This window comes from Dromaius novaehollandiae, chromosome 13, assembly GCF_036370855.1.
Source record: "Dromaius novaehollandiae isolate bDroNov1 chromosome 13, bDroNov1.hap1, whole genome shotgun sequence".
Taxonomy (NCBI): domain Eukaryota; kingdom Metazoa; phylum Chordata; class Aves; order Casuariiformes; family Dromaiidae; genus Dromaius; species Dromaius novaehollandiae.
This window is the reverse complement of record NC_088110.1, coordinates 14,015,325-14,234,769: the sequence shown is the minus strand read 5'-3', so window position 1 is coordinate 14,234,769 and position 219,445 is coordinate 14,015,325. Positions and strand designations below refer to the sequence as shown.

At 39.0% G+C, this 219,445-nt stretch overlaps 2 protein-coding genes and 1 long non-coding RNA gene across 7 annotated transcripts; 1 reads left to right on the top strand and 2 right to left on the bottom strand.

Annotated features, from left to right (window-relative positions):
* The first annotated feature begins 2,395 nt into the window (after positions 1 to 2,395).
* Positions 2,396 to 154,838, top strand: LOC112987640 (transcription initiation factor TFIID subunit 4-like). The gene is made up of 15 exons (XM_064519675.1): positions 2,396 to 3,618; positions 7,394 to 7,566; positions 21,396 to 21,533; positions 22,763 to 22,990; positions 23,729 to 23,851; positions 25,687 to 25,776; positions 27,674 to 27,931; positions 38,227 to 38,332; positions 42,634 to 42,748; positions 51,135 to 51,304; positions 70,693 to 70,823; positions 72,995 to 73,120; positions 83,496 to 83,552; positions 110,342 to 110,464; positions 153,033 to 154,838. Exons 1-15 carry the CDS (start codon positions 2,481 to 2,483, stop codon positions 153,198 to 153,200), a joined length of 3,144 nt encoding a protein of 1,047 aa, XP_064375745.1. The 5' UTR covers positions 2,396 to 2,480; the 3' UTR covers positions 153,201 to 154,838.
* LOC135329785 (uncharacterized) lies at positions 150,263 to 153,037 on the bottom strand. The gene is made up of 2 exons (XR_010391463.1): positions 152,610 to 153,037; positions 150,263 to 151,321 (listed from the first exon to the last, which is right to left on the bottom strand). It is a non-coding gene; the product is annotated as an uncharacterized LOC135329785 (long non-coding RNA).
* Positions 154,839 to 156,318: 1,480 nt separating the features above from the next.
* KCTD15 (potassium channel tetramerization domain containing 15) lies at positions 156,319 to 202,244 on the bottom strand. Of its 5 annotated transcripts, none has more exons than XM_026107666.2 (6): positions 201,645 to 202,244; positions 200,344 to 200,427; positions 195,790 to 195,965; positions 172,950 to 173,094; positions 164,655 to 164,960; positions 156,319 to 158,451 (listed from the first exon to the last, which is right to left on the bottom strand). In XM_026107666.2, exons 2-6 carry the CDS (start codon positions 200,353 to 200,355, stop codon positions 158,296 to 158,298), a joined length of 795 nt encoding a protein of 264 aa, XP_025963451.1. In that variant the 5' UTR covers positions 200,356 to 200,427; positions 201,645 to 202,244; the 3' UTR covers positions 156,319 to 158,295. The 5 variants fall into 5 exon arrangements, with proteins under 5 accessions (XP_025963451.1, XP_064375746.1, XP_064375747.1 ...); XM_064519676.1 differs by lacking the exon at positions 201,645 to 202,244 and adding an exon at positions 201,202 to 201,541; XM_064519677.1 differs by lacking the exon at positions 201,645 to 202,244 and adding an exon at positions 200,885 to 200,903.
* Positions 202,245 to 219,445: the final 17,201 nt, after the last annotated feature.

Sequence of the window (219,445 nt, the reverse complement as noted above, 5' to 3'; positions counted from 1 at the left end):
AACATTTTTCAGAGTCAGGACTAGTTGCAGAATCACAACTGTTTTAAGTTTCCAATCTTTTATAAAAAGAATATATACACACACGTATATATATATACACACACACACACACACACACACACACACACACACATATATATACACATATATATACACACACACACACATATATATATATATAGGAGCATACAAAGTCCAGGATCAGGGCCTAATAGGTGAAGGAAACATGGAATCTTCTTTGACAAAAAAATAATAAAAATTTGTGACTCAACAAAGTTAATAGATAAATTTTATCTTGATATTTTGCAAACCCCAAACCCAAACAAATACTATTTAGTTGTGTAATAACAAATTACGTAATAGTCTATTATGGTTTGATTAAATGTCCAGGTAGAAATATTTGTTAAAAGTCTAAATTTAATTCACCTGTATCATGCCATGAAAGCAATACTGATTTGCTAAGCAAATTTTTGATGTATGCAGTCATAACAAGAAGTCTGCTCCTGGTTAAATGCTTTTCAAATTAATTTTAAATCCTAACAGAGTTGTACAGATGGTTGCGCACATAAAATGCATCCTGAAAAACAGGCAATTGGATTTAGCTACTCAGAAAAAAAGAAAAAGAAAAACCATTACATCACCCCTTCTATAAATACTAGATTGTATATTCTTTCCTCTCCCTCTCTTAATTAAGCATAAAGTGAATCTGCATAAGCATGTAGTATTTCCTTCATAACCAGACAGTATGTCTGTTGTATAGAGGCACAGTATTTACATACTAACCATTATAGATACACATGAAAAAACTATCACATGTACACTTCTGAACTCTTAGGAATGTACACTTTTTTTTCTTTTCTCTCCTGCATCCATGAATCCTGTTTTTCACAAGCACCGCTGTGCTTTCACATTCATGTACTGCACAGTCTCCCATTTATACATCCTGATGAGCCCTTTCCTCTTTTAGCACTTTTACTAGACACTTTATTCAAGAAATATGCACTGGTTTAATTTCAACAGACATTTAGATGTATTTAATTAAGTAGTGTGACCTTGTTTGGATATCTTTAATTCAATTTAGAAGTGACCTTGATTTAGCATAAACTTGTTTCTAAAGGTATAAACAGCAAGTATGACCCCAAATAAAAATGTTTAACCTACATTTAGAGGAAATGGATGCTAACAAACAAATTATTAGCAATTAGTCTTGTGACTCAAATAAGTCATACGATGTATGACTTAATAGATTGAGTCTGGAATCGGAGAAATGATGTATGCACAGGTGCATTGTGAGCCCCCTTTTTTTTTCTCATTAATGCATTGTGCAATTGAAGGTGGGTCACTCTCTGAAGCACCTTTTTCAATTTTGTGACTGGATGTCTGCAAACTTTCAGGCCACAGAGCAGCAGCTCAAGGCATCCAAGTTTGCAGACATCCAGGCTATTGTAGGCCAGCAGAGAAGGGTTTTGGAACCCAAATTGTTTTCTGTTGGCAGCTTCACAAATACATGGTTATTATCACTTGTATCCAAGAACAGATGCAATGAACTGTGGGCAGTGGTTATCCAGAAAGGCAAAATCATTTATTTTTATGGCGCATGACATGGCAACACCCATGAGGGTCCTATCAAGAAGCTACTTTGACATTAGTCAGGGGAACGATGAGGTAGGACCCCTGGCTTCCTGTTTAGTTGTATTTCTGAAACAAACAGGTGAAAAGGGTGTACTGAACTGTGTGCCAAAGTATTTTTTTAACAGAATAAATTACCGTGAATTTCCTGTGGGGATGCTGAAGGGATAAAGCAAGTCTGGGCAGCTGCTGTGGTGATGCAAAGAATTTTTTTTTGAAGCCTTTTACCTGTGTCCACATTAGGAGATGGTGTTACTGTAAGCACTCCTGTCTAGCTAAAGTAGTAGCTGTGGACCTGAACATCTACAACTCCAGAGCAGAGGTGCACACAGGCTCTCTGCCTGCACCTTAGCATTTCAACCAGCCGCAACCAGCCGCCCCCGTTGAGGGAGTTAGTGCCGGGCAGCTGAGCCTAAGCGTGAGGTAAAGCGCTGGCTGCAGCTCTCATCGCAGGGGCTGAGGCGAGGGCAGAGTATCGAAGGTGACGGGATGGCGTGGAGCTCCGCTCCGCTCCCCTCCCCGGGGTGCAGGCCCGCCGCCCGCGCTGTGCGCCGCAGCCTGCCCGCGCCGCGGGCTCTGCCGGCCGGCAGCGCCGGCACCAGCGCACCGCGGCTCACGGAGGGCTCCGCAGGCCGCAGCACCCGCCGCGACGCGCCTACACTCCCCGCCCCAGCCGGTCGCGGCTGCCGCGCGGGGCTCCCCTCGCGCGGGGCCGGAGGGGCGGTGCGGCCCCGCCCCCGGCCGGCGCTTGGGGCGGGGCAGGAGAGCGCCGGCCCCTCCCGGCATGCCCCGCGCGCGGCGGAGGCCGGCGCGCCTGCGCGCTGCGCGGCCGGCTCCCAGCTCAGCGCAAGATGGCGGCGGGCGCCTCGGACCCCCTGGAAGAGATGCTGCTCTTCTCCGAGGAGGTGGACGAGAAGGCGGTCAGCGACCTGGTGGGCTCCTTGGAATCGCAGCTGGCCGGCGGCCGGGGCTCGGCCGAGGGGCCCCAGCCCAGGACCTCCGCGCCGTCGCAGCAGCAGCAGCCGCAGCAGGGGAGCCTAGCGGGGGGCAGCAGCCCCGACCGGCAGCAGCAAGGGCATCCCGCGCCGCCTCCTCCTCCCGGGGCCGCGGAGGCGTCCGGAGCCGCCGAGAGCCGAGCCCCTGCCCAGGGGCCGCTCCCGTCCCCGTCCCCCCCGGCGGCGGCAGCGGCGGCGGCGGCGGCGGCAGGGAGGGGAGCGAGTGTAAACAGTAGTAGTGTGCAGCAATCACATGGAGCGGCTCCGCGCTGCGGCAGCCCCGGCGCGCCCGCCGCCCCCGCCCCGCCGCCCGCCGCCGCGCCCCCGCCCGCCGCCGCCCCTGCCCAGCCTGTCAACAACCATGTGGCCGCCCCCGCGGCCGCCGGCGGAGCCCGGGCGGCGGGCAGCCCCAGCCCCGGCGGCAGCCCGCCCGCCGCGGCCACCAGCGCGCCGCCGCCGCCGCCGTGCGCTGAGGCCGCCGCCGGGGGGGCCGGGGCGGCGGGCGGCGGGCGCGCGGGGGCGGCGGAGGGAGCCGGAGCCGCCGCCGCCTCAGCGCCCGCGCCGCTCCCCGGCGAGGCGGCGCACAACGGCGAGGGCGCCGGGGGCCGCGCCGCCGCGGCGGCGGGCGGGCCGGCGGCAGTCGCACAAGTCAGCACCCCCCAGAGCCCCGCCGCCGCGCAGCCCCCGCCCGCGCACGGCCCGCTGCCCGCCGTGACGGCGCTCAGCCTCTCCGCCGGCCCGGCCCCCAGCGCCGCCGCCCCGCCGGGCCCGGGCGCGGGCGCCAGCGCGGCCCCCAGCGCCGCCGCCCCCAGCGCGGCGCCCAAGCCCGCCGCCGCCGCCGCCAAGGCGGGCGCTGCCCCCGCCGGCGCCCCCCAGGCCCTGTCGCCGCGGCCGGCGCTGGGCGCGGCCCAGCGCATCGTCGCCCCGCAGCTCATCGTGAGGCCGCCGCAGCAGACCACCATCCAGCTGCCGCCGGGCTTCACCATCCCGCCGGGTAAGTGGCAGTCCGGGGCCCGCCGGTCCCTGCCGCGCTTCCCGCCGGGCACTTTTCGAAGTTGTCGGTTTTCCCGCCGCTCGGTCCGCTGGGAACGAGCACACGGCGAAAACGAGCCGCGGCTGCCCGGGGGCGAGAGCCGCTGAGGTCTGCGGGTGCGGGGCGCGCGGAGCCGAGTGCCGGGTGCTGCCCTGCCGGGCGAGTCCCCGGCCCCTGCGAGGCGGGGGCTGGCGGTCACGGTGAGCTGCCCCACAGCCGCGTGGCGAGCGCCCGGGCTCGGGAGGGAAAACGGGAAAGAGTTCGCTGGGAATCGTGTCATGCACGTCCTGCTCTGCTTTCTGCTCCACTCTGGATGCAGAAAAAGTTTTCTCAAAGAACGTCTTCTGATACGAGCCAGGTGACAGCGCCCAGGCTAATTTTCCCAAGTTAATCTGATTTTTTTCATTTCAGCATAGGTGGTTGTACCATTCCCTCCTGTTTCTGGGCTGTCTTTGCATCACTAAATTTTATTTCTAATTCTGAAGTAACCGTAACACCCTGTTTGTTCTCCTCTTAGTTTCTTAGTTTTCTTTACTAAGAACCTACGTTCAAAAGGCTTGACAACAAACCGGAATAGTGCCTTTTCATCCCAGTGATCCCTACTTTAATTGTATGTTTTCTCCTCTGAAATTTTGAAGGGTTGCATTCGGTGCTCCCTAAATCAGATGCTCATATTGCAAAGAGCTGATAACTTTGTTTCCTCATGGTTTAGCAGATTAATTAACATTTAAACTATTTTTTTCTGTGAATACTGCTAGCATAATGATACTGAAGATAGATGTAGTCAGAAATAACATTTCTTTCAACATGTGTTGGTGAAACTATTTTGTTCTCTAAAATATATTTATTAGGTAAGTGGAGCGAAAAATGTGATAGTGTAAAAGCTTTTTTCTAATTTAACTTCATTTTAACTAACTGTATATTTGGCCATAGTTTACAGAACTTCTGCTCCAAATTCTAATACTCCAATCAGATAAAGCTCAGTGGTTTCATGAAGACCTAATTAACCTAAAACATTTAAGAAGTTGGATATAAAACTCAAATTATTGCTATCTAGACTATATTTAATAGTTTCAGCCTTTGATTTCCCATTGTTAATCTACATGTATATCGTAATTTCCCATTCAGTTTCTGAAGCTGATTGTGTCAATACTTTGTTATGTTATTTGTTTTTTGAATGGAAGAGGAAAACAGAGCCCTTGAAAGCAATCTTGTCATAGATTTAGAAAATATTACAGAAATAGTACTATGGAAACTTTTGAGTTTTATCTTTAGATTAGTGAACAGGTTATTAGTGATTTTGAAACATCACACTTAGCTCCCATAGTGTAAACTTCTGTCTAAAGCAGAAATTTAGAATCAGTTTTTGAGAGTTGTCTATCTTAGTATATAATACAAGCTCCTAAATCGGGTATTTCATCTTTTTGGGACTGACAGTAAGGCAAATTACCAGTTTAGTAGTTCAGTCAGATTCCGAGGATATAAATATTTTGTATGCATTGTTTGGTAAAAGAAATTAAAACCTTAAGTCCCCCAAACTAAATTGAAACATATGAAAATTAATACATGAACCTTTATGTGCGGTAATTATGGCTGCAACTTTTCTTGATACTGTATAGCGTATGTTGCATTAATTTGCCCATTCCATTCAATTTTTTTTATTCAGAATGAGTTTTACAAATTTAGAAGAGAAATTAGGAAAATACATGTGAATTGGTGTGGTATAAATAGAATGTGTGCAATTTTTGGTTTTTTTAGATGCATGGTAGTCTGTGGCCTATAAGTTTTATTTAAAGTTCACAACGTAATTAGAGAAGTGGTGTCTGTTTTGACCAGTTGGGCCAATGTACAACTATTTGTGTGTCCAGACGGTTTAGGAATAGTAATGGCATACATGAAATAATCATCTGCTTACAGAGTTTTCTACAAATGCAAGCTCTAAGGCTTGGTGTTTGAAGGGCTCACGGACCCCAAAAGTTAGGCTTTTAAACATTTATATATAAAAATTTTTGAACTCTTTTTAAAAAAAATTATTCTCTGGGCTTTGAAAGAGAGTTATGATCATGTCTCTTGGATGTTGTCCTTGCCATAGCTCTCTATACCTTTTAGCTTAAACCTTGATTTCCAGAGCTCTTTAATTTGTAGCGGCACAGATTTTCTGTCTGTGTGCTTTTAGCAGTGGAGGTTGGCTGGAGGCACCTGAGTCTTGCCTGAGTGAGACCTTTTATTGGCACAGTAGTTCACACACATGTTCACCACAGGATCAGGACTTGTATTTCTATGTCAGAGACTGAAAGAAAGATTTTCTTGGAGGAAGCTACTTTTGGAATTTGTTACTTGCTTGATACAATAGTGCTCAAATTTCTTTATCCTCACAATATGTTGCAAAACCTGTCTATTTACTGAGGCTTTTTCTTTTTTGTCCAAAAGCTGATAGAGATGGGTGTATGCTTTTACTTCCTTTGCTTTCCCTTGAGAAGTTAAAAAATCTATATATGAAGCAATTTGCACAAAGAGATCAGTTACAGAATCATTGTCTACTCACTGCATGTTATCAACAGCTTAACAGAGATTTCCTAAATCCTTATTTTTTGGTTCTCCAGTAGCAATAGGCAAGATATTTTCTTGTTTATAGTCCTATTCCTCTTTGATATTACACTATATCATACTTGCGTCTAAATTATTAGAACGTACTCTGGAACTAGGAAATTTTCTTGAAATAATCTGGTTGGAGAACTCTTTCTTAATTCTGAGTGAAGTAAAAGAAGCATATTACATGCTCTGCTGTGCTTTTCAGTAGCCGTAAAGCTCCAGATGGCCTGAGGGCCAATTTAGCCGCTGTCTCCCCTTTTCTGACCTGCTGATTGTAGAAAACGTAGGCCACTTGCACTAAAGGCAGAGCTTTGTGGCACTGACTGTGTTTTGTGGAAGGCCTCTACCTGTGAAATGTGTCCCTAGAACATAATCGAAAGGTATGCTCATTTACAACCAGAAAGTGTTGGAAAATACGTTTTTGTCAAAGTACTTTGACAGTCGATTTTAAAATAATTCCTCTGGTGTTTTGCTAGAATGTTTGCTTTTCAGTCGTCTCGTGTTGAAGAGTAGTTGTGTTGGTTCTCTGCATATGGCAATATTTTTCATGATATCTAAGCCATGTGTAGTGCTTCGTAATACACTGATGGTGGGTACCAAATAAACTTACGTGGTAAGGTTCAAACACTAACTAAATCTTGAAAATTATATAGTTAGAAATGCGTCTGGCCTAATATTTGCATGTATACATCCCCTAAAGCTGTTTTAGTAAAGCTCTCATGTCATTGTCCTTGGTATGTTTGTACTGAATTCTATTCTCAGCTACTGGACTGTCATTATAGTTTGTTCTTAATTAATATGTCTTTCTAGTTTTGTCCTGCTGACTCTAACTACACCTCTAAATATTGCTGCACTCCTATACATGCCAGTTATCAGTTTTTTCACTGCTGTTGTCCATAAACTACAACTGTGGGAATTCCAACCTGAACTGTATAATAATTTTTGTTTGCTGGTAGGGATTCCTTTTCTTCTTTGAAATAAAATCTTTTATTATATCAGAGTAAAAAAGAAAGATACAAGATAAAAAAAAAAGTAAGGTGCTCTACATTAATTTTATTTTGTGTTCTTTAGTTAGATGGTTCTTTATATATTATTATTTATATTAATCTTTATTCTGTAGTTACTCTTACTTTATCCTCATTAGGTATGGTCTTGGTGCGCACGGATGCTGGACAGCTTGTCATGGTCCCTCAGCAGGCTCTAGCACAGGCTCAAATGCAGGCTCAAGTACAAACACAGGGACAGGGTCCTACCAGCATTTCACCCAGACTTTCAGTGCCCACAAGTGGTCCAGTGTTTCGGCTATCAACAACTCAGGTATGTCTGGTTTGATTTCACTTTGCTGTTATGGATTACCTCTTCCTCTGTCTCGCACACTATTAGTCCGTATGATTTTGCAGATGTGTTCTACCCCATTTTTTGTATTGAAAACAGGAAATATTTTGTCAAATGCAGTTTAGTTTCTGGGACCTGGGATTTTTTTTATGTATTTGAGAAAATCTACGTTATAGATTCTTTCAAGACACTGTTTAGACTGTGAGTTCATTGGAGGTAAGAAGACTCAGTCGTAGCCAGAAGTTAGTTTGGAATATATACCACTGATGCAGCAAGTGACCCTTGTTCTTCTGAATCAGAATCATTCTGGTTTCTGAGCACAGTACGTGGATGCACTATATAGTCAAATTTCACTAGAAAAAAAGAAAAGAAAAAGCAAAGCTCATTCAATACAAACTTTTACAATGATTAATTTTTCTGTTACCCTTTATTCAAAACAAGGGTTTGATTCCTTTGATCCACTACTGGCTGCAATCTGTCTATACTTCAAGTTATGCCTGTATTTTTGACATTTCGTTTTTTATACGAATTGACAGGATAGTATGCTTTCCTACACCAAACTATTCAGTAGTGTGCGCTTTTTTCAGCTCAGAGTGATTTATTTTCTGGGGTGAAGGTATGTTGTTACATTTTTAAATTACTTTGTAATCTGTTTTGGTTTAAAATTTTGGGCCGTTTGGGGCTAGAGGTGAACTATCTTACTAAAATGCAGATGCAAACATTTTTGAATGTTAGTAGGCAGTAGTTAGGGCAGCTGTGACTTAATAATAGACGGAGCTAAGGTCGTGTTGCCTGAGGTCTTTGTGAATGTGATAAATAATCCTGAATAAGATGAGCTGAAGAAGATGCCTTTAAAGTTTTTTTGATTGATTATTGGGTAGCTCATTGAAATAACTTAAATGTGTATTTCAGTGTTAAAGATTTGATTGATAGGGCATTATATGCTTTGCGTGTTACAATGTATTTATAGCCTAAAAGATTGTTTAGTTTAATTCAAAACTAAGAACAATGATAAACATTTCAGGACAGAACAGGAATGTAGGAAGCTGGAATAAAATTGGCGAATTGAAAATGAATGAATAAAACGAGATAATCTAAAACACAGAGTAGCCAACTAGAAAGTAAATTTCAGACATGAGTGTATCTAGGAAGGTACTAGCTCAACCGAATGTATCTTAGGAAAAAGACCTGGAAATATTTGAATAATATTATGCTGACAGAGAAAAGCAAAGCATTATATTGGATGGAATACATAACAGAATTCTCTGCAGAAAAGGCAGCTGGTGAATATTTACATTTGTGATACCTGGAAGGAAAGGAAGACTTGTAGAATCTTCCAAAGATAAGTGTATTTTAGGAAAAATAAACACAGACAGAAGAAAGTACAGTCTATGTTAATTTCCAGAGTTTATGATTAGTTTGACAACAACAAAAATTCAAACAAGTTCTCCTTTTCAGTTTGTGTGTCTGCATTTGGTTGTTTAGGGTTTTTTGGTGAATAAATACAATCAAATTTTTACTGGTGACAGCAAGAGCCTGTATAGCACACGTTCCAGCAACAGATTCAGAGACGAGTGTATAGCATAAATGCAAACCAGAGTTTGAGGGGTGGGGCTGTACCAAAAATATGACATCAGGCTGTTAAAATGAGTTAGTTAGCTTCAGCTGTTTCCGCTTCGTATTGTTAGTTTTCACATAACTTTAACACCTATGGCTAGTATGCAGAATTCAAATTCAGAGTGGAATCATTTATAGCATATTAACAAATTGTCTGTAATTTGAAAAATATTGAAGAGTTGAGCTTTGTGCATAGAATCTTAGGAAGCACACAAAAATGTAGGTAGACTGTTTGCTGCCTGTGTTCAGTGTTTCTTGGAAGACTGGAGTTTGGATCCCAAAGTCAACCTTAAGATGTGCGCACAGCCAGTGTTTGGGAGCTGATCATGTTGACCTCAAACAGCTGTTCTCTATTTATATGAGGCAATCAAGGTTGTGGAAAGAGTATAATCTAACTTGCTAGATTTTTATAAAAAACAACTATGAGGACACCACATGTTGATGTGGTTGTGGAGCTGTCTGAACGCTGACGGAACAATTTCTGTCTTTAGAAGGACATAATTGTTTTTGTGCACGGTTCTGCTCAGGCTAGATACCTTGCTGCATAGCATTATTGGTATTCCTTTATACTCCTTAGGGCTAAAAAGCTCGTTGAGAGTAGAAAAATCTAGCAAGGGGTTAGGAATAGCAAGTGCTTTACAGGATGCAATAGCTTGAATGTTTTAGGGTTGTAGAATTAGAATCGTGGTATTGTAGCTAGTCAGGATTCATCAGCTTTGAGAGATGTGTGGCAACTGCCCAACCGGTATTGCATCATTTCTTTATTCGCTGTAATTAATAAAGATAAGAAATGATTAAATATAGTCCTTGGAAAATGTACATTTTACTTCATGAATCTGCATGTCGCCTGCAGGCTCTTTCATTTTTGCAGTGCTTATATTTTGTATATATTTGACCTTAAAATATTACAGAAAAAAATAGTTGGCAATGTTTTAAAGACAGATTGTAAACGTTTAAGTTCTAAAGGTTTTTATTATATCAGAACTAGACTTTCATCTGACTAGGTGGAAAGCTTATAACCAGAGGCTTTACATTGCTTTTCTGGAGAAATAACTGCCTAATAACAAATATTACGCCAAGCTTTTAGAAGCATCATTTTTTTTTGTTGGAGTAGCCATTATGATTGATCAAGAAAAGGAATAAAGTTCTAAAGTACAGATTGTGTACTGAAAAAAAACTTCTTCTAGTAAGTTAGTAACTGAATTTTTTTCTCTTTCAGAATAAAGTTCTGATTTCAGAAAGCTAAAGTCTGTCAATTCAAATTTGCAATAAAAATTTGTGAAAATGTGGAAAATAATTTTTCCCATATGTTTTATGTCTATAAAGTGTAATATTCAGGAGTCCTGGTCTCTACTGTGACTGAAGCACAGACAAACTACATGTGCCATCAGCTCAAGACAGACAGAATATAAACATTCAGTGCTTGAGTCCTGAGAAATATTTTGCAAGATTGACAAACATTGCAGGCTGTGTCCTTTTAACCTCTAGAACATCAAATACATATCTATCCATTGCATTAGTGGAATGATTGGTATTTTGCTACTTAGAATTCATTAAATTTGATATTATATCTCTATTCTGTTATTTTAAGATAGCTTTTTTTGGATTAAAATGCAAGGGGGGGGTTAAGTATGTGAAATTTAGTGAGGTACTTCGGTCACTGAGTTTGTGTCTTACTCTGAGAAAACTGTCAAGCTTCGACTTTGGTAGTGTGGACTTTCTACATTGGTGGGAAATTTGTGGTATAGTTTGCACGTTCTAGGAAATAGTGTCTTACTACTAAGAATGTACAATCTGTCTCAGAAAAGCCAAAGCCTTTGTGCTTCATAGGTATTATTATTGCATTTCTTTGGATTGTCCTGATTGCTATCCAGTGTCAAAAATAACAAGTTATTCAGCTTACTAAGTGTTTCCAGCTTTATAGTTATAATTTGTATGTACACTTTAATTATTTTGTTAAGAAACAGTATTATGAGCTATGCATTTAAATATAAAGCACAGGTCATTAAATAACATGCCACAGAAATTGCAGAAACTGGTAGTTATTTTTGGCAACTCATTTAAGAACTGTTTTGAGTAAAAGCTGGAGACTATAAAAAGACAAGAAGGATGGCTTGATAAATTACCAGAAGTGTTCATCCGAATGTCTCTCCCCTCAACAAATAATTCATCCTCCCCCCTAAAATAGGAAGAGGGGAAGAAAAGAAAGGACGAGTAAGGAAAATATTTTAAATGTTCTTAAATGGGACTGACTTGACCAATATGTAGAGAGCTGTCCAAACTGTCTTCTAACCTTACTTCCTCAGCCTGATGATATAATGATTTTCTTCCCATATCCGATGACCATCATGATAGCTCTCCCAGTTATTTGCAAAGAAAATGAGTGCAACTGAAGCAGGCTCCTTGTGGAAATACCTCTAGCTCCAGCAGCCATGCTGACTTCCAGGACAAGCGTGTGAGGGAGCCATCACCTTTCTCTAGGAGCAATGAAAGTCGCTGAAATAGAGAAAGTGTAGTCTGCTTTCTGTTTGGATTCAATATATGGCCTCAGCATAACACTTTCTTTAAAGACAGTGATTTTATCTGTTACCTGTTGATAAAAACCATATTCCATTGCTGAAGGTTCAGAAGTCAAATATCTGTATCTAACAGTATTTACCTTTGTAGGGAGCTCATCCAGCCGTTCCTCCTCTTCTCCTGTTTTTTTTTTAAATATTTAGATTGCAGTGTCAAACACACAGAAGTTCAGAAAGATTAGATACATAACTGCCCATTCATCCTGCATTAATCTCTTCCATACATGTGCAGTGAATTACGGACTTTGCATGATAAACGTACGAAGGAAGAAGCATCAGCTAGACGTTCGAGACACAGAATTGATGTTGCACAGCAAACGCATCTGGTGTTTCTTAAATTTTGAGTGCTTGTCTTTGCAATTTAAATTATTGTTTGACCTTGTAATACCTTGCTCATGTTTTTTTGCAGCTTTTAGGAATTATAGGTAGAGGATGTAAAACAAGTGTAATATAGCTTTTGAGACAATTTTATATGAGGTTCTTGGAAGGAGATAGACAAATCCTTTTTGAAGGAAAGACGAGTTCTGTTCTTGACTCTTTGGTGGGGTAATCTTTGATTAGGCATTTACTTCTATTACTCTTAATTGCTGCTCTGTAAAATATGAATAAAACCTGCGTGTTTCAGTTCCTAGTGGAACTCTGGAAAGCTTCCTAGTCAGGACAGATACCTTGCAGGAAAGTTCTTGGTTCTGATCAGTTTAATGCCCAGCTAGAAGGCTCTGGAGCATGGGAATGTGTCACAGAAGGATGTGCAGTGTCTGAAGGACAGAGTGAGGAGCAGTGAAACGGAGTTAATCAGAAAAATCAGAATCTGAAAATAACAGAGAGAAATAAAATCTGAATATTACAGAGAAAGCAGTAGTTAGGAGAAGTACCTATAATGTGGAGATATACTGGACATTTTAAGGATCTTTTAGTGTCTTTATGTTTTATGTAATTAAAGTGTTAAAAAGAAGCATGAATATGTACACTTGTGCCATAAATTAATTTTAATTTAGCTCCAATTATAAGAGAGCAGAGGACTGTAAGGGGGGGAGAATACTAACTACAGTGTTTTAGGAAAAAGAACACAACATTTTTCAGATTATGAATATAGATTCATCTTGTTGCTGCAGCTAACAGAAGCTTGTCTGTCTTTTTCATATTTATTCTCCCGTATTTTACATGGAAATACCCAGTCTTGATTATGATCTTGTTATACATTGAGTGCAGTATCTGTTGCACTATGAATACTTTTTTAATGATAATGCACATAGTTTGTATGAAAAAAATATACCTAATGAAATGAGAAAAATATTTGAATGTTGAAAGCAAACAGTAGTTTGAATTAACTCTGCATAATTTTAATTGCTCAATTATCTTTCTACATGTTTTAGTTTCCTTTTGGTTTTTATTGAAATTAATGTTAGCTGATATTAAAAAATGATTAATGTTGCTAAAGTTTTATCTGTTATAAGGTCTTGGTTAAGATACAGATTTTTTAGAAAGTAGGAGCTATAATTTCATGGAACTTTAGTTAAGCTTATTAGAAAAATTTCCTTCTGGAGCCATGTATTACAAGTTAGTTAAATAAATGTGGATTTTCTTGCATTTACTATATTTTTCAGAGATTATAAATAATTTTAGAAGTTTTTAAAGCTGATTATTTAGACAGTTAAACTTCAGCCTTCATATCCTGTTTTGAAGCTTATACTTGTGAAATTATGAAAAATAGGTAGGTGCTGCCATCTAGTTTTTCTTTGGTGAGTTTCTTTATCTACATTTTTCATTTATATAGTTTATGACTTTTCATGCTTTTGATGCATATTTTGTTTATTGGTTTTGGTACTTCATTACCCAGAGTGCTTTATATGCATAACCAAAAAGCAAAACCAAGTTATTTAATTATTTTAAACAATTTTCAGATTTTTTAAAGTTAGTTACAAAATTGAAGTTGTGCTGGCACCAAGAATATAGAAGCTTGAGAAACAACCTTCCACAGCTTTGTATACAGAAAAGACCAATGTTAGTTTTAAGCCTGGCCCATAATATTTTATGATGTAGTACCTATTCTGTCAACTTAGAACTAGGGTGAAATGGTGTATATTGGAATTTTAGTATGTCTGTTTCTGAAAATGAATTCAATTTTAGAGTTTGCTAATGTGTCCGTTTCAAGTTTGATTAAACGTGTTTTCCAATGTTAAGTTGCTTTGCATATTTTTAGCAATTAAAAAAAGTTATTTTAAAGTTATGTGTAAAGTTTGGGTTAGTCCAAGTGTTTAGGCACATAAATGAGCTACCTAACAATTCTACTACGGTTTTCTTTACATTGCATAAATAGAACAATCAATTTTATTTATTCATTTTTTTAAGAAAATAACTTTTTTTCCTAGTCTTGTTATTTTGTGCTTTAGACATTATTCCAGCTGTTACTCTGAATTTTAAGTTCATGATATAAGCTTCACTGATTTATTTTCTGTATTTTGATGTTTGCTTTCAGTTAGTAAGTTAAGTTCATCGTTAGGAAAGTTTCACCTTACCATGCTTTTTTTTTTTTAAATTAAAAAAAATGGCTTTTGAATTTGTGAAGAGTGCTGAATCAACTGTCCTGGAAGTGCACATATTTTTGCTATGGGAATATGCCTGATGCAGACAACAGCAGCATAGTCTTTGCCATCGAATATGATGTTGATAGCAGCTCTAAACTTGCCTGAAACTTCAGAATGTGTTCTCTCTAAAGCTGAGCCTTTTGAATCTGGCATAGTTCTGACAGCATGCTGTTCCTGTGGTTTCAGCAGTGTTTATATTTCTACATCTACCTTTAATATTGACCATCTTTTTTCCTTAGCTTTATTGATCTTGTTTTTCACTCTTTCACCTCCTTCCTATTTTTCTGGCAAATAATTGTTTTACTTTTTGCAGAAATTTTAAGCCAATTGATGAATCTGTATTGCTGTCTATAATGCATTACCATTATTCTAAAATAAGCTGTTCTGTACTATTTCTTTTGTATAGACAACTTTTAGGTTTGTTTCTTTTGTATGATATTCTGCAGAATACATTTGGGTTAGGAGGATAGACAGGTTTCTGGAGGTTAATGGGTGCACCTTCGTGTTAATTATGTATTTAATGGAGCACTTAGTGTCACTGAAACTTAACTTAAAACCTGGACTGTAGGCAAAATGTTATGTATCTTTCCTCCTCTTCATGGAATTCCAACTTCCCGTGACATAGTTGATCAAGATTTCTATGAGACTAAGTTAGTGATCAACTTGATAATTGTCATTAGTGGTTTAAATAATAATTTACTTGTTTTAATTTTTAGAATGCAGTTTCAGGTCATGTTAGTGCATCTTCAGTTATTGCTACTGGTCCTGTGTAATCAGACATTAATGTATTTGTATTTGCTTTTTGGATTTGGAATTTGGAACAGTTATTACTTATCCGAAGATGCAAGAGCTAAGGTTATTCTTCTAATTCCTTTAACTTGATGAAGGGGGAATGTGTTTCATATTCTGTTTTGCAGGTTTTATAGGTATCTCATGCTTCTGTTATTCTAATTTCTACAATGTGTACACTGGACAGTTTTCCTTAATGAAGAATTATTTAACATTTTTCGCTGCACTGTTCAATGGGTTTTTCCAAGCTTATTTGCAGCATACTATCAAAGTCCTCTTTTGAAGTGGGAATTAATAACCAAATATGTTTTTTTTTGTGAAGCTTATCCCTATAATATTCTTTTAACAACTCAATCAAGAGGACTATTAGCCTCTTTTTATAAATAGAAAATGGAGGCATTAGGTGAACAATTATAAAAATATTGCGTAATTTTTTTTTGTGCTCAGTTTGACTTCATTGTCTTCAGTTGCAGCTGTGAGCGTTCTTGGTCATAAACCCCACATTTCAAGTTATGCACTCATAAATATACAGCACAAGAGTGTTGATTACAACAGAATATCTGCATTTGTGTGCAGTGGAGCATTTGTGCAGCACCACAAGCACTGTGCAATTCAGGCAGGAGTACAGTCTAATTTTAGGGCCAACATGCAGCTGCTTTTTAGTCAGCAGATTATCTGGTTTGCCGGCCCCTTCCTCCTCTCCCAGTTGCTGGCCTTTTTTGTCTTTATACATTCCAGCGTTCGTATCGAACGAGGCCGGTGTCTGAAGACAAAGCTCCTTCATAACCCCTCACAGTTCTGGAATACGGTTCTAGAATACCTGTCCTGGACTGAATGAATCGGTATTTCTGTAGGAAAAAATGGCCAAAGAATACATTGTATACCATTTTTCTGAATTCCTGACTTTACAGCTTTAGTGTATTGTGCATATGTTTCATAGCATTAACCAGTATGTGCTGTCATTTTGAAAGCCACATTTTTAGAGTTTCCTAGACCCGCTGCGTACTTCCAGTAACTGAGCTAACAGAATAAATCCGTAGTGGTTATAGATGGAGCAGCTCTAGAGGAGAGAAAGCACTTTGATGATGGGTTATGTAGGTGTTTGCTGCACCAGCAGGATGCCGAGACTTCGAAGGTCTGGGTTTTGAACTCAGAACTCCTGATTTCTGGAGGCTTTCTTTGGGCCAAGCCCTTCTGCCTGTCTTGTCTGATCGGTCCCGGTCCTGTGTCTTCCTCCCTGTTGGTTTTCTTCTGTGTGAACCCGGAGGGGACATGAGAAGCATTGAGAGCACAGCAGCATCTTCCTGCTGTGGGCTCTGCTGCTTGACCCCGGGCTAGGCTGCAGTGTCTCCGAGTGGCAATCACGGTGGAAATTCTGCCTAGTGTTGACTCACTTATGAGAAATTCGACCACCAACAATCTTCTGTAATCACGTGCAAATCCCAAGTTTTTAAGCAGTTAGTACTTTGGCTCAGTTCGGTTGTCTTTTTACCTGACTGAAAAAAAAAAATCCTCGACATACAGATTACTCTGCAACCAAATTTTAAGTCCCTGTTCCAGGTGAACCATAATCAAAAAAAACGCCCAGTCTGAGGCAGTCAACAAGCATATTAAATTTCTCCATGAACATTTTAGAAGTCTAACAGAATTTTAAGAATCAGAAGACATTTTGGTAATAGAGAGTGTTAATACCTTAATAGTATGTAGGGCTACCAGCTTTGCCTATGAGAAAGATTGTATGAATTTTTTATTCTAAAAAGAACTACCAGATTTGACCTTTACCATATGCTTCTGCCAGTGTCTGTGATCCCACCTTGTTTTTTTTCCCTTTGTTTAACATTGTCATATTAGGATGGCCAGTTTTGTTTGTAAGAAATCTGCACTGAGTTTTATTTCAGATTTTGCAAATCTAAACCTAAAAGTCAAATTCTGCTAAAATTGAGCAGAATCTCTGCTCTTAGCAGTTGTCATATATTGAAAGACAGACAAACTAAATCATGATGTGGATCTTGATAAACTTTCCCCTGCTTTCCTGTTAATATTTGCTTAAATACTATGGGAGTATTTTCTGTCTTCCTTTGGTGATTTGTAGTGGCAAAGTTGATTGGCAGGATTGTTTGTGAAAAGTACATGTAACATTTGTCAAAAGTAAGGTTTCTTGCTTTATAGCACAGAGATTGAGTTTCTTGGAATCGAGCAGAGTGGTACCCTTAGTCTTCATCGGTAGGTGGTACTGTAATACAAAATATGAATATGCCACAAACCTGTTTCCAAGGATTTACTTACATCAGTGTATTAACCTGTGGAAGTTCAAACTGCCTTGATTTTATAAAGCTGTGAATACATGATGCAATACTTAAAACTGGTGCAGTCTTGCCTTGGCAATGGCAAATTATCCCCAGATATTTTGAGGTTATTTTTCCCTATTCAGATGGCCTGGTTTTTCAAACGCAGCCTGTATGTTCCTTATACTTCCCAATCTAAAGTCAGCTTGTGTGTGCACAGCAGGTACAATGTTATTTGCTCCTGTTTATGCCTCAAGCTTTGCCTCTCTGTTCATGTGTCCATAGCTCTGGGGGGAAGCTCTACACTGGAAAGTTAAGATGTAGCTATTTAGAGAGTGAATTTACTGTATACAGAGTAATTCCAAACTGACTCCTTCTGTGATCAGTTATAATGTGCACTGACTGCCTTTGTGCAAAGTGACTTATTTCGCCCTGAAACCGGAGTAACTTGCATTATCTGCGTGACTTGTGCAGCCAGAATGAATCTTGGTATATCCACCTTCCAAGCTGGCCAGATATGAGCCAGATCCAGCTTAAAGCCTTATTTCCACATTTGCACTGTGCTGCACTCCACTTACAGTATCTAGCCTCTCTGTATGGACAGAGCAAACTGAGGTCTGTATGCAAAAGGCTGTCTTAGCATGCTCCTGTGTGTCTACGGGGATTTGTTGTGGACTATATACTGTGTTCATTCATGTCCTTGTGTCTGGCGTACTGATTTTCAAGTATACAAAAAAAGCTTCTTGAACGTTAATTTACATACTTAGGAAACTGAAAAATATGTGATGCATCTAGTCAAAAACAATAAAACTACATTTGAAAATATGTTCCTTTCCAAGCTTCTGCTGATAATTTTGGAATTTAATCAGCATCATGCCAAATCTTAGCAAATTTACTTTAAAGAACATCGTGAATTCCTTTAAACTATTCCACTAGAAGCTTGACACATTGGATTAGGCCTTTTTTCATGTAACGTTGAACATTTTTGTTTTCTTTCTGATGGATTTTTCATGAGATCTGTTTACAGCTTTCCCTTTCCCTAGAAAATTCAGCTATTGGTTTCTATATCATAGTTTTTCCTAGTTTTATTGATGTGTTTGTGTTGGGAGTCTGTTATATCGCCTTCTGGCAACTTATCGCTGTCATTTGTAGATCATTTCCATGATGCTTACAAATTTCTCTAGGATAGTTCCTTGTTAGGTTTCCAATCCACTCATTTCATACTTTAACATTTAAGAGTTTTGGAGCTAGATATGTAAACTGTTGCATTATTTTGTTCACAGATTTTTGGTAGTAAGGCATTTTCTTACTACACAACACATTAATCGATTTTACTGCAATTTTGCATCAAAAGGTTTTGTCACTGGTGGTTTTTAAAACAGTGAATTTAGTCTTCATTTTGCACAGTTGGCTCTTGTGGTCTGGCACTGTGAAATACTATCTATGGGATGTGCTGCATACTTTGGGTAATATGCTGTTATGATACTGAATTATATATTTTAATTATAAGCAATTTTGTTTTCAAGTATATTCCTATGACAAATTGTAGACATTTATTAGCTGAGAAAAATTCTCTAGCTGCCGGTCTGAGCTTTGTATTTGCGGATTTCTGGCTGCAGGTCTTTCTTGGAACCAAGAGGCTGCCAGAAGTTTGCCTGGTTATCTGCTTTCTTTGTAAATCCTCACCTCTGGAAGCAGTTACTGACAAGAAGGGGACAGATTCAGAACACAGGCATGCTGTATTTTTAGTTTGGAAATACTGCTCATAAGCAAATGAACAATATATACAGTATTTATGTTAAATGCAAACATTCATCAGATACATATTGTTTCATTCAACCAGTATTTTATGGAATTTGAAACTAGTGATCTCCTTTAAGATGGAGAAAAGAAGTATGTATTTAAAAAAAGAAAAAGCTCATGTGATCCTTCTTCCAAAAAGACAGACAATTCTACCTATTCATGATGATGCTTTCTGTTGCCTCTAGGCTGCCTCAGTATGGAAGACATCCCAACTCAAGATTTAAAAAATCTTGAAAGCTATCCAAACAGGAAAAAAAAAAAAAAAGGTTTTGTTCAGATGTCAGGTAGATTTCCCCCCCCCCCCCCCCCCCCCCCCGAGTGCAGAAGATTGATACCCAGTAGATGATGTTGCTGGACTGATTGGTAAGGAATGCTTGGGGCTTTGACTGCCTGTCTGGGCCTCTGTTCTTTCTGGAGATCTCTTAAGTGTACTGGATGTTCTTTGATTTTTATGTAGATTTAATGGACAATGTAAGAATCTAAAATAAGCCATTGTTGATGAATTATGGAGATGTATAACTAAAAATATGAATCAAGGAAAATGACTTTAATCTTGTGAGAAACAATATTGTCCATGATCTTTTACTCCAACTACTTAGAAAATGTATCAATTTTTCTGAATATATGTTTGGATGCAAATCTTAGTAAATGCAAGTTATAAGAGAGTATAAGATGTGAGACCAGTGGTGAAGAGGAAGCAGCTAGATGACCTTTGTATTATTAATACCCATGCAACTTTGTCTATAGGTATTTTGTGCTGCCATTGTGCTGCCATTACTTCACAAGAGAATCTATAAGCATAATTTATATGATTTAATTTCTTTGTCGATAACTGTGCATACCATAAAAACACACAATCCCAATGGGCAAAAGTTGACCCTCCTTGGAAATGTCAGTAAGCATTAATGGTCATAGACATTGCCTCTCTCTCCAGAAGAAAAGATTTCTGTGGGGTTAAAATTGAGGCACGTGATGGGGACATGACGAAGTTTTTAAATTGTTTTTGAAATTCCTTTGAAAGAGAATTTAACTTTTGCTTTCGAAGAAAAAAGAGAAATATATGCAGTGTATCTCTATTTTTCTGTCTTGTTATCTACTTTGAGTGTACTCAGTACTTGGCCACACTTTCAGCAGGAATCTCAACACATGCTCAGCTTTGGGTTTGGATGTGAATTTACTAATGTGACGCAGTAGGTAGATGCTGATTTACTTTATTGCATGTACAGTTCCACTTTGCAAGCAGACACCACATTTTATAACTTTATGCTTACAGTCCTTTACAAAACTGGGGTCTCCATTTTTAATAACAAGTGGTTTTCTTTTGTTGGAATTGCCACATTGTGTGCAATTATGCATTTCATCCATACGTTTTACGTTTCTGTAGAATTAAATGACACTTTCCTGTTCACATTTTTTGTTCCTAAATCTAGTCTGATTTATCCTTTTATTTGATTATAAGGGATTTCAATATCTCTCCTAATTAAAGTAAATCACAAAAATAGTGGACTTTTGCTGTGTAAGAAGAATTTAATGTTCTTCAGTTGATATTAGTGAGAGGTGGTAAGTCAGTGATTTTCCTTCATCTGCATTTAATATTCCAGTTGTTTCTGTTTACAGAGTGTGAGTTCTATGCCAGTGATGCTCAATATGTTTAGACTTAATTTCTGTACAGTGTTTGCATATAATTTCATCCAAATTTATTTTGAATATTTTTGTTCTTTATAGTTTCTCTCCATATTATTTTTTTAAGAAAAATCACTGTAATACATCAAATGGATCAATATGTGTTATTGACAACTATAAACTCAGATTTTGATGAGTAAAAACATCATGTAAATATTACAGCTTAACTAACACATTGGTCTAACATCAGTTTTTCACAAGTCACATCCTGTTTTTTCTGATCTTTTTGACATAGCTGTATGAGAAATAGCTTTTAGGAGAAATGTTGCAAATATCTTACCATTGAACAGTAAGAAAGCTAATTTTTGCATTATTTGTTACTATATATTTAGGAACAAGTTATGGGTAAGCATATTATAATTTTTCTTTTTGCAGAGTTAGTGATTATTCATATAATCACTGTTAGTAAAAGGCTTGGAGATCAAGTTATAAAGATGAAAAAAGTAAATTCCTCGTTTTTCCTTTACTAGCAACCAACTTCTGTAGCCACATCTACTGTCCGCCTAGGACTTCCAGTGCAAGCCAAAGTTGTTCAATCAACGGCTACGCCAGTTAGTGCTACTTCTGCTGCGACTCTACCAGGTGGCTCTATTCTTTCACATACCACAGTAAGTAGCAAGAATGTAAAGCACAAAAGATGTGGGGGGCGGGGGGGGAGGAGTTCATAGTTTTATGATTTGTCTAAAATGATTTTGAGAAATGTTAATAAACTGCTTGTGTTGGAAACATAAGAACAAAAATTAACGTACAGTCAGCTCCCCATTACGCAGGTGTTGAGTGATAGCCTAGATATTATTTTGTATTTATTTTCTATTGTTTCTTAGATAATAAAAAAGGGTAATATAGGTTCAGTTTTAAGCTTCTTTTTAAAGGAAAAACTTAAATCAGCTGATCATGTAAGTATTACTTCAGTGCTGGGCATGCTGGACTAGGGCTGGCCCCCACAGAGAGCTGTTGTACCTCTGCTCTGTGGTCACCAGTGCCTCACTGATGCATCGCAGTGCAGGTGCCTGGAGTTTTGCATCTGTGCCCAAACAGAGCAAACTCCTGCAGTGAGCTTGGACTGGGAGGTCCTGGACACTTCAGCACAGCGCTTTGATGCTGGCTGGCTGGCTGAACTCTCCACTTTCTGCAGTGCTGTTTGGTATGTCTGCTTTAGACTTTTTGGTACTTTGAAACATGGCATATTAGGTCAGGCAGAGTGTGAGCTCTGAACGGGATTGCATGTGTGTAAGTGGTGCTCTCTGCAGCCTAATAAGCTTCCAAGCTTTATAAGGTTGAGGAGTAGGTGACACAGCCTTTGCATGTGACCAAGCTAGGACCAGGACAGCTTTTTGAGGTAGGGCTTTGCGCTGTGCCAAAGCATATTTACTGCTGCTGGGCCCAGATTAGACCTGGAAGCTGTATTAGTGCATTTGTGTCATATGCATCTGAGCTGTCACTGTAACTGTGATATCGATAATTGGAAACCTGGTGATGTGATCACAGATCATTGGGAATTGGCATGTTTATAGTAAGGGCCAATTTTACAGAAAGTTGGGTTACACAAGTAACATCAGCATGGTGATATTAAAGGGCTGGATTATAGCAATTCATTTTTAGTGGTCTATTTATTTTTGTAATAAAAAGCTTATAATAAGAACTTTTACTGTTCAGTGTGGTTAAAGGGTGACAAAATTAGGGTTAAAGCAAGTAAGTAAAGTCAATGGTTTTATTTTGTCAACAAAGGTATGTTTGAAAGGGAGTGAGTTTTTCTTATTGGGCTTTTAAGAACTTTATGGTTGATTTAAAAGAAGAGAATTATCTGGATTTTTTTTTCAATATAAAATGTTAACAGGTATCAGTAGCTGCAACAAGTGCTCAAAGTTTATTCAAGACAACAGTAGCAACTGGAACATCAGCTTCTCAACAGCCTGCAGTAATTACTGGTGGACAAACTCAAGCTTCAGTGCAAACCCAGGGTCAGCCTCGGCTGCCACTTCCACCTCATACAACAGCACAAGTACCAGCACAGCCCCAGGTCATACCAAGCTCTCCTGTACCCGGAACTACAGTGGTATCGCAGGTAAGGGTGTAAACTCTAGATATGTAATTTTCTTAGTGTTGTATAAAATTTTCAGATCTGTTCAGAAACAGAGAGAACATCTTTTCATGTAAGTCCACTTCTTGTGATGAAACAAATTCTTTACAAACTAGAAACTCTTCCTCTCATTTCAACTAAATGGAATACAAATTCCGAGAGGGATGATAATGGTCAGCTTTCCCCATCCTGCCACATATGTTTCAATAGTGAGAGAACTCTTTCTGTAATCAGAACAATCTGACCTTCAGTCTGTGGACTTCATTATTATTATGTTGCTGGGCCTCAAAACTGTTGTTACACTGAAGTATAACATTTCTGGTTCTCAGAGTAAGACAAAATTACACCATATAAAAATGATGGCTGAAGAAATTAGAACATCAGTTTTTACACTGATGAAGAAAAGATTAGATATGAAGATTGGAAACTATTTCTGATCTGATTTTACTGTTGTAGCTGCTTTGTACAAGCATTGAACCAATCATTTAAAAAATTATTGATTTTTTTATTAGCCATAAGGTATGATATTTAGTAACATAAAGAAGTGACGAAACTGTCAGGTAACTAGCAACAATAGTAGAATAACTGCAGATGTATTGCAAATCTGTCTGAATTAGAACCAATTCTGCATTTTCCTTATTTATAGTGATTAGTGCATGTGATGATCATGATTTGAGTAGCCTGCATCTGACTGTTCTTGTTTTTTTCTTTTGACTTTTGCAGGAAATGCAAGAGAATGTGAAAAAATGCAAAAACTTTTTAGCTACCCTTATAAAACTTGCTTCTCATAATTCACCTTCTCCAGAAACGTCCCGTAATGTGAAAGCTCTGGTTCAGGATTTGTTGGTAAATATTTAGTTATCTTTCATTATGTTAGTTTTATATTAAACATTACTTATGCATGCTGAAAACTATTGATTTGATCGTGACCATTTTTTTCCCTATAGTAATAATGAAGGGAGATGTGCTACCTCAAAATGCAAATATTCTGTGCACTACACATTCACAAATCTGTTAAGTTAGGCTTTCCCCTAGTTTATGGAAAAGGAAACCCAACCAATTATTTAATAGGTATTTATGGAAAATATTCTTGTTTTAATGGATAATATTTTGATCATGTTTATTTAGACAAACACAATAAAATACAAGATTTTTTTCTGAAGGATTCATTAAGTTTCTTTTAAACCATGGTGTTTTATGGAACAGTAAAAAGCTATTAAATGTTGTAACTGTAAGTGTTGCAACCACTGTATGAACGTAGAGATCTCCCTGTGAAATGCAGTTTAGTGTTTCTAGTACTAAAGGAAATGTATTCTGCTAAGCTGCTGAGTCCACTTAGTTCTGCAGAAAAATGTGGCTGCGTGTAGCCTTAACTGCAAAGGGATTTCAAGAGGCAAAGAGTTTCAGCTAGACAGAGTCCTTGGGCCTGGAAAAAGCCTGACTTAAAGTAGTCTCCAGTACAATAGATGTTTAGTGAATTATATGAATGTATTGCAAATATATATTACTATGGACTTGGACAAATAGATCAGCTTCTTAAAAGAAGGTAAATATAGTCTATAAAGAATTTGGAGTTGAAAGTGGTTGATGTATATTTTTTTGAACTGCTTGTCAGAGAAACCTGTGTATTTTAAACAAGCCTAAGACTTTTTTTATAAAGTAAGAGCCATCCAACAATAATATTCAGTGGTTCCAGTAAAAAAAATGGTTTGACTTTTGAAAACTAGGAAGGATTAGCTAAGTGAAGGTAAGTACTAGTTATATTTTAAACAAAATATTGAAGCCCATATGTAATAAATGTATTTACTGGGGGGTGTATTGGTTTGTTTTTGTTTTGCTCTGTATCAGCCCAAGGAAGCTCATGGATGTTTTTATTACAATCTGAGATTTTAACTAATGATATTTTGAAAGTATTATAAAATACATTTGGATTAAATGGATCTCCTATATTTACTAAATATATTATAGTTTTATATATTTATTAGTGTATATTTTATAACATATAATTTGTGTATACATGTGCACATATGTTTGAATATTTTATATATAGGTATATGTACAATTTTTATGCAGGTGTCAATTAATATATACACATCCATGTGCATACTTACTAGATTAAACTGGACTTTCAGAATTGGTTTTGAAATTAAGTAAAAGTATTTTCCTATTACAAGAGCTAGCAGCTGTTGAAATAGTTTGCAACTAGCAAATAGTTTCAATAGTTTGTTTCAATGTTGCAATAGTTTCAACTACCCGGTTTTGGATTAATGTTTTTAACAAGAGATTGCTGTGTAAAAGTTATCGAGAGAATGGAATTCCTGAAAAGACTTGAGTGTTTGTGGGATCTAGTTGTTTCTTAAAGCATGCATCCCTGAGGACACTATGTGTATAAATGTCAGAGATGCCTTAATTCTGAGCAGCATGGTAAATACATAAACTAGTTCTTAATGGAAGGATTTTATCGCTACAGAGGAGTTGAGTTACTTGAATTTTAAGTGTACTTCTTGATATGGTAGCCAAGCTAGCAGTGTGTGTGTGTGTATATATGTGTGTATGTTTATATATGGGAAGTGTGTGTGTTTCTACACTGTGAGCTTGCCAGTTGTGTATGTTCTCATTATTATCGAGAAACAACCGAAAAACTGAACTGCGTTGTTGTGGGTTTCCCTTCCCTCACCAAGGATGCAAAGATTGATCCAGAAGAATTTACAGGCCGCCTTCAATCAGAGCTCAAATCATCTCCTCAGCCATATCTTGTACCTTTCCTTAAGGTAACGTAAATGTTGTTTAGATAAACATGTCAATGCAGATGTCAGTACTTGAAGTTTTAGAATATACTTTTAAATGGCATTAGCTTTGCCTGTCTAGAGCAGGACGACTCAATTAATTTTTACTTTGCAGTGCTAATTTCTGCTCCGATGGGTAGTTTTACCGGTTCGTACGTGCTCAGCAGGCCACCCGGCGCAGGCTCCAGCTCTGCCCAGGCGGCCAGGCGCCGCCGCCTGCTCCATGGCTGGGAGCTGTGGCGCTGGGCTGCAGCCAGCTGCTCTGGGCCAGGGTGCTGGAGTGCGGAGAAGTAGTGGTCTCCTCCAGGAGGGAGGCCTCGTGTTTGGGACCTTGGCTTAGCTTTAAGCAAAACTTACTTGTGGTCCAGAGTTGAACTGGAGTAACTTCTTGAGTAGCTCTGCTATAGAACATTTTAGTCACTAATTTTAAGTAAAAAAGCTGTTATTCTTTAGTTTGGAAATTATACATTGTCTGTTTTGTGGGGAAACTTTACTCTTATAATGCATTTACTTTTCTGTGATAGTAGATTTGTTTTCTGTGATGAAATACAACATTCACATTTGGAAGAATTGCAGGTTGCTTCTATAAAATGCTTCAAGTAATTTAATAACTTCCATATTATTGATTGCAATCTATATATGAGTCATTTCAATACATACGTAATGGTGACTATTTAAAAACTAAACTGAATAATGCTGTTTAAATAATTAATTATTAGGTCCTGTCTGTAAGCTGGGACTAATCTTGTCTATAACTAAATTTCTGATATGATAGCAAGTATTAATCATTGGGTCCTAAATTAGTGTATGAAGTGGTAAACTTCTAATTCATTCCTTCTACATTAGCTACAATAGCTTCTGGATGCATGATTATATACCTCCATACAAACCACGTTTGCCCCAACAAACCACAACTATCATTTCAAAAGCATTTTTCTTCCAGTCTTAAACTTCTCAGTTTAGGACAAATTTCCACCATTTCTTCTGTCTCTTCAATTTTCCTACAAAATTCTCTCCCCTCCCATCTTTTCAAGATACCGACTCTCTTTTTGTGCCTTTTCCTGCTCTTACTCTGCAGTCACTTCTTGCATAATGATGTTTTAACTTGTTTCCTTTCTTTGAAGTCCTTTCTTGGCAACAGCCATTATGTTTTTAAATAAATAGTAGAAGTTTAGGAGGGACTGTAGCTTGGGTCGAACACTGTTGAATTCTACAACTGCCTGGGGGGAGCACTTCAGAGAACACTGCTGCCACTTAAAAACTAAAAAGTTTGTTTGTAAAGATACAGGATATCCTTCTAGAAGTGTATTTTTTGGTTGAACTGATCTGAACATGAAGCATACAATAGTATGCTTTTCTAATCCAGTCAGAATACATTAGATCAGTAATATTACTGTAAATAATTATTGCTATAGGGCATTAACAGTTAAATCACCTTGTTCTAGGTACTGGAGGCATGTCAGGAGAAGTAAATTGGTGCAGCTTAACACTTCTAGCATGCAGTGGGAATAGAGTTGTTCCCACTGTTCTGCCTTTCCTATTTCCCTTTTTTGCCCTTCCTACAAGTTCTGGATAGTCGAGTGTTTTGAGGAGGGAGTGTTCATGAGAGGATATCATATTTTCCTGTTATAGTGGAATTAGGACACATCAGAATCTATAGAATTGCTAAATTCAAAATGAAAGCTTACTAAAAATGTAAACTGAACTTTTCCTCTTATGAAGTATATTCAGTCTGATTTCTTTCTGAGTAATAGGCAGATTGCATAGTTGGGAAGAAAGCTATATTCTTCTAATTGTATTTATAGCAAATTTAAAAAGGTTTTTTTTTTTTTTTTTGACAACCTGGAAATTTGATATTTCATAAACTTTCTTCTGTTTTTAGAAAAGTCTACCTGCATTGAGACAATCTTTACTGAATAGTCAACATTCAGTTTTGCAAGGACAGCCGTCTCAGCAGTCACTTCAGCAAACCAAGCTATCACAAGTTATACCTCAATCTGCCTCTGGAAGTATTTCCGCTGTTGTCACAACGCAGACAATAGGAATAAGGCAACCAAACAACATTTGCACGGTCTCTGTATCAAATACAGTGCAGCCTCCTCAGGTTAAGGTGGTACAGTCAAATCAGAGTTCTCAACTGGTAGGTACTGTAGTATGAAAACGAATTTTTAAACACACTGAATAGCAGCTTTTAATGTTATTTTTATTTCAGGTGGTTTGGGAAAAATACTTTCTTTTCTTTGTATCATTTTCTGTGATATAGCATCTCATTTTATGGAGACTTACATACATGTGCAACCTTTATATATTTTCAGTAGTCCCATTAAGTTAAATAATATTAACGTCTCTTAAATTGAAGAAGGGCTCTGGAGGCTCTTGGCCTTTTTTTTCTGAAATATAGTGATTCATTGCAGAAGATTCTTATTTAATTACAGAAGTAGAACAGAAACTTTTTCAAGACTTAGAGGCGAAAGTGTAACTTTTTGTATGTTATTATGTATACTGTTTTTTTTAGATTAGTTTGCATTAAAATTTACTGCACCTCATTTTAAATTTTTCTATACATAGTTATAAAATATTGTAGAAGAACAGCTGTGCTGTACTGGTACGTTTTGTCTAGAAATAGTTTCATACCCTGGTATTTACAAAAACTTGTCATCTCCGTGCACATTGGAAACTACTGTATGTACTTAAACTCATTGATTTCATAGCATTAGTAATATGGCAATTGTATAGCCATTTACTTGCTGAGAGGGTGATGAATTTATCCCACTGTTGTATAGGAGTATGTGTGTGTGTAAGTGTGTGTGTGTGTATACAGTTGTAATTAAACTATATTTAGAATTTCTACAAAGGCTGTAAGTTTATACAGGTATGGTCTGTGGCTTTCGTGTATGTGTGAGTAAAGTACTTGACTTTGGTTTCAAAATCAACTTGGAAAGTTCGAGAAGGGTGTATTGAGTTGATGAAAATTTATATTATCAAGATTCTGAAATGCAAATATAATGGAACACATTACACTGATCTTTCCTTGCATTTATAGGCTCTACAAAGGAAATAAATAGCAAGTAGAATGTATGGGGAGAGAATGTTTTGCTTTGAATGTAACAGTATACAGTTTCAAAACATCTGAGCATTGGGTCATTTGAACCATACAAATGCTTTCTAGCAATTAAATTACTAAATTTAAAATAAAATGAATATAATTTTAGCAGTCTTCAATGAGCATAGTTTTAAGGTATAAGAACATCTTTGATTCTAAAAAACACCTGACTTTGGCTTTTATAGCACACACAAGATGTGGATGTGGTCTTGCATCTGAACTTGGCTGCTTTTTTTATCTGTCTAGCTATCTGAATTCTTCTGAATAAGAGTTCTCCCCACCCATTCTGGGCTGTTGTATTATTTTAAAAAGTGGCCCTTAAGCTTTTTGTGACTCCTTTTCAATTCATCTAATTTTACGCAACACTGAATTGACAATAGCTTGGTTTTTCAAGGTAGGGGAGCAGGAACTGGTTGTAATTACTGGCAGTAGGTGTAAAAATTACTCCCTGTCTTGGGAAACTGAATTTCTGTCCACAGCTAGCTGATTTCTCACAAGTATGAACATTTATGGCCAGTAATTCCAGCCTGATCTTACTCCACAGTCTTAGAACTGAGCTACTGCCAGGTAATGCTGTTTTTTTTCCAACACTTTGCAACACCCTTTAAACACTTTCATGACTACCAAGTGAGTTGCACCCCCAGCTTTTGAGAAACAGTGAGGTAGAACAAAAGTGTGTTGATAAATCCATGGGAATTCTCACTCTTGTGATTATAGTTCTTGTGGAATGTTTTCTGAAAAAGACAAATTTATGTGGAGACAGCTCTTTACCTTCACATACCTTTTAAGTTGTGTGTCTCTCTCTCACATGCCAATGCATACACAAAGCAAGCACTCATGACATTAACATGAGTAAAGATTAACAATGTGAAGAGTTACTCTGTCATCTTATTCAACATGCCAATGCAATATATGGGAGCTGACAACTTCTAGAGTTACATATTGGGGGAAATTGGTGTGAGGGGAAAAGAAGACATTTTACCCCTCTGTGAGAAGATGGTAGATCGAGGACTGACTTTTCATCTTACTGGGTACGTAAGATGACCATTACATTTTCACAAAGGTAGCAAGCTGTGCAGAGGAAAACTATGCTTAATATTATTTCTGAGAAAATATTTACAAAAAAGTGAATACATAAAAGATAAAACCTTACTGGCTTTACTGTAAAACAGGCTATCTGTATTTGTTTTTAATTTGTTGAAAATGCAACTAGTCAGTAGAATCAAACATGTTAACTGAGCACTCTTTAATGGCCCTTGAGTTAGTTCTATACAGACAAAGGTAGCGTTATAAAATAAGAGATGTTGCACAAACAATCTGATAAATCACAAGAGCCATCAACTCGCATGGCATGCAAACTCTCCAGCAGCATCCATATCACAGTAGTAATTGTTTGTAAGTATTGACTTTCTTGTGGTGACAGCAGTCACGCTCTTCACACTTATTAGTGCTCCCCAAATTCAGAGCCCAGCAAGGAGCTCCTGACTATCTTGCCTGGGACTTGTCCGGGAGAGGAAGATTACAGCTGGCTTGCCTAAGGGTGGCCAGTGCTGATGGAGGAACCTGGCTGAGCTCCAGATTCCCCAAGCCTGAAGCTCACTGGAGAGAGTTCCAGCTGGCTTTGCAAACTGTCCAGCTGCAAAAGGGCAAGCCTGTTTTGGAATATAGATGCTTTTGAACCAGCCAGTTTACAGTAGTCCAGTTTCTTTTAAAATCTGGAGGATTTGTCAGCTCTTCATTTCTTTTGACTTTTCTGTTTTACAGAAGGGTCAGTGTTAGAGATAGTCCACAACACTTTTGGAAAGGCATCATATTAATCTATATCATTGTATATATTTAATCTATAATACAGACTTTCAGAGCATCTCAATTTATGCCATTCTGAATCACATTAGTCAGAATAGTGGCTTTTAAAAACTGTTACATTTAGGCAAATACTGTTCTTATTAGAGTCAGTGAAAAATACTCTTCTAGATCAAGTAGTGGCTAAGATAGGCCATCTTTTAGTGCTTTTGGAGAGCTCATTCAGAAACTATTTTGATATGGTGTTGTAAAATACTGCTGTTAATTTAGAGAGAAAAAAAATCAAAATTATAGGAAAGCAATTTTCTTATTTCCAGAAAAACAATACAGTGTGAGTGTATAAGAAGGTTTTTAGCAGAACTAGACTTGTGAAGTGATGTTGGCTTCACCAGTTGTTATTAATTAGTGACATAGTATGTTTGCTGATCATTTAGATAGAAATTAATGAAAGACAAAGAGCATGTCCATACAACTCAGCAGAGGGCCTGAGATCTGAGAGCTATTGCTGGCTTCTTTGTTATATACAGGGAACCCAAAACCGTATAAAATATTGAGATGCTAGCTCATATTGCTATTGCACCCAGATTTTGTTCATAGGCCTTGCTCACTTGGCTTTTAGCAGTTCTGATGTGGTGATATTTCTTCCAGTTATATTGTGGGCAACTTAGGAGTTCTCTGTACCCTGTCCCAGTGTGTGGTGTGGACTTACACAAAGGAGACTTCAGCATTGAAATGTGTAGTGATAATGGAGATCATACGTGACTATTTATATATCTATCTTGTAAAGTATGTTGAAATCCATGTTCTAAAACTATGGAAAACCTATTCTGTGTAAGAGTTAGATAGTGTTATTAGTACTGCTAACTACTACTAGCTAGGGAAAAGTAGGTGAATCTTGGGCTAATATTTTATTGATGAGATTTTAATGAGATTAGCCAGAAATCAATTTGTGTAATTGTTCCAAGTGCAATGTCCACAGTTTGTCCAAACTTTCATTGAGGGACCACATCATGAGTGTTACAGCAAACAAAATTTCTATAGACAACAGAAAAGTTTTTGCTAAATATGCTGAAATTGTAAGGAGGAGGTTAAGTAGTGGTGATCGACTTGCACTGTATGTATGGTGTTGACACTGCATCATAATGAGAAAGGGCTCCTGGATGTTGAAGCCAATTATTAGATTTAAATGATAAACAGTTAGAAAGATAGATTTGAAGTGGTTCATCTTAAATAAAACAAATTTAGGTATACACAAAGAAATACCAAGATTTGTGCAGGTCTAGGATTGAGAGATGTATTTTTGGACCATTGTTTGTTGCAGAAAATTGTGTATGTTGTCCAGAGGGGAAATTTAGACATTTTCTAAGTTCTGTTAGAATGTTTTTTGCCAAAACATTTTCTGACACTTCTTCTGAGACTGTCATGGTGGTTGGGGACCCCCAAAAGGTGAGACAGATTAGTGAAATCTGGAAATAAGATGCAACTGCAGAATAAGCATCATGTTATATGGGGATGTTCTACTTCATTTTTTAATGCTCTGCTGAAGCCTTTGCTGCTGTTGAACTAGTGTAGTTTGTACACATTTTGGTGAGATATAGGAAATCATCATTTTCTTTTTATGTTCTGTGTGCAAGGCAGCTTAGAAATGGAGGAGCAGAAGATGCCTTTTTGGATAAATGGAGTAGTTTATATTAATGAACTAATAAAGATGTAGTCACTGATTTGGAATTCAATGTATAATAACATTTAAAAAAATGGTGGTTGAGCAGTAGATGTCTGGGATCTAATTAATAGAGCAAAGTCTGAACTTGACAAAATTTGTATGCCTGTTTGAAGTACAGCCTAGTGGCAAAAACAGTTTGTGTTTTGAGTTGTTATCATGGACCAGACCTTACTTTATCAAAGGGGGACCTTTACTTTCAGAATTTTGTGGTCAGTACCATAATATGAGGAGAATATCAGCAATAAATGTCATTTTAAAAGCAGTAACAGGAGGTGATTATTAAAGGACAGATTTAAAAGCAAAGACTAAAAGAAAAGATTAAGAGAATTAAACACGCATAAGTTGGTCAAACAGTGACTAAAGGGGAACATAAAGAACATCTACAAATATTTAAAGGTTTAAACATCAAAGTATAATGATGAATTATTTATGGTGATCTAAGGGAGTGTAAATATGAATAACAGGATAAAATTAAGCAAAGTAGGATTTAGGCTGAACATAAGGCAAAATATCCTCACAGTAAAGCAGGTTATTAAATGGTAGATCAGACTCCCAAAGGAAGTGATGAAAGAGCCATCACTGGAAACATTTAAAATTGGATTAGATAAAATACTATGTGAAAAACTGAGTAATAATTTGGGGAGCAGTTGGGACAAATGATCCAATGGCTTTTGTTTTTATTTTCTTCATAGTTTCTTTGAAAACATAAACTCAGTGGAATAGTATTGTGGTCATATTAGCATTAAAAGTTATATGGTTGTTTAAAAAATGTTCATTTTTTTTGGTTTGGGAGAAGAAAAGTAATTGCTTATGCTCATTTTGAGGCATTGTTTAAACATTGTGACTGTTACCATTGCAGCATGGTAAATAACAGCAAATATGAAATCTCAGCCTATAAAAGGATGAACATTGTAAGTTAATGCTGCCAGATTACATGATAGCTGAGGTTTGATATGACATTTATCTTCAGGAGTGAGTAGACTGATAAATCACAAGTGGCATAGCCACAAGTAAGTTAGCAAGTGTTTACTCATGAGTGAAGATAAATGTCATATCAGACCATAGCCGTTCTGAATTTTGTACATTTACAAGTTAAGCGGCTTATTTGTTTTTTTCTTCCACAATACTTTTTAAACTTAGAGGAAAAAAATACTCAGTACAGAATATATTTTCCAAATTTATTTTTAGTTTCGATTGTTTACAGCAGCTTCTATTTTCTATGCTTTTGTTTTTATTGCTGTATTTGGTGTGTACATGTAAAATGTGGTTTATTAGTTCAAATGCTCAAGCTTTTGGATGAAGTGCTTCTGTTGCAAAGTATGTTTCGTGTAAATCAAGTCAGGCTAATTTTTCAGCCCTTGTCAAGTAAGTGGAAGCATATCATTGTGGTGCTGTGCATCTGCATGGGCAAAGTAGCGCCTAGTTTGTTGAGAGTTGAAAATTCTTGGCGTCAAAACCTTAGCAGTGAGTTCTAATCTAATCGTCTTAAAGGATTTTTGCTTTTCATAATTTGTAGGTACTGCCTTTCGTTTTTATTTAACATCTCACATTTAAGTGAGAGAAAAAAAACAGAAGTTAACAAACTGTGCTTGGATCCATTTAATGTGCTTTGGCTGAATTTTTTCTGAACCTGTATCTGTTAGTCATCTGTGTTGTTAATTTTTGGTCTGTGTTTACACCTGGAATCTGTTTTTTTTTTTTTCCTGTAATAATATATATGATAGAAGATTCACACCAGTCTTGGTATGATCATCACCTTTTTGCTTAAGATCGAAATTGGAGAGCACTATTATTTTAGTCTCATATACTTATTGAATCTAAGCTTTGCAAAGAAGGGTCTTAGGGAAGACGGGTATTTCAGCTGTCACTGCTTTGTTATTCTGTTTATCAGTAATGTGACTGTTGAATACCCTCTTTTCATCTTCACAAGTCTACTTCTTATATGGAAACACCTTTGTATAGACATCCCTCCCCTCTGTGAAAATAAAGTGAACCTTAAGAAACAGGCTGAGACTGAGTAGTCTGTTGAAGCGTTCAGGAAGTGAGCAGGAGGAGCACATCTGGAGGAGCAGACTGGTGGTGTATCTAAGTGAGCTTCATTAGTGCAGTGGAGAGAGGATGGATAAGGGGAGAAGTGGGAAGATAAAGAAGGAGAGTACTTTCCTTATTGTGAGAAATGTTATTTTATAGAAAAAAATGAAGTTAACTTGAAACATAGGATTACTTCTCCGAGTGCACTATGACTTTCCTGCTTCAATGTATTTCTCAAAGAACAGCCCAGGAGATGATTCTTCAACTTTTGACTGATAGACTGGTGAGGAATAAGTTGGTCTGTGACAGTATTTGCTGACCTAGCACTGTCTTGATCACAGTGTTGTTTGTAATTTTGCTATTTTGCAGACTCGTTTTCAAACTCCAGGCAATGGCTATATCATATTAAATCTCTTAGGTTTTCTGTGTCTTTGTTGTTATTGTTTGGCTGTTGTGCTTGCTGTCTTCAGTGGTGGAAATACTGAAAATGACTTCCCTTCTTTTTAGGGGAGAGGGAATGATGAACTGTTTCCACAGGCTTCGAAGACTGGTTTATGTTCTGTATTGTCACTTTTCTTAGCACTTTTATAAAATCATTACTATTATGATTATGGAGGTAGTAGCAGAATCATGTAGGTTGGAAAGGACCTCTGGAGGTCTCTGGTCCAACTTCCTGCTCAAAACAGGTTCAGTTACAGTGTGTTTGACCACCCTCCTGGGAATTTTTTTTCCTTACATTGAGTTGAAATTTCTGATATTCTAACTTGTGTTCCATTGTATCACATCCTTCCACTGTGCACGTCTGAGAAGCGTCTGGGTCCATCTTCTCTGCATCTTCCCACTAGGTAATTGCAGCCAGCAGTAAGATCTCCCCTTAAATTTTTCTTAAGGCTTAAGTAATGTCTGTGTTAAGCTCAGTATACTAAAAACATCTACTTCTGTAACTTTTTTGTCAGTCTGAGTTAGTAAATTGGTGCTTAGGAACTGGTGTTAGGATTCAGACTGTGAATAGGTTACAGTGCATTAGCTGGACAACAGTCATTGTTCATATTTTTAGGCTGTGAGAGATGTAAAATAATTTTGGTTAATTTAACCATCTCCTATTGGGACTAGCTTGTTACCAGTACCTTGTTCATTATCTACATTTTCCAGACCAAGTTAAGGACTTAGTGATAATTTTTATACTGTGAGGAAATAAGGCAAGAGAATTAGAATAGTTTAAATTAGTTTAATTGACGAAGAGTGGTTTAGGTTGTTAATCAATTTTGTTGCAGCATCGGTTGCTTCTGATTCATCAGCTTTTGCTATGTCCTTTATTTATTTTCATCTGGAACGAAGTTTGCACCTTCTGTTTCGAAGACAAATTGCTACCTTAAAACTATTTAAAAAACCAAAATGTTGCTCTGAGTTGAATTGTAGTTGCTACTTTTAGAAACTACATGCTGGTTACTGATCAGTTTCTGCGTAGAATTTAAGATGTTGATTTTGATCTTTTTCTTCACTTTCAGCCCTTATGTATATGTTGAGATTTTAGTTTGGTACTTGTTAAAGAACATTTTTCAAGTGTATTTAATAGTAAAGAAAACATTGCCATTATTTATATCTTCTGAAATGATTAAATGTTGCCCTATTTACTGACCCACTTTTTTAGGGCATTCACAGGAGAATGCTAGTCATGTGAAACAGAATTTGATTCTGAACTCAAGAAGTTGTTAGCTTGGTTGTTAGCTTTGCAGAGGAATAACTTAATCACAGAAGATTAGTATAGTGCCAAATAGTAATTCCATGCACAGGTGACACACATCTCCCTTTTTGGCCCGACTTTCATCCAGTTAAGGTATAGCTGCTTTTCATCACTCTTTGAAAGCTCATCCAGTGACAACTTTCCCCCTCTCCTTAATGTCAATGTAGCCTCTTGACTGTGGATTAGTCTGTTTCCTTACTTATTAAAATACGCTTGCTTTACATGTAAATTGTTTTCTGTGCATCAAAATGCAGTCAAATTCCTCTTTCTTCCTCTTTCTTCCTCTTTTTCACTTACCACCTTTATTTCTTTCCTGTTTTTTAAGCATGATAGCTACTTTATTCTTACATTGTGTGAGTGTCTCTATTTACTTCAAACAAATACTTTGCATCAAGACTTTCTGCCTTGATGAACTAAATCTGTATCCATTTGCTCATTTTCTCTGTTTAGTACAAGCATTACGTTTTCCTTTGGTGTCCATAGCTGAAGCTGAATCCTGAACCATTTTTTCCCCTTTTCTCTTTCTGCAAGGTGGCTATGGCCAATGGTTCTGGATGGCAACCTTCCACAGTTTTATTACGACTTCACAACTTTTAATATTTCAGCATGCACAGGATGGAATTTCCAAATTTCAAAATGGCCCTACTTGTTTTTTGTCCAGCCTACATTAGCAGTCTTTTTCCCTCAATACTTTTTTTTTTTTCTTTCCCCCCCTTTCTTATTTATAGTTTCACCTCTGTTCCTTCTGCATGATTTGGGAATCCTTGGTTTCTGCTGATGGAGTGTTTTCTGATTCTTTTCCCTAATTTCTTCATTCTCTACTTTTACGTGTCATTTGAAAATATTGTTTCTCCTTTCCTTTTCTCCATAGCATACTTTGAAGTCAGAGATTTGGCCTTACATTATTCAGCTAAATAATATATTTTTATATACAGTATGTAAGAATAATACAGACTAGGGCCAAATAAAAGTGCAGTATTCCCTGTTTGCTTCATGTAGCGTATTCAATTAGATTGCAGTGTGTGACATTGTCATTCTGGGAGATGATAATGAATTTTGGGGTGCGAGAAAGAGGTCTGTCATTCAAAGACAGTAGACACATTACAGAATGGGAGTAACATAGTTACAACTGTGAAGAGTACATGACTCTTGAGGTTTTCTGGACTATAAATTGTGGTTGTAATCTTATTTTTTAATCTTATTTTCAGCTATTTGCTTGTGTTTGGTTTTTAAAGTTTATTCATGGATTTTTTTTTTTTCCAGCTCTGCAACATTCACGTGTCTTTTTGAATCTTATGTTCATTATATCTGTGCCTACCTTGTTCCTTATTTCATGAATATATGTTTTGCTATCACTTAGGCATGATCCTTGCAGGTTTTCTCTTTGTGGTTTAACTTATTTATGGATCAAATTCTAAGTTTCTTGCCCAGTTTTGGTTTTGGATAAGGACCTCAGAATTTGGTTCAGTATTATGTGAAACCATGAAAACCACCATTAACATTTAAAAGATAAACAGTACATGGTCACCACAAAACATTCTCTGTTTTCCGTTTTGTGCATATCTGACTTTATAACCCGTAATATTTTGGAATTTACTTTTAGTATGTATTTTCTTTAAAAAGCATAGACACAATATGTAATGAAAGGCCTAACAGTTGTTGGTGGACACCACTAAAATTAGCGCAGCATTTCCTTCTACAAAAATGCTTTGCTTCCTAGTAAAATTTCTGAAGACAAAAGTCTAAACTTTAATATTTACCTCACTTCTTTGAAATATATTATTTGATGAAGCTTGTGACATATGACATTTGTGTCAAATAATTGATTTTTTTTAAAAGTATAGCAACAAAATATGTATATATACACACACACACAACCACATGCATTACATAAATATGACTTTTGTCACTAGCTGGTTGTGCTTTAGAGATCCATATGCTTATATCAGTAATTACAGGTATTAGTATATTTACGTTGTGTGTGTTTGTGTATAAAGAATATAATATGAGTATACTTTTTTTTAATAATAGCAGATTATCCAGTCAACATCTGCTCAAACTGTGAAACGAAACCCTGCTTGCCAGACTACCCAGATTAGGATGCCAGTGGTAATAACTCAGACCATTAGACCACCAGGTATGGGTTTAAATATTTTAGTGAGATTGTTACCTTTGTATGAATTTTATTGTAATTGCAAACTAGTAGCATGGGAAAAGACTTACGGTGTTGACATTGGCAGGCTTGACATTTATTTTTACTTCTTACTGGCTGACAATGTATGTTTTCACTATGCAGTTTTGCCGTATTTCGGACCAACGCAGTTAACTTTTGAAACTACTCATGACAAAATTCTCACAAGCTTAGTTCCTTACTCAGCAGTTTTTCATGGAAAGTTCTGAAAGAAGTCAGGAACTTGACTCTTACTGTTCTGAACTTGTAACTCTGGACCAAGAAAGAAATACTTCATTTTTTGTTGAAGCCTAGAGAATTTCTCAATTTCATCATCCTGATTTAGCTCTTACCCCTGAAGCTGGGCATGATAATCGTTATCTCTCCATTGACAGAGGTCAAGGTAGGACTCCTAGAGAAACTTGTCAACCCACATGCCCTTTTTTTGTTACTGTGTTTATTTATTTTTTGGTGATGTCAGAGACTGAGTGCAGCAACATGACATGCCATGGACTAGCCAGGGAATCAAGAGTATAGTATTATACATGATTCACCCATCTGTTCGTGCACAGATGGATTAATATCTGACTGCTACATTCCACTCTTTAAGAGGGTTCTTGAAGCCTTCTTACTTTCTAATAAACACTTACTTGTTTCTTTCCATCACTAAACCTGTTAGCCTTAGGGGGTTTTTTTTAATTATGTATGAGAATATCTTTCTGGATGTGGGCATTTAAATAATCGAGGGTTCGTAATGGGATACAGAGCTTATCATCTTCAGATATTGAATCTGAAATCAAATTAATTTAAATGCACATATAAGCCATTGCTGCCTGTTTGACTTTATTGCTTAGTCTTTTTTGTCCTCCTTGGGTACAGAAGGAATCAAAAATCCAGTGATCGCAGTTAGTGTTCTACTTGGTCCATTCTCTTCAGAGATGCCAAAGGCTGAATGGACATGGAGACCAAGCTATCCCTGTAATCCTATAGGTTGTTTTTTTCCAGGTTTGGAAGAAAGGCATTTACTTGTCATGAAAGGTGTACATTTGATAGGACTGACACTCACGTCCTGGGTTTATTAACAGGAAAAATATTCTGTGTCTTACAGTGTGAACTTTCACTTTTGAACAATGTGTCTGAGTATGAAGGCTGATTTCATTTCTGTGCTTGTGGAATAGTGTGTCTCTAAGCCATGAATGTCAGCAACGTGCCAAGGATTTGCATGGCATTGGCATCTGTAACTTAAACAGCCGTTTAAGAGCACAAATTTATTTGTGAAGGCCATTGATCAGCCAATGAGATAGTAACAAGTTAACTGACTGTTTAAGGAATACAACTTAGCTTTTATATAGAGCTGTACATAGATGGCATTCATAAAACCCAATTCATGCAAAGCCCTGCTTTCAGGTGAGCTTATTGCTATTTACAAGCTTGCTTAAGCCCACCACAGTATTGTTTTAAGTGCAAAGTCAGCAATCAGAATGGAAATCTAGAAAATGCCCCACTGTAAAACTATTTATCCTGCAGCCCACGTGTGGAAAAAAGTCTGCCTTTGTGTTTGCAGCTCTAAGAAATGCCACTATGGCATACTATCAGATACCAGTGCATTTTGACCTTGATGTAGTGTTAAAACTCTCTACTATAAACATCAGTAAACTGGTGTTATATACCAGCCCATCCATGTAGAAGGAAGTAGGATACTGGAATAGGACATGGTCTGTGTAGAAAATGATGGTAGTATAATTGTGTGGCATATGACTTCTTAAGGATAGTTATGGCAGAACTGAGCTGGCTTCCAGAGAATGGTGCATTTCCCTTCTCAAACAGGAGTAGCTCTCCTAGTGTAATGCTTCTTTACATTAATATTAATGCATCTGTATGAACAAATTGTAATGCTTTTTAGAACACTAGTATTGATAATGTAGGCAGGCTCTAAGAACTTCTATACTGATATAACTGTATCCACACCAGGGGAGGTAACATTATAATTATTTCAGGAAAAATTCACACTTCTTTATCAAAGCAGTTATCAGTATAATAATTCTGTTAATCGCATCTCATGGATGGGGGAATTGAGCCAAAGGGTGAAGTTATTAACCAGAGCATTCATTGCAGCTATTTAACCCATGTAAAGATAGAACTTACCAGTTTCTAAATTTCAGCTTATTTCTCTAGGTCATGCTGATTGAATTTGAAGCAAGGACCCAATGGTGAAAGACTCTGTATGCCATTATCAATCCCATGAAATATCTAAGCCCACAGATGATTTTAATTTTCAAAATATGCCCTGCCTCATAGTATAAATCTGTGTTTTAGCCATATTTGTATCTAACTGTTTAATTGTGCACAACTGTGATTTAACCCAAAACTTGTATTGATATCCTTTGCAAGATCCATCTAAGTAGAATTATATATATGGAGGGTGAAAGAAAGTGAGACTAATTTTTTCCATGTCCAGTGTAGATGTAGTTTTCCTGACACTGAAAAACTAACTACTGTGTTGCTGTACCTTCTGATATTTTTTGGATCAAAAGTTAGCATCTATAGGAAACAAACCATTGACGTTAATTCTAAAGGAATATATTATTAATTCTGGAGGAATGCTGCTATCTACCTTACTTTAGCCATTGCAGTAATTTTAACAGCTAATATATTTTCAGTCTCCTAAATGTAAATTGTTGCATGCTGAAATCTGTTAATTTTTGTTATTGTATTAATCATCTACCCTTCCAACTCACTTAGTAGAAAAGCTTTTGATTACTTCATCTAGAATAGATAAATGGTTGTACTGGACTATTGCTATTTGGCACATCTCATGGGCCTTGAATATTCTGATGACAAAGTATTTGTTCCCCATGCTTAAAGCCTGAAGTCCTAAATCTTATTTTTTGATTTGCTAAAGTTGGGGATCTACACAACAGTTTCTTTATACAGATTGAGGAATTGAACAAAGTCTGTCAAATTATTTTTGCTTTGAGAGAATGGGACGAGGTTGAGGAAGACTTCAGAATGAAAAAAATAATGCCGGATTCATTCAAGGCTACTGCTTTTCTTTTTTTAAGCAAAGAAGTGTTATTAAAAGGATTTGTTAGTTCAGATAATTATATTTTAGGTTTTTAGAGTTCATGAAACAAAAATAACTTAACTCCCCTAAGGTTTTTAACATGACTGTTTATATAGAAATGAGCCATGGATGTGCAAGAATAACTCCATGCACTTTTTAAAGTGTCTCGAGCACTATGTGCATGTAATTCTCAACAGTATTAATTGAGAGATAAAAGATCTCACCTTTTCTTTTGTAAGTGAAGTATAAATTATGTTTTAATTTTCACATACCAAAAGATAGGTGGGGATTAAAGGAAACAGACAAAACATAACCCAAGTAAACATGTTCTTAAAATATGTAAACAGTAAAGGATGACTTAATCCAAAAGATTCATTTGTCAATGCTTTTTGAGTCTAACACTGATATGGTGTTTTCTAATAATGATAACAACCCAGGTCTGTTGATTTACTAATTATCAGCATAAAATTATTATTTTTATTAGATTTTCCAATGTCTGATAGGAATTAAATGTCAATTTTTTGATTTATGTTCAGAAGAAGCTTAAGGTCTAACAGATTTTGACTCATTTAGAAATCCCAGTTTTTACTCATCCATGTAGACTTGTAAAGTTTATATACAGACAAATTACTTTTAGAACAAGAAGGTAAAAGACAACCTTGAAGAGGAGGTTATTTTAAATTTTACAATAATATATTTTCCTTTACATGTATTATAGAACAGTGAAGAATATTAAAAATAATATTTTAAATTCTGAAAATACATGCTTTTCACTGCAATAGTGAACAATGAATGAATATGTATGAAAATGTAAAAGACAGTTAATATCACAGTACCTTGAGTGACTTAAAATATCTATATTAAGAACACTTCAAATTTTTTTTCTTTATGCTGTCCAGATTACATAGAAGGGTGGTTTACTGGCAATTGCAAACACATTTATAGCCATTATGTGTATTACAACCAGCTATGGCCAATGGTTTTCAGTTTTAGAATCTTCTGTATTTTGTAAATATTGAACAAACCGTAATGTTAATACCAATTTTATATTTTAAGTTGTTGTTCTTCAGGAATGTAATCTTTAAAAGTAATAACTTCCTTTTGTTTGCAATTTACAGACAGTTAAATTTAGTTCCTGGACAGAAGGTTCTTTGATGTAAATTGTCTAAGACAGCTCATAATAACATTGCTTGGTGTTTTTCAGGCACAGTAGGGAAGGCACCAACAATACAAGCCAGCAAAAGTCCTGGGGGCTTCGGTGTTCAGGTCTCTGCAAATCAGAAAAACAAGCTGAATGACCCTGGAGGTGGTTCTTTCAGGTAAAAAAAAAAAAAAAAAAAAAAAAAAAAAAAAAGAGAGAGAGAGAGAAGAAAAAAGCAGAGGGCTGAGGAGGAGGAGGTCTTAAATATAAAATAGAGCTTAGAGTAGGCTTAACACCAGAGGGCAGTATTTTACAATAATTCCTGTCTTTTCTCACTTTGATTGGATAACAATTTTCTTACTTAGCTCTATTAAAAGAAGCAGGGGTGGGGGGGACATTTCTTGAAGACTTTTCTCTGCATGCAGTTTTGAATGTTTAGTAAAGCCTTTACTTCTGCAGAATCTAATAAAGCTTCTGGTAAATGAAATTATGTATATTAAGTTTAAATAAATACATAGATGCTTTTATGTATCAGATATTATCATTCTTATGGGACCTATCTTGCTGAGAAGATACTAATTGTGATGACAGGGCAGACTGAAAGATAGTCTTCTGCAGCTAAGCTGCAGCTATATCCCCTCATCAGCCTAGAGAAAATACTGTTTTGGTGGTGGGTGTTTTTTTTGTTTGTTTTCTTTTGTTTTATTTTTAGAGAAGAGAGAATCTCCATTGCTTTATCTGTTCTTCATGGGATTACTTAAGCAGCAGAGGTTGAGGCAGTCTTTGGGTTTCTGTAGTGGCCAGGCGCTGCAAAGGTTCAACCCAGTAGCATTGATGTACTGAGCTGCTGTATGAGTTCTTTTGTAGTCAAAACCTCTATTGACATAATTTTTTTAAATGTATTTTTTGAATATTTTTACTATTCCTAGTGAAAAGCTAATCTTATATTTACTACATTTTCTTTTTCCTACCTTCTTTTAAGGCAGGAAATGTAAGCATATGATGTAAGTACATTTTATTTGTGTTTAAGCGTTTTCTTTTTCTTCCTGTCGCTTTGTTAAATGACAATATATTCCTAGATTTTCATATTCTTCTTCTGGAATTCCTGTTGCTCCGACATCGTCAAAAGGGTAATTAATTGACAGGCTTAAACTTTTGCAGGTGAAGTGAAAGAGAATTTTTAGCTCTTCATGAAATATATCTGCTTTGAGGCATGTCAGTATTGCAACTAATAGTGGTAGTACTTGGTATTAATCTAGAAGCAAAATCATTCAATTTTTTATTTTCCAATGCTTTTGCCTCCCACTGAGTATTTAAATGATTTAAAATGTCTGTTGCGTTCAATTGTACTGTCTTAATAAGTATTTTTTATGTTTGTAAGCAATATGAGCATTTATTCTTCGTTAGTATAGCTTTCAATTTTACATACACCAAAAGGGACAGAATTTTTCTAACTGGATGTTGTAAACTGTGCCAGGATTGATTCTTGCATTCACTTAGTTTATACATAGAATATATTAGGTTAGTTGGAATTGTTAATTTTCCCTTGGGGAGAAGCAAATGCTCAAGGCACCGATTGATAAATCAATAAATCTTTAGTGAGTTTGGTAAATAAGCTGTCAAGGGTGTATGTCATTTTTCTCTAGAGAACAAATTTTCATCAGAATGAATGTGTTTGTTTCCTTGCATTGTTTTCTCCTTCAAAATAGTAAAATACAATGCTGCATTTAAATAAGTCCATAAAATTGCAAGGATTTATTAAACAGCAGAAAGATCAAGCTTTTCTTGATATCTTAACAAAGAATTCAGTTGTTTGCATATTTGCATTTCAACCCCTAACCTCTCCTGAGGACAAATAGATGTCTGACTATTAAGCCTAAAGGCACAGAGCTGGAAATCTGTATTAATCCTCTGAATGCTGACTAGTTTTCCTCAACATTCCCAGCGTGTGTGGAGAATGTGTTTTTAGCCAGAAGGCAAACTGGCATCTAAAGCAAAGCAAGAATTTTGAAAAATAGTTGTGTTATGTATGAATTTATTTTGCCCTTAGAGTTTTATTATTGCATATTTGTTTCATTATTTTTATACTCTACTTTCTTTAAAATAATTTACTTTAGCTTTTCACTCTTGTGGGCAAAGTGTTGGTCACTAGAAATGGAAATGTGAACTTTATTTTTCAGTTTCTTTCTCTAATAGTACACATTCTTAAATCTGTGGTATCCTTCTGGGCTATGGGAAACATAGGAAGGAATTACATGAGAGAATTGTAGCAGTGAGAAGTTTCGCAAATAGAAGCCTAGCCTTCAATGTCAGCATTAATTACTGAACTACTGAAGACTGCCTACCTGGGTTCACAGGATATTATGGTAGCAGTTCTGTGACATAGAGTTCTGAACTCGGACACTTCTGCAACATAAAAATGATGTATTCCTGAAATTTTACTTTGGGATTAAAATTATTTGTAGCTAAATTTTTCAGGGAAACTACAGACCATTCCGTTTAGTTGACCTTTCAACTATGTTGATACCTAAGGATGAAAATACAATTTCCATTTTTTGTAATATTTTTGTTGTACAGTAGAGATCCAGACTTGTATTTGCACCATATTATTAATAGTATAGTCCACCTGACACTTTCTGTAGCAGAGATGTAACAGAAGGCCCTTGAAGTCCATCAGGGGCCTGCGTATTTGGCTGTAACTGTTGTATGTGTCACCTTCTAATTCAGTAACCTCAGAGCACCCGCTAGTGTGATCTGTCATTGACAACAATGAGAACATCAAAATTATTATCCATAATTCAGATTGTGGCCAATCGGAGGAATTTCCCTCTTGACATAGAGTTGTAGAATAATTTCGGTTGGAAGGGGCCTTCGGAGGTCATCTAGTCCAATTACTGACTTAGAGTAGGTCTCGTTAGACTTGTCCAGTTTTGAGATGTTTGCGCTCTTGTGTTATCCCACCACTTTCTAATTGTATTAAGACCAAGTGACATTGCCTGTAGATGTGTAAAATGGGGCGAGAAGTGGACAGAACCATCCTCTTAATGTGTGCGATGATGATACAGTTGACATAGTGTAGCAGCTAGCCAGATGCTCCTGTGTTTTCATGGGAACTTTCTTATTCTGAAGCAGTATTTCAAAGGTGTATATATAACCCCTTGGAGCCTGTCATTATCAACTTGTATACAGCCAGTGTGATGGGGTTTTTCACAGAATCTGTGTCTATGAAGTGAGTGACTGAGATTATTTGAAGCTTATTTTAATATTCATATTTTATGCTGCTGACATGCAACATTTTAAAGTAGAGTTTACCTGGGAACAAACAACAATCAACTATTTTTCTATTTTCAGACTTCTATGCTAGACTAGCCAAAAGACCTGCATTCTGAATTTGCTATCTTGTATTCATTTTTTTAACGTAAAGGGTTAATAACCATAATTCTGGCAAAACGCCTCAAATTGGATGCTGTTACATGTTAATAACATGTAAAACATCCTGTCCATTTGGGAAAGATAGAAAGCTGATGTAGATGTTTAATAAATAACTTTAAAGTTTCAATCTCAAAATTGTATATGATTTTTAACCCTAAGCTTTAACTTTCAGTTTCTGTGTTTTTCCAAATAAATATTTTAAGCTGTAAGAGAAGTGTGAACTTCTTCCATGTTTTTCAAAATAAAGAAAAACGTTGAACACAAATGTGGTGTCTTCAGTCATCCCTTTTTTGCTTATTTTTATTAGTGGTAAGATCCAACATAGACTTCGTGAATTAATTGTATTACAAAGCAGTGTAAGGGAGAAATCTTCAAACTAAACCTGTGAAAATAAGAATAAGCATTCTAATAAATTTACATGAACAGAATTGATGTAATGCAGTATTGGCTGTTACAGTAATTTCAAGTGACAGTTTATATGTAAAATACTGTAGTTGATCTCTGATCTTTTGATCCACAGAATTCATAAGCTTGCTTAGTGTCCTGCATGGTGTAGTGACTTTGTCATAATAACTGGAAAGTTCACCTTTGAGAGATAGGGGAATCAACAGTATAGTGCTGTCTCCATTTTATAGTCTACTGGTAGAGCATGTTTTATGCCAGTCTATGTCGTCTGGTCCCATACAGAAAATAATAATAATCTTCTGTCAACATGTATTCTTGCAGTTTTGAATATATGGGTTCAAATCTCATAAAGAGTGGGGTGGGAGGGAAGTAGTATGCAAACATACAGTTAAGGATTTTTGTTCTAAAGAGCTGCGTAAAGGAAACACTCCCAATTTTTAGAATGGCATGTCTTGGTTTAAACAAAATCTTTGAAGCATGTTATGGACAACTGCAAATACCTTATTTTTTCCTTTCTGAATGTTATTTTGAAGTAAATAGTTTTTGTAGTTGCACAAATGCTTTTAATCAAGAAGAGAGGGGGAGAAGGTGTAAAAGGTTGAATACGGGAGGAAGAATGAACCGTGTTTTAAGATGTAGCTTGCATTTGGAAACAGTTTGAGCACACATGCTTTCTTCTTATAAATAATATCTATATTGGGAGGTTGCATTTATGCAATAAGATTCAGTATTTAATGCAGTAAAAATAGAAATAATTATGAAGGCAGCATAATTAGAATGAACACAGTAATATACACAAAGGAACATAAGATGGTTAAACACAGTGTGCTTGGATGAAAAGGGGAAGATAGAAGGTTATCATCAATCTAACCTACCACTGGATGGCATCTTTGTTCCACAGAATGACTTATAAAACCTCACTGATCTGGAGTTAAAAGTTGACTTTTATAGGAAATTGTTTGGCAAAGATGCCAGGCCCCTTATATAAAAATTTGTGTCTGTCTTTCAGTATCCAAAGCCACCCTCTTTTCCATGTTGCAGTTCTTCGAAGCTAAAAAGGATGTATTAATAGAGATGTTGCCATCGGACTAGAAAATTTGTAATCCCAGCCAAGATTTAAAATATTTCATATCCATCTTCCCTGTAACTTAGAGAAAAAAATAGATGTACCCACAGATAATAAATTGCTGATGTAAGATGGAAGGAAAGTATTCTGTCCGGGACTTAGAGTCATGGTCCTATTTGTAAATGCTATTGTATTGATTTTGATAATTTCATTGAAATTCTATTTTGTGCCCAGAGAAAAAATACATGCTTTACTGCAGATGACGTTTGTTTATATATAACATGGTCACAGATCTGTACTCCTTTACCCCTCCCCAAAAAGCTAAAATGCTGAGCAGAAGAAAGGTAAAAGATTGGTTGTACTTCCTTCAGCTGTTAACGAGAAGTACAGCTAAGAAGTACAAACTTTTGTTAAAATTTGCATCGATTTCATTGTACTTTTTACTGATAATTTATTTATTAGTAGAACTTGTTAGAAACAAAATATTTTAAGTAGTGGATTAGCTCATGGTGACTTCAGAAAGAGGAATATAATGGTTTTTAAGTTCACATTGCAAGATGCCACAGTTACTGTAACGAGCAGGGAATAGTGACTTTTTGTAGCTCTGTGTACAGAGCTACTTCTAAAGGAGTTTATTAGCTGGAGAAGTATAAGCACGGTAATTAGAAGAAAAGGATTTGATAATTGATGATCAGTGATGAACAGTACTGTAGTTTTAGGCTATGAGACATGGTTGTAAAAATCATTTAAGCATGAACATGGAATTTTTTGATGAAACGGCTCTGTACAGGTGTATGTATGGCTTCTCTGTAAAACATATTGATACCAAAAATAGACTACAAAACTTCTGAATTTTTAGTTTTATTGTAAGAATAGTTTCAGAACAATCATGCAGAAAGACGCTGGTTTATTTCCAAATATATCCTCTGTTTATAGGAAAAGTATTTTTATCTGTTACTAAAACCTTTATTAATTCTTGCTGCTCTAACGTTGCCTAACAAAAAAAAAAAAAAAAGGGTAAAACTTGAGTTTCTAAGGAGGATCAAAATAACAAAAATACATGGCTCTGTGAAGAGAGAGGTTTTTTTGTTGTTATGTGGCATTTCAGAAGTTTCGGTCAATTGTTGAGTTATAACAACTCCTTGGAATAGCCTAATTTGGGAGCAATATTTGATCGTTTTTACAGTTGGCAGTGTTGTTAGTGATTACTTAATGTTGCATAGTGGATGGAGACTACATTTTATTCATTCTTATTAATTCCTCTGGCTTTCAAGGGAACATTGATAATCCTTATTTGTTTATATGCATTTATTTACCAAACCTTGCAGTTGTATTCACTGTCTGATTTGAAATTTTAAGTGGGGTTTTTCAGCACTGCTGTTTGAGCCGAAACATTTGTCCTAGGTCTTTAAATCACTAAGAGAGGTTTTCTAGCTTATGTAGATTCCAGAAAAAAGGCCTGTCAGATGGCAAATTTGGGAAGAAGTGAAGAATCCTATCTTGTTTTTTGTATGGATGATTGCTTGATGCAGATGAAAATACCTCAATGTGCAGATCATGGCAACCCAATCTGGAAATAGGGGAGGTATAATGTATTACTTATTGCTAGTCAAGTTGTGCAGGACCGTGTTATAAGTGCTTGCTAAAGCAAGTGAGATCATGGTGACTGTATGTAGAGAAGAGCACACAACTATCCTACTCGGTTAATTTTTTTACCAAGATCCTTTGAGGAGTTCTGCTCAGGTGCCCTCAACAGGAAGGCCTGCACAGGCTTTTGCGTTGCCAGGCTCATTAGATTACCTAGGATGATGCTAGTTTGATTTTGAGCATTAAGTTTTTTTTTAACTAAAAAAACCTTTATTTTTCAATTTTTTCAATTTTAGTTGCTATTTTTCAATTTTTCAAACCTATTACTAACTATTTAAGTCAGCACTCATTGTTATGTGGCAAAATGCATTTATCAGCTGTCATTCTGGGGCCATTTTCACAACTGATTGGGCGAGGTCGAAGGGTAGCTTGGTCATCTATGCATTGAATACACAGTAGTCCAGTTTCTTCATGAAAGCTTTTGTGACCCTACTAAGAGTATTGTGTATGTGCTGTTGAAATGTAAAAATGAAGATGCTTTAAACCCAGTGTGAACAGCATCGGAGTAGAAGATCAGTTGTGTGACACCATCTTCAGGAATTTCATTCCTAGAGAAGAAATGAAGTGACTGCACTGTTGCTGTATTCTGCAGTCAGGTCACTAGCGCTCATGAAAAATAATAAAAGCTTGTTTGTATAGGAGACCGGACTTCTGATGATCAGCGTAAAATTTGCCATCTTCTGCCTCAAGTGTTCAGCATATTTCTCCAGAATTATGCAGACAAAAAGCCTTTCTTGACTTCTTAACCCTCTTGTGAAAGAAATCAAAACCAATATCTAACAAACCACAGAAGTCTTCTACCAAAATAGGATACTCTACTGCACATGTCAAGGAGCGAATGAGAGGACAGGGAGGACCTAGATTACTGATATCTAGATTTTTCTCTCTTCTACTCTTTTGCTCCCCTGCTGTGCTTGTAGCTTTTGTTTTTTACTGTAGGCCTTAAACTTGTTATAAGGTGATAGAAAGTATTCTAGGGTGCATAGGAGGGCATATGTGTGATAACTTTTTTGTAGATCTTTTAAATAAGCTTTTAGTACATTGTTTTATGCAATAGCAGGAGTCTAGATTTGGATCTACGTGGATCTTTTCCATACATATATTCCTAAAGGTTATGTAGCATACTCCTAGAATATGTTGAAATGCAATGTTCATGTCAGTAATATCTACTAAACAGAATGTGTTAAGAACAGATAGTTGTTTCCACAGTTATGAGTCATACCTCACAGAGGTAGGAGATAAGAGATGCTTAAGAGATACAGGTATGATCTGTCTTCTGAAACTGGAAGTTGTCAATCCAGTGCTTTTCTCAAGCAATTAGGAAGGGTATTGCAGAGCAAACAGTGGCTTGGGAAATGTTGCTATCATCTTCTCAAATGCAGCTCATTTTTCTAAAACTTTGGCATGCTCAACTGATTTTTTTTTAATATGTTGCCAAAGAAAATACCAGTGTATATTCAAACCACACTTACAAGCCAAACTTACCTAGGAACTCATCAGGTCAAAAAATCTTTCTGACTATTTCTGAAAATGCTTTTATGTCCCTTGTGAAAGGAACTTGTGAAATAATGAAAGACTCCAAATTCATGTTTTTGCTTTTAATGCCTGTGGGCTTTTTAGGTCCTTTACCATTTCACTTGCAGTTTTCAGTGTACAGAGAACAGTTGGATGCTGCTTGGTCTGTATTTATTGGTGATTATTGCCCTTAGTTTTCTGACCATCCTGGTGTCATTCCTATCACTGACTTTCAGATGAGGAGAAGACATATCTGTCATTCCTTCTGTTAGAGACAAATTGTTCTGCTTCTGAGGATTTCCTAATATGATCAGAGAAATATTTAGTTATTTCTGAATCTGAAATATTTTCTATGACAGTGGAGACCTTGGTCGTTGTGCCCCAAGTTGGCCCAGCCACCAGGCATATTGCATGATCATTACCTTTGGAGAAGCAGTTAACATATACAATGAATACCTCACATGCAGAATTATTTTTTTTATTTGTATTTCCATTGTAGAGATGATGATGACATCAATGATGTTGCCTCTATGGCTGGTGTTAATCTAAATGAAGAAAGTGCCCGAATTATGGCTACCAACTCTGACTTGGTTGGAACCCAGATACAGTCCTGTAAAGATGAACCCTTTCTTGCTGCTATACCTCTACATAAACGCATACTTGAAATGGGTGAGAAACATAGCCTTTCCTTTTGATAGTGTTTCCTTTTGGAGTTATGCAGTTCTGAGTAACAGAATATGCTTAGCACTTACGATTGTTATAAGTAAGGTTCTTTAAGGATTTTATTACATAATCTTGTATTAATAAACTTTCAAGGCTTTTGTGATAAAAGTAACTTAGCTATCTCAAATTGGAACAAAATAATATTTTGGTACTCCTATACTTCATGTTTTTCCCATGCTTTTTATATCCAACGATCTCAAAGCTCTTTGCAAACATGAATTATTTCTTACAATCCTCCTTCATGTTTTACACATGTGAAGATTGAAACAGAGAGATAAAGTAAGTAGTTCAGGTCACAGAGGACACCTGTGAATCAGATTTAACAGAATGCTGAAGTTATCTGTCAAAATTTTTCCCCCATACAAACTAGTAATTCAGTTTTAATACCTGCATCTGTTTAAGTTCATAGTGATTTTTCTGTAGCATTTTTTCAAATAGGTGTATTTATTTATACCGCCATTTGAAAATGGAAGTTAAAAATTTTAGAAGAAAAAAAAAGTAGTCAAAATTAATGATGCTTTAGAATTGATAAGAATGTATTTTATATGACGTACTTCATTAATATATTCTCGTTCCAAAATGTATCTATTTCATAATAATTTTGGTAAAGTTTTCAAAGACATCAAAGTCTTAAGACAAAAAGCTCTTAGTTTAGGAACATACATCACATTTTTCTAGAACTATACTTATGTCAGTATTTATATTTGTGTAATTTTTAGGGAATTAATTGTCCTCATAATTTTAAATATATGACCAAATTTTGTTAAAAATCAGTGCAGTTAGGTTGTTAAGTCATATGTAGGTACTCCTGAAATGTATTTTGTGTTTGTGTTCATTGAACTAATGGAAGCCCTTTTATATTGCAATTGCAGGCAAAGTTCTTCATTGACTATCCAGCTTTACTTTTTATTTTAATTGGTCCCCTTTTAAGTTGGGGCCATTCTGAAAAATGAATTGTTTTGCATGCTATAGTTATCATGTTGCAATGATATGGTGGCATTGTGTGACATTAGTCTGAGAAAACATTCATGCAACATTTTGTGAGATGGCTACCACCACCTGAGATAGGAAGCTGGAAAGCTTTTAATGAAAGGCTTTTGAAAAACTTGTGTGGGATGCTCACATAGTAGTTTATGCAGGTGTAAGAAAACAAAAAGGAAATAGACATAAAACTGTTAAAAAGAATGGTAAATCAGTAATGAATTTGCCATATAAGCCTTAATGAACTGTCTGTGTGTAACAATTGCTGCACAACATGGAGCTCTAATTACAAGTGTAGGACTGACAGGAATCTATACATACTTTAAGAGCCACAGAACCCACCACACTATTCATCGTTGCCTTTTGGGGTTTGCTCCTCTGAGGAACAAATCCCTATGGCTGTTTTTGAAGCTTTATTGGATTTGATAATTGAAATGAAACTTTCAAAGCTTTTAAAAGTAGCTGCGGGGATTTACTTCTCAAAAGCAGTGAATCCAAAAGAGCAGCCACTCCTATGATCTCCTGCAGCCACTTTTAGAGCTTTATTTTCACTTTATATGAAGCCTTTTATAGTTCTGAAAGTGGCTGTGGGGTTCACTAGTGGCTACTATCTGGGATCTATGGCTCTTGAGGAGACTTCCTGCAGCTGATTTTGAGGCTTTAGAAGCTTGGTTTCCACTGTGTGTGGCCACATGGGTTGATTGCATAGGACCACACACAAATTTAGTAGTTTGTGCTACTGGGCACTCAAAATAATGACATTGCAAGATCACGACAAAACATGTGTTGCTGTGCCTAGACACCAGCACTAAGCAAAGGAGGCTATGATCTCCTCAAGAACACCAGGAAAAAAGAAAGTATGTTATGTGAGTCCTCATTCTTCTGTTTTTATGTTATGTCTTTTGACAAGTGAGATAAAACACATCGTTTTTTCTCTTTTTAATTTACCTGAATATGACTTAAGCAGGCCTTATTGTCTACCTTTAAAACTATTCCTATTTAATCACTTTAGTTTTAGGGCACATTTTTAATTTTTTAGTAAAAGAGAGATTTGCGGTATTACAGTATTAGGGAACTGATATTCTCTCCTTTCTCAGCAGTGAGATCTTTCAAGTTTTCTGTAATATTAATCTCCTTCTCTCTTTTCTGAATAAGAGCTCTGTCGAGCAACTTGATAATGTTCCCCAAAGGCTGTTTCGGAGATTGTGCTTCCATTCACCAGAGTCAGAATATAAACTGCTAAAGTGAGAGCAGATGCTATTCAGTCTTTGGCAGTAACCACCAGCCAAATGCCTCAAAGTTATAGTGAAAGAGGTTTCTTAATGTGTTGTACGTTCTTATCTCTACAATAACTTGGCACTATTATCATCCAAAGTTTATTTAAATCCAAATGAGTAATATTATTATCGATCCTTTTAAATGGAAGAAAGAACTGAAAAGTAATTCATGCAAAGATACTGACCCATTTCCTACATGCTTTTTTATCCATTTTTGTATCTAGTCATCTTTGGCTGGTAATCATTGCTATTTGTTCTTGTAGGAAGACAGGGTTGCAACTGTTCCAGATTCTTCTTTGATGCAAAAATCAAGAGTGGATATTTTTTAGCAGACAATGTATTTTTGTTGCTATTCAATTTGGGATCATAAAACTTTAAACTCTGATCTTTCTACGTGACAACATAGCACAGCATAATGACACATATGCAAAGAGTTATGAGACTGTTTTTTCTCTTTTTGGGAACTCGGGAGGCAAAAATTGATGTTCTTCATGCACATGCACGTTAATGCATGTACAAACTTTTAAAACTTTATTTCTCTCCATTATATATATGGGTAGTACTTCTTTTACAGGGCAGGATACACTGATCAGATCCTTGCAATAGTTCCAAGTGCTTAATAAATAATGCTGAAAAAATCCTAGCTTTTTCATCTGTTTGTAGGAAAGAAAACAGGAAAAATAACCTGGATCATTTGTAGTTGTTTGTTTCATTTTAATTCATTCTTAAGCTAATTTTTGGTGCATAAGACCTCTGTATTAGCTTCATTAGGTTTTAGAAGCTAGTTTTTGACATTTTGAGTTTCTACTGTTTTCCAAAATGGGCAACAGTGATAAACAAACAATATGGCTTAACAGGTTGTTTTAAGAGCGAACGTTTACTCTGATTTGTATCTGTCTTTGGAAAATAGAAACTCCTTGGCTCAAGAATTACTTTAATTACAGCATTGTTTCTGAGAGAAGATAAGAATTAGGCTATATTGTATCTTATATTTACTATTAATGAAAGGTGGCAGGACATAAGTGAAGGTGGCACAAAATGTGGCTCTGTTTAATGTGGCTCTGCCTGATAATTAAATCTATGGAAAATGGGAAGAGATGTAAAAGAGAAAGGGCAAAAATACTGTAGAACATTGTTAACAAAAAATAACCAAGTCAGAATTGCTTACAGTGAGGTGAGCAAAAAATATGTTAAATTATTATCCTAATAGTGAAATAACAGTCATTAAGCTTATTCTTTACCCAACTGCAGCAAGTCTATACTGTATATTTTGTAACAATCCACATTTTTTGTGTTTTTTAAATAAATGTATCTATTACATTATGAAAATGCATTTTCCCACATTCCTTAATGTTCAGAAGCCCTACTGATTATCCTCAATTTTGTCTTTTGTTGGTGTTGTCACTCAGCATGGTACAGTAGGATGAAATTTACTTTTCTTATATAGGTTTGTTTTTAGCATTCTGTTCAGGACAGTGTTATGTCCTTCACTGAGAAATGTTTTTTACTGAGAGCTGGTGGTCTCTACCACTCTGTTAGCTGTTCCAAAAACTTTGGTTCTGATTTTGTTTTCAACAGAGCATGGTATCTTCACAAGCTTCGCATCTGCAGCAGGATATTAATTCCCACAGCTTTGTTTTAATTCTAACCGATTTCCTCTCCAACCAGATGATGTCATTTTGCTTTTATTTGGCTATCCCTAAAATGTCACAGCTTGTGGAGAACCTTAACCATAAATTAACTGTCTTAAAGCAAGAGTAATGAAACATAATATTGGCATACTGTATTCCTTGACTTGGATTGTTTCTTTCTCTCTTTCTTTTCACTTTCAGTGTTTTTCACCCAATTTTTCTACTTCAGTTTTTTTTCATTTTAGAGCACTGGCTGAATGGAATAATTAAAAATGTGACATTCTAACAAATGAAGAACTGGTTTAGCCATATTGAATCCATTTCAACTGTCCCATCTTATATTTTCAAATTATTTTTACATAAATATGTGTGATTAAAAATGTGTTGGAGGATCATCAATGATTTCTTTTTTATTCTACATTTATTCAAAATTATTTTTATGTCTGTATTAGGAAACTAATTTTTCTCTAGTACAGATGTTCTTCTGAGATACTGTATTTATGTTGGTTATCTGGCATCGTTACAATTTTCCTTTGAAAAAAGTCTCTTACACTGACAAAATAACGTACAGCTCTGGTATTTCCTATCACACAAAATTACTGCTGGATTCTCTTGCTTCTTCCAAATAGATTTTTAGGCAAGAACACATACAGAGGTGCCGGCCAATTATCATGAAATTTGAAAATGCATTTTTTCGATGCATCCAAATTCTCCTAATCCAGGAATTAAGATGCCTACAGTTATTCTTAAAATGGCTTCAGAGTAGCTCAACTGGTAGTTAAGCCACTGTAACTTTTACATGTCACTGTAACAGTTGTAGAGTTTAAATAAATTGTTATAATTTTCAACGTAATTTATAGATTTTTTTTAATTGCACATTATATACTTTTTAATTCTGCCTGATAAAAATGCTGATGGTTGTTCTGCCTGGATTATATTATTTCCTTATTAAATCACGTTTGAATTGCATGTCTACTATAAAAATGCATAACTTATCTGTGTTTCCGTATTCTGAAGTATGTTGAATCTACTATGTGGTGTCAGAATAGCAGCCCAATTATATGTATATGTACGTATTTTAAATAAATAATGTGAATACTCAGGAGAGCCCTTTATGTTGCTGAACTACCTAAGAATGGACTGGAATACTCCTCATGGAACCAGGCCAATAGATTTCAGAGCCTCTGTTTAAAGCATTTGTTACTATTTAATAATAGAGTCATTTTCTCATCCCTGTTTCATCTGCCTGCTTGTCAACAGTTGCATTCATGTTTGAATGAGATGAAACTGTACTATTGATCATTGCTCTTTCAAATACGGAGCAGTTCTAATGTAAAAGTGTACTTATTTCTGTGGTTGGTTTACTTTAGAGGAGTTTTATAGCTGTTTAGTTTACAGTTGTTGAGAGTTCTGAAGTCTTGAGCTGTCAGATTGCCTGTGAACATAATTTTTTGTTTTTACTGCACTTTTTGTTGACATGACTTCATTGTTTTCATTATTGACTTTTAACTTTTTATCCTTGAGTTGATTTGTCTTCAGACTGAAATACTCCTTTTCATACCAGTTTTGCACCAGCATCTTTCTGTCGTGACAGCCTCCTTAAATATCTGTGGGCATAACTCTTGCTTGTTTTTGGAGGTAGTTCTAACATTTGCAGATCAGCTGATAAAATGCTTGTTCTCCTGAAGTGTAGCTTTGGGAAGCTGCGCATGCTCAGTCCACCTGAGCTATATCTAGAGGGGTATTTTCTTTGATGCTAGTTGCCGCTTCTCAGAAAAAGAAATTGTGTTGGGTATTGTATAGTTTAAATTGCAAGTTATTGTGCATGCCAGATACATGCACTTTTTTATAGTCCCTATAAACTTAAGTATGTCACTTGCAGAGACAGGGCAGATGTAAAATAAGTATCTAAATTTTGACATCTGAAATTGTTTTGTAACTTTTCATAGTGAGTGCAACAGTAGGTAATTTTTTCCACTAATATGAGCAATTTTCTTGAAATGTATTTAGATTAGAAAGTGTGCACTGTTCTCAATCTTTATATCAATGCCCATACTCTTGATCATTTAGTTTATTATCTTCAGATTGGAAAAGAAAAGGAGTTTATTGTGCATCTTCAGTAGAGAATAAGTTACTTTGTATTGCAACTTACTGATCATGTTGCAACATTATAAGGCAATCAAATGTTACTTACATTTAATTATTTCCTTTCAAAAAAGGTGGGAATGCTTTCCCATCTTAGTATCAGCAGCAGTGTTGCCAAATAAACATAGCTAGTAAGCATTTCAGCAGAAAGTTAAATTATACTGTTGTTCTTTCTTTAATAGGTCCATGATTAGACTTCCTGTTCTACAAGATGTCCCAACATGTGTGGGAATGGTAACTTCAGTACTACCCGAGAGCTTGGAGTCTGCCTTTCTATAAAAGGTAAGGCAGCTTCTGTTCAATATTTTTTGTGTATTTCTAAGGTTTTCTTTTTATTAATCTTATTGGTTCTGCAACAGAATCAGAGTTATGCTTTTAGTAGTATCAACTCTAAGTGCCAGAATTGATATTATTTCATCAAGCTGTAGTTTCTCAAAATAAATGAAGATATGTTTGAAATGTGGTAGTTTATGAAGAAAATGAAGCTGTTTCTTTAGTCATTCTTAGAGGTTTTATACTAATTGAACTGAGAGCATGACTGTAGTACTTGCTCCCAGAAATATTTGGAGAATTAAAGTTTTGTTTTCACCATGATACCTTGCTTCTGTTTTATGAATGTAGTGGAAAAGCCTTCTTAAAAGGTCTTGCTATTTCTGGAAGGCAGTTCTGGCCTTCAGGGCCTTCCACAATACCTCACCCAGCCTCAGAATAAGTGTGCATCTGGGAATGGAATGGCTTAAAGTTCTTGGTCTCTGCGAAGGAGGGTAAAATTAAGAGCATCATTCTGTGGAGATTCGTACTCTACCAGATTCATTCATAAAGTCCATCTCATAAATAGATTGCTGGTTATAAATATAGGATGTAAAATAAGAACAATAAAAAGAAAACCTTAGAGAACCATTCAATATTGCAATAAAGCTGACTTACATTATCCCTGTAGGCAAACTCCATGCTCTAGAGGTGGTACTAATGTCCCCAACTCTCAACACATGTTGGAACATCTTTGTGGAGGAGGAAGTCATTGATCAGTGAGCAGTATCTTCAAGGATCCTTTAAAGGGAGAAAGTAAAAGGTAATAGTTTCTAAAATGTGTTGAAATGATTGTTAATTATGTTTATTTGGCAATTCTGCTGCTCATACTAAGGTTGTAATGTTTTCATTTCTTAAAATAATTGAAGTACCTCATAAACTTCACTTTAGTCTTTCCTTTTCCCATGAGTGCAACTGTCACTTTAAAATGTTAATGTTCAGTGGATAAATACATAACTTTCTGTTTTAATGCATTGCATTTGTTAGCCTCCTTCATTTTGATGAGTATACTGCATGTGAAATCCAGGTTATACTCTAACTCTTTGGTAGTTTGACACTTTTCTTTAGTGGTTATAACCAGGAGAGTGTGTGGCTGTGGTTCGACCAGTTTTGCAGTGCCTAATGTTAAGTAAAGCAAGACACAGCCAAATGTTGTGAAGTGGTGAACTGGTACAAAGACATTCTGCTGGTAACGAGGAGGTGACCATTTCCAAGGAAGTAACTGCATCACTGAACTTTGTGCCAGATGAGGTACCATCTGTTCTTGCACAATAACGTAAAAGTGTGAAACTGGTGTAAAATCCTTATCATAAAGTCTGGCTACTTTGACAAAATCAAATGACCATGTCTGATCTGGATTCAGTTTGTACTGGTGAGTGATCTGGTGGTGCACAGATTTAAGTAATGTGGCAAAACGGCCTGATCTTCACAACTTTCCCTAATCCTGGACACGCAAGGATGAAGGTGCTGACATTTTGAAATTCATATTATGGTCTTTGGTTTACCCTTCTGACAACCTCTTATGATTTCCTGTATCCTTTCTGCGTATCCTTTTCAGGTGACATGCTCATCCTGCCTCTTTAAGAGGCCTCACAGTTCAGCTACTCTGCCTGGGGTCAGGCTTGTAGTGGACAACTGTGATACCTGTTCAGACTTTTCACCTACAAGACTTCTGTAGTGTCAGGGATGTAGTTTCTTCAGGGAAAAAAAATTATTGCCAAAATATCTGCATTGCTTACAGAAGATGCTTTACAACAACAGAGGCATATAGGTAAATTCTTACACTTGGTTTTACTTCAGTCCTTTTGCAGACGTGATTTAGAGTGTGTTCAGTCATTGTAAGGACTGTGTTATGGGATGCTGGCTGCAGCCCTGACATGCTTGTCATCTCTGACGTTCTTACAATTCTTCCCCATCTGTGTCTTTCCCGACACAGACTCATATTCATATACTTCTTTTATTTAAGCCTCAGGACCTGTAATAGTTTAGCATCTTCTTTTGATCTTGGGCTTAGCCATGGGAAAGAAGTGCACTCTTCTAGCCTCAGTGGAAACAGGTAGCGGGTAAGTCCCCAGCTAGCAACTTCCCATTCTTTTTTGAAGGACTCTTACTTGTATCGCTGACTTACCAGTTCTTTCTCGTATGGTCCTTCTGACAGTCTCTTTTGATCTTACTCTCTAGTAAGTAACCAAACACAAGGAAGTGCATTGAGACATGCACTATTATTCATAAAAACAGTGCAGATATCTTCCAATTCTCTACAGTCACTTTGTGTTTATTCTTGAATGTTTCCAAGTATCTTTGGACATGCTTATATTCCGTATGATATTTATGTTTTGAGAAAACTAAGATGAAAAAAAATCATATAGTTATAATCTGTGTGTTACCATTTGACTTGTTAAGACCTGCGCCTGTTTCAGTTCTCATCCCCTCCTTTGTCTTTTACATTTTCCTAGCACTGTTCAGTCACTGCAGTACAAGTTACTGTAATTGGAGAGCAGGATCAGACTACAGTTCTCAAAAATTTCTTGACCTTCAGTGCCTCCCTTTAATAACTTCAGCATTCTCTCTTCCTTTGGGATATTCAATTTTGCTCAATAGTATTCTTAAAGATAAATTACTAAAAGGGAAAGAATTAAACATTAAAATTAAGGATAAAATAATGTTAGCTGAACACACTGAGATTTTTATTTCTTCTAAAAGAAATCAAGTAAGATAGTAACAGCTTAGTTCCGACAAAACAAACAACAAAACAGAGGAAAGATTAATAGTGCTAACTTCTGTTCCTTGAGAGCTTACATTCTGGTTTTGTTCTCTCTGATCAAGCTGTCAGGCTTCCTTTCTGTCTGAAAACCAAGTATTCTCTTATCCTCCTAAATACACAGCTTATATGTTAATACTTCCCTGATTTGTGGCAGCTGCTTCCATTTTCCAAGTCTCCACTTACCTGTGCATAATACCGTTTGGTGACTAACTTGATTCTGTTGAAGACAAACCACCAAGGATAATAAAAAGAATCTTTAGGGATGATTAATAGCTACCTTTCAGCTGTTTAATTATCTCATTTAGAGACAGAATTTTGGAAACTGGGTTGTCTGGTTATATATATTTTAGGTCAGGCCTCTTCTCAAATCAGTTCTTTGTTTTTGCCAAAAAGTGTGAATTATGTGTGGGCTCCCAGACTTACCCTCTTGTTGAGAATTTTTGGAGAAGTGAAAGCTTCTTGTCATTCTTATATGACCTTTATTAAAAAGCACTAATCATATAAGTAGGGTTAAACAGCTTCTTGAGAATTCTTTTTTCTACTTCATGAATTTTATGTCTTGCCTCAAATCCCACTAACTTGCATAAGAACTTTGAATCAGCACAGAAAATAGAATCAGACACTTTGGCCTGGGTTCCGCATAGAGTTTGTGTCTCTGTAGCTACTTTTCTGGCTCTGTTTTGTTAAAATAATTAAACTGGTGTGACCCCTTAGAATGGAGCTATTGTTCAGTCTGATTTGTCCTTTACAAGAATTAGGGGTATCAGATGAAATTAGGAGGTGAAAGTTCAAAACGAGCAAAAAGTGGTAGTTTTTTGCCTGATAAGTAGTTAAGTTGTGGAACTCCTCGTTTTAGGATGTTGCAGTTGCTGAAAGTGTATAATCATTCAAAAATGACTTGAAAAATTCACGGGAAAAGAATCCATCCTGAGCTATTAGATACAAAGGTAAGAACTCTAGCTTAGGATGGTTCTAAGCTGTAAATTGTTGCGGAGTTATCACCACACACTTTTTTTTGTGTGTTCTGCTAACAGCGTCTCCCACTACTGCTTTTAGAGATGGAGAAGGATACTGGACTATCTCACCCAGCATAGCTTTTTTGAACTTTTCTATACAGTTACAAAAACACAGAAGTATCTATTATAGTATAGTTTGTAGAATAAGTTAATCCACTAGAACCCCTGAAACAAGCTGTATGACTGTTTTTCTATGCATACAGTCACAATGCAGAGGTAATGAGACTTAACTGACTCTTATTTTGCTAAAATAATTTGGTTAGCATGTATTTTAGAAGGGAGGAGGAAAAAAAATGATTAAAAATATGTAACATCCAGTGAGCATTTGTAGCTGTTAAGAAGTTACGTAAGAATTGTGTGGCTGGTTATCTTTTCCCCCTTTTTTCTTCTTCTGCTGCGTTTTGCACTGAAAATGGCTGTGTTTTGAGGACTTTCGTCTGTAAGTTTGGGATTTATTCTTTTTTTTTCTTTTTTTTGAGTAATTGATGTTTCACCAATTTCTCAGTTTTACAAGATATTTCCTGGGGATACATCTTAAGGTTAGTAATTCTGAAAAAGAATAACTGTTATACCTAAGCAAGTCTTGAGTTTTCAGGAAAACTCTCTACTTCTGTCCAGAAGTAGACTTGTTAGATGATTTTTATCCTATGAGAATAGAAGTATTCTTTTACAAACAAGTTTATTGAATTAATTAAATGTGGAATCTTTCATTATTTTATTAGCAATTATATGGTGGTGAAATGTCATTCTTTTTAACAACGTCAAGTTATTGGATATGAAGCTGGACTAAAAGTATATTGTTGAACAGAATCAGATACTGTGGTGCAGATACTGTACAGACAGTCTCAAAATAGTCCTGGTTTAAAAAATCTTTCCCATCCCAGTTGTGATAGTTCAGGATTGGTTTGGAGATGTGGAATATGTTTTGGCCATCTGCCCCTTGCAGAAGGGGTGCTGATTTGTACCTGCTAGAGGGAATTATTTGCCAAAATTCAAAGCATTTGGCACTGATTCTCTCTAGCTTGACAGGAAGCACTCTGTAGCCCTTGGCTTCCCCAGACGCACCCCATGTTACAGGTTCCTCAGAGGCGACTGCACACACTACCTGATTTGGATTTGTTGTCTTTCTGAAGGTAGCAACTGAGTTTGCTTGTTTCTGCTTTCTTCATCCTGTCTCCCAGCACCAGACAGGATTAATAATAAATGATCATTTGTTTAATTATATCTGTATTTAGTTAGTAAGACTTAAAGTTAAGCTTTTATTTAAAGGACTGAAAACAGGAGATTACAACTAAAATTAACATGCTGTTTCTTTTGCCTGGGTTTCCTAGGTTATCCTGTCCCCTCGGAATCTCTAATCCCAGTCACCAGAGCTAGGGATTCATTGTTTGCGCCGTTACTCCATTTAATGAGTTTTTCCTTCAGTTTTTAATTTTTAAAGTTTGTCTGGGGCTTTGGAAGCTCCGCCACCCCACCTGGTTATTTTATACCAAGCAGCCGCCTCAAGTTTTTCCTTCGTTGCATTCCACCCCCCCATTCTCTAGCTTAGTACTTGCGACCGGCTTTTCCCTTTGATAGAAATACTCATGGAGGATTGTTGGATGACATTGCAGAGCGTGGACACTGCTATGTAGGAGATGCCCCCTTTCTTAAGACCCACCTAGTTAGGTTAGGATAAGTACATTCAGTAGTTGCCATTTATGACTCTTCTGGAGGCCAAGTGCTCTTGGTGTGTTAGAGTTGTTTCCCCTTGGTGTTGAGTCAGCCCCATAGTTAAGTGCTGTTGCTCAGTTTGGAATGGTTAATATCAGTATTAGGCAAAGCACCTATTGCTCTCTGTCGATTTTATGGCCTGCTTTCCATAGTGTCCATCATGGTGTGTCTTAGGACAAATATTGCTTGTGTAGTTTTCAAGAGCAAACTGCTCTACCCTTTTCCCCCAGCTTTTTTCAGCTGTTAGTTTTCAGAGGTTCCTGTATAGCATGTCTCAAACAGTGACTACGTAACTGGTCATGTGTTTAATTACGTATCATTTTATAGAGATTAGGTGGTTTTAAATGTTTCACTATTGACACCTAGAGCAGTACTATAGAACTGTCACTTTCTCTTTCTATAATGCTATTAAAATGGAGGCCTCCTGGAATTTATTAGAGAATTGCATCAGTTTGATGATTTGGAAGCTTGGAAGGCTGCAGAAATGCAAGGCAGGTTGTTCCAATGCTTTGCTTTTGCTGATGGGAAAGATTGTGGCGGAACCCAGGTTTGTAAAATTGTGGTGGCTCTGTTGGGATAAATGAGGAAGGGGACTCGAGCCTACAGTCCAATGTACAACTTAGTGCTACTTATGCTATTCTTCTAGATCAGCTAATGTTGAATAAGGTTAAAGAAACAGTTTAACCAAAGACCTGGAAACAAATAAAGAATGTCAGATTCAGGTGGGATCACTTTTGTTTCCACTTTGTATTGTGCAAGCTAGCTGTAGCACCAGAAGAGGCCGGAAGCTAAAAAGTCTCAGTCCAAATCTTGTGTCTTGGCCAATATTTAACGTAAAGAATTTACAAGGTTGCTCCTGGTTTTAAGGTGCTAGCAGTGAGTGCTGTCTGCGGTCCTGGCTCACCTGTGATTATGGGTCAAACAGACTAATTGTGTGTTCTCCCAATGCTTCTGTTGAAGAGCAAGACAAATTCAAGCTCTAAATACATGCTGTTTAACTGTTTAAAAACAGTTCTTCAAGGTTTTTCTGTTTTAACTATAAATGTAAAGCAATTTTTATAGAGGCATTCCATCATTTATCACATCAATAACCACAGTCAGATCTAATGTTTTACAGATAATTTTTTTTGTCTTTGATCTCAAGACTGTCAGGTCTCTTAAAGTATAAATTATTAAAGTAACTTTTTGATTCTTTGAAAGCCTATCGGGAAAAATATTGTTTTCTGCTTCTCAAATAGGGCAGTACTCTTCTTCGATATATTTCAGTTTGTTTGATCAATAAAATATAATTAAACTTTTAAAGTTCAGCAAAACCAGTACCTCTCAGATAGCTGAGCAGATGATAGCACTTTTTAGAATTTTCACTTCCTGAGACCTGAAATTTTTCAATGACAAGATTTAGGTGCTTGTATGTTTGTAAAAAACAATCTTGTGCTAGTGACCCATATGGCAATATCAGAGTAATATTGCTGAACGTTTTTTCCCCTTAAGGTTGTTGGAACTTATACAAGTTCTGACTTTACAGGAACTCTTTGATAATATCTCAAACTTCTAAATAGAATATAGTTTATTTGTAATGAAAATATTCTAATACTTGTGCTTTCCTTGCATAACTTATGTGCCGTAGAGTTTTGAATGAATGCTGACTGAATCATAGTTTGCTATTAAAGCTTCTAAATGTATAATTAAGAATTAATATGTAGGCAGATATTATTGTGTTGTGCTATAAATGCCTGGCAGATTAGAAATTTGCTTGCTGTTGAGGGTATTAATTTGTGATCCCTTGGATTTTTTTTGTATATAATACTGAGACTGAACCGAATGTTTTAGCAGCCATCGATGACTCTGAGGATGAGTTGAAACAGAGTACTGCCACAAGGAATAGAAGTGTTCAGGTAATTAGTCATCAATTCTTGATGGTCTTGTACAGTTCTGGTGTAGTGGAGGTCTGGCAAAGAAGGCTTCAATGATGAACATGACCTTAGTTATGCCTTTAAAAATACAAAAATTCAATTTCAAAGGAGAGAGGGATTAAAACTCCAGCTTGGAGCATTGCTTTGGTCTAGCTCCAATTTTGTTATTGTCCTCGATGGTGTTTTTATAATAGATCTAGGAAAAGTTCAGATTTACATTGCTAAAGTCATTTTAAAGACTTGAGTATAGTTGTTGCTTAAAAGTCCACATTTCATAAATGTATTATTTAAAAGCAAAGAACTTTTTACAAACTGTTAATTTCTTGTTGTAAGTATGATGGCTCTTGTAAGCCTGTGGCTCCTTCTTACTACTTTATATACAGATTTTGTGTCATAAAACTACAAGTTAAGATGTCCAAGTAAATTAAGGAGATAGCTTAAAGATCAGAAACAAGTGTAGCTTTTAACAAAAGACTGATAACAGAAGTCTATTGATAGAGAAAAGCTAATCCTTTTGTTTAATCTTAATCTGCTTTTAGGATTTGAGGTGTGTGTGTGTATGAATATTTATAAAAACATATATGCTTATTACATATTATGACTTCCTACTGCAGTGACCAGGTGGCACAATTAAGCCCAGAATCCAGAATGCTAGGATCTAAACAGAAAAACATATAGACAAAGTCAGTGGCCAATGGCTTGGTTAGAAACGCGATATATGAGATATGTGTCTTTTGGGATACAAGTAAGTAGGTATAGAGTTTTAACAAATGTGGATATATATTTTATAACAATAAATTGTATTTCTGTTCCCATATCATCATCAGTCTAGTTATTGTTTATTGTCATATTTTAATGAGTTCCACAGAGGTGAATCTTGAGAAGGGAAGAGATGCCTTTCTGAGTAAAACTGGAAAAAGTGTTTATGCAGATAAGATGAATGTCTCAGCAATTAGAGGATATTTGGAGGTCAACATTATTTCCCTTTGATGGCAGACAGAATTCTGGTATGCTTTTTATAGATATGAGTGGATGAAACTCAAGAGGAGATGTAGCAGGGAAGAAGAAAATATTAGAACTTTAATATAGAAACATACAAAAATCAACAGTTTCCAGTTCTTTGCATAGATACAGTTTCTATTTGGCATTTTCTCTGCTTTGTGAGACAGTGTCATTGTGCTACTTTCCTCTTTTAAGTATGTTTGACTTTAAGCATCTACTGAAGTGGCAGAAAGTAGAAAAGGACAATCTCTAAACAACAGTGCTGGAACTTTTCTGAAGTCAGCATATCAATAAAATGGTATGCATGACTTTTTATGAGAGTATAATAATTGAGCCAACCTTTCCAAGTGTGGATGAAACTGTTGTTTCAGAAGCATATTCGTAATTTTTCCATCTTTGTCCAGTTCAATCCAAGTATTTAATAGTGTGCCAAATCTTCATGTAGATTCATGTAGTAGTGTGCATCTACTAATCACATACATCTTTGGAATATACCCTGCTTCTGATACCCTTTACTACCAGGATTTTGACTAATATAATAGGGAAGAAATGTGGTGCTACCTACATGATGAGTGTTGCGGATGACAAGTTGATTTTTTTGTTTTTTTTATCTTTTTGTCCTTGTGTAGTCTATTTTCTTGACACTAATTAATCCAGTTTTTGTATTCTTTCTTCCTTAGCCTGTTTTCCGCAGAAAGCTAGCGTTAAATGATTGGATAAGCTATTTGCCCTCTTTCTCCCTTCAGACAACTTTTGAATCCATTGTTCAATCAGCAGCTAGATAGCCCCTCTGTGTGTCCTAATTGAGGTGAAAATTGACCTTTTCCTTCTTCTATTTGTTCTTCTAACTGGTTGGCTGGCTTGTCAGCACTCCTGTATGGACTGGCCAGTTAGCAAAATGCGTAATTCCAGACTAGCCACAGGGTGGGCAGACAAACATGGACTAGGAGACATGCTAGATGGTTATCCTAGGGTGAACTATGGGTGTTGTGGGATCATATGGAATATGGGAGAGAGTTGGAGCTATTCGGGGCAGGGATCATAGAATCATCAGGTCAGAGGACTCGCTGGGTGATCATCTAATCCAACCTCTCACTCAAAGCTGGTGCAATGCTGGGTTCAGACTGGGGCATTTAGGGCATTGTCCAGCTTAGTCTTGAAAACCTGCAGGGATAGAGATCCCACAACTTCTCTGTGCAAACTCTTCCAATGCTGAATGATCCTAACAATGAAGATTTTTTCCCCTATATTCAGTCAGAACCTCTGCTGTTATAATTTAGTACCGTTACCTTTTGTTCTCCCTCCAGGCATCTCAGCAGTCTGGTTCCACCTTCTCTATAACCTCCCATCTCAGCCTTCTCTTCTCCAGCATAAGGCAGCCCTGCTCTCTCAGGTTTCTCCTCACATAGGTCATATACTCCAACCCCCTGACCATCTTGGTGGCTCTTCCCTGGACTCGGTCAGTTTATCGAAATCTGGCTTGCACAAGGGGACCCAAAACTGACTGCAGTATTCCAGATGTGGGCTAATCAGTGCTGAGTGAAGAGGAATAATCACTTCCTTTGATCTACCGGCTACTGCTGATCTACTGTTGATACAGCCCACTAGACTTCACTGTTGCTGGGGTGCACTGCTGAATCGTGGTTAACCACTGCCCACCAGGACTCTTGTGTTCTTTCCATCAGGGCTGCTACCCTGGCAGGCAGTCCCCTCCCTGAATCATTGCAGAGAGTGAGTCCATCCCAGGTGCAGTACTTTGCATTTGTCCTTGTTGAATGTCATGAGGTTCCTGTTGGTCCGCTCCTCAGGTCCTTCTGACTGACAGCTCTGCCCTTGAGCAGACTGACCGTACCACTCAGTTTGGTGTCACAGGCAAGCTCAATGAAGGTGCTGTCTGTCTCCCCCCTGCAGGTCCCTGAGAAAGATATTAAAATGGGTAAGTCTCAGGACAGACTCCTGAGGGACTCTACTTATAACTGACCTCCAGTGAGTTTTCTGGAACTGAGAATATTGTGTTGAGGGATTTCAGGAGTAGAAAGTTACTGGGTTATTGCAGAGGTGGATGAGGAGGACATAGGACAAGAATCTTTAGGAACCCAGCATTTCAGGGAATGAGTCTTTGATTATGGATCAGCTTTCTCAAGAGTTGGACAGGCAAAAAAAAGCCACATAATGGTTTATTTTTACTTAAAACAAAAGTGTTTTAAATTAGGAAAACCTTTATGGTGAAAGAAACAAGATAGTGATAGTTCTTTATTCTGAAAGGATTAAGTATGTTCTGGGAAGCTGGCTAACTGTAGTTTTACTGCTGAAATTCAAAGAATTATTACTTTCCAGAAAAATAGCATTTTTTCATCCATTCTCCTAGCTAGAATGCGTGGCAGAATTTTCCATCTCAAACATCTTTTCTAGATATTAGTTGATTAAATCCCCACTTTTACTTGCATTTTATCTTTCAGACTAGGTTTTTTTGATTGACAGCTTTGCTTACCCATGTTTGCATAATAAAATTGTGCATGCTGAAATAGGACCTGATATTGCAAGTCTGACTTGCACAAATAGCTCTTACCAATATAAGTAGTCCTACTGACTTCAAGGACTTAATTTCCATGACTAACAGTTGCAGCATTGGGATCTTAATGCATGTGTCTGCTTTCCATTATATCTTCAGCTTTCAGCAAGTTCGGTAGAGTCCCATCTCTGTTACAGAGAGCAAATTGGGCACCAAGAGAGATTTAATTTTTTTTTAGCGATAAAGCAGAAATCAGTTAAAAAGCATATATATATATTGCTAAAATCCTTAAGGTAGCATATACAATGTGAAATCAGGTATGGCTTAAGTTAGTTTAAGAGATAACAACTTCAAAGAATCATTAAAAAAATTAATATCAGAAATATATGACATAGAGAATTCAGCTCTGGGAAGTGTGGGGATGATGTACTGTAGTGATGTAATAAAATATACATTTAAATAGACAGTGCAGATCAAAAAAAAATGAGGAAGAGATGGAGCAAGCGAGAGCTGCAGGAAACATAATCTTTTTCATATAGCTTCGTACGAAATCCGTTATAATAGCCATATCTCCAAACAGAATTCAGAGCAATTTTCACTTTGGGCTGTATTACTTCCCCGGTTTTCTATGTATGAATAATTTTGCGCCGCACGGAGCGCTGCCGCGGTGCGGGCGGACGAGACGCCCAGGCGTTTTGCTGGAAGATGGTTGTCGTCTGTCGGGGCCGGCGGTGGCGGGGGGCCGGCGCGCCGTGCCGCGCGGCTCCGGGTGCGGGCGGCCGCAGTGCCCCCTGCCGAGAGGGGCAGCTCCCGGCCCGGCCCTGGCAGTGATTGACTGCCCCCGACCCGGCGCTGACATCAAGCCACGGGTGATGCTCAGCACTGCCAGTTCGTTTCAAATCACCGCGTTGAAATAACAGAAGTACATATCAATATAAAACCGCTGTTCACTTGTTCGTCTTCATTTTTTAGACATGTGATGGTTTATTGCTTTTGAGGTTGGGCTGGAAAAATAGGGATGCTTCACAAAAAATATTTGTTTTTAAGCCTCTCAGGTTTGTGTTTGTCTGGCTACCCCCACCCCGCAGATGAAGATTACTTTTCTAATTAGCAATTCAGGAAACACTTTCCAAAATATTCTGAAACAAATTTTCTGTAACATTCTGCACACACATGCATGTGTCACAAACATACGTATCCACAAACATTTTTAGAAGACCTGTGTTCATTTTAATCATTATAAAAAAACTAACTCAGTTTGAGCAGAATGTTTACCATCTTATGGTAGGTCAAATCCAATAATCCTTGCAAAAGGCATCCAGTATGTTTTTTATATATAAAATCTCTTTATGTATATACACACACAACACGCACATAGTTTTCTATCTGGAAAATTTTGAGTCATCCTGGGAGTACCCATGTATATATGTGTTGCAGGACTAGAGCACAGGGTAGTATGTACATACATACCTCTACAAATTTATATCCAGAACTTACTAAGTATTTTGATAAATTTAAGAATTCTTAAGTGCTATCCATGTTCATGTTTTAAGCAACTTTTGGGAAACTTTTTAAATAGCTGTAGTTAAAATGATTTTCCTCGTATTCAATTAATAGTTTTTTTCCAAAGAATTATTATTATTGGTAGTTTGCTGATAATGTAGGTTAAGGTAGACAACAGTGTGATTTGGGAGGCAGCCTGATCTCATCAGCACAGAAATTAATCTGGAGTAATGCTTCTGAAAGCAATGAAACCATTGCTTTTGGTTGTATAAAATAATTGGGAGCTCATATTCTCTCATACTCTATTATACTTTGTTTTGAGATACTGGGATAAACTGCAGTGAAGTTCATATTTTCTAAGTGGAAAGCAACAGCTCTGATTTCTCATTTAAAACTTTAAAATGACATCATGCTTGTTTTCAAGAGGTCATGAATGTATCACCAAAGTTAGATAAATACATACTTTCAAGGATTTTTCTGTTCAGGTAAATGAAATTATGACTTTATGTTCTTTTTTTTTTCTTCCTGAGGGGTAAGCTAATTTTTTTTGTTTTGTTTTCCGCTTTAGCTAAAAAATTAGGAATTACTGATGTGCCAGCTGAGGTGGTTACTTTTATTTCCCATGCAACACAGAACAGATTAAGAACAGTGATAGAAAAAGTAACAGTGATAACCCAGCACCGAATGGAATCACACAAAGTAAGTGTGCAGAGACAAGGTATTGAATGTTATATAATGACACGGTGTAAGCTATGTCAGAAATCAAGGTTTTCTTAGCACACTGCAGATGTTCTGTGTTTGATTTGTGTGCAAAGCATGTTTTAATTGCAATTTTGTCTTCCTCAAAAAATAGAAAGTGGTAGAATGGTGGCATTGCTTGCCAGCTCTGTCTGTCTTCGAATGTCTGTAATAGAACTTGTGTCTAGAATTATGTTTTCATCTTTTTCTGTCAAAGTAGCTAGTATGGAACATCTGTGAAACTATTTTTGCTCATGGATTATGGCTAGAACTGTTGCTTCTTGGTGTCTCCTTTCTTGATCAAGATATCCATTAATTGGATTGAAATTGCTTCAATATATAGGTATTTAATTTAAAATAATTTTTCATATTCTTGGCTGTGAGAAATGCTAATGGTTACTTTACCATCACAGCATGCTAAAAAAGTTTTGGCCCAAGACATAAAAGCTTTAAAGAGTTCAATGATAAGATGCCAGGAATAAAGCTAAGAATGCTGTTTTCAGATCGGAGGAAAATGCTACCAATTTGTCTGAAAGCAGCAACCCAGGAATTCAGCTGTAAATTCTTCATTGTAACTAAGTAATGCTATTCTTTTCAAAAAGATCATTTCAAGTTAAAATGCAACTCTAATTCTATTGCTAGTGATTGTGTTCTTGCAGAAAATTGACATAATTTAGATATCTTAAACCAGAGGAAAAATTTTAATAAGAAACTGCAAAGCAGTTTGAATTCAAAAAAACCCTAACTTCTTTACTGGTGAAAATGAGATCTCTTTGTTGGTGAAAATAAGATGCTAATAGCTGTTAAACTGGTGTAAAAGTAAGACAGAAATTACCATGGTTGAAGAGTGTGTATGTCTAAGCTGTACTTAGATTCCTTTAGTGTGTAGTGAGTAAATCTTTTAGGGTACAGGTTGACTGTTTTAACCCTGTTTATTTATTTATTTATCTTGAAATCCTGCTCAAGCACCTTTGCACTGTATCTTTGTCCACCTGCTTCCCAAATGTGGATCACAGTAGGACTAATTATGTGTGGCATATGCAAAAAATTTAGGGTCTGCAACTAGAATGAATGTTAATGTGACAGAAAATGGATTAAAAACTAAAGAGGCCAGGATGCCTGTATCTTACCTATACTTGTATCTTTCCTTGTAATTAAGGGATTTTTGGAAATTAATGGAAATTCTTAAACTAGATGTGGTAATAACTTCTTGGGTTTTTTCCACTATTCTTCACCAACTTCAGCAAGTATTTAATTCCTCCTTCCTTCTCCCTAGGATAGTGCCAGAGACAAAAGCCCTTTGCTAGTCTGTTTTGAACCAGAGATGCATTTAAAGTAACATCTTCATAGATTCTTAGAAAAAATATCAGTATTGACCAGAGTTGATTGAACCTTATCATTTTCATTGTTTTCTGTATGTTTTTTTGCTAATGGTATTCTTTGATTTAATAGCCTTTGAGCATGAAAGGAAAATATTAAGCAGATAAATGAGATGAAAGCAATATGGATAACTTACTCTTGTGACTGATGTTCCGCAAGAGTTCCCTGTGCAGCTTGTGTCATAAATTCTTACTGTTGTTGTGTACAAGGAAAGCATGCATGCTCTTAGCCTTCATGAAGTTCTTCTATTTTAATTGTAATTACATGCTTATTTTCAACTCGGTTTTAAACTTCAAATGGTTTTGTGATACTTCGTGTTGGTCGTGTCTGTTACTAATTCAAGTTAAATACAAATGCAGGAATTGCAGTTGTAACCAGACTTTATATATTTAGATTTATATCTAGGACTGTTTAGTAATAAAATTACACATCCTAGTTTTTTTTTTTTTTATCAGTAAATCTGTTGTTTTTATTTTTTTTAACTCTTTGATATCTCTGGTGATTAATCAATTCTTATATATTTCCAGTTGAATAGATACTAGTTAAATAATCAAATTCTAGCTACAGTATTAAGCGTATGCTGGCTTCATTCCCTTTTTATAAAATATTACTATATCATTAGAGTTAAAAAAAATGCTCTTTTTTGTTAGTACATTGGAAAAAATTTACAGTATAGTATTTAAAGTCTTGCTTAAATGCATAGCCTTGAAGAGAATGAATGTTTTTCATCAAATGTTATTCTCATTTTGCAGGATGATGAATGGTATGAACAAGCTACAGATGTCCGATCACAGTTAAAGTTTTTTGAACAGTTAGAGCGTTTAGAAAAGCAAAGGAAAGATGAACAAGAGAGGGAGATCTTGCTAAAGGCTGCCAAGGTATCTATCTGTCTCTCTCTCTCTTTTTTTCTTTTTTTTTTTTTTTCTTAAAACTGTTGTGACACCACACCTTCAATATATGAAGTCGTGTTAATTTATCCATGATGACTCCTGACCTGACTGGAATGCTCCAGCATTGTCAGGATAAAATTCTGAATATGATTAGCTCTTATGAATAAAGAAGACAATGGCTAAAATTTCAAAATAATGTAATGAAATAATTTTCACAATTGCCTTTGAAACTTAATAGCTTCCAGGGTTTCTCTATCATTTAAAATCATAGCCTATACTTCTGGTATTTAATCACAACTCTGTAAATTGTTATGGATTTTCTGAGGCTTTTTTATTTTAATTCTTGATTTCCTAGACATTTTTGAGAACAGTTAAGTTTTGTTCATGTTTGTTTTATTTTAAAGTAAATACTATATGTCCTAATGCACATAAAATTGGTGTTCAGTCACCTCTCTAACTGCATTATTTAATTATTAATTGAATCATGGCTGTCGTCAGTTAACTATCAGTTCTGGCTTTTGTAAGCTCAATCTACTTTAAAATCTGTTATCTGTATTATTTGTGTTCTTTTGTAATGTTAATTCCGAAGACTACATTTTCATATATGCAGTACAACAAACTAATACAACATTGTTTCAAGAACATATAGGTACAGATAAATATCCTATTTGTAACTGCAAATTCATAATCTGCAAGTAAACTTATCCTTTAGTTAACTCAATTTTAACTATTCCTTTGTTGCATTTTCTTTGAATTATTTATCATACATTCTGAAAACATTATATAGAACAACTCAATGCTCAATTTTAACACTTTGTTTCCATGTGCCATTGATGTTCACAAATGGAGAGATTTTTTTTTTAAAGTTTTTCCATATTTTTAGTAATTTGTTTGTCGATTTGGGTATTTTAATCTTTTATTAGTTTTATTCCTGTCCTGTGTTCTTTCTTCATCTGTTCGCATTGCTAAATATTCCGTAGATTTCTACACAACGTCCATCCCATGTTTAGATGGAAACAGAATTAGTTTTCTTTTCTAATGCTTCTTTCTGTAGCCTGTTTTCTCCACTCAGTGAATGCATGTTGATAAATTACCTTTTCTATGTCTGTTGCTTCTTGGTGGTGGTGGATTTTGTTTTTCTTTTGTTTTATTTTGCTTTTTAGTGGGCATTGAGAAAATATAGGAACTTGTATTCTTTAGCTCAGGAACATTTCTCTGACTGGACAAAGCCTTGAGCAGCCTGATCTGAGCTTGAATTAGATGACCTCCTGATGTCCCTTCCAACCTGAATTACTTTATGATTTCATGTTCTTTGGGGTTCTTTTGTTTGTTTTAGTCTTGAGTAAACTAAATTTCTGTGAAGTCAAAATTTACTAAACAAGTACATGAGCAACTACTTTGATTACTGTAAATTACAAAAAGAGCAAAGTAAGGAATTATGTAAATATTACATATTATAATATTACAATCGTATTACATTGTAATATTTCTAATATTACAAATATTAGAAAGTCTTCTACTTGATTAGAAAAAACCATCTTCATGAAAATAATGAATGCATGAATCAGCTTCATAACCAGAAACAGATAAGAAACAGCATGATATAAATATTTCAGTGTGGAATACTAGAAATGATAATTTAAAACCAACCAAACAAACAAAAAGTAGCCATGGAAGACCAATGCTAATTTATCAACATTGATGTTTAAAAAGTGAAGTTAAGGATATTCTCAACTTTCTGGGATGTGCTTATGCAATGTTGTGATTAAGTATAAATGCCAGTCTGACAGTGAACTTAGTGTTTTTCCTTTATGGAGTGTTCGGCTTGTTCTCAACCATTCTGTTCCTATGGATTGACTGCCTATTACAAGAATTTTGTTGATAGTGTTCAGAGTGGCAAAATATGATCAAATTACTAATTTTTATTCTGACTAATAAATTGTTTATGATTTTCTTTGCATCTAGCTTGCAGTCCAAATGCAAGGTCACCAGTACATTAGCAGAGAGGACTGTTAAGATCATTTAACCTGAGTTCCTACATACTAAATCTTTACCTAGTAATCTGTGCATCAAGCTCAAGGATTTGTCTGAGCCATAACATGTCTGTATATTGGAAACCTCTGGATCTTTTGGCTTCCTTTTTTAGTCTTTGTGAACTTGCCTAGTTGTCTAAGAAGATCTAAGTCTTTGCAGAAAGGATACAGTAATTGTAATGACACAGTTATTAAACTGACACAGTTAAAATCTGCCCCAGCTGCCCTGATAACGAGTGATAAAGATCAGTAACCATTTCATGTCTGTCTGTGGCCTGCGGATTGATATTTGTGTCTGCAAGGAGAGTAATGATTAAATTGGCTCTGGAGACTGAAATACTCACTGCGCAAAGAAGCTTCTCAGATCAAGGTGCCTTATGCTGCATTACAGTATAAAATAGCTTTTATTAATTTATTTATAGCCTGTATTTATTCTTTGGCTAAATGGACGGCATCAGTTTGTAGAGCCCTAACTGTGGTGCATTCTGGGCGGGCTAAGTTGGTACCAGGGGAAGGGGGATTGCTTAGGCTTTGAAAGCATTTTGTCTCTCTGCTGTGACTCTAGCAGAACAAGTTCAATGTACATCTTGAGATACAGCTACAGACAGTAGCAAAATATCATGTTGTGAGATGTTGACTAGTGGCAGTTGTTTTCTCCAAAAAATAATCATCTTGTATGCTCAATATCTTAGTGAGAATATTGTCTTACTGACAGGGTTACCACTATGTGTAGGCGATGTTAAGTGTTGCATCTTTAAAGGTTAGAAGCCTCGGGATTTTAAAATGAAATGAAATTTCTGATTCTGATTTTTTTCATAAATGGTTAAATCTAAACATCAGAGAAACTTGTTCTTTTTTTAAAAACTGCAGCTTCTTACTGAGACTTTTAGACAGAACAATCTTTTATTTTGTACACGTCTTGACATGTTATTTAACAACATGTTTAATTTAAAGATATTCGGCAGGATAATTTTGGGAAAAGTTTCAAAATTGCCTACTAGTGGTACCTAGGCTACTGTCTAGTATAAAATACAGGTTTAGCTTGCTCAGTGAAAGCTATATTTTAATTAAGTATTTACACTTTGAAGCCTTGTTAGCAACTGAAGTAGAGTAAGATAATGCTGAAGGAAGTGTTCTGGGCATTGGAGTGGACAGTGTAAAAGAACCATCTTCGCTAGGAAGAGATGATGGAGAATGAAGGCATGTAGCTGGAAGTGAATGGGCAATGGCGATGAATCTTTGGGAAGCTTTGAAACCAATTTTGTAACTTTGCGTTAGAATTTGGCAAGAGGTAAGAAGGAAATATAAATGGTGGTCAATGACAGTGGGGTTTTTGCAGTTTTGTTGTTGTTGTTTTGAGCTTTTTTGAGGTGGTAAGAAAATAGCCGGTGCAGCTAATTTCAGTGGTTATATTAGGATATGATTAAAGAATTCGTAAGCATCCTAAGGGGGCAGATTTAGATTCAGGAAATGTTTTGGGAAGAATGAGAGAGAAAACTACAGATGTGGAGACGGAAGAAAAAACAGTTTGGCTTCAAAAACTATTGCAAGATTTTTGGCATTACTGTTCAAACTAAAAACCATTGTGGTGCTACAAGAGTATCTTTAAAGCAAAACAGCAGTATTATTTGGCTTGTAAAGTGACAGAGGATTAAAAAATCTTATGTGCCATGCCAAGGAAATACTTGAGAAATAGAAACTTCATACCATAGGTCAGAAGAGTAATGACTGATGCTAGTATTACAATAAGATATACTGGAAAAAGACAAACTTGACAGGATGGAAGATTCATAAGGTATTCATAAGGGTTTTTTTCTTAAAAATATGGAAAAAAGCTAAAAATCGAAAATGAGACTGTACTATTTCAGGAGCTAGGATGATCTGTTCCACCGCAGGGATCTCTGCATCATGTACTACAGCGTGTGTGAGAAAGCTTAGACTGTATATCCACAAAGCGTTTAGCTAATTTACATCCTAGAGGTTCTTTTTCCAGCAGAAATATTTAAAGATACATGGGTCCCCCAAACTGCATGATCCCCGGTCCGCTCCTGCTGCAGGCTCACCTCCTGTTTCAGCCAGTCGGACAACACGATGGTGGATTTAGTGTAGGAGCTGTATAGGGAGCGACTGCAACTAACTTGAGTGTCACTACTTTCTTTTGGATCATCTTCCTGACATGTCAATGACAGGGTAAAGGAATAACCACCCAAGGAGAGGCCATCTTTTTTTATGTATCTAGAGAGCAGTTTCTTCACAGGAGACATTTGGCAGAGTCAACTCTTCCCCTCGTGTGTTTTCCTAGCGAGACCCCACTGGCCACTGTTGGCATGTGTGTGCAGAAGCAGGGATCTTTCGACTCTGGCTGGTGGTGGTTGGCATGGGAATCGCAAAAAGAGCGAAGGGGAGTCTTCAGACAGCAGAAAGGTCAAAAGCCAGGCTGAAATCACTTGAGGAATTTACCTTTACGTTTGACATGGTGTGTGTTGTGTGGCCCTCCCGCAGTAGTGGAGTGCAGGTCTCGCTGTAGTGAAAGATTTGTTCCTTGTGTCCTTCGCTGCTATTCTAAAACCTGAAAAGGCAGGTTGTGGGTGACAAATAGAAGGAGGTTCTTATTATGGGGTAAGAATGGAAATACTGCTGGCAGCAGGAGAAAAATGCAGAATAGGAGATTATAGTTGATTATTCTATTTTTGATTTATGCTTTCCACAATGAAGTTTATTGTGCTTTCTACAATAAACATAAATATTTGTCCTCTATTTCAGGAAATCAAGGGAAAATGCTCTGATATATTTTATAATAAAGCTGATCATGTTAAAATTACTGTATTAATTCATCTGTTTGAACTGTCTAAAGGCACATTTATTTTTATTGCCAAATTAATTTTATTCATCATACCTTTAATAGACTGTATATATTGGAGATTCATTTATTAATCTGGTTTTTGGGTGTTCTGTTTCGGTAGTAATGCTGGCCATCAAGCTTTAGTGTATCAAAATGTAAGTACAGTAATCACAGAAGTAAGATCTGTTTTGTGGCCTCTATTCTGTAAAAAGTATCCTTGCATTGGTAAATGGAAAATTATGTTTGGTGGCGTTTCTGAAGTTAATTAGTGTTTATGGATGATACTGGATATAGATGGATTTCATAGTGCTACAGGCTGAAGTGCCTTTTTCATTGGAGAGGTATAATGGAAATTTGGCAGTGCAGATTTCCTTACCGAGCGCTGTGGGTGCCCTTGCTGCCGTTTCTGCAGGGGCTGCCTCTCGGGGCGAGAGGAGGTCAGCCTTCTGCCAATTTAATCCTTTCCCTCGCTTCTGCGAATGCGGTGGATGCAATGCAGCTTTCTGTGAGATGAAGCACTCTCCAAACTGAAACTTGCAACTCATTTCTTATAAGAGGAGAGCAGAGGCAGAATTATTGTGTCAAGATGGCTTTCTGAATTTTTTAGAAATTTGTTACTTCAATTTGAATGATTTTTAAATAAATCTTTTCTAGACCTGTGCTCTTGCATTCCACCTCAGTGTGGACGTAGCTCTGAATAGGGTTTTACCCTCAGCTATGCTGCTTTTAACTTTCACTTTTTATTAACAAAGCTAATGTGAAAGCAAAGTGTTTCATGTTGCCAATTTAATTTCTTTAATTAAAAGTGAAAGTTATAAGCTGGTACAGCCGTGGGTGAAGTTCTAATGTCATCAATGGGGAAAAATAGGTTTAAAATTGAAACTGTTGGCATAGCAGTGATTCTCAATAGTGCAGCACCTGCAGTTGTGACTGTTAGCTTTATTTAATGAAAAAAGATGAATTTAAAGCATTAAAAATTCCCAGTATATATATTGGGAAGAGGGAGCAGAGCTGTAAGTGCCTTAACAGTGATCAGCTATTGCTAAAAGCAGGAGACAAGCATGTGCCCAGGAGAAGAGACCCTGAGAGCTTTTAAAAGACAGGTTTTACAAGCTGAAGACTTTAAAATTATTCTCATAGAAAACTTTTTATGCTAGTTGGACAAAATGTAACAGCAGTGCAGCTTTGACATTACACATTACAACAAAATACTGAATAATGATCATGGTTTACATACATTAGAAGGACAGTTAGTCTGCCCCTCTAGTTAGTCTACGTAGATGGGCAGAGTATCCTCCAGTTTTAAAAACAATTATTCTATCTATTAAAATACTAAACTAAAATTATAAATATCCTTATTTTTTAAAAACACTTCTATGAAATACCATATCCATCTTATAAAAATGCATGGTTATGTAATTAGATGTCAGCTTTTGTGGCGTCCTTACTGAACTGTAGTAAAGAAAAAACTGAGGTTTGGAACATTAGGGAGTTTGGAAACATGTAAATGAAATGCCTTATTTCTAGGGTATTTTGAATACACATCTTAGCATATGCTACTTCTCATACTTTACAACTGTAATATTTTCATAGAGCTAATGTGATCTATGCAGTTTTCAGATAAATAAGATAGCAAGTTGTCTAACATAAAGCACTAATTCTTAACAATTATAATATCAGGCTGTCTGGTCTAATAAAAGTAGTTTGTGTTTTGAAGAAATGTGAGCAAACCTGATTTGGTGAACATGTTCTCAATTTCAGTAGCAGACCACATTTAATGTCTTTAAAAATATGTTATCTGGTTAAGATCAGTCCTAGGTTTCTCTAAAATTACTACGGGAAGCTGACTTGCTTCTAAAGAGATTTATTCACTAACATGAAAAATGTACTACATAAACCTAGGTTGCTTCATTTACAGATATAGACATGGAGAATAGAGGCAGGGAGGGAAAAGAGTCATGATGAATTCCTTGCAAGTAGTGGACTACCATGGTTGTTGGGTGTTTTTGAAGCATTGGAGGAAACAGGCATTGGTGCACTAAAAGAATTTGGAAAAAATGTCTGCTTGACACAGAATGGTGAGATGTGGCAGGTTAAGATTTGGAGCTTAGAGGGAAAGGAGAAAAGGAGACCAAGAATGTGGGATGACTGAAGAAAGAATTGAAACTACACTAAAAAAAGGAATGATTAGGCAGTAACTTGGCAAAAGTAAGTGTAAAATATTAAAATAGTTGGTGAATAAAAGTGGTGATATACAGACAACCATTACAGGAGCTGAGCAGCAGCAAAATTGCTCAAACTCTTCAAAGGAAGGAGATGCTTACATGTGGAATGGAGTGTAAAGAGAAGCCAGTGACATTTTTAAAGCTTATCTGGGCACCTCTATTAAGTTTGACATTTTTGTTTGCTTATACGTGCTTTAATCTGTGTTGCATTAGCACAGAAGAAGCCTTTAATAAATTATATTAGATTTTAAAATGAAGAATTAATAAAGTAATAAATGTTCATCCTTTTCCTTTAACACATTTTAGCCTGCATATGCTGATGATTTTGCGTCTAAAGTTTACCAGTTTACAAACTGACTCCGTAGCCAGCAGGAAGGTATTTAATTCTACACAATCTGTTGAAAAAAAAAATGTATTAAAATTTGTCTGGACACAAAAGGAAATGGAAAATGACAGCTAAAAAATCCTTAATTTTATTAGTGTGCTGCTTATACCAGTAATGACCCATCCGATGTGAAGTTGGAGTTCTAACTGCCTGAAATAAGAGCCGACCTGAGCTCTTTGAAAAGGACTTTTGATATGGATTAACTGAATAACCAGAAACTCATTGCATTACTCTGAATTTAAGAGTAGTTCCACCATCACCTTGAACTCTAGCTTCATCTGTCTAACATACCTGATATTTTAAATCTTCCCTACTGATGGAATTCCTGTACTTACTATCATTCAGGACTTGTCTGTCTGTTTTTACCTCTGCAACTTTTGTACATTTTTCTGTAAATGAGCTGGAGGTTTATACAGAACAGATCATTTCATTTTGTTCCTACTTCCAGGGTCTGCTTTTTCAGGTTATCCTGAACTCTAGATCTTATTTTGATCTGATCTGAAAAAAAAAAAAAAAAAAAAAAAAAAAAAGCTTTTAAATGTAATATTTTGAAATTTGTAACACTTCTTGGAGTTTTTCCTTTGTTTATGGAGTCCAGGAAATTGAGATGGTGTTTTGCATCTATTGCTTTAAATTTTGCCATGATGTCCCCAAATGCAACATGGATCTGGTATGTTTTCCAAGATGCTATCACTTTCTTGTAGAAACTTGGTAACAATGTTAGAAGTCTGAGCTTGATTCTCCAAGGACTCTGCTTTCTCCTTAAGCTGAAGTGCTTTTAACTTGTACTTTGCATTTGGCAAATGATTCAGCTTCGTACAGTAATATAAGAAAACTTTTTATTTCTTTACTGCTTTCACTGGGAGACTCTGAAGGCAATAGAAGTTCATTGTGTTTTTATAAATATATCATCAGAAAGCTTTGAAAGGACTAAGTATGATTTTCCATATATCATGCTGGAGAAACTGAGGCACACAGTGATTAAACTGTGATCACAAAATGAGAGAGAGAGGACCTAATTCATAAATACTTATTTAAATCCATTTCTTACAGTAGCAACTTGTTTACTATTTATTACATTTATTTTTACTGAGTAAGTACAAATATAATCAAGTTCATAATAGCTGCTCTACTCAATAGAGTCTCAGTTCTTTGGCAGATCCACACATTTCTTGAAATCCTTTTCTGTTTTTTAAGCATTAACTAGGTCAGATTGTCCTGCATTTTTCTTTTTGTGTGACCACTGAAGTTGGAAAGAATCTCAGTCTACGTTATGCTGGAGTATTTTCTTGTTGGGCACAACTACAATGTGAGAGTCTAATTAGCCATCTACAGTTTCTAATTTCTCATTACTTCACTCCAGACACTATCCTGATGAACTGCCTTTTATGCTGACAGGCACAAAATCACTAGTAGGTGGTGCTGGAAGATGAAGCTAACGTGCACAGTGAAAGTGTCAAGCACATCTTCAAAGAAATCTCGTTATTGTTTAATTCTGATTTGGTCATACTTTGCCATCATCGCTTTTTATATGTATGCTATATTAGCTGAAAATGCAGTCCCAGTTTAAAAAAAAAGATAGTGAATTCAGAGTCATTTGTGCCCTGTCCACCAAATTATAGTCAAGGCTTCCTCCAGATATGTTTACAATATGGGATGTCCCCCTGCTCTTAAAATATATCTCCCTTTGGAGATATATTGGATATATCATGGTTTTTAAATCTGAACGGAATATGTTATGAAAAATCCAAACACAATGAAAAAAATCTGAGCGTATATACGTTTGCAAACTACTGCTCTTTCAAGCTTCAGGTCTGTCTCCAGCATAGAAAGGGGCAGACAAGGGTAGATACTGTTATTCCTTTAGGAGTTGCGTAAAGGAGATCAAATCTCAAAGAAATATTCAAATCAAATAATTATATCTTTCAGGCATCAGGAACAACTGTTTTCTGTGGATATCACAAGTTTTATTATCTTGCAACTTTTTTGTGTTACTTTTTCTGAGTACTGACCAATCATGCAACTAGAAAAGCGTGATAGTACATGTGTCATCTACTTCTGGAGCTCTGAATTCCTTCCATTTGAGTACATTTAATGAGCATAAACAAAATTTTTAGTTACTAGTTTTAACGGTTATAAAACAATCTATATCTGAAAAAATGTACTGTCATGGGTTGTTAGTGCAATTAATTAGTCATTAATGGATATTGAGAGCTGTTGTTTCTGTTTTTGGAGGAAAAAAACTGGAAGTTGCCATTTAGCAGTTTGTCTCCAGTTTAAAAAAGGACAACATTAATATTAGTAGCAGTGCATGAGTGAGGTGAACTTATGTGTATTTTAATGCTGTGCACAAAGTAAGCTCGTACAGATAAGAACATTTTTATTGCGAAGGTTTGCTATTTGAGAAGGTGACTTTACAACTGTTTTCCTCACATTCTCTCTCTCTCTCTCTCTGCACCAACAGCTGAAGAAAGAGTTCTGTTGCAATCAGATTTTTTTTTAATATAATTGACTGTGAAAGGTTTAAATTAAAAAGATCAGATAAGGGAAGGAGTGTCACTTCCATTCTCAGATCTTTGAATTTGTATTTGTAGTAAATAATTGAAATCTAAACGTGTATGGAAACTTTAGAATTGGCAAAAGCATAGTATTTTTTTAATTTAAATCTAGAGTAGATCTTATTTACATCTGAATATTTAACAGTCTTTTGGGTGAGGCCTACGGGTTTGAAATTGCACTTCTATGAATTTAAGCATCCCATCTTTGACACCTTGTACCCTGTTCCCTTTTCTTTGCTATTTTTTAACTTAACTGCAACAGATGAGGGGATCTTAAACCATCTGTTAACCTTTTTTCCCCATTTTTTTTCAACATGTAGAGTCGCTCAAGGCAAGAAGACCCAGAGCAGGCTAGACTGAAACAAAAAGCAAAGGAGGTAAGCAGAGTTAGAGATCATTACACTTGACATTTCAAGGCTTGAACATATTAATTTTTTATGCCTTGCTACTTGTATATCGTTAATAAAAATCTGACTAAAACTTTTTAGGATGTATTTGTTGCTTTGCCTTTGATCTTAATGTTTGCAAACTAATACATTAATACATGTGAAGCCTAAGGAGATTTTATAAGAGAATATTTCCATACATTACATTTTCATTTCCATTTTAGGTAGCTGTAGCTTTTGTTGGGTTGTTGATGACAACGGCATTAGATTTTGGTGGAAAATACATGCCTTTGTCTTTTTGTAAAATGTCACTGTCTTAGAAATGTGTTACTTTAGTTAACAATTTTAATTTGGTAATGGTGTTTCATGTAATGGTATTGCGAGTTTCTTTTCTCTACAGTGTGGTTCAGTGTGCTATTTATTCAGTCTAAATTACAGTAATCTAAAAATTATCAAATAATTTCAACTAAAGTTTTGCTATGTTGGTCTAAGGGTAACATTTTGCAAACTACTGAGTATCTTAATTTGCTGTAAATGAGAGTGGCTGTCCTTTGCTTAAGGCATCTTATGGCTTAAGATCAGGTGGTAGCTTGCTTAAGTAAAAACTCTATCAATGGAAAGCCATTCCTATTTTAAAAAATCAGTAGCATCATCTTTGGATAATAGAAATAACGCATTAGAAGGTAATATATATGGAAAAATGCATATAACAAGTACTTTTCTCTTGACCTGTTTTTCTGGTTTTGTTTTGCTGTTGGCAGTATTTTATTGTTCCGTTAGCTATACAGATTTTATATATATATATAAAAGAGACAAAAAATTTGAAATACATAAATGAGTTTTATTTGTCTTTTCTGATTATGTGATTAGGCAATAAGATTTGTCAAAATGAGTTCTTGCAAACTTTAAGACACAAGTGTTTCCAGAGCTGGTATTAAAGAGAAGTAGAGTCATCAAGTTACTTGACTGGAAAAGACACAGGCTTTAATACTACTTAAATTTAGTATATGGACAGAATATGCAAAGGAAGAATTAGGTTTGAAAATATGTGAAAATGATTGATGGCAGGGAAATGTAGCAAAACTTGTTATTGAGCTGAGAATTGAAACTACCATGCTGTTGGAAATGAAAGCAATCTAGAATTAAATGCATATCTTGGTGCCACAGTATTTCTGTTAATTATAATTCTTTTTGTTCATTGGAAACTTGAGGAAGAAAAAGTAAACAGGGCTAGTAAAAACACATTTTTGTGGTCAGAATGAAATAGTGGTTCACTTCATAGCTGTGATAGAAGACTTGCTCTCTAGCCAGTATTGTTGCTTTTGCAGTGAGGAGTACCTCTTCTTTTATGAGAATTTGAGATGTCCATATAAGTTGTGTTTCTCGTCCACTAGAGGGAGTGACGGTGTGCTGACTGGTGAATGAAAGAAAGTGTATGAAATGTATTTTAAGTAGTAGTGATATTAATAAAGGCTAGCAAATATTTTGGTAATCTAGTTAAAATGCTTAGATCAAGCTTATATGAGATTTTAAAGTTGCGGTTTTCCTGGATATGATAACTTGTTTGAGTAAATATAGAATGAATACTAGGTTTTCTGTTTGAGAGTGCTGCACCCTATTCTTTTGTACATTAGCCCTGCCTTTTTTCCCACCCTTCTAATGAAAGTGTATAATTTGCTGGCTCCCTGCCTCTCTCTGAAGTTGCATTTCATTCTACATATTTGAAACCATAAGAAATACATGTCTGTCTGTTTTTAGTAATTAGGGTTCTGAAACTTTGTTCAGCTAATTTAGAGACTTTCACCTAAAATATTTAAATATATTTCATAAAAACATATTCTTTCACATTAACTGTTAGAAAGGGGAAAGACGAAGTGGGACTGGCGAGGTTTTAGTTTAATATTGTTTATATACTTTTTCTGCATTGGCTACTGAATGTATACTAACTCGCTCACTGCTGAAATAAAAAATAACCAACTTTATAGTACAAAAGATCCATTAGCCAGATGGTGTCTGAGGTGGTTTTGTTATCTGAAATTGAGTTTTGATCTAACTTGTACAAAAATGTACAAGTTTCAAAACTTTACTGCCAGCTGGGCTACTCTTAAATGTGTTTATGATCCATAATTGAAAGGCAAGTTGAGTTTATTCCAGATTTTATATAAGCTTATGAATATAATACTGTTAGCTTTGATAATTAGCTGAATTTGACGCTGTGTTTCATGATGTCCACAATGTCTTGCATATTGCCTGAAGACCCTTGTTGCTCATGTATTCTTCTGGCCAGCAGTAAAGTGGCTACTAGCTAATGCTTTAAAAAGCAGGAAGAGGACATCCAAGACATTTGCAGTGTTTTGTAGCTTGTATTACTTATTGACATGATTGTGAGACTGTTTGTTTTTTCTAATCAGGAGAGCAGTTGATAATTTCTTTATTATTTTCTGGCAATGGGTAATGTTTCAGACTTTGCAATGTGCCTGCATCTGCACAGTGGCGCTCCTGCATTCCTTCTGCTACCCAAGCAGTCAGCAGTGGGAACTTATTCAAAGCTGAGAGTGATCAATACTACACCCTGGGTCCCTGTCAGGAAGAAATGGGTGAATATTGAAAACAAAAGTAACCAAAATATGAAGTCTAGAATATAGACAATAATGGAGACAAAACTGGACCAAAGTGAGCTCAAAAAACATGAAATACATACTGAAGACAAAAGTATGAGGGAGGATGTGAAATACAAAAATAAATCATTTCAAATTTATTTAAGAAAAAAGTATTAAAAACATTGAAAAAGCTCCAGAAAGCATTGTCTTAAAGAGCAAAATAAAGATACTGGGACAGGGATAACAGTACAGTGGGGGAAAGAGCAGACTAGCAGTCTGTATATTCCAAAACATTCTCTTTTACAGACATTTTGGAATCTTTAATTCCATAATGTTCTGGTTTTTGTCCTAATTTGAAACAAAATTTTTAGTTCATTTTCTTTCACAGAACTACTAACCTTAGGAAGTCGCCGCCTTTCCTATTGCTGTCATGAAGAAAATATGCAGGAAGGTCAGAATGTCCTTTGAACAGATTTAGAAATGAATTTGCTAGGGTGAGGGTTATTTTATTTTTTGTTCAGTAGCTCTGCCTTACTCCATTTATTAGCCAGTCTTCAGGTCAGTTCACATACTGTTTAAACCAAACTGGCATAAATCAAGTTTAAATTGCCATTAAATACTTCCCAAAACAAACAGAAGGTCTATCTACATATGGTCTTACTGCAGAGCCTAGACATAACAGTAAGGTTTCATTCACATACAGACTTGCACTGTTCTGGTTAAGTCAGTGCAGGCCCACTCTTATTTCCGTTTGATTGACTTATTTTGCTTTAGCATAAGCCTGTTTCAAATGGTCTTAACTGAGGGCAATAGGAGGGCGCCTTTGGGGGTTTTGTATTGCTTAAAACTCTCCATTTACTTTCACACTTTTAGTTAAACTTTCCAGCAGCTTTCCGTGATGGTGATGTCTTTTGTCAGAGTATATTACGTGATTGCTTTAATGGTAAACCTATTTAATAAACAAGTGAAAAATATTTTCAATTGAGACTATTTCAGGGAAAAACACTACTCTTCAGCTGTTGCTTGTTACATTGTTTTGTAACAAAGTCTGCCACACTTGCCTATCAGTGCAACTTAGTATAAGAAATAGCATCATTTGTGAGCAGTGTACTTCATATTGCCTGGTTAAACCATTGAAAATCAAGTTTTAGAAAATACTCTGTGATTTATGTAGTCTGTTGGAAAAATAGGACGTCACAAATATACATTAAAGAAATTGTGTGTCCTCCAACTTCCATAAAAAGGGTTCATTAAATAGGACATAAAACAGGCTTTATAACTGATAGCAGGAATAGCTCAAGATTGGGAATAATTGAGTCAATGCCTAGTAATTAATAATATAAATGATTTAAAAGAAAGATGGAGGAGGAAAGATCCTAAACATACTTTCTATTATGGATATTTTTCTACAAACTCAGTATCTGTTGGCTAACAGTCTTTTAATTTAAAAGTGAAGTAGCTGAGTTTGTTGATCCTAAAAGATTAACTTGGTTAAAATCTTTGTGTCATCACTAACCAAGAATATTGCATAATAATAAAAACTTAAACCAGATGCCATAAATGTCTGGGCGTGTATCCAGGACCTAGATCAGTTCAGATAACGCCCCGTGGAATCTCTTCTCCCATGTACTCTTTAAGCACACAAGTGAAATCTCCAACCTGTTGATATTCCCAACAGTGGTCTCCTTGATTTTGAGGGAAGAGAGCAGACAATTCCGTTTGCCTATCTCTATCAGTGCAGACAGCCCATCTTTTAAAGATCTGATGCAGTTCTTTCATAGTGATATGTATTTAAGCTGGATGCTGTAGTGGCTGTTATACTGGTTGGTGGCTTTGGGAGTATCCTTGTTTGGCAGCTCTTGTGTAAACAGGCAGTGGGCAGCTTCTTTCTATACTCCCTGGCATAGCTGCATCCACTAAAGTATAGCGATACCTGCTCCATCTGGGTGCTGTCATCCCCCCCTTGTCTGCAGTGTCTTCTGTGACAGGAGCCTTAATGAGCCTTATTCAGCTAATTTCTAGGTTTTGAAACGTACTCCTTCTGGGGGATGTGCACAAAAGCATCTGGGCAGTTAAGAGAAAGAGATAAATAAAAAGCCATAGGATTCTTCTCTTCCCCCCTCCCCCTGAAAAAAATTTTAAAAAATCTGTACATCATAGGATGTACATTTTATGCGGCTTTAACGATGCCTTACAAATTTGAAATCCTGCATAAAAAAAGTAATATTTCTTAGCAGAAATACTGAAAATCTAGTTAAGCACCATGTATTTAACAATTAGATTATAGAAGTTTTACACTAAGTAATTTCTTGGCACCACATTTGTAATTATTTATCAACTCAGTAGGAGTGGTTTCTTGTAAAATATTTAAATAATAGTTTGCTGCAGTTATCCCTGTTTTCATAAGGCATAACTGAAAATGAAAAACAAATGGAAAGCTTTTTATGTTTTGTTTGGAAAGCTCATTTATTCACCTTTTAAGCCAAACCAAAGCACCCAAAGACTGTGTTAGTAGTGCGGGATCTTTCTTAATGAGAAGTCTAAAAGAAGTTTTGTATTTTATTGTGCCTGACATAAAAATACTGATTCAAAAGCAACAATCTTCCCTTAAAGAGGATTCTTACAAAAAATTCCACTGAGAAACTGAACTTCTGGACAGAAAATAAGTTTAAATTAAATTTCCATTTAACACTCTAACCCATCTAAGGGTCAGTAGGTGGAAAGAAGGAAAAGCTACGGAATATGATACCTGAAATAATGATACTGCAACATTTAGGCAGCAGGGATGCCTCAGAACTGGGTTGTTTCATAACTGTTCTTCAGCATCAGGTTACCAACACTGTAACTGTCTTACAGAAGTGTTTTGTCAATACATGTGAAAGGCTGGATAACAGAGACAGAACACTGCTCGCACTCCCTTAACCACGGTTCTGTTATTTGTACCCAGAAAAACGCTTAGACTTTGCCATGCAACACTGCCGTGAATTGGACCCTTTTCATTTTCTACGGTGTTAGTAAATTTTTACAGACTTTTAATTCTGCTGCTTGTGAAATACATTTCAGTAGGGAACTTATATATGAATAAAATTATTATGGCTTTAGAGTACAAGATTTTCTTGAAGTTATAAAGTTGTTGCAGTGACTTTAAATGTTACTATAAACTTACATCTCAGAAAGAAGTGGTCCTGTCTGCTATGAGTCAGGATACTTTCATGAAAATCCTGCCACACTATCACAGCTTTTTGTTACTTAAATTTTTTCCTTTTGAGTAGAGATTACTTCAGAAGTACAAATATGTTATGGTAACAATCACAAATTCTGATAAATGGCATTGATTATGAACTCCTGGGAAGGACAGGAGCTATATTATATTTGCATATTCAAATACTGCTACAGCCGAAACAGTATTATCTGTAACCAGCAATGTACTACACATGAATATCTGCATGTAGATCTTCACAATTCCATGGATATTGCAAAAAAATTCCTGTGTTTCTGAGGATAAAGTATTACCTTGCCATGAATTCTGTAAATGCTTATGCGCAACTTCTTGCAGTCTTATTATTCAGCAGAACTGCTTGGATAATTTTTTGTAAAATTGAGGACCATGACACTTCCAAGTTCTTTTGCTGTGCTTAGAGCAGAAGCAAAGGCAGTTATTTGGATGAAGATGGATTGTGGTGTTACACTTACTGTACAGAGAGTCAGAAAACTGGGTAATTGAAGGCAAAATGCTAGGGGATCAAAGGAATAATATTTTCCAACTGAGTCAAACAAATCATTTTATTTCTGCTTTGGTAAAATGTATGTTAATTAGTGTTGAGTCAAGGGCTAGACTTTTTTTCTTTTCTTTCCTCTAACCCCAACTTGATACAAGATTACCTCATTAATCTAGGAGAAGTCTACATTAAATTCAATCCTGTCCAACATAATAATTTCCTTCTACAAAATCAAATTGGTAGAGTTTCATAGCGATACATGATTTTTGTCTACATATAGTGCCGAGCTCTTGTTTAGTTAAAATAAACGCTCATTTTTGTGAGACTGGTTATTTAATTCTTTGGGTTTAGCATTCTAAAAGCGAATGGTATTTTACTGATGCAAAAGCTAAATATATGGCTTTTCTTAAGGAACAAACTGTATTTTTGTATCTGATACCTCTTTACAATTTGAATCTATATTTTTATGTTTGTTTATAATTGTTACTTACAAAGAAATTCTTAGAACTTCATTTGACCCTGTTATTAGAATTGCATACAAATTTTAATGCAATGTGTGAGAGAGATCGTGTGTTGTTATACTGATGTTTAGACTCTAAAAAAAAATATTCCATTGTAGCTGATTCAAATTCAGCAAATGTATTAACAAAAGCTTTTGAGGGCAATGCCACTTCAGACTGATTTTTTCCAGACATTGAATGCTATTTTTTAAAAAAATTCTCTCTGATTGAGAATTTTAAATATTTCAAGAGTCTTATTTCTTTGTAGGAAAACCTCAGCAATATCAATTAGCAAGATAACACTGGAACCATATAACCAAAAATAAATCTATTTGTTTATGCTCTTTACTTGAAGAATGTATTTTTTAAAAAGAAAGGCAAAAAGCATATTTTTTTATGCTTCAGGTTTAAAGAACAGATTCTTCTGATTGTATTTTGTTTGTGTTGTGATATCCTGCAAAGACCCATGTCAGATTTGAGTCTCCTGGGTGTTTATAAAGAAAGGTAAGAGGTCCATAGTTTAGAAAACGTGGACTAAGACAGAACAAAATGTGGTGGGTGGATATGACAATAAAAGCCAAAAAAAAAAAAGAAAAAGATTATGCAGCTACTTCCTAAATTAGATAAGGGCACAATTTGGCAGTTTCATCAGAAAGCTAATTTTTTCCTTTTCCTTTCTTTCACAAATTAGCAGTGATGGCTTGACAGTGAAGCATTGTTGGTTGTTTAGCTGATGTCTTGTGTCTGCCAAGGTAAAATGATTCTAGAAGAGGCACCTGCATGATAGCAGCCTTCAAATTAACATAATGGCACTGTAATTTCTTTAGATTTTGTGTGTCAGTGTATCTGTACTAAGGCACTCTGCTGTTTGAGGAGTTAGCAGCTATTTAAGCAAATGAAATACACTGACGTTTTATCCTTGTTACCAAAAGGTTTCCAGGTGGCTCTGCTATTGGAAGAGAATTTGTGGACATTAAACAAGTAAGAGTTGTGTCCATTTGTAAAAATTAGTTTTGCTTTTCTGGATTACTACTTGCGTTCACAGCTTTCCCCAATAATTTTAAGTAATTTTGTACACAAATTTTCAAGCAAAGCCAATGAAGAAGACTTATTTCCAAATTAGAATCCAGTTTTGTTTTGAAACATAATTTGTTTGCAGGTGAATATTTCCCAAAGAGCAATAGCTGTTACAAATTCTGCTCTAACTTATTTTTTTAAACTGAAAAGGAGGTGGGGGAGAAGAAATACATCTCTGTCATTTAAATTATCTTCCAGATTGCATACACACCGCTGGAGTCCTGCCTAATAGAAGATTGCGCTCACAAGTAGTCTCATTATACAGTGACAGGACTGCTTAAATATGAGTTTCCAGAACTTTGGTTTAGAATGGGATACATTTTCTTTTTGGTAAAGAATATTTAAAATAAAAAGTGACACACCTTTTCTAAATCTCACTAAAATACTCCAGCAGAAACTTTCTCATGTAAAATGAATTCTCTGAAGGTAATATACAACTTTTCCACTACAGAAAAGTAACAGGAGAATTTTCATCCCTTCAGATACCCTGCAGGTTTCTTTCTCCCTCTGTAGGATGGTGTAGGTGGTACGGCTTCTGGATTTTGAGGCACGACCAAACAAGTGGTGTTTGACAACCCCCTTATTGTATGCACTTTTGGGTGCCCAAATGAGTGAGGTCAATGAAGAGAGAAGGAAATGGCTTGTTTCCACCTTTGTGGTCAGAAATTTGAGATAAATATGGTTTGGCTTTAGCTCTCCTCAGTAGCAACAACTGCATCCAAAGGTTCCATGAGAGGTGGTGAGGAATGCATTCAACTCTGCCTGCTTCTCCCATACTTTTTTTTAGTACAAATAAATACGTGCATGCACACGTGTGCACACTCACACACACATCAGATCAGTTCCTGTAAGGAATATGTCAAGACTGAGTTTCCAGTTCTCCTTCTGCCTCAGTGGTGTTTTGTCTAATTGTGTGTCTAGAAACATCCTGGTAGAAACACTCTGGAACAGCCAAAAAGAGAGATTCATTTGGAACAAGACATGAATGTAGAAAAATCATGTAACTGTTTTCTATGAGCACTGCAGCAGATTTACTTCCCTGCTGATCTGGCAAAATAATAGTGCTTTCGACTCAAGAGTATTGCCTATTTAATGAGTAGAGGGCAGCAAATGTCACCCATGTCTGGTTGTCAGAACCCGAATAGGTTGCTTGGACAACATTATAAATGATTAGATGTTCTGGTCCCTTAGTCAAGCCTGCCCTGCTATACTGAAGCTTACATGGGGAGGTCAAGGTGTGCTCAGGCTTCAGCCTTCAGGGCAAGTTTTCCCCCCTCCTCTGTAGGCACATTGGTTCCTTGCTCCAAAATAAACCTGAATGAGGGTTTTAATTCTGCCGCTGAGCTAACATGTTTGTAAGCCCTGTTTGGCAGCCTCCTCGCGCCTCAGGCAGCACACAGCTGCCAGCTTTCATCTGCCCCCAGTTCCTGCAGGCACTGCAAGTCACATGATATAACCTCAGGGCGTTGAGACGCACCTAGTAAATCTTCTGTTCCTCTGCCCACTCAGTCTGGGCGCTGCACATTGCACCGGCAGCAGGCAGCTGGCCATCAGCAATCAGCTGCATACCTCCTGCTGACAAATCTTCAGGCTCTTCTTTTGTGCAAGACCCACATACAAAGATCTAGCTGTGGTCCCCACGTCTGTCCGTCTACTTGCCTGCTACAGTCTGGAAGGGTCGTTGCGTGCTCTGTCATTTTACAGTGGGAGGGCGTAGTTTTGCCATTCGTACGCTTGGTAGAACATACTGCCTTTCTTAAAATCTGTGCTCTGTTTCTAGCCGGTTAGAGGAAGATGAAAGAGTTCATAACAGCAAAGTTAAAGCTGAAGTTGGAACCGCAGTGGTAAAATTTTTAAAAGGGTAATTTAAAACTTCCTTGCCAGTACGTTTTTGAGAGAGTTGAAATATGTGCATATAATACTTCTGTAATTTATAAGATATACGAGACATTAATTTTCACAGACCTCTTGAAGAATGTTTTATTTAACAGATTGTGCAATCCGGTACAAAGAAGTAATCTGATTCTGTAAATCTGTTTTGTAAAGGTATGCTATAATTTTCCCACAAGGTTCTTCAGCATCTCCTGTCTGTCAGTGTGTGTGTTAAGATGTGACAATTAGTTTATGTCCTTATGTATGTATGTATGTATGTGTTGTGGAGCAATACGTGACCAGTAGCTTTGTTGTCAACGTCAGGTAGTTTGATAGGATATAGTCTGAACTACTGAATCTTTAATACAGTCAACAATAGGGTAAAAAGTGCCAGTTTTGACTTAGTAAATACTGAACATTTCCATCTGGATTTAGATTTGTCTGCATAGCTTGAACTAGATTTATCTTAAACTAGATTATTTTAAGCTTAAACTAGGTTTATCTGCATAGCATAAACTACAAGCCAAGTGGGTGGTCAGTGATATGGGGTTTTTAGCCTTTTCATTAAGAGTATTTTGTGTCAACCTGTGAGTCTACTGGTAGTTACATCACCTTAATTGAGTAGTGAGATACTGCTCAACATACAGTTAAAACATTTCCCCCTCTAGCGTTATAGTATTTTTTGAAATAAATAAAATCCACTATTCTCATTCATAATGTAAACAGTACGATCCTTTTCCCATCAAATATGTGTTTACTAAAGGTAGATATGAATAATTCTAAAATGTAGATGTTTGAAAGGTATTATTATATTTTTAAGGTTATTAGGCCATTGAGTAATGATTTTTTATAAGACTTCTGTTTTCATTTAGTGTTGAAAATTGTTGCTGAATTTGCAGTTAACTTCTAGGTTTTCATGGGAACTGGTCAGAATGACGTGAGCGGGATTTTGCATAATGGGAAAGCATGCTATATATTCGTGCTGGTGACTTGCGGTACACTTAGGTGTTACAGCTTTCTTAAAACTGATAGCTCAGTCTTCTGTAGGATTGAAGTGAAGCAAATTGAAAAACAGTACGATCCTATTACAGTTCATAGGTCTATAGACTGTGCACAGCCATGCAAAAATCTACGTAAACATTGTGAAGCACCGAGTATGCTCTCTTGCACTTCCATGTCCTTCCCTCTCACAAGTTATAAATCTATTTATATTTAGAACAGAAATTTTTAGCTTCTTCAAACAGAAACAACAGCATGTAGATTTCTGAAGATCTCTTTCAATCTTCTTTTTCAACATACTACCAGTCCTGTTATGTTTTAAAGGGTTTTTTGCCCTATATGGCCAAAGATTGTATTCACACATCAAAGCACATGAAAATCTATAAATTTTCCAAAAGATAAGATTAAAAAAATCCATCCAGCAAGAAGTGCTCGTGGTATCTGGCAAACATATCAGGCAAGTCAAGTAGGCTTTAGGGAGGTGTCAAATATGCAAAATGGGGAGCTGGACAGAACATAACTGGAATCAAGTATTAATTGTATTCAGGAACACAGAAGAGAGGGAGGGAAGATTTCCACTTTATAAGAAACTTATAATAAAAGTGAGACTGATTAGTGCAGATTTTTATGAGAAATAGGATAATTCTGTCTATTTATTCCTTTTCAAAATCTTATTTTGGTAGTGATAGTTTTCTTGATCTTTTTTAAAAGAAAATGCTTGGAGACAGAGCAGGCTTTTTGTGTTTCAGAAACTCATTCTGTCTTTCAAAAATTGTGGTTTGTTGTTGTATTAACAAAGCTTGGTATTTTAACATTTCTGCATCTAAGAATTTAGTAAGAAAGTTGTTCATTTCCAGTAGTATGTTACCTCTACCCTACTGGAGGAAAAATAAGTGATGAGATGGCAGAAAGTACCAGTTAGTCCTGTTAGTTTATCATTTTATATTAGAATCTGATTTTTAGGGCAGTGCTTACATTTTGGAGAACTTTGATATCTGTTTTCCTAAGGAGGCCTTAGTCTTGAGGCAGCCCGGCACTTTGTGCCTCTAGTGGGCATTTGCCAGCTCTGGAGAAGTGAGACAGTGTCCCCAGTATAGGGTGCTGGTAGCATATATAGGGATGTGTCTTACTGTGACAGGTAATGATTAAGAAGGTTATTGAATATACACTACTGTTTCACTGTCTAAGCTACTGTTTAATTCTTTAGTCCAAACACTTAGAGGTGTTTTGAAACTTCCTATTTTGAAGCGGAGTAAGTCCAGTGTTCAGTAAACTTGTTCACTGTTTTAGTAATGGTCTCTCATTAGCAGCTGCCGCTTTTCCTTCTTAAGCAACGCTTTAGGGAAATCTGTTGTTTACTAGTGTGCATCAGAAAACGTAAGCATGGGATGATTTTTTCCCCTCTGTGCAAGAATATAAATTGTCACTAGGTTATCCTGTAGATGTTTGCATCTTTTAGCTCTTTTGCCTTTTTAGCGTTCTGAGGTGAAATCAAGATACAGTGATATAGACTTCCAACTTGGTTGGAAGACATCTGAAGAACATGGAGCTACACTAGCTAGCCCTCTAAACTTCTCTGGTTTAGTCTCAGGTTAAAAACATGTACCTTATTTTAGGATACAGAAATCAAATTAGGCTCCAGGATTGTGCTAGAGATACACCACCTCTCCCAGGAGAAAGGTGATGTGAGGTAATGAGAGAATCTTTGGCAGTTTTCTGAAAACAGTTTTTAATCCTAGTTTAGTCAAAATTTACTCTGTGATTTATATAGAGATAAAACACTCTTTGCTATTAAATTAAGCTTTTGTGTGTTGTGTGCAGTAATGACTGTCAGTCCAAGGTGGTGGAGTTTCAGTCCTATGTGATAACATTCTCCCCTATATTTTTTATTTTGGATAGAGAGTAATTTTAATACATACTTAAATATCTTGTAAGTTGTTACATTTTATAAAATGTATATTTTTCTTAAATTTGTCATGTTACATAACTGATGATTTTAGGGTGATTATACAATATGATGATTTCTGTGATCTGCTTGATTTTAACCCCCAAAATTTAAAAAATGCACATTTCATAAATACTCAGGTAATTTTCCCTGACATGTTAAAGTAAAATTCCTGAGTAAATATTGCTCATCTACCCATCTATCTATACGGAGAGATTAGCTCTGGTAAACTGAACTTTGAAAAAGGAGATCCCCAAACCTGATGTTGGAGTGGAGAAGGAACACATGACATCAGTCGGAAATGCTAAGCAGGGTAGAATATGCGGTGAATAATTGAGTGACCTGAATGTTTTGTCTAAGAGATTATTATTTTTCACCTGTTTGCCTCCTAGTGCCTTTACCCCGTCTGTCACTTTTTAATGTCTGTTCATAGCGTTTAAAATATTGGAAATTAAATTCTCCTCTGTCATACTGTTGTAATGCTGCAGCGACTCCACTGACATCAGTGGCAGTATGCAAAACAGAGCAGAAATGGCCCTTCTAGTATTAGATATAATCTTTTATCAAAACATCACTTACAGACTGTTATGACCTATTGTTGTCGGCTGAATTTAATATATTTACTTAAATGCAAAATGTTTTTGTAATTGTGTGTGGAAAATGATCTGTGTTTATGTATCCAATTTGTTGAGAAATCAATGCAAAATTTTGTGATTTTTGAATTAGTTTCTGTGTTAGCCTATTCAGGATATTTTTCCAGTCTCCTTACACTGACTGTGTTATTTAAGGTGCAAAGAAATACCTAAAGCTTTTTAATGCACCAAATCTTTTTTTTTTCTTTTTTGCAGCAGTTTTTCATTTAATTACAACCGTCTTTGATAACAAATTATGTGCCAGAGTTTGTAATGTAATCTATGAAGCAAAGTCCTTTGGTGAGTTGGTTACTGAAACAGTAAGCGTTTGTGACAGGTTGTTTGCTGAATACTTCCTCTGTGCATATGGCAGATCATAGTTCAGTTGTTAGCAGATTATCCATTGTGCCTTGATCTTAAAAGAGGATACTTCTTAGTCTGTGCTTAAAGCTGCTCTGCACTGTCCTGAGAATGGCTGTGCTGAGTGGGACCTGGGAGGACTTGGGGGAAGTCCACATACATAAAGAAAAAAAATAAAAGCACACAACAAGTAGCTTGTGGTGATTTCCGCTTTCTGTTCATGATCTTTAATGCTTTTTATTGTGAAATTTTCCACGGAGTTGGAATCTGCTTTGAAGCAGTAGTGAGTTAATCAGTTCCATAATAGAACGTCATTAAATATTTTTCAGTTTTATAGCTGAGAAAAGAGCCTTTCAAGGCATGTAGAACTGTCATTGCTTAAGGACCAGTATTTAAATGCCATATTTTTAAGTCTTCAGTGGTCAGAAGTGAGGTTTTTTTAGACATCAGTATTTTGAATATCAATCTTGGAATGTAAGGAAAATTTACCTAGTTAGAGGAGAAAAATCTGAAATACTTCTTTTCAAGACTGTGAGGAAGAGGAAGCTGTCATAAGGGGATAGTCTGTAGTTTTGCTCACTTACTATAATGTGCCAAAGAATAGATAATAAAGAATATAGTGGATTTTTTCTGTGAGGAATTATATTCTGCAGTTGGTGACAATCATTTTAGACTTCTAATATGTTGAAGGATCATAAAGTTCTAAATCGAAGGTTCAATTTAAAATAAATGGAAAAGAAATTAAAATCCCATGTGTTGTTTTGGAGACAGAGGGAGTATTTGTGGGAAAAGCAGAGGGAAAAGAGTGAAAGACTGAAAAATATTTTACTTGAAAAGGTGAATGTAAGGAGGTATGTTTTAGGTCATCTCTTTTTTAAATGCAAATCTTGTTCTTTGATTATTCACTTTTATTATTTATTTATCCTTCTATACAAAAGTTAGAAATTATTACCTATTACAAATGTAGGCATTTTTATATAATGCAAAGCTGAATAATAATAAAAGTGCAACTATTTCATCTATTAGTGATAAAGGATTTAAGGAAAAAATAGTTTTGAATGAAACGAATTAATTGGGGTTTCTTAAAATGTTAAGCTTAATGCAACCGCTGTTCTTTAAAGCTGAAAAACAAGAGAGAAAACAAATAATGCCCCTTAAGCAGATGCTTATTCATGTAAGATAGCTACTCTTTGATTTTGGAGAGGTGGTGTGACTTGCAGTAGGAAACCTTGATTTATTGTGTCGTTATTTATGTCTGCAATAAATGAGGTATAAGCATAAAACATGAAAAAGAAAATTAGGTATTACACTAGATCTCTTACTTTTTGTAGTTTATTTACATGAAATATACATTTATTTTTTTTAATGGCATGTTGCTGTGCCTTTTGTTGACCATATCTGTACGCCAGGTCTGTCTGCTTGTTTCCATTGGCTTGTCATGTTCACTAATTAGGGAACTGCTGCATGATTCACCTTGTTAATTAGAGGGACTTGCACACAAAAGCCCTTCGGGCAGTGCGAAAGAAGAGCCTAGCACTAGTGCCCTGAGAAAGCTACAGCCTGTGAAGTAATTCTTCTCATCTACCTTCTATTTTTTATTTGAAATGAATAAATCATTGAGATTTTCCTTGTGGAGTGAGAATGCAAGAATTCACATCTTTATAAGATGTAAATTATACGTGATCAATAGAAGGGGATGACTACTGTATTGTACTTACAAGATTCCCTAATTTACTACTTGTCAGTGTATGAAAAATTGCTTGAAATATTTTGTCCCCACACTGGTATTTTGTTGCCTTGATCTGCAGGAGAAATGAGCAGTAGCAGTTTTTCTATAGTTAAATCTAAAATAGAGAAGATGTAGATTATTTAAATTCCAAGCTTGTTTTGCATCCCCAGTGGAACTTCCATTTTGCAAGTGAGCCCCCAGTGCTACCCCCACAACATTTCACGGGGAGAAGGTGGGTGTCTGGCTAGTTTTGTTCCTGAAGTTGCTTTGCCTCAAATCTCACTTTTGAAAAGAGTAGCATACTTGCTCTGTTGTGTATTCTTAAATTGAATATAGGTTCAGAATAAATTAAAATTGTTTTTGTCATGTCACTTAGACTTGATCAAACCACGATCCAGACTGCAAAAAAGGATATTGCATTAAAAGTGCACAACCATTCTCTACACTACCCATTTCCCATCTGTTTATAACACTTTAGAAATTAACTTCAATGACATTCTCTCTAACTATTTGATTAAAATTACTTATTACAGCCAAATGATTTTTAGTAGATTGCCACATTTTCCTCATTTCCTCAAATGAGACTGGCAGTTTAAAGATGCAAATTTCCTCCAAGAATGGTAGAGGGCTGGTATCAAAATCTGGACATTTTTGAATAATCTAGTTAATAAAGCCTCTTACCAGAATTTGTTGTTGTTTAGTATTTTAAATGTACTTTGTTTCTGCTGTTCTGAAGTTTTATAGTAATGGCATATAGGCAGAGAAATTTTACCAAATATCAGAAATATTTAATTTAAAAAATAAGGAAAATGCTTCATGCTGTCCTGAGGTTTTATGGCATGACATCCTGTCTCCGTTAATTTCCATGAAGTCAAGATCTTCCTACATATCTCAGTCTTCACTTGACTCCAGTGGCATACTAAATAAGAACATACTTTCTCCACAATTTTGATGCAGTTTTGGCATTCTAGTTCATAATTATTTCAGATTTCAAGCATGTGTAGGAGATGTAATAGAAAAAATAGTAATAAAAGGCTATGCTATACTACCAAAAAACTCTTGAGGCACAGAGAAGACCATACAGATTTTAAATTCTTGACCGGAGTCTCGTAATGCTAACGAGTACAGCAGTCATAAGCAGAAAAGTTTTAAATATCCAAATAGCCATTGTATTACTCAGGTACATAAAATGAAAGATTAATTGGATGTTAAAAGGGTATGTTCCAAAATATTAGCTTTGGGGATAGCTGAATGTCCAAAAAATAAAACAGCTGATACATGTTCTAGTGCAACCCTCAACTCTATCTTACAGTAAATGACACAGCCACTGGGAATTACTGTGTGCACTCCAGCTCTAAGTGTGGGGAGCTGGTAGAAAGCTTGGTTGTGAGGTTCATCTGAGCTTCGTATTTTCCAATGTATGAATTTAAAAAAAGCAAAGCATATTTCCTCACTTGAGTTTTCATGCCATTATCTCAATATACCCAACCCTGTGTTTCCATCAGACCTCCCTAACTAAAAGCACAGCTCTTCATAACTCTAGTCTGTAGCTCTAGACATGACCCTCACTCATACAGATTTTCACTGGGTTTTATATTCCCTAGTCTTCATTAAAGCATCATTTTCAGAGTGCCCACATAGTAGCTTGCTTCGGAGGGAAAGAACATCTCAGAAATCTCGGGGGAATAGTAACCCCCATTTAGACTCATACAGGACTTGGGAGAGGATCTTATCCAGTCTTTCTTGTAAACACTCCAAGAACGAGGATATTCTTCTGTGGCTTGCACCTGGATTCAGGATCCGGTGGGTAATCTGTCAAGCTTTGTGTGTGTGACATTCTTACCATTCCTTCCATCTTCCCACCCGAGTATGTTTAGTTTCTTATGAAAGATGGTTTGAGAACATTTGAAAATGTCTGTTGTTGGCTTTCTCCAAAATAAAATTAAGGTCAATAATAAGAAAAAGAAACAAACCAAAGGAACAGTTCTTAGGGAAATTTTTTCAGAGCTTTTTCTGATCTTACAACAGCTAAGTTACAGACATCTCAAAAAGCTGACAACTCTGATTGCTGTTTTCTGCCAGTTGTCTGTGCCTCAGAAACCCTTTGCTCAAATGATTTGAGTTTGGATTAACAAATGTACCATGCATCATTATTGGACTTAACAAATATTAAGGCTTATTAAGGGTGTCCCCAGCCTCAGAAGAGCCTGGAACTGGTGCTGCTTGAGTTGTGAGGAATAATTTAACCAAAACCAGATAAAACATACTGTCGCTTCAACAGCAGATTTTAAAGAAATTGGATGAATAAAGTTACTGGAAGGAAACACTAAAAACTACTGCTATAGAACTCTTTTGGAGAAATCTGAAGGATATCTTTTTTTAAAACATATAGGTGATTATACATTCTGTTACTAGAAAAAGGAATATGTCGCTTAAGAGTTGGTTGGCAGAGTTGCAGAAATAAAAGATCTTAAGTAAGATCCTAAGACTAGAATGATCTTAAGTAAGATCTTAAACTACAGTAGTTGTACTATATGTGGAAAATCAGAAAGGCAACCAACCAAGAATATACATAATCGACAAGAAGTTCCTATCAACTCTTAAACAGTTAGTGAAAGGGACTAGTGGGAAAGCAGAACTTTTTCCAAGTATTTGGGGAATAAAATAATACTAGAGAGCTACTATGTTAAAAAAATTCCAAGACTTTTTAAAATTACTCTTTTAAAATTTTATACAACTTTTTTTTTTTTAATAAGCTATGAGTAAATACCCATTAAGGAGACTTTCAAAAGAACTAAAACTATAAATCCAAATGTATTTGAATATATATGAATCAGTTGAGACAATATTTGGTCTTGGGTACTAAGGAGTTGTTTACTGATAATTCTTTAACAAATCATTTTTAACTAGGTAATGTACATTTCCCAAGAAAATTATAAATAATGCTTATCTTCAGGGAAAAAATAAAAAAGAAAGGCAGGATGCATCTCGCACTTTCTACATCAGAAGCCTAACATATATTCTCTCAAAAGTAATGGAGCAAGTGTTAAGGAAAAATCTGACTGAAGTTTTAGAATGTAATGAAATTAGGAATAAAAACCAGCATGGGTCTATTGCAGGAAAAACACATGGTCAGAAGTACCTCAGTTAAGGTTCCAGAACAGTATTCAGATGTTCATTATTTTGGGAAACATTCCGCTCGGGGGCTGAAATGTTCCCAGCTTAGTCTTTGCCCAGGGGTGATTTTTTCAAACAGTGTGCGATAATTTTCAACTGTTGTTAAAGGTGTGTGGGAAAGAAGAAAAAAAAGGCACCTTTTCCAGTACACTAAATTCTTGATCTCTTTTGAGTAGATATACAGCCAGTGCAACTGAGGTTTGGAGGTTTTATTTAGTTATGGGAGAACATTTGTGTGGGGGTAGCACCCAGCTTTGCGTTGGAGAGAATTAGATGTGATTTAGCAGAGCTATGAGTGTTTAAAAATCTCACAGAACATGTTCAGTGTATGCTTCGCTGTTACAAATGTAAAACTTCTCTGATACAGTTTTATTACAGCACCACTTTTTAGCTTTTGCTACTTTGAACCAGTTTCTTACCTCCAGGTGTACCATTTCTGTGGATCTTTAGAGACTTAGGTAATGCAGAAGACAGGAGGGAGTGCAGCATGGGGTTTCTGTAGACACTATTTGTTTCTCTGGACTCTCTGAAGATATCAATCTACTGATCTTTTCTGATCATTGTCCTGGATTTGTTGAGACTACTGCCAACATTTTTAGTGAGTTTCATTTTTTAATGGCACCTTCTGTTGGGGACATCTTAGTGGACATCCAGGTGTTTTTCTCGGATGTGTAATCCCTGTCTGAGACTGACTGATAGATACATGCTGTAAAACCATCGATTAAGATAGGCTTTTTGCAGCATGTGACCCTGTTATCAGAAATTATGCTAACCCTTCTGAACAGAATTAGGAAAGATTTCCATTGGTGCCTATTGGCTAGAAATCAATGCTTAAATGATTGTTTATACCATCTTGTCTTCATCAAACGTTGCTGCCACTTAGATGTCTCCACTGCCAATTTCATGGTCAGTGTTTGTTCCTGGCTGCCTCGGTTCTTTATTGTGTTTTGCAGTCTGTTAATATTTATCATTTCCACTGTGCCTCTCTGCCCTCTTTCCCTCTCCTCAGGCTGTTTATGGTCTATGCTGGGAACTGTAAGTAGCCGAAGTCTAGTTCTTTGTGGGCTGAGATGGCTCTGTGACTACAGGAACTTACTTCTCATGCAACTCTTACTAATGCCCGTATCAACTCCTCTATTGGCAGCATTTTAACATACCTGCCTGCCTCCTCCTCTTTATGTCCACAGAAGCATCTCTGTCTCACTCTGTCATCAGGTTATTTTCCTTCCAGGCCAAAAAACACCCTTGATTTCCACATGCAAGTAGAAAAACACCTCCTTGACCTCTCTCCCTCTTGTGCAGTGTCGCTCTCTCTTCTCCCTTTAATTTTTGAAGGTTTTGGTGTGTTGTCTGGAATCGTTGGAGTTCCTCCCAGTTGTCATCGTACTTTCTGATCATGTTGATGGAAATTTTTCTTACTGTAGTGCAAAAAATGAACCTCTTCTTTCACATGTTCTTCTCTTTTCTGCTATGTGGAAGCTTGCTGTGGTCCTCTTTATCAGTCAGGCTCACAACCTAAATGGATTGGCATACTCGGGCAGTTTCTAGATTTTATTGCCTATTTTCCACGTATCAATTTACATAGCTGCAACTCTTGTTGAAGAACTCATTCTATGTATTGATTGCTATAGCTTCATCTCTTATGATGATTGTAGTATTGCTTCCCCTTAATGTATGTCCCCCAAAAGCTGGCTAAATTCTTGATTCTGTATCTTTGACACATCCACTCTTTCTGAATTCTTCTACTAATTTTGCCTTGACCTCTTCATCAAACATTTGTCTTCTCCTTACTCGAGTGCCAATCACAAACCTAGCTGCAGCATACCTAAGCTGGGGTGCTGTCTTGGTGCCAGCTCCCACCTTTGCTCTGCCAGTGCCACCTCTGTTTCCCACTCACTAATTTTCCTCTTTCTGTGTTGCTGGAAAATTTCTTCAGATATGTGGTAAAACTTCCCTTATAAAATGTGAACATCCAATCTCTTCCTTCAGATTTTTTCTATAGGCATATCTCTGCTGCTTTGCATGTAAATCCCTATCTGGTGTTTGCAGCTAGACAGGTAAAGAGCAGTGATTCTTCCCTCCTTTCTTTCTTTCATTTCTTCCCGTATAAAGGAACTAGATAAGATATTTTATGTTAAAGCTGCATCCCTTATTCTTCATCTGCTTTTACTTTTAACTGTAAAATCTTCCATTTGAAAAATACTTTTTTCCTATGACCAGTGTAGATGTTAAATGGACAGAATACCTGCCTTTTTTTAAGTTGTATGTGATCATGGGTTTGTATAAAATTGTTTTGTTTTCTGAGAAGACCCGATTACTGCATTAATAGTATCACAAAGTTGTCAAATAATCTGATTAATTTGGGGGACAGAAATGCTTGTAATTCTTGAGAAGATGTACAAGATACACCTCAAAAATATTTTCAGGATAATTATTTAATTTTTATTAACTATTTTAATGATTTTATGACAGGAAAATAGGTGTACCTTAACTGTTGGAACTGTAAAAATTCTTCTGTGATTGAATAGTTAAATATTTTTATGGTATATATTGAAATATAATCCCTTTGCAGATTATGTTTATAGTCTCTAAATTTCTAGTTTTTATCGCTTCCTAAAAACTCTGTTCAGCAGGTGAGATTCACTGGAGCGTTTGCATAGTTAACGTTAGCAGACTTATTTCTCCTGGGACATTTACTTTCGTGTTCACCGAAGAAGAAAAATCCTCTGTTTACAGTACAGATTACAGGCACGGTGAGGCAATTTAATTTTCAGGAGTGAAGAATGTATTTGACTTCAGATCGATGAGTTTTCATACAAAGTATCAAGCCACAGAAGAATATCCTCGCTCTTAGAGTGTTTACAAGACAGACTGGTTTTGTGATTGTCTTTCCAGACCAATTTCCTATCTTGAACAAGTCTATGGAATTCCTACCTCTCGCCATAACTTCTTTGAATTTCCTCTTGTTTTAACTTGATCTTACAGAAAAGAGGAAAATAATCTTCACTCTTTTCTATGTTTATTACAATGGTAATTTGAGTAATGGATTGGGAGATTTATTGTGTAAGAAATCTTGACAATGAATCCATACTCATCTCAAACAGGTTGTTTCTTCCAGTTATGTGGACTGCCACAACTGCCAGCAGAAATGGAAATCTAAAAAGAAAAAAAATTTACTGAGCATATATTTACACCATCAATGTATTTATTAATACCTCAGTGACTGCTCTCACAATGGCTTGCAGGACAGAAAAAGCTTAAAGTAAATGTTTGGTTTCTGTTGCAAAATGATTTACAAAGCATGCCATGAATAAATGCATTCGTGCTGTGATTTGGAAACTATTAAATCTAAAATTTTAAGATCTAATGTTGATACTTCAGATAGACATATGGCTGGTCTTCCTTATGGCACATCTTTTCTGGAATACCTAAATGTATAATATATACATAGAAATATATGTAGCATATGCATAGAAATAGACATATATGTGTATATATACAAATAATGGTTTAAGGAAAACAACCCAAAATTTGTGAATCTCTCTTAACTTTACTTTTTTAAAGTAGTGAGCCCATATTCTTCGTGTGGTCTTAATGTCATACACATACACAAAGAAAAAAATTCATTGTGTGAAATAATATTGGTACTTAATTCTTACACTGTACTTTTTATCAAAGAGTAAGTTAAAGTTGTTGCCAGCAAGTAATAAAATACTTTGTAGTTAATAGCATGTAAAAATAAATTTGGAGCAGATAAAGAACAAGGAGCAGCATTTCATTTGTAAGCTTTTCTGTTGTATAATATATTGGAATATTTGTCTGTATTTTAGATAAATATTTCGACTTTCCAAAACTTAATTGTTGTGATTACTGTACCTTCAAATGAAGTATTGCTTGCCTCCCAGAGAGCAGAAATTTTAATATGCTTTTGATAAATATATCCTTATTAATTATGGTTGAAGGGAAGTTAGAGTGATACTGCATCAGAAGTCCACTATGAAAATGAGTGCGTGTGAATGCAACTATCAAACAGTTGCATCTTGTTGGTTGATACAGTGGGCTATATTCACTTCTGCTAAATCATGTTAATTAATAGAAAACTTAGTTTTTTTATTAGGATGTATAGTTATTAACAGGTGTTCATTTGTTTAAATATCCACAAATTATTACCTGATTTAGTTAGGAGATAACTGGTTTAGTTAGGAGAAAAAGGAGATATATTTTGATAACAGCCTGCTATGTTACATTAAAATATAACTGATCTGTAAAGTAAGGAGCTTATGTAGCTTTAATTTCATAGGTACTTTTAAGAGTAATTTCATAATCACAAAAACATTAAAGAATTCAGAGGGTAATGATTTCAGAACTATGCAAAATTGATTGTGAAGGTATTTCTACCTTGTGTAGAAAATGAAACTCCAAAGTAGGCAGAGGAGAAGAGTCCCCATATTGGTCAGTGTTGTGCATTTGGGATATGGGAACACAAGAAATAGACCTTTTAAGTAATTTCTGTTGACATCCAAACAGAATAATTAATTTTACATTAATTACATAATGCCCACAAAAATATTTGGCTATTTCTAAACTGCATGCAACATGTGCATGCTATGTTCAACAACCTGATCAGGATTTATCACTATTAAAAATAGCTCGTATCTTCCTCTGCATTCATTGAGAGAGGCTCCTGTTGAATCAGATGTCAGCAGCCACACTGAACGTGTGAATATCTGTGAAAGGTACGCTTTCCCCTTCTTTTGAACTCAAGCCAAGCTACTGTGTGTTTTTAATAAGATGACCAAAGTTGGAGATAACATTTTTGATTAAGAGTTAGGTGGTGAGTGGGAAAGAGACTGGTAGAGATAATCTAATGTAGGGCCTGAAAAAACAGAAGTATGTGACTTGGAGACAAGAGAAGGTTGGCAAGGGGGAATAAAGAAGGAAACGAGGGTGGTTAGCATGTCCAGCGGTGTTAAGTAACATGCAGAAATTTTGTCAAATGTCTTACTGGCGAGTATCCATAAACTGCAAAGATTTTTTGTTATAAACAAATTAATAGCTTTAGTGAACATGCAAGGATGTTCCAATTAAAAAGGAAAAGAAAACGGATTTTTATAAGACTTATGAGCATTTGTGTGATACAGTATCAGTCAAGTATGTCAGCATGTCAGGCTTTATAACATTTCAGGATACTGCGGTCTCACTGATATGCATGAAAACATGAACTGTTTTGTCCAATATTCATCAGGGTTTACATGAATAGGATGTTATTTTCTCTTGCAGTATACCAAGGTGCGTACTGTAAAACCAACCTTCGCAAACTCTATTATGTTTTTATCTGGAGTTTTTATACCTGGAAACATATTGCTTATTTGTATTAAAGTAGTGTCTATTAGTCGCACTGGGGCTAGATGGTAAGGCAGGCACGCGGTCCAGGAGCGTCCGTGCCTGAAGAGCTTGGAGGCTAACCAGGCTGGCGGAGGGGCGCCGGGAGGGACGCGAGAGCTCCGGCCGGCGTTCACCCGCGGTGTGGGGAAACAGAGCCTGGCTCCTTCGGCTCTGTCTGCTGCAACGTTTCCTGTCGTGCATGACATCGTCGACAGTTGAAAATCTTGTGCATCTCTTAAACAGTCCGTGCCAAGTTAACACATTTGTCAAAAATTAGTGTGTGATACCAAGAACTAGCTTTAGTTCTCACTGAATGAGAAAGAAAGGACAAAGAAACTGAGGAATAAATGAGTGCAAACCCTTCTGCTGGTTCTCAAATCTCTTCACATTTGCTTGGTAAAACAGTGCCAGGGGTAATTTGCAGAGTTAGAAGCAAGGGCAGGATTTGTCCCCCTATGAGGAATTTAGAGAAATGGCATGTTTTGCTTTACAATTTGCATGTGCGAAAATCAAAAAATTCTAAATGATAGTTCCTAGAGCAATTCTTCAGATGTCTTATATGCATACGTGACATTTTGAAACAGTCACTGTACATTGTAGTACAGGTAGACAATGAGCCAAGGAAGTATTAGGTTACTCTTGGTTTGAAAATGATAACTTTGGGTAAGATATTCATATAATAACCTTTGTATTATACCAGTTACCTGTCAGACTACATTTCTGACCCTAACCACTCAGGAAACTAAAACTTCTCCAGTGCAAAATTTCTTATTCCATGAAGCCTTCCACTCTACGACTTTGTCTGAGATCACTCTAAGCCAGTTGGCCCTAGCTTAAATATTCATCAGACTTCTGATGATTGTGATAACCCTTATAGGCTGGCAAGCATGGCAAATTAGCAAAAAGATGATTGATCTTTTTTTATATGCAGTTTTATCTTCAACCTTTCCTGGCTATATGTTATAGTGTAGTAATAATTTCTTCTCTAAGGTATTTGCCAGTATCTGGATTTGCACATCTATTTACAGTTGCCTTGAAGCGTCATAATTACAATACAGCTGAAATGTCCATTTTCTTTCCCTGACTACAAATAGGGATCAATCGAATTTTAAATGACTGCTTACGGGCTAGCTTCCGATCATGACCTTTGTAAATGATTAGAGCTCACCACTGTTGCTATCTACCTTGAAAGGGTAAGCGGGCAGGTCTGTCTAACTGGCATTTAATCTGGAAGAGAGCCAAAGATATTTGAGCTAAAAACCTAATATGAGTTGGCAAAGGGAAGTATGTATAGACCTTTGCACTATTATTTAGATATTTTTCCACATTTAGTTTTTGTATTTAGGAAATTCATTTTTCTATAGATAAATGAGATGTATGTTTCTATGTAGTTTGGTACTGAAATTATGATATTTGAAGTTGTAAAATATTTAGCATAAAAATGTGGAAAAACAGATTTTCAAACCTAAGTGTACTGAATTTGATTTTTCTGAAGAAGGTGAAAATATGCATTGGGTTGCTAATTTAATAAAGCCAAAAATGCAGTAAAAATGATACATGAAGCAGACAGGCTTTTTTCTAAGTAGAAATGAATGAGAAAAGATAGAGTAGCATCTACTTTTTTGTTTAAACCTCTGTTCTTTTAACATCAGCCAGATAGTTCAGGCCCTACCTGTATATGTACCTCATATTTAAATAATGGCTGACACACTTCTGTCTATACTTGTTAGGTCAATTTTATTTTAATGAAGAATTGTGCTTGTATCAGTACAATGTTTTTTGTTACAACTACTAAATTTCTTGAGTAGTGTTTTGTGCACTTCTGTTGAAGCGGGAGCAAATACAATATCAATGGGAGGTTAGGAAGCAAACACTTCCTCAGAATTTACTGAAGGATTTTGCAAACTCAAAGTTTTGAAAGTAATAAGGAATATTAAGAAATATGAATTCTTTTTAGCTAATTAAAATTGTGTGCTTCATTGCCTAATCAATTATTTTTGTGCAGTATTGATGACTAGAATCTTTGTTACAGTAATATTGTTTGAGGAACATATCTCTTAATATTAGCTCTTTGAAAGAACTGCATAGTTTATAATGAATAAACCAATCTTTCCTCTTCATCATGTGGCTAAAATAGTTTCTCTTATTTTCTGTAGCATGCTACACTGCTACATAATGCAACTGGCAGGTTGTTTTCTTTGCCTCAGACTGATGAAATCTGTTGCTACCTAAATCCTAATCCCATAAAGTAGTTGGAAATTCAGCTTTTAGGGGGTTGTGGCAACATTACTCTCTTATGCTAATGTTCAGATATAGGTGTTTAATTCATTTTTTATGATTTTCCAAAAGCAAACATCAAGTATAGTTGAATATTCAAAATAAACTTGAGAATCTGAGATGAAAGGAAATCTTTGAAGTATTGTATTTTTTGAGGATTTTAATTGGAACTTACACTCTTCATAATGATCTTAGACTGAAGGTAAATAGCTAGTATACAGTACTCACTGTCTAAAGGAGTTTTTAAGGATAAAGATGGAGTTCTTAAAAACAGCTGATTATTTGGAAGCAGAAATCCTGTGGGAAGCCAAGGCAACTTGTACAACTTCATTATTATTCTACTGCAAGGCTGCATGCTTAAGCTGCTAAAATGATGTTTCTAGGGACAGCATAACACTGTTAGGGATGGCACACGTGCGACTTTTACCTCGTGCTCAGAATTTGGAGAGTAATTTTTTGAAATAACAACAGAATAAAATCTAAACACAGATTTTTCTCTCTCTGATAGATGCAGCAACAAGAACTTGCACAAATGAGGCAGAGGGATGCCAACCTGACTGCACTGGCAGCTATTGGTCCCCGCAAGAAGCGGAAGCTTGATTCGCCTGGACTGCTTACCATAGGAGGAGAGGTATATGTCTATATGCACAATAAGAGAATTGGTTATTTCAGAACCCCATAATAATAACTAGAGATGCTGTGAGCTGATTTTTTCAGTGAACTGTGTAACTTGGAAAAGGTTATACGAATTCCTAAATTAGAAGGAATATGAGTCTGGCTTATTTTATTTTGCCACAGTTAAAATAACATCTCCTCTTACTTGTATTTTCAAGTGTTATCTGTCAATGGATATTTAAAGAATTATTTTAAAACAAAAGTTAAACCCGAGGTATGTAGTTCTCTTCCTAAAAATGCCCACTGTCCTTAAAACAGTTTTCTTCTTTGTGTAATTCAAAGGAAAAAGAAAAAACAGGACGATATGAAGAAATATCTGGAAAAACATAACTGTAGTGTTGCTTACAGTTTGCACTGAGCTTGGCTTAATATCAGTGACTGTGTTTGTGACAGATATGTGTCAAATCTTTTTACAGAATGCCTAACTAGTGCCCCATACCACTGCAAAGATGAGCTCTTAATCATGCTAAATTGTATGTAATTTTAAAACAAATACTATGCTCCAGAGTAGAATCAGATTTGTTAGGCCAGCTCTCATGTTATCTGAGAAGGAGAAATAGCTATAATACACAATGCGGTGCAGCATCCTCAAAAGCAGGATATATTAGCCAAGGTGGAAGACTGTGGTAATGTGGTTGCATTAGCTTGGACAGCCCTTCGTAGAGTACAGATGCACTTGGGCTGCTTTTGTTTCTGCTAAATCTGCCTATACAGCAGTAGTCAAAGTAATTCTGCCTGTCACATGTCTATTCTGAGGAAAATGCAAACATTTTGTTTTGAATAACTAACAATTTTGGCTCAGAAATTTGACTAAATGCTAAGTATTTCCAAAAAGCCCTTTGCTTCCCATTTTGGGTAGCTTTTACCTGAATTTTCTCCCTCTCTTCACGTGCGAAGGTTAGTGCTAAGGAATTAGAGGTAAGTCCCTGCTGCAGCTGATGTCTGTTAGCAAGTTTCAACTTGGTAAGAGCTTTCTTGGCCTTCCCTCTTTTGTCAAAAGCCTTCTAGTCTGTGTCATTCAAGTTGCCAGTCTCCTAATTAATCTTTTTTGACATCTATGTCTGTTTATGTTGCTGCTGGGACGCTACATGTTTGCTGGTCCAAAGAGATATCACTTACAAATTGACCTGTTCCCCCATCTTTCAGATGTTACTTTTTTTCCTTTTCTGAACCAACTCTTGTTTTATATTTTACTTGGTCATTTTGACCATTTTTTCCATGAGAAGTGTTGGGTTTCAGTCCAACTTCTTGGTTCAGCTGAAATACTAGCTCACAATTTCTCTTTGGAAATTGGATCTTTTTAATAATACCCTTTTGATCTTAGCAGTTGGTCAATTTGGGAAGTACTAATGGTTATTTTGCTTAAGAGAAAAGGTTGATGGAAAAGATGGGTATTTCTATGATCAAGTATTGTTTGTTGCATACAGAGAAACAGTTTTTTACACTCTTTATAAAATGGGATCAAGGTTGTGCTTGTAATTGCAAATATTTTTCAACCAGTACTTTATTCAAGTGTGTTTTCTTCAAATTTGCTGTCTGTGTCACATTGCCAGGGTTCATTTGGGCTTTATTGCTTCCTTTCAGGCCTTAGCTAAATAGACTTTTTTTCTGATGGCAGGATTAGTTTAAGTTATCAAGGCCATGCTGATAAGCTATCTCTTCTGTACCAGTATAACTGTTTTTCTGGACTACTTTTACTTGGAGAGTTGGAAAATGATTGGTTTGGGGGAAGAGGTTATTTTTCAGTTGTGTAACTTGTTTGATTTGTTTCTCCATGCAGCCATATAATATATTGGTTTCCAAAAAATGGTAAAAAAAAGATTTTAGAGAGATGTGGATGAATAGGGATAAGATATCCTCAAATAACACTAACACCAAATGTGTAACCATGGCTTGAGACTGTGGTTACACAGTAGCCTAGCCCAATCTAACCATGATCTCCACCTCAGTCCCTAGTAGTGCATTCCTACCCCTTCCCTTTCATTGGCTCTGGGTCTTGCTGAACCGCTTCCATATGATAAATTGGCAGAAACCTAACCTAATGAGTAAAAAGTGAATAGTTTCTGCTTAGCTTGCTGAAGTAGTTTGGCTCAGAGCCTAGTGAGCGCTGAAAAAGGAACATAGGACCAACAAGGCAAAACCAGCTAACTTGAGATCACCTGTTCTTCATTCTCTTTCTTTTTAGTACTTTTCTTCTTATCTTATATTTTATATCATCTGGTAGAAACAGCTTCCCCTGTAGCAGCCAGCAGCTCATTGATAATTTAACCTGTTTATTATTATAATGCAGTTTAGATCAAGAGCCAAAAAGAAGGGATAAAGAGAAATGAGATTTGGAAGAATTCAGCTTTTCTATCTCATAGAGTTGAAAATACGGCATTTGTACATTTTTATGCTGTTCTTTATTTAATGATACTAGACAAAACTATGTGAATACATCTTTAAATGTTTTAAATGTTTGTAATTTACCGCATCATTGTCAAGTTAGGCATCTAATAATCATGAACCAGGATATGCATTTAGCAGCAGTACTGTCTAATTGTTATTTACTGTTTGGGCCATGTTAATGCTTATGTTGGTACAGGACAGTAGACGGCAGAGGCAGGAAAGGGAAGACAGGACCTGCTTAAGCTCTTTAGTTAGATTAAAAATAATAAATTCTGAGTTGCTTTTATTTTCTGGATTTTGAATCTTATTTGTTAACATTTTCAAGCTTTCTTCTTGAATTGTAAAGCTTTAAATAATTAGGATTAAAAATTTGCTTTCCTTTATGAAATAGATATAGTCATGTAATTGTGAGAGTTAAGGCTTTAACAAAACCTTTAACTATCACAAGACTGTAGACCTGGCAGCTTTACTTCTATGAAATGAATTTGAGAGGTGCTAAGGTGGCTGGAATAGGATATTTGCATATTCCAAAGTCCCTCATTTTTGGCTATGGCATAAAAGTGCAGAGGTTAAGTGCAAGTATTTTTCTGTATTTAAGCATAATAACTAAATAATTTGGCTTTTCATCAAGACCTATGGCTAGTATCCCAAAATACATAAATATAAAGTATATGTTTGAAATATCTGAGGGTATAATTTGTTTAAATATCAAGTGAAAGCCCTCTCCTGGTACTTGCTGGCACAGATGGTTTTTGAATACTGAGCTTCCAAAGGCAGCTTCAGGGCTAGTTCAGTGAATCACCGCTTATTGAAGACAGTCATTTCAGGGATAAGAAAAAAGCCTCTTTCTCACAAAGTAGAAGAGGCGTCATCTTAAGAATATCCAGTAAGCTGTCGCTAGAACTGTCTTCCATATGTTGGGCCGGTGCTCAAGTGAGATCTCCTATTTTTATTTTCCTTTCAGGACTAGTATAAGTGAACCGTTATTACTAGCCAAGATAATGTAATCTTACAGACCTGGAAAGTCCCAAAACAACTACAGTTAAAACAGTGGCATTTTGTGCAGATGGAAAACTAATTGTTGAAAGGCCTTTATTGATGAAAAGCATACTTCAGATTCATTCAGTAGCCACAGGTGCTACTAAAGTAGCTACACTAATTCTAAGGCTACTACTAATATCTGTCTAACAAATCTTTAAACCAAGAGTGTAAGTATTCCCTTATTTCTAAGTGGAAATGTAAGGATGAATTCATGATTATTTGGGAGGCATGTAAGTACTGTGACGTACTTGGAAAAAAGTACTTTTGACTAGAGTCTCTTTTTAGTCATTCAGGACTGAACATGATAAACTTGTTTGTACACATTACAACTCGTGCTCTCACTTCATGCATGAGTTGTTATCCATAGCCATTTCCACAACCCCTCCAATTATTCCCCAAATCTGTTATTAATATTTTGTCCAAAAGAAATCTGGGTACTAGGTAATTTTCTGGTTTGGAATGGGTCAGACGTGGTAAAGAAGTACAGCTGAGCTGTCACATGGAAAACATGGCCTTGTTTCCTTGCAACTTCCACAACTGCAGTCTTGGCTTCGTCTTCATGGCTGTACAGCTGGCTCTTGATAAACTAGTTTTTGTTTAAAGTGGTCAAGATGTGTTTAGAAAGCGCTGAATCTAAGGATCCTTTATACTGGATAACCTTGAGTTATATGAAAGCAGATACAATAGACCATAAGATTTTTTTAAGCGTTTATGGCCCAAGAAGTTAAAGCTTACTTTTCATGCTTTTAAACCCATGGACTGATGGCAGAACAGAAGGAATAGTTATGATTTATTGTATCACTGCCTGTTTAAGCACTGTTTGCTCCATGTGTCACTGACATGAGAGAATGTCGTGGTTATCTGAGACCTGTTTTGGTGTAGGATGTCACTGCTGATGATTTTTCTGCTTATCCTTTTAAGTATCCCAAAACTAGCAGTTAAATGTTTGGGCTAGAATTTTCAAAGAGACAGAAGGAAGTTAAAGAGTCTATCCTTATCACTTTTCTATAGAATTACATGCTTACCTCCTTACGAATCTTTGAAAATCTCAAGTTTAGATGGGGCTTCTCTGGTTTGTTTTACTTCCTATTTTCAAAAAGTCTAAAGAAATAAATGTTAAAATCATCCAGAATAAATAAATGAATGTGTTAATATCTATTTGAAAATCAAAGCCTTTTGCAAGAATATACAGAATATACAGTTCCCCTAACTAATAAGTGTATCTGCTTTTCTGGTTCTTAAATTAGATTTCAGTTTAAAAATAAATTGCCTCAATGCTGAATTACTAGTTTTCAAATTTAATTTTCAGAATGTGTTTTACCACATGACGAACATTTTTTAAATTAGGATTTTTATTGTATAAAACAAGTGGAAAACACATGTAATATTTCACTGACTGCAATAGAAAGGATGAGGGCATTAAATGTGATGGATAATGTTATGATTACGATGGTAATGAATTGTTCTAATTTGGAGTAAATGTATAGGAATACATTTTGGTGCCCGCTGCAAACAGGCTGAAAGACAAACAGTGAGTCAGAAGCCAGTAGAACAATTTTGCATGGATCTCAGTTGACAGGAGGAAAAAACTCAGGCGGCAATGCAAGAAAATAGAAAGTGGCTCTGTGCCAGCAAAAACATTGTTTTTTACTAGTAGAACAGGTTTGCATACTGTATGTATTCCTTTGATCTATGTAACAGAAAATATTCTGACAGAGGTTCAATGATATTAATCATTTTTCCTTACTGGCCAAGACAAATTTGATTTTTACTTCATTTGGAGATGGAAATGGTAGTTGATCCCATCTGACTGCATGATGTTGATCTAACTCGCAGAAGGAGACCATTAGAGCATTTCTTTTTCTGCTTTTCAGAGGTTTCTTACTGGAGTCATACATAGTGGTGGTGGGGAGTTTTTTGTTGTTTTCTTTTTTAATTAAAATCCTCCCTGGTATTAAAAAATTACATGTTAAAAAGGAAAATAATTTTATAAATGTGGTAATATTAATACAGTTTTCTTTATGGATATTTTATAAATATAGTCAGTGTATACAGCTTATTAGCATGGGAAATCAGCACTTGGCAAAATGACTTCTGAGTAGTTAATAGTTCATCCATTGTTTGTCAGTCCTTACAAAGGTCTGCTGTTGTTACCATGAAAGGGTACAGGTTTTCTTCTTGCAAAAGGCAGCTGATTTGTGAGGATGGAGGGTGTGTGGTTTGGGGGCTTGGGGGAGTGTTGAATTGTCTTCTCCATTTCTCTTTCTGATTTTGAGATACTGAGGAATAAAATATATGTTGAGGCCTGTGTTTCTCTGACATTCATAATTCCAGATTTTTCTTTCTCCTGGCAAAGTAAAAGTGATATGCCTAAGAGAGAAAGTCTGAAAGGGCCTAGCTGAGGGTTTGTCAAAAATGGCCCGAGTCTCTCCATTGACTTCAGTAGGTAAGGCCCAAGGTGCTATGACATTTTTAGATGTCAGTGAAGTATTTTATAAATCACATCCAGAAAATTTTCAAGGTGTAACTTTTCAACATATACATGGAAAGATTTTGACCTGTACCTTAAAATGGCAACGCTTCCATTTTATTGGAACTTTCTCCAAAAGAGTCAGAGGACTCTTCAGTCCTGAAACGAATCAGGTGGATTCGTTTCCTTCTTCCATCCCCTTCAATGTTGATGAATTTGGTGGAGGATTTATTTTTTTCCCCTTTGGCTAGAAAGCTGGGGTTTTGAAAAAGCCTGGAGAGCTTGAAATTCATTAGGATGCCCATTCTTGGGCAGACTGATTTTTTACAGGAAGTCTAGTAATATCTTGGTCATACCAAGAGTGACAATTGGGGTAACAATATTTAACATTTTAGTTTCCTTCTGAACCCTTGGGCAAACAGGCTTGAGCTTCAAGGTAATCCTGTTGCTAACTTCTAATGTAGGCGCTTTATCTTGAAGTATTGTACAGAACTCGTGTAATTTTGCCTCATGTAAATTGTAGAACCAAACCATTGTCTGATTTCCCCTCTCAAGCAACAGTGTCTCTCATCTCTACTTCTGTTACCTCTTGAATCCCTCAGAGAGTCCCTTCTTACAAGGATAATAAAGCTATGTGAGATTCTCTTCTTCTTTTCCTGATATAAGATACAGTGAAACAGTTTGGAATAATCTGACAAGCTTCTCTTCCTTGAAAATATGGAGTTGTCTGTACAAGCTTTCCGATGTGTTGCAGGAACTCTGTATTGATGCTCCTTAAATGGATCTTGCTGCTGTAACGCTGTTAGGTATTACGATTCGGTCAGCTTACAATTTTCTGCTGATAAGAAAAGCAAGAGTTAATAAAGTTAAAATTAAAAAAAAAAATCTGTCAGATAAACATTTCCTTCAGAATTTGCTTTCTTTAAAATGAAGGGGTAATTTTTACTACACATAATAAGTAGTTCTGTGAAAAAAAGCTCAGTGTATAAGCAAGAGGAATGAAGACAGGTCTTTCATGGTTTCCTTTTACCATATACAAAGCTTTCAAGATTATACTTTAAGTCTGAATAGCTTCTTTATCAATTTGAGAGTATTTCTTATTTGTGTATGTTTGTGCACAAATTTCAGAGTCAGGCCTATACTACTGATTTCATAAATTACATCATTGTGAAATGACATACTATCAGCGGGTTTTGGTGCAGACAAATTTATTATTGTGGACTTTGGTGTTTAATGAATGTGATGTATTTTTAGTCCAAATAATCTATTCTGGTACTGTAAGAGAATATTTTGAGCAAACACTCGTCTAATGAGGCTATTAATGTTTGCACTGCTTTCATATATGTTGACCAGTCTGCTACCATCCACGTTCCTCTTTCAGAACTTGGTTTCTAAAATTCATTAATGATAAAATTCAAAACAGTGGCTCAACTTTGAGGGGAAAAAAGGTTGAAAGTGACTTTTCAGCTTTATTAAGAACTGTTTGCTAGTTTAGGTGAACAGTATGTGTTGCACATTGCTGCTTCGCAAGAGAGTAAAGTGGGTCCTGTCTGGCCACATTCACGAGAAGGTAAGCATTTGAGCTTCAAACCTGCATAGACTTGTGCTTGTGCTTAACTTTAAGCACAGGGGTTAGTTTGTTTGAAGTCAGTAACGTGCCTCGTGTAGAGCATTAATTGCATGCAATAAGCTTTGGCTGGATCATGGTGTATGTCAGTGTTCCTGTCGATCCTGGTGTGTTTTCTACTGCATGAACTCTGCTAATCCATAATCTATAACAGATTTTAATTTAAAGTGCTCTATTTCTATTTCTTCAATGGTAAAAACAGACTTTTCTTTTGGGAAGTAAGCATATTGCATGCTTTTGAAGAGTCTCACGTTATTTGACTACAAGAAGTCTCTGGGACCATCAGTGTGTGTTAAGTGCAGGTTTAGGAAGTTGTCGTGAATATTAGAAACTGTATTTTGTTTTCAATGAATTAATATAGTAAAAATATCCGATAGTGGGATCTTCGTCTTCATGTTCCTTTTGTTACATAGACTGTTCTAGTCAGTGACTAGGAAAAAAGGGTTTTTTGTTTTTGTTTTGCCTGGAGTCAAACAGGAGCATGCTGGTTAAAGGGATTCTGTGGGGGAGTTGGGCTGGAGAGGGCCTGAGGGAACTCGGAGAGACATCTACCACCAGCAGCTTGTCTGTGCTAGCTAATTATAGCTAGGGTACTGTTTACTTTAGTGGTATACTCCTTATTTATTAGTTACTTAGTTACTGCTTGCCTTCAAGTTACAGGCTTGCAGCCAGTTGCTGCAGGGGAGGTGCAATAGGAAGGGAAGGGCATCATGCAGTACTGCAAATTGCAGCTCCTCGACCTTGGCATGCTTTTAAAACTATTTTTTAAAATATACAGTGGGAGAGACATTCAGCAAGAAAAGTGGGCAAGAAGAAAATGGGAGCAACTTAAGGACATTTTTACAGTCTAAAGGGACTTTCATGGTAAAAATTTTCCTGAGTTATCAAACTGTCTCCCCCGCTCTAACTCCCAAGAGAGCACTTTTGGTCTGTGTGAACTTATACTGATTTGAAGTGAAGCTATATTGATTTAAATGAACGTATGATTTTTATGCCTTTTTTAGTTGGTAACACTTTATGGGGATCCTATGTTAGCTACACCTTGATTTAAAGCAGCTTATTTGGTTTTTGTCAGTACTTTTCCAAGCATAGTCTAAACTGGCGTAAGAGAATCCACGCACACAAATTTCACATAGTTAATTACAACCGCTCAAATTAAACTATTGTAAAGACTGCGTGTTTGTGAGCTCCGGGCCACTGAAGAGTCCAAGTTCTTAAGAGTCGGACTCCTGAGCCGTTGGACCACTACCACTTCAGAAAATCTTGCCCTGAGACGTCCTCTCACTTGGGTCATGCCCTTTGCAGGCAGCAGGGCCTCTTGCTTACCTGGGTAGAAGGAGATAGCGCAGCAGACCTGTTTCCACTGCTGGTTTTGTTGTTGTTGTTTTATTTGGTTTGCAATGGTCTTGGGACAATAATTGTCTCAGCAAACAAGAGGGCAAAGAACAGTAGTGCCGTATAGAGAAGTGAATGAAGAGAATCACGAGATTTTCGGTAACTGTGTTTGAGGAAGTGGAATATATCCTAAGTATTATCTTAGCCGCATGGAAATAGTGTTGGGTCATGCTGTAATTGTCAATAAAAGAGAGATTTCCCCAGTCTTTTGAGCATAGCAGTCTCTTGCAGAGCCAGGAGCATGCCAAGAGCTGAACCTCTGTATGATGGGCCAATTACTGAACAATTTAGAGGAAACTGTTAGGAGAATGAGCAGAGTGTGAGATCCAGTTAAAAAAAAAAAAAATGGCAGGCAAAGTTTCTATCCGAAGGAGGAGGTAGGGAATAAAAGGAGCACAACAGGTTAAACAGCCTTGGCCAAAGAAGTGAGTACCCCTAGGCAGACCAGCATCTCTAATCAGTGGTAGTGGTACTAGCTCTGAGGGGAGGGAGATTCAGGCTGGTGCTCTCATGTAACATTAAAAAGGACAAGCAGTCTGTCAGGGGAAAAAGTCATTGGCGTGGGATTTCTTCTCTTGATCAAAAAGACAGCAGCATTGCAGCCTGCTTTATCTATAGGGGAGGTGTTAGCAGAGGGCATTTTTTTTCCTAGGCTATATCACTGGTCCGTGATGCGATTTCCCAAGCAATAAAAGAAGTCACCTTCTTTTCTCTCTTTAGCAAGGTTTGGTTCACCCCTGTTTTTCTCCTGTTTTCATGCATTTTCATTTTTATACTGTAACAATCAAAAATTTTTTTAAGAAACATCTTTACAAAACAGAAGGCAAGTTCAGTCTGATAGACTTGGAAAATATGCCTGGTGCTCGTCTCCAAAGCCAAAATTCATTCTGTCATCTTTATCAGTAATTCTTTACGAATAACATGAAATACAATTTCAGTTCATTGCTTCCCCCTTTCCTACCCCCACTAATTGAAGTTCGCAGTACTGTCTTCTCTACTTTTTTCCCCTGGACAAAGTTGACAGCCATTAGTCCGTTGCCTTCTGGTAAACCTTGCACTGGCAGAAAATTCTTTTATCAGAAGTTATCTTCAGTTGTAACTTTACTGAGAAGGATTGTATTTTATGTTGCTGTTGACTTAGCTTTTATCTTATTAAATAACAGAACAAATCTCTAATTAAGAGCTGCAAGTACTGTTGCTGGCATTGTTGTGAGCTATTTAGGTAGTCAAAGTAATAATGGCAAATGATGTTTGAAAAAAATCCAGAGCTGACACATCCTTTTCATTTTATCATATACCTTAAATAATTCAGAATGGATATTGAAGGAATTCCAAAAGAAAAAAATTAAAATAGAAAAAGATTTCTCTGTTTGAAGAAACTGTAAATAAAAACTACATCTTTGGAATTAGTTGACCTCAGTGTGTCTCATTTCTTGACTAACAATTCAAAAGAAGAATTATTTACTTCAAGAAGTACTTTGAACTTGAATCTTGAATTAGTTACATTTTAGTATTGCAAAATGTTAACTCAGTTGATGAGCTGACTTGTAACGGGACATGTTCTGTGGATTTTCTTGGTTAAAGGCAAAAAGAATTGCAAAGGGTGATCTCTGATCCCATGCTAGATCCCCATTCTCAGTTTTGAGCCATTTTCTGTGTCCAAATCACTTAAACGATTAGGTTTAGGCTTAGGGTATTCTAGGAAACTCTTCTGGTACAATATCGTGTTTGAAAAACTCTTAAAGGTAGTGTCATGAAGATATAACTAAAGTGTCCGAAGTAAAGTCTTAAAGTAATAGTCTAGGGTCAATTCTGTTTATGTTGACTCTGGTCTTTCTCTCTCTATAGATCGTGTGCTTTCTACATTTCAAACATTTGACATCTGGTCAGTTTGCAGCAATTAATAAATTAATGACAGTTAAGAATGTTTAATGAATGTTTTAATGAATACTTTAATGCTCTTTGGTTGACATATTCTTGATATGTATTAGAAAGACTCCCAAGTTTCTAAATATCATTAGAAATCTAAAGTTAATGGCCTATTAGTTGATGTTATTCAGTGTTTAGTTTAGCTATAGTAATTAATGTCAGTTTAAAATAAGTACATGAGTTCCTTTGCTGGAGTACCATATATGAAAAGCATAACATAACATAATTCAATTTGTTCAGCCAGTGTTGAACAGTAAATCCTGGTTGGTGTGAAATAAAATATACTTTTACAGTAGTTCTAATGAAGCATAATTTTCTCTGGACTTCAGACAACTTTTAAAAGGTTGTATATTGTCTATTAAGCCATTTATCCTAGTGGTGATCAAAACCAGTTACTTTTTAACGTAATGCTATGTATTTCTGTCCGTACTGAATAAGTACTACATAATGCTGTTGCAAATTTATTAAATTGTACTAAGTGAGCAGCTAGGGGAAAGCAAGCAGTGTTCCTTCCTGTGAAAATGTTTCTTCGACTACAGATTCTGCAAAAACAAATTTCCACTTTTCTTACCCAAATGGTGAATTTAGCTTCAATCTTCTTTCAATGTAATTCATTAACAAGGGTAAATCATCTTTAATCTACTTTTCAGTTATCTCGTTTGACTATATATTAAGAGTCATTGCTCTTTAAATTAAATATATAATCATATAAAACTCAACAAAAATGATAAACTTTTTAAGAGTGTTCAGTTTTATTTATAGCCCCAGTATTTAATTGGTGTATCTGAGTAGCTGTTTATTGAAGAATTCTAATTTGTGCTGCAATTTCCAATAGTTTTCCCCCACAAGAAAACCAACAACAGCCCATTAATAGCTTTTTCTACTGTCTCTGTTCTCTCCCTCTCAAGACAAAGCTACCTGACTTCTGTCTGGTTAGAATGAGCATCACGTAAAACAGACAAATCAAGCTGTGTCACATTAATCCTCCTTAAGCGGCTTACACTCCAGTTGCATAGAAAGACACCATAACATGGAGAACTTGTTCAGAATTGACACCAAACTAGAGATTGCATGTCAAAGAAACCGCTTTGCCTACCTATTCTGAGGTCTACCCTTTAGTGTGAATTCTTCTTCTAGGTCTGATAATAGAACACTTCTGGCTGGCTGTACTGTAGCGTCTTGACGTTTGGAATACAGATATATGAGAAGCATGTCATGTTAACGGAGCACTGCAACAGTCATACTTTGTCTCAATTGATGGGGGAACTGCAGCATACAGAGTAATTCGTGTTGACAGTAAGAACTTGCAGATAGGCAGCCTAAAATGTGAAATCATTATAGAAATTTATTTAACTGGTTGAATGGCCATAGCAGATTGGTTGAGCCAGCCAAATCAGAAGGGTTCCGAAGGAGATGCCTTCTCTGCTGCAATTTTTAAGATTAATCCGTGGATGGCTTTGGAAAACATATGTTTTTATCTTTAAATATTTATGCTAATATCAAATTTAATAGTAATTGATGAAATATTAAGTATATTTTTTTCATTTTTGTTTTCCAGGCATATTTAGGTATTCGTTTCCTGCTTAAATTTTGCAAAATGATAATGAAAATAAGGCAGTCATATAATTGAAACTCGTAGAATTTTTTTATATGTCATTGTCCTTACAAGAATGTCAGTGATGTGATGTATAATTTGATTTTAATTTGTTCTAAATAATTCACAAAGTGTTTCCCGATTGCTTGTTTTTCTATGGTTTTAAATCTGATATCTATGATAAAAATCAGCTTTTGTCTACAGAAATTGAATAAGATGAGATATTACACAGCAAAATATTTTAAGAATTTAATCTTTTCAGATTTCTTTCATTTCCATTTCTTTTCTTTTGCAAGTGGTACTATACTTTTCCCACTTTTACTTGCGCTCTAAGATTGCAAATTCTTGGGATCGTAGTAGGTACAACATTATTTTACCTGGAGAAAAGAGAGGTGTGGCAACCTGTGTCCATGACTCTAATGCAATAAGATCACTAGGTGGAGAATAAAAGCGGTGATATTTTGTCACTGTATTTTATTTACAGGTAGAGCCAGCTCCTTCAGCCTAGTCCAAACTACCTTCCCGCAGTCTTTGTTCATACAGGACAAGGGTGGCTTAGAGCGTGAGAGGGAAGCCTGTGGGTCTGGCAGCATTTTTAATGTGTTACTATTTTTCTCATAACCACCTGATGCCAAAGTCAGCCCTGTTCCTTTATTATTAAAGGCAGTTAGTTATGAGAGAGACTTGGGAGTACCTTCTGTTCTTGATTTTAACCAAACCCTAACCAATCACCTACATTTATATATTTTGTTAGAACTTAATTTCAACAAGTTTTAGTCATACCCTCTAGGATCTCCATAATACAATTCCGTAGGTACAGCAAATTCTTTAAATCGCCGTTAGCAGCAGAGCACACAGGCATGTTACAGACTTTAAGCACGAGAGACCTAAGTCTGTAGAGAGAACTATGCTTTGAGTATTATCTGTATAAAAAAGAGATATCCCAAACTTTGCATTTAAAAATATTTCTCTAAAGTGTCTCTTTCAGTGTATATGCTGATGTGCATTGGCATTAAGTGAATCTATAGAGAACACCATGCTGTAGCCCAATATGATGGGAATTCTTCGATCTGGCTCTACTTCTGTCTGTGGCTCACTATAGTTGACTTTATCTTATATGTTTTTATCTTGTTCATCACTGTTCATAACCCATACTTGTGTGCAGATGGGCCTTTATTCACAAGAAATACTTGCCAAGTTCCTTGTTCTGTTATGTAAAGGAACAATAAATACTATTTGAACATATATACCTTTGATTTGTTTTAATTCTCAGTATAATTATGCAGCATGTATTTTAGACACATATGCTTGATTCTTGTCTCGTATCATATTAATTTGCCTTTGCATGTTAACAAACATGAGTAGAAAGCAAGCAAAAACAATAGAGCTTTCCAGTTATGAGGATGTTTGGGACCGTCTGTGTATTCTGGTGATAGGCGTTCTTTAGAAGTAGGTGATAGCCAGGTGAACCTCAATTTCTATAAAATTTAAGGAAATCACTTTCAAAGAAACAGAAAATGAAATTTTGGCAGTTCTCAGCTGGATGAGAAGAGAGATCTCTGATGTATTTGTCTCCACTCCTCTCCTCCCCACCTACTCCCCAAATTCCTGCAGTGTTTAGCTGGGATGGAAAGCAAGGTGGATTGTATAGTGTGCTAAGTAGGTTGAGAGCATCAGATGCAGTTTCAGTTATCTTCAGTTGTCCAAGTGCCGTTGACCAGAACTGCAGTGTTCCGAACCCCTTCCTTTAGTCATCTAACCCGGTGCGGTTTAGCTGATCTATGTGATAGGTAATGGAGAAGTAATTACTAAGAATTTGCAAAGCAAATGGGAGGTGCACAAATCTGGGATTGATATACTGCTGCCCAGGTGCTGTATAAGGTTATGATTTCTGATTGAAGTCTCCTTTCCCTTTGTATGAAAGCAGCATAATTAATCAGGCAGTAATGAATTCAGGTACTGCCAGTTTGTCACCTCAAGAGAGAAGTTACCAGAGCAGGCTGAAATCCAATTGAAAATATGTTCATGAGTAATAATTTACTGTTTAAAGAAATGTTTTAATATGTGTAATGTATCAGTAGACACTTTTTGATAATGTTGGGAAACGTGTTGTATAGCTTCAAATGTACTTCCAAAAGATAATCAAAATAAATTATAACGCAAATTCAAAATTGAAAAATATTTTTCATTTAAAATATAAAACATTTGAGAGTTTCTTGTCTCTATTCCGAAAACACTTACAGATTGGAAAAGGGGCATATCATAACTAGATATGGAGTCTGCAGTTCAAAATGTTATCTGATTCGTATGTTTAATTTTGTTTCTATTAACAAAAATCTCAGCTTGTTTCAGTGTGAAAGTTGAATCAGGTGCATAGTATATTAGCTCAGAATCACAGAACAAGACAGTGTTATGGCTTGTGGTGTAAGTTGCTACTCTTAGTCATCTCTTATAAGCATGTTTGAACAAAGGTGACTTTTTTGGTGCTGTACACTTTTCAAATTATAGCAGGTTATCTCATTATCGTTGGTGCTGTTTTCAAATGTCAGTACTATTGTGTTTGGTAATTTAGTAGGAAAATTCCGTCAATGTTTTTGTGTCGCAAAAGATTCAGGTTTTAGGCATTGCTTTATTTGTTTAGTTGATTTTTGAAATGCTTTTCATTTAAGCTATTGGAGGAAATGAAATATTAGCAATGGTAGTTTTCTGAGGCTTCAGAAAGATGATCACAGTGAAAGCAACTACACTACTTGAAAGCCATAAGACTCTTCTTATGGAGCTCACCGCAGTGAAGTTCTGACAGTGGAATGGTTCAGGCAAGCGGACTCCCATTAGACAAAATCAACTGGATTATTTTAAATAGTTTAAATGGGTGGTATGGGTTACGCCGTCTGATATTGCCTGCAGTGAATTAGGGAGCACTCACACGAACTACTCTGCTGGCAGATCTTCAGGATAATAACTTCAGCAGGGGGCAGTGAGGAGCAGCTGGGGGGCATAAAGCCTTTGATCAGCACAGCTGGATCCAAAGCTAACATCTGTCTATAGTCTTAGACTCGACACTTTTGTTAATACTGTGAGCTGTATTTGCATTTGTTAGATTATTTTGGTAACAGTACTTTCCTGTCTCGAGCGTTCCATTGCTTTCCATAATCCCCCCTCACAGCAAAATCAGTATTGGCAATTCAGAAGAAATAGAACAATTATCTTCTTCATGTAACCCTTTAACAATTATTAACTTTCCTATACTTTTCTAGCAATGGTTATATGTGTGAGTCTCTGTAAAGAGCAGCTGGGAAATTAAAATACAGGAATTACAGAAAGAAGCTGCTTAGTTGTGCTACATTTCCCATCAAAGAGTGTGCATACGTATTCTCTCTTTCTCTCGCAGAACTGATGAAAAACAGTCTGTGTGCCCATAAACTCAGGATATTTCAGGTTCCTGCAGCCATGAAGAGCACCTCTGTGCCTGTGAGGAAGCCGAATGGCTGGTGGGAGGAAAGGAAGCCTGAGTTTACAGGCCAATTCACGTTTGACCATAACTGAATTGAGTACAAACATCCTTATAATAATTTAGTTAAAGACACTTTAAGGAACACAGGGAGGAGTCTACTTAGATCTACTAAGCTTCCCCACATAGACCTGCTTCTGTCTTTCTGCTCTTACATATTCTCCATATGCTTCAGAGAAACAAAATCTTGTAAACATTTGCTTATTTTTTGCATGGAATAATAAAGCAGACAAATGTCACATGAATGACTGTGACACTTGTACAAATGTCTGTGAGCTCAAACAGGACAGGCAAATTATGTTTCGACCCATTAAATACAGCACTCTTAAGTAGAAGAACCTGTCAATTTATGTAAAAATTTTAATTCAAGCAAACACTTTAGATTTAAAAATTTGACAGAATCATACCTTCGAAGAGTAATATTTTGTCTGCATATTAAAAGCATGTTAAGATGCATCCTCCCCATCTGCAATTTATGAAAAATTACAGCTTTTAGTGGATGAAATGAGAAGGAAAATCAAAGTTGAGTATTTTGATTCCTTTTCATCCAGATACAGACCATCATTTCTCTGTTCTTACTGTTTATCCATTTAACTGGAACATTGTGGATAAGAGTATGATGAAGGCTTTTGAGATGGTTCTTTGGCACTATGAACTTCTCAAATTTCCTTTTAACTTCTCATAGTGTTGTGTTAAGACTTTGGGGTGGTATCAAGAAGTTTTCCACTATATAGTAAATATGACCATCCCTCTGTACAATGAGTCAGTGAAGCTGCCTGGTTGTGGAGCTCAGAAGTGATGTTGCAAAGATATATGGTATTTATGATTTACTTTGAAAGAGAGATTTATTAAAGCAACTGTACTGTCTGCAGGTTCTGCCTTATTTAAAAATAACTCCAGTTTGCCTTTATTTCCTTTTTAATATAGGTGTTTAAGTCGTTACATTGCTGTGTTGAAGTGTGGTGCCATGTCAATTTTTCTAGCCACTGTAGTCTTATTCTAGAAAGCTAATTCAGTCCTTGTGTCATGCAAGAATTCAAGGTCCTCATCTTTTGCCTTTCTGTTTCCTGTGTTCTCCCTAAAATGTTCCTTACCTTAACTTTCCTGATCTGGTCTCCTTTTTCCTCAAATAAGGAAAAAATTAAAGCTAATTTTTTTTTAATGCAAGAGTTCATTTTCATGAATTGAGACTACATTTTTGAATTGAAGTGAAACATTTTTCTGTATATTGTATTAATGTTAATGAATTCTCTGTTACTTGGTTTTGATAATATGGTTATAATATGACAGTATGGTCTCAAGAATTTAGGCCAAAGAATAAGTTTTAAGTAATCATGTATTCTTTATTTTAGCATTCCATTGGGCCCTCAAATTACAACCTTTTATTAATGAGAATATTTTGGAACATGATTAGCAGGCCTTAGCAAATAATAAACAGTCTGAATGTGCATTTGTGTAGACCTCTTCCGTATTAGAGAGGAAATTAGGTTGGGTCTGCTTAGCTGTGAGATAAAAAAACAAGTCTAATTTAAAAGGCATAATAGTAGTAAAAAAAGGGAGGCACAGTTTTAGCATGAAATGAGAGTGAAGACTTGGCAGATTAGGTTTGCCTTAAGTCTCTGATAGTTAAAATAACCCCATTTAAAATTTTGAAACTGTAATTTACATGTTCCTTTATTATTATTCAGATTAATACTGAAAGGGCAGAAGTCATCCAAGGAACTTATACATTAAATTTCTTACCCTTCACTACTGTGAAGATTTATTTCAAAATATTTTTCTGGTACCTTGAATTTTGTTATTATTTTTTGTTTTGACAAGAAGTAACTTTTATTTCTGACTGTCTATTAATGCTACTGAGAAATAAAGATGCTTTTACAAAATGCTTTCAAGCACAAAAGGAGATGGTTTTCAAGAGATTATTTTACATATTTACATATTTTACCTTAAGCATTTTGTAGTCACTGCCTACTGGTGAATGTATCAGATTTTTACACACACTTTTAAAATGAACCAGTTTTGCTTCTAAGCCATTGCAAAGGGAGGAAATGAATTCTAACTTTTTTCACTTCATTTTCACATCCTCACATTTCCTTATTTCACATGGTTTAAAACAAAATGCCTCCAGCATTATTTTTCCTTTCTCAAGAGCAAAGTGAATGTGACTTTTCTAAGGGGGTCACAGGATGCCTCTGAGGCCTGTGGGTGTTACTGGACTGCTGCCTGCTTTCAGCTTAACTGAAGGGCTTGTCATAGTTTTCATCTGCTAAGAAATTAGCCCTAGGTGCTGGCCAGAAGCAGGAGAAGGCAGCATTATGAGTCCCACGCTGGTTATTTCCCACTGACATCAAATCCTGAGGTTTTTAAATTAATCCCACACAAAGACAGCCCTTCATTTTGGTGCCAGTTTGAAATTAGACTGCAATAATGACCTTTTAAAGATGTCTAGTTGTTAAGATAACCCCCTGTTGAAACTTGAAGGTAGCCGTTGCGCCCTGCGCTGATAAAACGTTCGTGGCGCTTTAGCAGATTTTGCAAAGGTGACTGAAGTCACGGCCAGTGACTTGACCTGTGCTGCCAAAAGGAATGAAACCGATAGCCAGCCAAGGCCGCCTCGCCGTATCGCGCCAAATCTCCCTTCCAGCAGCAAACAAAGAGTCTTTATGAACTTCCAGCAGGCAGATTAGTTGCAAGCTAGCCAGAGAAGACTTCCACAAAAGGGGACCAACTTTGCCATCAGAAAAAGTTAATTCTCCGCTCTGAGTGTGAATTAAAAGCATACCTTTTAATGCTTTAACACCAGCTGGCAACTGGAAAAGCTCGGGAAGTGAAGTATTAACAGTAACGGTTAATACAAACAAGGGAAAGAAAGTGATTTAGTATATATAACCCTGTGAGTGTCTGAAGTGAAAACTGGCCCAATAGAAAATGGAAAGCGCAGCATAAATCTGTGCAATTCACGAGAGATTTTTGTCTATCAGAATAAATAGAAATGTGTATTTGTCCTGTATTGAAATAATGAACTTAATTGTTCTGCCTTTTCACCTTAGCGTTTTGCATCATAAACCTGTATGAATTTACCGTGTGCAAAATTGTCTTTCATTGCTAGGAAGAAATAGGTATGAAGCTGGAGATCCTATCTCTTTGTAGTCAAAATAGGCATATGTAAAAAAAAAAGGTGAGATATTGTATATCTCTGAAGAATTATTTTGGTAACCATTACTCTTAGCAATTGTTTTTCTGCATTTAAATAATGAAAATATTTAACATCATCATCATATTGCTTTTCTGTTAAAATGATATCTCTGTATTTTTTTTTCTGGCAAGAATGGACTGTGCTCAATTTTTAAGTGTTTTTTAAATTTTGTCATGCTTAAAAGCAGTTACAGTTGTATAGGATGTAATATTGATTGGTGAGGCAAATTAGATTATGATTTTACCTATACATAATATGCACAAATTTTGGCTGTTAACTGCCACAGAATCAGTGGCAAGTTTTCCTTTAAGAACTAGTAAGTCCTGTAGAATGAGCACTTTTCAGCTGTGTTTGAATACCTTTGACTGTTTTCAGTTATTTCTGTTCATCAGAAATAGAAAATATGCATTAAACATTTTATTATTTGATGGTGTACTACACCATCTGCTGCCATAATACACACAACTCTTGTTTTGAGAAATGTACTGTGAAATCTTTGTTTGAGTCTATAGATTTTGAAAATATACAATACACGGATATTTAGGCATTCCTTTTTTAACCCTTAGCATTGTTAGAGATACCAAGAGCTTGATTACAGCATTTCAAAAATTAAAGGATTATCAAAACAGAGACCTAGGAAAAATACTGTTTCTATCTTGCTTTTCTCTTCTGAGTAATAAAATAGTGGGATTATTTGCTTTATCAGCTTAAGGAGTTAGTAGAAAATTGAATCTCTTGTTTTGCGATCATTTCTCTTCTTTAATATATTTCACCTAGTTTAGAAGTATGGATCAGAAACTCACAAGGAAAACTGATGCCCTTTCCTGCAGCTAAATTAACAGGAATCACGTGGAAAACAATCTGAGCCTTGTATGAAAAGGGGAGCCATTAAAATTAGCCCTAAGCTATGGACTGCACCCAATATCACTAGAACTGCACTCACTGCAGATGTGGAGGCTGGCTCTCAGGCAAACTGAGCTGTGTTGTATAGCTACAATTAAAATCAACTCCTCTGCCAAAAAATAAAAGGGAGGAGGGTAGAAGGAGAACATCAAAGACAGATTGAAATGTGTAGTTAGTAATAAGAGTGGTCTCCTCTTGAACCAAGCCCTGCAGCGATTCATGGCCCCCTTGTTAATGAGAAATTTTGACCTCTGGTTTGTAAGTTAAACTTGTAATCCCAGCTAATGAAGTAAATCAATCCCAACTTCAGTCTGTTGTTCCCATTTTTCTTTGCACACTGTGTCTGGGAGTTAGTATCCAGATCTACAAATACGATTTGGGGGGGTGGGGGGGGAATTATTCTGCAGCTATGTAACTTCTCCTGTTTTGCAGATTCACTTAAACATGTCTAAAGGAGACAGATTATTTTAATTTGTCTATGTGCTTGTAAAATGTCCTATTAGTCTGGCTGATTTAGACACATTTAAATAATAGGCCTAGTTGCCATTTCAAGAGGAAAGCTGGATTTGTAACTGCCCCCAAATACTTGTTTCATCAACAGATTTATTCTTTAGATATGTAGATCTGTTTGAAATTATTCGAGGAACCTTATTTTACTTTTTGGTATATTTAAGGGGATCCTGATGATGGTAATACAGTTTTGTGTCAGAAAAAAAAGGTCCAAATTCTGAGAGAAACGTGGTTCAGTAGCAATAAAATGAATATAAAGCCAAGAGGCTAATTTTCATAATAGTGGGTCATCCTTTGAAATACATGCTTCTATGTCTCGTAAGCCATTGAACGACAAAAAAACTAGCCACAAATCCAGCCAAAAAGCCCTAGTAAAGCCCCTGAGTTGATTTCATGTCACACCATATTATTAGGGAATCTGTGGAAGATCAGGAAATGGTATAGATGGAGGCGAAGTCTCTGTGGCAAAAAAATAAGAGGAGAAGCCAAATTCACAATGTAATCCCTTAGAAGAAAACAGAACCAGCTAGAAGAAAAAGGATTTCTTGTAGCTGCTTCACTTCTCTTTTGTGTTAGTAATTGGTATCACTGTGGACTCTTCTAGAGGATAGAGGCCCTTTCTTCTTCTAATCTCTTTCTCTATAAAGAGAGTTTTTACATTATTTTATGGCTGTTTTACACCACAAGCAGTGTTTGTTACAGGAGTGGACGCTTCCTAACAGGGCACATGTTTTTCTAAATGAAGGGCTATGTAATGTCCCCTCACACTGCGGGAGCCTGTCTGCACCTTTGCACGTGTCTCTGCTCTCGCTGGCGGTTGCGGGTGCGCAGGGTGGCTCGCTGTTGGGCTCTTAAGCTCCTGGCTCTTAATGTTGCTTTTTCGTAGCCGCGTTCCGGCAATTTGGTCAACAAATCACACGGCATATTGCTGGGTTTTGTAGATGTCACACATTTGGGTTTCTGTGGTGAAGAGGGAACAAATCAGCAAGTGTTGCTGTGTTTTATGCAGTGGCTTTGTTTTGATTATAGAAAGGAAAAAGTTGTTTAAACTGGTAAAGTAGGAGGCTCTGGGGGTTGGCAGGGTACTGCGGTTGTTTTTTCTGTGACGACTCCAGAGGTTCTGTGTTTTGATTACCTCCATGGCGGAGCCTGCTCCGCTGCCAGCCGTATTATTTACATGCCTTAAAAAAGGTGACTTCTGACGGGATTTGAATACTTGCCGTGGCTTGCGATTTCCTCGGGAAAGGCAGTTGTCGCGAGGCGCCCGGTGCAAGCGGGGTGGGCTGCGGCGGCTCCGGGAGAGGCCGAGGGTCCCGGTGAATGGCCTCTCGTGGGCTGGTGGACCTGGGTCTCGGCCACCGTGTCCTTCTCTCCGGAGGGGCCTGGGGAGCATGAGCCACGCTTGGAGAAAAGGCTGCTTTGCGGCTTACTGAAGACCATCTTCAAGCCAAGGCTGGCAGTGATGGTCCCTAGGGAAGGAGACCTTTTTGTCAGAGAAAAGCAGCTGAAATGGTAGGTCTTGGAGGAGCTACTGATGAACAGCAGCTTTACAGAGGGCTGGCAAGTTGTGGGCTGTGAGATGCAAGAGGTCGGCTCCCCAAGAAAGGGACAGAGACCTTTCCTGTAGAGGAACAAAACATTCATGCAATCCAAACACAGAAATTATATCCCCTAATAAATTTTAGTGTGTAGTGTTTATTTTTCCTAACGAGCAAAGGTACTGGAAATTTTTATTACTCAGAGTTCCCCTGTATCTAGACAGACTCCATTTGGTTTAAAAGTAACGCATTAGGTATTACATATGCTCTTCAAAGTATATGTGAAGGGCTAGGTTAAATTTTACACAATTTTTGTTGTTGATAATACTGTATAATCATTAACTTTACCTGTATTATTCTTTGAAGATGCTCATGACCCTCATAATGATTTGAAGCCTGCTACAAATCATTAGTATGTTAGAAGCAAGAGTTTATAATAACCTACTTTTTGTCTCACTAAATTTAAAGGAAGCTTTGTTAATTTTGACAACAAGTGGAAAAACACAGCAGTGAATCTATTCTCCAGTGATATACCTTAGTATATGGAGGATCCTGTTGTGAAGAACTTCGAAAATAATCATGGTTTATTAGCTGCACAGTCTTTTTCCCTTTGTTTCTATTCATTTAATTTAAAGTGAAACAACTCAGCATGCAAAACTAAAATTAGCTGCAAAAAAGGTGTAAGTGAATAAACAGGCAAATCCATTAGAGTCGATGGGTTATTGGATCCCTTGCCATTCCTCAGATGGCGGCCTATTAAAAGTGGTAATGTCTGCCTGCAGCATAGCCTCAAGGCGAGAAAGAAGGCCAAGACAGGCATATTTCACATGCATCAGACACAAGAATTAAATAGACCAATGTTCCCTAAAAGACTGAAGTACATCTCTTTCTGACGTTCATCTCGGGCAAAAATTCATTGATCTCAGTATGTCCCTTGGCAATTATAAAATATTAAATCCAAGTCACACTTTTCGAGTTGGCTTAATTTTTTCTCTATTCACAGCTTTCTATTTGATCAATTTTAACAAGTTAGGAATAGCATCTAATAATAAAATAAAAACTGCAGAGTTAAAAAGTTTGTTCATTTGACATCTTAGATTTTTGTATTTAGTCTTTAGACTTGCCTGTCATTTTATTGTATTTTAAATAAATTTGCACGCTGAATAGATGAAGAGAATATATATTTATACACACACAATCTCCCTTCTCTGTATGCTTTGAATTAGTAGTTTCTTCTTAAAGCTAAATACCGATACGTGGCCATGGTATTGCAGTAAAATCTGTATTTTAAAGCTAAATCTTTATAATCACCATCATTTTTACTAGTGTCAGGCAGTAATTATTGCTGCTTCTTGTTTCTCTTATTATGTCAGGCTGGAATACGTAATGTTGATGGAATCTTATTGCAGAATTACTATTTACGTTAACCTTTAATTTTTCCTATTTTAAACAAAATTTTGTTTCAAAGTTTTAAAAATATTTTGTGATAGGGTTAATTCTTTTGTATAAATACTAGTCAGATAGCAAAAGGAAAAATAACAAGTCCGAACCTGGATCTATTTTAACATAAATTTGGAGATTGAACGTATTATACACTGGCAAGGATGACTTTGCTTGTCGTCTTTGCTGGTGAGAAAGACTGTAATTTGAGAAAAAAAAATTCTGTACAGGCAGTCTACCTGTTGTGTTGGCTTGTTCTGTTCCTGCTTAGCGTTCTCATCTGGCTGGCACATTTACAATCTTCCATTCCTTCAATAAGCTCGATCAGTGGCCAACAGCTATAAGCAATTTTGGCTGAAGAGATGTCAAGAAGAATGCTCAGAATCTTGGTTGGCTTTCAAAAAATGACAATTTTGATTATTTACTGTCAGCACAATTATCACATGGAAAGGCGGGGCAGGCTAACTGGTAGGTTTTAAATTTTCAGAAGGTGAAGTTTAAAGTTTTGGAAACAAGACGCTATTACCATGTCGCTATGTGTTTATTAGCTGCTCAAATTTATTTTAGTAAGAGAAGCTATTATAAGTATTAAGTAGGTAGAAAAAGAGTATAGCTGCTGGTGTAGCTCCATTAACACCAATGGAGAAATTAGCTTGCCCTGTGTGTGCTTGGTTAGGTTAGACAGATTGGATGCATCATTTTGGGGCTTTCTCAGTGAAATTTTAAACCTGGAAAACATTAAATGGGAAACATTTCCATTCCCATTCAATCCAGCCTGTGTAAGATTAGGCTTTCTATCTGTGGTTGTGGTCTTCGTTGTAGGTTTAGATGCACTTGCCATGGGTTGCAGGCTTGCTGTGTGCCTCAGCAACTGGATTTGTTTGCTTGATTTGGTGGCCTGAGCTCTCCATTTGTAAAACGAGGATATTAGTATAGCTTATCATCCTTTTTTTGTGGGGTTTTTTTTTTTTGGGGGGGGGGGGGCCGGGGTAGATTGCTAGTTGTGCCTGTCCCTTGCTTTGTCTTAGTACAGCATGTATTGTAAGCAAGCACGTTTTCAGATGGGACTTACAGATAGGTATAGTTACTAATTGCTCGGTATCCAGGTGTCCTGCCTGTGACTACCACAGCGGAGCGGATATAATGCAGTATTCAACTTCACAGGAAAACGGTGCTGATGACCCAGAACCCCACTAGCTGTAGAGATTTTTTTTTTCTCTTTTTTCATAGAAACTGCGAAGGCATTTAAAAGTCACTTCAAGAGCAATGTTACTCAGAAACATACTGAGTGCGGAAAAAATGCAGATAAAATTTTTCCTGTTTCTTTTAATTTTATTCTTGTGGAACAGCCAATATTTGAAAAATGTCACAGTATAACTTAGATTAAAATGTTAATACATATATTACACTTCCTAACTACATCTCTCGTTTTCTATCCATCGCTTGATATACTGTTATAGACTGTCCTAAACATGGCTAAGACTAATCTTAGTGCAATTAGAACATTTGTGATCTGTGTTCGATGACTGTAAGTTGACAGAGTAAATTTCATCTTTCCAAGAATCAGGATACTATTTGTTAACGTGTTTTTTGTAATGGTGGTTTCAGTGAACAGCCAGCACACCTTTATGACCAGCCAAATTTTGGTTTCCATATCTTACATAATGGAATGACCGACTTGTAGAACACCTCATCTGTTATTTGTTAAAGATCTGATTCTAATAGAAGTTTTGTCTAAGTAAATATTAGTACACTGGATTTAAATGGTGCTTTCATTCAAAATACAGTTTCCTTTATTGAGTCTGCCACCAACCATGTACTCTTAATCTCCTCCTTTTTATCGTATCTACCCTGAACCTAACTTTTGTCTGTTTCTGTTTGAATTTATAAATTGCAGAACTGGTGAAAGCACCTTTTTCGAAACCACTTAAAATTCTGAATTTCAAAAAGATCAGTCAAAATAACATTATTTTAACTATACCTATTCTGAATGTTTCCACAACTTCACATTATATGAAAAACTATCCTTCTTCAGTTAGCTATTTTATTTTGTTCTGCAAAAATAAATATAGCTCTTCCTAATTTTTAAAAAGATTTTCTTTAAACATAGATTTATGGTAGTTTAATGAGGTTTTTTTGAATGCTTACATGTTTTTCCTAGTTAGTTCTGCATTGTTATACATCCTATTATGTTACTATGTTACACAAGTAAAATTAATAGCTGTAAAAAGTGACAACATATTCTGCAATAAGGATGTGCAAGATTGTTTATTAAAGTGATCCTGTTTAAGGAACATTTTACTGAACTTCATTTTTCTTGAACTGCATACTAATTTTAAAGGTCAGTGTAGTTAGTTACCATAGTAGTGACCTAAAAATAACCTTTCTAGTGTACCTGTATATTTCTGATCTGTAGTGTTAGCATTCAGAAATGTTCTTTCCCTTAGAGTTTCAGCAGCTAAATAAGTTGCAACCCCTTCAGCTATACTCATAAAAATTTGCTTCCAGACAACATGGTCTGTTTATTGTGTAATAATCGAAATGGCACTAAATTGCAATGATTGCTGAACACTTAGGAATTGCATTAACCACTTAACTGCTAAACTATTTTCCATTTTCTTCCTCACTGTGAAGTATTATATTGATTTTCCTCTTAGTTAGAGCTGCTTACTCAACCTCTGAGATGAACGGAATATTTTAGTAGCCTCATACACTGTCATATTTTGAGTCAATCAGTAGTGACCTTGGCTAAGAATTTTCTAGAGGTTTTTGAAAGAAACCTGTCCAGCAAAATAGCTTGCAGTGCTTAGCCTTGAATTTTTTACTGAAAATAGAGGGAAACACAGCACATCTTTCCTAAGTGAGTTTAAAAAATTATCGTGAGGAGTAAATCTCGCTCTCTGCCTCCACATCAAATGGGGTATATCCTATTACCTGTAACACACTGCTGCTAAGACAAATTAGTTAACAGTAATGAGGCCTTGGCCAGAGAATTAGTCGTAGCCTATAATGTGGTGTTTGGAGTGTAATTAAAAATCTAAATACAGTGATAGGTGAAGAATTTTAGTGGTACCGCTCTGTTCGCTATGAGGATGGTGATGATTTTTTTTGTTTCTAGCTATTCTCAGTTAACGGAGGCAAAATAGACGACCATTTGAGCGATAGCAAACTTCAAAGCTCTCTGATGATAGCTAGCTAAACTAGTTTTGTTATCCAGTATTTTAGCCTAAAATTGATTTCTGTTTCCTTTCAAAAATATATGGAGATAAATTCTGCTCTCATTTGTTTTCTGAGAAAACTTGTCAGAAAAAGCAGAGAGCTTTTTTGGTTTGTGTTTTTTGGGGGGGGTTGTGTGTTTGGTTTTGTTTTTTTAAGCAAAACCCTCCTGCAATCCTGCTGCAGAAAAGGGGGAAAAAGGCTGAGGCAGGTAAGGAAGAGTTAAACAGAAATTGAGCGGGGATGCTGGGGGGCAGCAGTGCTGCAGAACATAGCAGTGTTCGTGCGAAGGCAAGTCATTTCCCGAAACACTGCAGACACATGGCCTGAGGCAGTCTAAAACCTTTGGAGACCAAAATGGCTCGCAGGAGTTAGAAGTAATAAGGTGTTTTTCCCTTCTTTCTCCTTCACTGAAATTCTGTAAGGTTGCTATGCATTACCAAGGAACAATGCCACTATTTTTGTGTTTTATATGGGTATTAAGATCCATTACAATTTGACATTTTTAAGATTGGTTATCCTGTAGTTTGGTGTTAAATTGAAGTTGTTTGTTTTGAATTTAATTCTTTCATTTTTCAACGGAAAAAAGGCAGCACTGCTGTGCTGATAGCTTACTGAAGTATGCCAGGATCTGATGTTTGAATTGAATCTGTTTGCTATCACAAAATATAGGCAAAATTATCTTTAAAAGAACTCTTGATTTTTTTTTATCATTTTAAAGTCTGAAAGATGCTTTCTGGCTAGCTTTTCACAATCAGATTGTAGAAGATATTGTGCATATAATATCTTCAAGGCATACTGTTTCTGAGATTATTTTTAACACTGTGTTATACATCCAAGATGTACTGTGCTTAATGCAACCTGCTTATGATTATTATAACCCTATATGTTTGCAGCAGCTAAATAAACTCCACATCAAATAAATTACTGCAGCAATGTTATTAGGCCAGCAGCAATGTTAAGGACATCTGTTAACTCTTTTTCAAATGCCCTGTCCTTACTCATTTATTCTAAACATTTCTGTTGTTAATTACAATTAAGTATATGACATAGTCATTCAAACATAGATGTGAAGACCTGCTTAGGAGGGTGAAAGGTAGGTTTAAGTTCCCTTCTTAGCCTTTCCCTGAACGCCCCAGTGCAGGGAGGGGAGGACCTGTAGCTTATTGTTTGAGAGTAAACACTTAAAAGTCAGGTAAATTAGGACAGAGAAATGGGTAGTTGACATATGTTTTTGTTGCTGTAGTTATAGAAAAAGTCATTGCTCTCGCCGGTGGGACGTTATCTAAATAAGTAAGGCGTGGTCTGAGCAAATTTCCCCAGTTAGGCCATACAATTCTACTTCTTGTTATTAGAGCTGGCGAAAAAATTTGCAGTGAAACTTTCCCTGTCAAAATACATTTTTGTCAAAGATAAAATGTTTAGCAAAAATACATCTGTTTCAAAAACATATTTGTCAAGAAGGTTTCTCGGCTCCAAGATGACATTTCTAGTGAGAAAGTGAGTCTATTGCCTAGTGGTTGCGGCCTGGATCTGGGACATGAAAGATGAACAGTGCCTTAGCCACTGGGTTGAAGAGTGTCTCTGCCACTCATGTTTGTTATAATGCAGAGTGAAAACATTGTTGAAAATTGAAATTTTTTCTGGCTTAGTCTTTATTATGTAGTTGAATGTTACCTATTAGAACCCAATTCATAGTTCTTTTAAAAAACATCTTTCCTTTTGAAATTTCTGGGAGACCATAACAGTGGTTTGCTAGCTGCCATAAAGAGTGACCCATGTCGTCTTCTTTATTTGTAGTTTGAATCTTAGATATGTGATCATGAAACCAAAAAACAGGATGCTGTTTTTCTAAGGTTAGATGGAACTAACCTTAAGAAGAACAAAGCTGGTAAATTAAAACAAACAAAAGCAATAATAAAAAGACCTGTAGAAATTTTCTGTAGACAATGTTTAAAAGATTTCTGTTGCTAATGGGAAGTTTGCCAGAATACTGTGAATCTACATAGCTTTTCATTAACATTATATGAAAAATACATGCAAAGTATGGAATACTCAATAACAGTGTTTCAGTTTTGTCATCTGAATAATATCTAATTTTCAAATTACAGTCTCAATACGTTCGAAAACAACTTTTGGTATATACTTATAATATTGGCACTGCAAGTATTTGCTCTTCCTCTTTATTCCTGGAATTCAGCTAATCACAAAGTATGAGTGGCTCCTTGGTGCAAGGCGGTGGAGGATCACGGCTCTGATAGGAACATCTAGCGAAATGATTCATCTGAAACCAGACCGAGCAACTATGGACAGGACTAACTGTTTGGGAGGGTGGAAGTTCCTGGCTGCAAAGTGGCATCCTTTCCTCTTCCCTCGCTGCCGGCGCGCCGAGAGCAAGCGCCCCAGCGGAGCGCCGGGTGCCCGACGCCGGGTTGCCAAGCTCGCGGATGCTGCCCGGCTTGGCTGCCGCCAGCCCTGATGGATGCATCTCTCGCGGTGCGAGCCTCACACATGCTCCGTAGGGTCTGTCAGATAAGATCATGGGTTGGCCAACTTTTATTTATGGGCCAATGAATTATGCAGCTGGGGTAATTAGATGTTTTTGTTTTGTGAATCAGGATTATGCTCCTGGGGTGCCAGCGCAGGAAAGCCTGTGAGACTGCATAATAAAAGTCATTTTTATGCAGAGGTGGAAATATTTGAATGCAAAAGAGAATTGTGTTTGTGGGGGGAAGCTAATGTCCTCCTGTATTTGGAGAGGAAGAGTGAAGTGTAAACTCTAGCTGTTATCCATTAAAGATTTTATTTCTCTTGCATTGTGTAGGGAAGGAGGAAGCAGTTTTAGCATAAGCTCCAAAAGAAAACAAGTACTTCTCTCTTCCCTCAAGTAGAGCTATAAAATATAGATGTCTTTGGGTACTTGGAAGCATGTATGGAATTACATATGTATATTCTTTGACTACATGTATGTATATAGTCACTGTGTGTTATTTGTGTAATAGGACCCCAGTTACAACTACAATTCAATATACTTTAATTGAACTATAGTTTCTGTGGTGTCCTTCAATTGCATATTTTAAGACATTTGAAATAGCAGAGTAGCATGTAGTTTTGACTTTTCTAACCTACGTGCCTTATGTTTGTGCCTCAAGATAACATTGAATAACATATTTAAACTACTCATGTGTGAAAAAGCAAAATTACATCTCATGAACTGATTTCTTCACACATTGAAAAAATTCAATTTCCCTTTTGTTCAGATACTAAACAGAAATCAAAAGGGAATGAATGTTGGTAGAAGTGATACTGTATTTCAAAACAGAGAAGATACGAATGTCTTTAATGAGAATGGATGGTACTCATAAGTTAAAATCATTTAACAAAGGTATTCTTTTATAAATGTACAGTTTTCATTATGTAGGCATTACAGTTTGGTTCGGTTGATAATGACTCAGAGTAGTTTACTGAGCTGTTAAGATTTAATATTTTGAGCTGAATCTAGATATTGTAGATTAACAATTGGTGATAATCATATTTGATTCTTTCTTCAATATCACCGGTCATAAGAACTAGTACTGTCAAGTGCTAGTGCTTTATTTACATATAACAAAACTAGAGGTGTGTATGTTCTTGTGGATATCATTATTTTTTATTTAATATAAATTTATGTTTTTTACATGTGTGTGTATGCAGTAGTTTTGTAAGGGCATGTATAAGTCATTATACTAAGGCCACAGTCTTTCATGGATTTTAATTACTGTGTAGCAATTCTTTGAATTTTTGTAAACAAGGCAGACATTAAATTTAAATACAGTATTCCAGACAAGCTGTTCTGGAAATCCCTAGAATTAAGGCTTAGACTTTCAAGCTCCAGCACCCATATGGAAATAAAACCTGATGACATGAAATATAAGCCAAAATAAAACCCCTTTCAAACTTCATCTGTTGATTTACAGAATCTGTCCAGTGTTCCCAACTTTGGGGAGAACTTATGGTTATTGCCATAAAAATAATACTATATTTTTCAATGTAGTGCTGTTGTTTTTCACTGTTTAATTTTTATGGGTGACTCAGAGTTTGAGATGGTAAGATGTTATAGTAATCTTGCTGTATGTGCAAAAACCAAATTAGACCTGGTCTAATTTTTAGGGTGAGTTGGTTAGATAGAGACTGAGTCAAGCAGTTTGTGGGGAACCTTGCTAAAAATTACTTTGCTCTTGGGAAGCATTGAGTCCCCCGTAATTCCACTGATGAAGATGCACTTTGTTAACAGGAGCAAAGTACTTTCTAATGAATATGTAAAGAATGTGAGCAGCTTTTTTCAGAGTAAAGGTTCTGGTTACAGATTTGTCTTATTAAGTGATAGAAAAAATTTGGCCTGTAGTTTTGAAGGAATTTTTTTGTTTAAGACCTTGACCAAATAGTATCACCTGGGGAGCAGTGAAGGCCTCTGAAGAGTAACATATAATCCAGCCATCCATTTTGCTGCCATTTAATTTTAAAAAGGTAAGTCGAAGCCAAGATCTGAGAACTGTGGTAGTTAGTGGGAAAAACTGATATAGGATTATCAAGGTTAGAGTTCAGATAGAACAGATGGTAAAATAGTTATAACCTACTGTGCCATATGTTACTGTAGCACACGTTCAGGTAACAGATTATGTATAGTGTGTGGAAATATCAGTGATCCTAACTCAGGTTTTTAGAAAGACCGAAAAAGCTCTTCTATATGCCTGAAAATAGAATTTCATAATTTCAGGCCAAATTAATGGAAAAGCTGTAATTGGTTGAGCTGGACAACAGAACTTAGTGCTTCAAAAACGGATACAAAAAATTAGGCCTAGTATGAAAACATACCTTCTCTAATTCCCAAAAAGCTAAACTGAACTTTGTGCTTCAGAAAGTCTATTTGGGGGTTCTTATATTTGTATTTGTTTTTGTGGGAAAAATATTTTAAAAAAAGAGTAAATTTACTGCATTTGTGTTCAGACCATTAAAAACAGGTTATGATTTGATTTATGATTTTTATAACTTTTAATCAGAGGCCAGATTTTCAGAAGAGCTGTCTATCTAATTAAGCATGCTATCTTATGAAGGTGCCAATGATGTGTTAAATTTCTCACTGCAAACAACTGAGGCTTCACTGGGTTAGAGTACTTTTGAACATCTGACTTCTGATCTACAATTTCTGCTGTTATTATTGAGACACTTTTTAAAGAATCTGATGTGGTACCACAAAAATTTGGAAGTAGAAGATTAGAAAGAGAAAAAAGGGTTAATCGAGTCAGAAGTACTGGAAGAAGAAGTGGAATGGTAGCAAAGAAGAAAAATGAAGGCAGAGAGTTGTGATTTGGAGTGGTGCTAAAGAGCCTCTGGGCTTGAGATTCATCTCGCATTTTATAATGCTCATGTTGTGTTGTATCATAATGCACTTGCTTCTACTACAGCTAGCTGTTTCTCGTATCTTATTGCCAATGGTAAAAATAGGCCAGTAGCATCATTCCATACTACTGAGTGCATTCCGAATTCTGCGTTATTTTTTCACTTGCCTCTCTAATTAATTCACTAATCTTCTTCAGTGTGTGTGCACGTGTACATTTGTTTCTGTCTGCTCTGTTGCCCTCTTCCGACATCTGTTCAGGTTCTCATATCGCTGTTGATTGGTTGTGCCAGCTCCTTCCAAAGGTACCAAATAGCTTACACGCCACTGCCTTTTGTTTAACCTGGCCAAAAATCATCCCATCATGAGTCTCCATTTTTGGCTATTGCTTCAAGAAAGATGTTGCCTTAAGAGCTGCAGCCTTTTTTTGTATATTATTTTTTTTTATTTTGGGAATAATTAGATATGTGAGATGTCAGTTTATAAACTGATCATTGTCAGCTTTAGGGAACTGTTAGTAATAGGTGCTCAGTATGTATCAGATGATTCATGGAATCAGGTGGGTTTGTGTCTGTCTTAGACTTTTCTTCCATTATATGTTATAATATCAGTTTGAATTAGAGTTGTTCCTAATGGTGCCTTTGATTTTGGCTATCTTGGTTTTAATGTATTTGAAATCATTAATAGCTATATATCAGGATATCTTTTCCAATAAAGCAAAGGTGATGACAGAGCTATGATTCTAACTTGTTAAATCATCTTGTCTTGAGGTGTAGTCTGGGTGGTATTCAGCCTTATCAGGATAGTAAAAAGAAGTTATAGATAACTGAGAGTAGAGGTTAATGTCTGAAAAACATGTTTTTGTACATCACCATATCTCCTCCGTGATCATCTGCAGACTGAAGAGATTTTTTTTAATATTGATATGGATTGCTCAATCATGTTTTTGTTACACCAAGATACATTTAGTTCAAGGATTTTCTTAGAAGTTTTCATATTGCATTTGATCCCATTTTATGAAAAGAGATGGATCTGGGATAATTATGAGTCAGAGTGGGAGAGAGTTAATTTCACAACCATGTGTTTTGGTTTTTTTCCCCCCCAAGTGAATTAGTCTTGAAATTCAAGAGTTATTCCCTGTTGTTGGCTGTGTTGAAGATGATTTAAAATGTTGGTTGGTTGCTTTGTGGTGAAATGGGTTGGAGAAGGGTAACAGTCTGGGAAATCATGAGGGGAAGGGGAAATAATTTCTTTTGTTTAATGTTGGAAAAAGTAAAGTTTAAATTGTCAGTTCAGCATTTATAACTTAAACTGATCTGTCTCATTTTGTCTTGTAATGGAGAAGATGGAAAAACCTGGATTGTCGCTAACGGGTTAGAGAAAAGTGTGAAGTGAAGGTTAAAAAAAAAAGATGGTGGAACTGTGTCTGCTCAAGCAACCTGAAGCCGGGCAGCAGATTAAATTGCAGTCTGGAGGGTAGAGACATGCAGGTCATAAAGTGTATCTGCTTTGAGTCCTGGAGAACTGATCCTGGTGTGGCAGAAAGAAAGAGGCATGGGACGTGGAAAAGGAAAGGGCCTGGGAAACAGGAGAGCATGATAAACAGCAAACTCTGACCATGATGTGCAAAGGACGGTCTTCGTAATGTAAAAGGAGAAAATACAGAATGTATTGAATTGGGGCTTTATGGAGAAAGAATAAAAATCTTTATTTTCTCATGACTGAAAATGCTTGCGTGTAATAGCTGTAAAACTTTAAAAGGAGTCTTTTCAACATGGAAAACGTTTATTTCATTCTGGTCTCCTCTGTATCCTGTCCAGCTCTACCAGCCATCCCATCCATATCTCATGTAAACTTATGTCTGTAGGAAGGAAAACCCACCTTGTTTCCTTTTTGGAGCCATTCTTCCATGAGCTATTTGTGCCAATATAGTTTAACTTTCTGGAACTCTTTCAAGAAATTCTAAACAAACAGAACACTAACTTAAAAAGAATTAAGAGGGAGAATTAATTGTAAGAAATGTAAATTTTAAGAAATCAAGAAATGAGTGGCTGAATGATTCAGAGACTTCTCCCTGCTGAACTCTATCATCTCTCCCTAATGTCTGAGATACACCAGGACTTAATTATATTCCATGATATTTGCAGTAATAGAGTGTTAACTGCGCTCTACATTTTATTTACAAATGTTAACGTCTTATTTCCTGTACACTGGACTGTTTTCTGACAATGTGTTTATCCTGCAAGCTGAAGGTATTAGCATTTAGGGCTTAATTTTATTGCCACTCAATTGTGAGATAACCGCATTGCCTGCTTTGTTTTGTTTTATTTAATGGGTTGGGTGTACAAATTACGGCCATATACAACCCTCAATCCACAGAGGAGCCGCTGGTAATTATAGGGAAGGGTTTATACGACTGTTCATAGATTGTAACTAATCTACTAGCAAATTTTACACTGGAATAAAATGTGCCAAGAGCTGGTATATCTGTGGCTATTTTTGCCCTTTGTTTGGCAAGTGGTGCATGAAGTCACTTGATTGGCACTTGCACAATTGCTGGGAATGCACAAGATGGCCCACAGTTGCAAACATAATTATTTTAAAGTCTGAGTGTTATACATCATAATTAGGCTTTAGAACTGAAAGTCAGTTGAGATGAATGAGGGCAATTCATGCTCTCAAGAGTTGAGAAAGTGATTTTGCGTTTAGAGTTCACATTTGTAAGGATTTTTTTTCCACAAGCATTAAGATTTAGAGAGTTTTCTCCCTGTCTCCCTCTCTTCCACCCTCCTACTGGAAGATATGCAATATATGAAACAGCTATATGATATCTATGTCTCACCTTAAATAGGTGAGATATCACTAGCTCTTGGCAGGAGGGGTCAAGACACATTTCTTGGTGCTGTTTTTTCTTCATCAAAAAGAGCTACAAATGAATCTAGTCTCCTGCAGTTACCCTGTCCCCTACAGTTGTTCTGCTCAGCATGTCCTCAGCAAGAGATAGGCCAAAAAAGCAATCTTTACTGGCTAGCATTTATTAATATTTTAATTAGATATTGCAACAATTGAATTTTACAGTTATATGTGTCTGGAGATTGATGAATGTCAAGAATGCTTTAATTATTTTAAGTTTCTGGTTAAACGAAAGTCACAATCATACGGGCTAGAAAAGAAAGGGCCGCCCCATATGTAAAACTGAGATAGTGTTGAGCTAATGTCAAAGATTACCACCAAAAAAAATCAGATGGGAATCAAATATTGATTCACGAAAAATGTGCATCCTGTTAGTTGATCTATAGGGCTTCTCCCAGAGTTGGTTTGACATTTCTTGTCTCCCAACGAAAGAGAATATAGGCATGTGCAACACGATTGTACTGGAGGAAGGTGGGCAAGTACTAAAAAAAATCATGCTAACACTGAAAGATGAGAAGGGAAAAGCACCACAATACTTGAAAAATAAGAATAAAAAATTTGGCAGGATTAGTATTTCAAAAGGGAACAGCACTTATGAAACATTTGAAAAGCATGGGAGGAGAAGCATTCCAAGTAAAATGAAAATATGTGTTTATGATGGAAACCAGATAAAGAGAATATTCCATTTATAATTACCACGGCAAGAATGGAGTCCAAACTCAGAGTTCTTAATCAGGTAAAATTGTCATTGCTTTTAAGTCCAAGTAAGGCAATGGATTGTGGTAGGTACGTGATGTTTGTGGAATAAGATGTTGGCAAGATCTATAGCTGCAGTGAAGAGCTGGTCTGTGAACGAAATAGATGGAAAGACCTGGAGACGGCAGCACCCCAGCCGCTCCGGCGTGTGCTGCAAGAGGTAAAGGGTGCAAGACATTGGTTTTCATCGCATACCAAGTGAGGAGTGAGGGATACAGAAAGATCTCCGAGAAGTTAAAAGTCTTAGCACAATGCAGAGCAGCAGTACTTCTGTGCAGGAAAAACTCAAGTTTCTTTTCCACATTAATGCAGTAATTGTGCAGAGATCAGCATGGATAAGTTAATTAAGAAATTGAAATTATTTGCAATCTGATTTCTTCCTGAGAATAACCTGTTGAGGATTGGGCAGTTGAACACCTATCTCCCTTGAGCAGGTAAATGAAAAGCCCATATCTGCCTTACACTTAATCTGCATTATTTATGTCCGTGCAGGCAGACTTGTCTTCTTCCCAGGTTACTTCTCACTGAAATGTTGCATAACCTGCTTTTTGCCAGCGCTCTTAGTCAGCTTTGGTGGGGGAAATGTTCTCTTAGAAGAAAGAATAGGTGGTCAGGCTGATAATAGCTGCTGAAATCTTTCAGCTGGAAGTTTTTGGTGTGATGTTTTACAAAGCAAGTTTTCGATTATAATGGTACTTGCATATGTGACTTAGCTTAACATAATAAAGGCAAAGAGCAAGTACATATAAAGCGTTCCTCTTGAAATGGCAGCCCACTTCCTTGAGCTGAAGTAACATCATGTAATTATAAACTGAAGTGATCACATCTAAAGAAATATTTTTCACTGCATCCATGTCTTAGTATGATTTACCTTCCTCTTATTATTTCTTAATATAAAAATTATTGCATGCTGTCTCTGAAATGTTGCAATTGTGTTGGTATTTGAAGTACTTGTAAATACTTGTGCAAATCAGTTTTTCTGATGTTTGTCTGCAGGGCGAGGTGTGTGTTTATGTGCCCAGGGGAAATAAGATGCATTTGCATCCAAGAGGGTGTAGCGAGCAAATGCCTGCCAAAATGGAGTCTGGAGGAACAGTTGCACTAAAATAGTACAGGATAAAAATTTTTGCGAATGCAAATAACTAGCTTGCTAAGAAAGAATGATATTTAATCCTCCCTGTAAATGCTGCTGATCTGAAAGCCTAATGACAGCTTTTGTTTATGAATCTTCCTAAAGATGTTTATGAAGCCACCATGTTGTGCATGCTAAGTCTTTTTGTAGAAATAATTATATTTTGTACAGTATTGCTAATCTTTGAGGTGCTGACAGACAGTTATTATTTACTTTTCTGTACTTAAGGAGAATACTGATTTAAGGATGTTCTGGCTCTCATTTAGATCAGTGAAATCATTACTATTACCTTCAGTAGGTGCTGAATTAAATCCTAAATTAAGTGTGTGACAACTAATCAGACATAGTATTATACCTGTTTTTCATGTATGAAGTACCTCTCAGCCAAAGATCTAATGGCACTTTATGCAAGTAAACGTTATTGCTGCCGAATATCTCCCGAATATTTCTTATGACCCAAGACCTCTTATTCATAAGGCCAGACTTAATATATATCTTATCTTCCCACTCTTCTTAAGTTCATGGAGGTTGGGGAGACAAAACTCATTACATTTTTACTCCATATATGTTTTCTTTCCTTATCAAAATTAGCCGTGTCTTTTCACCCAAGCCCTATTGTTGCTGAGGCCACTTCCCCATGTTAAAACACAGAAAATACAGTGGGGTTTTTTTGTTTTTTTTTGTTTTTTTTTTACATCTTGGTTTCCAATTTGACAATAGAGCATAAGATGTGTGTGTGTGTATATATATTTTAAAAATATATATACAGAGAGATAGGTAGCTTGACTTTGAATAGGTACTGTATGATTCCCACTTTCAGACTTTGGCTTGAAGTGCAAGCCTGCCACAAGGATGTGCCATGTAGCCCGGGAAAAAAAACAGCAGATCTTTCATCCGTATTGCCTTGCCTCTCTGGGTCGCAGGGAAGCAATAGCCGCAGTTCAAGACTGTGTTCAAAGGAGAGATGTCAGGACTGAATTGTTTTCTGGTGAAGGAAGGATGGATAAAATATTAAATGCAGGCTTCTGTTTGCCCTTATCTTTGTGTTTCCTGAGAAGAGTATCGCATCATATTTCCATGGTTCTATTATTTAATGTCTTTGAAAGCTGAAGTTTTTCAGATTTGTGAAAAAAATTGCTTTAATTGTTCAATATTAGAAATCTCTATTATAAAAAGTAGGATAGATTTGGTTACAGCTGCTTTGTTACATGAAGGCAGCTCTGTGCAGTACAGGGAACAGCACGGTTTGGAGAGTTGCTCGGTTTGATTTTCATACACCTGCTGCTGCAATTAGTGTAATTTAACATGCAAAGACATTCCGACTTTCTGAGCAGTAGGGGAGTTTGTCCCTGAAAATTTCTGTCCTTAGGTGTGGGGATTTTTTAAGAAAGAGGTGTGCCTGTCAGTCCTCTTTTGCAATAGCCTTTAAATCTTTTGGACAGCTTTGATCAAATATTTTGGAGGGGGCCAGCAGAAGGGAGAAAGAGCTAGTCAGGAGCTGCTGGCTGAATTTTAAGTTCCTGCAGCTTCCGTGAACATTGGTGGCTTGGGTAGAGGAACGACAGAGATATTAGTATCTCCACTGAGGGAAAGGCTGCAGTGTGAGCTCGAGAGTCTGGGGGTAAGTCTGGCCTTGGGCTGGCGAGCAGGCCGGTGTGGGGGGCCAGCCCCGGCGCCCGCCCCACCAGGAGGGGAGGGTGGGACGAGAGCAGCCCCCAGGGTGCTTCGGAGACCGTTTGGGTGGCGAGGGGAAGCTGGGGGTATGGGTGGGGTGTGACAGTGGGCTGAGGGTGTCTCTGCAGGAGGTAGGGGGTCATGACGGGTGTGTAGAGGAGCTGCGCTTATGGTGGGAAGTAGCGTTACTGGAGAAATATGTAAGAAATTAGGCTCCGTTAGTCCCTCTGTTCACAGGCCCGTTTGTTTTAATTTCTACCCTACCGCCATTGAGAATGCAGGTTTCTTTGGCAGGTTGTTGCGTGTTTGCCTAGTGATCCATCAAGTCTTTAGCCGGTATTTTATTTTGAGCCATTTTTACTCTGTTTGTCCACCAGCATGATTTTTCTCACAGAAGACAATTGTAAAAACAGCAAACAAGCTGAGATGGGTGGCCCAAATCTTGTGTCACATCTGAGATAAATTCAGAATTGCTTCAAAATGTGCATGCTGAACCAATAGTTACTCTGCTGCTGCTTCTTAAGCCATAATTTCAGGTTAGGCTTCTTCCAATGGTTGAATTGTGCTCCACACACCCATAATATTATTTAAAATCTGTAAACTATATATGCATCAGCTGCATGCCTCTGAAGCGCCTTGAAGCCCGTTGGAGTTGATGCCCTCTGTTGCAGTGGTCTTGGATCACGCGTTAGCAGAGGGCACAGCACCGTGGCTTTTTTGCTAATTCCTGCATTTGATGTTTGATGAATTTCTCTGCGCGGAGCAGGGCAGGCTGCTCTCTTCCGTGCTCTCCCATGCGGCTTGCAGCTACCGAGGGCGGCGCAGTCCCCGGTTGCTCTAGGGCCTTCCCGGGCTGTAGGACTGAAGCAGCAAAGCAAAGGAGACAGTGGGGAAAAGGAGAGCACGAGCTGGGATGAGCAAACACGTTGCTATAGCTCACATGTGCAAGTCATTTCAAAATGAAGAAGCAGAAAGAATTCATGTACATGTTAAATGCTTCTCTGGTCTGGAACATGGGTTAAATTTCCCCTCAATTATAAATAGAAGTTCACTGATAGGAAAACTTGTACTGATGTATATTTGAGTGGGTGTGATTTGCTAAGAGCTTGGGTGTGGCGGGCCAGGAAATAAAGGATGTAAACAATTTACAACCATTTATGTTTTTATTAGAGCTTTTATCTTTGTAACTCTTTGTAGTTGCCAAAGAGATAGACAACATAGCACTTGCTTGGGTTAATGAAAAGTCTGTCACGCTGATAAAAAAAAAAAAAAAAAAGTGATTTTTATAAGACAAGTTTGCATTACTTCAGTTCCATTATTCTTGGCAATTAATTTTAACTATGCTAGTATTCATGTGTATAATTTTAAAAAAAGTGGCATTTAGTAGCGTGCTTGTCATATAGAATATTGCAGAATAATGCTGAGAACGTACCAAGCAAATTTGTCTTTAATTTAAGCTGGATATTGTATTGACAGATATGAATTATTGTGCTGTCAATTTCAAGATGTGCTTTTGTGCTTTCTTAGATCAGTCACATGCTTTTTTCACCTTGTAGAACTGAATTACAGATTGGTATCTTGTAGCTGATTCCCTCATAGGTTCAGTTACGAAGGTACACAGCTTAATGTCATGTTACGATGTCACATTAAGCATCCCAGCTATAAAATTATGCTCCTCCTACCCAAAAGTTTGGTACCTCAAGTGATAAATGGAATGAATGTGATTTCTCTCTTCTTCATTCCAGTTACTTTGTCCAACAAATAGAAAGCAATTATTTGCTGTAAATGTACCACAACTCATTAAAGAAATGGTTTTGTGTGAAGAAAATTTTAGAAAATTAAGTAGCTTTTCACGTAATATTTGGGAAGCGTGTGCAGGATGTTTCTAGTCTAGTATGCTAGGGATCGTATTTTTAAGAGGTTCTTGGCATGAGTTGAAGATGGCCACATTTCTGACAAGTCCGCTTGGCACAGATCAGGAACTGTGATCAGCATGGATCTGAAGCATTATTTGAGGCAGGGAGAGAGATTCACCATGCAGGGAACAGAGAAGAAAGAAAAATATTTTTGAGTCAGGTTGATTTAAAGTAAATATGCATGGTGCTTCCTTGGTGAGTTGGAAATAGCGGCAACAGCCCTGGCAAATGGATGTGTGGTCAGAGTGCAGGTGAGAGGCAGTGTAAAGTGGGATATCGCTCCAGACCTGTGAAAGATAAAGAATACGTATTTAAATGATGCTATTGTTTTGAGGAATGCAAAAAACATTTTGGCATAAGGGGTGAATTCTGAGCACCACTGAATATATGGATCATGCGTTGGGAATGTCTGGCTTCAGCATGGATGAACAACCCTTGCAGCTGCAGCACATGATTCTCCTATGAGCGGTGAGGTTAGGTGGTGAATCAATTAATCTATTAACAAAAACTGCTCCGTACTGGAGAACAGAATCCCCAAGATCAAATGCTGTACGGTGCGCGAAGACTGGGGCTTCCTCGCTCGCCTCCAAGCTTAGCCACGTTCCTCTCACCGCATTAAGCCTTTTGTGTTGCAGTTATAACAGAATGGGATTTGCCTCACTACTGTAATGTAATGATCAGATATAGGAGAAATAACTTGAGTTGTATAGTTCTGCAAAAGTCTGACTTTACTGATACACAGAGAGAAAAACAACAGAGAAAACAGCGTTATGTCTTACTCGGAATATACCATATATATTGTGTTTCCCCTACGATCCTCCAGTAGTAAAATTATGTGTAACTGTATTTTTAATTGCTAGAAACAAGGTCCTAGAATATATATTTCCTGGGGAAGGAAAGGTAGGTCATTAAAAACAGCAGTAAGTAAATTTGGGATTTTAAGTTTTGACAGCTTTGCCAGATGTCCTAGCACTTTGAAAAATAACTTAAATCTTTTTAGAGATTAAAACATATTTTTCAAAGTTAGAACATCTTCTTTTGTTAGAAGTTAACTGGAAACAATAAAAACAGTGTTTTCCTAAAGATGAAAAAAACCTTGAATGTATCAGTGTATCAGGTTTCTGATACAACAAGACAGCAATCTGTAAATTATGTACATTAAATTTCTAGATACTCAGATGAACACTAGGGTGTTCTCAGGCCCTGATCAGTAACTGAGACATATAGTTTAAGTGATTTTTTTTCTCTGTATAGAAGGCCAGGATAAGACATTAAATTCACTAGCTTTGAACCTATATATATACATATTAAAAAAAAAAAAAAGATTTAGCATAGCTTTAGAGAAATGCTATACTAATGTTTGTCATCACACAATATCTGAGTCTTCCTTGTGATTTTTCTATTTAATTTTTTCATCTCTCAAGTGAACATTGGTTGTGTACTCTAGGCAGGCTGTTCAGGACAGGGTCCCCACCAAGCCGCCTTCTCCACTACACCCAGGGGAGAGACTCGGCTCCCCTTGGACATGGAGCTGCTGAGGTTCCTGCAGGAGCGACACACCGATAGCGAACTCACCTGCTTCCAGTCCCAGACACAGGACGTGGATGGAATAGGATTGCACATGTTTGATATACTAAAGATGGCTTTATCTTCTCCAAATAGTCCTTGTCCTAAAACAGGCTCTTGAAATTAAGCTGATAAAGTACATCTATAGTTAACATGACCACAGCAGGAAAATTAGCCAGATGTATTTTTGCCGAATTGTGAATGAACAAGGTCTAGTCTCACAAGCATATTTTCCCTTGAGTTCCTTTGCTCAGGTTAACGTGGTGAGACTCGGAAGAATAGACAAAAGTCCCATACAGTGCTTTCAGGATTAAGTTCACAAAAATCCGTTTAAGTTACTTAAAATAATCCAGCAGTTGGTAGCTGTAAACCTGAGAGTAGGAGGAAACTCGCTACCCTTTCAGGATTTTGACTTTGCTGTTTTCTTTGCAGGGCCTCAGTGTGTCCGGTGGAAGTCAGGCTGGCTTGGGGACTCCTTCATCCAGGCAGTATGCACGACAGAAAATAACTCGCGTAAACCTCAGGGACTTCATCTTCTACATGGAACAGGAAAGAGAAACAAGCCATTCTCTCCTGCTCTATCGAGCTCTGCTTAAATAAAGCCAAGAATTGTACTGATATCTCTCCATACAGAAGCTCAACTTGCATTGAAAAGCTGTCATTTTAATGTGCCTTCTATTTTTTTCCGAAGTCAATGTTTCTGTAGTTTGTTTTGCAAAATCGTCAGACACATGCAATAAATTCCCTTTATGTAAAAATTTAAAAAAATGTGCAAAAGGTTTTAAAATGTTAAATCCACAAATACAATCAATTTCTACGTCTTACTCCATTTGGGCATTTTGAATGAGGCTAAAATAGACCACACTGAAATTATACAAATGGAAAGACGTGACTGCAATGGCTTGCCTAAACTCTCACTCTGAGACAGACTGGGCCAGGTTCACAGGACTGGGATCTAACCATGGTGTTAACTTGTACGTTCACTTACGGTGCTGGGCTTGCTTTCCTTTAAGTTTCGCTGGCACTGCTTCCACTGACTAACCATGGTGATACCTGTTGTTGTTTTAGCTTAGTTAAAATTGCAATTTTTTGCACAGCTAAAAGAATAGCCACTGCACACTCCCACAAATTTTATATATTTAGGATTTTTGCTCTTACTGCACAGCTCATTTCCTGAGCCATTTGCTGAACCAAATCCTAAGTGTATGAAATCTGTGCATTCAGATCCCAGCTGAGTTACCTTGACTAGCTCTTCCAGTTGTTTTCTAAACCTATTCAACCTTTTGCACATTTGTAGCAGCTGGTGAGTAACATGAATCAAAGTTGGGTTTTATTTTCTAAAAATATCTTAATTTATTTATTGCAAAGAGTATGGTTTAATGATGGTTTTAAAAGAGAGTATTGTTCAGTAAGGATTTTAGAGTATTCTATATGGATTTTTAAAGTCACTGTGAAGGAAGTTACTGGGGGGCCGGTTCCACTTACTCGAATCAGGAGAGCCACGGTAAGCGCGGGAGCCCGGTCCTGCCGTGCGGTCGGGGTCCTCGCTGCAGTGACTTTGCCTTGGATCATTGGACCTGAGGACTCCAGTCCAGAGAGGCTCATAAACAAGTGCATGACTCTAAGCATATGGGTAGTTTTAAGTACTTAAAGGTGGAATGAATGCTTTTTAAATGCTTTGCTGAATTGGAATTTAAGGGGCCCACACCAAAGCCAAGCAAAGTTAGTGTGAGTCTTTTAAATGGGATAGGAATACTAAGCAAGCAGGTGGGCACAAGGTGTACTTCAAAAATAACAGTATTATCAGTAACCATGGAAGGGAGACATTTGCTTATTTATCTTTTCAATTTTTACTATGTTATGCTTGCCACTTTTTTGAGGCAATATTTTTTTTTGATGGGAAACCATAGCGAAAGCACAAATAGAACTATTTGTCCAATAGTTTTAAAAACAAAAGTTTTAATTATTTTTTAAGGTTTATGAAAAGCAGAAGAAAATTTATACTGCTGCTATTTAGCCAAAAGATTATTCATAAGGTATTTAAGGCCAGGAAGTGTAAAATTATGTTTTAAATGTATTGATAATTTGTACATATTGTTTATAAAGGCCTTGTGTTTATTAGAATTACGTTATTTTGATGATTTCTGTACATACTCGTAAATATTCCCAATTTGTGTGAAAACAAACTCCCTTATTTGTACTTATTTTGTAAAGAAATAAAACAATTTACTAAAGTAACACATCGAGTGACATACAGTATTAATTTATCAAACATGAATTTCACATTGTCTTGTAGTTCTTCAGCACTGTTCAGAAACATTTTGCATTAAAATGTTAACAGAATACGCACAAGGAAATATTAAAACCAAATACTTCAATGTTTTGTTGTGCTGATTCTTATCCTTTGTCAAACATCTAATAAAATTGTCAACAAACCTTGATGCTATTAATACGGTGAATGAATGCACTCAACAGTTGCTTTTTCAGAACAGATTAGTCCAATAAGCACAACATAACATTCTGCTTTTCACTTTTTTTCTGAGACTTGGGAGCGCAGTGGTGTAACAAGGTTGTAGGGAAAGTGCTAGAGAAGCCTGACGGTCTCTAAGCCACAGTTTTGGTGCTCAGCAAAAGAGAATTGGAACAATTCTGTTCAATCAAAGTGAGTTAAAAAGCAGGCTCTATTTACTTTTTGGCCTTCATAATAAAAACATCTGCCGCCTGCACACCATGGTTTTACTGGAGTTTTGATGGTATTTTAAAAACCCGTTTTAGCGACACTGAGCAGTGTTCTTAATTAAGTTACGTTGCTATGGTTTAAGGCCAGAAGTAAAAATTCAAATCAGTTTTTGCTGATATTGCTGCTTAAGAATATAGGGAAATAAGTAAAAAAAGATATAAATGAAACTGTAATAAACTTTAAATAAGTGACCTGAAGTTACTAACTAAAAGAACATGTCCTAGCTTAACTTTTCTTTTTTTAAAGGCATATTTCTTCTAACAAAGTGATTGTTTCCACATGTCTCGCTTGCCTTAGCGCTCTTTTGCAGTTAATGCCGTGATGTCATGGCTCAAACTTTCCATCCCGGGTTCCCATGCCGCTCCGCTGGCGCGGTCTGCAGTCTTTCACGCCGCCACCTTACCAAACGGCCGTAAGTACCGGGGCTGCTTTACTGAGCTATAAAAAAGTATGGTGAACACCAAACTGAAGAACAACAACCCAACCGAGCCCGAATACTTCCCGTGGCTTCCTAGGTAGGTACCTCCGGAGGCGCTCGCCTGCCGGCCCCGCTGGCAGGCAGCAGCCCCGGCCGATGCCGGGGGAGGCTTCTCCTGGGTACGGACGGCAGGAGCGGGCCCGTATTTAAGCATGAAGGTGATGGACCATCACCGAAGCGCCCCTCTGCCCTGGCCGGGAGCCACCGAAGGGAGCAGCCCCCTGCCAGACAAGCGCTCGGCCTCACCTTCCTGTCCCGGAGTGCAGCACAAAGTGTACGCAGGACGAAACCAAGCAGCTAAATGGATTATTCTGAGGATATTTTGAACTGAAAGTGAACTCAATGTACGAAAGTAATAAATAAAACAGGTTTTTTTTCTTCTTTGTAAGACATGGCTACATCAAGCTGACCGGAGCAGAAGGCCAGAGGAGACGCAACCGAAACTTCTCGCCCCTCTCGAACACCATGGAAGATAACAGTGAGTGTTCAACCCCACTTGCTTATTTTTGATCCTTTACTTTACAGAAATGTTTATGGCGTGAAGTACTGTATAAGAAATGTGCATACACAAATACATGACAATTATACGTTAAGTTCTTTACAATATTAAATGTATAATATACAATTCTACAGATATCTTACATACAAAGGTGAATGCTGTGCCATATATTCAAATATGGCAATACCTAGCAACTTTAGAGTGTCATACAAGTATAAAACCACAAAATAAAATAACTTTACAACTCTTTTAAAGTAGACAGATTTGCTCAACTCTTCTGCTAAATTAGCAGGCCGATACATATAGGCTAAAATTTTCATGAGAGATTTGTAGTTTGGGTATCCAAGATGAGCAAACCTGCAGAGGTCTGATTTTCCATGGCAGCTATCCAAAACTTTTCCAAAAATTAGACCTCTGTGTAGACTGTACCTTGGATATTCAGTACAGTACTCATCACTTTTGAAAGTACTCATCTTAAACTTGGATTTTTATTTTTGCTCAATTGTAATCATCTGGCATTAAAGAATTGTTGACCATTTAATACTCTGTCCCTTGTTCTATATGGCCATATTTATGCATCTAAAAAAGAGTTTAATTAAAGTTCAGCATCTACAACAGTATTCTATAAATTAATGTGGGAGAAACTAAATTGTGATTAACACATGAATTAGTTATTGAGGACCCAATCATGCTAAACAGCAATAAACAGGATTCAGCAGAATGCTATTTATAACCTTGCACCTGCAAACGTGGTGCTGTCTCCTGAGTTAGGAAGCCCTGCAAGTCAGAAGCGTCAATACTGATTCATGAAAGGAACAGTAACCTCCTGCAGACATCAGGCTTCTTTAAAGAGAAAATTACACAGGTAGAGGGCAGCTACAGAATCAGTATTTTAATACTAGTTTAAAATAATAGAGGAAAAACAATCTAAACAAAAACGTGGCCTGCTTTCATCAGACGATGCAAGGGAGGGGGGCTTAACAGCTTTTTGTAAAAACTCCAGACCCATGAAGAGTAGAGTTGTCCAAAATTCTTAACATTTCCTCCTGAATGTGGGCCTATAACATGGTTTGTAAGTGAGTAACAAGGGGTGACAGAGCTTGCTTAGCAGAACCACGCTTCTTAGATGATGCAAAACTTACAATTTCTGAGTCAAAACAAGACTGGCTTTAAGAGAACTACAGCTCCATGTTAGGTATGTGGCCCTTGGATGATGGTAGATGGAGTTTTATTTTGTGCTTCCAGATCCCTACTTTTGCAAGTACTGGCCATAACTGGCCTTGTCAAATTTCTGTTGCTTTTTTTGTTTGCTTGCTTTTTTTAAAGTACTGAGCACCAGTTGACTATAAATCGGTCCTTTTCTGATTCTGGATTCTGTCCATAGAGAGAGATTTCAGTTGGAAATGTTGTATAAAAATAAGCCATTTGCTAGCATGAATGAGTACAATCACAGAAGTGTAATGCAATGTATGGAGGTGTAAAGCACATTTGATATGAAAGGTGTGCAGTCAGGGAAGATACTCAGTGCAGTTTTTAGTGTCTCCTCTTCCTCAGGGTGGCCCCCGCTTCCCTGCGGTCAGCAGCGGCTGTGGGGGCGGACTGTTGCTGGAAAGGCTGTCAGAATCGGTTCTCCTCCTGCTAAATTCAAATTGCTTTAATTGGTCTTTCTGCAGAAGTCCCAGCTTGGGTCAGGATTTCATTGAAGCTTTGCCTCTGCCACCACCACAGCTGTTGAGCTGCAAGTAGGTTCCCACAAAGCCTGGTGTGCTGAGCACGCTCAGCAGTTTCATCGTGAAAAACGGACAACTGGTTTTTCGAATGCATTTCATGGCTGGCTATGTGACAGGTAGTTTCAGAATACCACTAATTGGCAACATAAAGTCAAAATCTGTTTGCTAATACTGTTTTGCAAATCCTTAGTGTTTCACATAAGGGACTATTAAACACTTCTACGGTTACAAAGGAGTAAGGGTAGGTTCTAGTCCAGGGGCTCCTGTTTTATTCTGATCGTTGGAGTAGGTTGTGGTCGTCTGTCCTCGCGACACAGCACGTATTCGCTGAACTGAGAGGAATCCACCCCACCGCCACATGAAGCTGCCACGTTAAATCCCTTCTGAAATAATCTTTCAAGCACCTGCAATGTGGGTGAAAAAAAATATTAATATTTAGCAAATTTTAGTGATAAAAGCAACTGAGTCTAAATGATGGATTTGGTCTTTTGAGTCCTCATAGACTGAATATTATTCAGCTATAATTCTATAACTTATTCTTAAATGACTACACTGTGATTAAAGTCTTGCTCACAGCAAACCTCTGCAGAAAACAAAAATTAATCAAACAAATAAGCAGTCTACAGAGCAGCTTAGTACATTATATAGTAAAATACTGGACTGCAGTGATATCAATGCTATCTCTTACTGGAAAGCAACACTAGGTTTAAGTCATAATAAAAAGCGCCCATTATTCATTATTAATACAAACAGAAAGGGGCTGAAAACGTTTCTGAACTGTTCCTTAGCAGATGTAAATGTATTAGGAGTCTGAGTGACACTTCCACCAGGTCTTCATGAAAACCACAGCTGTGATTCTTCCCTGCTGGAAAGGTGTGCTGCTTTTAGAAGTGCATGGCAGGCATCGCACGGGAACCAAGACAGGGACAATACGCAAATGAACTGGCCCAGGAAAGAGGTTAATTTGCATTGCCCAAATATATTTTCTCTTCCTCCTTCTAAAGAAAAGTTGGTGCAAATAGATGCATGACTTTAAGGAGCCCAGAGGCAACTTTAATTTCTGTGACTGTCACACACACATTACCCAAGGATACGCTGATCTTGGCAATACGACAGGGGCCATGCTTTCACACGGGTGAGCATGTTGACGCAGTCTCCCCAGCAGAGTAGGAAGCATGCAGACTTTGCTCAGCGTTCTGTGTAAGCTGATGCCAGTTCCACTTTTAGCAAAAAAACAAATATGGAATTTAAGACCCACTTGAAGGAGATGCCATGCTTGCTTCCTCCAGCTGGGGGCTCTGGTAAGTCCAGGGCAGTAGACTGGATCTACCGGGATGTGTGGGACAGTATCAGGATGAGAAAAGATACTGAGGCACTTTCTTATACGCCCTTGGGAGCTCAGGTGATTCCTATGTATTACCAATGGGTGGGAGATTTGGCAAGGATCTGTTGTCTGTTATATTCCACGGCTGCATAGTGGGGTAAACTGGTTATATATGGCAGAGCTTAACCAGACAGACATTTTAAGACTGGCTGAGTAACAGCAATCTTCACACCCGCATATGAAATTGCATCCAATACTCCTCCAGCCAAATCTCTTCCAGAGGCCCCTGTAGTGTAGCACTGAGCTAATCCACAGATCAACGCTAATAATGCTGCAGCATGTAACGGCAAAATCAGAACTGTGCCTGTAATTTGTATGATTAAATTAACTGACCCAATATTTATGTTACAGACAAGAAAATGCTTCCTGCGTTTTTCTCTACTGATGAATGTCAACGAGAGTAAGCAGGCTCTAAGAGCACGTAACGGTCCCGCTGAAATACCACTCCCATTGCTATATCACACGGGCCTACTGCACTGGACAGTGAACCTGATTGAGCTTGATGATTTTAGTATCACCGATATCCTTTCAGGACAGTCACCTATAGTCCATGACTATAGGGACTAAGCTATTTAAAAACTTGTTCACTCAACTTAGATATGTGTCTAAGCAATATACCCAACTTCAGAGGGCAAAAACTCATCCATTCTTCCTCATCAGTTTATGTTAAAGAAGGAATTTGATTTCTTTTTTGGTTTTATCGCAAATGACACTGTAAAGCACTTTAGTGCAGTAGTACTTAAAAATCTTATGCTTCAAGGCACAAGCTGATGGCTAGAGGGGGACTAAAAACAGTGCCACATGTTAAAGGTCTGCACACCAGACCTCTGCCCTGGCCCCTGCGTGCGTAGACCCACGTTAATGCCAGGGTGCATTTTTTTAGTGCACTGTTTCTTTTGACTAAATGTTGGCTTTGCTTCTTCCAAAAACAGCAGTTTGGGGCCTTTATTAAAGGTAACAGATAGATTTAAAAAGGAAAATTGTATCCAAGGTAGTATTGTAGTGCAATGTAATCCACAATAACATTTTCTATTTTTAATCTATGGGAACCTTCCTTTGAAGTCTCGTGTGTTAGCCATCTTCATTTCAATCAGTGGTTTGGGTTTCTAGTGGTAACTAAAAACTTGTACTTGCTACCCTGGCTCCTAAGGACAGACAAATAAAAGGAAATGCTCTCGCGCAGCTTTGCCTAAGCCGTGCAGAATCTGCTCTGCATCAGCTCGCCCTAGGAGCTCTGCCTGGCCTTGGGACAAAGTGACTTATGTTCTCATAAAGTTACATCTGCCAAATCTCACTGACTTTTGCCCTGATTTTTATATAGTTTAGACTGTAAGAAAGTTGTAGAACTGAAAGGGAGAAAACCACCCCAGTGTACGGAAGGAAAATAAACCTGGAGAGATTAAAAGAAGGAGGGGGAATGGGTTACCAAAATATATTAAAAAAAAAAAAGGCAGGGGGGTTGAAAACCTTAAGGCTCCATTATTTGTCTGGGCTCTACGCAGCCTTAAGGACAGCGATGGGGTGACAGGCACAGGCCACAGCTCTGTTTTACTAACGCTTGTTCCTACTCAGAGAGGAGGGCAAGAGTTCGATCAGGAAGGAGGAGTTAAACATCATCAAACTGCTGTTTCACAGGCTCCAGTGTATTTATTTTGTTGTGGATCCCTCTTCTCAGACTAGGCAAGATGAAGATAAGAGTCAACCCAGCCACGGCAAAGGAGGCTTCTGCCATTTAACTGGATAGAGAAACACAGGATTGACAGGTAAGATCTTAGAGAGAGACAGGACTTCAAAACCTTGCTAAAAACTTTTTAAAATCAATTTGCTTGTAAGACAAAACAAGCACTGGGGTGCCCTTGGCTTGCCTCAGTCCAAAGCTATGGAAGGCTGCGTGTTAACACAGGGCTTTCCTTTACTGAGCCAGCTCTCTAAAACCATACAGCGCAGGTAGACGTTGCACCCTCAGAGCACTGCACTCACAACAAAGCAATTCGTTTTTCCCACCTCTGTGCTCAAAGGACTAAACTGCAGGCTATAATCTAGTGTTAAAAACCTAGGTATCATCAATTTTCTGAGCATGAAGCAAAACGGGTTAAATCCTGTAAACAATGCTGAGATGTTTAAATATTGTACAGTTCTAAGCATAACTTGAATAAGGTTGTGTCCACTTCTAGGGCGAAAGCCTCCTAAAGGCTGCCTCCACGTACACTGAGCATCTGCTTGTATTCTTACTGCCCGTGAGTGCAGGACGCTAAACGGCATGTTGAACAGGAACAGATTTAAATTCCATTTAGTGAGTTTGGTCCTATGTGCGTTACTTTTTTCAAAGGTAACATATAGATACATAGAGACACTTACTAAGTGTCTCTGTGAATAAAATCAGAGCTACTTTTCTGTAAAGCTCCAAAGAGAATATGCCAAAAAGTAAATGAATCTCAGCTGTGATCCTTCTATGTATAGGGAGACACACGCACACCATATTAAATAGTGGATTTATGCTAAGATTTAATATACCCTGTCTTCCACTATTCTAACCACATGGAGATACGGACTCTGATTTTGTTGGAAGGTTTTCCAAATAGAAACATGGTACTTTCATTTAATGCATTTCATTTAAATTTCACAGAATATTAACAAACATAGTGTTAATTACAAAGAATGTTCAACATAAAGAAATATCACAGAATTTTCTGTAGGTATATTCATGTATCTTACCAGACCCTGCTGTGAGGACTTGAAAAAACAACTTCAGTCTTAAGAAAACTCTATAGCTATATGAAATTATAAATGTGCATTGACCGAGGGCTGTTATTTTTTTTGGCTGCCACTACCCACTGTAAGCTGACATTCTTTGTTTTACATGTACAGTTCCTGACACAACGCATTTCATGAAAAATTTTTAAGAGACTCAAAGAATTTATAAATACTGCAGTTGTGCTACCAAATACACTAAGCAGAGCACAAAGGACAAAAGTGAAGTATTTCAGTAAAAAGCAAGCAGTCTCATCAAGTCACTCTTTGAGCTCCTTTAGAAATGACTCTACTCTCCCCATCACTAGGCCTTCTGATCTGTCTTCCTTACATCTTTGCCTGAACATCAGCGTACTTCCAACTTCTGGCTTACTATGGTTTTGCCAAAAAATACTGGGAAAGGGAAGTGCAATGCCCACGTGCTGACCAGAGTCCATCAGAGCCAATGATAATTAGCTGCTGATTTCACCAGGCTTTGGTCTTAGAAATATGTCATTTTCCACAAAGTGTTTGAGAACACTTTCTATATTAATTACATAGTAAAATGACGTAGTTTAGTAAAATGATGTAATTTAGTAAAATTTTTTAGACTGTAGACTACTTTGGCATAAAAATTTTCTTTTCACAATGTGAACCAATACAAAGAGGCTCTTTGATACTGGCTGAATTTTGACTGAATTCTGATTGGACTCGAGACACATTTGAGTATTAAAATAACTAGCATTCAGCCTTTACTATGAGCACACATTTCCCACTAATACACCACTTTGGAGTAAAACACAGCCAAGCGCTAAGCCGCTTGGGCATCCAGTGCTTTGAATGCCTGCCTGCAGTCCTGAGCCTGGCAGTGGCTGGCATTGACCCTTTATTGTTTCAGTTATTCTAATTTCTTCAGTGCATCCAAACTTGTCCCATGGAGAGTGTTGCTGAAACATGAACACGGTCTTCTACCCATTTATCTTAGCTAAGCTGCAGCTGCCCTCTTCTCCCATACAGTGGTGAATTCATCACTATTCCCACTCTCAGCAAGCAGATCTGCTTCTGACCCACCTCCAGCCTTCTGTTTTTGGGGTGGTCCTGTCTAAATGTGAAGCTGCTAAGGACTGTGCAAAACTAACCGCAGGCATTGGACTGGTAAATTAACCAAACAAAATACTTGGGAGTCCTGAACCTTGAACCAAAAATTCACCCAAAATAGCTGTTTTTTAGAATGGTTTCAAACAAAAGCTTCTATTAGCGTACAATGGGCCAGTGAACGCTGTCCCAAGGAAGAAGCTGCCGGTGTCAAATGTGGGTTGGCAGATCTACTCATCCACCTTTGCCTATCCTGGTAGCAGGGGGGCTCCTGAAAATGTTCTCAGCTGGCAGCTTGAGAGATGGAGGGAGACTCAGTTCAGTTGCCGAGTAAATAGAGAAAACAGGCACGGTAAGCAAGTCTACGCTCCCCTGCTATTATTGCCTCCCTCATGAACCTGTCTGGCCAGGCTGTCTCGTGGGCCAGCTTTTTTGTGGATATTTAGCCACAGGGAAGTTCATCAAGACCGCTTAGTCATTTCCCACAGCCCAGTTAGCACCTCTGTAGGTGACAGTAACTTTGGAAATATTTCCCTATGGGTTGGAAGGTCTCACTTTCCATAATACACGTATTCTTTGTAACATATTTGAAAGGCATACATGCAAAAACCGAGAGCTCTGTTTTTGCCCTTGTTAATTACAGCACAAGTTAACAGCATCATCAACGCAGTTCTTTCTGCTCAGCCCAAGGACAGCTACAACGGCAAAGCTTTGGCCACAGTGGTTGTGATCCCTCGTGAAATGCTGTTTCTTGCCCATAAGGCTGACTAAACACAAGTTATGTATTTATTTCTGCTTCCATCCACCTATCTGTCCAGTTATCTTCCTTTGTTTCATATGTTTAATTTTAAACCTAATGTCAAAACTCTGAGTATAAAATGAAATACATTTTGTTTAAAATACTCTGGGCAATTTTTATAGAACATCCTTGTGAAAAAAAAAAAGTGCAGAGATCAATTTTTTTAAGTCCATCCCGCAGGCACCATCATTTAATTATGAGTGAGACATAAATTATGCATTTACACATTGTTGCATTTTCTATAAAATGGTGTGGAGATTTTTTTTTTGTAGTTTTTGGAACTCTCTTTCTTCCTGAGGGCACTTTGGAGGAAAAAAAAAAACTGCTGCAGGCTATACATTGATGAAAAAATTAGCATTTATCAGTATAACACCATTATGAGACCAGCATGGCACTAACATACACAAAATCTAAATCTATTTTTCTGCTTAGACTTAGGAAAACCTGAAAGACTGTGATCTCACCAGGCAGAAAATGTCTCCTTGCAGTATAAGAACTGAAGGTAATTGGGCAGAAGCAAATAATTTGCATATAATTGAACACGAAATACAAAAAAAAAATCCCAGCCTCTACATGAGAGAGCACTGAAAGGCCATTACCTGCACTGAATTCAACCGGCAGTATCCGTTCAAAGGAAACCTAATAACATGGGTAGGGTCTTGGTTCCAACCTGCGTTTACAGAGTTGCACATGACATCCCCAGTCTCGGGGAAGATCTCTTCTATTAAAGCTTTCTCCCCACTCAATGCAATTCTCTCCCCCAGATCTGGAGTCACTCTTACGACCAAGCAGTCACAAGGCTGGAAATGTTTCCTTTGTTCTTTCTCTTGTTTCCATCGCTCAAGTTCCTTAATCATTGGCTGCAGCTGGTAATACTTTGCTTCTTCATATAAAAGATTAAAGTCCTGGAAAAAAAGAGAGAGAGAGAGAGAGAGAGAAAAGAGAGAAAAACTAGAAATGCTTATAGTTCTCTCGTAAAAATCATCATTGTGCCTGTTTGACCTACTTAGGCTTATGTATTGTCAGCAAGAGTGCAAAGGCTACAGGTATCCACATACTTCGTCTTACACCTACACAGAAAACCACACTCTGTTAGTGTTGAATTTATTTGAGCTGACCGTGAAGTTCCCATTGCACTGAATTATTCTTTCATTTATTATCCCACAAGCTCAATGCCAGAAGGCTTTACTTTTGGATTAAGAAATCAAAATAACTGGTTGCAATAAGCAAAGCCTGCTGATGTAAGAGAAGATGTCTTGAGTCTTAGTCTTTACTCTTGGCATAGAACTTACAACAGAAGATCTTGGACTTCGTTGTCACTTCTCCCGTTCATGTTGTGAGACAGAGATCCCTATCCAGCTTCTTGCTTCTCCCGTCTTTGCTGAGTTTGAATTTCAACTGCAGAAGCTCAGCTGCAAAAACTCTGTTGTGTTTTTGTGATTGTTCTTGTGTTTAAACGTATTGTGGAGCCTGGCAAATTTGACTAATGCACTGACCATACCAGTGGCTGGGAGCCCAGCTGTGTACTCCAGCAATTTCTAAGAAATAGTTCTTTCCAGACGTTTGTCCATAACCTAACTTGGGCCCTTGGGCAGTTCAAATTCCCAGTTTGACTGAATTCTCAGTTAATTGATAAAGATGTCTTCTGCACATGCTCATTAATAACCTTTCATCAAATTTCCAATGGATTTTCCCACCTCAGTTTAAACACATGAGAGCACCTTGAGGAAAAGGGTGTCATTAGCCCCCAAACCCAAACGAGCAGCAGTGTCCGTCAGTGTGTATGCTGTGCCAGAGAAACCAGAGCCTGAGAAACACACAGGGCTGGTTTGCTTCCACCTGCCTCACTGCCTCCTTCAGGTTCCTGAAGGTAAAAGGAGCAGCAGAAATAGCACCCCAGCACCCATCTGACCCCAGCACCCGTCCATGCAGACCTGCAGTTCATTTTCAGGGAAATGAATAATCGTAACAGTGAAATTACTGGAATCATTTAGGCTGAAAAGAAGGGAATGACAAGAAATGATCAAGAAAGGGGCACCAAAAATTGCATGAAGGATAAATGCAGCGCCTCTGCTCTAGAACTCAGGGTAAAAGGACAATCTAAGGCCATTGAATATACAGTGCAAAAAAGGTGCTACTTTCACAGCAGCACAGAATTAACCTGTAAAATCTGCTGCTGCAGGATATTATTGAACCAAAGCAGTTAGCTGTGTTCAAATTTGGCACTACAGACCCACCGCCGGTAGTGGAGAGGTGCTTGTTCACCCCAGGGCTGCCTACAGCCTAGAGATATATGAATATTAACAATGACACTAGCAAGGTTATCGCGTTACAAAAGGGACATCTGATCCTTTGCATCTCTTTGATGTCTTCTAGGGTTCGGACAATATGCACAACACTAGTGGAGAAGAAAGGACTGGAGAATGCAACAGAAGATTGATAAGAGAAGTCGAGAAGAAATGAGGGCAGCAAACACACCCAGGAGAAGGAAGCCAGATGATGCAAATCAACAGGAAGATTAAAGACGAAACGATACAGAAAACATGCTGCAAACACTGGAGGTAGGAACTAGCCAGCTGGAAGAGCCATGGAGACCAGCTGCATTATCTGGTCCCAGGTAAGAGACCGCTGGCCCCAAGGCCCCATTCCCTGCTCACTAGTCTAAGCTGAGGACAACTGCCCCCTCTGCTCCACAGTGATACACTTCTGAAATGAGCACTGATGGAGGGTAATTTTTTTTCAAAAATCAGTACTTTCTACTAAACTGTTATTGCTTCTCTCTCTGTACTTGCAAAGTTCCTTGGTTACAGAGCAAGAGATCAGTTTAAACCTGTAGAGATTAGTGGCCTGAATTAAAACAACCCTCCCCCTCCCAACTTTCTGAAATCTCCTTCATAAGGGACACTGGAGCAACACAGTCCACCGTATATTACACTGTAATACTGTAGAGGGAACAGAAGCATCCAGTGCTTACAGAAGTCAATGGAAAGTCTGCCGCTGTTTCCTATATGTCTGGAGAATCTAATTTTGAAATATTTGCATTCATGGTCACTATAAAAGAACATATTATTTGTAAAGGTCAATCAATCGACTATGTGCTAAGAAAATTCAACAATAAAACCTAGGAGAGATGGTACAACCATATAAAAATCAGTCCTTCATTTCTGAAAGTGAGCGGAGGTACGAGATTCCTAAGGTAAGATGCAAAGCCCATTCATTCAATGACAGTTTCTTTTCAACCAACTTCACCAGGCTCTGGACTAGGCTAACAGTATCCTGAATCGCAGGAGTTCCACGGTCTAACACTGCCAGGCCAAAACAGTAATGCCATAAACCAAACAAAATCAGGATCACACCATCTCTTCCTCCTCCACAGCCATCTATTAGCCCACAGCATTAAATCCAACTCCTTAGTAACCATCTGGTGTAACCATCGTTTGTCCCAAAACAAAAAAAATAATGTTTAAACAAGATAAGAGTTTAAATTCTAATGTCCTTTTTGTGATAAGGCAACAACCAGTTTTCAAGTGAAACAGCTCTTCTACAATTGTTCCCAGGAGGACAGAGCACACATTTCAGGCTGCTGGGTGGAAAACAAGAGTTATGGTAAAGCTTCATGTGCTTTACGGCAGTAGGTATGCAACCACACACCTCTGCACTCCAGTCCTAACTACTGGGATTTAAGCCAACAAGTTTGAGTTAGTTTTTAAAATCAAACTTCACCAGCACACACAATGCATCTCATCTCCCTTTGGTTTTCCTTTCCCGCTTGGGTTCAGCACAAATATGCTGGAACAAGTTTTGTATCTAGAGAAAGGGATTTATAACAAAAATGTTTAGAATCCTAAATGTGCTCGTGTGGAGGGGCACTGTGTACATGCAGCATAAGGGATGCTCAGCAACTGCCTGCTATCAGGCAGTGGCAATACAGGGAATTTGTTGCTCTGTAAGGAACAGATGGGATAGAAAAGGGTCTTCTCCTAGGAATGGCTAGAGAAAATTCATTGCTGTCCACCAGTGACAGTCTCGGAAGGAGAAGCGTTCTGTGAAACTACACTCCATTGACTGCGTTTTACCCAGACTATCTCCTGCCACCATGGACCACTCCACAGCCCTGACTTTGGTTTGGCTCCTGTAACTGAAGATCTGGCATTTCTGCATTGAGACACCTCAGCAACACTGAGGGATTGACAATATATTTAGGATGAGGATTTTACAAAATCACTAACAAAACGTGAATGGCTCAAAGCATGGGGGTCTAATTTTCTATAAAATCTGTGCTTGGGCATGATGATGAACTCTGCACACTGTTAAATACACTACTTCCTCATGCAGGTTTTATAATCCATTCTGAGTACTGTGCATCTGCGACTGGACTGACAGTGATGCCCAACTCTGGATTGTCTACGCTACGCTTGAGACGTCCAGGTAATACTGACGTAGATATTTCCACCCTTGCACATTACATATAAAGTCCTCCCCTGATTTGCAAATGCTTAAAACAAAATATCACGTAGAAAAAAATTAACCCACGAGAGACCCCAGCCAGGGAGGTGCCACAGGCGTTACAAGAAACATTTCCACGCTGGTCACTTTGGTGAGTTACCAAAGGTAGGTGCAGACATGAGTCTTCCTACACCTGTCCAAAGGAGGCACACTGCACCGAAACAGGAGTACCTACCGGGTGCACCTGCCTAGCACAGTGGCAATTGGGCCCCGTTTCACTGAAACTCAGCCTCCGAGCAGCCTGCTCTAGCTTCTCTCCCGGGGTACAGTGACAAATGTGTGTGGACAAACAGGCCCGCTCTCTGACGGGGAGTCCCGTGCCCAGTGCAGCTTTGCCGAGTAGCCGGCAGCATCCCAGAGCAGATTTTGCACAGTATCCAGTGGCTCCTTGTTCTGCAGAACTACTGAGGAGTCTCCCATTTCTCCTAGGGATGATGTCCCTGCCGTCCCACCCTCTTAGGGCAGCACAGCCCAGAGTCAAGCACTGCGTATGGCAGCTGGCACAGTGCTCGTGTTCGATCAGGGAGCTCAGCAGGTGACTCCTGTAGCCACGGTCCCTGCTCCGGAGCAGAGCTGCTCCCCGCTAGAGTGAAAGGGGAGATGGCCAGTCTGGCCCCGCGCCTTGCTGTGAAGTACCACAGAAGGTCTCCAGTGATGGCACCTGCACGCGTATTCTGTTTCACGCTCTCCACAACGATGAGATATTTAGCATGTCTGTGCACACACGTGCCCGCCTGTATGCCGGAGCGAGACGGCAGCCCTGGGTTCCCAAGTCCCTCCTAGTTACGGTACGGCTTGCACACAAAGCCACAACCACGGCACAAGGCACGAACTTCTTGTATCTCTAACACGAACAAGGGAAGTGCTGTCAGATCACCTGCAAAGGGAGCAGACAGACCGTAACGACGCACACAGCCTTCTCTCCATCCTCAGCTTCTAGACAACATTTAGTTTTCAGAGGAAAGATCAGCAAGTCTTTCAAAGACGCAGCTTTTTGGCTTTCACAAATCTGCTTGTGATTTAGTAGAAAAGGGGTTTTTTGGTGAAGTTCATGTCAGCTAAATTTTGCAGTCACCCTACGGCTGGTTTTATCTTCCTGGGGAGGAAGAGGAAGCACAATCGCAAGGCAGGCTGTGCTGCTGTGAGGATGTCCATGCCAGCGGGTCAGTACAGATCTGCTAACTACAGGTTAAGAGGGGGCTGAGAGACAATGTAAAACCACATCTCAGGTGAACCTGATGCTGTTCCCTCAGTATTGAAGAGGTTCTTTATTTTTGTACCTAAAATTGACTCCTGAATTGGCCAAAATGGCTCTTATGTATCCATTTTTCACTTGTTATGCTTTGTTTATGTGAAACAACAAACTCTCCTCCTGACTCGATGTTTCTTCTGTATTTTAGTGCTGTGAAGATCTGACTCCTGGCTACGAGAGAAAGTTGCTCACTTCTACTACCATGCCATTTGTTAAGGTAAGTTTCAGAGTATCCAATATCAGATGCAGCCATATTAATTTTAAAACTGTGTTAAGAAAGCAGAGCACTGGCCTTGTGGTTCCAGTGCTACAGGTGACCTCTAGAGCCAATATGAAACTTTTAGATGTCCTGTGCCTTTTGTGCCCCTCCCCTCCTAAAGAAGGAGTGATAATATGCAAGTTGCCTATGCCTGCTTCTGTTTGAAGATCTCTAAGCAAGGAGTCAATCCCAGATAAGTAGCTATGATGTGCAGTATGGTCCTGATTTTGCTTGAACATCTGTAATGAAAGCGAAGGGGGCAAATGTTGGTCCTAAGTACCCTGGGCAAACACCTCTGATGGGGGAAAATAAGGTAGAGGATAACCTCTCCTGCTGCTCGCCATCGCCCTGGCACAGCACGGACTGGGTGCAAAGGAGAGCGGAGCCAAAGAGCTCCGCATCACATCATACTTCATGTGGCTGAAAACCCACAAAACCCAGGAAACTTGTATGACCTATTAGAGTATTGCTCTCAGGAGGGAGACCTGTCAGATACCAAAGACTTTCAAGTTCTGGCTTATTAGTAATTGTAAGAGTAATTAATATTCACTGTAAACACACCAGTCAGACTTGATAATAAAGAATCACTAGCCTAGGAACACATACCCCATTTTCTCTGCATTTCAGTGTTAACTTAGTCTGAAAACAACACTTAAATAGCAAATACAATAACATTGGTGTGGTACTAACATTCCAAACTTTCCAAAATAACCATCTGAGCAGCAATTCAAGTTGAAAAGCAACTTGGCTAAACCTTGAGGCTAATAAACTGCTGATTAAATTAAGGGGTAAAAAACTAATAAATATTCAAAACACTTGATAATGCTTTGTTTGACATAAAGAACATTTAATGCAAGTCTCACTGGAAAACCTGTCAGGTTTTATACCTTAAATAGTGTTTTGCATTTAGAAACACCAAGTGATTCCATTTGCAGCCTTTGATTATTGTCTTCTGTCACTTTAATCATGCTGGTAAAATTACAAGATTTCTGTGAAGTCAAATCCGTTTACAATGCAGTTTTAATACAGCTTTGCAGCGCATTCTTCTATGCATTTTTATTTAGTTACTCCCTACCTAGCAATACTTTGCTTTGTTCTTGAGCCCTCATTAGCCTGGGGTTTGCTCTAAAGCTCTCTCAGGGAGGAACTAAATAAAATACAGTTAACCCTATGCAAAAAGATAGTCTGGAGCAGCGGACCGAGTGTGGGCACAGAGGCAGGCTCTCTCGCAGCCCTGCCAGCAGCTCGCTGTGTAGACAAGTCGCTGGCATCCACCAACCTCCTCACCTCGGGGCTCTTGCGAATCCTGCTGGGTTCGTTTTACAGCACCTCCGAAATCCACCCTCCCGCTGCCAGCCTAGGCCACGATCAGCTCCAGCTACGTCGCTGGCACACCCTCGTCTCGCTCCTTCTCGTCTCACCAGACTGTCCAAAGCACTGCTGCTAAAAGCATCTCTCCGGCATTTTAATGCATTATTCCGTCCCCCCCCACACCTTTACTTGTTCCTTACAGCCCACAGGAACGTCCTGGTCTTTAGCTTCACTCCTACCTGCGTGTTTTCTCCCAGTTCTCCGTACGTACTTTCTCCTACATCCATCCTTCTGCTCTGCCTCCCGCTCTGCTTCCCGACGCCCCGCACGCGCGGCCGCCTCCCCAGCCTGCCCGCCTCCCCAGCCTGCCCGCCGTGCCGCCCCTCAGCACAGCGCTTGGACTGGAGCTTCAGCGCTGCCCGCGGGAGCCAGGCCTTCTCCCGGCCCGGGCACGAGACCTTCCCTCCCAGCCCACGGCGCCTTCCGGGGCAGCGCACAGCGATCCCTTTAATTTTAACCATCAGCTCTGTGATGCCTGGGTCAAACGTGGTTATTCTCACTGCTTAGGCAAAAATAGCTGAGACCTGGTGTGCAGGCTGAGGATCAGCTGCACGCCAAGGCCGAGGCCACCGCAGCAACCACAAATTGGGGATGACTCAGTAACGACTGGCCAAATTACCTTCCCCTAGCGCAGCGCGGAAGACGGAATCGCACTACGCCGTGCGGGAACTTTTGTTTCCAGCAACACCCCATGTCTCCTGAGAGCATCCCCGTTATCCTTACAGTGTGTTCACCAGTTCATCCTGGAGTTAGCTCTTTTGTTTAATCTTGTCATCTACAGTCTGGATACTTTTGTCTTCTAATTTTCATACGTAAGGATGACAATGTTGCAAGTTTCATAAGCGCAAGGCCAGTTAAACAAGTTGAGGAGGAGAGAATTTAAACAACCAGGATTTGCAAAACAGCCCAATGCCATTATTTCATAGAGAACATGTATTATTCCTTAGAATCTCCTCAGTAAGTTCCATTTCCCAAGAATATTCTGATATTCATAAATTGTGTTAAAGATCACTGCTTGAAACGAAAATATCTGCATTGGTTATACCTAACAGAAATCCTCATGGGTCTGTTTCTGGGCGTTTCGTTTTAATACCAACAAGAGAAAGATTTATACAGCTTAATTCCTCTAACCACCAAATTTAAAACATTTCTTTCAGATTCCGAACATTAAACCCTGGTAAGTGCTGGTTGCTGGTGTTGCTTCTTAATTGTTGTTATACCCTGATAAATAAGCTAAAAATCTGAGAAAATACAATTAGTTTAGAAAAACTGATTTAGCCGTAAGCTTCATCGTTTAACTTTTTATGGTATCCATGACAACCATTGGTCCATTTATTAAATAACAGCATCCCTAGTGTAATACACAAGTACTAAAAATCCTAACAATAAACAGCAACATTTAGTTAAGTGTGTTTAGGTCAAGCACACAAACCGACCTGCACCAAAATAAATGACAGAATGGAGAAAAAAAAAAAGAAAAGGATTGCAGACTGTGGCTTTCTTTACCTTAAAGTCATCTGGGAGCAGTAGTTTAGATGTCCTTAGGAAGCTTAATATATATCTGAAAATTTCACCATCTCGATCAATGAAATAATGTTGTTTTAAACTGTCCAAGACAATAGGCTCTGTGCCGTTAAACAGACGACTTATTCTGAAAAAGAAAAGAAAAAGAAATGGGCAAAATAGACAAAATCTCGTTACACCCTTAGGGCTTAAAAACCTCCAGCCAATTTAGTTGCATCAGTTCAATGTGCATAAGGTAATTCAGTATCTTAATTTGGCGAGAAATACAAACAAGCACAACACAACATGTGCTTTGGACCCGCGTACGTGCCCCCACGCACGCACAAGCGCGTGCACACGTGATGATAGCGACGTGTGCATTGGCAGTGAGCACCCTGCAACCGCTCCTAAAGCAAAACCCTCACTGCCCAGAACGGGGGCTGCAAATTAGGCCCATAACCCCGACGGGGAAAACGCCTATGAAATTCTCGCCCTGCGTTTGGCGGAGTAATTCTGGTGTGACCGTGCATCACTAGGTTATGTGATGTTATACGTTCTTGTGCGCTGCATGGAGTTAACGGAGAACTGTGCTGCTGCTGTGCGATGGGTTGCTGGACGCTAGCTTTTTCACCAGCTTGGCTGTCTTTTTGATCAAATGCTATCTCCATTTTAGAGGAGAGAGTACCTGCACGCTGCGATGAGCTGCCTGGGTCCTCAGTGCTGGGTGAGGGGGCATCGGAGGCTGGATGCTGTTGCAAGCCAGCAACCAACAGCCCATGCAGGCAGCTGCAGCACTACCTGCGGGACCGTAGTCCCACCGCAAGTAGCCAGGCACCAGCGTGCCAGCACTCCTGGCAGATAAAAGCAGTGGGGCAAATCTTTCATGAGCAAAGAAAAGGAAGAGACAAATGAAACCAGGAATCCAACTGGATAGGTGTAAATAGGAGCGAGGTACAAAGTCAGCTACATCATTTTGGTTTCCTCGTGTGCGCTACAGAAAGCAAAGTGGGCATTTGCCTGGCTGGATCCGTCCCTCTCCTCCCTCCTGAACGACTGGCTTGTTTCTGAACGCTTTGTCTTCCCATGAGAAATAACCCAGCTGAATATATGTTCTTGAAAGGAAAATCACAGGAGACAGACAGCAACGACCTATTAAGTAATTGAGTCCATCTCTCTGACAGTGCAGCATTGTTCCCAACTGCCGAGTGTCTAGTGTTTCAAAGTCGCGTTTTAAGCAACCCTGCCAAGGAGGATGCCATTATTTCCCAGAGAGACTATTCCCCAGCCGCTGGATTTCCCCGTCAAGCGTCTTCCCCCATACGCGGCCATGCAGCGGCCCAGCGGCCCTCTCTGCAAGCAGGGCAGCGCCTTCCCCGTCCAGAGAAGCGGAGCTCACCGAAGCCGGCGCGGCTGGAGAGCGCGGAGGCCGTAAGCGGGCTGCATCCCCGTCCGCAGCCCCCGGGAAGCACCGCCGGAGCCCCAGCCCGGGGCACGCTTCGGCTTTGCGGCCCACCAGCAAGGGGACCCGGTGACAGCAGCGCGAGGCGCGCGGCGCGGCTGGACGAGGTGAGCATCGCGGCAGTGCGTCAGAGGGGCGGTTTTGCTCCACTCAAAGTCTGTCCGCGCCAGAGCTGCCGACGCTCGCAGCCGCCCCTGCCCTGCCTTTCCTCCGGCCAGTCCAGGGTCTTGCAATGCAGCTGCACCTCGGCCTGATCTTCTCACTTTCTAGTAGAGTTGCAAATTTAATTAATGTGCCATTTATTTCTGAATTAATTTTTGAGATATTAAGTAAACCTGGACTTAGCAAGCCCCCACTGAATTCAGCTTAAAAGCCTTCTGCCCTCTCACGCAAGTTCCACGTTTTACCCCCTGCTCCCCTTCCCTCGTGTCTGTGTTATTCAGTATTCAGCAAGTCTGGTTTACTTATGAGAATAACCAAATGCTTTCCCAAGCCCTAATTATAATACATTTACTGCTTTTTCTTCAACCTCTAGCCTTTCAACTGTATCAGAAAAAACAATCCAGTTCACATTGCAACATTTAATTTATATAATCCCAAAGTTCAATGAGCCTCCAGTAATTCATTATTTTCCTTTTCATTGTTATTTTAGGGCTATTTGCCTGAGACAGCTAAATATATTGCTCTGTACAGCGTTAAATTTTAGTCCAGGAAGCAGACAGTTAATTCATTTCCCTAGACGTGCACAGGAGCTTGTGTGCTGTTCTGAGTGAGACTGAAAACAGAGGTAACACTGATACAGCAACTTAATATTCAGTGCTGTACATTTACTGAGTAGATTTGCCTGGGTATTGCAAGTTTCGAGAACTCATCTCACACCTGAACGAGCTGGGCTGTGGCTTAAACCTCCTCCCCTTGGCAGCCCTTTTTCTGTGAGGTTTGCGAAAGCACTGCAAGGGCTGCTGCTCAGCGCCTTGGTGCGTTTGGGGAAGGGCTTACCAACAAAGCAAGGATGCAGGGAAGACAGGATACAAAATTTTAATGGGCTGTTCTTTAAAGTAGCGAAGCAGTTTTTTGGTAATGAAAACAAAACATGAATTTTGAGGCCTTGGTGGAGTGCCCTGAGCTGTATTTCTTCACCAACAAAATTACTGCTGGGGAAAGAAACTCGCAGAGTGTTGAAAGACTTAACTGCCACCCCCAAAACAGAGTGATGAATAGTTTAAGGATTTATTTGACATTTTAGGGGGCTGCTATGTTCCAAGAACAAACTTCAGTGCAGTATGTTGTAACCCTGCGTGCAGAAAGTGTTCCTGCTTCTCCCTTCTCACCAATATAAACTCTACCTGTGGGAGGTCAGTCGGCAAATGCAACACCTTGAGAGCACAAGTGAACTCAAAGGACAGGAGCACACAGCTTCTAATGCAAGCTCTGCACGATACGCTTACCCGTGGGGTGTAAAGCCAAGAGAAAGAGCATGGAAACCCCTCACCTGATGCCGACTTGCTCCACGGACAGATCCCAGGTTGGGCAGAACGGAACACAATGTATGGAAGGTGGGAAGCAAGATGTGTGCTGACTGTTCTTTAAGGAAATAGTGTAGCAAATATAAATATTAGTGATTTAGGGAAATTTAGGGAAACAAGAGTCTGCATGCTGTCCGGAAATTATGAAAGCCTTCTGTGTCTTGTACAGGAGCAGACTGTGGCTGGAAGCAGACTGAGGTGTAACCGTGCAGCTGCAGAAGGTCATGAGCACTGAAGAGGTCCCACGGGCTACGACATTTTGGTTTCCAGTGCCTTGAAGGGTACCACAACTGGGACCACAGTGTTGGCACACGTTCGAGAGCAGATGAAGTCAGCCCAGGGTAAGGAATGGGAATGGTTTTGTACTGTTTTGTGATGAGTCAGAAAGGAGACACGGATGAGGCAGGCACTCCGGGAGCTCTGCCGCCTCCCAGCTCCCCCCCGTGCGGCGTGAACTCCAGTCGCGGGGTGAGGTTGCAGCCCAGCAGCTCTGCGAGACTGGGCACTGTTCACCCCTGAAAATGGCTGTTTTTATGAGCGGTCATGGTGCCAGCATGCACCATGGTGGGCAAATTAGGTTAGGCCATCTTCAGGAGAAACCCCTTGCCTATGCCTGGCAGGTACGATGCTTCCAGGGCTGCTTGTAACGAGGTGGAAGTCCCAGGAAAATAAGAGACAGAAGGTAAAAAGAGCTGAACTTAGACCCTACGGAGATGGTAAGTCCGAGCAATGAATGCTTCTTCGGTATTCCCACCTGCTGCAAGAGACATTTCACTTTTTAATTTATAAACGCTTTCAAAGCTTTTGTCCAAGATTTAATTTCCAGGCAGAGCGTACATCACGGCAGGATCAATTAAAGGCCTAAAGATTATGAGCTTGCCTTTCCGTTGCCTCCATCTCTTACCGCCAGCGTTCGGAGCGCTCCCACGGCGCTTCAGCCCTGTCTTCCCAGCGCTGGGCACTTCTCAGCCCCGCGTTTCCCCTCCCGAATCGCAGTGCAGCTGCCCGCAGCCCCGCGTCGCAGCACCCAGCCTCCAGCCCCGTGCGACTGTCCCGTAACTCGCGCCCGGGCTGGATGCTTTCCACCGCTCTTCCTAACTTTTAGAAGACAATTTGTTGATCACATTGCTGCAGTTTCTTTGTGCTTCTGTTGTTTTTGCTACAGGCTTTTACATTTTCAATATTGTTTAGCCAAAATGCCAAAGGGCAAGTCTCTAGCTTTATACTGATTCCACTATGACATTAAGATCTCCTTTTATCGGATTAAAAACAAACAACGCAGCCAGCCAGCCCACAAGGACAAGATCGCCAGTAAATTCTTTTTAGCTCCTCGGACAGGGGAGGAAGCGACGTGCTGTACTGAGGTACCTACGGACAGCGGTGTCTACCCACGCGCCCTGGCAACGCCAGCTCCCCGTTTTCCAGCCGGAGGACTGAGCTAGCTCCCTACTTTTCTTCTCCAAACAGGAACACGGGGCTGGAGGGGGGGTCCAGCCCCCGAACTGCAGGCTTCGTGGCTTCATACACTTGCCAAGCTCCATCCCGGGAGCAGGTAGGGCTCTCCCCGCCTCCGGGAGCGCCTCTCCGTCTTGCAGGGGTCACCGCCGAGCACCAGCAGCGCGGCCAAGGCTCTGCGCGTCGACTCTCGCCGTCACGAGGTTTGAGAAGGATTTCAGGATGGGAGCATTTTCCAGGGATCTTTGCCTTTTTTTTCAGGCCACAGTTTAGACGTTTTCTTGACAGCCCCAAAAGATGGCTAAACACTCTCTTTTTGAGCAGAAAACTTAAACTCTCGCCCGCCCGTCGCGGCGCCCCCCGCTCCCGCCACCTCTGCCGCCCGGCCGCGGCGTGACGCCACGTAAGCAAAACTCCTCACCGCCACGTCGCGCCCAAAGTATTAATTTAAGTAATTACATGATTAATATTTAACTGTTCAGTGATATTTTTGTCATTCATAATTCAGCTGTTTACACTTATTAAAAATTGATTCTGTAGACATTTTTCCTGCCCAATGTCAAATCAGCAGGGAACGCACACTTTAGAAAACTGCCATTAAAATGTGTCTTTTTTTTTCTAGCTTTACGGGAGGGGCAGAAGGGAGACAGGTGTCTGCGTCAGGCCGCGGAGCGCCCCGCTCCCGACGCCCTGCTCCGCGCCTCCTGCTCCCCGCGCGCCGGCCGGGCCCCGGCGGTCGAGGCGGCCGTCCGCTCCGGCGCGGAGCCGGGAGGTGGGCAGGGCGAGGAGGGCCGCGGGCCCGAGCGCAGCCGGGGCAGGAGGTGCTCGCGGAGCCGCCCGAGGGCTGGCAGGGTTCGGTCGGTGCCGGGGCGCAGCGCGAGCGGGTTGCTGCTCTCGTCGGTATTTGTTCAAGGTGGGTACGATAAACACTGCTGCCTGCTTCTGCAGAGAGAAAACCGGGGAGACTAAAATGTGTCCGTACCCGACGCCGTCACCCAGGTGGCTAAGCAGTCTCTGTTGCTTGTCCTATCACAAAAAAATAACTTCCAGGAAAAAAACCACAGGGCAACCGGAGTGACAGCGCCCTACCGGACACGAGGGTGACGCCGGGGCCCCCACTGGTGCCAGCTCCGCTGCCTGCGACGCCAAAGCCTAACCCTGGCACTGCCGTTGGGCACGAGGAGCGAACAGCGCCGCCGGGTTTTTACGGTAGTATTTTTCACATTTCCATAATTTTTATTATAAACCCAGTGACTTGTGGCAGCCTCAGTCCAGGGTCTGTGCGCACGCTCCCAGGGAGCAGGCGTAACGCAGAAAGCGCCCGCGCGCTTCCGTGAGGGGCCGCGTTGAAACAGCAGGTGCTGGAGAAGCAGGGAGCCCTCGCCGGAGCAGGGCCGCCAGCGACCTCGTGGTGCGGCCAACGGTGCATCGGCCCGCGGCCCGACGGCAGTCCCGAAGGAGAGCCGCTCCGACCCGGTCCCTGCCAGGACACAGCTCCCTCACGCCCTGTCGAACCAGGAGCCTGGCTAAAGGCTGCACCCGACTGCAGTCGCCTTTCTGGTCTGCCCCAAGTCAAGCCTTCAGCTGTAATTAGCGTGAAAGTCAATAAACAAAACTCTGTTGTATGGTTATACCACACTTTCACACCCTGCCACCTGACCAACCAGGGATTTTAAGCCTTTTTCCAATTATGGGAAAATAGCACTTAGGGAGAACCACTGTCTCCAGCACGTCGTGCGGGCGGCACGCCTCACTGGCCGCGTCACGCTGCGGAAACACCGCGTGCCCTTCCCTGCCGCGGCTCGGCCACAGCCTCCACCGTACCCGCAGGCAACGTCGTGCCCACCTACCTCGGCGTGCTCGAGGAGAGACTGGGCTCAGGGGCGCTAGAGCTGGGGAAAAAGTTGTTTTAAGCATCTTTTGCTTGCACCATGCTTTGCTTGCACCATGTTTTGCTTGCACCATGCTTTGCTTGCACCCTGGCAGACAAAAGCGCGTGCCCGACCGGGGGTATAAACTGCGCCTCTGCAGGCTCCGAGACCCAAGCAGCCCACGTGCTTTGGGGCAGGCTCTCGTGCCGAAAGACGTGCTGAGCGGCTGGCTGTACCAGCTACGAAACGCATCCGTGAGACCCGCATGGAGATTTTTAAAGCCCGTAACCCCCAAACATCTCTCTCAACGTTTAATGACAAAAGAGTGTCAAATACTACAGTGCGATCTTGGCAGAGGGATGAACGGGTAAGTTACAAGGTAATGGGTTTATCCATCTCTAATTCCTCTAACCTTGTGTTCCTGACGTTTAACTTTGATCCTGGAATGCCATAGGAGCTTTTCGAGCCATATGCTCGCTTTGCAGTGCTTTTGAAGGATATTACACTCATTAACTATTAAGCACCTGAAGGAACTGCAGGATCTATTACCTAGATTTAATACTTCATATTTTGCTGTTCAGGCTAGAAGATCTATTTTTGCAATAGATCAGAGCTGGTATATATAGTATCAACATGTATTTTTAAAAGTCAATAATCCCAAAAGAACATTATCATCCACCATGCAGAATCATTCTAACAAAGTTCTGGAAGGATTTTTGAATACTATCACTAAAAAGCAAAACTAGATATATAATAGGTTTTTGTAGTTAAAACAAAGCGAGGATGATCATGTTTACAGTTCTCCGTTACTATCAATTGAAGTCCACTGAAGCAACAGGTAACAAAATACACTGTAATATAAAGTACCTATTATTTCTGAAATACTACAAACAATTTGTGGTAAGGATATGAGATCCTATGGGTCTTTCTCTTCCCTCTGTTGCTAATAGCCTATGTCCATGCTTAAGACACTTTGGAGGGTGACTATTTGAGATATAATTTAATGGAAATATATATATATACACACTTGGATAATTTTTTTTAACTTATAGCGAGAATATTGCCTATATATAAATTAGCAGTTAAGACAGAAATCAGAAATGCTAATCACAGATACAGAAGCCACTGTCTTTTCTTGTTTCAGAATATTCTCTGGTAAGCAGGAGCCATGCTGGTCTGGCACCAGTGCGGCTAAGCATCCCCTCGTGTCTTTGAGGAGGAGGAGAAGGAGGGAGCAGGCAAACAGCAATGACTGGAGAACCAGTGACTGAGGAAATTTAGGCTCTGGTATAACCCTAACGGTATAACCCTAAACCCTACACCTCATCGCGAGATTGGAGTTAGGCCCATCAGCATGAGTCACTCACCCCAAATCTGTCGGGAGTGTGTTTGCTCCCCGGGGCCTGGCTCTGCCACCATCTCATGCAGGAGTAAGCAGTTCATGAGCAAAGCACCACTTAGTCATGACTAATGGTGGCAGAATCCAGCCCTAAATCAGGCTAATGATTTTATTTTGCCTTATTAAACTAGCGTTTGTATATTTTAGTGTGTTATTTTAACAGCTATAAAAAGACTTCACTAAACGAACAGTTTCTAGTATGTTAATTGCTGCATTACGAATTCTTTCATTCCGTTCAGTGTATAACCACATTTATAAGCCGGATAAGTAGAGACACATACAGACAGAACAGCCCTCACTCTATACGCACATCATAACTCTGCCACATTTATTTAAGTCTTCAGTCATGAAATGCATTTGTGGTGCTTAACAAGAAAAAGTACAACTTTCAAACACAGGTAGGATTTGCATCTCCCAGTAAAAGCACCCTACGCGCCACTGACATGGTTCCACTAATCTTATTAATCTTTTGTAATAGGGAAAGTGAAAAACAGCCTTCCATTATGTTTTGATACTTAAATATACCATTTGCATTTATTTGGTCTAGCTAAAGTAAGTACCTCACTAAAGCCTCCAACATGCATCATAATGTTGGTCACACCTCGTCCAGGGAAACAAGGCGCGTGTTTCACCGTGCTCGCAAGACTGTCTTATTTGTGTAAGGCAGATTCATGGGGGTTAGGCAGAGCACAGCTCCGGTGCTCAGCCCGGGCTCCAGCCACACAGGCTCCCTGCGCAGCACCTCGCAGCTGCAACCGGAGCAAAACCTGGCCTTACTGTCCCGGAAATCCTTGGCATAAAGCTCTGTGGGACTTGGGCAGGAGCTGACTGCACGCTAGAACTGACACCATCAGCTCCGTTATGAACTACATCAGTGCTGTGGAGGCCTCCTCCCAGCAAAACCAGTGCACTGACCAGTTAACACACCTGTGAGCCAGCCGAGACCCACGCCAGGAATCGCTCGGGCTGTCCTCAGCTGCACTGCTCGTATCATCCAGATAGTATTCGACCTATACAGACTAAGCCAGGCAAAATCCTTCTGCAGAGCTTCCCAGGTTGCTCTGGACTAACGATCACTGGAATACAGGCGTTGGATGTGCCTGGCGTGTAGACGCACGGCAGTTCAACGTAAGCAGAGTAGTCCAGTTACTGTAGTTCAAGACAGGCCAGTTCTGCTACCCTTATTCCTAATAAGTGGTAACTGTTCAGTGAGAGTGTGAAGGGCAGAGTTTGGCTGACTTGCTTATTTTTATCAAAAGTAACCAAATAGTATCACAGTAAGATATGAACCCTCAAAACACAGAACTTGTTACAGGTAGGAGCTAGGTATTACTCTTTCAGTGAAGTATGTCCAAGTCCAGGTAACTACAGGAATTCATACAATGTAGGCATCATCAGTATATCTGGGAATTCATCTCTTCATTTTAAATTGTGGACTTTAATGTAAACAAGCACCTGTTCGCTTCATTTCCAGTACTATCATTTTTTCCATTTTTTTCCACTTCTTCTTATGACTTTTAATTCATTCTAACTGAAGTTTTGTCTAAATAGTTGGTGAAGACTAAAAATACTATACAAATGTATATTGTTGAAAGTATCATATTTTTATTATGTCATTGTTGCTGCTGCTCTGATTTGAGCCTGTGAGAGTTCTTGGCCTTTTATGTTTTGTCAATAGAGAATTTACACTAAATTTTGGCTATGAAAATCAGCATGGGAATGACAATTTTTTAATTTAAAAGAATTTCCCAAACTAGCATCGTAATGTTCCCTACTTTCCCAAAGGTCCCAATCCTGCAAGAACTGCATTTCAGTTCAAACTCTGTGGGAGTTGTGGGCAGTCAACTGAATTATGATGTTTTTAATTTATGAGAAGATGAACAATTCAAATAAAACATTCCTGCCTATACAAGCCTTTTCTTGCTATTCCTTTAAACATCCCTTCCCCCTAAATCATGGTACTCTGAAGGCCCTGATGAGAAAAGAGTTGCAGCAAATATCCGTCCTTTTTCTTCTTGCTTACTTGCTTTAACTTTAAGTAGGAGCTATCTAAATATTTTAACTAATATTTTCAAATCTGACTAGATTTGGACATTAGTTCCATTAACATCAGCCTTGTACAACTGGGCTTCTGGGAGGCTGAAAAACATGCAAATACTAGTTTTATTTTAATATAAATGGGCTAAATTCTTGCTTATTGAAGTGAATGGCGAAACTCTCACTGAGACTCAGCAAAGCCAGGAAAAATCCTGACTGTCCCTCATTTACCCTTCCGGGTGCAAGTCTGGCCCTCCACATCCTTTGCATGCGTGGGTGCTGCGAAACCAGCATGTTTCACTACAAGGCAGGAGAAAGCAGGCTGGATACTTAAGGTCTGCACCACCCTTTGTAAAACATAAATGATGCAGAGCTCACACATTAACTTCAGTACCTACTGCTCATGCAAACAGCTGGAATACTTAATCTTGCTCAAGCCATATTCCTTTATTTTTGAGCCCAGATGTATTAAAACTGATCGATTTTTTTTTCCTAAGATTTTTTTTATTTATTTCCAGGTCAGCAGAAAGAAGTGGTCAAGCCCAGGCTGCCAGGGACTCTTTACAGCGTCAGATTCGGTCTGCATTAAGCATAAACACAAGCCTACCCACAGCACCCAGGTCTGCCTCCATTGCATGGGGCAATCGCCGCTGATGTAAACAGGGATGATACCTGCTCCTCTGGGTAGGGATAAATTGGCTTTCTGCCTAAAAGAAACTGTTTGCTCTGCTTGGGCAGTTGGTTGATACGCTGGATTTACTAAACAGGTAAAGCTCTTACGTTGCTCGGAATGATAATATGGAAAAACATGGCTTATCTTCCACTCTGCCTTTATTTGCTTTTCCTGCAGCCCATCCTTTTATCCTTGGGTGAATAAGCTACACCAATTTTGCACAGCCCCAGAATGTACCATTGCTGCAATCATGCACTGTACACCTCAGGTGTAACTCACCTCGCCGCTCGCTTTGGCATGAAGATGTCTCCGAGCTGCAGGCAGACCAGAGGCTGCAGCCGGCTATAATTGTTATAATTCCCTACAGACAAGTGATCTGGAAGTTACACCTAGTTCTCTCTATCCATATTTCTGTTATCACAGTTAAAATGACAAATGAATGACGCTTCTGTTTATTTTTGCATTTGATTAAGCTGTACTGAACATATTTTTCCTAGCTGTTCACTTAAAGTAATTGAACATGTCAAAAATGTTTTGTTAAACAGTAATATTAAAGGGAAAACAACTAACAAAGTCCTTATTTCCACATCAAGTAGGAGTACTTGGGTAGTAACTTTTTCTGGGAAGCATGAGCAGTCAGCGGATGAAAGACAAAACCAGAATGGTATTTCCAGGAGATCTTTTCCTACCGCAGCAGGATGCGGGCGGTGAAACTCCGTGCGGGAATGGGGGAAGCGACGTGACGACATGCCAGTGAGGAGCAGCCAGGCTCCATGGCCACATCCCACGAAAGGCAGGGCAGCCCCGGACTATGGGCTACATGGAGGGACCTGTCACCAAGGAAGGAGGTAATGTACACCTGCAGCACACAGGAGGGTCAGACTAGGGACTTAAGCTAGACAAAACTTTAAAATAATAAGAAAACCATAAAATGTTCGATTCTGATAAGGTACCACCAAAAGCTGAACCTGGCATTTTTATGTGACTGGGAGAGATTCATTCTTAAATACAGTACTACGGGCAGAGGTCTGATTCTGGTCCCAGTGAAGTCAAGGCCAAAACATCCTTTGACTTAACTGAAAGCAGAAGCAGGCCCCAGCTTTAACCCTCCAGTCTGCAAACAGAATATAACAGGATGTGAACAGAAGAGGAAATATATCAGGAGCTGGTTACAAATCAATGGTTTTCCATAAGATTAGAAAGCCGTCGTTGAATTTTTTCTTCATTCAACAGCAGTGTAAGTGCTACTGGCCCAAAGTGAGCCCTCATTCACTACGAGACAACCCCAGAACAAGCAGGACACCTGGTTTCTCTCTACTGCAATCTACGGATGCCTGTGGAAATTCCACTTCCCGAATCGGCCTCTGACATTATATGCAAGTTTTGCAACTGCGGAATTAGGCAACTGCTTCCCAGAAGATATAACAAGTTTCTCAACTGCCAAAGCTGCAGCCCTTGGTGTCAATCATACTTACATCTTTTTGGTGTAACACCTACAGAGCAGTATGACAGCAAAGATGTTAAAAGAGTCCCTGGTTTTCATTGTTCGCTTTCTCAAGAGAGAAATTTGCTGCTGCAAATGCTTCTACTACATCTAAATGGATCACCTGCAGCACTGGGCAGCATCTGCACTCCATTAGGACACAGACGTAATGGGAGCCTGCCCTTTGGACTGGGATTCCTTCATCGGTTCAGCTTTACAGTGCAAATTTCAGTTTCCAGTGCTTGCCAACTGATCCCTTCTGAATCTGACCAAGAGTAACGTTGCAAATGCTGCATAAGAGCTTCCCAGCAGCCGCGTGCAGGATTCCTTTCAGGCATTGCTTTGTGTGGCCCTCAGCAGATAAAAAAGCAGCAATTTTAGCCTTTGAATGCATACCATACTACAGCAGAGTGAAATCAACACAGTAGAGGTGAACACGGGAAATCCCCTACGCAGCCTGTGTGTCCTGGTGCCCTCTCCGGCAGGCAGGCAGGCATGGCAGTGACCGCGCCAGTAAGGAATGCAACAGTGCGTGCAGGCTAAGCTAACAACCATCCTGCCCGAGAGAGTTTCAAATGAGAACGAATTAGGTTAAAAAAAACCAAAAAAGCTAAAAATGTTTACTTTTTTAAGCATCAAAAGATTAAAATACATATCAATCACAGTAGATTAGATGAAGGAGTGGGCTATTTGTTTGAAAGAGCATGGAGATACGAGTTCATAACTTTGGCATTTAATTAATCCCTGCAGTTTCTTCCATCTATAAAATTGGGTTAGAAGAGCCATCTTCCTTGGTATAACTCTGTATCTTAGGGGTTATACATATATATCAGATGAGAGTGACTTGACAATACTTACCTGCTTTGGTCACCAGGTTATACAGTTAATGTCAGTGTAGCACACGGGAACAAGCTGAAGCGCTGCAAGGACTAGGTATAGTCAACAACTTATTACATGAATGTAATAGGGAAACGTGGCAAAATCAGGGTGGCTAACAGCAGCATGTGGCATAACCTGTGTTAGCTGCAGCCTAGTATGCTCTACAGCATGTTGTTAGTCTGTGTATGAGATCTATCCCCTCTTAGGCTTTCATATATGGATGTTTAGAATGCCTACATATTTCTTCTGTTTAAATATGCACTTTGTTCTTGCAGATTTTATTAACCTTTGCATAGATTAATTCTAATTTCAGTTATATGGGTACAAATTTGGAGTAATTCCTTCAAAACCAGTGGAGTTGCCTATGTGGAGAGTCCATCTGACCAGGAGAGATATGTATACCTAGCCATAAGGACAGGGTTCTCTGTCTTCAAGATCTTATACCTTCAAGTATTTTGGGGAACAAGTACTGTGGATATCCAACAGAGGCACCTTACTATAACGTTGAAGTTCTGATAATTCCTCTCCACTCGTGGTATCAGTATACATCCCTGGTATAACTCCACAGAGGTCGAAGGGTTACACGAGGGATTATTTTGGCCAGATCTATTAGGACAGTTTTCTCAAAGACTAGGGCTTACTTTGTTCCCAGTTAAGACTATGGTAAAACTCTCACTGACTTCACTGGAAGAGAGATTTGGTCCAAAGTACCAGTATCATCCAAACCACCTCCATTTATTTCAGTGAAAGCAGACAAGGAATTAATATGGTCCAACGTATGTTTAAATCTTAGATTTCATAAATGATCACAAGCATGTAGGTCACAGTATGTACACAGAACGACACCTATGACAACCACCAGTGGGATCATTAAAATAATTAAGGTAAGCCTACAGACAAATCCATTTCATAACATGTTCCTTACAAAACAGATACCCCCTTGCTTCATAATCTACGGAGTCTATTTTATAAATTTCCTAAGTGGTTCTTGAAATATCCCTCTATGTAGACCATGCCTACTGGCCATTCAGGGTCTTTACAAATCAAAACCTGACTTACACAGACAAACAGCAGTGATGGGTATTCAAAGACCAAATATCAAGAGGTAACACTTCTTCTGCTCCATGGGTGCAGTGGTTAGCTGTGACCTCAGGACACAATTTCCAGTGCAACGCTACCATAGCCTCATCTCTACGAAACTCCTCTACATGAGATGTGCCAGATGTACAGCATACAAAGATGAAATCAATACAGGAGATTCCCCTTTGTTTTAAGTGTAAAGCTGCTATGACTATGTAAGTGAGCACAGATGCAATACTTCACACTGTGTTCATCAACATGATGAACATGATCAACATGCCTCTACTAGCAGTACATAAAAGGAGGAGACAGGCTGCTTCCATAGCATCCTATGGGAGAGGTTTCTCAAAGTATGCTGCTACTGCTGATGCTTTTCATTTCTCATGTTAGCACCCTGGAAATGACTGCTGAAAAATACTTAAACTGTGCTGCTGGCACCAAAGTGTCGTGTCAGGTGAGAGGTAAGTGAGTGGTAAGCTAAAGAAGCAATGAAGAAAATGACAAAGGACTTGACCAACTAACAGGAACTTAATCTGAGAAAATGCTATAAGTATAGTGCCCTAAACCAAAAAAATGTTGAATTTTGGCCTTCTTGTCTGCTGGGCTCTCTTTGTGAGCTCTACCAAACCAGACTAATTTTTGGCCCATTGTAAGCAGGAAGGGTAGGAATTACTAATGTGTTAAATGTTATGGTCCGGTTATCATTGCAGAAGAACAAAAGGAAGAGCACAAAACAAGACACAGTCAAATGAGTTTTGCTCCAGAAGTACTGGAGACACTGCTGAACATTCATCTTCATGGTAAGTAATATCTCTGCTCACCAGAGCTAGGCTGTGTGAATTACATGAGCTTTCATACAGAGAAGATCTCCTAGCTAAGTTGAGTAAGCTAATATCTAGACAGCAATGTGCAAATTCCTCAAATGCATTTTTTTGAGCAGCCTGTGCCAGGCTTAGCAATACAGCCGAAATTTTATTTCTGTAAGTCAGATGACTCTGATCTGCTATCTTTTCCTCTCCATTATTAGCTTGGTCTGCTCCTCTCTAAATGCCGTAATACCCATTTATGCCTAGAACACCACACAACCCAGGCTGTAAATACATACAGAGAAATAATTTCAGAAAAAACGTTCATCAGAGACTAGCTATGCAACATTTCCATGTACATTTCATCAAATATTCCAAGTAAACACACAAATAATTCATTCATTGACCGGCCCCAATCTCAGCACCCAATTAAAATGAGATGTGTACTCCCGAAGGGTAAGCTCAGCTTTCCTCTCAAGAGCTTGTGGGCAGTCCCCAGGCAGCAGCTGTGCCGGGCAAGGCAGCGTGTGTGAAGCCCGGGAAGGAGTAAACACCTTTATCAGAGCAGACAGCTCAGCTCTGTCGTGGCTCCCTACATGCCCGGTAGTACGAGCTCCTGGAGAGATGGACGCAGACAGCTCTGAGGAATCCGTTTCCACATAAATTCCCCTCCTCCCATCTCCTACGGCCGCTGGAGTGAAGGGTTAGGGTTACGGGGCCTGTTCTACCTTCACCACCAGAGCTACCACTGCAGCTGGGGAATAACATCCTCGGGTAACGCAGGAACATTCCTCATCAGCGTGCGTCCAGGGGCTCACCCTAGCTCCCTCAAGACAGACCCTGCATCCAGGACTTTTTCCCTTAAGTGAAAGGTAGCGACAGGGTCTCTTAAGTCATTATTCCCAGCTCTAATTACATCCTTGTTACATCCTTGTTTTTTTCAGAGGCGCCAAACTGTGTGCCCACCACTTGGGACAGGTCATGCCGTGGTGCTCCCAGTGCTCGGACTGGTGGCGGTCCTCGAGCCGCAGCGGCTCCGGTAAGTGTGACTGCAAGGGGGGACGGTCACTGCCATCCACGCACCGCACCTCCGCACATGCTGCCGGGGGAGCTGCGCCAGATGCGTCCTGGCAGCAATGCGGATTTGCCCCTAACAGCCGACACTTCACGCCTTTCTGAGAGCATGTCGAAGCACTGCGTGGGCTTGTGTGACCATGGCCATGCAGCACGCTTGCAAACCAGAAATACTTCATTTTACAAATGGGCAAAGAACGGTTTATTTTAAATTATTTGATTCAGCAGCTTGGGAATGAGAGTCCTTTGCTTGCTCCAGCTCCCTCTCGTGTAACATTCACAGGCTCATACGCACACTAGGGGAGGGGGAGGAAGGGAAGGGGAAAGGCCCTTTTTAGGCTTTTTTTCTTTAAGTTTTCTGCTGGTCAGAATTCCCTTGGAAACCAAATAGAGATATGCCCAGTCAACAACCAAGTAAGAAAAACTCACAGGATTTGTCTCTAAATTGCATGTGAATGAAATGAAACAGAAAATGATTTTCATATCCATGAAAATTCGTATGTTAATTCAGAAAAGACTTTGCATGTGACCAAAACCTCTGCTTTTCTGCGCCTTTACTTCTTCTCATCTGTAGCACACACCCGACGGCCTTGAAGAGCAGCAGAGCCAAGGTGACGCCCCGGCAGGCTCACCCGCCTCTGCCGAGCTGCTCTCCCGCTACGTGATGGAAGTTACGCGTGTGCAGTGCTGCTGCACTGTGCTCACCGTCTGCACCTCTGAGCATTTGTAACACGCGGGAAAAACACTCGCTCCTACCTCTTCAGGTGTTTTGCTTTAAAGTCTGTACATTTTAAGTTTACAGTATCTATTAAAATTAATGAGCTTTGTGCTGCAGCTCCCATGCAGGCACGTTTTGGAGAGCTTTGCCTGAATATGGGCTGCTGGCTCAGACTCAGAAACTGCCTTTTGGATAATACACAACGGTCTGCAGCCCTGCAGAGCCTGAGCCTTAAACAACAAGCATTAAACAACCGGCGCCAGCGGGAAGAGTGGTAGCTTACGGAAAGTGAAACGTGCAGTGGTAGGCAGGCTTGCCCAAGTCCTTTAGTGTGTTTGAAATAGTGTCATTTAGTGGGTCTGCACAGGACAGGGCGTTACGAAGAGGGACAAGATACCGTGCACGTGCCAGGTGGGTGAGCTATGCACCAGCTTAAGCAAAGCGGAGCAGAGGGGGACTGAGAGAGCTGGGAAATACCTACGTTAGTGTCTGCAGTAATGATGTTGCAGTGGCTCAGGGCTGCTCCGGTGACGGGCTGCAAGGAGGCTGCACCCGCCAAGGAGAGCTGGCCGCAGTTTGGCTGCAGACTAGAACTGTGCCCTCAAATATGTGGTGTTTTAGGAGCCACAAACTATCTCAGGCTATGAACAAATTCCTGCTCCACTTAACCTCTTGTCCAAAGTGCAGGCCTTGTTTAAGGACTGATGTACACCATAACTGCTGGTATGCAGTAAGCAGCAACATTTGCTAGTTGGATACTGTTTTCTCCTAGTAACATCACGAATGCACAGGTTTGATGGGAAATCAGCAAAAGGTCATGGTAACAGTGACACTGGCCTGATTCTACGTGAGCAGGAAATGTGAGATGTTCTCAAGGGTGAGAAGTCTGTAAAATTATATACCTTAAACACATCTGAATTATGAATTTCCCTGCTCCCACACAAGAAATGCAGAGCAGAATCCAGTACGTCCTTAGTGCAAAGGATGACTTGGAAGATCTGTTTTCATGTACCTCAGTAGTATGTGCCTGAGCTTATACAACTGCTTTATCTGGCTCTACGGTGTCAGCAGGCACATGCTTTTGGGGCTCTGTGTATCTCAGTGGTAACGGAGGGTCCTAAAACGTGGAGAAGAGCACTCCGCTGCAGCTCAGTCCAGCCTGGCCTGGCCCGTCTGCAGAAAAGCGGGTTAGCAGAGAAGCAGAAGTGTTAATGCTGTGTGCTGCCAACCAGAGAGGTCAAGGTGTTGGGAGAAAATGTAGGAGAATTAAGAAATGGGGATATCCACAGAGTAGGTACAATCAGAAATACTGGCAGAAGAGCTAGTTAAGTGTCGGTTTATACAAGAAAGACAGTTTGCATATGAGGGATAGATGCAGGGGAGAAGACACATGCTTTAGGAGACTTCTTCATAAATGCAAAAAATGTTCAGGGATTCAGAGGAAACTGGGGCAGGGATATGCCTAAAAAACTTTATATCTTGTAACACCTAAAGTCAAGTCATTAGTTTCTGAAATAGTTAAAAAGCCTGTGTTGGTTTTCTTTACAGCACAAGTCTCCAGAGAAGTGAGTGATACAGCCAAGGTGTCCTGAGAGCGGAGATCGGGACATCCGTCATGTTGGCACCAGCCCTGGATGCCTCGGGCAGCAGGGCTAAAAAGTTCCATTTTCATAAAGAGGTAAGAAAACTGCCAGAAATACTAGAGAAGGGTGGGTGCTGTAGGTTACTGAGGTAGAAGAAAGGCTGAGGGCAGTCAGGTCCAGTCTGACCGGTCCCCAACACCATGTGCTACCAACTGGTACTGGGGAAGCCAGTCACAGGGCCCTGTGATCACACCAGTGCCACTTTGAAATGTCCACTTTAATTAAAAATATTCCCCTCCATTTTTGTCACATTATTAATGCTACTGAAAGCATGATGTTTTAGAAGTATATTTCAAATGAAAGAACATACTTATCTTTAATAGAGGGTTATACAACAAACACTAATTAGCCAAGAATGTAAGGTAAAAATATTTACCTTTCACAGCAGAGCAACTCTTAAAGTGCTCACAGCTGTTCTCTGAGATAAACACTATATAAGGCCGTAAAAAGGACTGACTTCTGATGAGAAATTCTATTCAGCTTTCGAACTGAAATTCAAAATTGTATCAGAGCTTTCAGTGAAATTTGGAAGATTAGATTTGGTGTGGTAAATAGGGATTTGAAACTTTTAATTCTTTTCCACTTAAAGTCAATGAGGTTTATTACTCAGTTCAGTGGGAATAAGACTGGATGATCTGGCAACATCTTTGGACATTCCTGACTGCACGTTAAGAGCTTGGACTTCTGGTGGTTTTTTTTAAGAACTGTCTCACGCCATTGGAGAAACACAATTTGCAGCTCACTTCACAGAGGTGCGAGAGCCTTTGCAGCCTTTACAGTCTGTCATGTGAATCCATATTCAAGTGTCAACGTGTGAAAGGGCTGCTTTAGAGGTAGCATGGGTGAAAACATGAATGAAATTTCTACAGGAGCTGCTCTCAGAGATGAATAATTTCTCTATTTAGCTGTTTACTTCAAAAAAAAAAAGATGTTGACAGTAAGAGTGCACAAGACTGAAATCAACAGATTTCCTTTTCTTTTGCACACTTGAAATTCATAACTACCAGAGTTGGTAGTTTTAGTGGGAAAATTTACTTCAAATAAACTGTTGAAACTGAGCCTCAGATCCAGGTAAGGCAGTGTCATCCTCCTCTGTACCTCCAAAGCTTGTTAACTTTAATGGCAATCTGGGGTATACAAGCTCAAGTAGCTGTAGCAAGGAGGACTGATAATCTCACTTCTGAGATCATTTGCGTGACTACTGTTGTCAATCACAGCGTTTTTATGTGTTTCTCATTTTCCTTGCCTTTCGCGCTCTGAAAGGCCAACTTACTTTTTATACGATGTGTCATTCAAAAAGCCAATTTGGAAGGTGCGTAAGAGTAATGAGTAAGGTGAACATGACTGGTTTAGAAAGTATCTCTTACAGCGGCTGTTTAACTCTCTTCGCCTTTGTCACAGCAGTTGTGCGCTGTTTGAGTTTTCTCTTCTTTAGATGAGAGACCTGATGTAGCCCATAAAAATTTACTGGAAAGAGGGCGTCTACCACGTTTAATGCCTAATCTGGCACCCTTTACTTATGCAAATTCAATCAATGGACAAATTCTCTTCTCACAGCAGTTGCACTAATACAAACAACATCAAAGACGTCCTCAAAGTTGCTCGGAAACAACTCTGGGATCACTGAAATGCAAAATTTGCCCTCTGACTTCACATCCTCACCTGCTCACTCACGTGAGTAAGACGCACAGAATCAGGCCCTGCATTTGCATGAATTAGAGGCAACCACATAACTTGCGAACAGTCAAGCACAGCAAGCCGACTGGCTGAGCACAGTCGATCCTAACAAATTACAATAAGAAATGTATCACGCTGCCTGCTGTCAGGTGTAATTTATATCATACCAGAGGGGTGACTGGAAAGCAGGTAGAGGCAGGAACTGGCCATACCTATACTTGCTCCTGCTGGGCCTGATCTTGCAAGCCGCTGGGAACTCTTCCCTCCCACTGAAGTCAACGTGAACTGAGTTCTTTCAGGAGCTAACAGGATAGGGCCTCCTCTAAATACTTCTGAAGGATAAACATCACTTAATGTTTTTTCCAGTTTCCGTTAGCATGTGATGTCTGTGTGCACGCATACCCTGATTGTATTTATATACATGCGCACAATCTGCATCTGTCCTTAAACATACCTGTACAGTATAAACTACAAGCTAAAAGTGTATTTAGGATTTTGGAGCACACAAAAGTAGAGATTGTAACACAAATAGACAGGAAGATTATTTCCACAGCTTTCATTTTTAGTGAGTGCAAATTGTAGTTTCTGTGGCTGGATCTCTGATTTAGTAAAGCATTTCAGCACATGCTTATGTGTTCTGCTGAAACAGAGTCTACAACTTTAACTGCTTAGATGTGAGGCTTTTAAGCTCATGCTCAAACTGAGAGTTTAATGCTCTGTCCAAATACTCCAGAAAGTGCTGTATGTGGATGAGTACGGCCGTGCCCCTACCTGTGGCCCTGCGTGTCATCTCTGAGCACAAGCTAGTAGTGCTCTGGCATTATTACTAGATGTCTCACTCAGAAAACCTATCTCTCTTCCTCCAGCATCTGCGAGAGACCCAGGAATGCTCCCGCACCCAGACCGTGGTGAAGATGCTTTGTGTCCTTATGGGAGATACACCACAGAGCAGAGAAACATCAGCACGAGCTCAACTTGTCCCACCGAAATAACCGTGAGTTTAACTTTTGACGTAAGTGGGAATGAGCACGAGCCAGACTCAATGGTGCATAACCAGCTAAGTCCGCTATACGACACTGTGCAAAGCCAAATTAAAAGAAAAAAAAAGAAAAATGATTTGACTCTAAATTTAAGTTCTACACTCTATCCAATTTCATAACGTATGAGCAACATGTCCTACTTGAGGTATTGGTGGGGGTGAAGTTGTAAGCAGCTGAGGAAGCATTCAAGCCTCACGAGATAACACAGCAATACAAACGTAAGACAGTACACAGCAAAACATCATGCAGTACACGAGCTCCGGTCAGTCACAGTTTTATACTTTTAGTTTAAATAAAAGTACAAAACCAGAAGAAATACATTTCCATTATTTTAGCAAACAGAAAAAAGAGGATGGTTTTAAACCAGTACCCTGTTCTTCCTAAATAAAAGCCATGAATTTATGTATATTTTCTCAAGGCTTACATAACGGAATTTTTTATTAAATAACTCAGATATGGGGCATATTTTAAAAACAGTGTCAGCAGTGATTTTTTTAAATGTGGAAACAGATGTGCTGTTCTATTACAACTGCTGCATCTTCTCTGTATTTTTTGTACTATGAAACATCCGTCTGTTTTTCTGTGTTATAAATCTCTCCCCACTGAATAGATTTCTTCTCTATGATTAAGTAAGTACTACACAGACATCACTAAATAAGAACTGTCCAGAAAAATCATGTTGTTTTGGTCCAACTTTAAAATATAGGCATTTTAGTAATTGTTTCTTTTCCATAGACCATGTCAACAGCTACCTCTCCTTGGCATGAAATCACAGCCATATGCTTCGTGACATCAGAGGCATTTCAAGGTGTCTCCATAAATGCCATTTATTGCTTGGGAAACTGCCAAATCTGTGCAAAAATCCCTATTTCTTTTAAAGGAAAAATCCTCAAATAAAAACATTTTTTTGCACAGATTGTCTTTACTAAAAAACCTATCTCCTTATAGCAATACTGGCCAGGCAGATAGCAGAACCTCTGACAACTAACCCTGCTGGCCTGACTCCCGGTTTGCTTTGGAGCCCAAAGTGCCTCCTTCAGCCAGTCTGACAGACACGTTGACACCGCGCATCTCGCACCTTCTGCTGGTTACATATGAGGCACTTAACTGTTCTGACAAATAAACAGCCTAAATGCCAAAAAGCTGAATTATTTTAGCGTTTTACTGTAAATGTAAAACTGCCAGGTATATCTAACAGAATACTCCAATGAATATGCTTTAACCCTTAAATCAGCGATGCCTTTCCCACCCCCATCAGAGGCCCGATACTGCCGAGGATGCCCACCTTGCATGGTGCCCAGCACCCTATGGACCCGGGCGGATAACGAAGAGACTCTGTTACTTACACTGATATTCTCATGCCACAGGCTTTCATAATTAGCCGTATCTGGAGTCTCCTCTGTGATAATACTGGCCAGAACGGAATAAACCTTGCCAAACATGTCATTAACATGTTCAGCAAAAATCAGCTACCTTTAATCACGCAAAGATTAAACCTAACATGCAGTTGCAAACAAATACATGAAGTATGCTGGCCACTTTACCCAAAGTAAATGACTGTAGTGTCACTGAGGCTGACACCGGCTGAGAATAGAGCTACGACTGATTTTAGGATTTCTGCTGGCTGACAGAAGCATCCTCTAGTCTCAGTGTAATGGAGTTGTTCTGTTTTCTTAAAAGAATAATATATATATATTTTTAATCTGAAAGAAAGAAGTTGCTTGGTATAGTTGTAAATAATCTAGGACAGGCACACCAACAGGTGCTTCAAACATAACGATATAGTGCAGAAGATGTTGAGAGAGAAAATGAATAGATTCTCTAAATAATACATAAATTTTTCAGGCCTTTTTTTTCTATAGAACCCTAGTGAAGTTAATGTATAAATCGGAAACTGAATTATTCATAAGTGGTGAATATATAATAAATCGTATTTCACATTGAAATATTCCTCACAGGTGCACGCATATTTCCACGCAGCGAAAAGAAAGAGGCAGAGGGCCTGCAAACGCCGAGCTCTTACCTGGAATCGGGATACTTCGTCAGGGTGGCCAGGCTGCTGGTGTACATGTGTCCCCCCACGTCGATGTGCACGGGGGCATTCGACTTGGTGAGCTGCGCTGGGAGAGGAATTCCTTGGGCAGCCAGAGGAGAAACTGGGGATCGTGTTAGGGACAGACGGGACATGCTTCTTCCCTCCTGGAAACGGAAGGCAAAAAAGAACAGTTTCTCTTAAATGTAGCAATGTGCGTTACCTTCATTTCTAGTGTGATCACAGATCTAATCAGATCATTTTTGCATCTGCCTGATCACATATTCAGCTAACAAATTATTGCCACCACTGTAATTAAGTGTATTTGCATCATTTTCTTCAAAGTACCAGAGGGGAAGAGAAAGATGCTTATTAGCAATAAGAAATCAAGAAAAAAAATTTTCAAGGTGTCAGCCTCAAGGGGCATAAAACAAACTGCAAAATTCTAATTAAAGGTCGCGGGCTTATGTGTTAGATGTGAAATATCCCCTGACAAACGAATAACCAATTTGTGAATTGGGATTCAGGGGGTTTTGCAAGTTTGTCTCAGTAACGAGACACCTCTAAATTAGTGACTTCCTCAGTACCTAAGGCATTTAGTTTATACATGTAGTAAATTTCACATCAAACTAAGATCAATTTTATGTTTCTTAGTAATTGTAAAATAAATGGATAATTTTTGGTTAAGTCTTAATATTAGATATAAAGAACTAAATAAGCTTTTAAACTGAAGGCAATTGATACCTGCAAGCAGTGAAAACAGAAAGACACATAAACTGACCCATGTTTTCATGACAAGAAGCATTAGAAACTACTACACAATCTGTCATGTGAAATTACAAATAAACATTTCTAACAATCCACTTAATATTTACTGCACTAAAAATATTTGAAAATTAGTGAAATTACTGAATTAGGTCCAAAGATCTTCAGCTGACATAAAAAGCAAAAAAATACTTCAATATCTTAAAAATAAAAAGGACTACCAAAGCAAAAAAACAAACACACCATCAATTCTCTTCAGTAAGAAAAGCATAGCTAATTCTGCATTAAGTATTCTGTCTCGTGAAGCTAATTTAAGTTAAATCAGTATAGACAGCATATCTGTCAAATGGAAAAATATTCAATCTTTTATAAAAGTTGAAGAAAACGTCCATCCTTTCTCCCCCTTACGGGTAAAGCAACATATGCAAAACATTATAGTTGAAGACATTTCTGAATATAATCTAATTTTCCTGGTATTTTGTTTTGCAAGCCTGCTACCAAACATCCAGACTCTTCCTTACATCTGACAAGCACTTTACATCCAATATTACAAAGTGAATTTCCATTTCTCCCACATTACTTGGAGCACGTTTCTTCGAATGCTAAAGCTGGTCTCTGCTTTCTTTTAGCAAGGAGTACTTTGCACAAGATCCCTGGCTACACCGCTCGACGAACACACAATTAGCAACATTCTCGGTACAAAAAATTCTAGCTGAGCTATAAAGAAAGGGATTGAAAAATCTTAATACATCTGGACAGCTTCCTAAGCCATCGCAACCCCCTCCTTTACTGTATCGCACCCAGCCCAGCTCACGCGGGTTTCCTGCCTCTCCAGCACAGATACATCACCCCATTGTGGATCCACATCGTCTGCTCCTCCAACGCGCAGCGGGCACCCGCACCCAGCACGAAGCGAGCACCAGCTCTGTCCTAGGACTTCTGTGGCAGCGCTGTGAAATGGGCATTAACATTTTCGCTACAGCACCACCTTCAAGGAAAGTGACTGAGCCCTTTCATGACTAAGACGCCGCTTTCTTGTTTCCCACAAGAGCCTGGTGTGGGCAAGCTTTAGTAAATACGCCATACGCCATAAATAAAAGAACTAACTCTCAGAAACAACTTAGCATGTAAGTACCTACAGTATCTGAGCAATGTGTTTACTAAGCTGAGGGTGCCTCGTCTGTCTACCAACACAGACAAAGATTCTTTCATCTTACCAAAGAGCAGTGCAAACTCATGCTCCCTCTCTATTCCTGCCCTTAAATGAAAGGGTCAGGAGACACGGGCTGAATGTCAACCCTGTCTTTGTTCAGACCCTAACTATTATTACTAATGATAAAGGTACAGACCTGGCGCGGTACAGAGCTGCCTTAGAAATACATCTCGTGGAGTTTCACAAAACAAGTGCCTAATTAGGACTCATCTGCACCCTTGTTACCATTCCTAAATGAAATCAAAGGACTTACAGCCCTCTGTAAACGAGTCTTACATTTAACCATTTGTCTTGAAATACAGGCTTCAGTTTTAAAATATGCACAGATAGCTAAAGATCAAGTGATCTTCAATCTATTTGTGCATATTTAAACACAGCTGCTATCTTAGGATTTTGTTTAATGTTAGTATACCAGCAAATTTCTTGATCTGCAAAGTGTCTGAGATTCTCAGTGAGGCCCTACTCACACACTAGATATTTAATTTATACTGTTCACTGGAGGGACCTTTTGAACAATCCTCTGCTTTTGGCTTCTCTCAGCTAGAGCATGTGTTGAAAAAAACACTTAATTATAGAAAATCACTGGAAAGCCAAAATAGTTCTCAAACTTTTATAGCTTTTCATACTTATTGAGGACACTACTGGCTTTTGGGGGGGGGGGAGGAGAAGGGGGATTAAAACACATGCTTTTTTCTTGCTTGGAAAGGATTCGTATTAGAAAATGAATCCAATGTGTTTATTAAAGTTGTGGAATTCAATCATTTTTGTATGACTAAATTATCAAAGGGCATAATTGTTAAACACTACATACGGGACATTGAAAACGATTCTACTTCCCCCCCCCCCAAAAAAATCCGTATTTCTTAAGGTACCTTAACCCTATTTCTAATGACTCCCTACTCTTTTTAATGTAAAATGCTGATAAAATTAATCACATTGAGTAATGTACTTATTTTATGCACAAAGCAAAATCCTAAATGTATTTATCCAGTGGAAGTCTTTATGCACGTATTTTCTAATACTGATGTGAAAATTAAAACCTTAAGGGTAAATATTGCAAAAACACTACAAAACTTCATTTATTAAACCATGTAAAATAACGCTGGCTCTTTAGTTGCCTACAACAGGATATAGCATCCCAACTAGTGGCACAAGCAATAACCCTGCTCTAATAAGTAACACAGGAACCTGCTAAAGGCAAAATCAATAGAGCCTGATTCCCAAATTATCTGAATATTTAGTTTTTCAAACATTACATGCCAAGATCTTCCAGAGCCAGCTTATCTTTTTCTGCCTTTCTAAGCTAACTGCATAAGTACTGCTTGTAAAAACTATTTGCCCATGCAAAGTGAAATAATCACAATGCCATGCTCATTTACACACAAAATGATTTTGTGTCCCATTGTGCTCACAGTTGTTCAGCTCTCTAGGGGTGATTAAACTAGCTATGCTGCTACAGCTTGAGATGATTTCACTGAATCGTTTCTCCATGAAGTTGCTTCTTTGCTAAGCTGTTATTTTAACCATAAAAGGTAAACAGAAGGCAGTTGTAAGAGCTCCATTCAGCTCCGTGCCCAGGGCTATAACCCTAGGGCAGAGAATGCTGAAAGACTGCAGAATTTTCCAGGGTGTTGCCTTTCTTGCTCTAAAGCCTTCAGGAATACTGTTCATTTAATACACACTCTAGATGATACATTTCAGATCCTACTAAAAGAAAGACTTCAAAAGTGTAAGAACTTTTGGGCGGATGAAGCTTTCCCACCTCTGCACATAGCTCGGGGCCATGGTAACCAATACTGCTGTTGATGTTGGGAAAATACAGTAGAAATCAACTGCACAGAGCAGAGCAGACAGATAGGGACAAGGGAGGTGAAAGGTTGCAGGGAAGAAACAAGCAGCAGTCTGGAAGGGTAGCGAGAAAAAAGGGAAGAGACTGAAAAAGGAGGAAGCTCTGAAGGAGGGACAAAGTTAAATCAAGGAACAGACACTTAAAAGACTACAGATGGGAGGCAAGACTAATTAAGGATGTAAAAGCGCTTTGTTTCTAAAGTTTATTGTTGCCAGGATAAAAATTAATTGAAACTAATGCTGTTATTCACTCGTGCAGTTTAATTCCTTCATGCACATTTAAGACACGAAATGAAAACTGCAGGTTTAAGGACCTGCCATGAAACAGCCCTCCCTCCCCAGAAGATGCGCGCAGGGGGCATCCCGGGCCCGTGCGCAGACAGCTAGCGGTGGCGACCGGGGGCGCAGAGTCCAGCGTGCGGCAGGACCGCTGGCTCCTCCGTAATGAGATCAGCGCCAACATCTGCTCCCTGACTGGCTCCTTCATTGGATTCTCGGGGAAGGTTTTCCCCCCTCCCCAGAGCCCTGTATTTCTGTAGCAGCAGCTCTACTCCAGCACCAAGAGGGCCACCGCCGCCGCGGCCCCTCGGCCTGCCCAGCGCCAGCACTCCGGGGCACAGCCAGGCGCAGGAGCGGGGCGGCGTGGGCGCCCTGCGAGGCCCAGCCGTGCCGCCGGCGCTGCGCCCGCTCGCCCAGGGTCGCGCTCCCCTCGCCATTACCTTTGTCTCCATACACCCGGGCAGCGCGCTCTGCCTCGGCCGCCTAAGCCACTCGCAGACAATAGTTTATGCCGTGAACCCAGCCTAAAGACAAAGAAGGGATGGGGTTATTTGAAACCTCTGACCAGATGGCTCCAAAATTCAAAGTCCATAAACATTTGCACACGCACCTCCACGCCGCCTCACAAAACACCCGACCCGGTGCCAGAGCAGAGCGTGCCCAAAACTTTTACAGGGCAGGGGGGGCTCACCGTGGAGCTGCCGTGACCGAAAAAATAGGAAAGGACAAGAAACAGGAGAAAGGCTTTCTGCTTCCCCCCAGCCCGCCTGGCTCTGGCAGCCTCCAGTCCATTTAGTGCAAGTTTCACGTCACCCCAATGCCTTTCCCCGCTGATGGTCAGAGAAATCACCAGCAAGCAACGCACCCCGGCCACTGAACTTCTGCCTTTTTCTTTTAAATATACTGTATGCCCAAAGGTAAAATTCAACCGAAAGAAAAAAAAAAGGCACAACATGGCGTCCTTTACTTATTCTCACTAACAAGAAAGGAGATGTCTTAGATGAATGCAAAAAAAAAAAAAAAAAAAAAAAAAAAGCCGACTCCCCGCTGGCGTCCGCGCCGCCGGCGGTGCACATCAGCCCGGCTGCCGCGTTGGTGCTGCGCGCCCGTGCCACACCGCCTGCGCGGCAGCAGCGCGCCCGCGCCCAAGTGCCCCGCGCCGCGCCGAGCCCAGCCCAGCCCAGCCCAGCCCAGCCCAGCCCAGCCCAGCTCCGCGCCCGCCCGAGTGGCGCCCGCCCGCGCCGCACTGCCGCCCGCCTGCCCTTTGTGCCGCGCCGGCCCCCGCCGCCCCCGCGTACCATGCGAGCGCGCGGAGCGAGCCGCGCTGCCTCCGCCGCGCCGGCGCTGCGCCGTCCTCAGAGCCGCGGCGGCCGCGCGGGCAGCCCGGGCCGCGGGGCTCCGCCGGCGCTGCCCATGCCGGAGCGCAGCAAAACAAAACATACACACGCGCACGCACCGCGCGCGCGCGCGCACACACACACACACACGCACACACACACACGCGCGCACACACACGCTGCACACGCGCGGCGCCTGCAAACGCGTCCTGTAGCTTTAAAAAACCACCCCTCTGCCGCCGCTGCCTGCTCGGAGCCAAGAGCCGAGCGAGTTTCCAGAAGAGGCACTTTCCCAAAAAAAAAAAAAAAAAAAAAAAAAAAAGGAAAAGGAAAAAAAAGGGGGGGAAGAAAAGGCGCGCCCGGGCGAGGCGGCGCCGCGCCGGCAGTGCGGAGCCGTTGCTTACCTTGCGCGCGGGAGAGCCGCGAGCCCCCGCGCCGGGCTCGGCTGGGCTTGTGCGGAGACGGGCTCGCTTGGGGCTTTTATTACTATCTTTGCTCCTCAGATCCTGCTGTGATTATTATTATTTTTAAAGCTGCTCGCTCGCTCGCCCCGCTCTCGCTCCCTCGGTTTTTTGCTGCTTCTTTCTGTTTATTTTGTGTGCGTGTGGATGTGTGTGCGAGGGGGAAAAGCCTTTAAATGAAACTGCCGAGGCTGTTATGAGAAGAAAGGCAATAATCCCGTCTCTAAATAACAGAGGGAAGGGAGAAGAGGAGGAAAAAAAGCGAATTCTTGCTCAGGGCTTTGCAAACGCCTGCAGGGCAGAGGATTAGGCTACAATTAGCTCAGCCCTTTGCTCTCGCCCGAGCTAATTTTGCGATGAAAATTGGCTATTTTCCCCTCCTTTTGGTGAAGATTTCCAGATTTATTTCCCCCCGCACACCGAAAAATAAAAATAAAATAAAACACAACCCCTGAAAAGGAAATAAGGCTGGGAAGGCGGCCGGCGCCCCAGCCCGCGCCCCCGGCGCCGCCGCCCGCAGAGCCCTCCGCGCGCGCGGGCGGGGCCGCACCCCGCGCAGCCCCGCGCAGCCCCGCGCAGCCCCGCGCAGCCCCGCGCAACCCCGCGCAGCGCGGCCCGGCCCGGCCGGGATAACGGTTCGGTGCTGGGGAGGATCAGGCCACTGTCACGTCCTTCAACAGACTTACTGAAAAGAAGGAGGAAGGGGGGGAGGGAAAAAAAAGCTGATTTTAATCATTGTCATTTGGGCTGATGTAATATTTCCCCGGGCATTTTCGGCGAGGCATAAATTTTCGGCTCCCAAATAAGTAACACAGGGCACGTTTCTCACACCGCCCGGCTCCGCCGCTACAATTAGGGCAGCACCCTCTCTGCACTTGTTGATAAACTAGATCAAGTTTAAGAATAAATAATAATAATAGCGACACCCCCCTCCCCAGCGGCGCGGCCCCCCCGCGGCGGCGGGCGCAGACGGGGCGGGGGGCTGGGGGGGGCTGGCCGCCCCGCGGCGCGGCCTCCCCCTCCCTCCTCGCCCTCCGCTAATGTCTCGCATTGTAAACGCCGAATTTCCTGCAGGCCACTGAAGCCCGGTGACGTCTATCGCCACGCGTCGTGCTCCGCCGCCCGCCCCCGGCCCAGCGCGCCAGCGCAATTAGAGCGCGCGGGCTCCGCCGGCGGCTCCGCGGGCGCGCAGGGGGTGGGGGGGAAGGCAGCGGAAAGCAAAGCCCTCCCTCAACTTCCAGCCCAGGCAGGCCGGGTGGCTCTGCGGCGCCGGCGGCTGCGCGAGGCCTGCCGCCGCCCCCGCGCTGCTCCCCGCGCACCAAGTTTGCCCGCGGGGGGCTGGTCGGGGGGGGGGGGAGGCCGCTCCGCGCCCCACCGCGCCGCTGCCGCAGGGCCCCCGGCCGCCCGAGCCGAGCCGAGCCGAGCCGGCGCGGCCCGCAGCGCGCCCGCGGAGCGACGTGCGGCGCCGGGGACCGGCGGGGCTGCAGCGCCTACTAGCCGCGGAGCGCGGCGCGGCCGGTGCGCGCTTACGTAACGCGCCGCGGCCGGGGCGCTGGGGCCGCGGGCGCGGGGAGGGAGCGCGGCAGCCGCCAGCGGAGCGGGACGGCGGGAGCCCCTCACACAGAGGGTTTTTTTTTTTAAAGTTATCTTCCGTGGCAGGAATAAACAGAAACTTTTTTCCTTAGGGTAGCTTTTTTTTTCTTTTTTTTTTTTTAAGAGTACAAACTACAGGAGAAGAGGGAAATTTTCTCATTAAAGTTACATCCCTGCAGTTAGTTCAATTACTTGATATATGCAGAAGATGTTGTAAATTTAAAGATTTAAATAGCTTACAAAGATGCCGGAGGCTCCATCAGTTAATTTCCTTAATTTATGGATTTTTAGCTGAGCTTCTGAAATGAAAAGGAGAATGAGAACTAGGTCAGCTGAGAGATTTGCATCCAGCACAGACTCAGATTTGTTTTCCTTGACCATCCCGTGGGCCCAGGTATGCTCCCTCGCAGGGGTCACGGCTCCACCCCGACCGTGGGGCTGGGCCTGCCTGCGCGGCCTTGGAGGGAGCGCATGGCACGGCATGGCACGGCATGGCACAGCACGGCACGGCACGGCACGGCACGGCACGGCACGGCACGGCGGGTTGCATCCTGGCCTAGCCCCCGGGCGTGAGGCTGCCTTGCAGCAGCTGCCTCGCCTGCTCCTCGGAGAAGCCGGAGCGGTGTCCCTCGGCGGGCGCGCTGCTCAACAAGTGGGGGACGGGGAGGACAAGCGCACGGGGGCTCAGCGACCTGCCACGCGGCCCCCCCTAAGCCGAGCGCTTTTGCTGGGGTGCGGGCAGACTGCTCGGGGTGACTTGGCGACTTAATTTTTACTTCCTCTGTGAATTACTAACTGCTAAGCGAAAAATAAATATGAGCATCTTGAGCAGCGATCAGAGCATCACGAAAGTGCGATGCTTCTGCATTAAGGTGCAGGAAAGAGGAAAGAGAAGCTCTAAAAATATTGCGCGGAACAAAAAGTGGGAATTGGCTCCTGGCTCATGCCAGCACCCGGTGCTGCACGGCAACGGGATGCAGGGCTGAGAGAGGTTTCGTGCATTCGTGCACGTGGATCCGCGCAGAGACAGCGGTACTTGGGACGAGGCAGGCACGCACACGGCAGGCAGCTTGTGCAGGGCCGTTCTGGTACCTAGGAAAGGACAACGTACTCGTGAGCTTTGAGTTTTTGTCTTGCCTGCATTACTGTTGAGCGTGATAAAGGTATGCAGTATAACTCTGTATGCACGCACTCATTTCTGCTCACTCAAGTGCTCTTCGGTTGTGTTGCAATATGTATGAATATATACATATGAATTAATACTTAAAAGATTGATACAAACTAAACAGTTTTAGGAAGCAACATTGCAATATGATTAGTGTTGGTGTTCATGATTTAACATTTCTTTTCCCACTAGATGAAGTTTCTAAGATTTGCAAGGTACATGTCAAGGACGGGTATATAAATGGATTTTTATTTATTCACAACTCCAAGACTAATTGCTTCTCTTTGCCTGAAGGCCAAGAGATTGGTTTTAATATGACACTTCAAAAGTATTCATAGAACTACAGAGATACTAAGTGTCATTGTTTAAGAGAGAAATCTCGCTATGGTACTTGTGACCCTGGAAATAAAATCTTCCACTTTATTTTAAATTCTAACGTTGTTTTTCAGAGTTTCACTTAGAGCTCAACTATTAAGAACTGTACAAAGGAAAATATTAAATAGGATGTAGTGAACAAAGAAGAAGAAGTAATTTTAGAAGTGAACATAACTTACTTTCTCAAAATGCTATTAGGGTCCTTATAAAGCAATGCAAAATTTATTACAGAGGATTCCTGAGCTCAGTTAGAGGATGTAAGTAAAACTGATAGGTTATAACTTATCATGGATGTTCGAAAAGTTCTTGTCTAAATGCTCAGCATGTGTTTGTTAAGATATTAAATACTTCAAAGTAAATACTTTGCATTTTTCTTATCAAGTTCTTTGTATTCCATGCAGATGTTTAAAATTGAATTGGACAGCAACATTTTGTGACATGTTTCTATTTTATTATTCCATAGTTTGTTTAATTTTTTTCAGTAAACAGGTTGAAAACTTGTTGTCACTCTTAATACACTGTGAAATAGAGGCCCATAAAGAACCCCAGTTCATTTTTCTCCAGTTTTTCATGTTTTCTGAAACCAACACATTGTGCACATTTTACAGAATGGAAAATGACCAAGTCATGAAAAGATACAGATTTTGAGGTATATAAACCTATCAAAAAGATGTTCCAGATATATAGTGAAATTGCCACATTTGAAATTTATTGTCTGCATGAAAGGAAATATTATGAATTGAAAAATAACATCAGGTTCTGTTTACCCTATAGTTTCTGGAGTATCAACTTCATAACTTTAACTCCATATTGTTCTCGAAGGCTCTGTATGAATTTATTCTAGTAGGCCTTAGCCTATCTTAATGCTTATTCTTTTCCTTGTATGCTATGTCTCAACTTGAGGCTTCATCCTGACTTCAGGCCATCTTATGTTGTGCATCTTAACCTGAGGTTTGATCCTAGCTTCCTGGCAGTGATACTGATATTCCCATAACTTCCAAAAGTGCAGGAAGAAATCCACAGGCTACCTGATCGTCCTCTTTAAAACACCTCATGCTCTTGCGGGCATTTTCAACTAAAGCAGTCAATAAGTGATAAAATGGATCATTTAATGAAATGTTTAAGGCAAGTAAGTGAGAATTAGATTTTTTGTTCTTTTAAAACAAAGGAGTCTATGTCTTTACATAGATTAATACTCTTCCCATTCATAATTAAGAGACTGCTGATAGAATTTTATTTGGGGAGGGGGATGATTTGAGTAAGAAACTGGTGCTTCCAGGACAGTTGGTGGACTCCGGCATGCTTTAAGTCGCTAAATCCTATGTGACTTGGTTGCCTTCAGTGAGGGTTTGTGGCTGTGACTGGGCTCGGCTGCCCCTCGCAGAAAGCGGAGCTGGACCGCAGGGGCTCAGGGAAGGGCCGCACGTCTCAGCGCCGCGAGGAGCCAGGCTGCAGCTCCTGTGACTCGCTGACCCCAGCGCTGCCGCCGGGCAAGTGAGATCGGAGCAGGAGGTGCGGAAAGGCTGATGCTACACGTGCGTCGAGCCAGTGGGAAAGGTTTAGTCCTGTGAGAAGCCTGAAAATCTTACACACCTTGCAATTCCAACACTTGCTACTGCCGGTTGACGTACAGGAGTAAAAAAGAAGAATTAAGGACATCTCCCAGTTCAAGCAAGTTTTCAAGCCGGTTGCAACACCAGTCATTTTAGAATGGGAAGTTGACCCGGGGTTTGCTAATTAAAACAAATAATCATTTGTCATTTGTAGGCAGACGAGGGATTTCCTGGGAGCAGTAAGCATGACCATGCAAAGAACTAAATCTGATCATTAGGAAATCACTGAGTCTTGTCACTCTTTTCTCTTGAATGATCTTCTATTCTTTTCAAGAAACAGATTGCTGCTGAGTGAGTTTACAAACCATTACTTTATTGACTAAATTCAGACAGACTTTTGTTTTAAACCATCCATTATCCAACTCCTAACTCATGACACCAATGTGATATCAAGAAATAATCCATACTGGAATGCAGAGATTAAATAGCTTTTCAAGAAATACAGTATTGAAAAGGTTTGCCCATCTCTTCTGCTTCCAACTGTTATAAGCCAAAACTAGGATCAAAAATGAAACACTGGACACAAGGACTGAGATGTCCTGTGTTGGTTTCAGCACAGTATTTCTCAGCTTTTTACATTGCTATTTTGTTGTGTTCTCTCCCTCATCTTTTTAAACAGTTGCAAAATTGAGGAATATTTTAAACCTGTTGAAGTAACTTACATGGCATTAATTTTTTGCTACTTATTAAATAAAGCTTATCCATATTACATATGTCACAGAGAGGAAAAAACATTTGTATGGTTGAGCATAATCCATTCATTGGTTTATGAGAGACTCAAAGTACCCTAAAGAATGTCACAAATCCACAGGGTGTCCCCGAGTGCTTGGTTTTTGCATATGGATCGCTGACTTAGCTGAACGATGTATAAAATCCTGTGTAGCCAGGCAGCTCCCAACTGAATACACTTCTAAGGGAGGTTATATGCATTGCTTCTTCCAGCAAAGGTCTGGAATAAGTTACACTGCAAAAATATCACTTAACAGAATACAGAGAAAGAAGAAAGCCATATTGCCCCTTTGAGGTCAAATCATGGGCTATTTTTAGGATTTGGGGGCACAAGCACATCCAGAATCATAGGTAGATTGCTTCTTACTTATGCAGCAGCATTTCAGTGCGCTCTTTCTTTGGCAAATAATAGACTGGGGGTTTTGGATCTTGCACGTCTGGGACAGAACCTGAGGGAGTAATAAAGCGTATTGACAATGACATGGAAATGGAAGAAAAGGAAAATGGAGCAAATTCTTCCAGATATGGAGGCCTTGTGTGATCCCAGAAAGGGACAGAGTAGTCAAAGAAAGACCAGGGAAAGTCTAACGTCAGTGGCAGGGAAGAGAATATTCCCGAACGCTCCAGTTTCAGATCCATTCTGAACGAAAGCATATACAAGCTGTTGGGACCCCCAGACAATAGACTGAGTAGATATACAAATTCTCCTGGGAGGCAAGGCAATGACTTCTTGGCTACTAAAACAGAACATGAATTTAACGGCACGTGAAGAGTGAATGAAGTGCACTTTTATGTTGCATTATATCTAAATAATAGAAAGAAAAACACAATTGGAAGGAGGAAACTCTAAAAAATTAGCTTGTATTCATTTATTAGTGGAAATTAATAGTGAATTGGAGTTTGTAGGACTAAGAATAACTTGCAGATTAGGACATACCACAGAATATAACTCATTGCCTCTAACAGACAGTACTTAAAGGGAGAAATAACAGTGTTTTGGTCTAGGATTCTTATTGCTGCAAAGCAGAGAGGCTTCGGTCTGGCTGCTGTTTTGTGTGATGGTCCTCAGTGCAAGGCTGTCTGTACCGTGACGTTGCTGTGCTGTGCTTCAGACTTCATCCTGGGCTCCCAATCTCTCGTTCGTCATTGCTGCGGACCTGTTACGTGGATGGGCTCTGCTGGAGTGTTCCCACCGCAGCCCGTGGCGGGAACGTGCTCCTGCCAACGGGGCGATGAGCATCACTGCTGGCCCTTCCTGGCCCATGCGGGATCTGCTGCTGAAGACAGTCTGGATGCAGCCTTTATGCTGTTGTTTTTGCACAAAGAAGACGCGAGGGCGCTGACCGTGGCCAGCTGAGCACGAGCTCGTCCAGCTCCTGCGCTGCCAGAGACCCCTTGGAAGGGAGGCAGTATGTCAGGCATATGGTTGGAGCATGCTGTGCTCCAGCCATCCTCAGCTAGCGTATGGTCTCCTGAGTGCCGCTGCCAGCTGGGCTCTAATTTACACTGGGCCTGGGAATCAGGGACCTTAACAGTCTCCCTGATGGGCTCTTCGCCTTTGCTTCACTGATTTCAGATATGTAGATAGTCTGAGCCTTTAATTTCTGCTGCCTGCCATCCTCTGAGGCAGACACAGGGGCGTAGGCTTCTTTACTTAAACACTGCTTCTGCTTAAAAAAGCAGAGACAAATATTCTGTGAAAATGAGAGTAAAATTTCAGAATCCTGATTCTATAAAATTTTTAATATTAATGTTATCAATTCAGATGTTGTGAAGGTATGTGAAGTTAATAAAACAGGTCTCCCAAAACATCTGATACAGAAACAGCATTGGTAAATAGTGGAATTCATACGTATTTGTCCTAACCTGTATTTTTGAGGATGTATGTGCTATGACATCATTTTTCATGGAGTCATGTTCTTAACTCCTTAAATATTGGATTATTCCACTTTTTCTGTCATAGATTTCTTCTCAGAAAGCTAGCTGTTGTCTAGAACAGAATGCCTTTTCTTTCGTTGGAGTAAACTCCTTAAATAAGAGACATATTTCCTATTATGAAATACATTGAGGGAAATGGTGCACAGAGGAAAGAATAACCAAATTCTCTGATTAACCCTTATTGAATCCTTACGTGTTGTATTATAGTGCCACAGCTTTTGCTACCTGGCATTCAAAATTTTCAATTTGAAAGGTTACTAGAGGAATGCAATGTTATATTTTAATATCCAGCTTTCGTTTTGCAATTACCCTTAGTTGTGGAACTTGTAGAAAGAATCTGTAAACAGATCGGTTAAATCTAGTTTGAAATAAAAATGATTTTGTGCTACCGGACCCAGCATAGTCCACTTTTTACAATAGTTTGTAGTAGCAATTAGATGGCTACGTTTTTATCATGTTTGGAACATTATACTCCTCCTGTTTTAAGCAAAGGACAGTTGGGTGCATTTCATATTTTTGTGAAGTGTTAGGCAGTTTAGCTTTCTGTTGTCAAAACATTCTCTTGGCTAAGAAGTGCAGGTTAATTTTCAAACCTATGATATTCTTTGGTGAATAAAGGTAGTTGAAGAATCCTAGCGTCAAACCATCTCTCATATTGATTCCCTATTTCTGAACACTGTGTTGTCCATAACAAAGGCGATCAGTCTTGGCTGCTCATCTGCTTGCTGCTACGTGTCTCTCCTTGCAGAACTCCTCCCTGGACTTAGTTTTCTGCACTGCTCCCTTTTTCTCACATCCTCATGCAAGGTATTCCTGAGTTTTGATGTAACCAGGGAACCTGCTGGCTTTCATCTGAGCCAGCAGAAACAGATGATTTAGTATTAAAAGGATAAATTAACAGAACTAGTGAAAATGATTTTCAATCAACAGAAGCATCAAGCTGTCCCAGGCCATGTCATCCTGCTTTCGGAACCGTGACCCACAATTGCCTTTCGTCCTTTGCTTTTCTGTTCAGTTCTTGTATCTGATTTCAGCTCATATGAGGGATTACCTGAGCAGCAAACCATCTCCCTACGTTTTCATGTGTGTGCCTACGCACCGGGAACCAATTTCTCACCTGGCCCCAGTGCTCCTGTGTGATCACTCACGAGAGTAACATCATCGACTTCAGCGATATCATTGAGTGATAGAGGGTATAAATAGGAATTACACTTGGGCCTGTGTAAGGATCCAATATTGCTCCTGTCGTTGATCCTTTTAGGACTTTCACCGTTCAGTTACAGGTCTGAAATTCAAAAGCAGACTTTTTCCCTCTGGGCCAGATATTTACTTGCTTTTCAAAAGCATCTACATCCATATTCCCTGAATCGCAGTGTATTTTGACTGTGAAAAGGGCAGATCTTCCAAAAGGATTAAAGGGTCTTCTTTACTGTCTCAGCTGGAATAAAAAAACGTGGTGGAAAGCTGTTGCAGAGTGACTTCCCGTGGCCGGGCGTCGCGGGGGAAGGTGGGAGCCGGCTTTCCTCTCCCGCAGCCCCACGCTCGGTGGCGGCGGTAGGAAATCTGCTCAGGGCTGGGGGGAGGCAGAAGCCTGGAGGCCCTTCTGAAAGGACACTGCGGCAGCAGCGTCCCTCCCCCATTTTCCCGTTGGCTCATTAGGCATGTTTTGCCCTTCATTTCCCAGCACGAGGAGTCTTGCCTGCATTGTTCTCCTGCTTAGCCGCGTTTCCGCGATGGAGGAGCAAGTCCCCATCTCTCTTGTTATGTTGCATGAAACTAAAAATACCAACCCCACTGGAGTTACTTTTGCATTAAAGATGTAAGTGAAATTAAAAAAAAAGTCACTTTCAGAGCTTTTTATTTTTTATTAAATTTTTAATTAATCTTAATTAATTTGAATTTTGAAGCGATTGGAAAAGTAGTTTTAAATGAATACATATATATATTTTTTTTCACTTTGGGTACCGAGGGCATGCATAATGCAGGCCCAACGCCGCGGCTCGGTGTTCGCGTTGGTGGAGATGGGCCTCTGTGGGGCAGAGGGGGCGGCGGGGCCGAGGCGGGGGCCAGCCTGGCGCCCGCAGGCCCACGGCCGCGAGGGCCATGGGCGAGGGCGGTGGGCCTCGTCTCCCTGCGGCCGCGTGGCAGCGCCGGGGGCACACGGGGGGGGCGGCGGGAGGAGGCTTTCGGAGGGCCGGGGTGGTGGAGGGGGACATGCCGTGGCCAGGGCCCCCGGCGGAGGCGTCCCCATCCCTGTCCCTGCTCCCTGCCGCCTATGGAGCTGGCCCTGCTGGCAGGCCACCTGCGGTTGCCGTGGAAACCGGCCACTGCTCCCAGGGGGCTGGCAGGGACGCAGGGCCCTGGGGGCTGTGGGGCCGGGGCCTGGCGCTGCCCAGGGGTCTGTGGGGTTGGGCCCTGTGGGTCTGGCGCTGCTGCAGGGCCTGTGGGGCTGGGGCCCATGGGGCTGAGGGCCTGGCACTGCTGTGGGGCCTCTGGGGCTAGCGCCTGTGCAGCTGGGGCCTGGCACTGCTGAGGGGCCTGTGGGGCTGGGACCTGCAGGCCTGTGGGGCTGGGGCCTGGCACTGCGGAGAGGCCTGTGGGTCTCCAGGGGCCTGCAGACCTGGCACTGGGCAGGGGGGTAGCTGGGGGCCTAGCACAGGGGGGAAGGGCTGTGGGCCCAGCACTGTGTGTGTGGGGCGGCTTGTGGGGCTGGTGCCAGTGGGGCTGGAGGCCTAGCACTGCAGGGGGCTGTGTGGAGCTGGGGGCCTGGCCCTGTGGAGGGGCTTGTGGGTCTGGGACCCACGGACTTGGCACTGTGAGGGGGGCCCTGTGGGGCTGGGGCCTGCGGGCCTGGCACTTTGCAGGGGGTTGTGGGGCTGGGGGATCTAGCACTGGCAGTGGAGTGCAGCAGGCCCAAACCTGTGGGGCTGGTGCCAGTGGGGCTGGAGGCCTAGCACTAGGGTGGAGGAAGGCGGTGGGGCTGACACTGTGGGGGGGGGCCGGCAGTGTGTGTGGGGCCGTGTGGGGCTGCTGCCAGTGGGGCTAGAGGCCTAGCACTGCAGGGGGCTGTGGGGTGGGGGTCTGGCCCAGCCCTGTGGGGCTGGCCCCACAGCCCTGCCCAGGTGTCCCTGTGCAGAGCTGGCTGCAGAGGGGCAGCAGCTGTGCGGGCAGAGGTGCAGGGAAGCAGGGTCGCGTGGGGAAGGCTGCGTGGGCACCGGTGGAGGCTCTGTGGTCTGTCCCCATCCCCGTCCCGGCCCGGCCCGGCCGCATCCCCGGCAGTAGCGCCTGACATGGGCTGTGACAGCGTGGGGTGTCCGGGAGCTGCCTGGGGAGCCCTGTCCTGGTAGGTAGGAAGTGCTGCTGTTTCTAATTAACGCCTGTGTGGTACTCCAGTCTGCGTGATGGGCTCTCCTGAGTATTGTAGCAACTAAGGTATATTTTAGGGTTCAGTTAATTAAAAATTACTTATAAATCTGTCTGGTCTTGCATTGCACTTAACTGAACTCCACTGTCGTGGCTCCCTGCACCACAGGAAAAAACACATTACAGGTACGCAGCTGCTGCGGTGGTTTGACTAAGCGGGTGTGGAGCTGCCTCCCTGCTTGCTCAGTCATTTCCCATTGGCTCCGAAATGCTGGTGCTCCTCCCCGCGCCTATACAAACCAGCTGTAGGGCCTAGGTGGACGTGCTGCCTGCCTCTGTCCTTGGAGGAGAAGAGCTCCTTCATGGATCTGTGGGAAGACAGCGCTGGTCCCTGCTGCGGGCGCAGCTGGTGGGGTGCTGCCTGCTCTGCTTTTTGGCCCCATAACCCAGTGCAGGTACAAGCTTGTAGCTGGTTAAAGTTTTAGAGACATCTAGATACTGTGATTAGTTTTTGTCAAGAGTCCTCAGGAGAAATGATAACATGCTATGATAAAATTAGATTCTGGCTTCATTTCATGGTTTTTTTTTTTTCTGGTTAATCTCAAACATATAAGGAAGAGTCTAGTATATGTTGTCTTTAGCTATATGTGTGTGTGTGTGTGTGTATATGTGTATGTATATAAACTCAATATCAGGAGGGCCCTTAAAAATATACATTTGCATTGAGGATGTGCCTGATTTGTTTGCAATAATGGGGTTCCAGCAAAATAACTTTTCAATGGGATAGAAAGGCCTGATTTTATATGCTAATATGTTGATTTTGTTGGGGGGATTTTGGAGTGAATTCCCTTTTGAGGCTGATAACAAAGGACCAGGTCTTCTCTCCAATAAACTACATTTGAAGGAAATAGTCTAGGAGCTGGGTTCAGTATGCCTGAATAAATCAAACCATCTAGATATCAGTGAGCACCAAAGTTTCACACTGCATTGCAAAGTATGGCAAGCTTTTATCAACTGTTGATTTTTCAAGGAGTACTGTGCCAACACTGCTGACACTTGCTTTCCCAGAAATAGTAACCTGATTTCTTGATTCAGACACTCAGATTAAACATCTATTTATTTACCTTTTCCTTGCCCCCTTCCAAAAAAAACTTTGAGAAAAATATTTAAGATCTACTTTCTTAGTTTCCAGATTCTTCTTTATTTGATGAGACTTTTTTGTTATGTATACAAATTAACAGCGTAGTAACCCATAGTCTGTTTGATGAAGAGAAATATTGCATTCTTAGGAAAGAAAATCTACAGCAGAGGGAGTCGCTAGTCAGTTCTGAAGAAAATATTTTCCTTTAAACAGCAAAATGAAAGTCATGGAACTTATTAAAATATTTTCATTGCCAGTAAGTGTTAAACGTTACACTTTAATAGACAGATAATAAGCACTTTAACGTTTTGCTTTAACCAAAAAATGTTCCAGCCCCTTCTGTATCTTGAGTCTTAGGACTTTTCTTTTATAACCACAAAAATACTCTCCTTGTTAGAGAACTTGTCTGAAAATTACTTTCCTTAAATGCTGGTATCTGGGAAAGCTTGCCAATCTGCAGGTGATGTTCAAAAAGAAAGGGTGATCTGTCTTGAGCCTTTTGATGAAAAGGTTTATTAAATCTCTATAAATTTACTCTGTATTCCTCTGAAAACACTTATTGGTTGTTACAAACATGAAGAGTGCTTCTATGTGGTGGCTATCCAACTTTCCCAAGCTTCTCTTATGAAGGTTGTCTCTGATAGTGGAAGGTGATTTGTGCTCTTAGGAAGTGAATTCTTGGCAATCTAGTTTTGTGGCTTGTTTTATCAAAAATAATCTCTCACATTTTGTCTTGATGTCTGGATATTTGGACTGTATGTGCTGGAGAGAGTAACTTTGAAAATGGCTGACATTATCAGGGACAACTGCTTGCCTTTGTGTGGCTTGCAAATACCAGTTCTATTACAGATTTGATGACTGTTTTAATATGGCCGAAAGCAAACACAAAAATACCTCATGGTATTTAACAGTAGAGTTAGCTGAACAACAGCTGTAGTGTCCTAAGACTCTTACTTTTCATCATCTCTTGAACCAACAGCATGTTTTTCAAGTTAAGATATTCTCTGAAATTTCCCTACTTATAATTTGCCTAGTTAAAACTATGTGCATTGAGCAAATGGAGTTGTGCATACAGAGTATTTGCTCCTTTGTGGAGATATCGTGGCAGCAATAATTGGAGGACCAAAGCTCATTGACAGCTCTCTGCACAAAGCAGAGCTGCTGCAATTAAAACCTATGAATAATAAGAATTAATCAAATTAAGAATTAATAAGAATCAAAAAAAATCGGTTGCCGATGTATAGATGAGGCTTACAGCATACTTGCTACCCTCCCTGCAAATAACAGTTCTGAACTGTTCTGCTAATGTTTTTATGAACCTATGTCCCTCCTGAAGCTTCAAACACCTTTTTGTAATTCTTCCCTTGATGACTTCATTAAGCTATTAGCTAAGTGATGAAGACTAAAGCCAATCTTACATGGATATATGGTGATCTAGCAGATACCTTCTTTCTCACATTCAGGGCTCCTATGAGCCAAGTCCTGACCTAATTGACACTGCTGTGGATCTACAGTAAACTTGGTCATGCAGTTCAATTTTTCTTTTTTGTGCCTGATAGTTGTGTTAATAGAGTGATAACTTTGACTTTTTTAAAATGCTTATGGTGTTAATCACAATACATGTTAACTGTGGCTTTATTATGTTGGAGATTTTTAGTATGTAATTTGTAGATCTGAAGCCTACAAGATATGATATAAAAGCCTTCAATATGAAAAATGTTACATTTCTGAGCAGACAGTGAGAAAATTGCCTTTTAGAGGTCAAAACTCCCAATGCCTCTGGCAACATGGCCTTGATGTCATTTGACAGGGTGGAAACACAGCCCTTCGTGGGAATAAACAGCCAATACCTGGGTGATTCATTTTGTTAGGAGGGCTCTCCCATTGTTGCTAGGCAATATTAAGTAGGTGGAGTTTAAAAAAAAAGAAAAAACAACTGCTGCCTACTTAAAAATAATACTTCCTGTAGACTGTCTTGCTACTGATGTTTTTAAATTTTTTTCATTAAGTAGTAATTTTTCCTTTCTGCAGAATCACTGGGAGAAACAGCAATGAAATTCCAAAAGATCCCTGACCCTCTGAGAGGCAGGGAGGGGAAGAGGCGGGAAAAGGGTTGTCACCTGCTTAGCGGAAGGTTTCCTTTCCATCTTCCTCTGTCTGTACCTTCTTAGAGCTGTCTGCTTGGAAAAGCTCAGCTGCTTTCTGATGTGCAATTCTTATAGAAGAAACATGGCAGAGACCAGCAGACATTCATTTGAAATGATTTTCATTCACTGCATTCTGGAATGGACTTGAAAGCAGGTCTCAGAGGCAACTTGTATGTACCAGTTCGTCTTACATATTTATTTATGACAGGCTTGAATCTTCAGGATGGTATTCTATCAAGTGACATACCCACTCAGTGTGATGTGTGTCTAAAAATAGGTCATTGTCAAAGGACAGGAAAGAAATTGTATAAATTCCTAAACTAAACCATTTCTATCTGGTATGATAGCACACTAGCACTCTCTGAAGCTGAGCTAACACCGTGTTCAAAATTATAGCTTTCTATGGATTTTTTTAATACTACATTAGCATTGCATTTATCGAAATAGGAGAAGACTGGCCACAGACTCAATGTGGCTAACACTGATGGGTTACTCTTGACAGGGCAGTCTGAAAATAATTCTCGGAGTAAAACGAACTGTATGTCATCTTGGAAGATAGCAGTGTTGGACCAGACTTTGCTCTTATACTCAAAAATTATCACCAACTTCAACTAACTCAGTGTTTTTCATGTGTTAAATTATACCATACATCATTTATTTGATACTGAGATTTAGGCACTGGGTTTGAAGCTCATGTGCCTGACTTGTGCATTTGGCCAATGTAAATGGAATAATTGTCATATTTTAACTTTAGAGCAAGCATTGGCATACCTGAAAAAATAAAGTCACTTAAAAGTGACCCTGTTCAAAACAGTGTATCAGGAAAGGCATTTTTGCCTCATTTAATAACCTGTTGATGCTTGCAGATGTGTATTTGCAGAAACTGTAGTAGAGAAATGCAACTTTTTTCCAGTTATGACCATGTAAGCACTACTATTTAATTAAGGCCTGGGATTTAGTTGTGTGAAAGTGTGTTGTAGTGCTTAACTGCAGTGTTGTTACTGCCACCAAACTAGAGGGACTGATGTTTAGTCAAGAATTGACTGTGGAAATGGTCAGTAAGGGAACAAACACCTCCTGGGTACGCGGTTGTGTGAACAGGATTTGAAGTTTACAGGTAAGAGTAGGCAAGAAATAAAGGGGAAGTGTGACATCTGGTGGAAAGATGCTATCAGGAGCAAGAGATGTGAGTGATAAACACCAGTTTTTATTTGTTTGAGATGTGAGAATGCATTCTGTGCTGCTTGGAAATGCATATTCCGCTGTTGGAGATGAAGCTGTGGTGTGTGACTTATCTCCTGATCTCATAGATCATATTGCCCAAACCAGTAAGTGTGGGAAGCTGATCATATTCTTAATAAATAGTTAATTTTTTGGATAAGATACTACAGAAATCTTTTTGCCTTAGTAGATTCCCAAGCCCTTAATGTGCATTAAATATAAAAATGCACATGGTGCAGGCTTAACTAGTTTTGAAGATCTGAGAGTCAAAGCTTAGGCCAATTTGTCATAACTATGTAGAAAAAATGCTAGGATATGTCATCTAAGTTTGTGCTTGCTGAGTTTTCTACATTATTTCTTATGATGCAAGTCCTAAATTGCCAGGACTGGCTTCAGCTGCGCAGCCCTGCTCAGCAGCTCGGGAGATGCTGGCTCAGTGTGGGCTCGGAGCAATGGCAGGAGCCCAGTGGTAGAGCCCCAGTGTGGTTTCTGGTCCCTTTCAGCTGTTTTGGATACTGTGAGTGTGCTCTTCTGCAGCTGGTGTGGGAATAACCTAATATGACAGGCAGGAGGGAGAAGGAAAAGGGTAGGAACTCTATGGATGAAGAGAGAGGAAAAGTGGAGATGCTCTTTGCTTGCTGTCAAGTTGCTGGAGTAAAAACTAGCTGTCCTTCAGCCGGCGAAATTTGCATGAAACGAAGGTGGGCTCAGAGCTGCAGAGATCTTGCTTTATATCAGTTTGTTTATTTCCAAAGTTAAATAATATATTGTGAAAAACCTGTCGGGGGGGGGGGGGGGGAATCTCTGTATTAAGAACTTTCAGGAAGCTCCTAGCTCAGGAGGCACAGGAGAAAGCTAACAAGGTAGGAAAATCCATTTTATTCTCTCAGCTCTGCTGTAAAATGCCTGAATCTTCTGAGGTTTAATTCCATGTGGTATTGATCATCCATGTCACTCTGAGTGGATTTTTTTTCCTATGTTATGATTTTGCTACTGAAAGATTGCTTTATCTGAACCCTAATACAAGTTCAATCACAATTCTGCTTTATAGTTCAGGCTCATCTCCACAGCATAACCTTCCTTCCCTCCAGCCCCTTACATCATGTGTGGGGGGTGTTTTTACTTAAGCATGAGTCTTACTCACTTTTTATGGTATTGTTCTTGCTGCATTTTTCTTCTATTTTAATCTTGGCATATTATTTACTAGAACACATATTTTAAAAGACTTGTGTAGCAAGAAAAAGTCACTGCCAGTAGTGATATGGGGGCAGAGTCAAACTTCTGCAAGATTTTGCCTGCTTGTTTGGACATAATACTACTTGAGAATTGGGCAGTTCTAGCAGGGGAAAAGATATAAAATGTCTAAAAGCACCAAGCTAGCATTTAGGTCCCAGCTGGAGTGATGCAACAGGACAGCAAATGGGTCAGGCACTGCTGCTGAGGTGGCTGACCTCCTCTTGGTCTGGCATACAACATCAGCACACCTAGGGAACCCATCCTCTCAGTTCACCTGATTGCTGGAGTAACAGATTGGGTGTTATTGATGAACCGTGATGTTTTAATACCTTGATGAGTAAAACAGTTTACTCCAAAGAGTAACCTCTTCTGCTATGCCAGCGAAGTGGAAATGCAGCTCCTGTTAGCCAGTTCTTGCTAATCTGGGCTGGAAGAGTCTGAGTGCACTGATGCCTCTGGTAAAGCGCCTTGCCTTGCACTGTTGCTGGCATACTCTGTTGTGCTGCTTTTAGTTTAAAATGTTGAGCCTTTCCTCCCTGGTCTGCCTCTTCCTCATTGGTATGGCAGCAATTATCCTCTTCTGTCTCTGTTTGGTGGGATAAACCATATAGGCACTCTCCTATTTATGTAACCACATCAGTTGAAATCAGTTCAACTCAGAGTTCCTGTGCTGTGGTGCAAAGGCTGGATGTAGGCCAGGCTTTAGTTTCTTCTCGGGATGCCTATGGCTTTTTTTGCCCTTTTTTAATTCCGCATTGTTCCCCTGCCTTCCCTCCCCTCTGGTAAAAGGTAACTTATAACTAGGCTCCCTGAAGGGAAGTGCAGCAGTCAGTAGCTTCCTGAAGATGATTGCGGGATGTGTAGACAGAGAAATGGCCCTATTAAAAAAGGAGGAGATACTCTAGTTTAACTGTCTTGAAGACCTAAGTGAGAAATAGTTTCTTGAGGTTGAAGCCTGCTTGTTTTAAAAGATCTCTATAGATCTAACCTAAAAATCAAACCAGACATTTTGATTGACCTGAGAGCAGGATTGGCAGATCTTGGTTCTCAGCTCTGTTTTGGTAAGGAAACAGTCGTCTCTCTTACCAAATTACAGTCTGGTGATGGTACTGAGTTTGTGCTTGCACAAGGTGCTTTCTTACTGCAAGTGTTACCTCAGCCTGAAAGTATCCACACACATCCCCCGAATGGATTGCCTTCTGCCAGGTACTCATTCAAGTCCG

What these genes read in the sequence shown, in the direction of transcription:
- LOC112987640 (XM_064519675.1), top strand. Translation starts at nt 2,481, where the DNA reads ATGGCGGCGGGCGCCTCGGACCCCCTGGAAGAGATGCTGCTCTTCTCC. An exon ending in GGGCTTCACCATCCCGCCGG is followed by an intron (nt 3,619 to 7,393) that starts GTAAGTGGCAGT and finishes TATCCTCATTAG; the next exon opens with GTATGGTCTTGGTGCGCACG. An exon ending in TAAACGCATACTTGAAATGG is followed by an intron (nt 51,305 to 70,692) that starts GTGAGAAACATA and finishes TTTCCGCTTTAG; the next exon opens with CTAAAAAATTAGGAATTACT.
- KCTD15 (XM_026107666.2), bottom strand. An exon ending in ACGAAGTATCCCGATTCCAG is followed by an intron (nt 173,095 to 195,789) that starts GTAAGAGCTCGG and finishes TTTCTTTTTCAG; the next exon opens with AATAAGTCGTCTGTTTAACG. An exon ending in TGCTCCCAGATGACTTTAAG is followed by an intron (nt 164,961 to 172,949) that starts GTAAAGAAAGCC and finishes CTTTTTTTCCAG; the next exon opens with GACTTTAATCTTTTATATGA.